This window comes from Vipera berus (assembly GCF_964194415.1).
Source record: "Vipera berus genome assembly, chromosome: 1".
Lineage (NCBI taxonomy): Eukaryota > Metazoa > Chordata > Lepidosauria > Squamata > Viperidae > Vipera > Vipera berus.
In genome coordinates, this window is record NC_138202.1 from 174,858,209 (window position 1) to 175,146,566 (window position 288,358).

The window sequence follows — 288,358 nt, forward strand, 5'->3', positions numbered from 1 at the left end:
GGGGGATTGTTAAAGTTAAAATGTACTGTAAAACTTTTCAATAAAAAAAGGCTGAACTTATGATTTATGGATCTGGGGATTTTTAAAAAGGTTAAAGAGAAAGGAGGAAGAGTACACATAGCTATTATTTGATGGAGAGAAGGGGGAGTCATCTATGTTTTCTTACTCTTTTCACTTTTTTCTATTTTCTTCTAATTTTGATGCTGTGTGTGTGTGTGTGTGTGTGTGTGTGTGAGAGAGAGAGAGAGAGAGAGAGAGAGAGAGAGAGAGAGAGAGAGAGAGAGAGAGAGAGAGAGAGAGAGAGAGAGAGAGAGAGAGAGAGAGAGAGAGAACTGTTTCAAGAAATGCCCATCCAAAGAATTTTGCACAGTGCTAGGATAGACCTACTGTCCTATGAGATCCTGCATAATGAAGTTTATAACTGCTTGTCCCAGAGCAATCATTTCTGCTATTAGCTTCTAAAATTTCTGAAAAGGTTCAGATTAAAACCAGAGGCTAATTTCTTAGAACAGGGCTGGGGCAGGAGGAGAGTGAGCAGGTTTAATTTAATATAAATTGAAAAGAAGAGAGGAAGCCAAAGGAACAACTCTAACAATATGCTGTTTAAAGACAGCATATAAGCTACAGTAAATTGAACTGATAGTTAGAAGCCAAATATTCACATTAGTCTGGCTATCCACTCTTGGGATGAAGATATTATAGGCTAGATATTCTGTTTGTCACAATAGCTATCAAGTTGTTGCTTGATATATATATGTGTGTGTGTGTGTGTGTGTGTGTGTGTGTGTATGTATATGTGGATAGATAGATAGATAGATAGATAGATAGATAGATAGATAGATAGATAGATAGATAGATAGATTAGATAGATAGATAGATAGATAGATAGATAGATAGATAGATAGATAGATAGATAGATAGATAGATAGATAGATGATAGATAGATGATAGATAGATAGATAGATAGATAGATAGATAGATAGATAGATAGATAGATAGATAGATAGATGATAGATAGCTAGGCAGACAGACAGACAGACAGACAGATAGATAGATAGATAGATAGATAGATAGATAGATAGATAGATAGTTAGATACACATACACATACACATACACATACACATCACATACACATACACATACACATATTAATCACAGTCCATTTTGAATACATAGCAGAAAAAAGAGTCTGGAGAGATAACAAAGCTGATACTACATGGTACAAAGCTATTACAGAATCTAGTTGTTCTACTTCGTATACTGCAAAGCCTCCTCCCAGAAGGTAACAAACAAAACTGGTCATGGAAAGGATGTGTAGCATCCCTGACAATACTGTGGACCCTGGTCAAGTATTGCTTATATGCTATGTCTTGGAAGTGAACTTCCAATCATCTTTTCTGCCATCCTCACCGCTCTCTGCACAGCCTTCCTGTCCAAAACAGTAATACTTCCAAACCACGCAGTAATACAATACGGCAGGATGCTTTCAATCATCCCTTTACAGAAAGTGGTAAGGACAGGAGAAGGAAGATGTGCTCATCTCATACAATGCAGAAAATACAGGCACTGTTGTGCTCACTTCACTAGTGTCTCACTATTGAGTGACCAAGCTTACCTGCTCATCAGCTGCACACCCAGAAACCTGATACTACTATCCACCTCCATGGTTCAATCATTAAGACACAGAGGTGTATGGCTGTCTCTGAAATTGACTTTTTTTTCTGAAAAAAAGGCAGATTTTCCTTCCTGGAGGCAGAGGCCTAAAGGTACTGCGGCAGTTGCCCAGATCCAAGAGGGCTGTGCTCTAGCTGTCAGCACAAAGTTCAGAATGTAGGTGGCCCATATAGTGGTTTATCTTGTGTGATCCACCAAAAAGTTTTCCTTGACTGAATCCTGTTGAAATGAGGACAAGAGGCTTAAAAGATTTGTGTGTGTGTGTGTGTGTGTGTGTGTGTGTGTGTGTGTGTGTGTGTGTGTGTATGTGATGTAGATTTTAGTTCTCTGCAAGATGACAGCTTTTTAAAGATATTTTTAAAGAAGATTGAGGAGGAAAATAGCTTTTAACATTATAGAACTGCAGTTATTTAGATGCATTCAAAGTTTTATTTCAAGAATTTCTATTATCCAATTACAATCAGGGGAAAAATGAAGCCAATCATCCAGAAAATAAAGAGGAAGAACCATACAGTATACTGTTTACTTTAAATGTTTCAAGCATGCCATCCATGATAGGAAAAAGAAAGAAATCGGAAAGTAATTTTAGAACAATAATTTTGCATTGTTATGAGCAAGAAAATAACTCCTCTGACTAAGGAAAAGTTGTTTTGATCTCATTTTACAAGTTGCGCCCATACATATAATACTATATACATGATAAGATGGACCTTGGGTACATCTTATCATGCATTTTTCATGGTGAATGTCTCACACTTCATGTCTCATAACCTTACCCATTACCTGAAGAAGGCTGAGTACCAGCCAGAGGTCATAAGCAGAATCAGTTGTGATAGTCTCCAGTTCCAAACAATATCAAAATGCATGCAAAATTGTTTTTTTAAATTAAAATGCATACATAAAATTATATTTTTGCATGTTAAAAAAGTTGTTTTTAAAATGTACATACTGTAAGTGTAAATAGGGCAAATGGGATATAAAAAAGCAAAGCATAAGCAAAACTGCTGAGATTAGAACAGCCTGGTTAGTTTGTCTGAGGAGCCAGCATCATGGTGGTCATTGGTGTCAGTGCATAATAATGCCCCTGTCAACCTCCAGCTCAAGTATCCAAATCAAAGTCCAGGATTATTTTCATTTCTGAAAAACTTATTGTTTATTGAATACATCTCCTGGTAAAAGCGAGGTAAAACTAACTCTAAAATCCCAAGGCATCAGATCGTAGCATATAACAGTGACTTTCCCAGCCAAACCTCCTCAGATGTCCACGTAGCTCATGCAAACAAGTTCTCTTTATTATGGGACCTGTCTGCTATCTTTTTCACACCTGCTAGAATATCCTTGAAAGGTTTCCAGCCATTCAAAGAATGTCATCAGCATATTTAAAGATTTCTAATGTTTCTCCCAGCAATTTTAATTCCAATGATTATTCTAGTCCAGCATTTCTCAGATTAGAATCTGCATATAAATTGAATATGACAGTATACAACTTTGGTGCATTTGTTTATTAATTTGGACTTCCATGTAATAAGATAAGATAAGATAAGATAAGATGATAAGATAAGATAAGATAAGATAAGATAAGATAAGATAAGATAAGATAAGATATAAGATATTTTTTATTGTCATTTTTTTACTGTGGGAACAACAGCACATCAAAAATGAAATTTAGTTGCCCGCTCTCAAAGTGAAACACATACATGATACACACCTAAAACATACTACATACAACATATGTATAGACCCACACCCCTAAATATACATAACAATAATATATTAAATACTGTCCATCTTGAATATATAACGGAAGGAGGAAGCCTGAGAGTTCGCAAGGTTAATGCTATATGGAATGAAACTATGGTTGAATCTGGATGTTCTGCTGTGGATACCACGAAGCCTCCTTCCAGAAGGTAACAAGGAAAACAGGTTGTGAAGAGGATGAGTAGTGTCCCAGATAATATTCCATTCTGTTGTATCTTAGTCATATCAGTTTTTCAGTAGACAGATAATAATAATAATAATAATAATAATAATAATAATAATAATAATAATAATAATAATAATAATAATAATAATAATAATAATAATAATAATAATAATAATACCTTTATTGTCACTTTGAATGTACACTAATCGGCATACATTAAAATGAAATTTCATTGCATACAGCTCTCAAAGGGTTACCAACTCCAATATACACTACATAAATATGACAAAAATAAATAAATACAGAATTATACATATACCCACATATATTATATGACAGAGAAACAACACAGTCTAGTTCAGATTATGTATACATGTGCATGGCAAGAAAAATAAATCTTGCGAATTTACCAGGCGGATGGCATAAGGAACAAATCTATTACAGAATTCTGTAGTCCTGCTAGAAATACTTCAAAACCTCCTCCCAGAGGAGAGCAACAGAAACAGATAAGATGTCCTAAGCACTCATTTTTAAAGACTTATTCACAATTTGTTGAGATCTATATAGTCAGAAGACCTTATATAACAACAAAGCAAACACAAATATCATGTTTTGTATTTTCCTAACTTTTTCCACAATCCATCAAAAGGTAGCATTCTAATCATAGGTACCCTTGTCTCTCCTAACAAGATGTTCTTGTTTCATCCTTTGTCCAAGTTTAGATTGTAAAATCTTGAGCATTATTTTGATAGCATATGAGATACCTGCAACTGTTGAACAGTTAGAGCACTGCCCTTTTTATATTGGAATTATATAAATTGATCTTTTCCAGACTCTTGGACAAGCAGAACATGGGGGTTGGAAGAATCCAGTTCAAGAGGATGGTAATCTTCTATCTCACACATCACAGTTTGTGATTACGGTATTTGAAGTAACACATTTTCCTACATGCTTCTACAAGTATCTAAGATCAATGTCAAAGGCAGCTGGAGAAATGTACTTTCAGACTTTCAAGATGCTTCTTGGATAAGAAGTGAAACATCTTCAGGGAAAAACAAAGAAAGTCCAGTTGCCTCTTGAAAAGCACCTTTGGGACAACCATGACCTGGATGATTGAGAAGCTCCATAGACATTCTTATCTGATCATTTCCTAGGCAGCATCTCTTTGTCCCATCTCCCAAGGTCTTTCCCACCTACTGTTACAGTGATGTCCCCCATTCTGGAATGGCCTAATCAGATAGGCATACCTGGTACAAACTTTATGATCTATTTGGCACCAGATCAAAACATGTTTTGTCTTCTCAGCTATTTAATGTATTCTTATTGCCATAATGGAATTTTTCACTTTTTTGTCTCTGCTTTTATTATGGCTAAGTTTTATTATTGGTGTGTTCTGTTGATAGAGAAAATCTATCTATCGGGTTGCTAAGAGCTAACACCATCTTGACAGCACATAATCATCAATCAATCGATCCATCAATCAATCAAACTCTTGGTATCCATTTATAAGAACTGTTTTAATGTTTGTTTGTTTTTAAAAGATAACTACAGCACATTCAAACTGTTATAGGAAAACACTCTTTTGAAAGGCAGTATACTGTATATTTTTAAAAAATGAATGAATGAGTGAGTGATAGTTACTTAGGTGAAATAAAGCCTTATTGAAGTAACAAGTCCATTTAAAATGTATAAAGAATGTTCCTTCAGCAATTAGCTGAATAGATTCTAGTGTTCCTAAGATTGTCTGTTTATTAAACATCCAAGAGAAGCAGGTTAATTTCTAAATCTACTCCCTAATATTTTCCCTGCCTTATTTCTTTTTTTTATTTTGTTACTTTCCAGTCTACACAATATATTTGCAAGAGAGAATGACAAAAAAGGAACAATTGAAAATAGATAACACTAATGTGGTAGGATAATGCTTAGAAAATAAAAGTATGTTTTTATCTTATAGTAGCATATTCTGAGTGGCTTGGATCCTAGCTTAGATTTCTTCAAAAAGTCCAAGATTTTAAAAATAATATATTTCCTAATTATGAGAATAATATCCATAATGTTTACAGGATATGGAATTCTGGAACACAGTTTGGTTTTTCATCATCCATGAAATATAATCTGGCAACACAAACAAATTTCTTTTCTGCTATAATGTCCATTACACTCAATCAATGGCAAACAGCCCTCTGACTTGAGGATGAAACTGAAGTGTGCAGTGGTTCTCTTCTTCACAGCTGCATTGTCTGGCTTGCTGTAATGATTTCCACTCCATAAAGAGAATTGAGGTTGAGAAGTAGTAACTGCCCTGTGGCAGGTAGTAGGTTCTAGCTGTTTATTGCTGGTTTCAATATTATATCACACAGGATTTCTACAATTATTATTATTATTTTTTAAATAAAGAAGTTTATGGTGACATTTGTGAAAAAGAGAAGAAAAGAGAAGGCTTAGACCCAGTGAAATATGTGCCTTAATACACATAGGTCATTTTCTCAAATGTATATGGGTGATAAAATAAATGACTATGTTTAGTCAAGATAATTGACCTTCAAAAAATAATCCTCAAATCAAACCATTTTATCAATGAGAAAGTGAGGCAAAGATACCTCTTGGTTTTACTGTGTTTGAAATATTAAAAGTATGGAAAACAGACTTCAACAAAGTCTTCCACAAAATGATGAAAGCAGTGATCCAATGTCACAGTGCAAGCATCCCTTTTTGATATGAATTGTATTAACACAATGTTGCTTCCACCATTACCATCCCCACCAGCATCGGCACCCGGAACCTCCTGTGAATATTCCTGGTATTCAGTGACCAAATCTGTACCAAAACCAGAACAAATTCCCCATCTTTAGGGCTGCCCTATTTTCTCATCAAAATAGCCATCTTGCCTACCCAGAAGCTAACAGCATTCAATCTGCATTTTTCATCTGTTCCAACATATACACGCTCAGGGCTTTTTTTGTCATAGAATGCTCAGAACGGAGTTCCGACACCTTTTTTGGATGGAATCTTGTAGGATAGGCAAGGCGGGTTGTATGACATGTGTGAGTTCCGGCACCTTTTTCTTTTACAAAAAAAAGCACTGTACACACTCAAATCTGTCAAGGAAGCCTAGCATACCATTTTCCTTCTTGAAAATACGGTAGAATTCAAACTGGCTTCAAAAGCAACTGTTATCTTAGTGTTGCAATTTTGTTTCTTCCATCCACTCTTGTGAAAGTGGAAAATGCTTTGCCAGTCTTCACTAGTGCTGGTGGTGAGAATCTAGGCATCTCTCCTAAGAACTCAAACGCTGGGTGTGAGATGGCATTTCACAGAGAGGACCCTTGCCTAACTGATCTGGATTTGCAACAAGCGGTTAGTACCTGGAATCTTGTGGATCTCAAGTATATCTTGGCTTATTGTAGAAAAGGATAGCATTTGGGGGAGGGACAGTTTCAGTCGGCTCTTAGATATCACCAGGTTTTATGTGACCTATTAGGCCACTCTCCAAAAGTGGGCAGACTAGCAGAAGATTTCATTTACTGGTGTTTCTGTGTAGCGGGGTTGTGTGTCAATAGGAATGGTTAACATGGATTAAGATGGAAATGTTCTGAAGGAGCTTAAAGTTTCTTCTTTCTCTTCTTTCCTTTTGACTCCTCTTTGGTTGTGAATAGTGTATTTGTTGATGCTCACAGTTACTTGGTAATAATTAAGCCCTGATTGGCTAAATCGTTTCTGTGCTCATATTATGAGAGCTATCAGTTCTCTGCTATTGCTGCAAAAGAGCACTGAACAAACAGGCCTGCTTCCACAGCATCTTATTAAAATAATAAAATAAAATAAAATGGCAAATCAGAATACAACAGTCAAGGGTTTCCTTAGATATAACATAAAACGTGCCTAGTGAAACCATTGGTGTGTAACTATAATAGAAGACGGGTACAAGAACAATGAGGTTTTGAAAGAACAGAAGCAAGATCCATGAATATAATTTCATTTGCTTGGATTTTGTAGAAAGAACATAGCAAGAATACAGTAATGACATGTTGGAGAAGACTCCTGAGAATACCACATGTATTAGGAAAACAAGCACAATTTATCAAACACATCAACCCAGATTTCTCCTTTGAGGCACAAATGACGGGATTCAAATCAACCTACTTTCCATACATAAGCAAAGACCAAGTTCTCAAGAAAAGGCTTTATTGCTGAAAAAGGTGGAAGGAAGTAGAAGAAGAAGAGGATAACTAGCAGCAAGGTGAACAGACTCAATGACAGTGGAGATGATGAATGCACAAATGGAACATCTGAATGACAAGGTTAGAGAGAGATCATCATAGAAAAAAATCTATATGTGTGGTGGCATAATAAGATGACATGAGAGCCCATCATCAATCACTAATAATTTGCTTCCTGAGTTACTTTCCTCTCCTTTCCCAGATTCCTCCTCGTTTCCCATTGTCTTTTCCTAGCTTATCATTTATTTATTTAGCATATGGTATATCATACATGGACTAGCAAATATAAATAAACATTTCAACTAGATTAGTAGAACCCAATAACATATAAAAGTTAAAAGATCTATGTTCAAATATCTGTTATATGCCCTCAGTTTACAGCCGGTCATGATATCATCTACAGTTTGACGTAGGACCCTGCAGTCACACTGAGGGGAGGATACAATGCCCCATTTATACAGAGAGTCCCAGCAGACACCATGGGAGGTGTGATTCCAATTCAGGTTGTCCATTGCTGATATGGTAAGTTCAAAGCCTGGCATCTTTTTTTGTGGGGTCATTTATATGTCTTCCTATAACTGGGCATTCTAGGAAAGATACATGGCAATGAAAACCAGCTTATAGTGATTCGTCGGCTTCCTAAATATTCTGATACAAAGATGACAAGTTTACTTTCCTTGGGAAAGTATTTTTTCTTTTGTAATGGACAGTCCAGTTTGATCCCATATAGCCGAGTCAGTACTTTTTTCCCTTGGGGAGAACTTTTGTGTCTAAGGGTTTTTAGGTTGCCACCCCCACCATTTTATACAATACTCATATCTATATTTGGAGCAATTTTGCCATTAAAATTAATATCTATTTTAATTCTTTGGGTGATCCATGTTTAAGTACACATTACAGCAGGCATAAGAAACATTGGGGAATCAGTCTGTTCATATTTGTTTATTACTGAGATTAAAAAGCAAGGAAAGCATGATTGAAGTGCATACACTGCCTACACTGGTTAACATTGTCTTTATCCTTAGTCACGATCCATGTTGCTTCATTGATCTTGAAAGCAATTATTCCTACTTAATTTTGGTTGGACCATACCAGCGTATGTGTAAGGGAGATATCTCAGAGCAGGACAATCTAGAATATAATTCACATATGATATTAAAGTTGCTGGATATTTTGCATCAAGCTTCCATCAATCTTGTCTTCCTAGATACAGGAAGTATTAGATTATTTTTCTTCACAAGTTTAACATAGGCTTGGTTTGTTTGGAGACTGGGATTTTTAACTGATGTTGTATGCTGTGTATTATAAGTGAAAATTAGAAGATAATTTTGTGAGTTGATTTTTTTCCCTACTCCAGGATCCAGTCAATTTACAATGTTTGGCAAGTGAATATTATATTTTCTAAAGTGATCATTCCTGAATGTTTTGATTCATTCATGTTTACAAAAGTGGTACAAAACTAATAATGAATTAAAGGTTTTGTGATGGGGGAGGGGCAGGAAGACAGTATGTTCTCAACCATAATTAAGGGGAAAAACACTTTTATGTTTATTTTTTCCCACTCACATTCAATTTAAAATGGAAATACATATGTCTGTGAGATTCAAATATGTTTGACAAGAGACAACAGCAGCAGGTAAGTATGGTGAAAAAGCAGCATTAATAAAAATATTTCTGCCATAATAGCCTACCAAATGATCACTTTCAAAAACTTGTAGGAAGTGCCCCGTATGTTTTTTAGAGTGTTTACTTATGTAAGCTCCACCCTCCCAAACTTTCTGAATTGATAAAATACATGGCAAATGCTAATCGGTTGGTGGTTTGGATTGTTTTGAATGTTACAAACAGCAAATTTCAGTGGAGTATCTGTTCCTCAAAAAACCTTTACAAATTTCTGATACTAGACAATTCAGTAAGAATATAGCACCAGACAATTTTAAATGTTTATTATGAAGTACACTTGATAATTGTTCTGATATTGTGTACTGTCTATTGAAAAGCTAAAAGATCTATTTGAAGTTCCATGCAATGGGGGGGGGAGCAAAATAAAGTGCTTAAGAAATACTTTCAAATACCAACGAAAGAAATACCCATGACTGAAATTTGTTCTTCCCAAATTTGTTGTTTCCATGATTGAAATTTGTTCTTCCCAAATGAAATTCAGCTTTCAGAAGATGCCATTTGGAACCAAGAGGTTGCTTCTCAATGACAGATGGAGTTCTCAGGGAGAAATCTAATGCTACTGTTGCTCTGTCTGAGGGCCTGCTGCAAAGGTGCCTATTTTATGCTAATGCTGTTTATAGGGGGAAAACCCAAACATCTTAGGCTTAATAACAGTGCTCAACAAGATATGTTAGCTCATAAACATGTTGTTGACTTTTAGTAAAAAGTGGCTATGCTTTCTTCCATTGTCAGCAATAGGAGAGAATTAAATCTGCCAACTCCTAAATTTGGATATCTTACCTATATTGTAGAGCAGAGGTGGGGAATTATGGCCTTTTTATAACTTTTGTAGTTCAACTCCCAAAATTCTTGAGCCAGCATAGCTGCCTCTGCTCCCAGAGACCTGTGGACTCCAAGAGATTTTTGGACAGCTGTGAACTTGGACAGCCATAGTTCCCCACCCGTTTCCAGAGAGTTGTGGACTTCAACTCCCAGAATTCCTGAGCCAGCATGGCCGGCTCAAGAATTCTGGGAATTGAAGTCCACAAGTCATAAAATGGCCATAATTCCCCACCCCTGTTGCAGAGGAACAAAAGTATCTGGAATCAAATGGATCTAAGGCATTTTCCTGCCACACCATTTCCCCGCTTTTCATCATCTTAGAATCAGTAACAAAGGTGGGATGATGGTGAGGTATCTACAGAGATTAGGTTTCTGAGAGTGGGTTTCCTATATTCATGGACTTCTCCTTACTCATAAAGAGATTTATAAGATCCAGGAGCCATTTCCTCGTGATCACTGAAATTTAGTAGTAAAAAGATCAAAAAGGAGGAGCTCTGATTTGCTTGATATATAGGTCCATTTGTTTGTTGTACTGTTTTTCTCGTTTCCATTTGAGGAGATGCAACCATTAAAGATGTTAATTGTAACTTCTGTTGCATGTGTTTATTTTTATTTATTTAAGATTTAAATCTGAATTTAACATTGGCATTTCAACCAACTTTTGTTTCTGTAATATTGAAAAGGGAAGATTGTTATTAGTTGAACAAGGCAAAACACATAGGTAACTATTGGACAAATTAATTATCTAGAAGCTATTTTTTATCTTTCATTTTCCCTTTGGGGGGGATATCTTTTTGCTTCCAGGAATCAGCCATATTTCCAAATTCATCTATTTCTATACATATGCAAAACCATATTGCTCCATTCGTCAAAGCCAAGAGAACTCTAAATTCACACTTTTCTGAAGCAAGTGTATCTATCTTTGTTCATCCCAAACCAAATGAGGACAGAGATACAGCTACATTCCAAAAGTGTATCAGTGTTTGGGATGGTCAAATGTTCTTTCAGTCTTCCAGTTTGGCTGAGATTTGATAACATGCTAGCCAACAATTTTGGCAGCATCAAATGCTCGTGTGCACCAGAAAGGTCATTCCTCTCTATTAATATAAAGATAGATTTATACGATCATTAAAAAAAACTTCTTGAGCCAGTTTGGTGTAATGGTTAAGGCATCATGCTAGAAATTGTATCCCACCTTGGACACAAAGCCAGTTGGGCGCCCTCAGGCCAGTCACTTTCCCTAGCCTTATGAAGGAGGCAATGGTAAACCACTTCTGGGAAAAAAAAACCTTGCCAAGAAAACTAAAGGGACGTGTCCAGACAGTCTCTGAGAATTGGATACAATTGAACAGAATGAAAAAAACACATTTTAACCTTCAGTACCCACAATTCTTATGGAAAAAAGTAAGATGATTGTAGCTTGTATCTCATTTGTAAAATAAAATTGTGTTTTTTTTTCATTCTTTAGATTTTTGTATCAATTCAGGAAGATGGGAAGGAAAACTGATGTACCCCAAAAAAATGATTTCACAAATTAAGTCATTTACTGAATGTGTTTAATTTTAACAACCAAAAAATTCTAACAGACTAACAATGCACATAAGTTAAAATTTAATTATCACTTAGTGATAACAAAGATCAAGTTGATTTACATGGAAAAAGAACATTTACAATATGGTAATCCTCATTCACATTGTTGATACCGCAATAACACCATTTTTTTAGTTTTCTCTTACTTCACAAAAAGGCGGAAAATTGTGCTTTGTTAAGAGGCACTACAAGAAAAAATTCTTTTTCCAAATAGATATAATATGATGAATATTGAATAAATAGACATATATGCATTGTAATTCGCTAAAGTTCTGGCAAGACCACAGGCGAAAATGCCCACAGATTCACTTAAAAGAATCACTGCAAAATTGACAGTGAAATTTAAAATAAAAAGGCAAGATTCAGCATTGAAAAAAATACCTACTAAATTTTTGGTTGAAATGTTTTTTTTTTTAAAAAAACCCAATGCTGATGCCATCAAAGAGATGAATAACCTTATGAGAGATTGACCAATATTACATTTATGTACTGATTTCAACATGAGTGTTTCAGAGAAGAATATGAAAAGTTAATTTGAAGGAGAACATAAACCAGTGCCTTCTGAAATGTTGATTAAAGCTGCAGCATACTACAGAAATAAAGTATGAAGAGTCAGCAAGCCAACATTTTTTAAGGATATAGAAAATGGACATAGCTACAGATTTGTTGATGTCAAATACTGATTTTGGAGAAGCCCCTTTAAAAAACTTTAGAGGTTACTGAGCAGCTAAAATTAGCTTGTATTGCAACACATCATCTCCCTGTTAGGTTGTTAATGCTTTGAGTAATATTTATACAGAGGTTTGCTTTAATGACTGCCTTTTATACCTTTCAAATATATAAATAGTATTAACAGTTATATATTACAACGCCTGTGCAAGAACATAAAATAGATTTCCAAGTGATATTGCATGAGGTCTTTGTTAAAAGTTACAAAGCACATGTCAAGAAAGAAATTAGAAGTCGGCAAAGCAACTTAGACTCATTAGAAAGTCATACTACCCTTTCAAAAAATATCATGTGGACAAGGAACTGAACACTGCTTGTTTCAGAACCATAGCTTCAAAAATTGGTTGGAAACTATAGTAGATTGCAGCTTTAATGCTTATACTATGGAAGAGTCAGTCAGCATTAGTTCTGCTTTATGTAATGGAATTGCTATGCTAGGTCACTGGGAAAAGGATTCCGTTAGTGTTAAGGAAGTGACTAAACAGAAACTGCTTGACTTTTTCCCACTGCCTAGAAGTGCAGCAAGTTTAGAACATTTGTTCCCACAAACTTTGCCATGCATTACATGAAAAACATACCTTGGGAGAACTGCTGGCTGAAAGTTTTGTCTTACTGAGATAATGAGCCTTATGCACAAAGCTCCAAATGTAGTACAGGAATAATAAAACGCAAACAAAAGAGGTACAAAAGGAAATTCAGCACTGGAGAACTGTCAAACTCTTTCACTGACTAACATGTCAAACATGCCCGAACTAACTGTGATTAGTTTTTTTTAAAAAAAAATCATTCATAAAACCTTTGTTGAAAAGCAACATCAACATACCTAAACAACAATTTTCCTAACATCGATATCAGACAAAAACTAAAGGAGCAAGGGAGGAACTGCAGCTGCACAAGTCTCACTGAAATTAATAAAAAGTGGTGCAACAACAGTGTAGATGATTTGCGCATTCGAAAAACAATGCCACTATAAACTGTGGCTCAATATAAAAATCCACACAATAAATCTTGTAAAGCAACTGCTCATGAAGACCTCATTAAGAGACAAGTCTACTGTGCACCGAACTTTCACTGAAAAGTCCATGAAAATCCATCTGTTTGCTACAGAAATAATATAGAACAAAACATGCTCTGTGAATTTAAATGTGCATTGTGTACTAAAGTTTGTTTAGAAGATACTTGGCTTAAAATTATTTTTAAGGTGCCCTGATTTTGTCCCTCATCTTCTCACTCCCTGTTTCATTATTTCTGGCAGTGTTGATTTAGGATTTTTAAAATGCATACCTCAAAAAATTACCCCTCAAGCTGCCAAAGTGGAAGCCATACTAATAATTTAAAAAATCAGGGATAAACATAGAAAATAAATAGATATTCAAAACAGTAACCACACCCTGAGAGCAGGCAGCAATTTATCTAAAAGCCAAAGCGACTGATTGTGAAGTGGTTTATATAAACAAGACTCATCTTTTAACGAGCTGATTTCACAGTCTATACTTTGATTGTAAAGTTTACTTACATCCCATGCAAATTTCATATATATATATATATATATATATATATATATATATATATATATATATATATATATATATATATATATATTCTTATAGATGGTGCATATTATATACACACCACACATCTGCACACTGTTATTGTTTCCTTCATTGATCTCATAAGTTGTTTCTTCCTGTAACTTGCTTGCTAGAGGGTCCTTTCGTAAGTGCAAGATTAATAATGATGTAATCCTATGTGAATTACAATTAACTGTCTCAATAAAACATAAAAAAGTGTAACACTCAAGTGCCTGTTACAAGGGAATGTCTGATTGAGCTATGCAAAATAATTGTTCAATTTGCACGTATTCTATGCACGCTGGAAATTTAAAAAAAAATTGGAACCATGTATTGCTTTGCCTGTGATATTTTCACATTATCTCTGCTCAGTCTCTGAAGTAGTTGCTTTGTTTTTTTCTGAATTCTCTTCTTCGGTTTCCACTTTGTACATTTCCTCAGAACCCTCCTCACTGTCATTCTCCTCTGACTCAGTCAGCAGCTCTTCATCTTTATACTCTGCCACATCCACCACTGTACCCAAATGCTCTTTTAGTTTCCCATGATGCTTTACATGGTAACGCTGGTTCTGGAAGAATTTGATGATGGTGTGCTTAGGCAGATCCAACTGGGCAGATAAAGTGTGGATGGCCTCCTGGTCTGGATAAAGGCCAACATCATGGATGAAACTCTGAAGGATACCCAAAGCCTCTAATGAAATCTTAGTACGGGATCTTGGCTTTTTTGTAGATGCATCCTCTGCAGGAGGGGGCGGAGCCTCTTCTCTTGGTGGGGAGTTTTCCTTTGCTGGCTGAGATTGCTGTCTATGAAGTACCTGCAAAACAGACAGATTTGTATATTTAATCAAAGTTATGTTCACACGAATCTAGCTCATTGTTAATCAAATTGGTATCTTTGCATTTATACATGGTACTCAAATATTTATATGTTAAAAAGAGCTCATTTTATTGGTTCCACACATAGGCGCATATGAGCAGAGAGTATTGAAAGAAATTTGCTAGGCTGATGCAATGAAGACTTACTAACTTCTGATTTACAGCTTAAGTATATTCACTAAAAACATGGGATAAGCAAAAAGAAGCCTTGAGTCAGAGGAAAAAGCATATTCAAAGAATAAGGAATTATCTCTGCTCTGCCTCATCAGAGGACGAGTTCCATAATTTTTTTAAAAATTAAATCTAAAGATAAATTTTGTTTCTAGATATGGATCTTTGGCATTGAGCTTAAAATCATAGGCTTGTTTTGCTGGTGAATCATTTATATGTACCATTAATGGTATAAGACCTATAGCACATTATTTGCTTTCATTTCTTTCCTTTTAATACTCAGACATGGTTTAGGACGGGTTTATGTATATATATGAATAAATGTAAAAAAGAGCTGTGCTGAATCAGAGAAAATGCCCATCTGTTCCAGAATTCTATTCGTGCAACAGTTCCAATTTACAGAAAGCCTTCAAGCAAGATATAAGCAACCAGTATCCAGAAACAAACTGTCTCTGATCCTGGAGGTAATCAGGCTGACATGTTAGGAACATTCTAACTGCAGCATTCTATGATTTCTTTTTAATTCAGTTGTTTACCAGGTATATGGTGAAATTGTTGAATTGTACGGAATTTATTTTCATTACTTTTCACTTTTTTTGTGCAACACTTTAATTCACAAAGCAAATTATGACAATATTTGCAGTGATCACTAATGCAGAAAACAGGAAAAATATGTTTTATACAGCTTACAATCTATTATGTCAAGCAATATGACAGTAATAAGACTAGAATAAAATGTCACAACTAGAAATAAATGTTCCAGAAGTTTTGCACCATCACTTTTCACCAATGTGTGGTCCAGTGATGCCTTAGACAGAAAGGGAGAGGGAGTCAGGGAAGAAGGCAGACAAGCATGCAGGAAGGCAGAGTTCAATTCTAAAACTAAGTTGTTGCTACAAGGCAGGTCATACACTCTTCAACTTTAAGGGTAACATAATAAGTATATTACAATTCTTTTATTTAAAAATGGACATTGACGTCATCTGCTAAAATTAATTGGCTCAGAAAAATTATGTTGTTATATATTATAGTAATGAGTTAAATAAGTAATAAAAAGACTAAATAGGAGCCTGTTTTCAAAACAACAACACTTGTTATGAGATCTATTAGTTTAATAGTAGATAATCAGCTTACTCTTTTAAAGGCAGTCTCCTAAAATCAGTCTAATTTTTTAAAATCATAGGGTAACAAAGCAGCACTGATCTTAATCATTAACTGGAAAGAAGGCATCTATTTCAAGATGGATCATCACCTCATTGTACAAAGAAGTGTATACAGGTGTTAATTATCTTACTGTTATGCTATGTATAGGATGCATAAGCCACTTTTAAAGATTGGTGTTTTTTTTTTCCAGAGTTGCTTACCCTCTGGTAAGAAACAGCCCTGACAGCATGGCAAATAAAAGTAACCTATCTTTGTAAAATCCAATAGTAGACATGCACTTTGACATCAACAATGGCAAAAACTACTTGTAGGTCATGTAATGAAATTTGGGATTCTTAAAGACTTCTTTTAGAATATGTGTTCTGCTCTCAGGCAGAACTTGCTGGGATACCCTGGCATCTATAGGAGGACCCAGATTGTTGGGGGCAATAAGCTGACTTTGTAATAATGCCGCTTGGGGGTGTGTGTGAAAGCCCTAATAAGCAGGCATATACATAGAATGAAGGCTACTGCTAAGCTTGTAAGCCGCCCTGAGTCTTCGGAGAAGGGCGGGATATAAATGGAATAAAAATAAAAATAAAATAAAATAAAAATCTATAATCTTCTTTCCGAAGGCCTCAATGGGGCATACTTATTTTTCAAATGACTGCATTTACTTAAGATGTTTCCTCCCTCTCCCCCCCACCACCATTTTTATTCAACTATATTTAAAGACCAAGTTAAATGAAAATACTTCAAGGAAAGCATGACTATCAATTATCTGTACTTTTCACTATATTTGACTGGTAGAAACCCAAATCTCAATAAAGTTATACACATCTACAGATGACAGTTCAGCCTATCACCGTTAATGATGTTAAGAAAGAACATCAGAACTGATTATCAATTGTTGCCTTAGGGCTATTTTGGGAGTGAAAATCAATAATGTATTTGATGACTTATACTGAAACTTTATATTCTAATCTAAGGCAAAGCAGTAGGACTAATAATTTGACATAAAATTATTTAGTTAAGCATGTTGGGTTTCTCCCATCCCCATTTTGTAGATTGTTAATTTCAAGCCCCTGCTCCCCCTGTTAAAAGAGAAGAAATATAAATTAACATAATGCTATCGGGGGGGGGGGGAATGAGGGTTCAACTAGCCATTCTGCCTCACAGACTGAAAAATGTCTGCCTTCCTCTTTTGGTATCAGTTACTTGGTTTTGGTGGCTTGTATTAAATCAGTTACCAATTATTCTGAACTTCAGCATTGTTATCAAGGAAAGTAAGTCAAATTTCTTACAGCATGTATAAACAAGAAGCAAAAGTGACAGTTGTATCTGAGCTGAATCTTGCATCCACTACAAGTTGTCATTGATTGAGTATAAACAGCAAAGCCCAAAAGGATTGTATAAAAGCAGACTGTAACTTAAATACAATGTATTGTTTATAAATAGGTCAGCTCTCTTCATTTATTTTTAAGTAATTTAGGATTATAATTCAAACATGGCTTTGATTTTAAGCTTTCTACTTTCACTCCTCCCTCTACCCCTTCATTAAGCACATGAGTTTTCTCTGCAATTGTGACCATCTGGAATTGACTTCCTATTTTTTCCTCAAATCATTTCCCATCTCCTTGCAAATCTGAACTGAAACATGTTTTCTACCCTAGCCACAGGTCTCAAATGTTTCTGTTTCCTTAATGCATTTCCACTTTAATGTTAAGGCAGTGCTGCATCCCTACTTGCACACAAACGACAAAGGACAAAACTGTTTTGTTTATTAAAAATTGACTTTTCTTAGGTACTAATTTTCACCTTTTGAGGTATTAACTTATTCAGTAGAAAATGTACAGATACCTAATATGATGAAAGCTGACTTTAAAAAGATAAGTGACTTCTATTAAATCATACAACACTGCAATATGTTTTGAAGGCCACAATGAAATCCAGCTGGGAACCATGTGTAAAAAATAACAGTACACGCCTGCAGGGAAGGAAGTATGATATGGAATGATTACATTTAGGAAAATATATAATGTTGTATATCATTATGGGAATGATCTGTATTAGTTGTAATAAACTAAGGCAGTGGTTTCAAACTATATTCCTGGAAAATCTGTAGTTCCTGGTAAAGATATTTCAACTTCCTCAGTCAGAAGATTGGCAAATGGTTGGAGTCACTGCCATTTATTTATCCACAATAACTGATTTTTCTCTGCTATGATAACTAATAAAAAATATTTACTACAGAGTTGATATTAGCACAGCATAGTCTCTGCTCCCACTCTTTTAATTAATAAAATCTTTCCTGCAATATAATCTGTTAGTAATGTCACAGTGTATGTAACCAAAATTTTACCAACTCACACTGTGCAAGTTTGTGTGTGTGTATGTATGTATGTGTGTGTGTGTGTGTGTGTGTGTGTGTGAGAGAGAGAGAGAGAGAGAGAGATGATGTTTACATCATCAAATCTCAACATTCTTTGCTTTACAGTATGGTTGCTTATTTCCTTTTTAAAGAGAATTTGTACTGTAATGTTCAAATGTTAAGTTCTCATATATCTTTATAAATACAAAACTTATTAGGTGTTAATGTTAACACGTTATCATGTTAATGCCTGTAACTTCTGTAGCTATTATCTCTAAGTATTACATGAAAGCTACTTGACTTGATAACAACTTTCATATTTCCATTTGGTGATGTATGTTAGGTTTCCTAAATGATTGTATAGACACTAGGAATCATTTATGAAGCAAGTCCCACTCTCATGGGATGTACTGAAGTCAGTCAGTATTTAGCCAAACTTGTTAATAAGGGCTACTACAAATATGCAGTGAGAAATTTCCAGAACTAAAGGTAGTTACTTAATAGATTAGATGGGAGAAAAGGAAAGATACAGAAAGGAAGGCAGGAATGTCATTTAAAAAAATATTTGAAAATCCATCCTCCACTGCCTTTATCTCCATCCTTTCATAAAAAAATACTGCTGAATACCCATATTTGTCATCCTATAGAGCTATAATATTACACCCAAGAGCCAGTTTGGGGTAGTGGTGAAAGCATCAATCTAGAAACCAGGAGACCATGAGTTCTAGTCACTTCCTGAGGCACAAGGCAAGCTGGGTGACCTTGGGCCAGTCACGTTTTCTCAGCCTTAAGAAGGAGGCAATGGCAAATTGCTTCTTTGCCAGGAAGCATTTGTCCAGGCAGTCTCCGAGAATCAGACACATTTGAACAGAAATAAAAAAGTACACCCAGCTAAGACACATTAATATTCCAAGTAAAATTCTCTCTCTCTCTCTCTCTCTCTCTCTCTCTCTCTCTCTCTCTCTCTCACACACACACACACACACACACACACACACACACACACACACAAACACACACACAGACTTTTTAAAAGTGGTTTGTTTTGCATTAGGAATGGATAGTTCTTTATTGGAAATACTGTGTTCAGTGCCCCCCCCAAGGCATAAAGATTAATCACTTGGTTTTTTAAATTTCATTATCTTTTAACAAACTGCCATTTTTTTAAAATAAAAAAACCTGATTAACTTTTTAAAAAGTGTTCCCTGTATAAGACTGAAAATTTTAGCTTTCCTTCTAATACGTAATGTCAGCATATTGCCACCAAATTTTGAACGTAGAGGAAATTATTAATTTTTTCAATAAGCATAGTCCTCAAGTACAAAAAAAGGATGAAAGTTGCTTGATCTTTTTTTGAATGTCTCGTACTTGAGGTTTCTTTTCTCAAGACTTTTGGGGTGAATGCAGTGGTAACTGGAATGAAAGTGAAATGAAGGTTTACTTTGTGTGGCTGTCCCAGCTACATAAAGATCTTCATAGGAGGAATAGAATCCTTTCAGAAACATACGGCTTACTGGTTAATGTTATTTTTTGCTATATTTATTAATGAAGCTGTTGATATTATTATTTTTGTTAAAAGCTTTTGGACACCCTTGAAAATTCTGAGTGACAACAGCAGAATAGTTGAAAATAAATCATGATAGCATACAATAAAATTGTAGTGAGTCAGGAAAATCTTTTGTGTGAAGTGAATTTTATCAAACAAATGGAATCAGTATGTACATATGGGTACAACCATATATCCAGTTTTTCCTATAATTCATAGTGGGCATGCTCTGGATTGTTTGTTTAATCTTACTGTGATTTTAGAACTGCTTTAACATTTGACTGCTAAATCAGATTGAGATATATTATGAAAAAAGTATATGAATTTTTTAAATAGAAAAAATAAATAACAGATCTTTTAAATGCTGCCATTCCTAACTTTTCCTTAATGCTAAGGAAGGCTTTGCAGCTTATATATATTCTCAAAGCAAAAGGTTGCAAGCTCTGTAAACATACCTTTGGAGAACTGTAGCATGACTTACTTGTAGCCAGCAATTTATAGAGTGAGGATAGTAATAACAACAATGTTTTGGTAGATATTCTACAAGTTTTAATGCTATTGTAACTTGGCTGCATGGGCAATAGGATCAACATTTGATTTATTAGTCAGAGAATCCTGCCAAGACTCTAGAATCTGCTAGGAAGCTCTATTTCTTAATATTCCTAGAACATTGCACAGAATGATCACTTGCTCCTGTGCTCATTTTTCCTTGCAAGAAGTGGTTAAACCTGATTTTACCCTTTGTCCTTTGGCTTAATAATCGAAAACTTCATAAGGATACCAAGATTATTTTCTTGGAGTTGGAAGCAATGGTTTTGTACCATGATGTAATAGAACAACATTAAATACAATGATTTAGTTCCATCATTTTTTTTTAACAACACAGCAACCTACGGTTACAGTCTCAGGAAAATTCAAATCATTATTAAACAACAACAACAACTAAAATCTATCTATGAAGTGATGACAAATTACAGACTACAGATGTTAGATTACATTTTGACTTCAGGCAGGTTTAATATAACTTGGCTTCCTTTTTACAATTGCTAGCAGCATGTACTGTTATGGGCAGGGGAGTTAAAGTACTCAATAAATGAAGACCATGTCAAAAGAAATCAATATGAGCGTGTAAAATGGTAGGAAGTCTGATAGATATAACTTTCCTTTAATATTGTAACTAAAATGCTACTGGCATTTCTCATGTATTGCCTTTTTAAAGATGGTTTAATAATTGCTTCAGAAAACAAATACTGATATCATAGAAAATTGAACAACTAAGGTGTGACATACAATAAATTTAATTTCATGGAGGATTTCTGTATTGTGATTATTTATTTAAAATGTCCCTCCTCTTAAAATATTGCTTTCTTTGAAGAATATTTTTTTAAAAATCAGCCCTTCTAGTTAATTTTATGTACTAGAATGTTCAAGGCATTAAATTAAGTTTCTGTAAATGTTATCTGCTTGAATCATTACAAATAAAATCATTGCTCAATGTCAAAAGGAGAACCATAGCTTAGTGTAGGAGTACATACTTTGTTTTCAGTTGATTTCACATTTAATTTTGGCATCTGTTCTTAAATAATTAAGATTGAAGACTGAGGAAAATGCTTTATAGGAATCATTGGACTGGCCACAGTAGCATCCTTGGATCTTGATGGTTTCATTAAAATCATGAAACCTGTGTCACATTGCAAGATTTACTCCTTTTGTACAAGTGTCTAATGTTGCAATACACAAACAAAAGAGGCAGGGCTTCTGATACCATATTTTTGCTTTCCCCCTTCTACTCCCCCAATCCTTCCTGCAGATGCTGATGACTTATGATAATTTTCTGGATAAGTCATATCACTTGTAAGATAACATGCCACAGGTAGAAATTACATGTACATTCAGTGGCCTGATTAAAGTCTAATTTTGGCACAGTGAACAACCCTAAAAATAAAAAATAAATCAAAGACAGGCATACCAATACTGAAATTGTTGTAGTTTGTAGCTAGACTCTTCCAATGACTGATGGAATGAAAAAAATAAAATAACTGAATCCTCCATTTCTAAAAATATAAAGCAAGTGTTACATAGGTTCTGCACATATCTCAAAATGAGATATGGATTTAATTTAATGTCCATAATCGATCCACGCTTACCATTTTAAAACCAAATATTGAGAATCACCCATTTTTACTTTCCTCTTCTCCTTTTTGGTTTATTTAACATCTGGCTCTATTGAAGAGTTGTCAAGAAGCAGGCAAAGTGAAAATTATTAATTTTCATTGGCCTAAAATGCATTTTGGATCTTTTCTAAAATCAAAATAGCTACCTTTTTTTCCTGGCACTCTTTATTTGTATAAATAAAACCTTTTAATCTCTAAAGAAAAAAAACATAACTACCTTTGCTTTTGAAAATAAAGTCTAATTAAAATGTATTCTTTATTTGAAAATGTTATATATCATATATTATTGGCCCTGAACTCCAGATGTAGGTCTGATTCAATTATCCAGGCTGCAATCCATACTTTAATGGACCGAGAAACAAACTACCCTGTATATTGGGCCATGGAAGTTATTAACTTTTCTTGTTCTTTTTCACTGAGCAAAACTTGAAAGGCATAAGCAATTATGCCTATAGGGTCCAATTATCTTCCAACATTTGACTCTTGATTTGCTCCTATTTCAACTACCCTCTGCAGTTCTTGACACTTACTACTTCCTTCCCCATGTCTGTTTTTCAATGTCCTGGAGACACTGAAGAATCCATATCATAATTAAAAAGGTAACATCATCTCAATGGAGAGGAGTTATTCATGCAATACTTATCCATATTATGAGAAAATGTTGTTGGATAAACATGTGTTGATTCTTTTATGCAGACCAACTTTAAGTGAAAAAATTATTACTAGCTTTTACAACTGATGAATGGAAATGTAGAAAAAAACGGATTAACTTTTTGTCCCTGATCCCACTGCATATGATAACCCAATTATATTAAGAGAAATCCATAATTAGTTTTATTTAACTATATTGCTGTTTACACATTTTTAATAATGTCTTTATACTGTATAGCACTTTGCAGAAAATACTGTTTGAAAATTTTAAACAATTTTAAGACACATTTTAATGTTTTATTCTTCCTTCCAAAGTAAAATTCATGTAATTCCACTTGAATCATACTCCTTCTGTTGGTTGAGCTTATCTATCAGGAAAAATGTTTTAGACTTGTACAAAAGCTGTGCTGCATCTAGTATTAAAAGGAACATAATGATACAAAATAGTGGAGACCATCAATCCTAAATCAAATGGCTGTACAGGATCATCCTGAGTCAAAAGCTCACTGAAATATAACCATTTTAAAGATCTGCCAGAATACATGGATAATGAAGGATACAAATACCTCCAGCATATTCTACCCTGGGAGCTGTTATTCAGAAGAAATGCTTTTTAACTCAAATCCCTCTTGAAATGTTCACACTGGACAGGCAGACTTATGCTTGGTAAGCTGATGCTTCATATGTGTCAAGGCTGAGCCTGATAGATAATAAACATCATTCTGAACTGGGCCCAGAACCTATATATGTTAACCTATATATAGGTTAACATATGTCTAATTTTGCAAGAATGGATTGCCCCAGCCCATAATCTGGCTGTTGTATTTTGCACCTGCTGTAACTTCTCAGATTTTGTTTTACTTACAGCAACTAGACATTGAAATCAAATAATGAATAAATTATTGAAGTAATTATATACACTGCAGTTGTATTTCTTATCAATGTTATAAGTTATATTCAGATTACTGATACTATGTTTTAAAAAATATGAATGGTATGATATTGTAAGGTTGATGTGATTTAAAGGTCTTACCTTTGTGGGATTAACTAATCTTCTCAATTTGCATTCTTTCCCTTATAAAATGGACTTCCCTGTTTTAAAACTTGACTTTTACTGTTTCAAGAATTTCTAGTCAATAATGTTTTATATATTTTGTCACTGTTCTAAGCATCCAATATATTTTGCCTTTAACTCTGACAAAGGTTTCATCCCATGTCTTTTTACAGTTTTGTGTTGCTATTTTGCAACCTTAATTTAAAATACAAGTCATACTGGGTCCCTTGAGAATATTTTGGAATTAGTAGCATAAGAAATCCTTCAACTTTTTCCACAAGGACTCTGTTAGGGACTATATGCAGCTAGACATTTTTTACATGGATCCTCTGATTTTTAAATCTACCCATTTAAATTTTCTTTATAAATTAGTTTACTATCTTCTATTGAAATGAATTTGTCTGATTAGCTCTAGCCACACTTGTTTAAGTTTAATGTGTATTTTAGAAAGCATCTTCTGAAATACAGAGGGAAGGAACATAGAATTTTGCCCTCTTGCTAAAAGTCTATTTGTCACACAAATATCATATTCCTTTAGCAAAAATATAAGATTTGATGAATTACTTAATTATATGATTCATTCCCAATTTATCAAATTTTCCCTGCAAAAGCTAGAATTGTTTCTATTAAAAAAGGGCATAATTTCACACTCATGTCTAAAATGATAATTTCTTTGTTATTCTTCTAGAAAATTTAATGACTTCCATAGTATATGTACAATGCCAAAAGAAATTTGCATCAACTGTATGAAAGCTTTTGGACCCGAGAAGTAGGTCATCGAAAGGTTTTGAACTAAAAACTGTTACAAGTACATTCTACTGATATTGTATTTACTATCATAGCTTTTTAGGTTTTTGTTGTAGACTCTTCTATATCCATATATTTATGGTTTATGCAGCTCACATAAAAGTTTTACCAACTGGTTATAAAAATAAGCCAAGTTCCTTATTATAATATGTGCCCTACAGATTCTGTTTCTCCTATACACTTTCTTATTCAAGTCTAACTGCAGATCGCATTACATTGCTGAAACAGCATATTAATTCCAGTGTTTTGCCATATACTGTATTAGCCCAACATATAGTCTTCAGACTTTTGGGGTCATGAGCTCATTTGGAAACTGGAGAAACAGTTACGTCTTCTTTTCAGGAAGATAGAACAAATAAAGAATTTGCTGCAGAAATTGAGAAAGAGGTTGAACTCGAGACCCAAATATAGAATCAAATACAACTATTAGCCAAATAAAAAGGCAAGTATTTTCAAAGAAAGAATGTAAATCTTAATTCTAAACATCTCTATAGTGACCAAAATAAGTTTCAGAAAGGCACAAGTTTGGACCCATTCCCAAATATCTTTACATATACCATCATGAACATGGATTTTTTCAGAAACCTTATATTTTTATTCATGTTTTTTAATTCCACCTCAACCTTCTCTATTAAGGAACAGGACTATGATGATATGGAAAAGGAAATCCGCGATGATTTTGTAATTTACAGTTTTCTCATACTAGGAAAGACCTATGCATACATTGGCCTCAAGAATGTATGCTAATTATTGTATTCTTGTGTTTCAGCTATAACTCCTGTTTAGCTGTCAGTGCTACAAGACATAGTCCCTTTATTATACGCTGAATTCTTGCTCATTTTTTTCTGTAGTTTGTCAAAAAAACACCTCCAAGAACTAGGGAAAAAAATAAATATAATCTTAAGAGTTTATTTATTTAAATGTATATGTGGCATAGTGCTTGTTCAACTGAAAATAAAGCTTCACCAAATAGGGAGATTAATTCTTTGAATTTGTACTTTATTCTTGGTGAACTGCTAGAGGAAACAAGATGTCCGCTCATATATGTTTTCTTATGTGTTTCTGCAGGCTTCAGTTCTCTCATTCCTACTCTTCAATATCTATCTGAAATTGCTAAAGGAAATACTACTGATATCCAGCAGTCTTGTTCAGAAACCATTTGGCTCCCTGCTTGTTCCACTTTAGATAAGGTAATAGGTTTATAGAGGGACACGGTGGCTCAGTGGGTTAGGGTTAGGGTTCCTAGCCCTACTCAAAGACAAGGAAGACCTGAAGTTACTCAAACCCATCACAAATCAAGTTATTGCTTCTGAAAGGCATCACAATGTCAGTTATTAATAACTGGAGAGAATTATATTTTGATTTTCTGCCCCAAGCAAAAAAGAAGTAAGATTTCGGGCCACTATATAATTTATATATAATCTGAAGGTAACATACAGTCCTTGACTTATGATCAAAATTGGAACCAGAATTTCTGTCATTAGCTGGTGTGGTTGTAAAGGAAGTCATCATGGGACTGGACCCATTTTCATGTCCACTTTTACCATGATTGTTAAGCAAATCACTATTGTTAAGAGAATCACATGGCCATTAAGTAAATCTAGCTTCCCCAATTGACTTTGCTTGTCAGAAGAAGGCTGGGAAGGTTGCAAATCATGATCATGTGATTGCAAGATGTTGCAACCATAATAATTGCAAGCTGGTTCCCAAGCACTCAAATTGTGATTGCGTTATTGTGGGGCTGGTGTGACAATCATAACTTGAGAATGGATCATAAGTTACATTTTTCAAAGCTGTCATAACACCAAGCCATCATTAAATGGGTTAAGTCAATGGCAACCTGAAATTGTCTCAGTGCCTAGATCTGGGAATTCTACCCCTGCTTAACCTTTTGAGTTATAAACATTCTGAAATCACCATTCATTTTGCCCGAAAATACTTCCTATGCCCTATATGTAAAGGTTTGTACTGTACTCTCACATCCAGTTTTCACAGTTCAGCAATAATATCTTGAGTATTAAATGCCTTATTAATACTCATATGAAGTTGTTCTTCATCTCAGGTAAGGGAAAATAGTTTCCTAAAGGAAATCTCTAACGTTAACTAGCAATTAACTGCAGGGTTCTGATTGAATATACTATTGATTGCTCTTATAATAGGCAGTTTCCTGTTTATTAAGCTTTATGGGTAACCCAGGTGCCAAGACATTAAAATGTCAACAATTTATTAATGTTAAATTATCCCTGCTCCCCCTCTTTCTCTCAACAAATGCTCATATACAGTATTAAGCCACAATGAAATTATACAAATCCACATACTTACCTAAAATGCACAGACCAATAAATATATCTGGGACTATCCTTTTAAATCTGTCTTTGCCATCTACAATCTATGTACTAATTTTATATATTGATAATGCTCCACCTCACTCAAAGGAAAATTAGATGAACCCTTACTTTCTCATTCAACAATCTAAATATGGGATCTTCAGGACAAGGACACACCTGCACTCTAGGTAGAGTTTATGTAAATTCAGGAACTATCTAATACAAAAAGAATTGTTTATATAGAATTTTCTATGACTTTAGAAGTGAATCTTTAAATATGATTCTAAAGCTCTGGCTGAAAAGCAGCTGAATTGACAGGATCTTGCAGCTTTCATCAGAATGATGAAAGGATTGTGGGATCACACTGCAAGCTGTGTGCTGTTTGGAAGTGCATGGAATGCTACAATTCATATACAGTAGAAAAATGAGCATGCATCATGATATCACACAGTTCTGGGTTTTTTCCAGTCTTTTCCCCCTTGTTCCCACAGATGTGAAAAGGTAAGCTATGGGAAGAAGGCTACAATTTAATTGTACCTGGGATCCTGAAAGAAAACACACTGATTTTAGTGTGAGTGTTATTTTAGTGATATTTCCATCTTCTAAGAAGCTTTAAGCAGTTCCGGATATTTTTTTAAAGACTGACACAACGCAATTGCATTCTTCTCCTTTAAAGTGAGCTATAGTACATGCAACAGCTGCCACCTTTTTGTCTGTCTAAATTCAGAGGTGCTTAGATGAAAACATACACAAACTAGCTCTCACTGTCTGGGAATTAGCCCTTTTAATTTGATAAAGAGTTATCAATATCAAACATAAACATTTACTAAGAAAAAGTTGATTTTACTCCAGGGTATTAATTTTTCATTTCTCCCACCAGCATTAAACAGACACTAAGTTAGATTTAATTAACAATTTACAAGAGAGAATTATTTAAGGGAATGTTCACATATTTGGCTTTCAGTGTCTCAAAAAATATAAAAAGAAAAGTATTTATGAATTTACTAGAAAAAGCATTTTAATTAAATGCTGTCAAAGACAATTGCATTAATGACTGCGCACGAAGGAATTCAAAGCTAGCCAAGTATATTTAGCAAATAGGAACTAGGCTTTGGAGGGCCATTATTATTTATGCTTCCGCAGCAGCAGTGAGTCTAGGTCACAGTGCCAAGTGAAATCAGTTATGTTATCAGAACTGATTATATTTATTGACAAGTATTACACATTTTAAATCCCAGAAGGCAAATATTTTCTACTTTCAAAATGACAGAAAATTATTTCCTGCTAGTATTAAGAAAAATATGAGTGAAAATAAAAAATAAATACTAATAAATATTTAGCACTGTTGGAGAGCTATTCATGAACATATTTTAAAGAACAAATGGAAATATTACGATATCTCTTAATTGTTTTAATCAATTAAAGGCATTTGTTGTTCAATAAACAATTGACATAAATAAGCAAATGAATAATTATTCTGGTAAACGTTCTTTAATTATTAATGAGCATTCAAGGGTAATCAAGTAGCATCCTAAGATCTCAAACTGCTGTAAACTCGCGATTGTCAAATGCTCATGATTGTAAAATCAAAGACTGGCTAGAGTTAAGTAATTAACTGCAACAAAATAGTTCAACAGTTATCAAATAGATGACAAAATCAGCCAAGAGGTCCTGCATTTCCTGAACAATTATGGAAGGGCACATGTTCTAAATTTCAGTACTACCATTATGCCTGATAGAAGTAGAACGGGAGGGAATCCACAGTGTCCACACACAAAAAATATATAAAAGAAATTTAACTGGATATTCTTATATAATCACATGCGCACGCGCGCACCCCCCCTAAATATTAACAGTTTGAAGTGAAACAAGCGGACACATTGAGTATGACTATTTCTGATATTTCCAAGAAAAAGGTGCAGCTTCTAAACTGGAATGGAACTCATCTGAAGCAGGTAAATGTTATCCAATATATTTACAAAAGCACTCACTACCTAAAATAACTAGATAATTTTCTGCTGACAGAATAGCTATAATTCTACAGTAAACAAAAGTAGTAGTTTCTCCAGCTCAGATTATATACCCTATTTTTATGGCTTTCCACATTTATAATGAATGACTTGTACTGCCTTATATGAAATTCCACAAAGTCATAGGCAACCAAAATATATGGGGAAAGCAATTTTGTTCTGTGCAGTCTGCAACTTAGCTCTTGCTCATTTTATCACTAATAGTTGAAAAAAGCACATAAGTCTATGGTTTGTTCAGCTCCTTGCAGCCATTAAAAATGTAACAATGAAAGCAATTATAATTATTTTATAGAATACAAGATTTTATATACAAAATAGTGTATATGTTATCATCAATGTGTGAAATTAGGCATTTTATAGAATGCCTACAATGGGACGCCAAGTATGAAATGTTTAGTATTTCACACATTTCCTGGGCATTCTATGCAATGCCAAAAGACAAACCGGGAAAGTATAAATACTCCTGCTAAAATGCCATTCTATCCTTCCTGAACAAATAAATTAATACTGGTCTTTTTCTCTTGTTTTTTTCAATAAGAAAGTCCTGTATTTCATCAATCAGTTTATCATTGAACAATGTATTCTCTGCTCTGTACACATTTATTTATTTTTTCTTCCATTCCATTGTGTCCAAGACTCCCTGGAAAAATCCTTGCAATTTTCTTTGCAATTTTTTCCCCAGAAGTGGTTTGCCCTTGCCTGCTTCCTAGGGCTGCGAAAGAGTGACTGGCCCAAGGTCCCCCAGATCACTGAAATGGGACTAGAATTCCTGGTTTCCAGAATAATGTCTTAACCACTATCGCAACCTGGCTTTCATGTTTAATATACTACCTGCATAAAAAGCCTAAGCAGGTAGAAGCAACTCTCTCATAACATATAGCCCAGTTCAGACATGACTGTAGTATGCAATCTCTATCTGTGATGAAATAGAAAATGAATAAGTGCACAAGTTTTGTTTCTTCACATCAGGAAACTTCAGTAGGGAGGCCCCTCTACAGATTCAGAGGGGTTGAAGATTGCAACGTCAAACCAATGTTTAGTCCTTTTCTCTTGCATTAAGAAGCTAATTACTGAAATAATGGGTGGGGAGGGCTTTTCTTTTCGTACATTCTCAGATACATAAAATAACCAATGAGATTACATGCTGAAATATTGAGTATTGTCAAAAGGCCCAATTCTGCTCCAATTTATGAAGACCTTCCCTGTAAAAAATATGCACAATTTTAGATACATGCTTTTGAAAAACACAGTGAATGACAATTGAAAGGTTAGACTGCAATCTTGGGGGGGGGATCATGATTAATTCTAAATTCAAAGCAGAATGCTATCCTATTGAAAAGGAATATTTTTCCAAAAGATAACATATGTCAAAGAGAAAATAAAGTAAAATGCCCTCTTCCTCCAAAAACTTTTATTGTGCACGTCAATTAAGAAACAACTCCAATTAGTTTGGAGTTTTTTCCACTGACATATTGGAGAGAAAAATAGTGTTATTCAATAAAAAATATAGCAGTTGAAAAGATCTAGCATTTTAAGATCATGTTTTATTAAAAAGAAATTTGGAAAAATTGCACTTTTCCTGTTTTATACTTTTAAAAGAAAGCAATAAAGTTCCACTAGCAATTATAAATAACTATTCCAATATGTTATTGAATTATTAAAGCACTCAAACCATGCTGCTAATTAAGAAAAATTAAGAAGTCTGATTTAATATAAAATGTACACTTACAGAAAACACCATTAATTAGTAAGATAATAAAATAATTATCATCTTATCACAAAAAAAATTACCACTTTGTGCCTTACGCGTGTCTGATTTTCCCCGTCTACCCTGGGACATCCAGAAAATGTATGATTAAGCTGTACTAGAGCTATGTAATTCAGCCTCTATTTTTTTTCATTCGGTTATGACTCATTCAAAAAATAAAGTAGGATTCAAGTATTTGCAAATACTTGCTTTTCTTGCTTAAACCTGCTACTTCGTTTATGTTTGGACATGTTGATTCTGTGCAACTTTTGCCTCCAATAGTTTTCTAGAAATGAATGACAATAAATGTTGAGAAACTGAAATCAAATTAAGTTACAGGTAAATTATGTTAAATCTAGAAAGAGATTTCCAGAATGTGTTCATTCATATTTTTTCCATTTTGTATCCATCCAGAATATTTATTTAAAATTTGCATGAATACATTATTTCAAACTTATTTTATTGCAAAATAAAAAGGTAAAGGTAAAGGTTCCCCCGCACATGCGTGCTAGTCGTTTCCAACTCTAGGGGTCGGTGCTCATCTCCGTTTCAAAGCCGAAGAGCCAGCGCTTGTCCGAGGACGTCTCCGTGGTCATGTGGCCTGCATGACTAGACACCAAAGGCGCACGTAATGCTGTTACCTTCCCACCGTAGTGGTCCCTATTTTTCTACTTGCATTTTTACGTGCTTTTGAACTGCTAGGTTGGCAGAAGCTGGGACGAATAACAGGCGCTCACTCTGTTATGTGGTACTCCGGATTCGACCCGCCAAACTGCCGACCTTCTGATCGACAAGCTCAGCGTCCTAACCCACTGAGCCACCACGTCCCTTACTGTAAAATATTCCTGCCTAAATATATTTTTCTTAAAGTATACATTATTATACTTTATAGTAAAATTAAATTGTGGTCTTATCCATACCTCAATTCATAATGCTCAGGGCTGTATTTCTAAAAAGTACAAAAGAATAAATTCTATATTTATTTTCCTTGAATGCTCTTTGGTGTGAAAGGTAACATTTGTAAACCCTCTTGACATATATTCAATCCACTAGGAAGAGTTCGATGAAAACTAGTAGGCCATGTGAGGTAATGGAGAATCTTAAAAGAGAAAATGTAATTTTTTTCTGCTATTTTCTCTGTCTTTAATTCACATACCACTTTACTAAGTGAATAAAAGAACAGCATGAAAGACAATCTTATAACAATGCTGTTTCATTTGAACTGGTTAATAATATCTGGTGTAAAATTTAATATGATAGGTTCTGCACTCAAAATCTCAACTAATTGGAGAAAAATCATAGTACTGAAAATTTCATAAAACTTTCACAGAGTTTTATTTAAATATATCATAAAGCTCTTTGTGTTCCAAGTGAATTCTATGAGAAATCACAGAAAAAGTGGAACAATATCAAAAATGACAAACTATTTCTTACCTGGAAATATTTTATTCTGGATTCAGAATATTATTTATTCTGAAATAATAAAAATATGAAAGATAAATAAGGATGTCTCTCAATATTCTTAATAAAAATTTGCAACAATTGGTGTCTGTATTAAGCAGAAACAGTTGTTTCTTTTCAACAATAAATTTCTGGCTTTCTACTGCAATTGTAATAACTATCATAATAAATTCTACTGAGTGTGTCAAAGTCAAATATATAGAAACCCTGGGTACTTGTGATTTGCAGCTTATAGGATTTGTCAATATGTGTGCAAAGCTTGTAGGAACAAATTTTCTAATCTTCTATTTACTGTCTAAAATGCACACCTAATACTTACTGAACATACAGTGGTCAAACATTCATGAAATGTGAACCACATACATAGGCACACATTTCTCTATAGTGAAGCTACAGATTGCAAAAGCTGGCAATTCTATTGTAGCAAAAAGACAATCATTTTGTTTGAGAGTTATATTTGATTTTATGTATCCCCTACATTAAAATTACTATAAACCTCTGAGGCCTAATAAACCGTCTCTCAAAATATTTAAACTGGGCCAGCCCATTAAAGGCAAAAAATACACTACTATAATCAATATTTGACATGATGGGGTGAGGTACATTAATAGTATTTGAAAAGGCATCTGATTTTTTTTTAAAGGTAGGGGTCAGATTAGGCAGTATTGAACTTATAACAGGATATTCCTAAAGAAAGAGGATATTTGTATATCCCTAACTCTCAAGAATGAGTCATACACACTGGAAAATATTAGACAATATTAAGCTAAATGTGTAACTGTCAGCTCTGCCTTTAATTAGCAATTTATTCTGTTGCGTAGTTCCCTTCCCCCCTCCCCCCAGGTTCTAACTATGTAATAGTTTCCTGCACTGTGTATTCTAAAACTGTTTTATAAATTGTAACACAAACAGAGCATGCTGGGATTTCTGTAATGCTTTGGTTCTCAAGAGCAAATTTGTGTAGCTTGGAAAATAGTAACATCATGAATTTAAATATTTTATTTAAAGACACTGGGTTCGTTGCACGATATACCTGGAAGCTTAGGCATTTACACAATGTATTAATTCATTTGAAAAGAAAGAAATGAATGTATTTGCGGCTAAATTGTAGATGATTTACTTTGGATCATACAGACTCATCTGAGTATGTCAGAAATCTTTCTTCTCTCTAAAAATCTATTTGCAAATTAATACATATTATACATGCTGACATGGCAAGACCTTTCCACTGTTTCCCACACATCCCTTCTCATAGGCTAATTAAAATATTTTGCACCCATGTCTAAACCTATCTCACATAAACCATACATTTCTAGAAGATTAAAATAATGTAAGCCAAATTCTTTAAGCTTTGAGATATTACCTAAACCATTCAAAGAGGTAAAAGACATTGGAATGACTATACTTTATCCTCACAAAGCTCCTGGGAGGAAAGTTAAGTTGAACATTTATTACTTATCTTTTTTGTTAAATTCATATCCCACCTTTTATTCAAAGCCCCTCATTCATATTTTCCTCCTATTTTTCCTCACAATAACAATCCTGTGGCATAGATGGGGTTTGACAGAGAATGATTGTCCAGAGTTACCCAGTGAACTTCTGTACTTGAGATTAGATAGAACTTTTCTTTGACCTCTCTTTCGCATGGAAGCAAGAGGCAACAAAACTAATCACATCATTCTTCATCAAACACCTATTAAGCAAAATGCAGATAAGGAGGAATGAACACCATATAAACAAGACCGATGAAGAAACAATCCTCCACTCAGAAAGCAATCAAGAAAGAAAATATACCCCAATCAAGGCTAGTAGGCAAGCTACCACATATAAACACCCAGTAAACGCTGCTTCTCCATGGGCTGCTGATATTGCTGATGTTACTTAGCTTCATAATGAATTTGTCTGAAAACCAATTGTTTCAATTACAATTATCCTTTTTGTCATAGAAATATTCTTTGTAATTTTGTAATTGCCTTCCTCCTTAGGGATAATCTCTTTTTTATTTCTCTTCAGCAACTGATCATTTTCATTGTGGAATCCAAAAAAACAAAAAAAGAATTCTTTTTTATGTTTTTTTTAATTCAGGAAAACAAATATTGACCATTTGCAATATTTTGTGATGAGCTGTTACATTCAATAAGCATACTGACGTTAAGCAACATAAACATTAAATACTGTATAACAGATTGTTTTTTAACTTTCCAGTTGTATGATCATAATGTTAAATCTTTACTTTTGACTTGATTTCATCTGGATATCTCCAATTATTGGTATTCTCATTCCAGTTTATCTCTTACAGTCTTAAATATATATTTGCTATATAAGTTCAACAGACAAGGAGAATATATGCATCTCTTTCTTTTTCCCTATTCTATAAACCGTAGTGTTTTTCATTTTTCAGTTCTTTTAGAAATAGTGACATCGTTCTTTGCCTTTCTTGCCTGGCACAGGAAGTCTCTCTGTTTATTCATCTTGCATCTTCTTTGTTGCCCAACGGCTTTAATCTTCTCACTTTCTTTGGCCAACATAGCTTGCCTGAAAACTACTCAGGCCTTTTCTTCCTTGAAAATTTGGGAATATTTTTTCCATGTCAATTTTCACAATGCCTCAGGTTATGTTTCATGTAAGTACACTGAATCTGTTCCTTCTGACTATATGTCCTTGAAAGAGAAGTTCAGACTTCCTTGCGGATTTTGTCTGGCCACATCATCACTTCCAGATGTATTCATGAAAGCTGAAAAATCTTTCCCAGTAACTAGTTGGGGCACTTTCTAACCTATGAATCTCCTTATTTGGCACTTGTGTAAAAGCTTCAGCCATGTCCAGACAGTTTTAGCAATAACAATACAGGGAGTGCAGAATTATTAGGCAAATGAGTATTTTGACCACATCATCCTCTTTATGCATGTTGTCTTACTCCAAGCTGTATAGGCTCGAAAGCCTACTACCAATTAAGCATATTAGGTGATGTGCATCTCTGTAATGAGAAGGGGTGTGGTCTAATGACATCAACACCCTGTATCAGGTGTGCATAATTAGTAGGCAACTTCCTTTCCTTTGGCAAAATGGGTCAAAAGAAGGACTTGACAGGCTCAGAAAAGTCAAAAATAGTGAGATATCTTGCAGAGGGATGCAGCACTCTTAAAATTGCAAAGCTTCTGAAGCGTGATCATCGAACAATCAAGCGTTTCATTCAAAATAGTCAACAGGGTCGCAAGAAGCGTGTGGAGACACCAAGGCGCAAAATAACTGCCCATGAACTGAGAAAAGTCAAGCGTGCAGCTGCCAAGATGCCACTTGCCACCAGTTTGGCCATATTTCAGAGCTGCAACATCACTGGAGTGCCCAAAAGCACAAGGTGTGCAATACTCAGAGACATGGCCAAGGTAAGAAAGGCTGAAAGACGACCACCACTGAACAAGACACACAAGCTGAAACGTCAAGACTGGGCCAAGAAATATCTCAAGACTGATTTTTCTAAGGTTTTATGGACTGATGAAATGAGAGTGAGTCTTGATGGGCCAGATGGATGGGCCCGTGGCTGGATTGGTAAAGGGCAGAGAGCTCCAGTCCGACTCAGACGCCAGCAAGGTGGAGGTGGAGTACTGGTTTGGGCTGGTATCATCAAAGATGAGCTTGTGGGGCCTTTTCGGGTTGAGGATGGAGTCAAGCTCAACTCCCAGTCCTACTGCCAGTTTCTGGAAGACACCTTCTTCAAGCAGTGGTACAGGAAGAAGTCTGCATCCTTCAAGAAAAACATGATTTTCATGCAGGACAATGCTCCATCACACGCGTCCAAGTACTCCACAGCATGGCTGGCAAGAAAGGGTATAAAAGAAGGAAATCTAATGACATGGCCTCCTTGTTCACCTGATCTGAACCCCATTGAGAACCTGTGGTCCATCATCAAATGTGAGATTTACAAGGAGGGAAAACAGTACACCTCTCTGAACAGTGTCTGGGAGGCTGTGGTTGCTGCTGCACGCAATGTTGATGGTGAACAGATCAAAACACTGACAGAATCCATGGATGGCAGGCTTTTGAGTGTCCTTGCAAAGAAAGGTGGCTATATTGGTCACTGATTTGTTTTTGTTATGTTTTTGAATGTCAGAAATGTATATTTGTGAATGTTGAGATGTTATATTGGTTTCACTGGTAAAAATAAATACTTGAAATGGGTATATATTTGTTTTTTGTTAAGTTGCCTAATAATTATGCACAGTAATAGTCACCTGCACACACAGATATCCCTCTAAAATAGCTATAACTAAAAACAAACTAAAAACTACTTCCAAAAATATTCAGCTTTGATATTAATGAGTTTTTTGGGTTCATTGAGAACATGGTTGTTGTTCAATAATAAAATTAATCCTCAAAAATACAACTTGCCTAATAATTCTGCACTCCCTGTAGCTTTTAGGATTATGTACCACCTCATAGTGCTTTACAGCACTCTCTGGGCAGTTTACAATGTAAGCATTTGCATATTGCCCCCTAGAATCTGGGTCCTCATTTTAATGACCTCAGAAGGATGGAAGGCTGAGTGAACCTTGAACTCAGTCAGGATCAAACCCCAGGCTGCTGGCAGTGTTTGCCTGCAATACTGCAGTTTAACCACTGCACCACCAGGATTATTTCCTGGCAACAATACGTAAATGGTGCAACATTTGGATTTGATTTTGAGTTCCTTTTCATACAAGAATTGGCTTCTTTCATACCTGCAGAGTTCTCCTGTCTTTCATTATACTGAAGATAAATACCTAGCTTCAGTCTTCCCTTCTGACTTACCAGAATAGGTGAGTTTACTTCCACTCTTGCTGGTGGAACATCTTAAAGTTACTAATGTTACTGGGTATCCCCCAGCCCAATCATTGTGTGGGGATAATTCCATGGTTGGGTTGAATTGTATCTTGAAGCAAGTTGGTAACCAATGTACGTCTTGCAGGGCACATACAATGTGCTGTTGCCAGTTTGGACTAATTTGGATGTTTCAGTTTCTGAAAACTTTGCAAAAGTGATGTCAAACATAATACACTGCAGTACTCCAAACTAATCATAGCTGATACATGTGCCACTATGGCCAGGTTGACCTCCTAAGGAACAACAGCAGAGGACAACAATGAAGGTAGCACTATTAGCTACCGCTAAGGAAAAAGGAGTAAAATGAGTGCCAAATTATTCAGTTTCTCAGAGGGGAAGAGTTAGTTCATCCCAAACAGTTAGAATTGTAATTCCGGAATCTGACTCCTGGGAAATCAGGATTTTGCCTGATTTCTCAATTTATTAGCCCTCATCTAGCCCGGTATTGCCTTCAGGCAGATTCAGAAGATTATTATCTATCTTTGTAATAAGTGAGATCAAGTTACCTCTCAAATGTATATTGGTAAGAAAAGTCCCAAACCCTAGATTATCTTTTCTCAGTAGTTTCATATAAATATTAAATAATATGTAAGAAATCAATAAATTGCTGATAAAAAAAGTTGTCTCACTCACAAACTCAGTCCTGAAACCAGATTTAAGTCTAGATTTAAGTCTAGAACTCCTCTGTTCTTTTGGAGGAGTTCTGGAAGTTAATTGTGCATGACCGAGATAATTTTGGTTGGCATAGGGTAGGAGTCAGCAACCTGAAACAGTGAAAGAGCCACTCAGAACCGGTTCCCTCACAAGGAAAAACTGGGAGCCGCAAAAAATGTGTGCGCATGTGTGTGCGCATGGACTGCACATGGCAGAGGACTGGGAGCCGCAGGAGACGGCTGAAAGAGCCGCATGCGGCTCCGGAGCCGCGGGTTGCATAGGGCATATGAATGCATATCCTATTAAGAGAATGCAGTGCTAACAGACATGGACACTGATACGCATTCTCATGCAAACATAATCATTGCTTCATTATTTGAAATGTGCATATGTCACTCTAATTATTTTTCTCTCTCTGCAATTATTTTACTGATTTTATTTATTTTTATTACCATCATGTTGCTGAGGTTTTTGTATTATTGTTATTCATCATGGAATAATTTTAAAAGAACAAAGTAAAGTATAGATATGGATCAGAAATGCAATCCACTGATGTAGCAGGACATTTCTATTTTTTAAAAAGTTTCTAAAATAAACTTTCTGGCATAACAATTGGAGAATTTAGAACAATTATTGCAAAATCAAATATATAAAATTTCTGAGAATGACATTATCACAGAGATTATCTTACTACTTTGTTAAGAATATTGTACATGCAATTTTAGCAGTATTTGTTGCTCTTCTAATTGATTAACAGAATTTAAAAAAGAGACATAGGGTTGCACTGACCAATGGATTAAAATACTAATCAATGAAAATTTTGTTTCAGAAGAGACTATGAACAAAATGTTGTGATGAAAGATAGAGAATAAGTATAATGAGCCTGTGAGACATATAGAGGATGTTTGGTTCAGGACATATTTAATGACTCAGCATATCCACTCAAATTCATATTACGTATTGTGCAAATAGATTCTACCACATTACAGAGAGAAGCACGTACAGTATTAGCTAACATCACTCAAGATTGTCAATACAGTTTTCCTGAGTCAAACAATATTGTATTGTACTTTGCAGGCAACCAATATAATTATTACATTATTTAAAATATTTGCATTCTTTAGCAAAAGTCTACCATGCATTGTTCAATTCACTTTCATCTTTAAACGGATTTTGTTATATTACATTATCTGATTGCATTTGACATTCCCCGCATCTTAAGGTTTTATACTAATACATTTTGAAACAGAAATAGCTATGACTCATGGTCAATGGTATCTTCTGGGGTTTTTTCATTCTATTGTCTATGTATATGCCCTAATATTTTCCATTAATTTCCAATATAAAGTATTGCTGAGAAATTTTTCTGCAAAATTGGAGTTTCTATCAATGTCTCTATTTCCTCATTTAAAATAGTATTATACAAGGAAATAGAGACATCACTAGAAACTCCAATTTTGCAGAAAAATTTCTCACTTCCACTGCTTTATTTGGCCAATTTATGCATAGAATTAACTTTCTTTTCTTAAAATAAAAAGTTTAAAAAGCAGGTAGATAATGATAATGCATTTAGAACAAGTTATTTCCTTGTTTGTGTTATTAAACTTGAAATAAATTAATATACAACAAAATTGTGGTAAATATTCTTATGATGGGAGGAGGTTGTATCCTTTCAATTTTTTTTTAATGCTAATGATCATAGCAGTAATTCAATGTGATTACTGGAGGGGGAAGGCAAAAATATTCAGCCACTTTTCTATATTTTTGCAAGGTTTGGGAAAGATTAAAAGCTTAACAAAGCTATTTCATTTTCTTTTACATAGAAAAACGAAACTATCATAATTTGCTTTTTGGCCACTGAATGTTAGGACTATAATTTGTAAATAAGAATCCACAAAATAGGGCTGCATGCCGCATAGCTTTTTCTCCCCTTCCTAGGACATTCAGGTTGATGGTTTAACAAAAAATGGAACTGAAGATTTCATGAACTTTTCAAAATAGCCATTTCACTATAAAATGTATCTGGTTTAATCATACCAACACTCGATAATCAAAGGCTGATTCACCAAGTCCCAACATACTTATCTAACTCATATAGCCGCTCGTGTCACAAGCAAGTGACTCTGGGCAGAGCATTCCCTTCTCTCTTTCTTAATGGCTTTTCGGGCAGTACAGTACTGTATGTATTAGTGTGAGAGTGAATGTGCACACGCTCATGTGTGTACAGGCAATCCTTGCTGACTGACCATTTGTTCAGCAAATATTTGAAGTTGTGGCTGTTGTAGTGTCCCCATGTCACATAATCGTAACTGGCATGCTAAGTCAAGAACATAACAGAATAACAGAAATGGAAGGGATCTTAGAGATCTTCTAGTCCAACCCCCTGCTCAAGCAGGAAACCCTATACCTGGGGTGTCAAACTGCCGGCCCGTGGGCTGGTTGCATCATGCAGAGGCCACGTCCACTCCTGCTCCGGCAATGTGAAAAAAGTCACGATACATCGTGACACGTGACGTGATGAGTTTGACACCTGTGCCCCATATCATCTCAGACTAATGATTATCCAATCTTTTCTTAAAAACCTCCAGTGATGGAGCACCCACACCTTTGGGAGGCAAATTGTTCCATTGTAATTGTTCTGTCAGGAAATTTCACCTTAGTTTTAGGTTGCTTCTTTCCTTGATTGGTTTTTCATCCATTGCTCCTTGTTCTGTCCTCGGGTGCTTTGGAGAATAGATTGATCCCCTCTTCTTTGTGGCAGCCCCTTAGATATTGGAACACTGCTATTATATCACCCCTAGTTCTTCTTTTCATTAAAGTAAACATACCCAATTCCTGCAACCATTCTTCATATGTTTTAGCTTATGTCCACTCATATGTCCTGTCCCCTAATCATCTTCATTGCTCTTCTTGCTAAAGTCTTAACATCGTTTTTATATCATAGCGACCCAAACTGAATGCAATATTCCAAGTGTGGTCTTACCAAGGCACTGTAAAGTGGTACTAACACTTCCCGTGATCTTGATTCTATTCCGCTGTCATTACACTGCATTGCAATCTCCTGAAGTCACATCATCACTATCTGAGAGCTTCCCAGCCAGATTTCCATCGGCAAAGTCAGTTATGTCACAGTTATGTGACATTGTGCTTAATAAACCACAGTAACTCACTTAACAATCACAGTCAGAACCACCATCATAAATCAGACATGGTCATATGAGTTTTCATTTTATAATCACATCACTTAACAATGGAATTGACAATCCCAATTGTTGTTGGTTAATGAGGACAGATTTTTATCCAACTCTTTCAATATATAGCTCAAGACTTGGAACATATCTAGTGCTCTTGTCTCCATTCTTTCCCACAACAACCACCCTGTGAAGTGGATTGGGCTCAGGAGGAGTGACTGGCCCAAGGTCACTCAACTTTTATTCCTAAGGGAGGCCTAGACTCAGGAGTCTCCTTGTTTCTAGGTCAGCACCTTCACCACCACACCAAGTTATTCATATCAGGATTTTAAAAAATGTGTTCTGAGGAACCCTAGGATTCTTGAGATTGTGATGGGGTTTCGTGTAAGCAGAGAGTTAAAAAAAACAAATTCACTTGAATATAATCACTAGAGTCACTAGAGTTTTGCCTTTTAATCAGAGGGTCCAGGATGTTTTTAACTAAAGAGGTTGGACAGTTTGAAAAAGTTTGAAAACCACATATTTCTATGATAAAAAACTATATATTTATTTCAACATTTCTATCTTTTTCATGCAAGTTGGAATAATTTATCGTATTTACTTTAGAATATACAAATTAATAATGGGACTAATAAATATTTGGCTAATCCAAATATCTTCACCTTAAATATTTTATTATTAATTTTGGTTAAGCTAATAAAATTTAATTATATTTAATATATATCTCTTTCCATTTAATGTACTAAATGTAATTTATCATTCACTGAAAATGCAATTGAAGAATGGAATTAGGATTCAGTTGTAAATGAGGCAAGGATAAGATTATTAACTCACTTTGAAATCAGGCATTTTATTTTTATTATTTTAAGATATCATTATGCAAACAGTTATTAACAACCTTGCGTACCATCTCCAAATAAGATAATGGAAGGTGTAAGATCATGCTTGACAGCTGTTATTTATGCTGCAGTGCAATTACAGTCTAGATATCATGGTTACATCTATATTTTAATTTATTGTTGCAGATAGATGATAGATAGATAGATAGATAGATAGATAGATAGATAGATAGATAGATAGATAGATAGACAGACAGACAGCAGAAACATGCATCTATATAGTCTTATGTATGTGTTGCTTAATGAATTCCTTTAAGAATACTAGTTACAAAATATTACATTAGAAAAAGGATGAGAGACATATTTTATTGAACAATATATAGATATCTATTCAACCCTTTCAATATATATGGACCAGTTACAATATTTAAAGTCAGTACATATTGATTAATGCAAGTATACCATTATATAAAAAAGGTTGCTGGAGAATGTCCAAGTTTCTACAAATTCATTCTAGATCCTTTTCTTCATGTTTCATCAAACAATCAATCAATAAAAAGTTATTCATTCAAAACTCTGTAACTGGCTAACAAATACAATAATATCATTTTGCAAAAGCAACACAAGAAACCATGACAAAATGCAGAAATGTCATGCATTTAAAGAGATTTCCAAGTGGACTAAATTATCTAGGTCAGCTGCTAAACCAACTCTAGCTCTAACCATGGCTTCAGCTACAATTGGAACCTACATACATTGAAGGCTGATTTTTCTCTAAACTAAAATTGGTATACAATTTGTAATAAGTGAAATTAAATATGGGATAAGGGAAAAGTTTCTCTGGTTTTAAAAATATTTCTGATTTTATTATATTTTTTTTCATTTTTAGGGTTCTTTCTCACATTATTTATTATAATAACTTAATTATTTCAAAATGTAGTGTGGAATATGATGCATCAGATAGAAAGTTAGACTAAAAAAAGATAAATTCAAGCTTAGATCCAGTCTCAGCTATGAAAACCTACTGAATAATTTCAGGCCAATCACCTCCTTCAGTTCTATCTACATCATTAGATTAAATTACATTTGTTGTTGATGGGGAAAATTGAAGAAAAGAATATTACGTTGATTATCTTGAGCTCCCAGGTGACAGATGGAATAGAAATCAATTGAAATACATAAAATAGAGCAAAAAAAAAATAATTTAAATTGGATAACCAAAGCACTGACCTGTACAGGCTCAGGAGTAAGTTGGACAACATGCTGCATACGTTCGCTGTGATGATGCCGAGATTCTTCTTCATAGATGAGATCCCTCTCATGTTGGGGAAGATTCAGAAATCGCCGAATGGTGCACAAATTTTCCCAAAGTGTTCGATTTTCAGGGCTTGGGTTTTCTTTCCAACGCAACAGCTCACACAGCCAACCCTTCAAAGTAAATAAATAAATAAATACATCAATACACACAGACTGTTAAGCAGTAATATAGTAGTTCAATAGCAACCTTGAGTGCTACTGAAAAACAGCTTTTTTCAGATAGTTTACTACAATGTAGGTAAGTAATTTTAGTGTTCTGAGATGGGAGAAGGGGAAATTAGTCTCAAATTTTTTACAGAAATTATGAAAGAAAAGATATGTGCTAACGTAACAGAATTTGGAACCAAGGTAGGAAGACTTTGAACAATGGGAGTGGGGGCAAAAACAAAAAGTATATCATTTTGCTAATTGCCAGGTGTCCAGTGCCACAGATATACCTTATTGTTAGGGCTCTTTACATATTTTTTTTGTTCACATTCACAATAATATATCTTCTTTTAACATTACAGTATGTTTATGGGCTGTCATCTGTCTCTGACAGATGAAGGTTTTCCATAGAGAAGAAAACTTCCCTTCAGCTTCAAACTTCCTCCAGCTCCATCCTTCCAGCCTCACTTACCAAATCTCTTGCTTTTAAGTTCCCTCCTCATTCTGAAATATACAGTAAATATACCCAATCATGATATCCAGACATGCTAAAACCTGGGATAAAAATAGCTTAAATGAATTAAGGAAATGTGACAAGTTAGCAGGGCACAAGGGTGAGACACAGAATTCACCTAGCATTTTAGCAATAGCGTAAAACAACATGGAACCCAGAAAAGCTCCAGCTTCAAATATTTTAAAATGTGATGTTGACTCATGGTGTCAGTCACAGGATCACTACAGCCTGCAATTGATCTAGAACAGGGGTGTCAAACTGCCAGCCCATGGGCCGGTTGCATCATGCAGAGGCCATGCCACCCCAGCTCCGGCAATGTGAAAAAAGTCACGATACATCATGACATGTCACGTGATGCCGCGGGTTTGACACACATGATCTAGAAAATAGGCTAATGTAATAAAAGGAAGGACTATAAAGGTTGTTTATTTGATCAAAGTTAAAATATATATGTTGATATCTCTGATAACAATTAATGGATATTTTGCTGACCAGGACTGAGCAAGGAGACATCAAGGATTTGTTTATAGATAAGATCTGAGATATGGAAAGAAAGAGATCATTTGTTGTATTTTAAGACAATGTGATAAGTTACTAAAATTGTTTATACTCATTGTGATAAAGAGGGAGGCCACTTCTTTATACATTTCTTTTTCTTTAATATATCTTTATGTTTTCTTTCTTTTCTATTTTACTTCTATTTTCCCTGTACTTTCTATCTCTTCTTTTAGTTTTTTTATATTTTTCATTGTAATGCTAACAACTGCATAATATCATGTGATTATTTGCCTAACTCTCCACTGCATCTTCTGCCTTTATCTCCCCCCCCAAAAAAAAGAAAGAAAAGCAAGATTTGATTATCTCCGCTGCATCAGCCAAGACAGCCATACCAGCTGTTCTCATTGTGCAGCCTCTTCCTCACGGCCTACATGTTAATAACCTGATCATTCCATTTTCTCCTTCAACTGCCGGCTGCAGCACAGTGAGGAGACAAAAAGCCAGGCCCATCTGCAGCAGCTGTAGGCACTGAACTGTGAAGCCACGGGGGATTTATAAACTAATCTGTAACACAACACTGCCTTGTTTTTACAAGTGAGAGGCCACAGTTGTGCAGACCTGATCTTTTCTTGCAATAGCTAGGAGTGGTGGGAAATGAAAAGAAGATATCTAATCATTTACTTGGAATAAATATCTGCATTTACTATTCTACATGGTACGTGGCTAACCACAGAATCAGGTGATGGTCGACTCCCACATTCTCTTCTCCTCACACAAAATCCCATGTCTCTTTAATAATAAAGCAACAAGCAAACAGACCTTTAAAACTCTCAGCTCTAAAGTATTTTCTCAGGGGTCCTTCCATACAAAAGAATTTTTTTTGAAATGTAAAATAGAACATGGAAGGGAAAAGTACCTCTTCCTGCATTCTTTTTACCGATTCCCACCGAATACATACAAATTCTTTGAACAAGTATGGCTCCAACACATTTCAAAGGCTAAGAAACACCCTACAATTGGTCCAACTCTACATTTTGAGTGATCTTGATATTTTCTGGAGTGAGGTTGCTGTTGCCTTTTCAGAATGTTTAGCTTGAAAAGAGATGTGACAGATGACATCTCTCCTCTTCCTTATGATCTTGGAATGTTTCATGCAACACTCAGCTGCATTTGATTGATATCTCCTCCTATAATCTGCACTCATTACCAGCACTTAGCTTGACACTACAGGTCTCATTATGGACGGTGTGCTCTCTGCCATTATACTTTAAGTAGCATCATTTTAATTTGCCTGGCACCTTGCAAGGTCCTGACCATGAAGCTATTAAGAAATGAACTAGACTGCCATGTGACCATGTGTGCAAGACATGAGCAAACCAAATTAATTTCTGGCACAGGAAGTTAGCAGGCAAAGGTCCCATCCTTAGGACACCAGAAAATGACTTGATTCCCCTGTGGAATTACGCTAATGGCATATTTAGCAAAGCTTAGTTCTGAAGGTAAAGCACATTCTTGTTATTTAGGGAAAGAGAAATCCAGTTTCCCCAGAAACTGTTTGCTTGGCTGATCAGATTAAGGGATCTAGTCTTCTACAGCCTGGGCATGCATGTACACAAATCACAGCAGGACCCAAGAAATCTACGATACTTCATAGCCTCCGACATATTGCACCATGTATACCCAGCTGCTACAATAATTAGCTTATGGATGTATCAGCTGGTTCTGCAATTTTTATAAATGATAACTAACCTACAGAGCAGAAAGATTTTTATAAGCCTAATATTAGCAAGAAATTGCTTAAACCCTCTTAACTCTAAAATGCTATTGTGCTAAATGCCCTCTTCATGCTTGCAATTTTATACCACGGTAGTACTCCCTCCCTAATTATTTATTTGGCATCAACAATGGCAATTCATTTATATCAATTTCTTTCACAAAAAAAGCTATTATCTACCATTTTTTCACAAGCTATTTGGATATTTTTCTTCAACAAATCTACCTTTCATTTAAGCTCTCAATCTATTTATTCAAACAGTTTATCACTCCTACTTTCAGGATCATATATATTAACAACCAAAAAGGTTTCAAGTGCCATGAGAAGCTACTACTGAAAACATTATATAATGGAACCACTAACCAAGACACACAATTCCGTACCAAGAAATTACTATCAAGAGGGAAGTTTAATGTGCACTGCAGTGTTTTTTTTATTATTATTGAAATAATCTTACTGTGCTATTTGAGAAAGTTTTTCAGTATGTTGCAAAAAAAGTGTAAATGTCAAATAAAACAGTGACAGATGATGACAGTATTCTCTATTGAATAGCACCGTTGCTTCGTGCATGTTCGATGAGAACTCATGAATTATTAATAAATAAACTCCTTTTTATGTTTAAAAAACCTCAAGTAGTTGTGTGATTTATTCAGGGAGGTTATAGCAAAGGGAAACTGAAAATTCCAAAACTGACTTCTGTGTTAAAAATGCTGATACTAAATTTCACATAGATAAAAGTATTGACATAAGACTGATACTAAGGACTACTTGGCTTATATCCATCCTTTTCCCCCCAGACCATATTATCTGTATTGGGAATAAAAGTAGATTTAAAACAAGCTAGAAAATGAAAAAGGTGGCTGAAAGAATAAAAAATAAATAAAACCTGGTGCTTGTTCACTGTACCAGAATTTTTCAATAGTAAATAAAAGGAAGGGGTTAGCCCATTCCTTTGCTAATGTAAGTTAAACTACTCCTGTCCAGGTTCAGTCCCAGGTTTTTAATTTTAAAACTGCAGGAAATTGACGATCAGAAATCTCTCTTTTATAATGAAAATAAGAGAAAATTCAGTGCAGACATTCTCTTCTACATATCCCTGGACACTGTCTCTTCAAAAATCCAGCAGTATGTGTAAGATAAAATCGGAATGCTTTCTAAAAATATTATGCCAAAGTGAAGATGTTATGGGGCACTTATTTTATTGTTGGTCCTCACTTTATCCATTATAAATAAATGAATCCACTGTTGGGAAAGCCTACCATCTGAAACAGCCAAAAGCCCAACTGTATGTAGAACTGAGTCTCACTGAGCTCAGTAGAATTTACTGAGTGTGTCTACTGTGGCATGTTGATTCAAATCAGTAGCAATACACAGATACTGCCATGGATAGAAAAAGGAGATTGTATCTTCTAAACTGAAATTCTGAAACTGAAATTTAAAAATCATTTTTAAAAATTTCAAGTCTGCTTTCTGATTAATTTTTGGTCCCTTTTTAATATATATTAATAAGTTAAATATTGAAGCTCTATTTTTAAATCAGTATTGCTTCAAACATCATGCTTGTATTATGACCAGTAGTTGCAATAATACACTGAATAAGATAGGATGGAAAACTCATGGGAAGAAAAGGTTGTCCATGTAATCAGAAAATACATTAGGTTGGGTATAGTAGTCCTAACATCTACCAAATTTGATCAGTTTTAATCTAATGTACACTGGCTTAAAGTATTGAGTTAACAATGCTAATACCAGATTATCTATTAAAATAAAATTAAGCAAATGGTAAAATCTGTTTCTGTAACTTATGGAAACATGTTGCCTATACAGTTACGAGATTGCAAAAAACTCAGTTTGTAATTTTTTTGTACACAGTTTTGTCAATAACCACACAGTTTCTTATATTTAAAAACTTAGGCAATTAAGCATTCCTGTCATATTTTACAAGAACTGTGACTCCTAATCAAATGTATCTGACAGTAAAATATAGCATTCATTTGTTAATCTTCCAATTTTCCTACTTAATAAGCACAAGTACTCAAAATGTGGTAGATTGGGAACCCCCTAGAGGTAAAGGAAAGCAGATGAGAAAAGAAATGAACATTATATGTCATATTTTTAAACTATAAACTTTGTAATATTTAGGTCAGCAATAGTCATGAAAAACAGAAATCAAAATATTTAAGTTTTTACTGAAAGAGCTCATATGTTTAGGAGCTTCGTAAGACACTCCATGTGAAGAGAATTTTATCACAAAAAATAATAGATATTTTTGTTAAACCCAAGCACTGAAATATAACCTTATTCATTCTGGTACAAATAAGGTGCCTCTGGATGCTCATTTTCTGAGTATTAGAAATGATATGGTACTCCATGTATAATTTGTGTGTTCACACAGATTTACAGAATCCAAAGAGATGTTAGAGGATGTATTTACATAGTCCTTATTTAGTTTGCAATTCCATTATTAATTTATGGAAGATTTCCTATTGTAATTGTGACAAATACATGATGCAAAATAGACCTAGTTTTTTCTGCTTCTTTTGTGGGTTCTTCTTCTGTGACTCATTAGGTGTTTTTCCTTAATCTTTTTTGGCTGTGCACTATACCATGCCTTACTCAAGGGGAAAAACCAATATATTTGTATGTACAACTGGGGAAACACAATAGGGAACATGTTTTAGGACCAGTGCTTATCTTATAATTTCTGAGAACAGACTGTGACCTCATACATAAAAGTGCTGTTACTGACATTAAGGTGTGGCCAGTCACAAATACTCATTTGTCCAATAGGATATTTATTTATTTATTTATTTATTTATTTATTTATTTATTTATTTATTTATTTATTTATTTATTTATTTATTTATTTATTTATTTATTTATTTATTTTTGGGACTTATATGCCGCCCTATCTCCCGAAGGACTCAGGGAGGCTAACAACGGCTAATAATATTAATGAGATTGTTCTCTGTCATTCTTTTTTAATTCCTTAGCAGACTTTCAACACTGTAGTTTAACTTGATCTCCTTTTTTTTCAAGGGAGGGGATGCATACAGCTTCAAATACTGAATTAGCCAGCCATCATTTTTATTTTCTAAGAATGTGCTACCCCATCCATGAGAACAGGTGGCATACAAAAAGTTGGAAGTAAATAAAAATAGTGTTGAGATGCTAAATTCTGCATGATGTTACAAGCTGGTAACTTCTTTTAAAAATCTTCATTTCTGTGAACACTAAGCAGGGCAGAATGTCGGGTGTATGCCAAGAAAAGCAACAGAAGCATATTATTCTTCAGTGGCACTATGTAAGACATAACAAAAATAGAGAGAGAAGCACAAGATGAGGCAAGTACTGCTGAGGAACTGATATGTTGAGTACCATTGCTATGTTGGAAAAGTATTTCAATAAGTAGGGAGCATAAAATGCTGTATTTGATATGGGCTTTTCACCTACGGATGCCTACTGTATATATATATTTTTTTAAGTAAGTTTTTCCAGAAATACCAGGTTGGTGTGTGCATCACTAAAAATTCAAAAACTGTTTGTCACATATAAAGAGACTGTTCTATAAAGCTTTTGATAGACTCAAAGCTTTTGTCACAAAGGGCTTAAAACAGTTTTTGATTAAGAGGAGTAATAGCAGAACAGACATCTGCAATACCCGTTATATACCAATACCAATAGAATCACAAACTACAACTTCCTTGAGAATACCAATTTATTTACACATTCATAATGTAAATTACAATTTTTGAGAATAATGAATTAATGCAAAAAAGAAGAAATTTAAACTTGGTATTGGAAAACACACAGAGAGTGGAATTCTCTTGGTTTTACTGTTGCAATTTCCAAGATACTAAGAAGCTAAAAGTGCTTCATTTTAAGCAGAAATTAATAGTAATCCATAATGATGAACTTGTCACCACTGTATGGAAATATATATCTTGGGTGTTTAATTGAGTGTCCTTCAGGAACAACTTGTTTAATTTGATGTTTATAATTTTTGAAGGATTTGAATGTTTCTGCATTGACAGGAACATTCCAGCAAATACGTGAGTAGGCAAATTAAGAGATTTTAGTGAGAATGATTCAAAATAACTCGACTCAAAATATATGTTAAAGGATATTTCCTCACCCACATCTTCAGTGCAGAAAAATGTCAGCATCTGTGAGAAAAATTATAATGTGTGATAGATGTCTTAAGAGACTGGGAATCTGCTATTAGTCAAATTAGCCACAGAAAATTATTTTCTAATTGTACTCAAAGCAAAGGCTTCTAAAAGAAATGTTCACCCTGGAAATCTACAACAGCATGAAATTAGCCAAGCAGTAGTATGAACTTGTAACTCACTCAAAGAGCTCTCCTTTTTACAAACCCAGTGTATCTCCATTAAAATAAAGCTCCTGTGAAGAAAGTGGAATGGATAAAAGAGTGGCTGTATTGTAATACTGAATTCTGACACGCATGTTAATGGAATCTTGACAAGTATATCTGATCTCTATAAGTAGAGTTTACAGTGATTACTTTTGAATTGCAGTATGCTGAACTTCAATATTTGTGGAGATTTACTTGTTAGTTCTACTAAACTACTCCGAGTCTTTACTTGAACCATTTATTCTAATTAAATATTTCTTTGACAAGAATTATCACATAATAGTAAAACTCAATAAATTAAATTTTGTTCACACAAAACTTAGCAAAAAGAGCAAAGAAAGAAAAGTATAGTGTGTGTTCCTTAAGAATATTCTGTACCCTTTTTCTTAACATGGGGAAGTAGGGAGAGAAGAGAGACCAAAAACAAAGCTAAAAACAAACATTTTAAATAATTATGCTTACAATATTGAGAGTGATATATATTACTATTTAAATTAACACATTTATCAATACCCAAAGCGTGTACTTCTAGTATATTTAAGCCATAGTTTCTACTTTCCATAATATACATTTATTTAAAAGGGCAGGGAACTAACTCTATAATTCTTCATGGCATGCTACAAAATAAACACGCCCTTGTAGCCTTACACATATTTGTAGCAATGCCTTTGGACCCTTAAGGACTTCAAAGATGTAAAGAAAATCCTTGGGAACTAGTTCACCTTCTTATAGATGCTTTACAAAGTCCACGCCCACAATTTAACTATTCTGAGAACAGTCAAGTAACCTATGGTAGCTATTCAATAAACACGCCCATGTATTATTCAATTCCAAATGGGATCCCTGGTAAATATGGTAGCCTATCTATGGAGTTGTATAGACCAGGATACATGTGGCTCAGCATCAGTCAGTCCTATGTTTGGTGCTGAGAAGCTCAAATGCACTGTCTCTCTTCACATCTTTTTTGATGGTCTTATTTTTCTAAGATATTATTCAAAATCCCTGGCTCAAAGTCGTTATTAGAAATGTTGACCATATGGAAGAATTGAATGGAGTGTGCCTCTGTTTGTATATCCCTCTTTATGAGTAAATCATTGCAAAAAAAAAAGCTTTCAATTTGCCAGACCAGAATTTTCTCCCAAAGAATTACCTTTTTCCTTATAAGTGAATCAGTAAAAGTGAATTCAATTGTTCTCCAGAAGCAAGCAGTTACTTGGATTCTTTTAATTAAAGTCTTTATTGATTAGCCCTTGGGCCATATCAAAGTGCAAAGTTCCAGCAACAAATTGTTACTAAAATTTGATAAAAGCAATTTAAAATGGAATTTGATAAAATACAATTTAAAATGGAATTAGAATAAAATACAATTTAAAATGAAATGGTAATAAATACAATCTAAAATGAAATTGTAATAGTGTACAATAATTTAAGATATAAATAAAATATGATAAAATTATATTTCAGAGTCGTCCTTGCAATCTACCCCAATCTGTCCCACATATGCAGATCTCAACCGAACCATTTTGTTTAAGTACTGTGCTACCTTAAACGTTATTTTCAAGTTCTGGCCGGAAATAAGGTAAGTTGTTTTGATATGGGGATCCCAATGGGTCATTCGTTTGGTATATAGTCCAAGATACCTGTCTCTCACCCTCTTATATAGGCAACAGTCAAATAGGAAGTGAGCCAGGTCTTCTACCTCTGCCGCTCTGCAAATGCAGAGACGCTCATTGTAGGGTACAGCATGAAATCTCCCATATCTGACCATTGTGTCAAGCTGTTTGAATCTCGCTCCCGTAAATATCTCCCTAAGATGTTTTGGGAGTTGTAACTTCAACAGTCTACTTGAAAAGTACGTTTGTATTTACTCAGCCATTTCAAGTTACCCACCTTACCAAGGATAGCTATATCAGTTTGTGCTTCTATATCCTTAATTCTTTGGGCAACTCTTTTTTTTATTGTTCTCCTGTTACGCAAGAGACAGGAAGGCCACAGCTTCTTACAAAATTTATGATTGTAGTTTTATTTGCTCTAGTAGGCATAACTTGGGGAGTCTATCAGTCTCCATTTCATTAACTTTGCACCAGTAGTTATAAACTCTTAATTTTAGATAATGCATGAATTGTATGAATTCCCAATTCAGCTCTAACTGCTGCAGCAGATGTTCTTGGATCTACACCCAAAATACATCTCAAATGCTGGGACTGTGTTTGTTCAAGGACTGCGGTTGAGTAAAGACCCCAAATTTCTGCTCCATACAAGAGCATTGTGGATTCTTGTTAATTCACACAACTTGAAACTCCCTTAATTTTTTAAACTGTTCAGTATAATGTTTCCTTTCTTCTTATCCATCCACATTCCAGGTCTAGAACTATCAAACCCTTTGTGATTATTGTAACTAACTCCCGCTGAATGTGCCTGTTAGAGTACAACATCTGCCTATTGTGCCTATTCTACGAGTTGACAATTTTGAGATCAGCCTTCTGAAATAACTACTTAATATCTCAAACTTAAGTATGATCATTTATAGTTTTTAATATAATTTGAAACAAACATTCAGGGCCCCTTTTAATGTTTTGCTTCCTATTTTTAACGTCATTGCCAGAGAATATTATTTAGAATGAGTCTTTTCTTGGCTAGTCTTGGATGATGGTAATCTGATTACATATGAATCTGGATCTAAAAACCCGGATTCTATAGAAAGGTTTTATGCAATATACAAGTTTAAATTGGCACTAACCATTTTCTAAAGTAGAAATAGAAGTAACAATTTTCCAAATCACTAAACCTGTCATTTTTATACCACATTGTGTGAAATGATTGCTTGTATGAACAGCAGCCTATAAAAATGAAGACTTCAAGTAGTCAGAAGTACTTTTTATGTAATGAATACCTGTGCTTTACTATTCTGAATAAATTACTCAAGATACATGTCTGAAGAGTATAGTTAGTCATTTGATAAGGGGTAATATCACTCTCTATTTGTGAGTTTCTCCAGAGGCATAGAGCTGCATACAGCTGAAAGCAAAGTATTATACTATGTAAGTATATATGATCTAGCAGTAGTATTATTTGAAGAGTTGGATCTCATTAATAACTTAATTAGAATGCATGTGGTAGCAAGATATTTTTAAACAGGTCTAAGTGGTGGTTTTTAATTTTCTAGAGATTCATGCGAAGTAGGTCTATTGGAGATGTTTTTTAAGCTTTAAACTCTAGATAAGTAAATGGATCCTGACACCTAGGCTATAAACATTAAAAGCATCAACACTTCTCAAATTTTGCCCTAGCTTCCCCACAACTCAATATTATAAAATAAAGATACCATGGCAACCAAGAATAATTTAAAAACATATTCATAAATGAGCTTGATATGCAAACAGAAACTCCAAGCTCATAATATTAGGTTTTGATGTGGTTATCGGAGCTGAATACATTTCCTATTCCTAACATAAACCAAACGTTGCAGTTACTGCAATATATCAAGAGTTAAAAGTATAAGAAAATCAGGGTTACTTGAGAGAACTGTGAAATGAAAAGCACATACTCAGATACACTTATGCAAGAAGTGTTTGCAGGGCACAACCACAGCAAATTTCATTTTCACACATTTGATAAACCTTGCTGCTCATTTTTTAAATCCTCTATTGATTCTACATGCTGCAAAACTGCTTTCTTTTTCAGATCAAGAACAATTAAAATATTCTAGCTAAAGTGAATAACTCATGGTTGATTTCTCTGGAATTTCAGTATTCAAATTGGCACTAATTGAAGTTGTTCAGATACCCAAATTATTTTCAGTGACTTAGAACATTTCTATTTCAGGACTTTTCTGCATAAAATGACAGCAAGATTCCAGGCATTTTCTAGCCAAATTTCAAAAAGAGCCAGGTAATTCAGTTTGTGTTAAATAGTCCTTATTAAAAACTATCTTGTCTTAAAGGTATGTTTGCATTTGTATATAAAAAAATTGCAAAAAGAAAAGACCGAAAGGCACGTTTGCAAAATCAATTGTGCAGTTTTTATTTTACTGCACTTTTATCACATATGTCATTTATTACACAGTGGAAAACCGTTAAATGCACAGTAGTTGTGCCAAGTGGCATTATGCTTTTAACAGCTTTATTCGTTTAACAGTTCCAGCTCTCATTATATTTTGCCATGTGGTACGTGAGATTTTTATTCTTTTAACAGTGTATAAAAGGGGTCCATGGCATTTTTATTTTATGTATTTCATATTGCACTCATATTTTTCTTCTTTTCTGTGAATATTAAGCCTTAGGCAAAACTAAAAACAAGGGGTGTATCTGGAAACAAGAAGTGTTAGAAGAAAAAGGAGATAAGAAAGGCTCGGATCCCTTTTATAATCAAACCAATACTATTAATGTGTAGGGTCACAATATTTCTGTTAAGATTGGTATGTGACTATTTTCACTTTGTATGTTTTATTATTGCTCCATTTCATCTTTTTACTGAATGGGAAAAAAACACTCAAAACAAAGAAATAGTGATTATAACTCTTTAACATAAAAAACACTATCATTCAGAAGTCCTTATTTTATAGTTTTGGATTTTTTAATATTTTTTTAGTCTATTTAAATCCACAGAAAGGAATTATTCTGGAGCAAAAGCACAAATAAGAAAAGATTGTATAGGTGTATTTTTATTTGTAGAAGGGATGTGTCCAATTTCATCCTCAAAGGTATTCCTGCTCTTAAAAGATAATCCCCTACTCACCTGACTTTTGTTGGCAGCTACTTTGGCAAACAAAGCCTGAGACACTTTGGCCCTTTTCATCTCCTGTTGGATCTCGTCATAAATGGCAGCTGTGATGTTGATGTTGGCTCCGTCCACCTTAATGGGGAGGTCTGTTGTCGGTGTTGAGGTTTTGGCCTACCAAGAGACCATGAAAATAATAATTAAAATAGTGCTGCTTTCAGCCCAGCCATCTGTGCAGAAATTATCAAAGGATTTCAGTCAGCTGATGCCAAACTGCATTAGCTACAGAGGGACACTTCCTGTCCATTATTCTAATCAGGTTAATTGTGATTGGAAATAATTGCAGGGCATTCCTATAGGACATACAAAGCATGTGTATGCACTCTCACTCTCTTTTTCTACAAACATACACAAGGTATTCTTCAATTGCTCTGACTTTCAACACACACAAAAATATATACTAGGAAATTAAACGGTTATGTAGTGGATGAAGTAATGTTTAAACCATTATTTTATTCAGCTTGTCCTCAAATACAACATATTATGTATATGAATATTTGAATGTTTGCTCCCTCCCCCTCCTCCCCAAAAAATCATACCTTGGAGGAAGAGCCAATTCTTCCAGGAAAAATGAGTAAATGCATAGAGGACTGTAAATAATAAATTATTACTCAATTTAATATACTCCCACAAGTCTCTCATCCTTTATTAAAATTATACGTATGTCATTTGAGTATATATGGTCTCCCATCATTATGCTGGCTAGACAGTCACCTAATTTCACCTAGGAAATCAGTGGGTATGAAAAAAAAAGATTAATAACTCTATGCTTGCCAGTGTGCTTGATAAGCTGCCATTGAGTTCAAAAACCCACATTGCAGCTGGGTACATTCCATTACACTCCTTTTAAATAAATGGTTTCCTATCAATTTCTTTGACAATTGAAGGACACTAATGAGATAATATTTCCTTCACAGATAAATCTACTAAAAGAACTGAGATGGAATTTTGCTGCACAAAAATCTAGAAATCTACTGCACATTACAAAGGCTACTAATTTCACTAAAGTCAAATCAGTTATTGCAAGAACTAATAAATCATGCTGAGCAACCATTTCAATCAAGCAATAGTTTAAAGAAACATGCAGAATACACACTAATGACCAAGGACTCTACTTAAGCTAGGCTAGAAGACCTCCAAGGTCCCTTCCAGCTCTGTTAAGCAAGGTTTTAGGAAACTGAAATACGTGTTAAAGCAAAAAACAAAAAGGATGAAAAAGATTGGAAGAAATAATAGCACTTCCTCCATGCTGTTTCATTAGAACAGTGTACAAAGTAAGCATTTTATATTGATTGAAAGTTTAACAGGGCTATATACTTTATCATCTTTAACAAAAAAAAGAGGTGTCTTAATAAAGTATTATTAAAAGGAAGTGTGGGGGTTTGTCTTGCATTTGAGAACCAGGTTTATGGCTCATTTGTTTCATATTTGATAAACACAGATTTAAAACTTGCTGTAATATAAATGTCTCAGGTATTTATTTATTTTTTAAAAAGGATTAGAACCATTTTGGAATATGTTTGCCTGTATTCTGTGGTCAATTTGGAGAAGCCTGCTCTGAATTATTCCATCATGATTTGTGGCCTGAAGAAGCAGAATATTCTTTATTAAGGCACTGAAATTATAAAATTAAAGGGAAGTTTGCCTGGTTCCAGTTTCATTAGCTTGTTATCATACAATATAAAAAATGTTTTTGCCAAATTTATGATTATAAATTACATTATTAACAGGGCTTGAAAATTCACTTTTTTCTAGTGTGTTAACAAGGTTGTTTACAGTTGCTCTTTTGTATTTTTATAATTATTACTTTTATTTTTTCAAATAGACAAAATGGAGCAAACACAAAAGAATGGAGTACATAAATATACTTGGCTAAAATCTGTTTTTTTAAAAAAATATCCCTTAACTTTTACCAAAGAACAAATTAAATAGCAGAATCCCATATTTAAATATTGCCATATTCATCTCAAAACATTTGGACTCTTTTTTTTTCTGATCAGTTTGGCATTGATTACCTACTACCAAATACACATTCCAAAAGAGAATTTGATGAGCTTGAAAGCTACAAATGGAGAATTACAATTTTTAAAAAGCCATGTAATAGGGAGGAAAATGGACATTTACTATATTTCTTGATACTCTGAGATTATCTACTATACTGCAAAATTGTATCACAGATTGGTATCTATGGAAACAGTATTTTTTATATAGGATTAACTTTGGCACCAGGAAAAAAATGTCTTTCATTTCAAATATGTTTTCTCCTGTCTGCCTATCTTGGCTATTTCTTAAAGCATTCTTCTAGCATTAAATTATTCTTCTCAGTACTATAATTTAGGCAAAAAAAACCCATATATGCATTGTAAAAAAAAAGTTAATATATGGAAATTTTCCCCTGCTTCAGCAGGAGGAGGTAGCTTATACCATTGCTTGATTTTGTTTTTTCTAAAAGAAATCTATTTGTTCTCTAGGTAATTTCCTCACTTCTCTAACTTGGATATAATTCACTGCCAGTGTCCAAATGAACTGGCATAAATCTTATAGTTATCTTTTTGGATTCTTACCAGGGTGACCAAATGAGTTTTCATTTACAGGCATCTTGTGTTTTCCATAGGGAGGCCAACCAAATATCAAATATTACAAGGCTCCCAGAGTTATCGTTAGCTGCCCAGAGGCACTTATAAATTATTTCAATCAATCAACATTTGTTATCTTTCCAACACAAAGAAAAGCCCCTTTTAAGTTATATTTTACCTTTGCTGTTCATTTTGTCCCTCTTCTATTTTTTAGTAACATTATACTTTTCTCTGTTAAATATTGTAACTTTTAGCTATATCCTGCTCTAGAAATTATTAGCCTAAGGATCAGGCACAAAAAAGAGATCAATCATCATCACCATCATAATCTATAGTAACGGTTTGTGATTATAATCAAATGTTCTTAAAGACAGAAAAGAAACAAAGAACACTAATATCTAGAGAATAAGTGTATGGAGTGAAGCAAAACAGACATAAATGCCAATTTTTCACATATTGCATATATTCAGTTCCACCAAAGGAGTTAGATATGTACACCCAGCCTTCCCTGTTTTGGTAACTTCCCAAATTCTAAGTAAACATATAATCATCTCTAGCAACATCACCAAAAATTAGCATAAGAATGTCCTCAATAAAATGAGAGAGTTTTTCCTGAGCTCATTTTTTTCCTACTGAATTTATAATTCCATTTTTTGTCCGACTCCTATCTCTTCTCCACTTTAAAAATGAATAGAAAACTATGTATTAGATAAAATGGATCCCAATACATAATGTGCATGAGAAGTTTGTGCATTGTTTAGGTAAAAAGTACTTGAAAAAACATGTAAAATGCATATAATATGTGTATATTTAGAGAAATATGTGGAAACATTTGTACATATCTAATCTTTTAAATTTAAATCTTTTTACAATAGTATACATAAATTAAATGGTAGTACAACCATATAATGATATAAAATACAATGTACTGTACTTTGAAAAAGTCTATTTTGTTTAAAAAAACTATATAGTGTGGGGAAAATAGCAAAGATAAAAAAATATTTATACAAAATTATCCTATGCCAAATTACTAAGGGGAGATAAAGAAAAAGAAGAAGAAATCCTTAGAAAACAAAACCCTTTTAAAAACAAATGAAATAAACAAAACTAGAAACTCAAAAAAGTGCATATGTAAATTATATGTGATCATACACATATACACTGTTTAAAAAAGATAATAGAAAAAGAATGGCATGGCATGGCATAGCATGGCATGTAATAGATTAAAATAGAATAGATCCATCCATTAACATCACATAGCTTTTTCCAACTTCAGCATTATGATCCAATTTTTAAAAAATTATGATTTTTTTCAAATTTGCTGAAGAGTAAAATGTTATAGGTTTGCTAATCCAAAGACTGATCCCCCTGTCCTTCAAGCATTTATTTATGTTCTGTCAGCCATTTCACACCAGCTGAATGCTTCCTGTCTTCTCTATTTTAGAACAGAATAGAGCTGGGAGGGACCTTAGAGGTCTTCTAGTCCAGCCCCCTGCTCAAGCAGGCAAACCTATACTATTTCAGACAAGTGACTGCCTAGTCTCTTCTTAAAAACCTCCAGTGATGGAGTGCCCACAATTTCTGAAGGCAAGCTGTTCCACTGGTTAATTGCCCTCACTGTTAGGAAGTTTCTCCTTAATTCCAGGTTGTTTCTCTCTTTGGTCAGTTTCCAACCATTGTTTCTTGTCTTTCCCTCTGGTGCTTTGGAGAATAGTTTGACACCCTCTTCTTTGTGGCAGCCCCTCAAATACTGGAATACTGCTATCATGTCACCCGTTTCTTCTTTTCTTTAGACTAGCCAAACACAAGTCCTTCATATGTTTTAGTCTCCAGGCCTTGGATCATTTTAGTTGCTCTTCTCTGAACTTTTTCCAAGGTCTCAACATCTTTTTTGTAGTATGGTGACCAAAATTGGTTGCAATATTCCAGGTGTGGTCTTACTAGGATTTTATAAAGCGGTACTAATACTTCATGTGATCTTGATTCTATGCCTCTGTTTATACAACCCAGGATTGTATTAGCTTTTTTGGCTGTGCTGCACACTGCACACTAGGACTCCAAAGTCCTCTCACAGTTACTGTTTTTGAGCCAGGTCTCACCCAGTCTGTACTTGTACCTTTGATTTTGCCTGCCTAAATGTAAAACTTTGATTTTCTCCACATTAAAATTTATTTTGTTAGATAGGGTCCATTGTTCAAGCTTGTCAAGATCTTTTTGGATCCTGAGCTTGTCTTCTGAGCTGTTGACCTTTCCTGCCAGTTTAGTGTCATCTGCAGATTTGAATATAATAGATTTTGAGTCTAAAGTTTGATTCCTACATTAATTTTCAGTGGCTCCTTTCTCCAGCAACAATTGTGGTAGGAAACACAACAATAACCATCCTATCATGCCCTCTGCTAGTGGAGATTCTGGTTCATACTTTTGGCAATAAAGTTAGCAGCTTAATCTAACCACACTCAACAGGCACATGTGCGTTGCTGGACAGGTTCACTTAAACATTCATGACTCAAGACCATTTGGAAGGCTGAAGATCAGCACTTACACTTTGAATTGTATCCCAAAACCAACTACAGACCTCTAAAATATGTTTAATGAAATCCCTTAAACACATGTCCAAGTACTTATTTTGAAAGGTTTTATTCTATTAGTTAGTTGCAATCAACCTAACAACTTCTTCTTAATTGTATTTCAGCACTTCTGAATGCAACCTGGAGGTAAACTTGCCAACCAGAAGTTGAGGTGTTGAACCTACTGAAAAAAACATTACGGTAAAATTAAAGGTACAACCCTGAACTAAAATTATGAAAACCTTCAAGCACACATTGAGAATGAAATGCACAGTTGGTCCTGAAAGGAAATAACATGCCTAGCTCTGACCAGGGGTACATCATTGATTTGAGGAGATTCAGATCACAACCAAAGTATATAACCTTCCCTGTAGGTATTTGAATTCTTTCATGTATTTAATTGAATGTTCATTCTTTATATTTGCAGCATTAATTTTAAAAAATAGCATATCGGTTTCACCCCAGAAGTGTTGCTAAAAGGCCATGTAATTTAAAACTCTAAAAATTTAAGATTTTCTTTTCTAATTAATATCAGCCCGGGAAAAACCTAACCAGCCATCTTATAAGATGCTTGACATTAGGTTTTCTGCATGAGGGGACAACACTGAAAGCAATTACAATAGGGTTGAACCTTACCTGGGGGGTTCTGGAGGAACTTGGACTGCTGGCAGCTGAAGACACCATGCTCACATTGGGGTTCATACTCCTCTCTCTCTCATCCTGATATATACGATCTCGCTCTGTCTCAGGTAGGTTGAGGAAATTCTGCATTGCCCTCAGATTTACCAGGAGGGACTGGGAAGCTGTTCTAGGGTCTTCTTCTTTACGCAGTATCTCTGATAGCAATCCCTGGTTCAAAAAATTAAAAAAAAGTCCAAGTCTTTTTAAAAAATATGTTAGTTATAATTGGCCAGGCTGCAGAGCTGAGACTCTTCATCAGATGTCAAAGCATATGGAATGTTTTCTAGAAACAAACCTTGTTTTCTAGAGACCATGGCTGATTTTAGAGCAATTGTATTTAAATTCTACTTTTCACTTAAGGACAATCCAAATACAAATGTGCCAAAGAGGCAAGTGGGTAGTAAGACACCATTATAACACTACAATTATAGCCAGGTGCCTAAAAACTATTAGCACTCTCACTTTTTCTGCTTGAGGTTGCAAACATTTGGCAGTTCTATTCAACTTCAGGAATCTGCCAAGTTTGGTAAATTTAGTTCAGACATTGAAACAGCTCAGAAGGCTTATGAAGAAAAATGTTTGGCAAGGTTTGGATGTTACAGTTTATTCATGGCAAACTGTCAATTCTTTCTAATGGGGAAAATGCTGCAAATATGAGAAATTCTTAAGATATTTCATCTTTAAAATTAATTTGGAAATTGCTTGCTGTCTCATTTAAAAACTCATGAGGTGGCAATGGTCAGATTCATCAAACACATCTAGATCAGGGGTGTCAAACTGCCGGCCCGCAGGCCGGATGTGTCATCCGGAAGCCACACCCACCCCATTGCCGGCAATGGCAAAACTGTCCCGATACGTTGCGCAATGTCACGTGACGTCACGAGTTTGACATGTCTGATCTAGATTGTTTTGGTCTTTTACATGAAAGAAGTCAGCAGTTCAATTGTACTATAGCCTGCCTAAAGCCTTGGAAACCAAGCAAAGTCATGGAATATAAAAAAATATGGCGGACATAGGACATAAATGTTACTGATTACTCTGACACAAATTTTTAGCAAAGCAAAGACTTTAGTCTTTGCATAACAGAATCTCTAATCATTTGCAGTACTTTTGTGTTCCTTTATCCTAGAGAACTCCAAGTAAAAATTTCTTCTTATAGCAGAAATCATAATTAGAAAAAAAAACTCCTTATTGTGCTGCAAATAAATGGTACAAAAGCCACCTAAATGTTACACTGTCCATCCTCATCCTCCTCCCTTCTATCTGCACTCTGCATAGAACTTCAACATCCTGCCTACTTCTCTGAAATACCAGTCTCAGAAGGGAAAATCATTTGCTGCTTTGTTTCTAGGCAGAAAAGCTCAATACAGTTTATAGCAAATTAATGTGCCCCAAGTTTATTTCAATATATAAAATTTCCCTGGGTCAAGATGTATGGGGGAAACGTTCACAATTATTTAATATGAGAAATTTATACATACACAAAAAAGTGAAACTGATAGTCTTTGAAGAAGCAGACTAGTATCACAAATAAAAGACTACTCAAAAAAAATTTTTGGACCAATCACTCTCCCTTAGTCTAATCAACTTTCCAGGGTTGTGGGTGAGAGGAAAAATAGGAAGGAACAATATGCAAGCCGCCTTTACCTTCTGTATAAAATAAAGGATATAATTCTTAACAAATATGCTAAGATATATAGCAAATCAATGAAAATATGAAATAATTATTTCAGGCACAGATGCTTATTACTATATATGTTAAAAATATTTGTTCACATCAATGATAAAATGAATAACTGCTAACTACTGCTAACTACTAAATCTGCTTCATGGCCCTTTTTAGATGCATAAAAAGACAATATTTAAAGTACAACCAAGCATAAGCACAGTAGGCATATTGTCTTGGATAACAGAAAGGAGAAACCTGAAAAGGGAACAAATCTGAGAGGTTCATAAGGATAAGCCTTCAGCAAGCCTGGGGATTCTCTAGTAATAAGGAGCCTATACATTGGTTGTCTTAGATGTAATAGCTACCCCTTTGTGGTTTTGTTTTATTATTCTTCTTGTTTTAAATGGGTTTGTAAACTGTTTTAATTCCTCATTTCCATGTATTGAGAGCACCCTAGAGTCACTTCATGTGGCTATATGAATTTGACAGAAATAAATAAAATAACTCTGCTTTACAAAGGAAAATTTAAGTCCAAGACCAATAAAATGAATAATTAAATTTAATAACAGCTTTCTGAAACAAAGGACTGTACTTTAGAGCAGAGGTCTACAGTTTTTCTGTGGACCGGAGGAGGAGTGGTTTTGTTTGCTGCCTGCATCCTGCGGATGGGGCTTTCCTTGTTTGTGCGGAACGGTTACTGGCATGCCGCGGCCCAGTACTGGTCCATGGACTGGGGGTTGGGGACCTCTGCTTTAGAGTAAAGGACATAAGGCCACTGTAAGTATAAGGTACAAAAATGTAGTGACTTGACAATATCCCTCTTTTGTAGTTCGATTTTTCAAAAGTAAAAAATAATAGTCAATTAATTGACTACTAAGTCAGACTTTTTACTTTGGTTGGAATTAGCACACTTCCTACTATGGGGACCATAGGCAAACATTCTAATCTACTGCAAAACTATTGTTATGTGTTTCCGATCAGAGGTAAAGTCAGTAATCTATGTATTGTAACATTGCCCAAGGTACTACCTATGGCATCTGGCATTCATAAATCCAAAAGTTTACTTTACTTTACAAGACCTAACTTGGACAACCACTACAAAGATTGCCAAGTTTCATATAATAGTTGTGGCCTGGAAAAGTTGAATGATATTCTTTTCTTATTGTTTCAGAAGACTGTTTTCCCTTTTTATGTTTTATGTATGTTAAATTCTATATTTGTGTTTTTGAAAGGGGGTTCATCCTAATGTTTTTGCATAAATGGAGGGTTCATTTTTTTTCCAAATCAACCAAATGTTGATCCATTAGTTATGAGAGAGATTGACTAACCAGTTTGTCACTGGAATCGGATGACATGGGCTGAGAGAGTGACTAACTCAAAGTCGCCCACTTTCATGCCTAAGGGGAGAGTAGAACTCACAGTCTCCTGGTTTCTAGCCTGATACCTTAACTACTAGATACCTCATGGGAGTCAAACTCACTGCGTCATAAGATGTGTTGTGACATATCATGACTTTTTTTGCATTGCCGGAGCTAGGATGGGTGCAGCCTCCGCATGATGCAACTGGCCAGCAGTTTGACACCCCTGAGATACCTTAACCACTGCTCTCAGTGGTGCTTTATTGGTCTGAGATCGTAAATAAATCTACAACTATTAATCTAATTTCTCCTTTATTTTTGTCTATTTAATACAATTGTATATATTTTAGCTTTATTTGATAATATTTATTGAGCTTGGGATGAACTTTTAAACTCAAAGGATAGCTTTTTAAACAATTGTGCTTTTTCAGACACTCATCGCTTGAAAAAAGCAACAAACAAAATTAATAAATAATAAATAAAATAATATCATGAAGTTATAAAACTATTTCTTCTCAGATTTTGTTTGTAAACAAAAGCTAGTAAACTAGTAGCCTTCAGAATCAATAGACTTGATTCAATAGGGCTATATACTACTATTTTCATGCCTAAAAAGCAAATAGCTTAATGAAGCAGTTGCATATAGATAATTCCTGCATGTTAAAAACAGATGATTCAGATATACCTTGACAGTATTATCACGTCAGTTTTCCATGCTAAAGGACTCTCAAAAAGTGTTTTCACTCCCAGTTTCTTACATATGAATAATTTTGAAAAATATTAATAACAATAACACAAAAGCTTTACTGGTTGGGCTATAAGTAGACCTACTCCAGTGTCTTATTTCTTACCAGTCAGAAACTGTGGCAATGAGCAAACAACATAACACATAAAGGTAGTAGCCCCTTATTACTGTTGTAACCCAGCAACTATCACTTCTCAGATTTCTTACAATACAGATTACAACTATTTCATTTCATTTTGGTCTAATATCCAGCAGTATGGAAGCCTACTGACTGGGGTAATTGTAAATGTTTCCTTTCAGTAAATAATCTGTATAATAAAAAAATGAAATCATGTAGAGATCACTATGTTGTCTGTATTTACCACTATCTTCTAGTCCTTGACTTATGATCACAATTGGGACTGGAATTTCCATTGCTAATTGATACAGTGCTAAAACATGTGACTGCATCATTTAGTGATGGCAATACCAGCACTCCCCACTGCTCTGTTATCCAAATCGAGAATAACAAGTCATTAAGCAAGTATTCTTTCCAAGCCAAGCTATCCAGTCTTAGTCTCTCCCAGTCCCCAAGCCTCAGTAAGGTAAGAGACTGCTTCCAACTTCCCCTACTCACAGCACAAAGAGGATTTTGGCACTGTGGCTTAGGAGTTGCTTTTCACTTTTTTTCAGCACAAGGGGGCTTTTGGTGCTGTGACTCTGGGATGGCTTTTGCAGAGGGCGAGTGCAGTGTGAAGCTCAGCTCCAGCTTAGCCCATGGAGGATCCAGGAATATAGATCCACTTTCCTTATGAAGCCATTAGTAGAAAACTAACGAAGATGGTCATAATCTTCTTGGAGCCAAATACTACCCTAAACCTATGGAAAACAATTCAATCTTACCAGTAGGGTTATGCAAAACCTCACTTTTGAAGCAATCTGGACAGAATAGTTATATGCACATACACTCCTGACTGTGTTAATCTATCAAGAGAACAGCACTTCAAATATCAGATTCAGAGGTGTCCTATGCAACCCTTTCTATTTAAAGAATACAAAAAGTGAGAATAAAACTTGCAGAACACTATTGAAAATGGCAAAAAAAATAGGTGGCAATGAACTGTGAAGAGTCTGTTCATGAGAAAATGTCTCAGGATGGAAATCTATTACAATGCATTCTGAATAGACTGCTCTGACAGACTGTGCTGATAATAGATGACAGAGTGATAACAAAGTCAATAAAACAAAGTATCATGAGAGCCCTTGTTTATATTCATATAGCTCCGAGTTGGTATACATAAAAATGAATCAACAATCAGCATTATGAAATAAAAATAAAAATAAAGTGATACTAAATAATCTGTTCATCTTTTTCTCACCTGCAACAAATTAGGCTTTCAATATGCAAAGCATCTTCTTCAAGAAAAACAAATGATCATGATTTCATTTAATTGTAATTTAATGAGGCATGATTTATTCTTAAAGTGATATATACCAGGTGCATGGCAAAGAAACCAGTCCAGCCAGACTAACTGTAGCATTGCTGTTTTTAGGAAATGCCTGAAGTTAGCTAGAGATAGTGTTCATTTCTGTAGTATTCTGCTAAAGGGCAGAAACAGAGAATGGAAACCCACAGCATAAATTTATTTGCTTTAGAATCCCATTGGATATACACATATTTATTACATTTTTTAAAAAACTGGATATCTATGACGGTAATCTATGAATTTTAGAGCTCCAATTATGAATGCTGTAATCTATATCTAAGACTACAGTATCATAATTCAAGAAAGTTAAGCATTCACAACTTGGGCATAAGTACACAGCCTGAAATTCTGGGGTGAAGAAGACCTATGCCTACAAATGAATTTTTACTTATCAAATATTTGTCTTTGCTCACCAAGGGAAAAAAATAATTTACATTTGTAGATTGGTTGTTTAAATAGGAATCATTTTCCAACTTCAACAACTGTATTTCAGACTTTTACAAGATGATTGTAAAAACAAACAGAAAATGTGTGCTACTTAACACAGAATTTGACTGTAAATAAAGCAGTTAACATTTGGTATCTCATGAATCCATTTACCCTTGAGAGTTCTATTAACTACTGGGAATTTTTCTGAAATTACTGTATACCTCAGTTAAAAATAGGAGACAACTTGTGCAAATCCAGTACTGACAAAGTACTGAAAGTTTACAGATAATACAGTCATTGGTCTCATTTAAGATGGGATGCAAACAGATGAGAGGTTGAACAACTGGCCTTATGGTGCAGCCGGAACAATCTGGAGCTGAACGTGCTTAAAACTGTAGAAATGAAAGTGGATTTTAGAGAAGCCCTCCTATTCTAGCACTCTTTCTAAATTAGACAACACCAGCATCAACAGTAGAGACCTTCAAGGTTTTGGGTTCTATAATTTCCTAGGATTTGAAATAGACACCTAACATTAGAACCATCACTAAAAAGGCACAACAAAGAATGTTCTTTCTGCGTCAACTCAGGAAATTCCGACTGCCCCAGGAGCTGTTGTTACAGTTCTACAGAGAAATTACTGAGTCTGTAATTAGCACTTCTATAACTGTCTGGTTTGGTACAGCAACCAAACAGGACAGGTACAGACTTCAACACACAGTTAGGACTGCAGAAATAAACTATTGCAACCAACTTGCTTTCCATTGAGGACCTGTACACTCCATGGTCAGAAAGAGGGCTGAGAAAATACCAGTAGACCCCTCACATCTTGGACATAAAGTCTTTCAACTCCTCCCCTTGGGACGCACTTACAGGACATTGCATGCCAAAATAACTAGACATGTACACAGGTTTTTTTCCTCGTGCCATCAGTCTGCTGAACACCTAATTCCCATAGTACTGTCTTATGTCTAAGTATAGTTACCCATGTAGTATGGCTGTATTATTATCTTTCTCATCTGTTCTACTACCTTCTCTTATTGGTATCATTATCATTATATTTACTTTGTTATTATGATTATTACTACTTTGTCATTTTGCATTTACAATGAGAGCTTATGCACCGGAGACAAATTGTGTGTCTAATCACAGTTGGTCAAATAAAGTATTCTATTCTATTCTATTCTATTCTATTCTATTCTATTCTATTCTATTCTATTCTATTCTATTCTATTCTATTCTATTCTATTCTATTCTATTCTATTCTATTATTCTATTCTATTCTATTCCTGCAGCCTGGAATTCCTAACAAGTGCATTTTATAGATGAGTTATTATTTGTTATTAATAACAAATGGTCCATATTCTTATTTATGATTTAGTATGAAAAACACCCAGAAATGTTACAGTAATAAATTTTGCAGGCAGTAGAACAAACTGTGAAAACTGTTTTGGTTTTATATCACCATGTAAATACATTATCTAAAGGGTCACAATAATATGTATAAGGCCAACAACACAGATCACCTTTTGCAACTGAGTGCCCTCCAGAGATTTCAGGACAAAAACATGTTAGACAGGAATTTTTAAGATATATATTTCCAATAAATCTGAAGGGCAATAACTTTGGAATTTTACAAATTGTATAATTGTTTTTAGAATGCAGGGACACTCTTTAAACATATGGAATAAATTGTGTTTTCCATTATATAAAACAACATGTATAATGTACCTTGAGAGGCCTTCCTTCCTAATTAATGCAAAACTTACAAGCAGGAAATACTTTTTAAATATAATTTAGAATAATTTTTAATTATAATTTAGAATAAAACACAAAAAATATCTTTTAAATTCCAGCATATTAGGAGTTAATACTGAAAAACCAAAAGGACTACCTTGGTTATTTTAGTTTTCTATGCTTCTTAACTCCCAGCAAACATCGTGCTATTTTATAGGGATTTAAACTATTACAACATGTTGAATACAATAAAGATGTTATATTATGCAGTGTTATTTTTCACAACAGAAATAGTAAGGCTGCAATCCTGTATACATTTCCCTGGAAGAATAGTCCAATAAAGTAAACGGAGATTACTTCATGGGCATGCATAAAACTGCAGTATTAATAATGGCTTCTGATCTTGTATAAACAGACCTGTAACTTTTATGAAATTATTCTGGATGCACATGTATACTTACTAGTTTAGGTAATTATGTTTCATAACATGCCATTTCAATGTGGCATTATTTTAAATTTTAATTATCATATATTGGTATGAGATAAAACCTAAAAACTAATTTAACTAATGCTTAACGTATGCATCTCTCATGAGATACCTGCTTAGGCTTGGAATGACAGTATTCAAGCTGATTTAAATAAAATGTATATAATGTGTAATGATGGAAATTCAATTTTTAATATTAAAATGAAATGTTTTAGTCCTCAAAGAAAATGCTGCTATTACATTAGCTTAATAAACTCTCTTTATTAGGCTGTTAATTTTTATGAAAGACAATAAGTGCTTGTATGACAGAGGGGAATTGTGAAGGAAATGCAAGATTAAACTACAACTCCAATCAATACAGTATATTTAATTCATCTCTGGTGGGCTTTCTGAAGAACACCAAAAAAGAACATACGGACTCTGTCTAGAAATTATGCTAAGCTTTGGTTAATCTTAATCAATCTAGCCATGTTTCAGTATTTTGGAATGTACTACAGTTAATTGTGATAGAAACAAATCTATATTTCCCTAGACTTGTTTATTTTGTGATTTAAAGAATTTATAAGCTGCCCTACTTGCAAATTGTGCTTTGGGTGGTATACATAAATATATGATCTAAAAAGTGTAATCAATACTGTTTCAGTCCTACATCCCAGTCTGAAACTCCTGCAATAGGTTTAGGGAACCTATTTCCCCCATAACCTTTTGAAGGTGAAATCTTCCCTCCTCCAACATAACCATGAAATCAAATCACTGCCTCCCATTTTTTATAAAGGGTTGTAAGTTAGTACTGCATGAATCTTGCCTTGTGTATCAATCAGATCTGAAAAACTGATAACTAGGAGTAATAAGAATCATTGGGAGTCGGGAGTTATACTGGATGGTGGTGAACAAAGTTGGCTTCTAGTTAATGGCTGTTTTTCTGCCAGGTCCTATTTAATATGGCAGTCGTGCTATGAAAGCATCTACAACTTTCTCTCAGCATTCCAAATATGTTCACCATTCCAAAAATGTCCCTACACTTGCTTAGAATTTTAACTTCAATTATTTTCACCTGATGCTATTAATTTTCATCCCTTATAATCTTCTGCCTTATTTGAAAGATTACCACTGTGTATTTTTAAATGATGGTATCTGCTTTGTAAGAAGTGAAAATCCAGGAGAAATGCCCCATTCTTCCCCAACTGATGTTTTGTGATGGATGAAAGGCAGAGTGTACAAACCCAACATTTTAATCAGGTTCATTTCACCTCAGCTATAAAATCTGAGTGTAAATCCTCTAGAAACTTTAGAATGCATTTCTGCCAAAGATTTCTACAGAAGCAAAATACGGAAATGGGCAGGAGTGTAATTTGTGACATTTATATACACACACATACAAACACATAATAATGGAAGCAAGCATAACTTTAAAAAATATGATAAATAAATCTCAAAGGGCTCTTGCAAGCCGATAAACAGAAGGAAGCCCTATGTATGCCTCCTTAAGCTCCAGTACAAAAGGTGGGATATAAATCTAATAAATAAATGAAGCTTGGCTGAAACAATATAAACAAATGATATCAAATCTCACTATCCATTTCAGATAATAAACCATTATTTATTTGAATTATTCGTATTTTACCTTTCTATCAAGTTATTGTTGAAGTTCTCTTCCACAGTAAATTTTTTGACTATTTCGAATTGCAATTTTCAAAACACCAAACATAGAATTAATTCGCTAAAACCAATAATGCAGATTATTTAATGCTATAGCAAGGAAGCATTATAATATAAATATATATGGATAATCCTTGACATATGACCACAATTGAGCCTAAAATTTCTGTTGTTAAGTTAGACATCTGTTGAGTTTTGCCCCATTTTAAGACCTTTCTTGTCAGAGTTGTTAAGTGAATCATTGCAGCTGATAAGTTAGTAACCCAGTTATTAACTGAATCTTTTCTCTATATATGCTAATATTCATGAGTCTGGCAACTAAACGCCCTTATCTTTTTTTTTTTACAACTTCTCTGTAATAGTGTAACTTCAAATTTCTGTATCTTTCCTGATCTGTATCTCTTCTTTACTGCTAACGTCCATCTTGGTGTGCAATCTTGATCCAGTACAATATCCTAGTGCTGTATTTCTGCATTTTAGGCAAGGATACTTCCAGATAGAAAGCCCTAGTATCACCAGGGAAAAGGCACCTTATAGCCCTTCCATCTTTTCCTCTTTAGCAGATTTTCCCAATTTAAAAATACGGTAGATAGGAAAAAAATGGTTCTTATGAATTGCTTAACTGGATCGTAAGGAAGGTTAAAAGGTAATGTAACAATGGGGTTGTATGAGGTTACACTATGCTCCCCTTAATCAACTATGCTATATCAATGAAGATAAAAGAGTTAACCACTGTAAGCACAGAAATGAAGTCGACTGACTAGGATTAGTCAGTCTAGAAATTTTCTCTTTCTGCTCTTTTTACTTTTTCCCCTTCCCTTGAATATGTGAGGGGGAGGTTACAAAATAGAGGAAGAAAGCTTTCTTTAAAGTCAGTACTTCCCAAACTTTTTCCTCCGTTACCCAAAACACTTATTAGAAAGTCTTTTTTATTGCTTATTGGATCTTATTTAAATGTCCTTTTTATGACTGGATAATGAGTACGTGTATCATTGCAGAAAGGAAAAAAGAACACTTTTATCCATTTTGGGGTAATTTTGGGAAACACTTTTTGAAGTGGTGCCAGCAGATCATTGCCATTTTCAAAACAAAACAGCAGGAAGAGATAGTGTGTCAAACACAGTCACTTCCTGTTTAACTGGTACATCCCAAATAGTGGGATATTGGTACAGAGTATGTCCTTATACTTGGATATTGATAGAATGTATCAGCCATATTGTTCAAGCACAACCAATGGGTTCTCTGAATCCCAGTTGTATTCTAAGTTGGCTTTATTTTATAAAATCACAAAGCTTATTATTTGAAATATATTTTGAAAGAGGGAATTCTGTTAGATTCTTTAAATATTTTGGATCCTTTTCACTATTTATTATGGAAATTTTTATTTAGGCATCTGCTTCTTTTTTCTCTCTCCCTCTCTTCTATAACTTGCTGTGATAATATACTCCAACAGTTTTTGTAAACTGTATCTCTGAAATGTAATTTCAGAAAGAGGTATGACTTAATCATTAGCCACAATAATTTTGAAAAGAACATTTTCTTTTAAATGGATTCATTACACCCATAACAACATGTTGGTTCTATGATTCCACACTAAAAATATTGTATATGAGGCCTAAGCCTCTGTGGCAAAGAGAAAAAATGTTCCAAATAGCTGACTAGTTCAGTCACTTATCAAGGAAAGAGTTCTTCAAATCAAATATTAAAGAACAACATGCTATATGTTGAAAAGTATGTCTATGCAGATTTAGAAGCTACAGTGTAAAACATACGATATATTTAATGACAATATTATAAGATCTACAAATGTTAACTGCTTACCTTTTGGGTCAACTTCAAAATATGTCATTATATATATTTTGTCTACATTTATTATATTTGGCTTTATAGAGGGTGAAATAGAACAATATCTATATATACATACATAAACGCATAACAGGTTATGATTCAAGAAAATGAAATACTTTTTCAAACTTAAAGCAACTTTAAAAAATAAAATCATATACTTGTGTATTCTGCTGTACTTTTTACAGATATCCTCATGGCCAGCTTGAAAAATATAATCATGTTGATTAAAAGGACATCTGTTTTTACTAGATACAGCCATCTTATAAGTCTAATAGCAGAAACGAAGTATTGAAAATATGCTGCCAGTTTATTTAATTGCCATACAATGTGGAATTTCCAATGTAGCAGCACCCCAAAAATTCATTAAGTGAATTTTAGAACAAGACAAAATCTCCATCTTTGCTTCACTACTCTACTCTTATAATGGTCTAAGCTTCAAGAAAGAAATATGGTGCACTATTTTGTAAAGCTGAATTTCACGTGCATATTTATATTGTGTACCATTAATGTCCAAAGTGTTCAATATCCATATATCAAAACAGAACTATACATTTCATGAGCAAACCTATACAAACTTCTCATGTCCTTTCTTTGGAAAAATGTTGAAAGGAGAAATGAAAGAAAATCAAACTGTTTTCACGTAAACACTTAAATCCTTTCCTATCTGACAACTCTGCTCCACATTGGTCTCGTTTCCCTCTTATGTTCAGACAATTCTTTCCAACTTCTACCATTACCAAGTGAAAGGTACTGTAGAACTCTTCATCATTCCCGTTTACAATTTTTTTTTTGAGGAAAGAACAAAATGAATTAAACGATGGGGAAAAAATGCAGGGAGACTACAAAAAGAAGACAATAATATCTGGCTTGCCCTCCCCCCTGTAAATTCCTTGGTTACAGTCAGGGCAGTGGCGGAATAAAAGCTTTATCTGAAAAAATACATAATTCCATGCACATTTTAATTATTGCATTCATATATTTAAAACTCTAGCAGATTAAAAAGAAAACAATCTCCCCAGAATTACTTTTCTTAGGAAAGCAGCTATTACATATTATATTATGTATAATGTAACCACAGGACTCAAAATATTTCATGTTACTATTACATTATTATATACACTGCTGTCTTCCCAATGGAAGGTAATAATAAAACAATTGTATAATTATTATGGGAAATATTTAAAACATTCAATCATGACAAAAAGTTCCCAAGGCCAAATTAAATTCCAAAATCAGCAAACTCAGAAACTCATGATACTAAAAATGGGAGGATTTCATCCATTAATTTGTTTTTTGAATTTTCAGGTTCTGTGGATGTAATTCATGAATGAGTATATAAGTATTATGGTGCTTAAATTCACCATATTGGTAATACCGTCTGGAGACTAACAAATATGGTTCTCATTATTGTCTATGTGGCAAACAATGTTACTGGCTCCCCAAAATGCTCCATAATTAAAAGGTACTGCTAAAAAAGTAGTCACAAAAATTTATAGTTCACGCATTCTTGCAATATTTTAAAAATCCAAAGTTAAATATGCTTCTGTGCACAGTCAGAACTAGAAGTTGAAGTAAATTATAGGGATGTAATTTTCCTGCTTGTTTGTTTGCTTCTATCTCAAATATACCCATGCAGCCTGCTTTTCATCAAGCAGAAAAAAGCAGACATTTTATCTTTAAGGGAAAAGGTGATTTTGAACTTTAATGAACCAGGGGGAGACATAGTAGGTACTTTTAAATCTAAACAACATTCTTGGCTTCCCTAGACAAAAATAACTATACATAATTTAACTTATATGCAGAGCACATCATGAGAAAGGCAGGGCTAGATGAATCAAAAGTTGGAATTAAGATTGCCGGAAGAAACATCAACAACCTAAGATATGCAGATGATACCACTCTAATGGCAGAAAGTGAAGAGGAACTAAAGAGCCTCTTGTTGCGAGTGAAGAAGGAGAGTGCAAAACTTGGGTTGAAACTAAACATTAAGAAAACCAAGATCATGGCATCTGGCCCTCTCAATTCCTGGCAAATAGATGGGGAAGAAATGGAGGTAGTGACAGATTTTATTTTCCTGGGCTCCAAGATCACTGCAGATGGGGACTGTAGCCAAGAAATTAAAAGACGCTTGCTCCTGGGGAGGAAAGCCATGGCAAATCTAGACAGCACACTAAAAAGCAGAGACATCACCCTGTCAACAAAAGTGCGTATAGTCAAGGCTATGGTCTTCCCAGTTGCAATGTATGGCAGTGAAAGCTGGACCATAAGAAAGGCTGAGCGCCAAAGAATTGAAGCCTTTGAACTATGGTGCTGGAGAAGACTCCTGCGAGTCCCTTGGACTGCAAGGCGATCAAACCGGTCAGTCCTAGAGGAGATCAACCCTGAATGCCCTTTAGAAGGCCAGATCCTGAAGCTAAAACTCAAATACTTTGGCCACCTGATGAGAAGGAAGGACTGACTGGAGAAGAGCCTAATGCTGGGAAAGATTGAGGGCAACAGAAGAAGGGGACAACAGAGAATGAGGTGGCTGGATGGAGTCACTGAAGCAGTAGGCGTGAGCTTAAATGGACTCCAGAAGATGGTAGAGGACAGGAAGGCCTGGAGGAACATTGTCCATAGGGTCACGATGGGTCGGACACGACTTCGCAACTAACAACAACAACAACAATGTGGTGAATAATAATCTACTTTGAATTTTGGGAAGTAAATGGTCATAATGTTTTTGTTAAATTCATTTGGCAGGAAATTACAACATTAATAGATTAATAGATTACATATGACAAAAATTCAAATATATACGCTAAATAGATAATGGTAAGGTCATCAGGGTCTGATTCTCTGGCTTTATTAAGAATTTAACAGAGTAAGTTCAAAAAGATTTCTGGGATCATTCTATAAGTTTCTAAAGGGAGATGAAAGAAAGAAATCTAAACAATCTCTTCCATCTTTTCTCAATCATTTGCACCCAGTTTCTACAGCATAAAAATACAAGTTTTATATATAAAAAATAAAAGGACAGAAGGCACTATAATCATAGTCTTGTCAAATGTTATACAATGGTTGGGGTTTTTTGAATGCATTGTTCCAATTTTGCAAGATACAGTAAGGAAATGGAATAAAATTGCTGAGAAGTGTCTTCTTCCTTTATTTTCCATTTGTTCCATGTCATTTAAAGTGAAAACCAGATCTTTTTGAGGTGGTTTTTAAAAAGCCTTTTTTAACAGAAAAATGGAATAAAATGCTTGTTAAATAAATAAAACATCATACCTGGGTGCGATTGAAAGCCACTCTTGCAAAGACCGCCTGGGAGACACTGGCCCTCTTCAGCTCATCCCTGACTTGCTGGTAGATATCTGGAGAGACTTCCACTGATGAGTTTGTTGGTTCTGGTTTGACTGTTCTAGGGATAGGTGGATGATTTAGAAACTGTTGATTAATTGCCTGTGGGTGCTGATGAGCCAAGAGTCGACTTACTGCAATCTGTTGGTTTATCAAATGGGCCATTGCTATTTGCTGCCTTACTAGTTGTGGGCTGAGCTGAGGTGTAAGAAGACCAGGGCTCATGATTGGTTGTAACGTTGGCACTTGGTTTCTGATTGGAGTACTATGGTGAATTTGACCATGAGGAGATTGTTCATTTGTTTTGCCCAAAGTTGCCAGCTGGTTGATATTCGGTAAGTGCATGGGACGTTGACCAAGAACACAATATTCTGACAGGTTGTCTCTTTCAACTCGTTCCACTGTTAAAATAAATTAAATAATAAAAATATACCATCACTTTAATTTGAAATGACATCAGGGATTACAAATAGAGTTGTATTAAGCTGTTTTCATTTTAATGCAAGCCCTATATGGACACAGTATTCTATAATAAATTAAGCTAATAATGTTTATCCTTTATAAATCTGACCTGTAGTAAGGATTACATGAATTTTAAGAACCCAAGTTCATTACATTGGGTCAGCCTTCCAATGAAGCATCAATTAATTGTGCTAATATTTTATTGTTGCACTGGTAATCTCAACAATTAAGTCCCCAAATATTTACCTTCAACTAGGATTTATTTTATTTATTCATTCATTCAGAAATATGTACATTTATATCCTGCAGTTTCTCCACAAGTTCCAAGTGAGATACATAGCAATTCTATTTCCAACCTTTGGAGTCAGGTTTCATTGAGAAAAATGACTGGTTCAAAGTCTTCTATTTGAAGCTAGGTTTGCCCAGTTCTAATATTTTAACTACTGATACGTTGCTTATAGGGACGCGGTGGCTCAGTGGGTTAGGACGCTGAGCTTGTCGATCAGAAGGCTGGCAGTTTGGCAGGTTGAATCCCGAGTGCCGCATAGCAGAGTGAGCGCCTGTTACTCTTCCCAACTTCTGCCAACCTAGCAGTTCAAAAGCACGTAAAAATGCAAGTAGAAAAATAGGGGCCACTACGGTGGGAAGGTAACAGCGTTCCGTGCGCCTTTGGCGTCTAGTCATGCCGGCCACATGACCACGGAGATGTCCTCGGACAAGCGCTGGCTCTTCGGCTTTGAAATGGAGATGAGCACCGGCCCCTAGAGTCGGAAACGACTAGCACGTATGTGCGGGGGAACCTTTACCCTTTACCTTACATTGCTTATAAATCTCCAATACTTTCTGATTGGAAGTATCTTATTTCATTGTGCAGAAACAATCAAAATATGATATTGTATAATTTACATACTTGTTTGCATACACAGGGACCTTTAGTTTTTCCATTCCATAAACTCAGAATGTCTGTCTGTGTGTGTGTGTGTGTGTGTGTGTGTGTGTGTGTGTGTGTGTGTGTGTGACTATATGCAGAAAAAAATACATGGCTGATACTGTCTTGCCTTTTTATTTGTTGTTGTTTATAATATCATCTATTCCCATACCATGTCTTTGTAAACACTTGAAACACTTGAAATCACTTGTATTCTTTCTCCCATGACATATGTGCAGCCAAATCACTGCTGTATAAACACTATGTCCCTTCAGCAGACCACAGGGTCAAATTCATACCCCCAAATGAGTTATGGGATATGCACCCTATTTTTCTTCAGAACTTTAATGCACATTCACTACTTCAGTATAAGTTCAACTACTGTTTTTAACTGTAAGCCACTCAGAGTATTAAGGAGTCAGGCACACTCAAAATCAAATAAAAAAATAAACGTTACAAGAGATTCTCTTAAATAACCCCTTGTTCACATATACCATTCCTAAGTGGTTCCGTAAATCTTTAAAGAATTGTGGATATCCAGTTTTGAAATATTTATCAAAAATCAATAAAATACTATAGAATATTTAAAATATTTTATCTTCTTTCAACAGCAAATTCATGAAGCAAACATTTGCATCTATTTATAAATTTTAACCCATTTAAACTTTACATTTATTTTTTTTATTTTCGCTTTTCATAGCCTGGTCAACTCAAACGGGTTATAACAGGACAAAATCATAAACTATGGCTCTTCTTCCCTTCTCTCTCACCACCAATATATTCTTAATTTTAAAAAATAGTAAGTATCTATTCAAGTGATAATGAAAACAATTATACCTAAAGTTTTGAAAAATCCTAAATAAATGTGGTGTTATTGCCAAGCTTCTATACAGACTCAACTTCTGATACTGTCTATATAATCCTATAAGAATTACATTAATATTGTTATTGCTAAACAATGCTAAATAGCAGTAACAGGAAAAGCAAATATACATTAAATGTTGTATACCTGTAACTAGTTTTCATGACACGAGAAAAACAAAAATATAATACCATTACTAGCCTCTAGGAGGCAGTAGAAAAAGATACACAGTATAATTTATTTTATTTATTATTAAATTTATAGGCCGCCCTTCTCACTGTCTAGTGACTCTCTAATTACCAGTCTTGACTTCCTAGAACTATTCTAGAGCATGGGAGGTGCTTTTCATGTGGGTAATTCATTTAAAAACTATGATTATCTTAATTACTTATTTCTTTTCATCAAAACCCACTTAACCCAATTATGAGCAAAGAGGTAATTTCAGAAATCTCATTTCCAGTCAACACTTAACTTCATGTTTACCCCAACCATCTATCAGTGTTATTTACTGTCTGGTCTCTGACCAGGAAAACTATTTGCACATCTGCGATTTGTGTGCCTAAAAGGGCAGTTCCACTATAGTATTTGGCAGTCATGAAATGCTTCCTAAAATGATTTCCTGCAAATACACTGAAAATCTATTTTCAAAATAGTACACATCAGTTAACTAATTTTCCAGTAAATCTTATTACCTAGCACAAATATGAAGATCGCTATAGCTCCTATACAACTTCTGTTAACTTTTCACATTAGTACATTAATATGAAATCACTTCAGAAAGTAGTTGTAATTTTTTAAGAACACAAGATCAAGTCCTGAATCACATCCAAGACTCACCTAATCCAGCATTCTATATCAAAAATGACCAAGTTTACAGAATATGAACATAACAGCCACCCCTTAATGGGAACTCAAGAACCAGTTGCCATGACAAATAGAGTTGCCTAGTAAAACATTGATCACCAATAATTCAGGATTACAATTATTTTCTAAAGCCTATTAATATTGCCATGGAGAAACAGTTTGGTGTAGTGGTTAAGGCACCAGGCTAGGATCCAGGAGACCATGAATTCTAGTTCTCCCTTAGTCTTAAAATCACTCAGTCACTCTCTCACACCGCTAGGAATGAAGCGATGGCAAACCAGTTCTGAAATCTGGCCAAGAAAACTGCAAGGAATTGTCCTAGCAGTTGCCAGGAATCATAACTTATTTAAAAATAAATAAATACCACCATCAGAGAAGGAAAAATTACTTGTAGACAGTGGGGGAAAACAAGTTCTTCAGCAATGAAATATTTTTATTAAAGGATTCTAGAAATGTATAATTACATTCTTAGTCATCTTATTAAGCTATCCACTAAATTTGCATCTTGTGCAAATGTCCCTGGAAGCAAGTCTTATTGCATTGTCTTTTGAAAGAAATACTGGCAGAATTGATTTTCCTTTCTTTTTCACATACCCCAAAGGGATGTATAGCAGAGGCTCCATTTCACAGTGTTGAATACAGCTTACTGTATAGAATTTTATAAACAAATCACAATTAGAACTATTAGGACTATCAGATCTTTGCTTCAAAAATCCAGATAACCACTAAATAGGACCAGTGACAGGAAAACTTCTTTGCTGCTATCTAGTAGTCATCTGGCTTTTTACAGCCCATACCAGTTAAGTCTTTATTATTATTATATGCAATAGACCTCATTTACATAAGCTTTCAAAATTTATAAAATACAGAAAGAGAAAAGTGATGCTGTTTGAAATTTCAGAAGGAGTTGCTTACAGACTTGAATTATGTATGGATGATCACAATGAAATATGCTAATGTTAGTTGTGACCATAATAAAGATTTGATATGGTATCGTCCTTCACTGAAAATATTTTCTATAAAATTAATATATATATTACATGTTGAAAAAGCTCTTATATTGTTACATTGTTTTTCTTCTTTTCTCTTTCATTGGTTTTTTTACTTTGTTCTGTTTTACTAAACAAAGGCAAAACAAAGGATACAAAAAGTGACACAAATATTTTAGATACTATATATAATAAAAGAATTGTTGTTGTACAGCACCCAAAGTTACTTTCCATGAGATAGGAAGCCATATAAACTGTTTAATAAATAAATTATAGAAGACATGAACATGATATGAACTGATAACATATAAACTTTTCACCATCCGCCCCTAGCCATTTGAGTGCCTCTCAAGTTAATTAAAATATTATTGTGAATATACCTCAGTGATATACTAAATTTGATCAGCTACATTTTAAAATAAAGCAATATTTTGCTGAATTTCATGTATCCATGGTAGCCAGAAATTATGGCACACCTCATACAAGCAATTTACAGAACACATATTGATGGATCTGTATTGATTTCATGATTCAAAGTGCAATTTCAATTGGTTTGTGGTTGTCAGGTGCAAACAACCAGACCTAGACATGGAGAGTTCAAAGTAACTATTTTATTATGCTCTGCCTATAATACAGGAATCACCCCACTACTCTTGGGAACAATTAGATAAAGCTCCAAGGAAATCAGGAGGTGGGGAGATCAGTCCTAGCCCTTTTGCGGTTGCACAGTGACTCCAGGCTAATTCTGCGCTTGAACCCTCCTCCCTGCCAGGCTGGGTGCTTTCCAACAATGGTAAAATTGATCAGTGTTACAAAAGCCTACATGAATAAGACTGCATATTTAATTTTTTCTCTATACACTCCTCTGCCTTGCATACGGTGCAAATAGTATAAAAATTTCACTGCTATTATTCTTACTATGTTTATTATTTGTAATTGTTGTAATCATAATTATTACAAATTTCTATGAACTGCTAAGATAAATCTTTATTATAAATGTACAATATAAATTTCGAATATAAATTATGAAAGGGCAAAGGAAAGTAAAATGATAGGACAGTTACAGCTGAAAACAGTTCCTAGTTCTCAAGAAGGGAGCAAATAATCCCAAAAATGATACAGCATGTATGATTTTTTTTGTAGTATCAGTTTTAATGGACTGCAATCAATTTTCAGAAGTTTGTATGTTAATAGATGTGGATCTCACCAATACAAAATGGAAGCCTGGTTGATATAAAGACAAAAGTTGATATGAGCTAAGCATAATAGCAATGTTGAATATGTAATGGATTCCACAACTATAACCTGAGCATGTTTATTTCAAGTGCTCTTTGCATATAACTTTTACATCTGTTGCTAATGATATCAAATTATTGATTGTTCAGTTTCTCATATTTGTTTAAACATTAAACAACTTAATGTTCTGCAACCTAATGCTTTTTTTCTTTCAGAAAGTTTTTAAAAATTTTGCTATGCATTAGTCATATTTACTTTGATCTTTCTGTATGTATAATTATTTTACTGTTTGTTTAGTTCAACAGAATAGGAGGGGAAAGGATTGACCAAAGAGATCTGTATGTGGCAACTTGTAACAGAATCTCATAGCTTATGTTTAGGAAATCATGGTTTTGATTAAGAAGGAACCAGTTAGTTCCCACTGCTTTATTAAAAGAGACATTAGTGGATAAATCAGAAACACATTTCACAGAGCAGATTATGTTCAACTGAAATGCCAATAAAATGATTTTGAAGCTCTTCGTCATTTTCCATTTGCAATATTAAATTAGAATAGCTTTTTTACAATTAGTTTAATGTAACAAAAAATTAAGATGTATGTATACAACAGTGGTTTTCAACTGGATTGACCTTGAATGATGGCTGATCTTGCTGACCAGATTCATAGTAACTCGACCCTTATTTTTAAATTCACACGAATATTCTAGTTTCTGAAATTGAACCTTTCATCTTACATATAAATTCTCATTTATAAAAACTATATGACAGAAATTGAGATAATATGAAAGCGAAATATAACAAAAGCTCTTTCTGATGATGATGATGATAAAGTTTGGTTCTCTTTATTTTTCAATAAATACACCTATAGTAATTTTTTCATTGCTGTTTTCCTCCCATTTGTTGTAGCTGAAGAATCAACACTATTTGAACCATGTTAAAGCAGCTTGTGTTTATTTCACACAGACTGTAACCTTTCATTCTGCCTCATGGTACATATACATGTACACACATTTCCAATGAGTTTTAAATTCAAATTCTTGTTAGCAGCATGCACACAGTTATCCAGAAAACTCTTTGGACTTAGATCCTTGACCTCTTAATTGAAATCCAGGACTTATTCTGCTTTTCTATATTTAACAATTAACTCTACACTTACTTTAAAAAATGGGGGGGGGCAGGAGAACAAGAAAAGCTTTAAAAATTGAATGAAGAAAGGAAGTAGAAGCCCATAATATGATAGAATTACTTGGTGATTGCAATGGCAATTCTGTGTCTACAGTAAGAGCTTTTTAATGTTTGAACGTGCTTTTAAACCACAGCCCAATGTAGTAAGAATGCTCTCCCTTTTTGTCTTACAACAAGTAATGATCATCTATAAACGGCCTTGAAGCTATTTAACTCTTTTGATTATATTTTCACTGTGCATATATAAAAACACTTTTGAAATATTCCTTTCTTTACCTTGAGAAATACTACTTATAAAAATTGTTGAAGATCATACGGAAACTGCTTCAACCAAAGTAGATCTTTGTATCTGGAAAAATATTGATGATACTGTATATAAACTAGCCTTTGTAAACACCTCTTGATCATTTTAGAATAATAATTTCCAAGTATTCATGATCTGTTACAAGGTTTGGCATTGAATGATAATTAAAATCAATTTACCTTTAATCTTCTTGTACTTTTTATACCATCTTCCAAATTCCTGGCACTTAGTAGCTGACACATTTGCATAATATGTGCTATTTACAATGGATGATATCATACTCTGAAACCAGAAAAAGGAGAAATAAATAAGTTCTAAACAGAAAATAATCAAAATTCTTCCAAAAGAAAGTAATGTAGTTGAAAATGTATCGTTCATTCATTCATTCATTCTTAAGTGACAAAACAAACGTTCAAAATGTATTCATGTACAAAAACAATTGTATAGATCCTAAGACTAGTTTATCCCAGTTGTCACTTTAATTTATACTAAGTATTATCAAAAGAATCCTTATGCTTCAAGTATGTTAGAAGCTGTGTCACGTTGGGGAATATAAAGGGTGAGAAGAGCTGTGATTTAGGAGCCGGATCCTAAAGGTAAGATTAGATACTCCAGCATCTATAATCCAAATAATGGTTTTCAGATGTTTCTACTCTGCTTCCAACTGCAACAGGGACCACACAGCCAGGAATCTGGGAATATTTGTGCTACTTGCTACAGAACAACAGCTAAGCAAATATATTAAATAAATAATATTTATAGAAACATGTCTTTAATCCTTTTGTGAAAATTCATATAGGAAATAAATTGCTATACTATTCAAAGCAGAAGAAACTAAAAATAACACATGTCAAATTAAGCATGTCTATCTAAAAACTTGTATTTAAAGGTTGTACTTTTATTTTTAACCTCTGAAAATAGACATTAGTGGCCAAATCTTTTTTATCACCTAGCACATACTTTGAATTAAATTACACAAGATACGCTATGATAAATCTAGCTCTTCTTTTTTGCTGCTGCGCTCTGATTCAGTGTAATTTTTTAATTACTTATTTATTTATTTTTATTTTATTTTAATTCCATTTATATCCCGCCCTTCTCCGAAGACTCAGGGCAGCTTACAATCTAAGCACAAATCAAATGTGCTTAGCCTTACTCCTTATGGAGCTTAGTTTCAGAAGGTAATGTATGCATTTTGGAGTAGGAAAGAACATGCTCAAAAAGGTTAACAAAACAAGTGGTTTTTAAAGAGTATCATATAAATATATTATGAAAGTTCTGCAAATGCAGAACTGCAAAAAGCATCTGGGGGAAGGGAAATCCCCAACAGTTCTTGCTTCTTTGCTTGCAGCAATTTTTATTCATTTTAATTAAATTTCAAGAAAAATAACAGTTTGGGGGTTATTTTGATTTGATTATTTATATGATATATTCTATAGTATTTCAAGTAAGCTTAACTAATACAAGAACATAAAAAGAAATGCCTAACTTCTGTTTTCATGTACCGTGGTCCTGATTCAAGTATTCATTTGTAAAAAATAAAAAGATGTTGAGATTTTCAACAACTTCTTTTATTTATCCGTAGAGCATGTCGCAATGGCACTTTTAAAAAGTTTTTTAAGGGTTTTCTCCAGACTTAACATAGGAGATGATCAGTGTTCAAGCACATCATCAGACTCTTCTGTCCCATCGGTCCTTTCGCACCCACAAGAGATCTAAGTCCAGTCCACCTTGAATTCTATTGACTCTTATCTCCCGCCAATTTACTTTAACCATTAGTAGTTCAGATTCTTGTAGAGAGTTTAAGCTTACAATCTATATTCATTTAAACTGCCTGGATTTCTTGATTTTCTTAAGGCTAAACACTTAGATTCAGTACAACTGTGAACACTCTCCCTTCAAAAAAAATGTACAGGATGGGGGGGGGGGAATCTTTACTTCATCCTGTATATTACCATCTTCCAAGGAGCATTTCTACAGCCATGGAATGGTATAAGATCACAACAATTTAGTTTATTGTTTCTTTGGCTCTCTACCCTGAAATTTTGATTCAAGATTCCAAAAATCAAAATACTGTAACATAATTGTTGCACATTTAGCCTGGGAATCAAACCTATCTAGAGTTAAAAATAAGACGTTACGCATAGCAGAGAATATACATGGAAAAATATTCAGTTTATAACTAATGTTTATAACTGGTGGTAAAATGTCCTATATCATTTCTAAACTATGTCAAATTTAAGATTTCCCAGCAATAACATGAGGTAGGTTTTTCTAAATCTGTGACATGTTCACAAACTCATGCAAGCTTGTATAATAAATATAGACATGGGGGGGGAGGTGGAATTGTGCCTGCTGACCCTGTTACTTACTGTATGGTACACACATTAACAGGATTTGGAGAAAAAGGGAGTGGAAGAGAAGAAAGTGTGCAAAGCTGAAGAAACAAAGTATAATTACATTCCTTGAAAGGACAGTATGTATTTGATAGAGCAATCAAAAGGTACCCCTTCTAAACTGTTATTAGAACTTGTCTGAAAAATATACTGTATTTTATATACCTTTTTTCAGGCATTCGTTTTGCACTTTAGCCCTCCTCCCATAAATAAAAGACTATGGACCAAATGAGGATGTTCAAGATTTTAAGGATTGCCATGTCTGTCTTAAGCTTCTGCAAGGCTAAATGGACCCATTTCACCCCTTCAGTTCCTCCAAACCACAAATTAACATGAAAAAATCCCTTACATTCAAAAAGTGCAGCCAGCATGGGAGAGTGCTGACTCTTGCCACACAGTTTACAAATTGCCACACCCTAACTAGATCAAGAGCACGGAACTTAAGTCTTATCCAGGCATGGCTGAACTACAATTCCCAGCAGTCCTAGAGACATGGACAGTGATGAGAAATAATGATAGTTGTACTTCAAGAGTATCTAGACAAACACATGTTCTCCACTCCTGACTTAAATTATGGTTTAGAAGATCGGAGAAGCTCTAGCAAGTTGGAGTTCATTTCCCATTTTCCTCTTATTTATTCATATACAGGTATGAGGAGAGAGAAAGTACTGATTTTCATTTTAGAACAAACTGTAGTTCTGCCTTTATTAAATGACAACAAAATGTAATAAATCTGTACCAAACTTTGGATTCATTATTCCAATTTGTTAATTTAACAAATCCAAGCCTTTGATACATACGGCAAGAGGAATTAAAGTTTTAAATGAAAATGAAAACTATCCGTCCCTTCCTTTGCTCCTCTGGAAAATAAATCAGAGCATAAGTAAAATAGGATTATGCAATCCTATGTCTCATTGTTCATGGTCATCTGAACAATGTTTATAAAATCAACAAAAGCTTGCTAATACAAATTTCAAACATGTAGTGTTAATATATGAATTATAATGGTACAGGTGAAACTCGAAAAATTAGAATATCGTGCAAAAGTTCATTTATTTCAGATAGACTCATTACATGCAAAGCAAGATAGTTCAAGCCCTGATTTGTCATAATTGTGATGATTATGGCGTACAGCTCATGAAAACCCCAAATCCACAATCTCAGAAAATCCATCATTGACACCCTCCATAAGGAGGGAAAGCCTCAAAAGGTAATTGCAAAAGAAGTTGGATGTTCCCAAAGTGCTGTATCAAAGCACATTAATAGAAAGTTACGTGGAAGGGGAAAGTGTGGAAGAAAAAGGTGCACAAGCAGCAGGGTTGACCGCAGCCTGGAGAGGACTGTCAGGAAAAGGCCATTCAAAAGTGTTGGGGACTCTCACAAGGAGTAGACTGAGGCTGGAGTCAGTGCATCAAGAGCCACCACACACAGACGGATCCTAGACATGGGCTTCAAATGTATTCCTCTTGTCAAGCCGCTCCTGAACAACAAACGTCAGAAGCGTCTTACCTGGGCTAAAAAAAACCAGACCTGGTCTGTTGCTCAGTGGTCCAAAGTCCTCTTTTCTGATGAGAGCAACTTTTGCATCTCATTTGGAAACCAAGGACCCAGAGTCTGGAGGAAGAATGGAGAGGCACACACTGCAAGATGCTTTAAGTCCAGTGTGAAGTTTCCACAGTCTGTGTTGATTTGGGGAGCCATGTCATCTGCTTATGTTGGTCCACTGTGCTTCATTAAGTCCAGGGTCAATGCAGCCGTCTACCAGGAGATTTTGGAGCACTTCATGCTTCCTTCTGCAGACGAGCTAATGGGGATGCTGACTTCATTTTCCAGCAGGACTTGGCAGCTGCCAACACTGCCAAAAGCACCAAAATCTGGTTCAATGACCGTGGGATTACTGTGCTTGATTGACCAGCAAACTCGCCTGACCTGAACCCCATAGATAATCTATGGGGCATTACCAAGAGAAAGATGAGAGACATGAGACCAAACAATGCAAAAGAGCTGAAGGCCGCTATTGAAGCATCCTGGTCTTCCATAATACCTCAGCAGTGTCACAGGCTGATAGCTTCCATGCCACGCCGCATTGAGGCAGTAATTGCTGCAAAAGGGGCCCAAACCAAGTACTGAGTACATATGCATGCTTATACTTTTCAGAGGTCCGATATTGTTCTATGTACACTCCTTGTTTTATTGATTGCATATAATATTCTAATTTTCTGAGATTGTGGATTTGGGGTTTTCATGAGCTGTACGCCATAATCATCACGATTATGACAAATCACGGCTTGAATGTAATGAGTCTATCTCATATATTAGTTTCTCCTTTTAAGTTGCATTACTGAAATAAATGAACTTTTGCACGATATTCTAATTTTTCGAGTTTCACCTGTAAGTTTCTTCAGTGACGACTGAAATCATTACTAATATTAAACCAAAGTAGACAATACATGGTTTGATGCATGAAAACCTGACTGTTCAGACTTGCAATAAATATTTTTTTAAAAAAGCTTTTAACTGACAAGCACTTTTATCAGTTTTAGTTTCATAAATATCACTGCTGAAACTTTAAATAAGAATCCTGCTAATTTGCCCATACCTTCAACTGGAAGTCTGCCTAACTGGAGTAAAGTGGAAAAGTAGGCCCTGCTATGATAAAAACAATTATTTTCATTATTTATTGGTAAGCTAAAATGACTATAATGTTTGACTACAGGGATAGCATTGTTCACTATAACCTCATCATATAACTATGATTATCTCACTGATTTCTACACTCAGTTGTTTCCAATTTATTCTCCACTGTCAAGACTTAATCATTTCAGAGTGAACTTGAAATACCACATAACAACTGTGACATAAATATTTGTTAGCCTATCTTCCTCTTTTCCCAGATATAGCAGGTGATAAATAGCTTTAATAGTAAAATGAGTATAATAGAGTAACCAATCTTTTCATTCCAATTTCCTTGATCTATGACCCAGTAACTACAATCTGATTGCCTTCCAAAGTAGACAAAAAAAGTTTGGTTAATGAAGCTTATAAAATTTATAAGGCTTATAATGTTTACTGATATTATTTTATATTATTTAATTAAACAGTAAAATTTGACTCATCTGCCTTCTATTTTATGAGTCATTACATACAATTTAGCCATAGCAAACTAGAAAAAAGTTCTCTAACCTTCATGTCTTAATGTTGTTGTAATAATACTATTTAATCCTTGTAATGAACATTGAAACCTTGATCTTCATGCCCTGTTACTTTACCAATGAATACCTACTTTAAAACTTTTTTAAAATGTTCAGTGCATATAAACAGGTGAGAGTATATGTTTACAAATCTCTCAAATGTATATACATTTCTAGAAAAGTATATACAGTGTATCAGAAACTGATCCAGATATATTCTGATTATGAACCTATAGTAGCTGAAATTAAAACTTGTATGAACGCTGGAAGTGCAATAAATGTTATGAATTATAAAACATACCTAAATAGTTTTCAAGCCAAGCAAATAAAGTTACAAATTTCTCCAAAATGTAGAAAAACTATTACAAAGTCACTTGACATAGGAAAGAAAAATATCTAGATCATTTATCAGTAATTTTTAGGGTGCTTAACTTAAAGATATATTTCATAATATCAATTCTTGTAAGAAACCATTTTCAGCTATTTTTCCTTTATCAACAGCATGTAAAAGGCGAATAAACCAAGATAGATCAGTGGAATTTTAAGTTAAACCACATGATTACACTTCCTTTTTAATGGCACCCTGAATCAGTATCTGTAAAGAAAAAACTCCCTGTGATACTGCCTTTTATTCCTCTACAGAGGAATATTTGATGCACTGCAAGCACACTAATAAACAGCAGCATTTACTCTGCAGTCTTTCCTAGGAGACAACTTTGTAATTTGCTGCTGTCAATAATACATTAATCACAAGAGGGCTGTAATGATATTTCACATTTGGCACAATATTTTCTTAAAACTGATTTGGGAAAAGGGATTTTGTTAAAAAATAGTCAAGTAATGATAACAGGCAGCTTATCTAAAATATTCAAATTTTTGCATGATGTGAGCTACAACAAAGAAATTGGAGGTAAGCAGATATATAATTACTAAACTAAACCAAACAAAAACAGAATAAACAATACTACTGTTAAACAGCTATTATTCGACCTATGATCGATCTATCTATCTATCTATCTATCTATCTATCTATCTATCTATCTATCTATCTATCTATCTATCTATCTATCTATCTTATCTATCTATCTATCTATCTATCTATCTATCTATCTATCTATCTATCTATCCAATGCTTTTTTTGTAAAAGAAAAAGGTGCCGGAACTCACACGTTATACAACCTGCCTTGCCTACCCTATAAGGTTCCATCGAAAAAAGGTGCCGGAACTCCGTTCTGAGCGTTCTATGAGAAAAAAAGCCCTGTATCTATCTATCTATCTATCTATCTATCTATCTATCTATAATAATAATAATAATAATAATAATAATAATAATAATAATAATAATAATAATAATAATAATAATAATAATAATAATAATAAGTTGGAAGGGACCTTGGAGGTCATCTAGTCCAACTCGCTGCTCAGGCAGGAAACCCTATACCATTTCAGGCAAATGGCTGTCCAGTCTCTTCTTAAAAACCTCCAGTGTTGGAGCATTCACCACCTCTGGAGGCAGGTTGTTCCACTGGTCTATCTATCTATCTATCCACTGATCGATCTATCTATCTATCTATCTATCTATCTATCTATCTATCTATCTATCTGTTTTCCTTTCTCAATACTTGTCATTGAGCTCTTTGGAAAATCTTTAAGAACTAATATAACAGTGCTAAAGCCCTGAATGTTTAGGATATTACTGATTACATCATTTCCTGAAAAGATTATGTCCTTCTCTTCTTCCTCTTCTTCCCTGCCAATAAAGGTATATCATAGTCTCACCTTTATTGACACATTGTGCCTTGTGTATGACAAATTGAAACAAATTGAGAGAAGACGTGCCATTTTTATTGGGAACATGTTGATCCTATTGCTTTGGTACACAGTTTTATAAAGTTTTATTTAAAACAAAGATGGACATTGTCAGAGAGTATCAGACACAGCTAGTCTTTGCTTAAGAATGGTAACTGGGACCGCAAATCTGTTGTTAAGCAATATGGTTGCAAAGTATGTTGTCATGGGGCCATGCTGACTTCTGATGGCAGTTGCAACAATTCAAAATGTGCCTTCATTAAGTAAATCCCACATAGTAGTTAGGCATGACACCACACAATCACCACTGACCTACTGCCAGCTTCCCTATTGATTTTGCTTGTCAGAAATTGGCAATGAAGGTAGCAAATGGCAAACACATGATCATGGGACATTGCAACTATCATAATTATGAATTGGTTGGCAGGCACCAGAATTGTGAACACATCTCTGTGGGTACACTGTAACAGCCAAAATGATAAGAATTAGTCATTGGTTTCCTTATTCAGCACCATCGTAACTCTGAATTATCACTGAATAAGTGGTTGTTACAATTACAGAGCTACCTGTAAGTATAATCTCCTCATTCTACCCTTGAGGAAGTAGAGGTTCTTCAACATAATTGTGCATGATCACAGTTGAAAAAGAATGTACTAAGTTTGAAAAAAGAAAATATGTGACTATCATATATTCAGTAAAAATCAGGTTTGTATCAAAATACCATATTTATGTAAGAATACAGATATGCCTAATATCTGAAATTCTTTAGGATATCATGGTAAATCAAAATATTGTAAAACTAATCTCAGAGTTCTGGATACTCAAATTATCGAATTATTTTGCATGATATCTCTTCACATATCTCAAAATTTATATTAGAGCAAACAAAACAAAACAAATTATTTGAAAAGTTTTTTTCAAAAATAATTTAATAAATTATAGCCATTTAAGAATACTAAAATAGTTCCCACACATGGCAGAATGGCATCTTTTAATATTAGGTAATAAAATCCCAACCATGAGATTTAGAGTATGTTTATCAGAGGCATCCTTCAGAAGTACAGCACATTGGTGTGCTTTGCACACAGATGCAAAAACCCAATGGGTACGACGAAATGGCTGTCAGTTTTACCTCCTAGACTGCTATCTTCATCCTGCTGGGTAGTTCTCTGCTAGATTTTCATCTACTACTTCAGCTAGCCAGCACTATCTCTGGGGAAGTACTAAATACAGAAGCTAAGTAGTAACTGATCCTTTCCCATATTCTTATTTTGCTCCAATGGTGGAATGGCAGCTAGATGTCACAGCATTTTCTTTCAGCAGGGCAGGGAAATCCCTAGAACCAAGATGAAGAGAGCCTTTCCACTAATGAGGAACTGCACACCCAGCAGATACAGAGCAGACACAGAAAATGTCTTAGCTTCTGAACTGAGCTAATGAATCCTTATGTTTTTTACTAAAATGTGACAGTCAGCAAACCTGCTACTATGTTTTTTCTGATTTTTTTTCTCATTTACTTTACTACCGCTAACATAGATGTGCAATGACTTTTCAATTTAGACAGGACTCTTCCTCTCCCTTCATATAGATTCTAGGATTAAATAGTGAATCTTTTGTATTTAAAGTATGAATTTGATAACTAACTGAATTATAAATTTTCCTTGAAGGTCTGCCTCATTTTTGTTAAGCGAAAACAAGTTAAATCATATATTAAAAACCATTTTAAAGCAATGGTTTGCCTAAAAGAACATTAAGTTCTGTAAAGAACTGATAATAAAAAATTATTATTATCTATCTGACAGAGATCTTATAAAAAAAAGAGAACTGCATGTTTTATAACAAGTGAATGATTACACATATATGATGATTATATAACTATAGTTATTAACTGATGAGTAATGCTCACTCTTTCCAATGCATTTTAAAGGTATCTTTAACTGGTTAAAAAAATTGACATAAAAAATCAAATTATTCAGAAAGTCTTCATTTAAAAAAATGTAGCAAAAAAAATGTTCAAGTAACCGAATATGAAGTTTTATTAACTGATAAAGCAAATAACTGGCTTGGTTCAAAGGTTTCAATAGATCGATTCATTTTTCAAATATTTTGTTTCTGGAGCAGTGTTGTTGATAACCTTAATGAAGACAGTAAGAATGTACAAATTTAATATGAGCATTAAAAAGCAGTCTCCAGACCAGAGGTCTTCAAACCTGGCCCTTTTATGACTGGTGGACTTCAACTCCCAGAATTCCTCAGCCAGGCACACTGGGTGAGGAATTCTGGGAGTTGAAGTCCACCAGTCATAAAAGGGCCAAGTTTGAAGACCACTGCTCCAGACAGATATGAAGATTCACAACATTTAAAATTCCAGTTTTAACTTTTAATCTTTCAAGTTACTTCACTATGCCAAATATAAACTTTTTCTTTGGCAAGTGAAACTATTTTAATTCAAATTTTAGCACAGAATAAAAACAATAAAATCAAGCCCTCTATAAATTTATATTGTTCAAACTTCCCATTACAACTTTAAGAAACTATATTTTGCTTTTTGTATAATTTAAAAATTAAGAACAAAAAGTTAATTTTGAAAAAGGATGTCCAAAGTGCAACTGCCAAAAAAAAAGACGCAATTTGAAATAATTTAGAGAACTGGATATAAAACTGTAAATAATGTTTTTATGTAATTTCTTTGTGATTTCATCTAGAACAACGTGTCATGTTTTGATCAGTCACAGCCACTGTAATCACTATAACAAGGATATCACACATTTAGTCAAACTAATGAAAAGAATAACTGAACTCTTTAGTAGGTTACGGTAGCACTACTAAGAGAGAGATAATGTTTATCAGTATTTTTTGACCTAAGCAACTTGCAGGAATTAATTCCCAGAATTCTCAGTAACTGCCAGACTAATGCAAAAATTCTTGGAGTTGAGGTCCACAGATTTGGAAATCAACCAAATTGAAACTATGGTTTAGAACAAAGGCAGGTAAGAGGAGAAACTACAGGTACATAAAATTGTGCTAAGTATGGAAAATGCAAACAAGAGAAGTTTCTTTTGTGTTAGAATGTTGGGTCATTGAATGAAATAAAAACAAAGGGATGAGGAATAAAATATACTTTTTATTCAACACATACTTAAATTACAGAATTGTGCTATTTTCTGGGACGGTGATTTATAGAGACAGACTAGATAAATTAATGGAAGACCTGTTATCAATGGCTGCCAGTCTTGATGACTGTATATTAATTCCTGATTATCAATTGTTAGAATGTTTACAGTGCAAAATGGTTATTGCTCTGCTGTCTATACTTATAGGCCACAGGTCTGCAACCCGGAGCCGCATGCGGCTCTTTCAGCCGCAGTTCAAAAAAAAAAGTGGGACTAAAAAAGTTCAACCAATCAATTCAAATATGCAGGGTAGGTGCATATCTCACCTTGGCTCCACTCTTCAGTCAAACCCTGTTCTGCGCATGCACGCATGCACGCGCATGTGCACACATTTTTTGCGGCTCCCAGTTTTTCCTTTTGTGAGGGAACCGGTTCCGAGTGGCTCTTTCACTGTTTCAGGTTGCTGACCCCTGTTATAGGCTGTCCAAATGTCCCCAGTTGAATACTATGTTATATAGAATGCTGGACTAGGAGAACTTTTGGAGGGATTCTACATTGTTCTTATATTATTATCTATTGCTACTGCCAACAATATAGGGATGGATAGCCTAAATCTGTCCTCATATGTCCTCAGAAACACAATGTGTATTTTTTGTTTGTAATGTTTTAATGGACCATAGACAAATTGATTATATAAATATGCACTTGAACTGAATATGTTAAATAGAAAGGGAACGTGTCTCTAGGATATGATGTGCTTTAGATCCAATGAAAGGAAAAAGCCCTTGGAAACAGAAAAAATAAGTAAACATTTTATTCTGAAATACTCCAAGGCCCATTGTTTGAAAAGAATCTGCCTAAGCAATCCTAAATTCTTTAACAATATAATTGTGCAAAACATTTGAAAGAACTATTTGAAAACATACATTAGTGTTTATGAAGCATTTCTCTCAGACTTCTTACAGAAGTTGTGTCTTTTGCACAAAACGCACAACTCCTAGAAAAGAGTTCCTTCTCATCTCATACACATGTGTACACATGGTCATTTCACTTTATAGTAGGTTCTTTGGAAATATTGTTTGTGCACACATAGATAACTGAGAACAGCTTTTGAAGCATAAACCTTGCACATTTGAAGAGTGGTGTTTCATTCATACTAATATGCATTGTGAAGCATCTCCTTCAAATGCTTTGCATAGTCCTACTCAAGAACATTTCCGCTGTAATTTTCCTCTTTGGATTTCACCATTCTAAAGAAAACATCAAAAAATGTAAGAACATTCCTCAAAAATTTTGCACAATATTCAGTAAGACATATAAAAAAGGTATCTCAAAATACCTTTTTTGCTAATCGTTAAAATGCTGACAAATGGACTTTTTATCACTGAAATAATAGTGTTTTGTATATGTTTGCTAAATCAAGACATATAAGCAAAAATATACCAGGAATTGCATTTTAATTTATAAACATGTAACAGAACTAACCTGTACTTTTTATTCATTTTTGGGTGCTTGGAAGATAAGGGTTTTTGTATCTTGGAATATATTCAATATTGATAGCTTGACCTAATAGAGGCATGTGCATCCAGACTGAGTATATAATGTAATAATATAGAGAAAGAAAAGTAAAATGCAGAACAGGCATCACAAACATGATGTTTTCCCTCTCAAATTTTCAGCTTATCTTGTCATTCTTCTATAATAGTTGTATAATATAATACTAAAATCTTGCACTCACAGGAAAATTATAATTGCAGGGATTTTTTCTACTTTTATTCTTTCATACTATATTGCATTTTATGGGATGTAGTTCCTCCACTACCAATAGAGGCACTGACCTGGGAGAGAGGGCATTCTTTGGCTAACGTGCTCTGATTCATCTCTTTGAGCAATTCCTTTAAGGCATTGCGGACTGTGGCATGGTTCCACTGTTCTGCTGGCAAATCTTCTAGCTTTGAACAACTGCAAAGACAGAGAACACAAGAATAGACAGATGGAAAGTGTTGCATGCAAACATAGCTGTTCTTTACATGCAAAAGCTATGTCACTCTGTAAAGCCAAACACAACTAAGAACAGGACATACATATTTTATATGTCATTCTTGTATACAGTTTAGAAATTTCTTCTAGCTACAATCTAGAATCTAGGAAGATTTGAACATAAATAACTAAATACAGAACTGAGCAAATATTTACGTTTCCTATCACTGGCTGAATAAGTTCTCGACAACTGTGCCTTAGCAGATTGCAACATAAGGACAGGGGCCCTTGAGCCCAAAATTTATTCCTGGATTTCTGCTTAAAATCTCAAAACCTTTATAAATTATATATTTCTCAGGAAAGTAATTGAGAATTGTGTAAACATTTAATCGGGCCGTATGGAATTATTGTACCTGTGGAAAATTCTTTTTTAAAGACTGACTACATTAGTCTGTATTCCAATGTCTAGTTAAAAAATCACCAAGCAAAAGCTGCCAGTTGCAATTCCCTTCTTGTATTGTGCTTCCCACTTCAAAATGAGCTCAGAAATTAATGAAGATAGCATGTGTTAATCTCAGTAGTAATGGTGTGATTGACAGAACAACTCAGGATTAGAAAAGGGCAGATGTTCAGAAGTGCCCACCTTTGTAATTGAATTTTCAGTGTCACAACATGATAGACGTCTTGTAACATGTCAGCTACTGTTGCATCAGGTGCATCTGTCATATAAGTTAATGGAAGAGGATTCCATTTCCCAAGTTTGATTATTCCTGCAAACAAACAAAAAAATGAAATAATCATAAACACATATTTCTATCTATATATTTGTATCCAAACTATATCTAGGAAGTTTACCAATTATTTTATATTTATTACAATAGCAGAATATTCTCAAGAAAATTTATTGTTAAGTATGGAGAGTCTAAAGTTGGGCAGCTTGCAAATCTAATTTTATAACCTGAAAAGGGCTGAAAAGTCCTTTAAATATATAATTTTGGTTTTGAATTAAAAAGAACCTAAAAGGTACTGGCTCTTCATGTTTAGTAAAATATACTACATTGACTGACAGTGGCTCTCTGAGCTATTTGGGAATAACAGTGGAATCTTGTTTAATGCATGCTATATATACTAGGCCAATACTAGACCTATGAAATGCTTCAAATTCGAACTCCAAAAAAGCATGCCACTGTTCTGGGGCACAAAAATAGTACCTGGTTGCAAGACAGGTGTAATATTTGTGCTTCCATTCATTCTAAACCATCTTTATAGAAACAAATCAAAAGGGCTGCAAAGCCCTACATAACATACTCCTTTAGAACAGGTTACTAAACATTTGCTGGACCAGAACTGTTATGGAAAGGCTGCTAAAGAGAAGTATTTATTGCTTGACACAGAATGCCTAAAACATATCACAAAGAGAACAGAAATGTTAAAAACATGCCATTGTTTCGGTATTAAGAATTCACAATCTGGTGCTAAACATGCTGCAGTATAAATAGAGCCTATACTCTTATCATGCATTATAACGTACAAAGCTCATTCGCTGTACCATATGTCTTCAGAGCTGGCTCTTTATGTTGTATTCCCCTTGCCAACAAAAAAGTTGCTTCTCTTAAAGGGGATAATTTCTAGAGGTTATATAATTACAGATCAGGAACCCTTAAGTCCTGCTTTTGATACTTACTTGGGAGTAAAATTAACTGGAGTTGTAATATGTACTGTATTTACTATATATTTACTATAATTGATGGAAAATGAAAAGTGAGAAATGGATAACAAGCACACCGAAACGTCTCTCCAGTCAAACCTAGTTTATACTCAAGTAATATTCCAGGGTAAAATATAGTTGTATAGTTTGGTGTGGTATGTGAACTCAGTATGTTTAGTTTATGGTTCAGCAGGACTTTTTTTCTCATAGAATGCTCAGAACGGAGTTCCGGCATCTTTTTTGGGATGGAACCTTGTAGGGTAGGCAAGGCGGGTTGTATGACATGTGTGAGTTCTGGCACCTTTTTCTTTTACAAAAAAAGCACTGTGGTTCAGTATGTCTGGTTAACTGGGCACAGGGTTAATTGAGTAAATCATACTTCAGTTAACTATGGCTTAGTCGGTTGGTTTAACAGTCATTGTAAATTAAGTCACCTTAAGCAAATCTGACATAACATCAAGTCAGAAAAAGAGGTTCTACTTCAAAAACCAACAGCGGCCATATTGGTCATTAGATCTACCCATAAAAGCAATTGGGACCTTAAATAGTTCAGATCAAATTTTGGAAAATTGCCTTAAGCTTTCAAAATGCTAGAATGTTTCATCAGGCAAGGAAGCTAGAGGAACAAAAGTTCAGGTGTGAAAAATATGGCTGATAACGGAGACATGTCAATCAAATTACACTGCGAATGAATAAAAAATCTTGAGTCAAATAAATAGGATCTTATAAAGCATAGTTTTTCAAACTTTTCCAAGCTGAGGAATGTGTTAAAAAATTCTTGGGATCTCCGTTCAACAGGCAAAACTCTAGTGTTGGAAAAATTGGCTGCACACGGGTTAACTTTTTTTTTCCTTTTTTTGTTCTTGTTCTCCCCCTCAAATTTTCAAACATAGTTTGAAAAATCCTATTATCAGGAACAAATAGTGTTAGACTGCAATTGTGTTACTACCATGGTCGTCTCTACTTTCTTAAAAATGAAGAAATTGTCCTGGCAATCAGTCCAGAAACACAGGTGTTACCATAACGCTCAGTGCTTTTTTGCACATAAACACCTGCTGCAAGTCCTTTTTGTTACAGTGCTGCAGACAGGCACTTTTTTTAGCGTTGTTAGTTATGGATGAACACTTCTTAGCTCTCTTTGATATTCAGTTTTGTCTAGTTCCAATATCCTGCTATTTTTGAAAATAATTATACCTGGAGAAAGGCACTATATCCCATGTATCTTAAGAAAATACATGCAGAGCATGTTCAAGGTAAAAATTGATGTGTGAAATATCAAGTCATTACTCTTCTTGTTTGCCTACTGTCCCCAGACTTAACATCTGACCTTCCAAGATATTGCTTGCAAAATTGTACTGTAGGTATGCTTCATATAATACTTTGAAAATATGGCCGGGAATTCTTGCTTAAAGTAGAAAGAGGAAAATAAAAGTATTGATTCTTCTTAGGGCACAGTCAGATACTCACACTGAAGTGCAACCCACCAATTCTTGACCTGCCAGAAAAATAAGATGGCACAGAATTTGATTCTCCAACAACTTCTCAATAAAGAGGTTGTCAGGTGGTGTTGTCCTTATAGTTATAATGCAGGAGAAGTTAAGGAATGTAATTTGTGCATTTCTCCTTCTATAATGGAAAGAAGGAAGAGCTGATACCAAGACAATGTCAGATAAAGGAAACCTGAGTCTGGGACAAAACTGTAACCTGACAAAAGCTTCTCAGACAAGGCCCTCTTTAGATCTCACAAAAATAAAAGGAGGGAGATGGAAAAATGCATTCACACTTAGAGGATTCTGCTATTATAATCTTATAATAAAAGTAGTATTAGACCGCATAGGTTTGGCTTCCTAATCTGGTCTACTTCAAAGGGCTGACACCTTCTCATGAAGCATCAACTGTCGGCAGGAAAATCAAATCCAAATCACTCTTACTGACTTATGGTGAGATTCAAACAAGTTTAGTCATCTGTCATCTTGTTGAAATAGGTTATTTCTGAACACAGGTTCAGTGTTCAAAAGCGTGTTAAACTCACGTCCAAAAAGGTTGAAAGCAGCACAAAGGGAAATAGAATCAATTGGAAAACTCCCCTTACAACTTCACCTTCTGCCTTTCCTCTGCGTCTGACCAGCCAAAAATGTAGACATGGGGTATTGTCGAGTTTTCTTGACAAGCTAATTGGAAATAGGCACCACAGGCATTCATGCAGACAAAAGCTTCTGACAGGTAGAATTACTGTAGAAAATCTAATGAAGCCACTATGTATGAAAGAATTATACAGCCATATCACCATCTCCAATCATTTTTGCCCACCCAGTACATTCAGGCAAAGTGTACTCCAGGTCCCCTAAATTAAATGTTGCCATCTTGTGGGACTGAAGAAGCATGTTTTCTCTGTGTCCACTGAAACAGTATCCCCACATAGATTCGGGTGGCAGTCCCTGTCATGTTTTTGGACACTTTGTATTACAGATAGTCCTTGACTTGCAACTAGACATTTAATAACCATTCAAAATTACAACAGACTTTTAAAAAGCTACTTATGAGCAGCCCTTGAAGCTGTGACTACCGCCTCCTCCCATGGTCATGTGATTGACTTTCAAGTGCTTAGCAACTGGCTGGCATTTAGGACTATTTGCAGCATCATACAATCACTTGACTATGATTTGCAGTGTTTTTTGCCACTTTTAGCAAAAAATGCCTATGGATTTGCTTAACAAAATGTGATTTGCTTAACAATCATGTGATTCACTTTACAACCACAGTGACTCACTTTAAAACAGTTGTAACATCAAGCTGGTCACATAACACCTCAACTTATAACTACAACAACTTACGACTGAAATTACTATCTTCACTGTGATCATAAGTCAAAGACTATATGTACTGTTGTCTTTTTTCCCAATTTATAGGCTGAAGCAATAAAAAAAATCCATACTGTACAGCACCTTCAATTAAACAGAGAACATGTGTGAGTTTTGTATACAGCAAAGCTATCTGACATTATTTATCCCCAAATAAGCCATTTTGATTTAATTTTCATTTACCCGAAAAGTTGAGTATCAAATAGAAAGACCGTCAAAACATCAAGTCCTACTGCAAGCAGTCCTGAATAAAAACGGTTTTTGTATTTATAATGTGGGTAAACTATACTTACATTTAAGGAAACATGTATTAGAAATACAAATGTTATTACAAACCTTTTTAAAAAGAAATCTCTGAACTTGAGTTAGGAATGGAATGAATCAGACTTCATTAATGGAAAACTTAGAAACCAAGGAAAGCCAGCTTTGCCATACCTAATGTACAGATGTATCTAATAGGTATTCCTGAAAAGCAAACACCTGGTTTACCAATTTAAAAATCAAAGGAAATTATGGCTTGCTATTGGAAATGGAAGAGAGGATACATGAACTTATAAGCACAGTAGATTACACTGACATTGCATTAGAATGTCACAGCGAATTTATAAGTCAAAAGTATACATGTCATTGTTCTCAAGACAAATCTACAAGTCAAAGCCAAGCTACAGTACAGACAGAATATAGCGAAACAGACTGGCTCTAGATAGACAATGCTGCACGCTCTCCCTTTATCTATTCAACCTATATGTTAAAAATACATTAAGAGAAGCTGGATTGGAACATGAGTGTGGTGAGGAAAAAAACATCAATAACCTGCACTATGCTTATGACCCTAATGCTGAAAATGCAAAAGAACTACAAGGTCTACTAATCAAAGTCAAGGAGCATAGTGAAAAGGCAGGACTAAGGCATTTAGAAAAAGATTTAAGAAAATCAAACAAACGACAGTAAGTACAACCACCACCCTTAAAATTGATATTTCCTTAATTAAGATATTGAAGTGGTAGACAGCTTCTGCATTTTAGGATCAATCATTAACAGTAAAGGGACAGTCAACAGCAGAACAGTCTGCTGCAGACTAGCACTTGGTAGAGCAGCCATGAAGAAAAATGGAAAAAGTTGTTCAGACACCTTGATGTATCTATACCTACAAATATCAAAATAGTAGTGGTATTCCCCAGTCTATGGAAATGAAAAATGGACTTTAAAGAAGCAGGCTAAGGTTAAAGAGTTTAAAGACGCTTTTGAACTTTTGGTTTTAGAGAAGATTCCTGAGAATACTGTGGCCAGCCAAGAAAACAAACAAATGGTTTATCAAACAAATCAACTCAAGAATTTTCACTTGAGTCACATATGACCAAGCTTTGATGGCGGAAAAAGGTGGAAGGAAAGAAAGAGGACAACCAGTAACATGATGCATGGACTCAGTTACAGTGATGATGAGAGCACCATTGGAATACCTGAATGATGACGTTAGAGACTAATCATCATAGGGAAAAAAATCTATCTACATGGTCACTAAGAGTTAACACTAATGTGATGGCAAATACCGTTAATCAACACAAACCCTCATTCAAAAAAGTATCAAATCTATTTGCCAAAGGCTACAACTAAAAGCATGAAAATTTGTTCAGGCACAGAATTCATTTTGCACATGCATAATTCTCTTGTCTGTTTTTCTTTCCTACATTGAAAAAATGCTGCATGGATAGAAATTTGTTTCCTCCTGAAGAATGCTTCTAGTCCAAGACGTAAAAATTCTGACTGAAACAGTCTTAACTTGAAGTCTTTGGTTTTCCCCTCAATCTTAGGCCTGGAGGAATATTCAACAAGATATATGTAGAATGATATTCAGCTGTGAAATATTTGGTAATTCTGCAATTTATTAATCAATAAAAATGATTTCAGATGAAAACATTCACCTCAGCATTTGAAAGCCCATAATGGGGCAGCTGAACAGGTTCTTGCCATTGTCCTATTATGTGTTTTATTACTATTTCATTGTTTATTTTATAACTTTTTTATACTATGTAAATGTATTTTTATTTCTATAAGCAATCTGTAGATTCAATACACAACAGGTAGTTATATAACAAGTAGACTCCACTATGAATTATCAGTCAGTTCTAACAGATTGCTAAATGGCTATTCAGCTTTGGAAAAACTAGGTCTTAACCAGAAACAAACACCTACTTATAGTTCCCACATTATTGGGTTCTCTTAATAAGGTCAGTATTGTAATAAAAACATGCAAAACTATTACTTTCACTGACAAAAATAGAAGCCAGTAAACATTATCTTGAGAATCTATTTTCCTTACTGCTTTATATCAACTATATACAAAAGAACTTATTTAAATATATCAAACAGATTGTCTTGTAATTTTATATACTGTACGAGTTTTGTGTTTTGTACCAAGAACATTAGTCTTATGTAATAGATGCTGTTTTACATTTGGGAAATATTATGCCAAAGCCTAAACTTAGATTAGATTAGTTTAGTATAAGCATTAAAGAACTAGCAAAATTAATAAAAAACCCTAAGAAGAAAACGCAATTAAATAACATTTTCTGGTTGATTATTTTAGAAGCAGTTATTTAATTTCAAAGTCTTTTTTCTTTAAAAAAAAGACACAATATTGGCCAAGATATAAAGGCAATGCAACTGATATTTCATATATTGAGACTTTTCTAGACTTTAAACAAAATACCAAAAGAAACTTCTTCCCTTTTCCTCTTTTTAATAATAAACAGAATAGCTTCATATATTAGCTTTCTAAAGAGTAGTGTTTTTGGTAAAAACATACTTTGAAATTATTTTTTTATTTTATATAGCATGTCTCAAAAAAAGCATTGATCTGGATCTTTCTGGATCTGAAACAGAAAGAGGCACGTCTAATAATGAGTTTCAAGAAGAGTTCAAAGTTATAATAAGACGTTAACTTTCCTGATTCGATTAATCACTATTTAATGAATGAAGGGCAAAGAAGTCTAATTTATTTTATGTTTTCATGTCTCCATGACATGGGCAGACTTGCAAATAATCTTTTTAAGTTATGCCCATATGTGGAGCCAATCTAAGGAGTAGAGTTCAGCTCTAACTATGGAAAAAACGCAACACACTAGACAAACTTTACCCTGCAGTATAAACTATTGTGCTTAGCCTTAACAGAAGTCACATGTTTAAATGCTTAAAGCTAGACTACAGAAAAGCTCTAGTTTGCTATTGTTTTTTAATAATAGAACTCAAATTGTGTTGATATCAATTCTGGACACATTTGATTGTCTTTGCAAGGGAACGTCCAGGCATTTTACAAATTATCCATGAGTGTACAGAATGTATTAAGTCTGCAAAACACCAACTCCAAAAGCTTTAGAACTCAAAACTGCATTTTCAAGCATCTTGTTCTCAAACAGAACACCTGTGTTTTGAGTTTGCTCTGGAAGAAATTCCAATTGTTTCCAGCAACTGCATTTTAGGTCTGGCATGCCATTCCGGATATCTGTTGCTATTGGCTGAGGCTGAGTAGAGGTTGGAGAATAGGAACAGGAGTAGAGCCCATCAGCACCAGTAGAGCTGTTCTGGACATAACTATTTTTTGTGAAAGACAATAAAGGACTGCTGGAAGGAATCTGAAATTGGGTTGGACTCACATTCTTCTATTGGATACACTGCTTTGCAGGTGATAAGGATGGGTAGGGAATTTGTCTTAGCTTTGAAGGAATGAAATAGGATGGGTGTATTAGAGCAGAAAGAAAAGGGTGATCCCCCTACCAATGCACTTTCCCTAGTCTTGCTTTGCATATCAGCCCTGTAAAGTTTAAAAAAGACATGTTCTTGTTCCACACTGCAAGAACTCATGCTCCACAAAGAAGCCCCAGCTCAGAAGTGTAGATTGGTTTGCTCTTTCTGTCAACGGCAAAACAGGATTACACAAACCTTACGACATCCAGAAATTATCTAGTGGGCACACTGGGAGTAGCAATTAAACCAGCAGTAAGGTTGAAGCAGGTTGCTTATGCTGTACCAAATCTCTTTTAAACTGCAACCAGTGAGGATGAGGCCTATGTTTACTCATCATATTCACCCAAGGCTCAGGTATCTTTCATGTCTCATTTGCCCTCCCATCTTCTTTTGTGCTTCATAATAGGTGCAAAAATGGCTCACTGGCAAATATAACTTGCAACTAAGTGTTCATTTTTTTAAAAAAACAGGATATTTGTATTACTTTTCCTGAAACATGTTATCAAAGATATGCATAATTCTACTTTACTGGCATAAGAAGCAAAAGTGACAGGGGAAGAGTCCTAACACAATGAGAAAATACATGCTTTGCTGTGCAGAGCATCCAAGATTATCCCCAGTTTGGTTAATAGGACTGAACAGCTCCTTTCAACTCATGCCTTGGAAAGCTTCTATCAGACTGCCAGTTATTATTAATCAGACAGAGCAGTGAATCAGCTTAGGACCAATGCTCAATAGTTTAGTCCAGTGATGGCGAACATTTTAGACACCGAGTGCCCAAACTGCAACCCAAAACCCAGTTATGTATCGTCGGGTGCCGGGTGGGTGTGGCCCATTGGTGGGCATGGCTGCAGTGGTAACAGCAGACTGGGTGGGACTAAAAAGTTCAATCAATCAATTCCAACTGTGCAAGATGTTTTTTTCCCACCAGAAGTTGAAATTAATTGATTGATTGAACCTTTTTTTTTTGAACAAGGCAGTGGAGGCCTAAAGCGAAAAGGTTTTATAAAACCCAGCTGAAGGCCTAGGACTGGGGTGATGGCGCGTGTCCCCACAGAGAGGGCTCTGCGTGCCACCTGTGGCACCTGTGCCATAGGATCGCCACAACAGGTTTAGTCTTACAAGTAAAGGCCACAGGTTCATACACTTCTTTTTCCCCAGTCCTGTAAGAAGATTGGAAGACTGATTTTCAGACAAGCAGTCTATCATGTCCATAGCAAATTATAGTTTAGAAACATGGTTCAAGATAATCAAAACAGTCATTTGAATTGCTCTACTTTCTTCTTTTCCATGGTATCAATAGTGCATCCATTTCTATACAATAATGATTGCTGATGACTGAAACTATTTCTTTCTTCCTTCTCCTCCCATCCCATTTTCCTTATATCTGTTGAATAAACACCAGAAGAATTCTGTTGGCATCTTTTCCACCTAACACATTATTTTAAAAGGTAAAAACTTTCAAGAGATGCACCTCACTTCATCAGTTTCAGCAGTTCATCAACTGAGTGAATCTGATGAAATGAACGCATCATTTCAGCTCATATCTTTTAATAAAAAGTATTAATCACAAAACGTCCTACTAGACTCCTGATATTTTTTTTGCCATAGACTAACAGCTCTCCTCCTATAATATCATTTGACTGTAACTTTGCAAGCAGCACTCTCATAGTACTTATATTTATAAACTTCTTCCAGGAATCTTTTTGACAAAACATTACAATATCATGGTATTTAATCAATGAATAACTATGTTCTGTCAACCTGAAGCTAGTGGCTATATCTTTATGCATAAAACATTTGAAGTAATGTTAGGAAGGAAATATACACTATGTATGTTACATTAGCCACACTTTATTCTATCTCCACACCCTGACTCACTTGGTAATGTCTATTAATATAAAACATATGACATAATGTCACCACTCTTTCTGTTTCTATTAACCACAGCCAGTGAAATAAAGCAGGGAAACATACTGATGTTATATCATGCATTTTACATTAGATGCTACAGAAGTAGGAAAAAGACACAAGTGTGCCACTCTTGTAACATCCGATTCCAGAAAGGCCTATTGTGCTCTCAAAAAGCAAACAAATAAAGGAGAGATAAAACCTCAGATAGGAGATCCAAAATAAAAATGTGTTGGGTACCATAATTTGACAAATTTTGACAGATATCAAAACTATCATGCACAGTTTAATTTTTAAGTGAGATGGGTGGCATAGAAATTTAATGAATGAACGAATGAACAAATGAGTAAGTAAGTAAGTAAGTAAGTAAGTAAGTAAATAAATAAATAAATAAATAAATAAATAAATAAATCTGTTGATAATCTCAGATTATGCAACCTATTTGCTTGAAAAATGTTTTGCTTATAGAATAAGCAAAATGTCTACCCTATCTTTCTTAGCAGAATGTGAAACAAAACACAGAAAAATTATCACTATAACTATATATACAAAAAAAATATTAGGGCAAGAACAACAAGATATGTGGCATATTAATTTAATAAACACATTAACATTTAAAACCTATCATATATTTGCATCCTTCTAAAAGCCTCTCACAGCAATTACACATGCAAATCAAGGATAATGCAGCTGATCTTACCAAAGAGGAAACTATTCTCCTTTTGGACATATTTGTTACCTTCTCTTTACTACTAATCTCTTCAGTCCTTCTAAAAATGCAATTTAATTTAATAGAAACTAGCTTCTGATCTATAATAGAGTCTTAGGTGAACATTAGGTCATTTTTTTACTCTTAGCCAGGGCTTTTTTTCTTATAAAACGCTCAGAACGGCGTTCCAGCACCTTTTTTTTTGCAAAAAAAAACCAAAAAAAACCCCACCCAGCTTCCTTATTGGCTTTCCTAAGCTTATTGCAGGGCTAGCAATCTTGGTTCTTTTTTTATGACTCATGGACTTCAACTCCCAGAAATCCTGAGCCAGCCATGCTAAGGGGAAAGGGAGAGGTTTCCAAGCTGAGCCATGCTGGCTCAGGAATTCTGGGAGTTGAAGTCCTCGAGTCATAAAAGAGCCAAAGTTGCCTACCCCTGCATTAGAGGACGACATTAAATTATTTACAGGGTTACTTCTTTAGGAACTAAACTTTTACAATCTAAAACAGGTAATTCAAAAAAGCCAACAGGAAAGAACCTCACATTTTTCATCTGCTTCTGTCTTTTGGAAGGTAAAATTAGATAACAAAATAATCTATTTCTTATGTTAACATCTCTGCAATGAAATCAAAGGTAACAGGAAAGAAATGAGAAACATTTTTCTCAATGTAATATGTCTAATTTAGCTGATTCTAGAAAAAAATAGTATCTTTTGTACACTCTTGAAAACTATTTTGAATCTAAACAATTCTTAAGAATGAAATATTCTTAATTTGGACTTTATTTTTACTGTTTGGACTGTTGTGTGTTTTGAAAAATAGATTATTTAGAATCTAGTTATGTTGCACTTCAGTCTTTAAATAATTAACCTAGTATATACATAACAATATATGATGTTTTCCCTGGTGACCTAAACATCAATAGCAACATTTATTAAAAAGGCTAAAATAATTTCTGGTGGTATTATCTGTATATTAAAATTTTGGACAAGCAGTGATCATGTATCCTAGCAAAAGATGTTACATATGTGCATAAGTGTAGTCAGTAGCATGGGTGGGCCTTTCAGTGTGGGCCTTTCCCTTCTACAAGTTGCACAGACCTCTTCTAGATTTTCCTCTTGTCTTTCCGAGTTAACTCCTTGGTCTGTCACTGAGCAAGAATTGACTTTGTAGGGAAGCATATTATCATTTGATGTATATTTAACATATGTTCTACCTTTATTTACCGATTATATAATATTTGTATGCAATCCACATGGCGAGGTTTGGGGCAACTTACAATAGAAAATATATATATTTAAAATCATAAGATTAAAACATAAAAGCAGGGCTTTTTTTCTCATTGAACGCTCTGAATGGCGTTCCGGCACCTTTTTTTTGCACACACACAAAAAAGCTTTTGCACAAGCTATGCTACTCCCTCCCTCCCACAAGCTATGCTACTCGAAAGCCAATAGGAATTGCTGCTGAGAGCGCCAAAAGACCCAGCTGGCAAACGTTGCAGGGCAAGTTGTCTGCAGCGAAGGTGAGTTGGCAGGAAGTTTGCATCCCTCCCTGCTGCCCAACTACACCATCTCAACTAGGTAAGTAAAAGAGGACAAGGAGTGGGAGGTGGGTTCTGCGGAGTCCATGTGCACTCCTTCCTTCCCATGTCAGCCAGGCTGGTGGCCTACCCAGTGCTGGACCTGCGCCACCGTTGCCTCGCCCTGCGCACCTAAGTGGCCGCCCTGCATTGCCTGGCCCGCCACGCCTCCACCCCGCACAGACCCACCATATAGAGCGGGCCCCGCTGATCCCACTGCACCAGCCGTGACGCCAGGGGATAGCCTGCTGCCAACACCCCTCACACCCATGGCCGCAGCAGCGCCGCCCACCCGCCTCCTGCACCCGCCAAGATGAGAGTTCCGGCACCTTTTTTTAAGAAAAAAAGCCCTGCTCTTAGCTATCACAACAAATCATCTCCTACATTGTTACATCTCCTACTGAAAGTACAGACATTTGTACTCTAAAAATGTAACCACTCCTTTCTAATTTTGCATTTTTTTTCAATGCTTATCTCTAAAATATTATGTTCTCCATTTTAGGATTTGTAAAGTACTAGACAACCCATGACCTATTGATCATCCTTCCAGAGATATTTTCTTACCAAATTCCTGAATGCCTTCAACAATAACAGAGCTTTTAATGTACTGGCTTCACTAGAAAAGCTGGGTGCATTCATAGATATATCTGTCTTGAAAATAGCTCATGTTGAACTGTATGGCACAGTCAAACTTCAGCACAGGAAATGTTTTCTAGCATATTGTAGTAGGCCATAAAAAGACATGGCTACATGTGAGTTCTTGTGCAAAGAATTGGACTATACCATAAAGCGTGGAATGCTATGGATATATCAACCACCTAGCTTCCTGGCAGCAATCTGCTACAAGCTCTAGGATTTGCTCAGGGTTAGAGTTAGAGTTTATGAGCTTCAGTCTTGAATAACCTCATCTCAGTTTTACTGCATAAATCTATAGCACACCAATTATTTTGCAATAACATGCAGCACACAAAAACAGATATTGATATTGCATTATCTAAAAGCTTTAGACTCTGTTTTTTTAAAAAAAAACAGAATGTGTACGATAGATCAAAATGCTATGGAGAATTTACAACCCTTCCTTTCACTTAATAAAGTATTTTAAAAAGGAAGGAAATATTTCCTAAGGAAAAAAAAGATCTTGTCTGAAAAGAAAACTTTTAGATACTAAACTTCTATACAAAAGGGTACTTATTGATACGACAAAGAATTCATTCTAGGGCTGAGATTTTAAAGTTTGTTAAACCTATCCAAGCCTTTCAAATCATAGCAGATAGAAAAAATATTTGTTCCCATTTCTGCTTTCAATTTAAAAGCATTCAAGGTTCCCTGACCTTGCTGATCATGACAACAATGTAACTTCATTTTAAAATATGTTTTCTCTTTTTATGAGAAACTCTTACACTCTAGACTTTCAAGAAGACGAAGCCAAATTCAAATATTTACACAGACACTAATATTCTCCATAAGAATGCTACATAGGATGGTATATTTTTGCAAAGTACTCATGTATTAAAAGCTCTCTGAATATTACATATGTGTGTGTGTGTGTGTGTTTGTGTGCGCGTGTGTGCGTGTGTGTGTGTTTGTGTGTAAAAAGGTATATCTTTTCAAGTATGCCTAGGGAACAGCAACATGTCCTCTTCTCCAAATATGATTCAATGAATTCATCATTCTAATTCCAATTAACTGCAGCAATTAATTCCCTGATAATATTTTTATCTCAAAAATGTATGGTTTTATTGAACAGTTTCAAATATAAAATCTGCAATGTTGACTAAAAACAATTTTCTCTTTGAGGTAAACGATGGGCATTGGAAACCTTATCTGTGAACCTAATTCAGACCACAGGTAAACAGGTAGGTAGATAGGGAGAGGGAGAGAGATCATTTTTAAGCAGCTTTGAGAATCCCAATTTCCTTTGTCAAATGTTCCATTACTGCTCTCCCTGAATTCCTAATTCTGATCCATTCTCCCTAGATCACAGGTCTGCAACCCGCGGCTCTGGAGCCGCATGCGGCTCTTTCAGCCATCTCCTGCGGCTCCCAGTCCTCTGCCATGTGCAGTCCAAAAAAAAAGTGGGACTAAAAAATTTAATTTAATTTAATAATTTTATTTAATAATTTTATTTCTATACCGCCCTTCTCCCGAAGGACTCAGGGCGGTGAACAGGGCAATACACAATAAAAATTGAATACAAAAATTAAAAAGCCATTAAACATCATGCCCATAAAATCAATACATATTAAAGTTAAAACTAGTTTTAAAAACCCAACCCCATCCCGTCAGACCAGGCCAGCTTGTTCGAAAAAAAATGTTTTTGAGATCGCGCCGGAAGGAGCGAAGGTCGGGGGCCATCCGGAGCTCAACCGGTAAGCGGTTCCAAAGGTCTGGCGCGCCCACAGAGAACGCTCTCCCCCTGGGGGTCACCAATCGGCATTCTTTGATCGGCGGCACCCTGAGGAGGCCCTCTCTGTGGGAGCGCACTGGACGGAGGGAAGTTGACGCCGGCCACAGGTGTTGCCGCAGGTAATCCGGACCCATGCCATGAAGGGCTTTGTAAGTCATAACTAACACCTTGAACCTCACCCGGAGAGCAACCGGTAGCCAATGCAGCTCACGGAGCAAAGGTGTAACATGGGAGTATCGGGAAACTCCCAAGACAACTCGCACGGCTGCATTCTGCACCAGTTGGAGTTTCCGGGTGGACCTCAAGGGCAGCCCCATGTAGAGAGCATTACAGTAGTCTAGACGAGAGGTCACGAGCACATGAGTGACTGTGCGCAAGGCATCCTGGTCTAGATAGGGCCGCAACTGGCGCACCAGGGCAAAGGCCCCCCTAGTCACAGCTCCAATATGCTCTTCCAAAGAGAGCTGTGAGTCTAGAAGGACCCCCAAGTTGCGAGCCCTATCTACGGGGGGTAATAGCTCACCCCCCATGGCCAATGATGGAATAATCGGAATTTCCCGGGATGCCGGCACGAACAGCCACTCAGTCTTGTCAGGGTTGAGTCGAAGCCTGTTCCTCCCCATCCAGACCCGGACCGCCTCCAGGCAACGGGACATCACGTCGAGGGCATCGCTGGGGTGGTTTGGGGTCGAAATAAAAAGCTGGGTATCATCAGCATATTGGTGATACCCAACTCCAAAACCACGAATGATCTCACCCAGCGGCTTCATATAGATGTTGAACAGGAGAGGCGAGAGAACCGATCCCTGAGGGACTCCACAAATGAGAGGTCTCAAGGTCGATCTCTGCCCCCCTGCCAACACCGACTGCGAACGTCCCAGAAGGTAAGAGCAGAACCACTGGAGAACTGTGCCTCCCACTCCTAACCCCCTGAGACGTCGCAGCAGGATACCATGCTCGATGGTATCAAAAGCCGCTGAGAGGTCTAAAAGGACTAGGACAGAGGAGCAACCTCTGTCCCGAGCCCGCCAGAGATCATTCACCAGCGCGACCAATGCCGTCTCCATGCTGTACCCGGGCCTGAAACCTGATTGGTACGGGTCTAGATAATCAGCTTCATCCAAGAACAAAGGGAGCTGCTGCGCCACCACGCTCTCAACAACCTTCGCTAAAAAGCGAAGGTTGGAGACCGGATGATAGTTGTTTAAAATTGTTGGGTCCAAGGCAGGCTTCTTGAGGAGGGGTCTCACCACCGCCTCCTTCAAGGCGGCGGGAAAGCTACCCTGACTCAAAGAGGCAGTAATCACTGCCTGGAGCCAGCCTCGTGTCCCATCCCGGGCTGCATAAGTCAGCCAGGAGGGGCACGGGTCCAACAAACACGTGGTGGAGCTCAGCTTCCCCATGATCTTGTCCACTTCTTCAGGAGTCACAGGATCGAACTCTTCCCAGATTAAATCGACAAGGCCACCCGTATCCTCTTCGTCAGACTCTGCCCAGTCGGAGTCCAAACCGGTCCGGATCCGAGCGATTTTGTCCGACAGAAATCGACTAAACTCCTGGCTCGACCCTGCAAGGGTTCCTCCCTCACCTCCTGATTAAGAAGGGAGCGAGTTACCCTAAACAGGGCAGCCGGACGATTATCTGCGGACGCGATGAGGGTGGCAAAGTGGTTAGACCTAGCCACCCTCAACGCTGCGAGATAAGTTCTCGTAAACAACCTTAGTCGTAACCGGTCGGATTCGGATTGGCTGGACCTCCAACAGCTCTCTAGGCCCCGTCTCCGATGCTTCATCTCGCGGAGCTCCATGGAGAACCATGGGGCCCGTTGAGATCTGCGTCGGGTCAAGGGCCGCATGGGTACAACTTGGTCGAGTGCCTCTGTGACTGCCCTTTCCTAGGCTTCCACTAGGGCATCGACCGAGCTGTGAGCAAAGGAGGCAGGTGGGGGCCCAAGCGCCATTTGGAACCGCTCAGGGTCCATAAGGCATCTAGGGCGAAACCATCTTGTTGGCTCAGCAACCCCACGACAGGGAGTGGCAAAACGGAAGAGTGGCAAAAAGTTCAACCAATCAATTCAAATATGCAGGGTAGGTGCATATCTCACCTTGTCTCCACTCTTCAGTCAAACCCTGTTCTGCACATGCGCGCATGTACGCGCATGCGCACACATTTTTTGCGGCTCCCAGTTTTTCCTTTTGTGAGGGAACCGGTTCCGAGTGGCTCTTTCACTGTTTCAGGTTGCTGACCCCTGCCCTAGATGTATCTGACCCTTTAATTAGAAGCTGTCCCAAGCAAAGTTTTGTAATATCTTACACTGATGTCAATTTGGATACTTTAAGATTTCTGCAATGTAGGGAGAAACAATTCTGAGGGGGAATACTGCTAGAAAATGAAATGCTAATACTTCCTTAAAACCCTCCCCTTGCCCTATGGTACGGCTTTAAAATGGTATTTATTGAATTGGATGACATTCAAAAGCTATTTTAAAAGCTTCGGTGCCAGACAGAAGATATTTTTTAAGAAAGCGTGCTGCTGGAGACAAAGTTTCATACAGGATCCATTTCAAAACTGCCATCCATTATTATCAGTAGCACATGGCAGAGTATGTGAGAAAGCACACTGGGAACTTTATGTCATGTGGAATGCTACTATGAAATCCCAAACAGGGATTTCAAAGTCAGTTCAGTTCTCCAGCCAAAAGAAATTTACTAACGCATTGTTCTCATAAAATCCCACATTGTTAGACTACTAGTGGTTTATGCAATGTTGTGTGTGTCTCTGTAAAAATAATAATAGTGTTAATACTCTAACAATGATAAGGAATATAAATTCAAGTTTAATAACATTATGCAACAAAGTATTTAATTACATGATTAAGTGTGTAATACACCTGAAACATTAAATACTTAAATATATATTTAATCTAATCAGAAATATGTACAACAGAGAGATGTGTAAGGAGAAAAAACAGCTAGAGTTAGTAAGCATTAGTAAATTCACAGATCTCCCTTAGCCATTTAAGTAGCATATGAACAGCAGACTCCAGTTTAGAACATAGCAAATTTGATCTTATTTTTCAACGTTTTTCAGAAAACAATTTATAAGCACATAAAAGCTTGAAATACCGATTCTAGATCATCAGGAAAAAATAAAAATCTGTAAACTAGACACCCTTACTTAATGTACTAGCAAAGTACTAGTTCCTAAAGATGAAAAAGCCAGTGCCTCTCTGATTGAATCCCTCTTTTCCTTGTTTGAAGGCCCATATGTTTTCCCAAATGAAATACTCAGCTAGTGTGGGTCAATGAAGGAAGTTACGTGCATTCATAAAAGCATTCTTTCTTAGGATCACTTTGTTTCTAAACATGCCAAGAATGATGCCTTGGTTGCTTAATTCAGGATGTTCCACATGTTAATTCACAAGATGAATTAACCAAGATGAATAGCGCTGTCAGATTGAAAACTGGTTCACCATGACAGAAATAGTGAGATACAATAACCTTTATATTTAAAAGAACAATATTCCTATAATACCCTGAAGTATTATTTTCTCCAGTTTTATGCAACAATGATATATTGTTTCATGCTTTTATTTCTTATTACACTCTTTCTGATTAGAATTCTTTCACAGATGTATTAAGTAAAACATATTTTCATGGTCTAGCATAGTTCATTTTTCTTTCACTTTCCTACTTATACTAATGTTTACATAAAATACAATACACATTATCTTTTTTGCACATAACAAACAAAATGACAGATGATGTACATACACAGTTTTCCTAAGGCTACATTGTTATGAGTTTCAGTTTCATTCTATTCTATCAAAAAAGCACAATTTTTTAAAGCTTCTTTATATTTTATGGATGGGTATGTTGAAAAAATTGCTAAATTATTTTTCTGAATGTCATGACACAAACCCTACTCTTTCTATATTTGTATCCCAATATCTGACCTAAGTACATAAGTCACAGGGTTTGTACCATTGTGCACATATCGTGTCTCCCCGAAAATAAGACCTGATCTTATTTTTGCTTTGCCTCCAGAAGAGGCACCAGGTCTTATTTTCAGGGGGTGTCTTTTCCACTCACCTCACATGGCAGCACCAACAGCCTTGCCCAGCCAGCCCACTTCTTCTACTGTATGGCTGAAAGAGCAGCTTCATTCTGCAGCTGAGAATGGAGCTCCGGCCTGTATTTCACAGTCAGAGGCCTTTCCGGAAGGCTTCTGAATGTGAAATCCAGGCAAGGAGACACTACAGAAGAAGTGGGATGGTGAGGAGAGGCAGTTATCGATTTACAGGAGGCCTGGTAAGTGGGTATGGGGCATGCGGGGAAATTCTACCCCCACCCCCGCCCTAGCTTGCTTTTTAGGCGTATGCCTCACCTCAAAAATAGGGCTTATTTTTGGAGTAGGGCTTATATTAGGCCCACACCCAAAAATAAAGCTAGGGTTTATTTTCTGGGTAGGTCTTACTTTCGGGGGAAACACAGTATAATCTCTTTCCTCATTCTCCTCCTTCTGCAGACACCAATGGTTTTTTGTACATGGGATGTCTAAACTTTGCTTGTACATTTGCTTACATATGTACGTATGTGAGTTTATATAAACTAAGTAAAAAAAAGATTTTAGGCTCAACTAAAAAGATGCCCTGAATAATAATGTTTGACAGACTTTTTAAAAATGTATTGTTTTTAATAGTAAGAAAACTTAGGGTAAGGAAATTTTTCCTCTTCTCTCATTGATCTTAAGTGATTCTTTGGTACGACATGTATATATTATCTAACAACTACAAACGTCTGCTTTTATCTATTATTTTTACTGAAGTTAGTTTATACAAATTTACAGAGCAATTCTAACATATATACTCAGAAAGGAGTACCTTTCTCTCAAATCAGTATTTAAAAGTGCCTTTTAATCAATAATCAAATCAGCTAATTAAAATATAAGGTAATTAATCAATTATTGTTTCTTTAATTAGCTGTTAATCTTTGCTGTATCTTGACAATTCATCTAATAATGCAAGAAAAATCTTCAAATTCTGTGAGAACACTGAATGGTCCTTAAAAAGATATTTTAAAGAAAAAGTCAGTTAGATAACTCAGAAGGTTGTAAACATTCATGCCACAATTTACATAATCAGCTTTGGACAGCATATTACAAAGTCAGACTTAAAACATATTTTCTTTGAACAGTTGGTCAGAACTGATATGAAATCCTCTAAATCAAATGACAACATTTAACGTGATTCGGACTCCATTTGTAACAGTACAGATATGAAAGATTGTATGTTTACATTGAAAAATAAATAAACACTGCTTCATTAGCTGTTTCATATTTATCATGCCCCTGTTAAGATACTTACTAGCAAAATAAATTTTGATATAATGTCTGATATGCTTTGATTAAATACTAATACCATACAAAATTAGTTATTCATGATGTGCACTTTGATTTTATGTATATGTACAGTACTCAAAAGAAACTCCTAGTATGTTAATAGGGGCAAGCTTAGAAATAATTTCCCATGGGAGTGCAGTTTTAAAGTTTGTACACGGTGAGCATCTTTACTACTAACTACCCTATCTGCTTTATTAGGTTTAGCTACTATGAAAGAGCTATTTTATGCAACCAATTATGCTTTTATTTATTAAATTTGTTTGCCGCCCATCTCACTACAATTATTAAACATTTTGATGTAATACCTTGTGCCTGAGCTGCAGAGCTGTGAGAATAACCGAGTGCCAGGAGCGCAGTCTCCACTAGCTGACTAAAAAGCACATCTTTGCGAACCAGAACAAACTCTGCATGTTCTTCTCGATTATCATATTCAAGAGAAGTGTCCAGTTGTTCCACGACACAAAAGACGGGGATCATCAAACCTGGAGAAAGAAAGATTGTTGAATCCAAATTAGAAACTGTAAGAAAAGTTTTTGAATTAGTACAATGATGTATCTTGTTGCAAGTTCCATTAACAAGTTACAGATAGTCCTTGACTTATGACCACAATTGAGCCCAAAATTTCTGCTGCTAAGTGAGAATGAGTTTTGCCCCATTTTACAATGTTTCTTGCCACAGTTGTTAAGTGAATCACTGCAGTTGTCAAGTCAGTAACACAGTTAAGTGAATCTTTGCTTGTCAGAAGGTCACAAAAGGAAACTGCAACCATCATAAATATGAGTCAGTTGCCAAGTGTCTGAATTTTGTTCACATGATCATGGGAATGCCACAATGGTCATAAGTATGAAAAACAGTCACAAGTCATCTTTTTCTGTACTGTTGTAACTTCAAATGAATTGAAGAACTACTGTACATTTAAGAAAACCAGAAATAGGACATATATTTGTTAAGATTATATCCCATCTCTTCTTTCTGTGCTAAAAGTGGCATATTTAGTTTCTCTCCTCTGGTATACTCCTACAAGAGTAAAACCTGTGAGGTAGGTTAACCTGAGATTTTCTCAGTGAGTTAAACTTGAGTTCTTGGTTCTACTCTAATACCCTATCACTACCTCCCACTTATACTAAAATAAATAGTATTTAGGAGTATATTGACTCAGAAGATATTCCATTTAGGTGTTACAAATGAACTCTTCCCAAATTTTCTTGATTGGGAATCGCCCAGAGTTTGGTATAAGATGGGAAGCTATATAAATGTTTTAAATAAATAAACTTTCTTAAATACATTTGAAGTATTTGAAGCCATTTAAAGCCATCTCACTGTTTATTGTTCTTTAATAAATTGAATAATATCACTTTAAAGGTAGGCAGAAATGTTTTATACAAAAATATGAAACAAATAGAAATAACAAAAAACAGTAATGTAACCCCTAACTATAGTGAAATCAAGGCTCAAACTTTTGTGCTTTTTTCTCCCACTTGTGCACTGCCAAACCTTTCTCTTTTGGGTAGGACAGATGCCTTCCACTTTTTAATGGTAACAGGTTGGGCTGCTCACTTCTGATCATCCTAAAACTAATTCTCATAAGTATATTGCAAAAGAGTTCTGAAGAATCAAGTAGGTTCAAATGAAAGCATGTGATTAGGGATTAATAAACAGATTATAAAATAGTCTCTAAAGAAAATAATATCACTGTGAATAATTTAAGATAAATCAAACACATAATAATAAATCATATTATGAACAATCAACTTGGTAGGTCCATTTCATCATGTTCAAGTATGTTATTTATTACGCATATTTAATTGTGTAAAGTGCTTTCCAAGCTGGAGAAATTCATCTTCAAAACAATCAGTTTAAATGCTTCTTGTTTTTCTGTTACTATACAGCAATCTGACACTTTAAAATGAAACATGGCTGGCACTCTTCACCCTACTGTCAGAAATTGTAACTTTCTTTCTTTCTGATCAAGAGTATTCCTTTTGAACAAGTTGCTAAATTTGTAGTAATATCTATGGCTTGCAGAAGTCATTTGGCACCCTCTTTTCATTATTCATTGTTCCAGATTTGATTTTTCTACATTGTATATCTGTGTTTATTGTTCTGGAACCATAAAAAAGTGAAGAAAGAAGATGACTAGAAGTTCTTAATGGAAAAACTGAAAAATATAGGCTAACAGAAAACATGAAAGTATGTTTTGAGGAAATATTGTAGGTGCTTTCACAAAATGGCTATTAGTGGGTACCTGCCTATTCATAAAAAGGCTAATAAAAAGCACAATGTTAATCAAGAATATTTTTCACAGGGTATTCCCCCTGAGTTAATAAAAATGTAAAAGTTATCCTCAGAATTTGAGTCAATTTGAGCATTGCCATCTATGCCCATGACATGAAATTTTAATGCCATACTCCAATTTGCATTCAAAGAAATGCCTGCAATTAAAGCCACTAGTAATTTTTCCCAAAGGAGAGATTTAAATAATGAGTAAGTTACATTTTACAATTTCACCAACAGTTGCTCAAACCAGGAAGAGAATATTACTGAGATATAATGCTTTAAGAAAATAATTGCTTAGAGCAGACATGTCAAACACAAGGCCGGGGGCCGCATTCGGCCCGCCAAGTGGTTTCATGTGGCCCGCAAAGCAATCCTGGAAACAGAGAGGGAACGGCCCCCGCTGCCTTGGCCCTGGCCGGCCGGGAGCCAATGTACAATTTCGTGGTGGCCATCTATGCTGAAATGCATTCAGTCTTAGCTCCACAAGGCTGTCTGGAAACAGCAAGGGACCAGCCCCTGCCGTGTTGGCCCCACCCTCTGGGCACGCGCTGGGGAGGTATCACCCTTTGTGAGGAATGAAGAAATGGACCATTGCCTGGAAGTGGCCAGCACATGGCCCTGCCTACTTTGGGCAGGCTAGGGGCTGGGCAGCATTGCGCTTCTCTTCAGATTTGTGCCACCCAGCTCAGCCTCTCGGCACTGTGAGGAGAGCACCCTGCTATCTGCCAAAACCGGGCAGGCTGGGGACTGGGCAGCATTGCGCAGGTAACATTGACTCTCACTCTGCTCATGGCATCCCTCCCCCCAAAGCCCACCAAGCCAGATATGTGAAGTAGGCGAGGGCCATGTGCTGGCCACTTCCAGGCAATGGTGCATTTCTTCATTCCTCATGAAGGATGACACTTCCCCAGCTGTGTTTCTTGCCTGTTTTTCTTCCTCCCTCATCTCAAATATTTTCCCACCACTCTGTTCTAGGAAGGAAGGAAGGAAGGAAGGAAGGAAGGAAGGAAGGAAGGAAGGAAGGAAGGAAGGAAGGAAGGAAGGAAGGAAGGAGAGGGAGGAGAGGGAGGGTCTGAGGGAAGTCCTGCCTTAGTCCTGCCCTGCTGCCTTTTCACCATCCCCTTGCCCCCTCCTCCTGGCCTATCCTGGGGGGTCTCCCATCCTATTGCCAAGGAAGCTTTGGATACAAAGCCAGGTCTCCTCACATGGAGAGGGAGTGGGCCTCCCTCTGACTTTGCCCTCATACCCATCATTAGCAACCTGGCTAAGGAAAGCAAGCACAGCAACAGCAGCCTTGAGGAGTAGGTAGGTGCAGCTGGGCGCCCCCTTGGAGAAGTGGGGCTGTGCTGTGCCACAGGTGCTTGAGGGCTGGGCTAGGCATTTGACCTCCATGCCACTATCCAGCCTCCCTCCACATGGCCTGAGAAGAACAGTGAGGTTCCTCCAGGGGACCATGCCTTGGCACTTGTGCTATGGTCCCATCCCCTTCTGCCAGAGACCCTCTGTCCCACTCCTGCCCAGGCCCCACAAACACCCTTGATGCAAACAATGTAGAGCTGGCCATGCCCACCTAGTAGGCCACACCCACTCCAGCCACGCCCACCCAGACTATGTCCACCCTGGCCACACCCACCCGGCCCCCTGAGGGCACCCGCAATGCTGATGCGGCCCTCAATGAAATTGAGTTTGACACCCCTGGCTTAGAATATGCTTGATAGTTCTGATCTATTATTTTTAACAAAAAGGTAGTTATATAAATGAGGTGTATGTGAACGCTTGCTGAATTAATCAAGGAATGTCAACCCAACATTCAAAACTGCTCTCCCAACTGATATACTAAAATATTTGCAAGTACAATTATAGTGTCTTTTTTATTGAGCCTCTCCTCATTCTACAATCACCAGCAGTACACTCATAACTAATATTTTAGTATTTATTCCTTTGGAAGAAGTTCATCTGCTCATAAAACAGGGAGGGAGAAAATCACCAAAAAGGCAGCAAGGAAGACACTTCTCTGGGATATAGAGTATCTGGGATATAGAGGATATGTCTTATATAATAAATGCTTCAAATTTTAATAAGTGTGATGAGATCCAGCAAAGTAGTCAATGGATTAAAAAAGAGTAGCGGGATATAAATGGAATTAAAATAAATAAATAAATAAAAGAAAGCAACGTTAAAGTTCTGTGTTTTTCTGGGAGATAGTGAATCTCAAAGATTATTGACCTTTTTTTCTCTTTTTGAATCTATGCATATATTTATTTGAAATATTTAAAAGCAGAACCACTCCAAGTAATTGAATCAAGTCACCTAACACTACATAGTAATTTATCTCCAATAAGTGAAAATTTCAAATATCCACAAGCTGTGGTCTACAACCAAAGCAAAATCTTCTGAATTTCTTTAAATCACCAGATTTGAGGATGGTAGACTCATATTCGTAACACTACATTATTGCCAATCATTTTGAAGTATAAAGTAAAATAATACATATTCAATTCTTACACTAAAATAAAACTTTTTTATTTCGTTAACAGTTTTATATTTCTTCCAATTATATTAAATCTCAGACTGGTTTAGAATCAATTAAACCTGCAAATATTGACAGTACAAATCACAATAATTAAACCAACCCCACACGTATTTTATTTATTTATATATATTTTTAAAATCAATCAGACAATATTTAATTAATGATCATCAAAATTAATTAGCAGAATAACTCACAGAATATAACATTCATTCTTCTCCCGGTGATAAATCTAAAACATTAATGGGTATCAGGTAACCCTCAACTTACAACAGTTCATTTAGAGGCTGTGCAAACATAAAATACCACTGACAAAAGTGTCTTATGACTGTTTTTCACACTTATAACCATTGCAGCATCCCAATGATTACGTGATCAAAATTCAGACATTTGGCAACTGACTCATATTTATGACAATTGCAGTGTCCTGGGATCATGTGATCCCCTTTTGCAACCTTCTAACAAGCAAAGTCAATGGAGAAGCCAGGTTCACTTAAAAACCATGTTATTAACTTATCAACTATGGCGATTCACTTAACAACTGTCTCACTTAGCCACAGAGATTTTTAGCTCAATTGTGGTCATAAATTGAGAATTATCTGTATTTTTTCAGGTTTCTTGATATTTTCTGATTCAAATTCAATCTTTGAACTAAATCAAGTTATCTGAAATTGAGTCAGAAAATATCAAGAAATTTGCACAAATAATCATCACCAATGCTGAAGAGAGAACCAGAGTTGGCTTTGTTTTATTTTTATAGACCTATGGGGACTTTGACTCAAACTGATTTCCCAGCATGCAGAGTATTTATTTTTGCCAATGGAAGGTCCCCCACTCCAAACCCTGGAATTCTAACATAGCCCCCATCTCCCTTCTGATTTTTTGAAAAGTATCTGTTAAATGCTGTTTTATTTAAATTAGGAGAATAGCAAAATGTAATCTTTTAGTGCCTATTTGTATTTACAAATTTATCTTTAGATAAAGAAACCAGTGGCTATACCCTAATATACTATAAACATGATGTCATCCAGGAAGAAATGTGAGCATGGAGTGATCAAGAACTATTAGAAACAAGGATGGAATAACTGGGGAGGGGTCTTTTACTATGGTTGGGATATGTTGCTTCAGTGTAAGGATTAAGAAATAGTTGATTTAAAGTCATGACCCTATAGCGTATGTCCAAACCTTCTTTTGTACTTTGTCACGGCAAACATGTGACTTCACATTTTGGCCGAGACTTCATTTTTACCTTTATACTAAGTCGCTTATGTCTCATTGATTTCTTGTCACTGAAATAAATCCGGAGCAGATGTTCTTTATTCTGAGTCTCAGAGCACAAAAATGTCTTGTTCTTAGCATCCAAAAGAAATGATTTACCTGTTTGCCTTCAAGGACATATTTTGTGACTGTTCATTCCTCTACATCAGCCATTTAACAGATCTCTAAGATAAGTTCACAAGAAATTGGACGCTCCTATTCTACGTTTTATTAGTGCTATGAAGAAATGGTTTGGAACAGAAGACTGCAGCTTTCCCCATGACCACCCTATGTACATCATTTCTTAGAAAGTTTTCTGTTTCATTTGATTAAATATTGGAGCAAGGAGAACTTCCATTGTGCCAAGACTAGGTTTCTTTTTAAGTTTAATGGCCATAGCGGAAGGCAGATTACCACAGGAATTTAGGGTTGGGAAGAAAGGATTAAACCTGCCTTTCTCACATGGGCATTATTTTTAGAAAATATCACATGCAGAATGATTATTACGGATCAAAAAGATACGGGATCAGACTAAATATGATTAATTGGAGAGGGGGAAAAAGCAAATGAATATATATATCCAGGATTATGTTAACATGACATTGGAAAGTGACACTAAGTACTGGGAAAATACAGGGGCAAATACAAGCGACACTGCTACTTATGACACAACTGCACTCACATAAAAAGAGTATCCAGCTAATGATGTGCACAGAGGGGGAAAAATCACTGCTGTGAAGATATGCTGGCTATTGAATATATGGAATATCAAAACTAAGATTGAGGGTATCTTTGATATTATCAGGACAGAAATGTCAGGAGTGAATATTGGCATTTTGGAAATCAGTAAACTGACATAAGCTACTACTACTACAGTCATGCCAGGAGTGCCGACATGGACTAAAATGGGCCACTTCATACCAAAAAGAGCATTAGACCTTATACCACGCAAGATATTCTTTAATCTTCTAAGAAATCATAAAACCATAGAAGTAACCATCATTACTAGCAAAACGTTATAGAACTTACGTTTGAACACAATCTAAAAATAACACAATGATCTCAACTCAAACACAAACCAGGCCAACAAATATTACTATGATATGCTTTAAGCCCAGATGCATGGGAAGCAGAAGCTGGATTGTTCTAGGGTTACTTGCAAGACCTTGCTGACATAGCCTTCTCCCCCATGACATATTAATTATACAAAAATTGGTTTGCCGAAGTTAGAAGCAAATAGCATCCAAAATACTAGGAAAATTTGGCCTTGATGTACAAAATGAAACAGTATTCTGCTGCCAAGAAAATTAAATGTTTATAGCAAATACTTTCTTCCAACAACCTAAAAGACTATTCTATACACAGACATTATCAGAGGACATTAAACTATGCACTCTGCAAGCATGGATGGAACACTTTTTCAGTCCCCCCAACTCCCCCCATCGCTAAAGATCTGGTGCTGATTACAGCTTTGATCACAAACTCCTTGAAAATGCATGACTTAAGCTAAAAGAAAAGAAACAAATAAATAGTTTTTAAAATACAGTGCCTAACTCTTTTAAAGAACTTCATGACATCGTTAAAAATAAAGCAAACAAGATATCATGAAATACAAAAAGCAAAAGAAGGTGAAATGGCTTCCCGTTAACATTTCGAAGGCAGGCAGCTTCTTGGGTTGCAACAGAGACAGAGCATATTTTTTTTCCCAATGAAGAGCTGGGTTCCGGAAAAGAGCAAGAAGAGTCAATGTTTTATATCAAAATAAACAATGCAAACAAGATCAACAGTTGAAAGGGAAGAATAAGAATAAGAATTACTTAAGGAAATTACAGAAATCAAGGAAAACTTTTATGTAAAGGTGTTTTTTTCAAGAAGCAACTGGACTTCCTTGGTTTTTCTTTGAAGACATTTCACTTCTCATCCAAGAAGCTTCTTCGGCTCTGGCTGACTCTAGTGTGGGGGTATGAATGGATTTCCAGAAAAATTGCATATCACAGAAACCACCTGCGCCTCAGTTTGAGATGCAGACAACACAGGCCCATCCCCAACAGCCCACACTCGTGTCCAACAGAGAAGGGACACAGGGCAGAAAACATTCCGCAGAAAGCACAGCTCCACAACACAGTCCCCCACCCAGAAGTTCCAAGAAGGGTTCACACTCCACACACAAATACCAAAGGAGGAAAGTGCTAAGGAATGCTCAAACTACTAAAGTGCATTTGTCTCAGTAAGATAATGTTCATGTTTTGTCATTCAGATGTCAAAAATACATAGAATGAGAACTGCCAGATGTAAAATCTGGATTCAGAAGAAAGGAGATCCACTGTTAATATCCAAAAACTATTAGAAAAGGCAAGGGAATTCCAAACAGATACTTATCTCTGCACTATTGCTTATATAAACTTTATTTAAAGACCATCACAAACTCTGGATAGCCCTTAAAAACAAAGAGAATATCACACTACTTTATCTGCCAATTGAATGATTTGAATATTAATCAGAAAGCAACAGTTCAAACAGAATATTGTATAGGGTAACTTATTGGTTCAAATTGGAGAAGTATGCCAAAGTTATATACTGTCACCTCATTTATTTATTTATCTACAAAACATTTATTAAGAAATGCTACTCTAGAATAAATAGGATGGAATTAAAATTGCTGGGACAAACAATAGTAACTTCAGACACCCTGATGTCTGGGAATGGAAGATTTAAGGAATCTTGTTAAAGATGAAAAAATTAGCAAAACCTGTCCTGCTTATTATTAAGAAAAACCCCACAATGAAGTCAACAAAACATGCCAACTAATGTAAACAGATGGAAAAGCAGCTGAAGTAGTAACACATTTTATCTCCCCTAGACTCAAAAACTTACAGGAAAGGTGGCTATAACCATGAAATGTCCTATTTGGGAGAAGAATTGTAACAGATCTGGACAAAATATTAAAAAGCAGAGATGTCAACCCAAATTTATTTATTTATAAATTTACATTTCTAAGATCAAGCGCTTGTCAATGACTCTGAAGAAATAAAGGATGGTCATTTTAAAGGACTGTATTGTTATCAGGCTAAGATATTTCCAACTGTAAAATATATTTTTGAAAACTGGACCATTAGTAAGGCCCAATGAAGAAATATCAATGCCTTGGAATTCCAGTGTTGGTAAAGGATTGAAAATACCTTGGATTACAAGAATAAATCATTGAATATTAGATGAAGTTAAACCAGAGTGCTCAATAAAAGCAGTCATAATAAAGCTTCAATATTCTAGACACATAAATCAATGGAAAAAACTCTAAGACTCATAAAAATTATAAGCAATCAAAGCAGACCAACAGAAAATAAAGTAATTAGATGCTATTGCTGATGACCCTAGCATGGGCTTATAAGAACTCAAAGAATCAACTGCTAAAAGTGGTCTTTGTAAAATGTCCATACAATTACAAAGCATTGAAAGTGAATGAAACAAAACATGCATATACAGCAAGAAATTGCATTTTTAGGGCTTGTTTGAGGGAAGCCCCTGTCCCTAATTATTTCTGCCCATCCCACCAGATTTGGCAGGGCAGACATGCTCCAGATCTTGTCTCTGAAACAGTGCCATCTAGTGGGATCCAGGAAGCATGTCTTTTCTGTGGTAGCACCTGTTAGAAAGTAAGAGCAGCCCTGTCGGCCTTCAGGAAAACCCTGAAGAACTACTTTAGCCTTTTCCCCAGACACTGAGACCAGACTTTTCCATTTTTAGAGAAGTCAGCTTTATTTAATGCTATTTTATTAGTTCTCGTTTTCATGTTTTTGGATTGTGAGCCGCCCAGAGTTACAAGATGGCTATCTAAGCTCAATAAATAAATATTTTATAAAAATGTTTTAAATTATGTCCTGGGAGGCTGGAGTCAGAGTCTTCATAACACCCAACAATATCTCAGCTGCAATTTGGAAAATTGTTTGTTTCTAAATCTTAAAATTATGCTTAATATAAGTGTGATGGCATAGATCAAGGGTCCCCAATCCCCGGTCCGTGGACAAGCACCGGTCCACAGCATGCCAGCAAGCAAGCTGCACAAACAAGCAAAGCTCTATCCTCGGAATCCAGGCAGTATTCAAAATCACACTTTCTCCATGGCACCGGTCCCTGGTGCCCAAAAGACTGGGGACCTCTGGCATAGATAACAGAAGGCCTCACTAGAAACAACAAATCTTTCTGATTTATTAGGTGTATTCTTATATCCTGGGAGTAAGCAGAAGACAATTTAAAATCTATTGGTAGCTCTTTGGCTGTTCTGTCATACATTCACAAAGATTTAGATTCTCCACAGGCTATAAAGAGCAAATAAAATTGAAAGTTAAAAAAATCCTGCTAACTACGTATGTTATTCTAATTGTTTATCTCTTGGCCTCAGTATTTCCCATCTGTAAACTAGGAATAAATTGGTTCCTTCAACCAATTTCTGTGCACCAATACTGGATTTTTAGAGTATTTGTTGCAATCTTTGTCTCACACAGACACAGACACACACAGAGAGACACACACACACACACACATACAGTCAAACAGTATATGTACATACATATGAAGATAAAAGTAACAGTTTCCCCTGTCCAGTCAAGTCTTACCCTAGGGGATGATGCTCATCTCCATTTTTTAGCTGAGGAGCCAGTGTTGTTAAAAGATCCTTTCCATAGTCATGTCACCAGCATGACTATATGCTGAGGCACATGAAACGCTGTTACCTTCCCACCAAAATGGTACCTATTTATCTATTCGCATTTGCATGCTTTCGAACTGCTAGGTGGGCAGGAGCAGGGGCAAGTAACAGGCACTCGGGTATCAAGCTTTTGAGCTGGCAAGCTCAACAAGTCTGCTGAGCCCTTGCACCTCCATATATACATATATATGTATATATACATATTGTGTACTGTGTTCACTAGATAATTTACTTCATGCTTTCTTTCCACTTATTTATAACTGACTCATTAATGGACTTTGATGTCTACTATAAATAAATGTACAGTATTTACATGCTCCAAATAGAGTGATCCCTGTAGAACCATTCATTTTCAAAATAAAATTCTGATTCCCATTAATCATAACTATTCCTTGAACCAGATATCTAACAATTACAACGTCTTGTAATGCTGCCTATTTTTGACAAGTGCTTTAAATAGGCACTTTTTATAAAATTATTTTGGTCATTAATCCTTAGTACGAATACATACTATCTAAACAGATTATTATTTCTTATCGTTCAAAAACAAAAACCTTTTATTTTCTATCACAAATGACACTAAACAAATTAAAATGTAAGTCTGCATGAAACAACTTTGAACAAAATAAACACAACACGGTAATACATTGGAGGCGAATTTCAGAAACATGATACAGAAGGAATACCATCAATAATTATTTAGTTTCTTGAAAGTAGCTGTCCTTCCCATATCCAAAATATTTTAATAATAACAGTGACATTTATACCTAATAGAATATATTATTCCTCTTTATAAATATAAAATCTATATTAATATCTTTTTTAATTTAATCAGCTGTTTCCCATACCAGCATATTTATGGAAGTATTAAATACAGGTATTTTGAGTCTGTAATCTGTCCAGATTCTATTTGCCATTTTAGGGTGCTGCAATCATGTATATATCAAGAAGGAAGAAGGCAGGCTCTGGAATAATTCAGGTGGGTAATACTTTTCCAAATACTAATCTGTGAAACAACCATTTTGAATCATAAATGCTGTATTGCTATTTGTTGGAATCCATATAAGCGAGAGCTATGGAATTCTTGATAAATGGATCTCCATCCATAGTCGGCTTTTCATGCCTAACTGTGTATAACAGAAAGTTGTGGCTTCAGGATGAAATAAAATTTGATAACATGAACAGTGCTACTTATTATATATTCAAAAGTAAATCCCACTAATTGCTGTCAACTATACTGTAGGGAATTTGCATATAAGAATGTGTTTGTTATATACCAATGTATGTCTGTCTGTGTGTCTGTCTGTCTCTCTCTCTCTCTTATAGTTGTTTTTAGCTGTTAGATTAATTTTCCTCCTAGGCAATGATAAATCTGGCAAAAAGCAAGTCTACATGTGCAGTAGGTCACCAAGTGATATTTCTCTTGAAATTCTTAAAAATTTCATAAGAGACACATTCATGGTTTTCCCCTTGCAAGAAATATTTGATTCCCAATAGCGTTATCATTTGTGATCTTTCTCATCCATTTTACATGTTCGAGTTGATAATTAAATAATTTATTAGACTTGTATGAGACCGGACTTTAGTTTTCACATACTTTGGTTTTCCTTTCTTTTTTTTCTTTTTTCCTTTCTTTCCTCTTTCCTCTTTCTTTCCTTCCTTCCTTCCCTTCCTTTTCTTCCTTTCTTGTTTCCTTAAGTAAAGGTAAAGGTTTCTCCTGTCCAGTTGTATCCCACTCTGGGGGGCAGTGCTTATCTCCACTTCTTAACCAAGGAGGATAGCATTGTCTGAAGACATTCCTGTGGTCATGTGGCCAGCAGGACTATATGCTGAGGAGCATGGAACAGTTTCCTTCCTACCAAAGTGGTATCTATTTATCTACTCACATTTGCATGCTTTCAGACTGCTTGTTGGGCAGGAGTTGGGGCAAGTAATGGGACCTTGCCCTGTTATGTGACGCTCAGGTCTCACACCCAGGCTGTCAGCTTTCCAGCTAACAAGCTCAACATCTTTAACCACTGAGCCATCGCATCTCTTCTTGTTATTTTAAACATGATCAAAATACTTTCCTTCATGCTGAAAGTACATTTTGAAGGATCCACTTAGTCACCGTGGATCTGACTGAGTTGGGCTGATAGTGAGATAGTGAGATTCTATGTGGCTTCCTTTCAGCTTCTGGTTTCTCTTCTTTGGAGCAACTTACTGGCATAATGATGAGAGAGTCACCCAACCTGTACCAAATTATTTGTGATGGTTTTTCCACTCTGCATAGCTATTCTACCAGGGAAGGAGCCTCTTAAGTATATTGTCAATTTTTTGCAGTTTCATTACTTATTTATTTGATTTGTTTGCCACCCATCTCACCGCGAGCCAGATGGCTAAAGCCATTATCACTAGAACCCAGACACTGCAAATAACAAGGGCCACCTGCACCTTCACAAATATTCTTTTTGTTCTTCTGAAACTGGCACACTATGGGCTGATCCTCCCATCCCTTAAGCATGAACCTTTTTTAAAATCACATATTCTGATGACTCTGCTTGCTGCCGAGGGAGCACGGTCATAGTTTTTACCCATTTAAAATAACATTTTCTCTTCTCTCCTGACACATTTTTTACCACACTTCATCAAGGAAGCAGTTTATGATCTGCCCAGCTTCTATTGGGTCACCTAGGCCAGTGTTTTTCAACCTTTTTTGGGCAAAGGCACACTTGTTTCATGAAAAAAATCACGAGGCACTCCACCATTAGAAAATGTTAAAAAATTTAACTCTGTGCCTATATTGACTATATATAAAGTAATTCTCTTGAATAGGAATCAAATAAACACAAAGAAAGTATTTTATAATTACTTTTCAATTTTTCCCACGGCACACCAGGCAACATCTCGCGGCACACTAGTGTGCCGCGGAACAATGGTTGAAAAACACTGACCTAGGCTACCACCTCAATTTCAGGAGTTCTGAGTCATACATAGAAGAAAACACCTCCATTTCATTCTGTGCAGGGACCTAAATCCAGCTGTTCTGGGCAGAAGCAGTTCAGGCACCAGCAGTAGCTGATGGGAATGTGTTTGTGTGGCATTGTTGTATGTGGCTGTGCAGCAAAGCAGCAGAAGTTAAGAAGGCAGACAGAAGGTTCGGGATTAATGAAGCAGGGAGGGGGCCTGCTTCAGGTACCAAATGGCATTGCTATCATGTGGGAGCAGACTGGCTGCCACATTTGAGAACATAAGGAAAATCCTGGGAAAAACTTGTCATGTGTTTGTTTAAAATTAGTTTATAAAACCTGAAGAATCTGCTAAATGCAAAGAACACTCCATAGTACATTTACCATAAATATTACTATTCATACATTTTGTACAATATTGATATGAAATGATTTGTTGTTAAATCTGAATGCTCAGGGCTAAAATTTTAAAATTAATTATGTAAACTGTATTTCAGGCAAATACAATATTGACAATATTCATTGTAAGCAGAAAGAATGACATATCAATGTGCCCACGTACTTTTTAATTGCCCTATTACATTGTTATTAAAATAAAAGCTCCTTGCGTCTTACTATAAATACCCAAATTCAAATTATTAAAAACAGTTCACTTTTGACATACATCTTAAACGAAGGGCAAACCTATTGCAACCCTGGGGCTGCATTTAGTTTTTGAAATTATTTTTGTAATCCCCAGAGCCCCATCCAACTGTGATTACAGAAAACTGCTATTTTACATCAGGAAATCCATGAAAATTGTAGTGTAAGCCCTAACAGGGTTTTGAATAGCAAAGGAAAAAGGAAAATTTCCACTGTACAACACTGCTGACTTTACGGCATTGGGTTTCTCAATGCAGTTCTCACATTCCCACAGAAGGCAGCTTACTCCTGCTTTAAATCAGGTATTCATGGCAGCCTAGATTGTTCATTACCATTTTTATTTCATTGTTAGTGATGGATGTAGAGATGGGAGCAACCATCCACTACACTACAGAATAGCTTGGAGCTCTTTATTTACTTGGCTGTCATCAGCCTTCTGGTTGCCCTCTACTATTTGTATCAGTTAATTGATCTCCATTAGCCAAAAAAGCTGCTTTAAATAACAGCATATATAAAAGTGAATGTGTTATATAGCTATAGTGGTTTTCTTTCATTTGAATAGAAACAAAATTTTAATTATTTCAACCAAGGTAAACAACTACAGCTTTCCAGCCATAGGTGCTCTTCCAACAGACTTCCAGAAAACTTTTGCAAACAATCAATGCATAATTATTGCAAGAATAATCTATTCCTCCCTAACAGTCTTGGTGTTTGTGTGTGTGTGTGTGTGTGTGTGTGTGTGTGTGTGTGTGTGTGTGTGTGAAAGTAGTAGCAACAAAAAAAGGATCTTAAGAGAAGATCTTGGTTTATAATTAATTTGAACCCATACAGTTCATTACAATTCTTATAAATACTTTGAATACTTTACTATATTTAACCAAATAGCCAACTTTACTACTTTTTTATAGAATCCAAAAGTAGAATCTGATGAAAACGCAAGACATGGTCAAGAAACTGGAGCCAGAGGGAGAGGGGGAGAAAGTCAAACAAAAGCTTAGTAATTCATAACTGTATCCAAACACCTATGATTAGTTCCAGTTCCTTTCCTCATTCTGATTTAGTGCCACTACTTCCAAACTAGGAAAAGCAACCCATTAACCTATGGCATTAAAGATAGTCCTCAACTTACAACCAGCTACTTAACAACTGTTCAAAGTTATGAGAGACTAAACAAAGAGTTACTCATTTTCAAAATTACAACTGCTGTTTTCTCCACCTCACAGTCATACAATTGTATTTGGGGCATTTGGCAACTGGCTCACATTTACAACTGATTGCAGCATCTTGAAGTCACATTTTACAACTTTTGTTTTGCTGTTTTCCAGCAAGAAAAACATCCATTATATAAGCTGGATCTGGACTTGTGGCCACATGATTCATTTAACAACTTCAGGGAGTCACTTAACAATGTCATAAAAATGGTTGCAAAATCAAACCCAGTCACAACAACTTACAATCAAAATTTCAGGTTCTATTAGGGTTGTAAGTCAAGGACTACCTGTATGACTAACCCTATTAGTATAGGCGTCCCCAACCTTTTTGGTTTCGCAGACCAGTGGTGGTGGCAGTTTTGGTGGGAGGGGAATGGTTTTACATGTCAACCTAAATCCAGCACATGTGCAAATAAAGCTTCACGTGCTCACCCACTGCTTCAGCAGCCCAGCTCCCAACAGGCCACAGCCCAATAGCAGGCCACAGCCCAGAGGTTGGGACTCCCTGTATTAGTATGTCCCATATATTAATCACTTTTCCTTGCTATCTCAGTTGTTCTAGCCTGAGCTATAACTTTACCATCTCTTCTTTTCTCACATTATTGTTCTAAAATAGGTGTCTGTCTCCAGAAAATTCAGCTAGATTATATTTGAGGAAGGAAGGGGAAAAAATAGACAATCCTGGTACTTAGAAATGAAACCCTGGTTTGAAGATAAACTTCTTTCAATTCTTCAGCAACCATCAGGCACAATCATCTTTAGAGTTTGGTATACATTGTATATTGATTATGTTTAAGAATGCATAGGAAAAAAATACAATAATTGTATATGAAAAAGTATTTATCTTTTCAAAATGTACCAGCTTGAATAATTAGATTTCTATGTACTTGCCTAGGAAGCATAAAATTCTCTGCCTTTAAAAAAATGTCAAAATGTTTCAGCATAAGAAAGATACCCAAGGTACTCAATCTCCCTTATTATTTGTAAATACGTTGCTTGTTAATTTTCATTTTTAAAAACCCTTAAGTGGTTCTAAAAATTTCAAATTAACTGCAACTTTGATTACTGTGCACTTTTTTTAATCTTAGGACCTGAACCATCAATCTAGTAGATGAATAGTTTCATAATATAACTAGGCTAGTTGCATAGACCACCTTTGTTCAGTAATTTATATTTATTGTTCTCCTTATATGACCTGACTTCAAAAGATTATAGATTATAACAGAAGTTATATTCTGAAAATTATTTTTATCTAAGTAAACCATAAGCTTTTGCATGTCTTCTTAACAAGAAGACTATTATACTATTAACTTGCATTCAACAATCCCTTGGCTGATGTACTCTCTACTTTTTTTCATGTAGCCTCTCAGTCTTCTTCTCCATGATTGGTGAATACTCTTCAGCAGACTAGAGGGCACATTGAGTGTAGAATGAAGAAAGAAAAAGTTAACTATCATTACCAAAGCAGCAAATGTTTATATATGATTAAATTTAACCCATTCTGCAGATATTCCATGTAACATCAGATTTAACTAACATGCCACTGACTCTGTACACCTACATATTTCTTCCATATAAATTTGCTTCCTGCAATAAATTGTCTCAAGTATTTGAGATAACAAACATATCAATATTAAATAATCTGCTATTCACTCAGGGTATTTCTGGGCACTATGTGGTTCACCACTGTCGAAAACTAAGATGACAGGTCTTTGTTCACATACAGGTATGCCATTTCGTGTATGTGTGGTTATTCATTTAACTCTCATGTTCATTACAATTTTGATAGGTACTCTTTCTATTCACTGACCACAATTTGGTAGATTTTAAAGTCATTCATTGTGGAAATGCCTCTATATCCTTGTACTGCAATGGACTTTTATCCATCACTTAATAAAGAATAGAAAAGGCTTTTAGAAAATGCATATATTACATAAATTCATTCTCAAAAAAGTGTTCAGTACTGTATGCCCAAAATTTGGAAGAGACATTATTATTGTAATGTTATTATATGTAACATTATTGCATCAATATTTATTGTTTACTTTATTACTGTATTACTTTTATTAATGCACACACTATTGATTTTTACTACTGTATTCTTTTCTTACTATATTACTGCATTCTTTTCTTTCAACTGAAATCTTTTCTATACAGATTGAGCTCTGATTCAATAACAGCAAGGGCATAGTACAATGTATTGGGAACATTTTGAAGGTCTAACTCAAATAATTGTTTTCAGACACAAACTTTTCAGTAGAAGGAGATAAATCATACGATGTGGCTGCATAAATTAATCCAAATTAATCTATTTAGTGTATTAATGTAGAGTCTTGTTACGCCTCTGTTCATGTAGCTGAGGGCATATTTCTTAACTTCCCTCTACATACGCACATAAAATTTCTGATTACTCCTAAGACTTCCTCACATAGCACAGCCAATTTTTCAGGGGCTTTAGGAATCTACAGAGAAAAGTTGAAGTACGGAAGTCCATTTCATTAATGTGAATATTCCAGTCATGAAAAAAGTTGAGAATCAACTTAGTTTTGTATTCATTTTTATAAAATGACAAGACTGTGCATGCTCCAATTGCAAAGAACAAAGAAAAAACAAAACTATACAGACAATAGGAAGCGTCCCAGTTCAGCACAAACTTGAATATTTCACTCTACTTTTAACATCTGAAAAACAGCAATTCCTAAAACCTTGTCCACATCTGTGAATGCAAGTAACATATTTTCTACTATAAATAAAATTTTAGTTAACAAGATGAGGTAAAGTAAACCTACTTCAGTTTCTCTGCATTTTCTCAAGGTCTGAAAATTGGTAATGTGACAGATCCATCTCATTTTTCTTAGTGATGTTTTTATTATTCTTTCACTCAATTAAAGCAGAAATGGATATTGCATCTTCTGAATGTATAATTGTTATTGTAATCTGTTTTCTATCATTGCTTGGGAAATTGGTCCAAAACAACATAAACTATCTACAGCCTCAAAATACAAGTCATTTTTTTTACTACAATACTTAAGGAGACATCTATCATGGTACTCAGCTCATATGCAAGGATTACAATAAAAAGTTATTTGTAAATTGGGGAAATACATTATGAAAGGCACCTTTTACTGCATAGTAATGCATAACCCATAAATGAAAATTTTATTCCTTTAGCAAGTACCATATAAAGTATCAAATCTTAGAAAAAAGCATATTAAGTTGTGACATAAATGAACATTTTACATAGGTTATTCACAGAGTATGCTACGTTATTTGTCAAACTCCAAACAGCAATTATTAAGAAAAAAGATCTAAATACAAAACCTAATCCAAAATATTTATACTGACTAAATTTCTACCTAAGAGTTATTGTTAAATACAGTATTTAGGCAGTGTATGAATTTTAGGACATAAGTCTATATTTATTCCAGTATATACTAGGCCTACAGCTAGGATATTATTTTGTTGTGTCATAGTAATCAACTAATAATAAAACTCTCAAATACCTACTGTATTCCAAAAGGAAGTATTAAATTCCAGAAGATTTATTTAGAGCTAAATACGCGTAAGATTTCTACCTAAACTAGATATCCTTTATATATAAATCTCAAGGCCAGCTTTGCTTGATATAATAAATAGCTAATAATGAAATGACTAAAAATAAGCTTTATTTATTAATGACTCTAATTAAAATGAAGGGTGAATACCATAGTATTAATTTGCATGAGAATCTTTTTTAGAATTAACATATTTCATTTTGGCAAAACAATGTATTTCCATTGATTCACTAATAGACTTCAAATATACAGGCTTTGGCTATAATTCTCAGCAATTTTATTTGGAATCAAATTTCTTTTCATAGTAGCACAGAATTGCATAAATCGTATTCCATTATTAGTTTGCACAGATTGGTTAATTTGCACTATTTGTAGTCCATGCAAGCAATTTAAACTGTACATGGATATACTTTCATATGGATGAATACATGAATAGGACAGCGAAAAATATAAAACAGTAATTCCAAAAGGAATAAGTATAAGCAGCAAATAAAAAGTTGAGGAAGGTGCCAGAAAATGTTATACTGCTTTAAGTATCACAAAGTTGCTGACATTTTACTTTCCATGTACAATGAATGCAAAAGAATCATAAATTAAGACATAGATTCCCCCAAGCAGCCAATCAATTTTTGAAAGTATATTGTGGGTGCTCCCACAAAATGGCTATAGGATTTGTCTATTCATAAAATGGTAACACTGAGAATATATTCTATTTCAAAATAGTTATTTAGAAAAAAGCTATCTGCCATTCCCTCCAAGATAAAGCCTATTGTCTCTTTTTAGTTTGGGTCTTTACAGGGCAGATGGGTACACTTTCAAAACCCTTGTAGCTGGTCATTATTTCATTTTTAAAAACTGAAGTGATCTAGCAAGTTTGGGGAGCACCATTTGTAGGAATATTGGCAATACTAAGATAAAAGGCATTTTGCTGTTGTTTTAAAGTTTTTCTATATGTTTATCCTTAAAATTAATTTGTCCTCTGCTCAGATACAAAAATTACCAGATGGAGATTATAGTCTTATTACCACAAGAAACCAGTATGGATATATTAGAACATTTTCTAATGAAAGCTCAAACTGTTACCTACAAAGCATATAAAAAAGCATGACATCAAACAGTTTGTTCATCAAATGATTGCAAATTACTTATAGATCAATTTATATCTTCCTTTTGCCCACTCTACTCCATAAAGATGGTTGGGGAACCATCTGTAGTAAATTTGAAGTCGTGGCATAGGAAGAACAAGAACTAGGCAAATTCCTATGGCATGAACAAGTCTTACATTAAACATGGTCCCTGTTGTTAGCAAATAAACTTCCATTCGACTGTTAATTTCTAACAATACAGCATGCTTTAATCCTTTAGAGTTAAAAAAACATGGCTTAATTCCCATTTTTACTGAGGCATACAAAAACAATCTTTCCTGATCACAAGCAGTACTATATTTCTATGTTTATTGCTTTTTTTAGGGACCACTACAGCATTCAACATGGCTACATTCATGTGTTTCATGGTATATTCAATGTGTCCTATAAGGTGACTGGATTAATCAAAACTATCTGCATACTATTTTTATCAGAAATATGTTTTTAAAAATACATATACTAAGAAAACATAAAGCAGTCTCATGATTTACAGGATAATTATCAAAAGCATGTAGTCATTTCATAATACATTGCTGATGAAATAACTTATATGTTGAATCTTTGTTTTTACAGTGTACAAATTTTCACTGAAGTCTTTATATTATTGTACTATTTGTTCTTGGTGAGCAGTTAAAGAACTTAAATTTTAAAAAAGGACTCCAGAATACAATATATTTAGAAAATAATTGTAAAGTACAAAGAAATAGAATACCATTTATTTATAGCGAAACGCGGGATTGTGACATTTTTCACAATAATCACATAGAACAGATATAAATTTTATTGAAGACAAAGGTATTAAGTACAATATGAAATATTTAAATCCCATAAATTTAAGCCTAATTTTCTTTTATACTAAATACATTCTCACTTTTTGTTTTTCAGTTTTTCAGAATTCATCCTGAAGCTCATGTTTATCAGTCATATATATAAAACTGATAAAATAGCTTAAGATAGGCTTTTCATATGATAAGCATTTCAAAATGCTCGAATTTAAATATCCTAATGCTACATTTCAGTTGTTGCAGGAAATACATACACATCATTAAGTAATAATTACACATTACTTATCTAAATTAGAGTTGCAGAAATCAAGTTTCCAAGATATTTGCATGTGTATATTAATTATTGATTTTGTTTTAAGTATTAGAAAATATAACATACCAACAATAGGCACATATTTCTATATTTATGCATTTAATACAGAAAAAGGAGCAGAACTGATCGTAAAATTGTCTTTCCAATTTAATTAACTTTACTTTCAAATGATACATTATTTCTCCCTAATTTCAAATAATTGTATTGTTGGAAAAAACATGTATTATTAATACAGTAAAAGCAAAGAAATGTCTCCCTTCTCAAAAAACATCATTAATTGTAATCTTTTTTGAGGGATAGTATAATTCATGCACCTCAGTGATTTTTTTTAATGTTTTTAAGTAGTTCCAAAATAAATATTTAAATATTTAACACTCTATGATGAATGCTTAACTTAAATATCGTGGGAAAATTCAGCATGGCAAAGATAATTAAATATATTTCTCTGAAATCATCAGCTTCTCAAATGTTTGTCAGTTGTGGCTTTGGGTCTTAAAACAGAGTTTCACTTATAGAATGTCTTCCTATGAAACTGCATCTGTTTCTGTGGAGTTTATACAGTAGGAACCAATTAAAATAAGATTGATTCATCATTATCTCAGAAGGAAAAAAAGAGTTACATTTTGAAACAGACACTATGGTTCAAAGTCAATATTCTCCAGAAAGATAATGCTTTCAATTCTTCTTTCACTCAAACATACATACAAGAGTCTTACCAGAAACCTAATAAGGATTTTCATACAATGCATTTAGTTTTAATAGCAGAAGATGTTGAGGTTTAATACATAGAAGTACTACAAAACAATTACCAGAACTCTTATCAATTTTAAGTCAGTTAATATTATTTTAGTTGTAATTAAGTGATGAATAACTCACATTTAAAAGTAAACTTTTCCAAATCTTAATTTACAGGTATTCCCAACTGTAGCACTTCCTCTAGAAAATGCATTTCTAATTATAACAATGCATTATTATTAAATAAACATTTACTGATTCATTGGTTACTATATCAATTGGTTATTTATTAGATTTATTATATTGCATAATTTATTAACCAGACTTATTTATTTTACTAGAATCAGGAAAAGTTTTTTTTATTTCTTTTCAAATAATTTTATGTTTTTATTTTTAGCTTTTGGAAATAATAAATTAATTCATTATCAACTCAGAATATTTATTTATTTATTTATTTATTTATTTATTATTTATTTATTTATTTATTTTTATCTCACCTTTATTATTTGTATAAACAACTCAAGGCAGCAAACATACCTATTACTCCTTCCTCCTTCTATTTTCCCCACAACAATCCTGTGAGGTGAGTTGGGCTGACAGAGAGCAACTGGCCTAAAGTCACCCAGCCAGCCTTGATTTTGCTATTAAAATAACACTTCCCTGTCTCTAAATGTCTTCACATAAATGAGTAAGGTTGACAAAATAATACAACTTCCTAGACACTTTTCCCTCCCCTTAACTTTCAGCTGAAGTTATTTCAATTTCAGCTCAAGGAATTTGCACTACTGAAACATATGTCTTACACTAATATTAATAAATCCATATTTACCCAAGTTAAATATTACATTAGCCATACTTTAGATGATATAGAGAAATGCATATACTGCATACATCTACGTAACAGCTTTTCAGCCAATAAATTCTCCTACCCATCATTTTAAAAAGCAATTGTCTTAAATGTATGCCTTTCTGCAAGAGTGAAGGACAAAGTTTTCATCTGTAACAAGTCTAACTGCATGTAGTTCACTAGGAAACAAATCAGCGCAACATTCTACCAGGTACTTAAAAGCAAGAACAGGGAATGAACTGAAACAAATTTGTACGACAAATCTTATTACTTTAATGGAACTTACTTCCAAGTACATATTTTTCCTTTTTCACAGTTTAAAAGAACGCTATCAAATATGCTTATTTCCCAATGAAATAACAGAAAGAAAGAAAGAAAGAAAGAAAGAAAGAAAGAAAGAAAGAAAGAAAGAAAGAAAGAAAGAAAGAAAGAAAGAGGAAGGGAGGGAGGGAGGGAGGGAGGGAGGGAGGGAGGGAGGAAGGAAGGAAGGAAGGAAGGAAGGAAGGAAGGAAGGAAGGAAGGAAGGAAGGAAGGAAGGAGTAGTATCACAAGTTTAAATACTATATAACTATAATGTCCTATGGATACTTTTTCCAATGAAGTCATCATTTCTAAGCAAGTACATTCTATTTAAAACTGCATTCTATTTAGAATGCATTCTCACATCCACTTTTAGAGTTAAGGCTGGATTCCTTGTTTTTTTCTTTCATTACACAGACTTTGTTATTAAGTTTATGTAATGGCATTTAACATTCTCTTCTTTAACAAGCTACGGTAATCTTTTTGTCTTTGAAGCAAATAAACAAATTGCATTACAACTCATGTTGAAACCCGTCAAAATTATGACTTTATGTAAAATATTTCAGAAGATGTGTTCCAAAATTATGTAAAACACCAATCCCAGGTTCTTTATTGGATTATATCGTATGCTCATTCTGAATATAGAATCGCATAAACTTGAAACCAAAAGACCAAATTCTGAAACCCACAAAAGAGCTATATTCTTATGAGAAGACAAAAAATATTGAGAAAGTTGACTCCAAAAGCACATCTCAATGTTCAATTAAGTTATAAATTCTGATTTCTTAAAATATTCAATTTCTAACTTACTTAACAGCTTATTACTCCCCAATTATTTTGAAGATTTTAATACTGACTATTAACACTGTAAAACAAACAGATTGTACAATATTTTAAACTGATATTGCATTTAAAAAGCACTACCAGTTCAGGATTATGCAAACCACATATATTCCAAAAGCAAGCAATAATAAAAATGTCACAATCACTAAAACTAGATTACTTTTCTATCACATTATACAGTATTTCATACACAGATAAAGCAATACCAACAGGAGAAAAACTGAAAGTTCAGCACTGTAGTGTTATCACCACTCAGTTGCAAAAATAACTTATTTGTGAGAAATGTTAACAAATGTCATCAGTACTATCCCATTAACACATTCAAACACACACACTACTATAGATTCCATCTTAATGTTTCAGCAAAAAGTTAACTGTTGATTTTCCCCTCATGACCCTTGCAAGAGTAATAAAAGATGTGCCCAGTTCTATTTACATACAGCATTAATCTTGGTAACATGAAGATTTTAGCAATGACATGCTAGGTCTTAAAACAAAAACTGGAGTCCTATTTGGGACTAGGCAACATTGAATTCATTAGGCAAACTGTATAAACTTGAGATCCTGATCTGAGGTTTAAGGCCGCAACCTAATGTTCATTTACTACAGAGTAAATGTAACGGGATATATTTTTCAATCATATATCATATTGGATCACTAGCTATTTTATTAAAACTTGAAAAAAGAACTTTGCATTTTCCTTTAAGCCAGTTTGAGAACTATATAACTACACTGAATAAAATAGGCTGGGTTCCAGCCTAGATATCCTTAGAATACAACTACTAAAAAGAATGGCATTTAAGTTAGTTATGACACCACTCACTGATTTCACTGGACTGATTTCAGTAAATATCAGTATGACTGGATCAGGCCTTCAATATTTTTATCATCTATGTTAAAAAAATACCATATCTGACTGAACATGTGAACTATATGATATACTAAACTTTGAGATATATTGAGAAACTACAAGAGTGTTACTACTTTTCATTCAAGCATTCACCCACTATATAACGGTTTAAGCAAAACCTACACTTTCTGAATCAGTCTAAAAAAATACATCAGATTGATAATGTGTGCATTTCAGCCTCATAATACAACTCAAGAAACTGGATGGGTCAAGTATGAAAATAGTATAACGTGTCAACTTCAGATCTAGGTACTCTTTTTCTTAGATCGGATGGCATGTCATGCTATTTTTCTGTATTTTAACTTAGGAACAAAATAAGAGACTTAATTTTAAGGCAGCTTAGCGATTTTTACAGACCTCATTTCTAAAATAATGAGATGAAGATCACCGTCTTATTAAGGTTTTAAAACACTAATAAAGGATAAATGTACATAAAAACTGACAAGTCACGAACAGATAATTTTATTCAGCATTTTTAGAAATCTGAGTTTCCTGGCCATTAATCGTCCCTTTCTTTTCTTCAAAATCCTTATGGAGCAAATTAGTAACTGAGAGAGGACGCCAATTCTAGTAAGTGAATGTTACCCAGCAGGGATATAAAGCTGTCAACACCCCAGAGCTCTTGCTTGCTTTAACCTCTCTCCCAGGCGTCATATGTATTTTAAAGAGATATTTGCTTTTTTCTCCCACAGACTTACTATAAATCCTGCCAATCATGAACATATCACAGCATTTCTGTTTTATTACATAGATGGTTAAAACAGAGCATCTAGGAATTGCAGGAAGTGCTAGAATATCAGAAGAAGGGGGAGGGAGAGGGGGAAAAGCAGCAGCTAATCTTGACTAGTTCTACTGAAATTAATACTGTAAAGGACAAGAAGTGTTAACTGAAAAACATATGATTTGCCACTAGCAACAAAAGTTTTCTGCAATCTACATCTCCAAATAAAAATTCAAAAAAGAATAAGTCCGTCTTCATAGATATGCATCTTGACATAACTAATGTTTTAATCTTAGGTCTGCACAAATAATAATTGGAGGGATAAAGAGGAGAGTGTGCTTTAAAATCGTATGGGAAGTATCAATGGGCTTTTTTGTTTTCCCCAACAAAAATAAGATAATTACAGTCTGGTGATCCTTAAAAAAAAACTACAGTACTATTTTAAGAATTTGTAACTTTCCTAAATTATGTATTATTTTTAAAACTGTCATTATACTTGGACAATCTCAAGACATCTTTTTATTGTTTTACATACCAAATATTCCTTCAGTGTAGCTAGATTCCTTAGTTTACTCCTTTCTCTAAACCGCTTTCCTTTTCTGTTATAATTTACTATCTTCAAATCTATAGAATTCAGATTAAACATGTTGTAATGCACATGGCAGAATTTATACTGTGCAGCAATTTATTTTACAAAATGGGTATCTTTAGAAATATTGGGTTGTATTGTAATTAAAAGGATATATTTATTCTATAAAAATGTACTATTTGAAGCAAGGCAATCTTCTATATGCTTAATTCTACAGGCAGATTTGTGGATCGTTTTTACAAAGTAAACTTTTTAAGTACAATAATAATGAAGATTTTGTAAGACAGAAAGTTTTACAACAGCTAAAATAAAATTTACATCAATTTTATCTATCATCCACTTCCTAAGATGGTCTAATTTTACTATTTTAATATTTAACTGCCTTCAGTATAATAGAATTAAGAATGATTTTTGAAATTATTCTTAGTGCCTTCATTCAATTGGTAACAGGTGCTACAATTACAAGAACCTGCATGAAACAGAACGTTAATACCATAATAGTTTGTTAATTTAAAACAATTAGCGTTGCATGAAAATATAAGTTCTTAGAAGAAGACACTTCTTCTAAAGACTTCACAAAGAAATGAATAAAATCCTGTCTCTTGCCATGCTAATATTATTACCATTTGTTGAGAATTTTTTGTGGCAAAACCCTATAGTAGTAAGGCAACATTTGCAACTCGTCCAAAGTATTTTTAAAAAATTAAAAACCTATCAGTCCGCAATGTATTTAACAGATCACCAGAAAGCAACAATGCAAACTTACAAACATTTCCTCAAAATGAATGTTCTTAACTTGTCCTGATCTCCCCCACAGCTCATTTTGAAACAGTTGCAAAAAGTGTAGCAAGCAACAAATCAATAACTGTTATTACTTTGAGTTTTCTATAACTTATTTTTTTCTTATCTCGAAGGTCACAATGATAAGAATGCTATAAACAACATTCATCAAAGCTCTGAAGCCACTGAATATTTTTTATCCAGTACAAAAAAAATATTTAAATTACATAAGAATATATAAATAACTAAAATGGAGGACAAGGGAGAAAGAATGAGAGACAGATAAAGGAAATCTCAAGATGCAACTTTTCAATAATCTTTTAGCAATTACTAATGTCTACTAAACAGGGAAAGCTAAGAACAGACGCAAAATGGTTGAACTGTGAAAAAGGGTGCAATGGTGCTATACCGTACTTTTCTTATCAAAGAACCCAGTATTTGTAAAGACATCCATTTTTTAATAAACTGCCGCACGGTAAAAATGCTGCCATGTGCTTTACAACATGCTTTATATTTAAGAGAACTATGTGTTCGCCATTATTATCTCTTTTACTTTAGAAATTTCACACAAAGATGACCTTTTTATAATATCCACCTCCAAACCTAAAGTGATTGAAGTGAAAGATGAAGGAGCTATGACATTCAAAAATGAAATCTTTAAACTAACTGAACTGCATGTTAAAGGTTTTTAATTGTTAATTATTGAAATGGCATCATTAAAAATGTAAAATTATATAAAGCACATGAGGTATCTTTAAATATAATATCCAAATGACATAAGATTTTTAAAATAGATATATAATTCTCCACAAAGCAAAATAAACTTAGTTTTTCCTAAGAAAGTAAAGAAATGATTTGGCTTATATATTTATTTGCATTACATTTTACTTAGTGACACCAAACTATTATTTCTAAGTGGATTAGGATTATAGGTTTAGAAGGCCACCTGAACTTCTAAACTACATCTCACAAAACTCAGCTGAATTAAACTAAGAACAGATAAAGAAACAATACACCAATTCCCTCTGAGTTTTTGTGACAAGTGAGACCCAAGGTAAAGGCTTATATTTATCTTCATATTCTTAATTAGTAAAATTTGTACACTATTTGGGGACATTAAATTGACCTAAGATATTATCCTAAAATGGATTTTGAAATGACTTTTTTCACATTTTAAACATTTGGAAATCCTTCTAAGAGAGAATAAAATATAATGTAAATTGTGACATGCATAGAAAGCGTCTAACAAAAATAGAGAATTCTTGGGACTAAATTAAGTGCCCCCTTTAATATAGTTTATTTAATATAAGCTATTTCAGCATAAATAAATAAAAACTACATCCGGGCTAGATACTTTGACATTGGTCCAGATATAGATATATAACTATTTAGAAGATAATGACAAGTATTCTTAAATAAAAGAAAATCTAAATTCTTTTTATGTATTCTGTTAATAGTAAGTCAAATTGTTTAACAACTTTAAGCATTCCAGGAAAAAGAAGCCACTCTCTACAGCAACATAAAGGAGTTAACTCCACATATAAAATGGCAAAGTGCCCAAAATATGCCACTTTCTACATAAGCCACTTTATTTAACCATAATGAGCCTATTGGTTACTGATGAGAGACATCAGTTAAAGTGAGGCATTAACTGTCTGCCATTGACTTTCTTTCCGTAATCTTACACCAAGACGCACAAGCTATGCCAACCTGAACCCTGAGACCTTGTGCTATTATAACTCAGCCGCCAGACTGTTATGCATACATTAGTTCTGCTAGGTTTGTTACCTCCCACTGATTTGGTGACAGAACCATTGAGCCTCCCTCTGGCTCCCATAGGGCTGCCATTCTGTTCAAGCCTGGCCACCTTCACCGGGGGAGGACCTTTGACATCAGGGCTGCCGCTCCCTCTCTCTGGGCTATCCCTTAAGCAGGGACTCTCACTTCTCCGATCCATATTACTCTGAGTTGGAGACAACGTTCCCACAGGCAGGTCACAATAAAATGAGCAAGGACCTAAAACAGAAAGAGGGAGGGGAAAAAAACAAGAAATAACCATTTCAGAAGCATCCAAATCCACTGTGTCAGTTACTTACATCTACATTTAACAAGTAGGGTGCTTCAAGCAGAAATAACGGCAGCTGCACAGCACAGGAGAGCTAACCAGAACGTTCTGGTTTTGCACCTGATTTCTTAACATCTTCCTATGCTGCCTGGGGTACCGTCGGCTAACAAGCACCTACACAGTATCTTTCAGAGAACTTGATTGTTCATTTAACTTTGGCTTTATAAACTTTACTATTATCAGAACTATTTACCTGTGCCAGTTTCTCTTTTGGAGAAAGAATGCAATTTATCAAAGCTATGGACTCGGCAAACAAATATGTTAATAAGAAAGTCTAAGCTTTAAAAGAGCTAATGCATTTCAGATACAATAACCCATGAACCAATATAGTCATCCAGTTAGATAGCCAAATGTGCATTTCAAGATTGGTCCTACTCTGGATAAAGTATGAAGAAATAAGCAGCAAACATATAACGCCAGCTAAAAGTACTTAAAAATGTAGCCCCACTTTCAAACTATTAAACAAGATTTTTAAAGCAGCATATATATGCTATCTTTTCCGTTTGTAAACCCTTGCTAAATAATGGTGTTAGGCTAACCTTTCATTCTTCTGTTGATTTGCTTTTTGTTTTGCAAAGAAAAAATAGTTTTGCTCAGAAGGAAAAAAACATTTTTCCTCAAGTGTTACCCCTTATATGCCTACAATCCTAGAGCCGATTAAGAATTTTGTGCTGAAATGCTATCTCAAGCAGATTGCGTTTTCAAGCTTCAGTACACAACGTAGGGGTGGGGGAGACAGCATAAGAGCGATTTACACAGAAACAAATAAAATGGAGTGTAACATATCACACTGAAACTTCAACCTTAAGCAACTCAAGTCAGTTACTAAATTTCTATTAAGCCAAATTATTTGGTTTCGAGCAGGCGTCTTCCATCATCTTTCGGAACTACCGCGACAAGTTCAGCTAAGCTTTCCAGGAGTACTTACTGCTTATATTCTGTCCGTAACTTGGCTGACTTGGGCTCTGTCCATGGATCAAAAGTAGAGAATCCAGGATGGAAAGTTTTCTTGGCTCCTTTTGCTACGTTATTTTCTTCTTTGCCTTTTTTCCGCTTCTCCCCAGTACCCCACCCCACTGACGCCTTAAGATGGGGAGGGGGGTGGTATTATTTTTTTTTCTTTTTTTCCGTTCCCGAGTTAGGATACCTGGTCGTCCCTTGCGCCTGAAACGGCTCGATGCTTTGAGGAAAGAGCTCTTCCTAAAAGGGCACCCGAGGTGGCAACTGGAAGAGAGGTGAGACTTCTGGGATCGGGAGGGAAGGAGGCGGGGGGGGGGAACGGGGGGCGGTTTCTCAGCCCTTCGGCAAAAAAGGGGGGAAAATAAGAGGGGGAGGGGGAGGGGGAAGCAAAGGGGGTGGAGAGGCTGTTTCCGAAGAGGGACACTCTATCGAACTAGCGGCGGCAGCGGCAGCAGAAGCCGGTGCTCTGATCACTGGTAAACCGCGAGCTGCGCCCGATGTGTCACTTTCAATCTCTCCCCTTTCCAGCCAGCATAAGCAGCCGCCGCGGCGGCAGCAGCAGCAACAGCAACACGAGGGATTCGCCAGAGAGGAGACAAATGATTATTAGTTGCGTTGAGTCATCAGGCAAAGTGAGTCCTTTCTGGGATTGTCCTTCTTTGCTTTGGGAATTTTGGGGGTGGTGGTGGTGATGGTGGTGATGCCTTCTTTTTTCCCCTCCCTCTCTCCCTCCCTCTCTCTCTCTCTCTACCTCCTCCCGATTCTTGGAATCCAAAATAACAACAGCCCCGCTTCCTCCCTTCTCTATCCCTCCTACTTTCCCCCCCTCCCTCCCTCCCGCTTCCTCCCTTCCTCTCTTCCTAGTTCCCCAAAATAGTATCTGCGTTTCTCTTACGGGATCACTCGGACAGGATACAGCCCTTCCCAAAGGCAGCCGGCTAGGATTTTACAAAATTGCTGCTGCTGCTGGGGCCAAGCACCGCCGTTTCCACGCAGGCGAGAAAGACCGAAGGTGGGGGAGCGGGTTGGGGTTGGGGTTGGGGGGGTAGGGTGTGTGTGTGAGAGAGAGGAAGTCGCCTGTCAGTGAATTAAAGCCCAAGAAATATATAATAAATTGAAACACGCGGTTCCCGCAAGCACCTCAGGCAAACCAAAGGGGGACGAGCGGGAGAGCTGGGAGGAGAAGCGAGGAGGCGGCATCGCGAAGGGAAGGGGCAGGATTAGCCGGGGGGGGAGAGGAGGGAGCTCGTGAAATTGGGGGCGGAGGGGGGGGAAGGCAGCGAGCGAACCAGGCTACAGCTGTAAAAGTGAAGCCGAGCAGCCACGCGGGAGGGCACTCGGGACGCCAGGGCGGGAGGGCTGGAGCAGCGCCAGCAGCGCCGTATCCATTCCAGGCGCTTTCCCTTCCCGTCAGTCTCTTCCTCCGAGCGGCCTGGCGGCGACGGAGCCTCAAAACAAACGCACATGGCCCTCCCCCGCGGCGCAGGGAGGGGGACGGCGCGCGAGTCCCGCGGGAAGGGCGGGTGAGGGGAGTCAACCCTCCTCGACCGCATTTTTATTTTTATTTATTTTTTATTATTATTATTTTCCCCTCCCTTCCTTCCTTCCCGAGGCGAAGGGGCGCTGGGTGGCCAACCGCTCCTTCTCTGGGCGGGGAGCAGAGCCGCTTCGTCCTGCGCGCGCACACGCCCTTCGGGGGGGGGGAGCCGCAGGGTCCGGGAGTGGGGGTGGGGGGGGCAGAAGAGCGAGTGGCCCCCAGCTTGCCTGGGTCGCCGCCGTTCCCTTGACGGCGTTCAGCAGCTGCCGAGCGGTGGGTAGAGCGGAGGACGAGCGGTAGGCTCCGCGCCCGAGAAGGGAGCTGAGGTGAAGACGCTGGAGCAGCGGCAGGGAAGCGAAGGCACTACCCGTTGGGGAGAATTAACGGACGCTGAGCGCGGGGGCCCACCCCGAGAGCGCGGTTTCTTTCCACCACACACCCCACCCCCCACCCCGGAATCCTGGGTAAGAGGAGGGGGGAGAGGGAAATAACCGACCCCGTCCGCCTCTCCCCCTTCGCCGCCCCCCCCAGCCACGGAGACCCTGAAGCCTCTCCTCGGCGTCGGCGGCAGCTCCGCGCTTAAGGTGGTGCAGCAGGAATCCCTTTTTCCTTCCGTCAGGCGGAGACGACTCGGCGAACTCCCCCCTCCTCCTCCTCCTCTTCCTTTCGCCTCTCGCCTTTCTCGGCGCTGCCGTTGGGGGAAAGCCCCGCGTGCGCCCGGCCGTTAGTCCGCCCAACTGCCAGAGCCGGAGAAAGACCAGCATTCCTGCCGCTCAGCGAAACTCTTGGCCCCCTTAAGCGTGCTTTATTTTACGGTGGCGCTAGAGGGTCAAAACAAAAAACACACATATCCCCTCAGCTTGAATGAGTTTCGGGGTTTGTGCGGCTTTTTAATCGCGGCGACTGTAGAATAATATATTAAAGGTTCGGGAGGAAATGGGGGTTTTTGTTCCGCCACTTTAAGAAGAGTAAGCAGGACGAGGGAAATTGGTTTGAATTAGAACCGTTGAGGAGAATAGAGCCAATTCAGTTATATACCCTCGCTAAAGAAGAGCGAAGAAAAAAAGGATTGTGCTCTGTAACGCCTGCCTGGAGTCAAACTTGACTTTCTGAGGAATTCGTGGGCACGTCCACGAAGCTATCCTGGCCACAGTAAAAAAAAATGGTTTGCGTTAAAGACTTCCAGGATGGATTTTTTTTTAAGACTTCCCAAACAGCTTCAGTACGAACGTGAAATTCAGGAAAACAGATGAAGAAGAAGAAGAAAAAATATCGGGGGGACGGATGAGAAGGAGAGACTTTAAAAACATCCCCCAGTCTCCTCTGTTTTCAGCAAGAGTTGTTCGCCAAACAGTAGGTCGAGGCGAGCATTTAGCCCCACGCAAACTTAGGTTGTCTTGCCCCACGCAAACTACGTCCTTTGGGGTGCCCGAGACGGCATGTTTAACCTTCCTCTGGCGGATATTTCGCCATCCAGGGGGGGGGCGGCCTTGGTGTTTTCCACCCCACCCACCCTCAACTTCCCCCGCGTCAGGTAACATATTTCTGACGTCCTGAAGCGAAAGCCTTTCCGCAACTGCCATGCACGGGTGAGCAGAAGCGGCGGAACACGCACACACACACACACACGCCGCCACCCCCAGTAGCTGCTGCAAAATTATAGCGCAGCGTCTCCTGTGCCGCCGAGGCTGCCGACGCCGGGTTAGCCTCTGCAACCCGGGCCGAAGAGAAACCAGGGAAAAAAACAAAAACACCAAGTAGCTTCATATAAGCTCGCTGGAGACTTTATTCCGGATGAAAGGGAAAAAGGAAGAGGCTCGGCTCTCTTCTTCCCCGTCTTATCCACACACGCGCGCGCGCCCGCCTTGCTCCTTGAATAAGTTTTGCGAGCCGCTGCGGTGGATCTTTCCAGCTTTCGGAAGAGGCAGAAAGCCAAGGTGGTGACTTTGGACTTTGGGCTCCGCCGAGAACGGGAGTGTGGAAGGGAAAGGCGCGGCATGTGCGCCCTTTCTTTCACGCCTCGAGGATGGCTAGACCGCTGTAGCTCGCCTCTCTGCCGACCTTTCTGTGGCCATCTGGGCATAGACACCCCCCCCCTCTAGGAAGCGCTGCTGCTTGGCAGCCCCGGAACTACGGAGAAGCCCTGACTAGGGTAAGAGATGAATTCCAAGTCATTTCCATTTTAAATCGGAGTAGGGCGACGGTTTCAACCATCCCTGGAAAAGCCACGGTTGCAAAGAATTTACACTCCCACACCCCCCCCAAAAAAAAGAATGGTACTTGTAGGACACGTCAATCTTTTCCTGAAAATCTGTAGAGAACGCGTTCTTTGACATTTCAAAAGCGTTCTGCCAGGGGAAAATAAAACGCGACGCAGTACTTACACTCTGTTCCTCGAGCTCTTTGCCCATGAGGAATGTTTACGAGACTCGTTTGAAAGAATTATAGTCGTAGTATTGAAAGAATCACGAAAGAACCATTCTCAAATTAGCAGAAATGCATTGCGCTTGTTTTAGAAAAGGAGGTTGGGAGAGACGTGGAAGCGAAATTGCAGAGACGGGGGTGGGGGGAGAACCCTAAACTAAAAAGGACGGGGTGATTTGCCGGAAGCATATTCTAGAAAAAAAATTGTTCCTTTGATCCTAGCAGTAGAACAGTAATTTTCCTCTTACTTTTATTAATCAGATTGGTCGTCAAAATAGGAATTATTGCTAGTTTCAGAAGCTGAGATTTCTGGTGGGAAAATAAGATTTGTTTTAGGCAGATTTCCTGCTCCTGGCTGGTTTATTCCTATTGTTACTGCTGATTATGTGGGTGGCTAGAGAGAGTGACTCCCACCTCATTAATGAGTTATTTTATGGTATCTGAGAAGTGAAGATCTTTATATGCATTCGGTCATTGATCACATTTAACATCACAGTTCTGGGTGAATAATCTGATTACTAGATTTCCAGGTTCAGTCTTGAATGCAACTGGATTGTTCACTTTTTCATATTTTATAATGTATTAATAATTGATAAAAGATTTTAGAAAAACTATTCTAAATTATTTAGCCACTCCCAGCGTTACTTTGAATAATGTATTCAGTTAAATACTGATATACAATTGGTTGCAATGCTGTTGTTTTAAGAGTAATTTACATACTTTCACCATTTATTTCCTGATGAATTAATTAATTTTCTTGTAGTGAATTTAAAGTTGTGTGAAACTTCCTGCATGGCTTCGGAAAATCAACTTGGATTATGAAAAAGTTTAAACCATTACAATTTACAAACTCAGCAAGTTATAATTTAAGATCCAGAAACTTAACTATACCTTTTAACATCACTCTTCAATTTTGTGGAGTTGTCTGTTTTTTTTAAAAGAAACTAATAATTTCTAACTTGGGAAATTATGGTTCTAAACATCTTTAGATTAAGTGGAATGTATCCAATATATTTATAAATTTCTACAATAAAATGTTTGCTTCAAATTAAGTATGCTTGGCTTATTTTTCCCTCTGCTAAATATAAAGTCTGCACACTTCAGTAATGTAAGTTTTCAGCATTTAAAAGGGGCATTCTTTCATCAGGGTAGTTTAAAAAAAATATTAGTTCAGAACTAAAAAACTGCATTTAGCTGAGGTTTGTTTGATGGTGAGGTTTTGTATCAAAATGTTTTGTGCATTGATCTAAGTCATGAGGTTTCTTCATTTTACTATTAGAGTTACTGGTATTAAATAGATAAACCCCCAATATAATTTATTTTAACGCTACAGTTATATAGCTTCCATAATAAGTTAGTTTTCCCTTTGAAATATTATTTTAATTCTAAGGATATTCTCACATATGTTTGTTTTATATCGGAACTTTGTCAGAAAGTCCTTTCCCCACTCTACCTCAGTCCCAAGTATGCCCAGGTAATTTTATTGGCAGAAGAGACTGATCTCAGCAACAATTCATAATCCAAGGGTCAGGTTTGGGTTTGGATGAGTCTTTTTTCTTTACAAATCACTTTCCAACCAGTCTCTACATGGAAAGAAATGTTGTTTCTCCTAAGGGTCCCCAGAGCCAAAACAGAAGATCTCCTCTATGTGGGTCTAGCAAGACTAATATTTCCTTCTTCAAGCAAACCACAACATCCAAGCCATTCAGGAGCCAGAAAATCTCATTGACCACAGCAAAATTTAACATTGTCACAATGCTGGAGGCTAGCAGCCTGCCCATCGACTCTGCAAAATTAGTCCAAGAATAATAAGACAGATAGCCACAACAGCTTCTAAGGTTTTACTCCTTATTGCTAAATCGTTGGAGCAAAGCTTTGCTCATTCCACTCCACTCCTGCCAGTGCCCAGTCCTGCCCAGAAGAAAATGAGGATTTCATATCTGCCTGGGTGGGCCCAAGATTCAATAATACAGTTTAGCAAAAAAAAAAAAAACAGTTGGCAAGGCATGTGTCATCTTCAGACTAGGAGGCTCACAAGGAAATCCCACTGGTTTTGGAAGGACAAGAGTCTCAGTGAACATGCTGAGCATGATCTCCTTCTTGAGTCCTGGTCTTCTAGAACAATTTATCAAATATTAATTGACTGTCAATTGTATAGTATAGGAATATCTGAAGGGTAGTAGGGGAAGGTGCAGACTTGTAAAACAGTATTGGAGTAGGAGACAATTCAAATACTTGCAATCCCATGAATTTCAGGGGATTTGTGGTGGCTTTGGTTCCAACCATTAATAGGAAAAGGACACAAGAGAAAACAAGGGTGAGGCTATAATTTCATTAATGAAAATGAGGAATCTGCCAGGGTGTGGTGGGGCAGTTCAGATAGAATAGAATTTCTAAAAGTGCTTGAAAAAAAATAAACATCTACCTAGCTGCATACTATGGGATAAACCATGATTTACTGAATAAACTATGTTTATAAATACCCAACTGGCTAAAATGTAAATCATGGTTTACAAATCACAATGTCTAGCTTGACAAAACACATATAGGCAGCACAAAACAAAACACATGATTTTGCACACTGTAGGCCATAAACAGGCTAAATAAGAGGGACACCTATAACACTTGGAGAGAAAGGTTAGACCATAGTGAGTTGAGTACAGTTCCCTGTGCACAGATCTGGATACTGTACCGATAACAAATGTCTCTAATATTAAACAGTCATCTATAGAGATGTAGCCAGAGCTAGATCCAATGCTTAGCCAAGATCAGGGAACAAATGACTCTACTGAGAATGATTTAAAAAAGCCCTTCCACACTTGGTGTGATATAATCATGTCTGACTAACTGGAGCTGACTCTTTCAAACACATCCCTGTGGAATGTTTGTGTGTGTGTATGTGCATGTGTGTGCATTTACATATGTACATATATCTTCTGAAACAAAGTGATGTCTAATTGCCCCCTCCCAGCTAAGAACAGAGCCAGAAATACCAAAGACTTGTCCACCTATTGAGAAAGATTTAAAATGTAAAATGCAAGCCAGGTTTAAGAGCTTGACCTGTGCTTGCTGAGGGGGGGAGGGGGGGACAACAGACAAGTTCTGAGTTGCAAGAGTTTAAATAAGAAGCCAAGATGGAAATCGAGCACCCTAACAACTCCTGACTTGAATTGTGAGGAAGAAAAGTTTGTCTCAGCCTGGAAAAGGCCAGCTAGCTTTGTGGCTGCCGATTTTCCAGCTTTAGAGTATATTGGGAACAGGAGTGGGCTATGGGCTTCCAACTCTTCTCTATGGAGCAAGAACAAGATTCCTTCTCAATAGGGATTGAGCATGTTAACCCAGGCAGCAGAGATCAGCCCCTTACTGCCTCTACCCTCAACTCGAGGCTGTTTTACACCAGCAGCGGGGCAGGGATTGAACTCTTAAGGCTGGTCACTTGCATCTTAGACCTTTTCACAGTGGCAAAAGAGGAGAAACTTGGCTGATTGCCTTCTCCCCCCCCCCCCCAGCAGACAAGCATTTGGCATTATGAGCCAGGAGGCCTGTTCTTTCTCAGGCTCTGGACCGACTTCTTCAGAGTAAAACAGTTTCTATCAATGCAGGCATGTTGGCTCTGATCTTGCTCTTAATAGATCCCATCGGAAATAATCAGGAGGGAAAGAGGAACTTAGGAGCTTCAGCCAGAGAAAGCAAAGGGCTGCTTAGTATATCCCAGCATTGAGGAAGGCTTGTCCTTCAGGCAGCGCCACCCTGTGTTCAGTCTGTTCAGCTGAATTTAAGGAACAGCAAAAGTAAAATTTGCCTGGTTATACTCTAACAAGAGCCATTTTGGTAAGCCCATTTGGGTGGGCTGAGATAAGAGTTCCCTCCTTCCCTAATCTGTTTGCCTCTAGCAGTATGCAATGTTACTGCCATCTAAGTCAGATAAATTTAGCTCTGTAAAACCAGCAAGGCACATGTGCTCAAATCCAAAGGGGAAACTAAGTCATGGGACTCAGGGCAGAAAAATTCAAAAGCTTTTGCGGGGAGGGGGGAGAAGAGAGGCAGAAAGACTTGAGAAGCCCCTCAGTTGATCTACAGACTGGGGAGCAGTATCTTGCTAGGTGTCCAATGAGTCCTACTGCTCAAATGAACCAGTTATCCCTTCATTCTCCTTATGCTGGGATCAGAGTAATGCTCTGGCATCAGTTGGTGACAGTAGGGTTTAGCCAGCCAGAAGCTGATGGACTGTGTTGATTTTGCACACTCAGTCTTGAAATTTGCATAACAACTACCACTTTTGTATAGTGTAAAAATCCTTGATATTGGGATGGGGTGAAAAGTTGCAGAATATCTCTGCTAAAAGTCTCCACAAGGCAGATGCAAAAAGGTGTCCCCTGCTGTCTTGCAGCCTTAGCTACCTACTCCAATGTGAGATCAGTATATTCAGAAAGGTCACCCAAGAAAAAGTGTATGCTGCATCCTGAATTGACTCTGGCCACCTTTACTTCAGCCCTAGGCCTGTGACTTTGGAAGAAGCTGGATGGGCTATTTCTCCTCTGGCTAGTAGCTTTAACAGTCACCACAGTGTGACAGGTTTTAGATTACAGAAGCAAATCACTGGTCACGGAAGCATTGTAACCAGGAGATTTAAATGTCGGTCCTTAGCAAAATGCACCCAGTTCATTTCAGGGATTGATGGGATGTGTTACTGATGGGGCAAATTAGGTCTCTCCCCCACCTCCACTCCATCTCTGTAAGGTAGCTAATCCAGTTTCCTGAAACATTTGGATTTCATTCCCAACTCAGCAGGACTTACTATTGAGGAGGCTCAAAAATCTCAGCTTCTTTCTTAAAAGGCTGGAGCTCTCAAGTCAATTTTCGTTCAAGGCAAATTTAAGCTCGCAGCCTTAAATTTAGAAAGCAAATCCTGAGGATTTTTTGTAGCATCTCTTTCGGAATGCAGCCCAGAGGAACAGACCAGACTTCTTTCTTGCATAAAAAGGGAACAAATCTCCTTCATTTCCCAATCCACTCACTTGCAGGTCTATTTAGCACTGATGACTCCAGCCTAACTTCGCATTGGTTCCACTACTTGATAGATGTACTTTAAGAGAAGACGAAAGTCAGCATCCCTCAGGTTGTAGTCAAACAACTGTAGCCCCAAAGCCAGCACAAAACAGCAATGTGAATAATTTCTGTGCAAACAGCAATAGCAAAATGGTAGCAATGCATGGTGTAATGGAAGGTATTTTAAGCCTGGTTTGAACCCCTCAGCGGGAAAGACTCTACCTGCAATGTGGAACTGTTCAGTTTTCATTGTGAACATCATGTGTTATATGAGTACTTCTATCTCTGGAAAAGTGCATAAACTTCCTAGCGAGCCAAAACAGCTGTGGTCCGCAGACAATTGCTTGAAACACTTTTAACAGTGTTTCGTTAGCAACATGTGTTGATGTTGTTTTAGAGAAAGACAGGCAATACTGCTTGCTATTTGAACCCCATGGTGCCTCACCTTTGTTTTAAGCATGCCAACAAGTTTTAAAGCACTGAGTTGCTATCAGAATCTTAAACTGAACCCAAGATTTGCCAGAAAAGGGTTTTTTTTATCCACTAAAGAGTCCTTTAAAAGCAACGGGAATACAACAGGAAAAAAAGAGTGGCATGGATGCAGCCTGAATGCATATTCTCCCAGATCATGACATTCAATAATATTTACTCAAAAGTGTAGTGTGTAAAGAATTGCAATACTCCTTAATAGGAATCCTCTTTTTCAGTAACAAATTTTATTTATTTCTAAACAAGATTGAATGGCTTTAATGAAAAGAAAAAAAAAGTTTTCTGCGAGAAAAACAAATGTGTTACAGAACTTAGTCTTGCAGTTTAGTACACAATTCTGGAGACGGGAGATACAATTTTTACTTGAAGGGACATCCACATTTTGGAAATTTCCTCCAAGCTCAAACTGGGGATGAGTCTGGTCATCTTTCAGCCTTAACTCTGACATTCAGGCGTTCTGACGCGATCTAGGACCCCGGCCTTACTGAACTTCGGAGAAGGCTCCGCTCTTGGCGGCCTTAAGCAGAGGGGATCCGGCTGCCTTTTAACCAATACAAAAGGAGGGTTTCGACTGAAATCCATAGGCTGAATTGCAAAGGTCGCTCCGCAAACATGTCGCCGCTCGTGCTATTTTATTGTCACCCCAATTCGTTTTCAGTTTTTAACCGTTCTCCGTCGAGCGAGGTTGCTTTCAGCGGCAGGGGGGGATTTTTGCCGCAGCTCCGAGGCAAGTCAACCGCGGAGCTTTGGAAGAACAGGCGAGAAAGTCCCAAGCCCCCCCCCTTAAAGCCCCCATGGCCCCCTGATGCCGCCTTCTTAACGCAGAAGCACCTTTGGGGGCCTTGACAGCCGTGGCGACTTCGCGGGGGTTTCTCGGGATGCCGAAGGAGGGCAGCGCCTTAGGGCGCACAGAGGGGGGGCGCTTCCCGTTTCAGACAAGCGGGGCTCCTGCGCGGAAGCCAACTACCCAGATCCACGCGCGGGCTCCGTCTCGCCCAAAGCGGCTCCTTAAGCCCACAGCGAGAAGCGAACAAAGCCACCACGCCTCGGCCGATGGCAAACCACAGGAGCCGCAGCGCCGGGACGGCCTCGGAATTTGTTTCGGCGGTTTCAAGGCACCGCCGCCTGGACGCGGTTAGCACCTTGCACGTAAAGTGGGGGATCGTTGGGGGCGGCTGGCTTGGGAAAACTTCGCGGCATCCCCCGCTCCTCCTTCACCCGAAAGGCAGATTTGCCTTCTATTATCCTCCGGGGCTTCGGGGTGCCCCGTCTCGGTTTCCTCGGAAAACCGCATCGTAGCCAACCACATTTGGACCCGCCGCTTTTACTCCTAGCCCAGGACACGACGCGCGCAGCCACGTGCAAATGTGCTCCAGCCCAGCAAAGAGCAGAACTCGCGAAAGACGATTCCTTTCACTACTCCCAGGAAAATGTCGGGCGTTAAATGGGATCGGTTAATATATTCGCTTGCGGGTGGGTCTGCTACTGGTTCTTAAGAAATCTCACCCAGTTCCCACCAGAAAACCTCAAAGAAGCCTTCCGCCGCCTTTCAAGAGCAGTTTGCTCCCAGCCTCCCAGTGGCATAACGAGAACTCGTGTGAATGTAGTCCAGAGCCAGACGCAGCCCGGCTTCGAAAGAGACGGTAGCTGCCCCTTCTCTTACCAGCTTGACTCGTCCCCCGGGGAACTCCGCTGGAGATTTCCCCATCAATACTTTCCTAGCCAGCCAAACGAAAGCCCGCTGCCAGAGAGAGAGAGAGAGAGAGAGAGAGAGAGAGAGAGAGAGAGAGAGAGGAGGGAGGGAGGGAGGGAGGGAGGGAGGGAGAGAATAAGAGGGTGTGTGTGTGTGTGTGTGTGTGTGTGCAAAGAGGGCGTGTGGGAGAGAAAGATTACCATAAAGAAGTCGGAAAACTTACACCGGGACAGCGAGGGGGGGGGGGGAGAGAGAGAGAGAGAGAGAGAGAAAAGAACCATCTCTACAGACCAGGAAGGTGGAGAACGAGAACGAGGTTGAAACATGTAGACTACAGTACACGTGTCCTTTGCGAGCGTCTCCCTGCAGGCCTCAGTTTCACCGCGCGCCCCCCCTCCCCCTCTCCAGTAAGGCCCGCAGTTCCTGAATCCACTTCTTCCCCCCCCCCCGCAGGAAGATCAGAGGCCCAATCTGGCCCCAGCTCTGCCCCGCCCCAGCCCGCCCCGCCGGCCGTGTTTCCAAGCCCCTTCCCCGTTCTCCGGACTACCCTGGGGCGGGAGCTTCTCGCCGACCGCTGGAGGGCAGGTGGGGCGACTCTGCCCCGAAGAGCTTCCAGTCGCGCGAATCCAAAGGCGGGATGGGGGGGGGGGAAACAGTCTCTGCCTGAACTCACCGCTGTGGCAGGCTTCCCGGGGGGAGGGGGCAGCGCGACGCCCTCCTGCCGACCCGGGGCCCCGTCGGCGCTCGCCTCCTCCGCTTCCTTCCCCCGGGGCAGCGACGCCCGCTACTCCGCCTCGCCGCTTCCCATCGCGCTCGGCCGAGAGGACGGCGGGGCTGTGCGGAGCGAGCGAGGGAGCTCCCTTCCCTCCCAGCCTGGCGAGCGAGCTTCGCCCTTTTGGCTCCCCCGGCAACGATGCTGCCTTTTAATGCCACTCGGGGAGAGGGACCAACCCCCACCCCCACCTTTATTGCCGCTGATTGAAGAAAGCGCCCTGAGCGGCAGGTGAGAGCCGCCGCTCGCCCGGGGAAGCCGGCGCGCTTAAGAGGCGGGTGGGCCGCTCGCCCTTTTCTTTTCTTCTTCTTTTTCTTTTATTCCCATTTATATCCCGCCCTTCTCCGAAGACTCAGGGCGGCTTACAATCTAAAGCAGCGTTTCCCAACCTTAGGAACTTGAAGATGCGTGGACTTCAACTCCCAGAATTCCCCAGCCAGCTATGCTGGCTGGGGAATTCTGGGAGTTGAAGTCCACGCATCTTCAAGTTCCTAAGGTTGGGAAACACTGATCTAAAGCACAAATCAATGTGCTTAGCAATAGCCTTCATTCTATGTATATGCCCTTGCTCTACTTCGCAGCTAGAGAGGCTCGGGGCTTTCGTGGACTCCCGTCCCAGGGTCTCCTCCAACCTTTGCAGGCTGGTTGGGCCGCCGAAGCCACCCAGAGCCCTGTCGTCCATTCAGTTATCTCTTCGAGAATTTTTCAATTTGTCCCGGCAAAATCAAATATTTTCAAGGCAATGTCGTTTTTACTAGGGCGATTCGCTAGAATGAAGGCTGTAGTTCCCCTTGGAATCGACGTCCAGGTACCTCCAAGTCCTAGTAACAAGGATGGCCCCTTGCTGGAAAGTTCAGAGCTAGAACAAGGTCAAGGTGACCCGGTGGGATCATTGTACTGCCGGTCTTTGAAAAGCACTTAAAAGACTGACCTGTTTCAGAAAGTCGTCCCCTCGCTGTATTTGACTTGATGTTGCCGTCTCTTTTGTTTTCTTTGCGGTTGCTATAGCGCCATTGCAGTTTTATTTCTTTTAGTTAAGTATATTTGATATTGTATTTTTTTTCTATGTATGTCACCAGGTGTCATTTCCATTGCCATGGCATGGGAATATGTTAAATAAATAACAGCTATCAATTTATGACTGTTTTCTCCAACCTGCTGTCTTCCAGATGCAACTCCAGCTTCCGTAAAGTTCTATCTCGGGCTTACTGGCTGTGCATTATGGGAGTTGAGGTGCATTCTTTTGGAATGCTCTGATTTCAGAGAGGCAATCAATAATAGTGTCATCTGGGGAACCATTCCCTACCCAGAAGAAAAACCCCTGGAAATCAGTGATATTCCCTGCTGAGTAGAAAAGATCCCGGGATTGCTGTCTTGCATGTGTGCATTATGCTGCACATTCTCAGAGATATTTTTTGGGGGGAATACACCTCTCCACAGTGGTGGCTTCTCTATGCTATGTGCCCAAATGTGTTTCTTTGCCAGCCACGTTGACACGTGTTTTTGGGTGTTTTTTTAAACAAAGCTACCGATTCCACCTTTGGGAAGGGAAAAAGCAGCACTGCCTAAGCATCTAGCTGGGATCCCAAGAACTATATTGCCCACTTTTGATTACGGGTAGAAAGAAGCATTAGAAAGAAGCCAGTAGGTAGGCAGTGTTTAATAATGGCTAAGTAAAGTGAGAGACAACCTGGATTTTCTCAGAAGGCTTAGGTAGCAGCCTTGTACAAATTCAGGGAAGGAGGAGGGATGGAGCTCATTACTAGCTCAACTCCATCCAGTTATGCTGTTCAAAACTCTGTCTGGCTGAAACTAGCAGTGCACATCAGCCAAGTATTGAGTGCAAACTTGCTTTAACCTTTGAAAGAGATCATCATTCTAAAGCGAGGCTCTTTGGAATTTTTTAAAAAAGGTCAGGATTTCAATTCTCACCTATATACCCTCATTGATTTGCTTTTCTAAAATAAGCTGGATTTTCTAAGGCTCTTAATTCCTTTCTACAACTAGATCTGGAGTGGGAGAAGGGATAAAATATTTGTAGGAATAATGTCACCACCACAAACCCATGGCGAAGCGCTTCGAGACTCTTGCAGGTTGTCTCATGATTGATGACTGGTCTCTCAGTTTCAGGCTGCAAAAAGCTGGACCGTACCTTGGATCTCTTGGTTGCAATGGAAATAGTTTATGCCTGTTTTCTTGTATATTAAAGTCAGTTTATGTTTAATAAATTTGAACCCACAAGTACGGCTCACTTCTGATCAAGACACCTCCCCATGGATACTCCCTGGAAAAACTCCCAGCAAACCAAGTTACTGGAAGTAACAACCTGCAGTTATGCCTGCACTTTTCCTAAAGTTCAGGCCTATTTCTAACAATCTTTAAGAGCTGTGGTGGTGCAGAGGTTAGAATGCAGTATTAGAGGCTAATTCTGCTGCCTGCCGATTGCCAGCAGTTGTGCAGTTGAATTCTCACCTGCTCAAGGTTGACTCCACCTTTCATCCTTCAGTAAAATGAGGACCCCACTTGTTGGGGGCAAGATGCTGATTCTGTAAACCGTTTAGAGAGGGCTGTAAAGCACTGTGAAGCGGTATATAAGTCTAAGTGCTATTGCTATTGCTTTAAGATAAGGTTTCATTTTACCGCGGCACAGACCAGGAAGAAAGAAACAAGGAGGCAAGTCTCTGGCTATCTTTATACAACAACACTCAACACTCACAACTGTATAGCAGCACATCACATTTTATTCTAGTTGTACAAACTCAGCCCTGCATTTCTGGGAGCTGATGAGAACCTAAAACCTTAGGTTAATTCAGTAAACCATTGTCTGGCATGACAGTAAGAATGGTGTGAGTGTACCCTTATGATGCATTTTCGTTTGGCTCTTCTTTAGCTAGCTACAGTATATGAAAGTCAGTGATTTATTTAAAAAATGGATTAGGCCTTAGAGGGATATCTGAAATCCCCTACCTACCTCAATTCAGCGAAACCTTGATTTAGCTAGTATTGAGGAATTTGCTTAGCAGGTGAACTTGTAGGAATCATCCAGCTGGCACTTAACAGTCACCTCTCCCACTGCTCTGTCCCAACAACCTGGGGGGGGGGGTCGGGGGAAGCGAGGAGAGTGAGTGTGCACCTAGCTAAGAGGTTTGGAGTGGGGGTGGGGATGCCACCATCTGGATCCCTGGAGCCAGCGCTTTCAGAAAGCCCTGCGTGGGGGCAGGGGAATAGGAAACGCGTTAGGGGAATTGCTGCCTGGACATCAGCCAAGGGAAGCTCCAAGTGCCGACAGTCGAGAGAGAGGACTTGGAGCAAGTGATGATTTTTTTCGTGATAGCTTGTCACTAAGAGGACCAGACATTGGAGGAGAAAGTGGAAAGATACTCCTTGTCGGATGAGGAGGCAGTTTGCTGAGACGTGTACACACCTCTTGGCACGTGTCCACATTTCTGGGCAAGACAACAGGCTGGCCAGCCTGCCACTGAGAATATATTTGTACTGAGGACAAATATGAGGACAAGACTCTCAAACTCCCCCACACTAGTATTATCATTATTACAGATAACCTTCATTTCCTGATTTTACTCTCCACCAAATTAAGCTGCAATTTTATCCTTGAAGTACCTTGCGAGAAAATCCCACCAACTCCAGATGGGCACACATCGGGGTGCATCCAATCTGGCCTTTCCTGGTTTTGACACCCAATAAATGACCCTCCTGCAAATAAAAACACCGTGGTAGAAACTCTCTCTGGGACCCAGTTCCTTCTTTAGTGGGCACAATAAAAAACAAATGTTGCAACCTCACAAAAGCCAGCTATACATAATTTAACCGCAGAATTAACCTGCAGTCATCGTTTTTTAACTTGAAAACTTTTGTTCGGAAATAAGATCGGTCGGCGTCATTTAAAAAATAAATAAATCACAAAATGATCTTCTGAATCCCACTCTCAATCACACACAGCAAGATTAGACCGAGAGGCAATAATTCCCTCAAGCGGACAGGCTGAGGGTCCCTTTTCTGAGGAAGTTGCAGTGCCTCAATCGAGCGACTTAAGGAAGACTTGGGTCTACCGGATGAAAGCCCCATCGAACCGACCAAATTTCACAGCCAGAGAAACCGTCCTAGGACCCCGGCCTTACTGAACTGCGGAGAAGGCTCCGCTTTTGGCGGCGTTAAGCAGAGGGGATCCGGCTGCCTTTTAACCAATACAAAAGGAGGGTTTCGACTGAAATCCATAGGCTGAATTGCAAAGGTCGCTCCGGAAACATGTCGCCGCTCGTGCTATTTTATTGTCACCCCAATTCGTTTTCAGTTTTTAACCGTTCTCCGTCGAGCGAGGTTGCTTTCAGCGGCGGGGGGGGATTTTTGCCGCAGCTCCGAGGCAAGTCAGCCGCGGAGCTTTGGAAGAACAGGCGAGAAAGTCCCAAGGCCCCCCCTTAAAGCCCCCATGGCCCCCTGATGCCGCCTTCTTAACGCAGAAGCACCTTTGGGGGCCTTGACAGCCGTGGCTACTTCGCGGGGGTTTCTCGGGATGCCGAAGGAGGGCAACTCCCGGGGGCCCCGCTCTGACCACGGAGCGCAGCGCCTTAGGGCGCACAGAGGGGGGGCGCTTCCCGTTTCAGACAAGCGGGGCTCCTGCGCGGAAGCCAACTACCCAGATCCACGCGCGGGCTCCGTCTCGCCCAAAGCGGCTCCTTAAGCCCACAGCGAGAAGCGAACAAAGCCACCACGCCTCGGCCGATGGCAAACCACAGGAGCCGCAGCGCCGGGACGGCCTCGGAATTTGTTTCGGCGGTTTCAAGGCACCGCCGCCTGGACGCGGTTAGCACCTTGCACGTAAAGTGGGGGATCGTTGGGGGCGGCTGGCTTGGGAAAACTTCGCGGCATCCCCCGCTCCTCCTTCACCCGAAAGGCAGATTTGCCTTCTATTATCCTCCGGGGCTTCGGGCTGCCCCGTCTCGGTTTCCTCGGAAAACCGCATCGTAGCCAACCACATTTGGACCCGCCGCTTTTACTCCTAGCCCAGGACACGACGCGCGCAGCCACGTGCAAATGTGCTCCAGCCCAGCAAGGCGATTCCCTCCACTCCTCGCCAAGGGAAAACGGGATTTCCTGTAAATGCAGCCCAGAGCCAAACGCAGCCCGGCTTCGAAACAGATGGAAGCTAAGACCCTCTTTTACCCGGACCCTGATTCGCCGCCCAGGGGATTCCGCTGGAGATTTGCCCAGCAGCACTTTTCGTGGCCAAGCAAACGAAAGCCCGCTGCCCCCACCCCACCGCCAGAGAGACAGACAGGAGAGAGAGAGAGAGAGAGAGAGAGAGAGAGAGAGAGAGAGAGAGAGAGAGAGAGAGAGAGAGAGAGAGAGAGAGAGAGAGAGAGAGAGAGAGAGAGAGAGAGAGAGAGAGAGAGAGAGAGAGAGAGAGAGAGAGAGAGAGAGAGAGAGAGAGAGAGAGAGAGAGAGAAAACCGGGTGAAGGACTGGAGAGAACATTCTCTACAGGCAGGGAAAGTAGAAAAGAAAGAGGGAGTTTGAAACACATAAAGTACAGCCGAGTCTTAGCGAGCGTCTCCCTGCAGGCCTCAGTTTCACCGCACGTCCCCCCTCCCCCTCTCCAGTAAGGCCCGCAGTTCCTGAATCCACTTCTTTCCCCCCCCCGCAGGAAGATCAGAGGCCCAATCTGGCCCCAGCTCTGCCCCGCCCCAGCCCGCCCCGCCGGCCGTGCCTCCAAGCCCCTTCCCCGGTCTCCGGACTACCCTGGGGCGGGAGCTTCTCGCCGAGCGCTGGAGGGCAGGTGGGGCGACTCTGCCCCGAAGAGCTTCCAGTCGCGCGAATCCAAAGGCGGGATGGGGGGGGGAAACAGTCTCTGCCTGAACTCACCGCTGTGGCAGGCTTCCCGGGGGGAGGGGGCAGCGCGACGCCCTCCTGCCGACCCGGGGCCCCGTCGGCGCTCGCCTCCTCCGCTTCCTTCCCCCGGGGCAGCGACGCCCGCTACTCCGCCTCGCCGCTTCCCATCGCGCTCGGCCGAGAGGACGGCGGGGCTGTGCGGAGCGAGCGAGGGAGCTCCCTTCCCTCCGAGCCTGGCGAGCGAGCCTCGCCCTTTTGGCTCCCCCGGCAACGATGCTGCCTTTTAATGCCACTCGGGGAGAGGGACCAACCCCCACCCCCACCTTTATTGCCGCTGATGGAAGAAAGCGCCCTGAGCGGCAGGTGAGAGCCGCCGCTCGCCCGGGGAAGCCGGCGCGCTTAAGAGGCGGGTGGGCCGCTCGCTCCAGTCAGCCAGCCAGCCGGCCCGCTCGCCCTTTTCTTTTCTTTTTCTTTTATTCCCATTTATATCCCGCCCTTCTCCGAAGACTCAGGGCGGCTTACAATCTAAAGCACAAATCAATGTGCTTAGCAATAGCCTTCGTTCTATGCTTTACGTGGCAGCTAGAGAGGCTCGGGGCTTTCGTGGACTTTCGTCCCAGGGTCTCCTCCAACCTTTGCAGGCTGGTTGGGCCGCCGAAGTCTCCCAGACTGCTCGTACCCAGCCAATGACCTCCACAACAGAGGGTCGGAACTGGTCAAAAGAAATGCTGCAACCCCTCTCAACTGAGCCAGCGCTTTGGGGAATCCGGAAGAAGCCTAGGAGTAGCTCCCGGGGTAATGCAGTGGCCAAGCTATCAGCTCGATCCCTTCCCACCCACCCCCACCCCCACACACCCCCACCCCCACACACCCGTCCTCTTAAGAAAAGCCTTGGGGGGGGAAGGGAGGTGCCAGGGACCAATTGTCTGGAGTCTAGCCAAAGGGGACACCGAACCCACTCGGCTTCCCTGCATTCAGCGGAGGGGACTTGGAGTAGAGAACCCTTTCCATCCCATAGTCCAGGGGTAGGCAACCTCGGCTCTTTTATGACTCGTGGACTTCAACTCCCAGAATTCCTGAGCCAGCTGGCTCAGGAATTCTGGGAGTTGAAGTCCACGAGTCATAAAAGAGCCGAGGTTGCCTATCCCTGCCATAGTCCAAAGAAGACGGGACTGTTGAGCAAAAGGAAACACTTTGCCAGGGTGCAAAGAGCCTTCCTCTGGGGAACCTTCCATGGCCAATAAGAGCCAATCGTCCTGACCCTGAGGAGAAGGTGTTGGACATTTCGTTAGGTTTGGTGTTACGTTGCTTTGCCAAGAGCTGATGCTGAATCTTGTATGTATATATATCATCAGAGAAGGAAAGTAATACATTTTCTTTTACATTAAAAAGCCTCCCAAATGCCTTTCCGAAGAATCTCGTGCTAATTTGGGTTGCCTCGTATCTAGTGGATTTCACATCAAGGGGTAGGTAGATATCATAGGTTAGAAATCTCCCAGGCCTCAGTCACCATTGCTTGCTCAAAGGCAAGCCCTTTCATGAAGGAAATGAGAAAGTCTTCGGAGCAGAATCGTTGCTTTTGTCCCCAGAGAACGCTTTTTAATGGATCTTATCAAGGCTATAGCAAATACTAGTATTCTTATTTTTAGTTGTAGCTGAAAAGCTAGTCTAGTTAAGTTTTTAACGGGTGGGGTTCGCTCCTTATGTCTTTCAAGTTTGCACCAAACTTACTCGTTGTGAAAAAGGCACGGTCCTGGATCTGCCAGGAATTACCTGCCCAATCAGAGACCCTTCTCTAAGGTTAGAGGCATTTAGGCAGCTGAATTTGGGAAAGGGTGTCTGACTCAGGGAATCTTCAGATTCTTGGGTTGTGAAATGTGTGTTTTCTCCTCTACCCTGCTTTGCGTGCAGGACTTTTGGCGCCCATGAAAGGAGCCCTTGGTCAATGAGGCTACTACACCTTCCACTGCTAGTAACCAATTTGTCCAAGCTAAAATCCACAGAGGCTGACAATCTCTCCTTTCCTTTATCGTCCTTTCCCCCCCCCCAAGACTTTTCTCCCCCTCCTTCCTTCCCAGTGTTGCGTCTGTGCTTTGTCAGTGCAGTGGAAGATTTGATGTTTTCAACAATCTGCAAATGCTCCATTTTGTGGCATGTGTGAGGATGTGTGGGTTTAATTGCAGGGGACGCTTGTTTTTACTTAAACTTGGAAACCTGGTAAACTTCAGTGGTGAAGAAAGAAATTGTAAACCTCTCTTCTCTGCAACGCATTCATGAAAGTAGGACTTGCAACTTCTTAGAACAGATGGGGGCAGGCTCCAGCATCATCTTTGATCCATCACTTTTTTTTTAAGAGAAATGAATTTTCTGCTGACTTCCTACCTGGGGACAGAAGAAAAAAAATGTTTCTAGGCTTTGTGCTGTGCTGAAAGGGCAGAAGCTTGAGAGAGTCTTTTTTTTAAAGTTTAAGAGCCCACTTGAGCCACATTTCAGGCAAGGAAGCCCTTGGTGGTCTTCGCTTATCATTCCTAACAATGCAAGACCCTTCTAGGATCAGAAGAGGGTTATTCAAGGTCCCATTATACCATCCAGATGCTCTGAAGAAGCCCAAAGGCATAAGGAGGAAGGGGTTGTAGCCATCAGCTCTTGTTCCCTAGGAGCTGGTATTAGGGGATTCCAGATTGAAGATGGCTAAAGGTAAAGGTTCCCCCGCACATGTGTGCTAGTCGTTTTCGACTCTAGGGGCCGGTGCTCAGCTCCGTTTCAAAGCCGAAGAGCCAGCACTTGTCTTGCCTGAGGACGACTCCGTGGTCATGTGGCCAGCATGACCAGAGCCAAAGGCGCACGGAATGCTGTTACCTACCCACCATAGTGGTCCCTATTTTTCTACTTGCATTTTTACGTGCTTTCGATCTGCTAGGTTGGCAGAAGCTGGGACGAGTAACAGGCGCTCACTCTGTTACCCGGCACTCGGGATTCGACCCGCCTTCCTAACCCACTGAGCCACCATGTCCCTTGAAGATGGCTAATAGGCATTTATAGCCCAATTTTCTAGAAATGCATTCATCTAAACTTGGAACTGTCACCCTGCCTTGATGGTAGCGAGTCACAGTTTAAGTTGTGATCGTAATACAAAAGTGCTGCATTTAATTGGTCGTTTATTTTCTCAGCACTTGGTTTGATAGGCAATCTCAAATGTTTACATTGTTAAGATGAAAAAAATTATACCCACATTTTGGGTACCATTATATAAATTGTATTTATTTTTATAATACAGACTCCCCCATAATCTAAAAACACCGATGCTGCAGCCCTCTACTCATTTTAGTTGAGTCTTCCCCACGGCTACAATAATTTTTAGGTGTGATGACCATATCTTTTATAAGGAAATTGACTGTTATATTTCAAACTTCCTTCTTAATGGCAATAATAAACTCTGTTGTTGTTTTTTTACAGCAGTCACATACATTGATATTTTTATTGAGCTACCCACTATTTCTACTGTCACTGGAGAATGTCTCATGGAACTCAATGAGTAAACATATGTAGAATTGTATTGATAGTCCTTCTGATTCACTCAGAAGCTCAAGGTATGTGATTAATCCATCCTGCATTGATAAAATATATGGTTGGCTCTTCCAGCAGGTCCTCTGCAAGTTTTCTCAAAAGTAAATTATCTTTCAATTCAGCAGGTTTTCTGACTTAATGTGCATCAGTTTAATGTACACCCAGCAATCCTATCTAGATTCCAAAGTGTATCTCAGTGATTTTCACCTTTGCTTATCTCCTTCCCCCAAATAAGTGGGCATAGTCATGCTCTTACTTAGTCTGGGATATTATTTTAACTCTGTTTGGCAAATCAGTAATATTGCAGGATAAGCAAATATGTTTAAAGGACTATGGTTTTGATCACACATGTGAATTTCTTGTTTGCATAAGCAGGGATTAGATTACACAGAATGCTAATCCTGCACTAAACTCTTTTAGTTGGATTTGCACAAACACATAACCAGGTTAATGATTCAGGCATTGCATTTGTACAGGTAGTTAAACTTTGATTAATTTTTTCTCATCAGATTTTATTGTTTAAGCGTGTTGAGAAAATTCATTTGACTTAGGTAGTAAATGGTTACTTTACAGCAGAGCTGAAATCCAGAAAATGGGTTAATCCAGGGATCGAATTAAGCAAAGTTGTGAGCATTCAGTTACAAAACTAGCCAGCCATATTTTAGCAAAGTTTGAGGAAAACCCCGGTTCTTGCGTGGAGAGCTCTTCCTGTTCGGACGCGTTCATATTCTGTGAGTTCGGAGGTCGGTTCACAAATTCCGCTAAGCCGTGGTTTGCACAACTATGGTTTTTGAAAGACGGCACAATGGTGACACGCGCCCACTGATTTTGTGTTCACTCCTTGAAGTTACGCCCAAACCAGGCGTATCAAATGACAGATTAGGTCAACCCGGGTATCAAGCTTTACCGACCGATCAGCCCAACTGACTCGGGGCGTCAAGATTTCCTGCCCCATCCTTGGCCGACGCACAGATTGTCAGTGTGTGTGTGTGTGGGGGGGGGGGTACTTGCCGCTATTTCCCCTGCTCTTTCCGTGCTGTTCCCTCTCTTATCTCAGCTTTTCCCGCTCCCCACCACCGCCGCCGCCGCTACCGCCCAGAAACAGCAGCGTTTTGGCTGGTGCTCCGAAACGGGCTATTTTGTTCCGAGCTCGGACTGATGAAGCGTCAGTCGTTTGAGATGAGCTGTCCTGGGCGCGGAAGGTTCGGGCAGAGCACGCTTCGCCCATCCCCCTTAAGTTAGCGGAGGATTCCCTTTCTAGCCTCCGATGGTAAGTAACATCGGCAAGAACTTGACATGGGAAGTCCTTTCCTGCCGGCCCAACGCGCCTTCTCAAAGCAGTGTGATTTCTGCCGCAGAAGCATTGACTTGAGAGTAATCTCTGCTGCTTTATGGACTTAAGCAGCTCTCTCAAACCCCAAAGCAGGTCACCTGGGTGGAAAGAAGATTGGCAGAACGTAAGTCCAGTTTACTGCACCACAACGGAGCGGAGGCACCTACCACGATAGAAGTCCAAGATGTAACTTGAGCACAGTAAAGAGGGTATGGGTGGCATCTTCAAGGAGTAGTGGGTGGACAAGTTACAAGCTCCACGCCGTGGAGAAATGGAAACAGAAAAGGCTGGAGAGTTCCTGTGTCCCCTTCCTTTTGTTTTATCTTTTTCCATGTGGACTTGCAGAATCCTGATAGTTGCTATCTAAGTAGGAAAAGCTCTGACAGCCAGAGCATGCTGGGCTTTGAGGAGTCCTTAGCTAAGTTTAAAATCCAAAATATGAAATGGGTACGGTGCTTTGAGGAATAATATGCAAGTCCCCTAGCTGTCTGTGTTGATTAAGTTTGACCGTTCCTTGTGATTACTGTGCAAAAATTTGAGTCCCTGAATTGTAGTAACCAATGCAATAGGGATATCTACCCTGACAAAGATCCAAGAGGAAAATTTCAGCAAGATCTACATTAGTTGAAACTTATATTCTTTGGCTATAAAGATGGAACCGTACAGCTTTAGTGTGTTTTATTTCAACATACTTTAAGATTTATTATTTAAGCAGTCTCAACTAGGGTCCAGTGGCTTCTTCAAAATTTAACCCAAATAATTTGCCAAAAAAAACCAGCAGATGTCTTTGAGGCCATTTCATCTAAACTTATCTTGATATTATATTGGCAGGAAATCAGGATTGCTCATCACCAGTTATTAAATGTACAGAATATGGACCTAGAAATGATAAACTTCCTTCAGTTCTTTTGTAATTCTTTGCAAGAAACTTGATTGAATGAAGGTGATAATGCCTTATTTACATAATTTGAGAAGCTAATTTGTTAAACAGGCTGTCCAAATGCCATTATTACTTATTTAAGCAGGGTGACTATGATGTATGAATGGGAGAAAGCTCAGTCTGAAGCTTGAATTTTCTTCAGTTCAGAAATACAATTCTGTTAAATGAAGAAATAATGATACCAGGATAGAAGCTCTTTATGCTTTCTGTAAATCCCAACTGAAATTACAATTTTAGTCATCAAACACATCAAAAAGGAATTATTTTATCACACCATCTTGCTTGATTAAAACATATAGAGAATCCATAGAAAAATGACATGTGAAAAAGTGGATTAGTAGAATTAATTCAAGAAAAAGTATATTACACAAACAAGTCTTTTTTTTAAAGATATAGACATTTTATTAAGAAAAATATATGCACAGTCATGTGGTTCAGCATTTGCTGAAAAAAATATTCAGATAATAATAATGACACAGATTCATTTCTAAAACAGAGATGCAAGACTACCAACAGATGAACCTCTTTTCTGGCATTTTAAATACTCTATTGCTTTATAAAAACCAATCATGTGTTAGATAGGTTTATTTTCCCCAAAAGTCTCTGGGTAGTGTAATACATCAACTCTCCTACAAGAAAAAAAAGAAAAAGAAAACCAGAACAATGTTAAAATAAAAAATAATCGCAAAAAACCAAACATAAACCTCAAATAAAACCTGAGGTAGTTGCCCACAATGAATCACTTGGGATCAAAAAACCACACTGATTTTACTCATCTTTCTTTATAGCTACCCGTATCTCCTTCCACAATGCAAGATCTAATCTATTTACTACTAAAACTCTTGTATCTGTTTGTCATGTTCAATTGAACAAAATGGCGCATCATATGGGAACAATTTTTCAACCAAGGTATCTCAAATGGACTAACTTAACAGAATGCCAGGACCCATCAATCCAGTGAGAATGAAATTTGGGGAAGTTGTGGTCACTTCAGCATTATTATGTTGCCACAGTTAGTCATGGTTATATGATTATCATTCCAATCCTCCCTGACATTTTTCCAGGAGTCAGTGGGGAAGCCAGCAGGAAGTATAAATTTGATCATGATTGCTATACTTCCTTCCAGTTTCCCAGAAGTAAAGTCTTTGCTTATGCGAAGCTTGCAGGAAGCATTGGCAACGGAGAAGCAAGTTTCTCAGGTAAGCTTCCCCTACCTCCCCAGCTGGTCTATATTTATGTCATGTTAGCTATTCATGCATCTCTGCACACTCTTTCTGACCCGCAATGTACCCTCATGTGCCCTCCCCGACCCATGCCATCTCTCTCTCACACACCAGACACTCTTCATGATCCATACAACACCTCATTCACCCTCCCCAACATTGCATCTCTTTACCCTCTCCCCAAATCATGTGGCACCTCTTTCCCTTGTCCATGTGCTCTCTTCAACCTGCATGGCACCTCTTGTACACCCCCATGCACCATTTGTCAATGACACCATTCCTGGCTCATGCCCAGCCCCTTGAGCCTTCCCCAGTCATGTGACACCCCTTGTAAATCCCTGCACCCATTTCCTAGCCCATGCCACACCCTACATTCATTCTTTGACTGAAATAGCACGTCTCATCCATCCTGCATATCCCTATGCACCCTTCCTGACCCACACTGCACCATGCACACTCTCCTGGACCTGCAGAGCACCTCTCATGCAAGTCTGTGAACCCCTGCACACTCCTCTCAACTCTTACCACCCTCCCACACCCCCTACCTGACCTAAACAATTCCTTTTTAATTATTATTACATTAATGGGGAAACTGGCAGGAAATCTAAACTTGATGTGCCAGGAAGGAAAACAGAAGGAAGGGGGGGAAGGTGAAGAAGGAAGGAAGGAAGGAAGGAAGGAAGGAAGGAAGGAAGGAAGGAAGGAAGGAAGGAAGGAACTTCCTGTCAGCTTTCTACCAGATTCCCATAAGGAAAGTCAATGGGGAAGCCAGCAGGAAGTCAGAAGTTACTCCCACTCCCACTGATTTTGTGCCCCTGTGCTCTTTATGTTTCTCTTTTTAGGAAAGGAAATATGTCTGAAACAATGACCAACTGTGTCTCGGGTTGTCTAGTTGGGATACAAAAACTTCTTAAGGGCAAAGGCAAATATGATACCCACATAAGTGTCCCAAGAATTCAATTATTCCAGTTTATAAAAGGAAAATCAAAGGGACCCAGCAACTGATTGGCTATTCACAGTTAGTTTACTGACTCTGTAAAGTGGAATCATGGAGAAAATAAACAGTATTTGTACAAGTATCAGGTAAGCTTTCAGAAAACAAGAACCTGGTGCTTTATTCTGCAGCATTCACTTACTCAATACAGGTAGTCCTCTACTTACAGCAGTTCGTTTAGAGACTGTTTGAAGTTACAATGACACTGGAAAAAGTGACTTATGACCATTTTTCACATTTATGACCGTTACATCATCCCAAGGTCACATTATTTACATTCAGATGCTTGACAACTGACTCACATTTATGATGGTTTCAGTGTGCCAGGGTCATGTGAACACCTTTTGCGACCTTCTGGCAAGCAAAGTCAGTGGGTAAACCAGATTCACTTAACAACCATGTTACTAATTTAATAACTGCAGCCATTCACTTAACAAATGTGGCAAGAAAAATTGTAAAAATGGGGCAAAACTCACTTACCAACATAAATTTTGGGCTCAGTTGTGGTCGTAAGTTGCAGACTACCTGTATATACAGTACAGTTAGTCCTCATTTAGCAAACAGAATTGGGATCAGCAACTCCATTACTAAGCATCATGGTCATTAAGCAAAACATCAGAAGATTGCAATGGGCTTACAACCTCACTGCTTTTCACAAGCAGTTGTGAAGCACACAAATGGCAGTCACATGGCTGCAGGATGCTGCAATGCTGATAAATGTGAGGACTAGTCTCAAAGCTACTTTTTACACCATTGTAGCTTTGTCGTTAAATGAGTCAGTAAGTGTGATCTACCTGTAAATGATCTTTGTAAAAATATATAAGCTGGCTTTGTGGATCTTTCATTCGCCTTAAGTCAGTGGATAGGAAAAGTTGTAAAGCAAGATGTGTTTGTTTATATGGACAGAAGATTGCTAATGCTGATCAGAAATATTACAGATTGTAACATTAGGCAGATAAGAGTAGGGCCCTCCTAAACATTAACAGACAGTGTACATATTAAACCAGGTGTGAAACAGACTTATATTCCAGGTTCTTTCCTCTTTAATTTTTATTTCAGCAATGTGTATCACTTTAAACTTGAATTTTAATTTCATGTTTTTTTTCTCCATCTATTGAGATGAGAACATGCCTCTTCTGATATATACAGAAACAAGCCAGTGGTTGGATTCAGCCGGTTTGCACCACTTTGGCAGAACCGGTAGCTAATTTTTTGTTGCCCAGGCCCAGAACAGACTTCCAGAAGTGGCATCCACACAGAGAACCGGTTGTTCACATATTTGAATCCCACCACTGAAACAAGCTCTATGGTATGTCCTTTTCCTCACCTTATGAGGGGCCTGGCCAAGATGAATGATTTCTATTGTGTAGCGGGTTGAGGACTACATGGCAATGAAGAGGCAGATGAGTACCGCATGTCAGCTCTTTATTGGTGGTAGGCACATACTGGACCCCTTATATACCTAGCCAGGTGACACTGGCCAATCCATCCGTCCATATCTCCCGCCGAAACCCTTTCAGCCAATCCGGCCACAGCACAGCGCCACCTGGTGGTACCTGCAAAGCTGCTGCTCACACCCCATACATAACACCCCTTCCCCCTTAAAAGACGACACACACATATATATATAAACTAATTGGCATGCATAATACATTACAAACACAACATCAACCCGAGCGGTGACCGGCTCTGGCCTGTTCAGGATCGTTCATAATCTGCAAGATATGCTGGTGGTCTGTGGGTCCTGATAGACTGTCTCAGCCCTTGCTGGTCTTTCGATTCATCATCGGTCAAGGTTGAGCCCTGGTCCCAATATTCTGCTTGACCCAGTCCCTGGGCTTCCCCATTTTGTTCAATTGTTCTTTGTTGTGAGTGGTCACCCTGAGAACCTTCAGGAACCCACTTCCTGATTTGATCTACATGATGCCTGATCTGATGATTCCCCTCCACCCCAATAATGTAGGACAATGGCCCAGTTCTGTCAACCACCACCCCCGGAATCCAAAAATGACCTGGCCTGTAGTTCCTTGCCCAAACCAAGTTGTTATTGAGGAATTCTCTAGGGACTCTGGGATGCTCAGCCTCAGCAGCCACTCTGTCAGGGTGCAGTCTGTCCAATTTGGTGATGAGCCTCCGGCCCCACTGCAGTTCCGCTGGACTCTTGCCTGTGGCAGTGCAGGGTGTGGTGTGTTGCGCTAACAGGAACTGTGCCAACTGTTGATGCCAGTCGCCATTGATGATGCGCCGCAATGCATCTTTGGTTGTTCTTACCATGCGTTCTGCTAATCCATTAGACGACGGGTGGAAGGGCGCCAATGTGACATGCCTAATCAAGTTGGCCCTGGTGAATGCCTGGAATTCAGCAGAGGTGAATTGAGGCCCATTGTCTGAGACTAATACATCTGGAAGGCCGTGTGTGGCAAAGAGCCCCCTGAGCACTTGGATGGTTTTGGCTGAGGTCATGCTAGTGACTGGTATCACTTCTAACCACCTAGAGTGGCTGTCTACCACCACCAGGAACAACTGTCCCTGGAAGGGGCCTGTGTAATCAATGTGTACTCTGGACCATGGAATGTGTGTCTCTTCCCACTTGAGTACTGGTGCATGGGGCATCTCAGGTCTGGACCTTTGGCAGTCATAACAACCATTAACCTGTTCCTCAATAGCCTTATCGAGGCCAGGCCACCACAGATAACTCCTTGCTAATGCTTTCATTCTGACTATTCCTGGATGTCCTTCATGTAATGACTTAATGACCGTGTTTCTCAGTGTTTGGGAAATGATGACCCTACATCCCCATAAGAGGCAGCCCTTGTGTGCCGACAACTCATGCCTCCTGTTGAAATAAGGTTGGAATTTGGTTCCTGGAGACCTTTCTTGCCACCCTGTGACTACACAAGACTGAACTCTGCTTAGGACTCTGTCTGCTGCTGTTTCAGTGGCTATGTCTTTTGCCTGCAGGGGGCACTCTGGTAGATCTTGAATGGACAGTATCTGGGCTGCTGGTGCTGGATCAGGTTCAGCCTTGTCTAAGGGCAACCTGCTTAACCCATCCGCATGACCCATCTCTTTACCCGGCTTGTGAACTAACTTGCAAGAGTATACAGATAGGAAGATGGACCACCTAAGCACTCTGGGTGATAAAATTTGAGGTGTCTGTTTGTCCGTTGTGAACAAACCCAGTAGAGGCTTATGATCTGTGAATGTGGTGAATTCCCTGCCATAGAGGTAGTCATGGAATTTCTTGACCCCGGCCACAATGGCCAGAGCTTCCTTATCGATTTGAGCGTAGTTCCTTTCTGCCCTAGACAATGTGCATGAGTAATAGGCAATGGGCACTTGGTCTCCATTGTCTTCAAGATGGCTCAGTACAGCACCCACTCCGTATGGGGATGCATCATATGCAATGCATATAGGTTTTGACTCTATGAAGTGGGTGACAGTGGAGTTACTAGACAGTAGCTCTTTCAGTTGTCTAAAACTTTTTTCATGCTGCTTATTCCAATTCCACACAGCTTGCTTGTCTAGGAGCCTGTGCAGAGGCTCAGCTATTGCAGCTTTGTGTGGAAGAAATGAGGGGTAAAAATTTAGGAGCCCCAGGAATGCTTGTAATTCCCCCTTGTTCTTTGGAGTGGGGGCCATTTTTATTGCCCTCACCTTGGATTCAGCAGGATGCACCCCCTTGGCATCTATTCTGAACCCTAGGAACTCAGTAGATGTTACCCCTATGCTGCACTTGTCTTTCTTGAGTTTGAGCCCTGCAGAGCGAAATCTGTTTAAAACAGCCTGCAGTCTCTCAGCTAATACTTCCTCAGAGCTTCCAGTGATGAGGACATCATCAAAGTAAGGGCATACTCCTGGAATGCCCATCAGTGTTTTCTCCATCACTTCTTGAAAGATCCCTGGTGCTGAAGAGATACCGAACTGCAAACGGTTAACTCTGAAAGCTCCTCTGTGCGTTACTATGGTCTGCGTGTCAGCAGTCTCCGGGGCCAGGAGCTGCTGATACGCTTGCGCCAAATCTAGCTTTGCAAAAATGGTGCCGCCCTGAAGAGAGGCGAGGATGTGGCTGACCGTCGGGACCGGGTAAGCATGCGAATTGAGGGCCCAATTCACAGTACATTTGTACTCAGCACAGATCCTCACCTCCCCATTAGCTTTTATTTATTATTTATTATTATTTTAATCCCATTTATATCCCGCCCTTCTCCGAAGACTCAGGGCGGCTTACAATTTAAGCACAAACCAATGTGCTTAGCACATTTTAGTGGGGTAACTATAAGGGTTTCCCACTCACCCCCTTCCACGGGCTCTAACACCCCCTGGTCCACTAGCCTGTCCAACTCCCTCTCTATTTTACTTTTAAGGGCAAAGGGAACCCTGCAGGGTTTGATTCTAATGGGCATAACATTGGGGTTTAGCTTTAACTTGATGGGTGGCCCCATGTATGTGCCTAGCTTGTCCTCGAATATGTCTGCAAATGCTTTGCAGATGGATTCGAGGCTCGTGGCCTGGACCCTATGGATCCCTGAGATGCCTATGCCCAGCGGGCCGAACCAGTCCAGCCCCACTAGGCTAGTCCTGAGACCATCAACTACCAACACATCCAAGTCCCCACGGAACCCTCTGAACCCCACCGACAGCGTGGTCTCCCCCTTGATTTTTACGGGAGCATGCTGGAAGTCAGTTAGTTTTAGGTTAGTTGGTCTTAACGTAGCTCACTGGTTGCTCCGGCCACACACTTGTTTAAAAGTCTTCTCCAAAATTATCAAGACCGCGGCACCGGAGTCTAACTCCATCTTACAGGGTATGCCTGGCAATTGGACTTCTAGCATAATTTTGGGGGTGAGTAACCGATAGACCCGCAAATGGGAAATGGCCTTAAGGTTCACTACGGCATTGGAGGTCGCATTTTGGGGTGTCCCAGTACCTTTTGATGACGCGTCCTCGTTCCTCTGAGGCTCCGGCAGACCACAGCGATGTGGCCTGTTTTCCCGCAGATTTGGCACTTAGACAAGTGAAATCTGCAGGTCACTCTTGTGTGGTTTCCCCCACAGCCGGCACACTTGGGACTGATCGCTCTGGCTCCCAGAATGGCATCAGTACCGGCCCCACCGGCAGCTCTCTGCACCTCCTCAGGTCTCCGCTGAGCCCCCTGGTCTACCCATGGTAGCATTGGTTGTTGTTGCGCCGCCCTCTGGTCTACCATGTCGATCTCTGCCACCTTGTCATTGTCCGTTCTGCCGTACACAGTGCTCTCCTGGTGCACTGATCCCCTGGAGCTGCTGCCGGGTCGGTGGGTTGTTTGACCATTGCCGCTGGCTGCCTCATGCACTTGGACCTTGTCCAAGACCTCTTGCAGGCTCATTTTTGGCTTCACGAGCAGTTTCTGCTGCAGCCGGTTGTCACTCAGCCTGAAAGTGATACGATCTCGCAGGTGGTCCTCTAGATCAGGGAACTTGCAGAGACAAGCAGCTTGTTGCACATCCACAATGAAGTCCGTTGTTGACTCGCCCGGCCTCTGGATCCGCTGGACAAACTGGAATCTCCAAGACATCTCCGACCTCTTAGGCATAAAATGCCCGTTCAGCTTGCTTACGAGGTCATGGTATGGAACAGATGCGATAGGCATGGGTGTGAACAAACCCACGGCCACATTGTAGATGGCAGACCCGCTGATGTACAGTAGCTCCGCCGCCTTCATGCGATCCTCCGTGATCCGGTTGACCAGGAGGTAGCCTTCGACCTGGCCCAAGTGTGATTCCCATCACTTGGGCCAGTGAATGTCGAACTCACGGATCTGTGTTATTTTTGCCATGGTCACTCAGCTAGTGATTCAGCTCTGTGAGAAACAGCTATCCCACCTTCGTCGCCACTATTGTGTAGCGGGTTGAGGACCGCATGGCAATGAAGAGGCAGATGAGTACCGCATGTCAGCTCTTTATTGGTGGTAGGCGGGTACTGGACAAAGGGGGTTACCTGGACCCCTTATATACCTAGCCAGGTGACACTCTGGCTAATCCATCCGTATCTCCTGCCGAAACCCTTTCAGCCAATACAGCCACAGCACAGCGCCACCTGGTGGTACCTGCAGAGCTGCTGCTCATACCCCATACATAACAATTTCTGCAAAAACTTTTTAAAAGGAATCTACAACACTTAAGATCAATATGGGCATAAGATCAGGAAAGCATGCCAGGCATATTGAAGATATCAAAGACAGCAGTTATACTCTTAAATATGTGGGATAATAGTTTGGTGAATATCTTACATAATGTGTCTATAAGCAGGCAGTCAAAAAGTTGAGACCACTCTAGTACAATACAATACAGGTACTCCTCAAATTATAATGTAATGAAGGCTACCCATTATGGTTGTAACTGTCATAAAAGGAATCAGTTATTCCTTTTTTGTGGCTGTCATTAAGGGAATACTGCTGTCATTAAGTACAAATGCCAGGATTTTTAAGCAAATTCGTTATTCCTATAGCACAGTTTTGCTGAAAACTGGGAAGTGTCAGTTTTCAACCAAACCATTGTAAAACATGCACATGCTTACATGTGGAAATGGCCACAAATTCCATTTTGCTGAGTGCTCAAAGTGCGTCATGTGACCATAGGACGGGCAACTGTCAGACATTTAGATCTGGGTCAAAAATCTTTTTCAGGTAGGTCATAATTTCAAACATCACTAAGCAGCCAGTCCATAAATTGGGAACTACTTGTACTCTGATTTCTCTTCCACAGGGATAAACACTTAGAAAATTAGTAGGACTTGCACAACGTTTATGTACAGAAAACTGGATTTCAAGCGTTAATGGTACAAATGTTTGGAGGACAAAAATTAGCTGGGGTTTTCACAAAACAAGTTTACCACAAGAATTATAGCCCTTTTTTGTTTGAGATTCCAATAGTATTTCTATTACTGTGTTTCCCCAAAAATAAGACCAGTCTTTTTTTTGCCTCCAAAAGAGGCACAAGGTCTTATTTTCAGGGGTGTCTTTTTCACTCACTTCTGGCACCCACAGCCCCAGCCAGCTGGCCCATTTCTTCTGCAGCTGAAGGAGCAGCTTCATTCTGCAGCTGAGAATGGAGCTCAGGCCTGCATTTCGTAGTCAGAGGTCTTTCCAGAAGGCCTCTGCAGCCAATAACCGAGCTATGGATTCAATCCATAGCTCAGTTCTCAGCTGCAGTGGCCTTCTGGAAAGACCTGACTGCAAACTGCAGACCTGGAGATGGCTCAGAAGAAGTGGTCCAGCAAGGAGAGGCCTGGCTGTAAGGTAAGTGGGTGTGGGTTGCATGGGGCAGCTCCACACCCCTGCCCTAGCTTGATTTTTAAGTGTGTGCCTTGCCCCAAAACTAGGGCTTATTTTAGGGGTAGGGCTTATATTAGGTTCAACCCCCAAAATCAAGCTAGGGCTTATTTTAGGGGTGGTCTTACTTTCAGGGAAACACGGTAATAGAAACTAACCATCTGAAACAATGAATGTTTCAGCATTGAGAAAGGTTTCTTCAAATACCACAGGATTGCTGTTACGGTAGGTGTTATCAAGAATCATTGAAACAGGAGACTCTACTCAAGTTTGTCAGCCATCTGTATTACATAAGCTTTGCCCCCAATAGAGAGCACAGAGTTCATTTCAGAAGCCAGATTTTATAGTAGGACTCTGGGTTCAACTTGTAAATCATCAGAACAACTACTAAGCACAAATAAAAACACTGTGGAATAACATGCTAGTGACACTCTCCCTGTCTTCCACTTGTTTCTCTCACTGCTGACCACAACTTAGATTTTTATCTTTTACATTGAACACTGAAGATCATTGCTAGTATCTATTAAAGCCCTTTCATCTATTATTTTTAATTGGTCTGATAACTTTTTTCCTAGAAACCATATTTCATATGTCTAAATTTGCCCTGTTGTGTAATAAGTAGTAAATAAAAGGAGTTGTCCTTGCTTAAATTTGCTCGAACTTCTATTATATATTGTCAATTTTGTCATTGCTGCATATTCTCCTTTTTTATTTTCCCGATCCTGTGTTGTCAACAAAATTCTTCTTTTTCAAAATTGTGCCAGATCTTGTGGCAATATATATCTTATTGTGTTTACTTAATAAAAGTATGTGTAGTTCTATTCAGATTTTACTATTAGGATTTTCTGAGCATGTTTTGTGTACTTCTTTCTGGTACTTTGGAAACTTTTTTACACCACCAAATGATAAAAATATTTCTTCTTTGTTATAACATGTTTGATATTTATTGTTATATGATTTGTATATCATAACTATTGGTGAAGTTATATAGCATCTGTAATATTATTTTTTCTTAAATTAGATTTTGTTTAAATAAACCATGGTATGGTTTGGAAAGGAATGTATGGCAATTAAAGCCATATAATATTTTAAGAGAAGAAAAGATTGTACAAACTTGGTTTCAGTATGGGCAATTACAGGCCAGGTGGAAGGAAGATCAGAAAATTGGTTTTTCAATGATTGATGAAAATCTGGTAAAGCAAATTAGAGATCAAGGTCAAGCACATATTAAAAGGATATATCTTGCATTGATAGAAATTAATTCAGAGACAGAACTTGTTAAAGACTGTATGATATAGTGGGCTCAGAATTTTCAAGAAGTCATTACAATGGATACTTGGGAAAAGATTTGGGTGAGAAATGTAAAATTTACGCAGGTTCAAAACTTAAGAGAGAACTTTTATAAAATGTTTTATAGGTGGCACTTAGATCCTAAAAAATTAGCAAGTATGTATCCGAACTGTCAGCCCAAATGTTGGAGGTGTGGCGGTGAAGATGCAACGTATTTTCATATATGGTGGACCTGTAAAAAGGTTAAAGCTTTTTGGATTAAAATTTGGTGGAACATGCAAAAGATATTCAAGAAAAGGATAAAGTTTTGTCCGCAACTGTTTTTACTGGGCATTATTATTGATACTACTGTTGTGGACACTAAGCTGATGTTGAACTTAATTACGGCAGCGAGACTTTTAGTAGCGCAATATTGGAAGAAGGAAGAACTGCCGACTATAGAAGAATGGACTTTAAAAGTTTCCAATCTGGCGGAAATGGCAAAGATCTCAGCGTACTTGAAAGACCATTCGCAACAGAGATATATTGTGGAGTGGAGAAGATGGATTGATTATATCCAGAATAAATATGGGACTAAAAAGTTTCATCTAGCATTTGAATAAGTATTGATGTGATATTTAAATTGCTTGTAGTTATTTTATAAGAGTTAAAGTGCGATAGATTTAATATCTTATTGTTGTTTGCATAAGGTAGACTATGATTGCTTGTATTTTTATACCCTGTATTGAGCTCTGGGAAGTTGGGGAGGGGGGAGGGGGAAGGGAGGGAGGTGTTGGGGAGGGTTGGGTAGAGGGGAGGGGGTTGGGAGGGGTTTTGTCTTTTTAAAAAAAATGTATTGTAAAACTTTTCAATAAAAAAAAACATGGTATTGTATTATGGTTATTTTTTGCAGCTTTGCTTCCACTTTTTCATACCAACTCTATGCCATATTTCAATATATTCTCACATTACTGAATAGGTTGCAAAGATTCTACAACAGCCAGAAATTCCAAACAACTCTTCTCTTTGAGATTAGAGTTGACAATAAAAGGAATGAATCGTCTTAATGCTTTTATGCTTTGACATTTTGTTCGATTTGGTTTTAAATATTAATAAAAATGTACATACATTTTATTCTGCTTTCATTTATTTGCATCCTTGTATTGCAATGGCCATTGAGTAAAATTATAATTTTCTTTCTTTTTCAGGGATAAAAGAAATACTGTTTCCTGTTTCCTACTTTCATCGTTCTTCATTCCATTCTCTCTATGTAACCATAGAATATTTGAAGTAATGCCTGTAATTAAACCCCTTTCCTTCAGCTTGTTGTGAGAAACTCTTACTCCTGATATTCAATATTGTTTTAACAGTAAATAATTATGATTCTATGTATAGTTGTCTAATGCAATTATTATTTAAGTACATTGATAGTTATAGTACATTTATATAACTATGATATATAATAAGTTTCCCCCCTTTGTTTTTTTGTATTTTGTATTTTTTTCATTTTCCTTTAAAAGAACTTTCTATTGTCTTTGACATTGTACATATTTTCACCTTTGCAGGCTTTTTTCCCATTTCCTTATTGTGACTATTTTAAAAACAATAAAAGTATAAGTAAATGAATAAAAATCTCCTGAAATCCAACGCTGTCCCATTTTGGGGGGTTTATACAGGAGGAATTGATCAAAAAGAAGTCATAAATGCTATGAGAATGTTATAATACATTAAAACTGCCATAATTAGATGCTGTAATTGGAGAATTGTTAAGCAATAGACCCGGCTTGCTTATGGAGTGATTGCATAACTTTTTTTAGTTAAAAAATGTTATAGTTATGAGTGAAAATTGCATCTGTGTTGGCAGAGGGAGGATACCACCATTGTTCAAAGAAAAGGTAACAAGATTAATGCATAATCAATAGAAGAATCTTTAAGTGTGCCTAGGAAAATACTTGGCAGAACTTTGCTCATAAGGGCACAGGAGATTACTATGAGCAAAACTTAGGAAATGTAATGTAATAATTTATCAGTGGGTACACACCATCAGGCAGACCAAAATGTTGCTCTTCATTAAGCCATTAAGAAGCATTATGAATGTCAAAGCAAATTTATTGCAAGTTTGTTGAAGCAGAGGAAACTTATGATAAAGTGTGTAATTTGAGTTATAAAGCATTTTGTATGAATGCTGAAGTTAGTTGCTGAATGATACTAAGGAGTAAGATATGATGGAAATAACACATGCATAAGAATAAATAGATAACTTAGCAAATGGTTCAACATTGAGCACAACACAGGTGTGTGATGTCCCTTTGGTTATTCATTGTATTTAGAAATAAATGTAAAAGAAATGCTAATGGTCATGTCAGAGTTGTGTCAGTTTAGCATGTGATTATATGCATTTTTATATGCAGATGATGCCATGTTATTAGCTGATAAGCCAAAATATCTGTGTTGAACATTAGGGTGTAATAAGTACAGATTTGCAAATTACTTTATCAAAACCCAGGTAGTTTATGTTTGACAAGACAAGTGTATTGAATAATTGAATAAAAAGCTTGAGTAAGTAGATTTGTGTACTGTGGTGTTGGGCTTCACTCTTGGATCAAAAATAAATCACAGATCCCTGACATGTCATCTCTTATGAATGCAGACTGTAATCTGTAGATTCAATCATACAATCTCCACTCCCATAAGTAGGTATGGCTCTTGGTCACTTACACCAGCTGTCTCCAACTTTTCTGGCTTTGCAGACCGGCGGAAGGGGGGGGGGAGAGGGGATGGTTCTGTGTGAATGGCAGACAAGCGCTTGTGCACAGTTCCATTTGCGCAACCAGCAGGCACACACACCTGCCACTCGTACAAATAAAGCTGCATGCATGCGTGCACACATGTGTACTGACCCACGACTTGCACAAAGGGAGCTGCACAGCCCGGGGATTGGGGACCCCTGATTTACACAGAGTCCAGAGTACTCCATACTATTCCTTTGCTAGAAATTAAAAAAAAAAGATACCTTCCTGAAAATTATGGGATTTTTGCTTCTTGGGGGTTACAAAAAGTATCATTTCCTATCTCCCGCACAATCCAAAGAGTAATAATTCTAGCACGCTTCAATGCTCTCCTCACCGTGGTTTTGGAGGATTAATATAAAGAAGTCCCCTATGAGCTGAGACTGTACCCCTGTAGATATGGGACTGTTGAAACTAGTTTCATTTCCTCCTATTTTGTACCTTCTATACAGACTCAAAGATCCATTTTATAACTCCTTACCTGGGAAATGCTGATCTTTTCTATGTACAATTGCTGTTATCAGATCAGTCTGATTCAGTTTCCTTGAATGTAACTAAATGTTGTTATATGGCCTCTAATATCAGACTTTTATTATTCACTGACAAACCCACTGCTGATTGAAATATTTTAAACTGCTTTGCTTTTACTTTATTTTTAATGGGCTTTGTTTGTAATGCTGGTCAGTAACCATAATAAAAATCTCTCTCAACACCTAAAGCTGTAAAAGAGGAAATAAAGAAGAACTGTAATAAAAAATATTCATCTCTCCCTCAACATTTAATTCAAGATTAGCCCTCCAGGGAAAACGAAAGATCTGGTAGAAGAAAACAAAGGATCTTTATTTCAAGAAGGTTTGAATTTCATAAAAATAGGTAATAGGTTTTAACCAGGAATCTATGTTAGGATTTATGTTTTTTGATGGGCTAATACCTAAATATTCTTTATTACTCAATACAAGTTAAGGAACTGTGTGTAACTTCAGCATTTACGCATATTGGGGGCATATCCAAAAAGATATAATAGATCCCAAGAAGCAGTATTATAAAAATAATTTCAAGTTTTGTATTTATTTTTTGTCAAAAAGGCAGCACAGGGTGTGAGAGCTCTATCTGGCATACATATCAGGATTAGGGGGAAGTATGCCAGGTGAAGCATCTCCCTGGAAGATAGGTGGGAGCAGCAGGAACTACTAAGGTAGTATCCCAAATCTAGAGGCAGATCCAGGCCATAAAGATCCACAAGGTTACTCGGGTGGGAGCTCAAGAGCTCATATATCTGCTACTTTACCTTTAGCTTAACTTCTTGGCTCCATTTGGCAGACATCTCATAGAATTGGCTTGGCTAGGGAAGAATTTATTGCAGATAAGAATTATATAGAACAGTTGATAGCTTACTATAATAGCGTGAGGAGTGAAGAGGTTTATATCCTCAGAGGTTGAAACTCAAGAGCTTTTTCTTTCTTCCCTTGTAAATAGAGTTACTTAGGGCAACAGTTGTTGGCCTTGAAGTTGGGCAGTTGTGGTATATTTACATTAAGGCCATCTCTAGTGTGGCTACTGCTAGTTCTTGCTCATCAGCCTCAATTCTTATATCAGGTAGAACTTTACTGAAATGCTGGTTGAAGCTTAGTGCCATATTTTCCCAAAAAAGCAGAAATGGCTACGTATAAGACCATCCTTCTGCGAACTTTGATTTATGAAGATGGGAGCTGGGTGTGTCATGAAAAATAAAAGTTGAATGTAGTGGGAATGGTCTACCAAGTAAGTATGCATGGTAAAATAACATAATATCAGATTAGGAATGAAGGGATGCTGAATGAATTTGGACTGAATACAAACATGAGCTATATTGAGGTGGCTTGGCAGGGAGAATGAAAGAAGATCATATTGAAAACAGTTAGATGTAAGAAAAATGAATGATCTCATGTATACATTACAAACTCTATCCTGGTTTGTCTGCAAAAGGATTACTTTGTCATTCCTAAACTTAGTTGCCCCCCATTATGTTAATTTAACATAATCACAGGGGTCAACCTGAATTGTGTTCTGCTACATACTTATATTTGGGGATCTTTCTCTGTATCAACCATTTGCTCAAATCATTTGCACAGCATTCTCAGGACTTCTTGTAAACCTTTCTGAGTGTAGTTTGAATGAAACCTGCTTCTTCTCTTCTTGAGTGCCTTCAATTGTTCTCTCTGCATTGCCTAGTCAATGACCAAGTCAGGAGGCTAGAAAAAAATGAAGAAAGACAAAATGTTAAGGGTAATCATCCCTCATGGGAATATGTCCTGTTCCAATTATCCAGAAACATCTAGAGACAGCGCTGGAAGGCTGTGTGTCTGTGACTAAAAAGTATTTAAAAACTACACGTATAGGCCTCAAAATGGCAATAAGTAATATCATAGAGAAGCATTGGGTTTTATTGTGGAAGAAGATAGTGAACACATGTGAAGGGGAAACACACAGATTATTCTGATTTAAATAAATAAGGTTGCTTGATATTCTTTTTTTTCCTTGCAAAACCTGCTCCAATGGTTCAAACTCTTGATGACGTCCACTCCTGTTTTTGCATTTAGTACGGGCAATTTTCTCCTATTCTGCAATATGTTCTGTCCAATTTTTGTTGTAACATAATTCAAAGTAGGCTGGAGTGCATAAACAAGAACATTTGGTTGAAATGAGCAATATTTCAACTGGTACAGAATGCAGCCGCGAGAGTTGTGTTGGGAGTCTCCTGATACTCCCATGTTACACCTCTGCTCCGTGAGCTGCATTGGCTCCCAGTTGTCTTCCGGGTGAGGTTCAAGGTGCTGGTAATGACCTACAAAGCCCTACATGGCATGGGTCTGGAATACCTTGGGGAGCACCTGCGGCCGGCATCAACTTCCCTCTGCCCAATACGCTCCCACAGAGAGGGTCTCCTCAGGGTGCCACCGGTCAAAGAATGCTGACTGGTGGCCCCCAGGGGGAGGGCGTTCTCTGTGGGTGCGCCGGATTTATGGAACCGTCTTCCGGTTGAGCTCCGGATGGCGCCCGACCTTCGCTCCTTCTGGCGCGATCTAAAGACGTATCTCTTTGAACAAGCTGGCCTGGCCTGATGGGAGGGGGTTGGGTTTTTATTACTTTTAAATATGTTTTAATCTATCTAAGAGTTCTGGGCACTTGTTTAATCTTTTTAATTTTTGTATTCTGTCTTTTTAACATGTATTGCCCTGTTCACCGCCCTGAGTCCTTCGGGAGAAGGGCGGTATACAAATAAAATTAATAATAATAATATTAAACCACAGTTTCTAATCCAGTTGCTATTCTAGGTTTATTTTCTAACATGGCATTCCTAGAATTCCTTCCCTTTCCACAATCAGTGATACAACATTTTCATTCCTGCTTTGCCTACTTGACCCTAATGTTGGTGCAGGACTCTATTGCTCCACCTTGATCATGTGATACTGCCTTTAGCTTGTGTCCAATCCAGCTTTATGCCAATTTTTCCCATTCTTAAAAGCAACCACACACACACACACACACACACACACACACACACTGACGGGCTAAAAGAGAAACAAGTTTTAAAATGTTATATAGCTTCCACTTCCCTTTTAGGGAGGCAACCTGAGGTACATCTTGGGCATGAAAGAAGGTACATTTAGACTCCTTCTTTGGATCAGTAGCTGATGTATTCTTCCTGCCATAAAAGTGACCAATTTGTAATCAGAAAATATTCGCTCTCAGTCCACGAGGGCAACGGGCTAGCTTAGAAAAGTGCATGGGGGAAAAAACAGAGAGCAAACTCCAGACAGTCCAATTTAAGGCAGGAGTCATGTTCAACATTGCAGCATGGGGGTGAGGGGTGAATTAAAACACTAATGAGGAAAAGCTCTTTGACTTACATACTTTATACTTTTGCATTTTTTGCATTAAAATCCGCATTCTGCTTTCCTCCTCTTAAGCAAGACATTACTTTTAGGGGTATTTCTGAAGGTAACAGGAAAAGTCTTCACAATTTATTTTCCAATTTTTCTTTTTCCACTCCCTCTCACCTCACACCTGCCCCTCCCCCACAACAGCTATCTGCCAAAATGTCCTATTTCCTGCTGTCAGTACCACAGGAATGGAGGTTGGGTTCAAGAACCCAGCCTTGTCTTGCTCTAGCACATATAAATAAATTGTCATCCAGATGCAAGCATATAAAAACAGACCACAGACTTCCTCTTCTTTCTTCTCCCATCTCTTCCATCAGTTTGGCTGAACCACAGGAGTGAAAGTATCTTTAAAACTCCCTGTTATAGCAGGGTGTTATTTAGTAGCTGTTGTCTGCAGAAGCACAACTGCTTTTTTGATGGGGTGACTCAAGGTAATTGGAAGCTTATTGCAAGGGAGTTTTGGTAACTATTTTGTACGTCCATTTTGTCCCAATCCCTTCCTTTTTAGTGAGTACCACTCTTTTGATTAAGAGATTACAAGCAAGAAGAACTATTTACATACAGAGAAAAACTACATTTTTACGAGTTTGTCTAGAGATTAACATACAGTAGTTAGCCACAGTCAGGGGTGTCAAACTCAATTTCATTGAGGGCCGCATCAGCATTGCGGTTGCCCTCAAGGGGCCGGGTGGGTATGGCCAGGGTGGGCGTGGCTAAAGTGTGTATGGCCTACTGGGTGGGTGTGGCCAGCTCTACATCGTTCGCATCAAGGGTTCCTATGGGGGCCTGGGCAGGAGTGGGACAGATCTGAGGGTCTCTGGCAGGAGGAAGGTCTCTGGGCCAGGGCCAAGGCAGTGGGGGCCGTTCCCTCACTGTTTCCAGGATGGCTTCGCGGGCCGCATGAAACAACTTCGCAGGCCGGATCCGGGCCCCGGGCCTTGTGTTTGACATGTCTGGCCACAGTTAATATAAATAGCATTTTTTTTTTCAATCCGGTTGCCTGGGCCGGCACATTCCAGAGAACAATAAATAGGTTGGTTTACTTAAAATGGCAGCCAAAATGTTTTTGATTAGTTTGTGGTTCAACATATCATGGAAATAATATTTATATACTATTAAAATGCTTGTTGTCATGACCTTTTACTGAGTGAAAAGGTACATCATGGGCTAACTAAGTGAATGCATCCAAAATCTAGGACCCATGATTTCCAATGGAGTGAAATTTGGGGAAGTTATGGCTTCTTCTGTGCCACTGACTGCTGCTAGGCGATGGGACTGCTGCTGGGATCATATAATCATTATTTTCAATGTCCCATGACAGTTTTCAAGCCAGTCCTGCAATCCCTCACTCTCTCTCCCATCAGGCAGCAGCCACTTACCTGCTTGAAGGGAAGGGAAGGGAAGGAAAAGGGGGAGGGGAGATTTCCAATGCTCCCTATCATATGCACACAAGGAAACTCAATGGGAAAGCCAGCAAGAAGTTGGAATTCACTCCCACTCCCATTATTTTTACATCCTTGGTTGCTCTGTTTTTCTGTTCAAGTAAAGAAATATTTCTAACAACAACAAAAACCATATACATAAATTTTGAGGTTGATTATATAGGCCTACTTTTATGAATTGGTCTATATTGTGTCTCTGTAATACATCTCTATTGACAATGCTTCTGAAGAATCCACACAGTAAAATTTCCATGAACTTCCAAACCCCATTCACTCCCATAAAGTAAACATATCAAGTAGTTGCTTGTGTTTGAAACAATGCTATTTTCAGAGCAATCACATTCAGAGGAGACTACAAAAATAGTAACCTTGGGGCAGAGAGTGCCATTGTTGTAGACTGCATGAATGAATATTATTATAATTATAATTATAATCTAGCAAGGGGAATGTAGAAATCCTCAAATAATAAGTTACCCGCCAGCCCTTCTTCCCTTCCTTCTCCCATTATATAAAACATCAATTGGTTTTATTATAGCCTTGGATGTTTTTTCAGTTAAGGGGAAAACGGAAGGAAAGGAAAGGAAGTCTGAGGTCTATTTTTGTTCATATATTTTCAATTAAGAAAATTAAGTAACCCACACAATGTGGCAGCTACTTCTTTCTAACAATTTCCTTATTTCTTGCAAAGACAGTTTACTTACTGCAGCCAAACTAAGATTCCTGATCCATTTAAAAGAAATTAGAAACAACAGCTAATGAAGAAACTAAAGGCAAGGCAGAGGGAAATAAGACATGGAACGTCATCGGGCAAATTCCAGGCCACAGGTTGCTTTCATTTATAAGGTAAAGGTAAAAGTTCCCCCACACATGCGTGCTAGTCGTTTCCGACTCTAGGGGCCGGTGCTCATCTCCATTTCAAAGCTGAAGAGCCAGTGCTTGTCCGAGGACATCTCCGTAGTCATGTGGCCGGCATGACTAGATGCCAAAGGTGCTGTTACCTTCCCACCATAGTGGTCTCTATTTTTCTACTTGCATTTTTACATGCTTTCGAACTGCTAGGTTGGCAGAAGCTGGGACGAGTAACAGGCACTCACTCTGTTACGCGGCACTCGGGATTCAACCCGCCAAATTGCCGACCTTCTAATCGACAAGCTCAGCGTCCTAACCCACTGAGCCACCGTGTCCCTTTTTTTTCATTTATAGAAGGAAACGATTCTGAAAGAAATGTAGCTTTAGGAGAAAATGGGCTAGTTACCCATAGGAGAGCCTGTCATTGGCTAGGGAGGCCCAACAGAATTCCAGAGGTTGGTCACACACCCCTCTTGTCCATAGAAGACAAACCATGGTGCTGTTGCATACAATTTCTCCAATTCTGCTTTGGCAGTTGGTCAGAGCAGATCCCTGAAGATGGCTGCTTCTGGCTTCCTCTTGCTGTTCATCTTCTCTCTCTCCTCTTCCCCTCCCTTATGTTTATTAAAAGAGTTTGGCAGATGATAGAAGAAGAGAAGGAGCAGGACTCACATTGTGCATCTCTTTCTGAGACAACCTGTCTGCCTCAGCTTCCCCAATCTATAATCTTTCAATAGGAGTCTTGGTTGAAATGCCTAAGAGTTGTAATCCCAACACATCTGAAAGGTTCAAGGTTGGAGGAGTTTCTTATGATAGAGTTGCAGCATAGAATGCCCTACTCTGAGCAACATAGGGAGAGATCCCTTGGAACCTCTAGTAAACAGTTCAGCAATAATTTAGATTTGAAATTACCTTTGTGCATTATAATCAAATTGTAGCAAATTCGTGGTCTTTTTTGCTTTTCGTTTGGTTGGTCATGAACTAATCTTTGTAGGTAATTTATGCACTCATTATGTATGGCAAGACAAAGCCCTGCTGGATGACAGTCTAGGTAACTTTCAGTTTTTAAAAGTGAACACAGAGATGGCCACCATCCATTTATGGCACACTGGCTCTGAATATGACCTGCCTCTCAGCAGTCATTCTAGGATCTTTTCTCCTCGCTACACTTTTGTACCCCTCCTGTGACATGATTGACCGATACTTGTGTCTGAGTCTGGTGTTAGCCATGAATCAGATACTTATGAATAGGTAGTGCATTAAACAACACAGTAAACTGTAATCAGATGTAGCTTGTCAACCAACCCTTCAAGCCAACAAGACTTTCTTCCCTGCAGGCATCCGTGCTGAATTTATGGATGTCTAAGGATGTCTAATGTTATTTGAATGACATTGCTGAGAGATGGGGTCAATCAAAAATGCTTACAAAATAATAATAATAATAATAATAATAATAATAATAATAATAATAATAATAATAATAATAATAATAATAATAATAATAATATAAAGTTGGAAGGGACCTTGGAGGTCATCTAGTCCAACCCCCTGCTCAGGCAGGAAACCCTATACCATTTCAGGCAAATGGCTGTCCAGTCTCTTCTTAAAAACCTCCAGTGTTGGAGCATTCACCACCTCTGGAGGCAGGTTGTTCCACTGGTTAATTGTTCTAACTGTCAGGAAGTTTCTCCTTAGTTCTAGGTTGCTTCTCTCCTTGACTAGTTTCCATCCATTGCTTCTTGTCCTGCTTTCAGGTGCTTTGGAGAATAGCTTGACTCCCTCTTCTTTGTGGTAGCCCCTGAGATATTGGAACACTGCTATCATGTCACCCCTCACCCTTCTCTTCATTAAACTACACATACCCAATTCCAGCAACCGTTCCCTATATGTTTTAGCCTCCAGCCCCCTAATCATCTTTGTTGCTCTTCTCTGTACCCTTTCTAGAGTCTCGACATCTTTTTTACATCGTGGTGACCAAAACTGGATGCAGTATTCCAGGTGTGGCCTTACCAAAGCATTGTAAAGTGGTATTAGTACTTCACGCAATCTTGATTCTATCCCTCTGTTAATGCAGCCTAGCACTGTGTTGGCTTTTTTGGCAGCTGCAGCACACTGCTGGCTCATATTGAAGTGATTGTCTACTAAGACTCCGAGATCCCTCTCACAGTTACTACTATTGAGCAAGGTACCACCTATACTATACCTATGCATTTGATTTTTCCTGCCTAAATGTAGAACCTTACTTTTTCACCATTGAATTTCATTTTGTTAGATAGTGCCCAGTGTTCGAGTCTGTCCAGATGCTTCTGTATCTTAAGCCTATCTTCTGGAGTATTGGCTATTCCTGCCAGCTTGGTGTCATCTGCAAATTTGATGAGTTCCCCATCTATCCCCTCATCCAAATCATTAATGAAGATATTGAAGAGCACTGGGCCCAGAACAGAGCCCTGGGGCACCCCACTACACACTTCCTTCCATGTAGATGCGGTTCCATTGAGGACCGCACACTGAGTACGGCCTGTCAGCCAGCTACGAATCCATCTGGTGGTAATGCTATCTAACCCACATTTTTCTATCTTATCAAGTAGTAGGTTGTGATCTACTTTATCAAATGCCTTACTGAAGTCCAAGTAAATTATATCTACAGCGTTCCTCTGGTCCACTAATTTTGTTACTTGGTCAAAGAATGTAATAAGATTTGTCTGGCATGATCTGTTTTTGACAAACCCATGTTGACTTTTAGTGATGACTTTGTTTGCATCAAGGTGTTCGCTGATTTGTTGTTTGATTATCTTTTCCAGAATCTTCCCAGGTATTGAGGTCAGGCTGATAGGTCTGTAGTTTCCTGGATCTATTTTTTTCCCTTTTTTGAAGATGGGAACTTCATCAGCTCTCTTCCAGTCCTCTGGTAGTTCCCCAGTGCTCCAGAATCTTTGAAAAATATAGTTCAGTGGTTCTGAGATCACATCTGCCAGTTCCTTGAGAACCTTGGGGTGTAATCCATCTGGTCCTGGTGATTTGAACTCGTCTAGGCTGGACAGGTGCTCACTTACCATTTTCTTGCCTATCTTAACTTGCGTTTCTATTCTGTTTTTTATGGCACTGGTTTGGGTAGGTTGGACTGTTTTTTCCCTTTGTGTAAAGACAGAATACTTACCACTCTGTAATTTTTTAATGCCTACGTAGAGCAATACAGACCAACCCAAGTCAGCTTCTGAGCTTCCATGACTATGTGTGGAGTAAGTGTAGATTTCCTTAATTTTAATTCTGGGACCCTAACTGCTCTAGCCTTGCTACTGTGAATCTTTACTACATCTCCCTTTAGACATCAACTTTCTAGACTTGGGAAAAATAGCTTATATACTTAATGTTTTCTAATAGGAAAGGCACTGCGTGTCAATATTTCTTGATATTTTTAAAAATATATTTTCCAAATGAACAGAAGAAAATGAAAAATGCAAGGGGAAAAAATAAAAGAAAAATGGAAAGGAAAGAAAAAAGATACCAAAAAAATAGCTTCCAAACTTTGCAGATTTATTCCCCCCCCCCTTCATTTTTGTACTGGTTTCTAATATAATCTTTCTTTTTAAAAAAAAATGTTTGTGAGCGAAAGAGAGAAAATGAAAAATACAGGCTAAAATTAAATAGAAAAGTAATGCTAACCTACAGTACATGCTGGATATACTAACAATGAAGAAGAAAATTATAGTTTTGTTTCCTTGAGCTGTGACGAGTTAAAAAATAAATAGCATTCTGGAGATGTAAAGAAGGAGGAAGTGAATGACAATATAGGCAAGATCATAAATAAAGACATTGTACTGACAACAAAGATTGGAGTAATTAAATGATGTTGTCAGTTAATATATGGCTATTAAAGTGGGATACTGAGAAACAGTGAGAGAAAGAAGACAGATGCTTCCAAATTATGACTTTGGAGATAAGTTCCTGAAAGTGCCATGGTCTATAAGAAGAACCAATCCATCAGTCTTACACCAAATAAAGATTGATGGCTCCCCTGAGGTTATTATTAGCAAGCATAAACTCACATGCTTTGGGCACACTTTGGCAAGGTAAATGAAGTAGAAGACAGCAGAGAAGGCAAATGGAAAAAAGAATCAAAGAGATAACTTGAATGTTCTTGAAAGAGCAATGAGTTAATGCTACAGGTACAGACAGGTCAAGAAACCAAGCATTTGTCCTTGTAATCCCTTGGTGTTGAGCCCAACCTGACATTATATATGTGACTAACTACTTCCTGGCCTTAAACACTGGGGAACAGATGCCCAATATGGACAATGTGCACTTATTGATACAGTATGAGCTTACCAAAAAGGGGGTGATTGTCCCAAGAGGTTGTATCCGGTCTGGCCTTCTCCATGCCTTAGTAACAGCCATGACAAGCCTGCGCCTGTATGTAATTATTAAGCTTTCCACCAAGTCCTTTCCTTTATTTACTTTCCTGAATCAGAAAAAGTGGTTGGTTTAGCTGCTGGAAGATAGTCTTAAGTTTCTTGTTTCACTGTAGAGACTTTTTAAAATGTAGTTTCATTTAAAAGGGAGGGAGGAGAGACTTTTTCTTAAATTCCCTAAGCAGCACAGTGGCAAAAAACTGTGAATGGAGACGGGAAGGAGAAATCAGAGGAAAGACAAACATCTTAAGCAGAACTTTGCATTTCAAAGACTGCCTCTGTTTACAGCTGACTGACAAAATGCCTCTCAGATGCCCTCAAAGAAGTAATTACATAGTCAATGGCTAGAAACACATTTCCCATATTGTTATTATTCTGAGTTCATGTAAAGCTTTCCTTGTCTGTCTGTAATTGTAATTTCCAGCCTGTTCTTCTTCTGGCTTTGAGAGTAGGCTAATTTCTCATAATATCTGTCTTTTTTTGCAGCATTCTATACAATCCTTTCTTGTAAGTACAGCACAATGAATGGTAGGAGGTGGGTGAGTGGTGGATAAGACCATATCAGGCTTAATGACGATCCACAGCTTTCCTCTGGAAGTGAATGGCCACCTCCATTTACAGCAATGCACTCTGATAATGGGTCAGGGCCAAACAGTTCCCAAGGCCTTTTTGAACCACTGTCCGGAAGACCTGCAGTTGACAGAGAACCTGAGACAGAATTCTTGTGCATCTAGGTTGCAGGCAGGAGATGGTATTGTGTTTGCACGCTTCCTCATTTAAGCGATTAAATTTAATCACTGCAGCAGAACATGTTTTTTTTTTATATTGGACAGTTTTCAGACACTGAATCTTTCTCTCAAAAGGCAATTCTAGAAAAAAGCCCTGGATTGTGTTACTTTAAAAAAAAAGCCCAGTTTACTAACTGAAATGGCAGGAGGGAGATGATACTGGATGGACAGTGGAATTCCTGATACCATTAGTAAATATTCACTGGGTGGCTGTATATAAGGTGCCTGATACCCCTGTTGTTACCCCATTTAAAATCCAAACCTTTCACATAACTTTCTTTGGGGCAACTTAGTTGACTAGTTCCCTCCCCCCTCCAGATCAGAACTTTTCTTCTCCCTCTCTCAATTCAACTGCTTGAGCAACACGCAACCACAACCGCAAAATAGTCAGAATGCTATCAATTCATTTTTACAGCTCACAGGCCATTGTAAATGCAACAAGGCATCTGGGAAGCCTCTGGAAGCTTTCCGTGCTTTTGTTTACATTTTTTGCAGTCAGCCCTCCCTGATAATTGTATAGCTTTTCATCATAGAATAAACTCCAAACAAATATATAGAACTAAATGTACCAAAAACATCGGCAACTGAGCTTTGTTATGTGTAGTAGAAATAAGAAGATTTTGGTTTGGTCAACAGGAACTTAAGAAGGGGGGGGCACAGATTGGCTGTTGGTGTTCTCTGCATGTTGAGGTTGGAAGAACTGAAGATGTTTATGGGTTGTTTTTTTAAACTGGAGGATGGAAGTACTGGTAGTGTGGAGTTACTTTCGGTCTCATCCTTCTGACTTCAGCAAAATCTGAGATTCATTAGTTACTTTACAATGCATAAGATGATATATGTGCAGTGTGAACCAGAAAATCTAGGTGATAAAATATTATCTGTGCCATAAACATATAAAGGCACTCAACATGTTCTATCTTTATAGGTGCAATAGACTCCAGCCAGAAATTTCAATTTTTTCTTCCTATGGCACCACAATAGAAAGAAAATAGGAAGTAGGGGGAAAAAATGAAAAGACTACGAGTTTTTATTGGTTTTCTGTCTAGGCCTGATCCATTTGCCAAAGGGTATATTTTATCCCATCTGCAGCTATGTTGAAACTTCCATTTCTGACATCTATACGGGAGATCATACGTTAATATTCCTGTTCAAGCCAGAGGTTATTTGCCTAACTGCATCGCATAAGCATAATATTTGACTGATGTCCTTGGAAGGGCACATGCAATGAGGGCAGGCATTTAAACTGGATTGCTGGATCCAGTTTAAATGAATTACTCATATGGACAAATGGGCCAGGCAAAAGTTCAGCCAGAAGCTGTGTCCATATTTCTTTTGACGTGGTCCTGATTCCAAAAGGCTATAGGATACTTGTATTTTTGAAAAAATTCAGAACAGGATGCCCTTCATGCATACATGAATGTATTTGGCAACTTCTAGAAGAAACAGCCTGCCCATCTGCAGTATTTTTGGTATAATGTTGAGGTAGCCAAAACTAGCAATATTGCAAGTGCCCCTGAAAAAAAAACCAACAATACTGTTTCATGAATGTAGAAAATGCAGGTTAGCTTTTAAAGGCAAGCCTCTTTTCCATAAATAGTAAAATAAGTTATATAGAGGGTATATAACAATATCATCAACATCATCATGGTTGGTAGAGAAAGTATAGGCTTTAGGACAGGCAGGATCAGATTTGTAGCAAAATCACTTTAGTTCCATTTGCCCCTATAAGAAAGAAGGTAGGTAGGTAGGTAGGTAAGTAGGTGCTTGTGCTCCTACTCAGTTTTTGTAAATATATAACATATTTCTGATCCTTGCAATCCTGCAGATATTCAAAGCATTGTTTAGAATAAAAGTTAAGCAAGTGCCTATCTTTCATGGTCAGGCAGTGGGCATATAAGAATCTGTGCAAGGGAGAGAAAATTATGTTTTCACTTTGTCCAGCAGAAGGGGGAGAGCTATAGCTCAGTGCCAAACCTCTGGCTTTTGTATGCGGAAGGCCCCAGATTCAATATTTTATGTCTCCAGATAAAGCAGGAAACATTGCATTTTCAAAGCCAGTGTTAGTATCACAGATCTAGATAGGTCATTAGTCTGACCAGGGCTTTTTTTGTCATAGAACGCTCAGAACGGAGTTCCGGCACCTTTTTTGAATGGAACCTTGTAGGGTAGGCAAGGCGGGTTGTATGACATGTGTGCGTTCCGGCACCTTTTTCTTTTACAAAAAAAGCCCTGAGTCTGACTCAAGTTCATTGGAGTTGCGCAGGTAATAAGCTGAAATAAATAATAGAATATTCAGCTTCTTCCTAACTTCCTATTTAGTTATTTTTAAAACCCAAACAAAGAAAATGACATTTATTTATTTTAATTATTAAATGTTTTTGCCACCCATCTCATTTCACCCCTATTTATGAAGGCATTTATAAGATGCCTCCTATTCTGGCCTGGGGCCAATTTAGGAAATATCAGTTTCAAAGGAGGGAAATATATCTTGTTGAACCAATTTCTTTTCTTTTCTCCATCTGCATCATTATTTGCCAGCAAATAGGGGCAAAATATTTCTCCTAATAACACACACACACAAATTAGATAAATTTATTGCAGTCATTAACCAGTACAGCAGACACAAAACAAGATCCTAGCATTCTTGCCTGCAGAAACAGAATCCAGTGTTTAAATTCAGATTTACTTACCTGGAAAGAAAAATTAAAAAAGAGTCCACAAATCTTCCAGCTTTGTGCTGTTGGTAGTCAGCTTTGGATATGAAGTTGTTCATATTTTTGAAGTTTGCACATTTTTAAAATCCAGGGAGTACACAATGAAAATCTGCCTTTCACCCTTTTAATATAAAAGCATATTTTTTATTTATACACAGCAATCCAACCAGATGTTCTTGGGATTATAGTGGACTTCCAATGTGCCTCTCAAGCATTTTTCTCCCAATTAGGCAACCAGCGTCAAACTAGCCTTCATATTGGACTCTGCACATATTTTAATTGTGTTTTAACCTATTGTACAAGTTGTGGGCATTTTGTTTAATCTCTTTTAATTTTTGTATTTTGTCTTTTAACATGTACTGTCCTGTTCACCGCCCTGAGTCCTTCTGGAGAAGGGCGGTATACAAATAAAATTAATAAAATTAATAAATAAACAATATGAGTCATACTGGTCAGTTACCAAGCAGCAACTGCTGGCACCTAGTTCTTATAGCAGCGGGACAATTCCTTCCAGTCTCAGACTCCATGGATCAGTGTCAACAGCGCTGTAACCAAAACAGAGCCTGTAAGCAACTGCACGGAGGGATCAGTTCAGAGGAATCACCTGTTTTGCATTAGTAGCAGATAGATTTAAGAAAACATTGTTAAAGAAGTAAAAATATCCCCAAACCCTGTCCCGTGAAGACCAGGCAGGTTCAGTGATCCTAAAGACATGTCTGTTAACAGAAGGTAAAACACAGAAAGGAAGTAGGGAGGAGGGGGGGGAATGAAATGAAGCCAGCCCTGGAAAGAAACCCAGAACTATCCTCATATTTTTACTTTGGCATTTCTCAATTGATAGGTTTTTAACGGTTTGTAGTGAAGCAACAACAGCAGCAGCAGCAGCAAGAAAGAATAATATTATTATTATTATTATTATTATTATTATTATTATTATTATTATTATTATTATTATTATTATTATTATTATTTTATTTATATACCGCCCTTCTCCCGGAGGTGAACAGGGCAAGCATAAAAAATACAGAGATACAAAAGTTAAAAAGGATTAAATATATGCCCACTAAAAACAGTAAATACAAATATTAAAATAACAATAACCCCCCCCCCCATCCCCCATCAGGCCAGGCCAGGTCTGAATGAGACTAACAGATAGGAAGATGCTTCTGCCATGATTGAGGGCATCAGATCATGGCATTTGCCAAAGTGTCCTCAAGTGTAGAAATCAAATAAAATATTCAGGTATGGAAATAAAAAAAAATGGAGATTCAGGCAGCATGCCATTGCTACCTGGATCTCGGTCACAGAGCCCTCTTTCCTGGCTATAGGGAGGTTCTGTGAAACAGCAAATGGCGCTCTTTCAAGAAGCCGATGAATCAATTCTATGGTGAGATTAACTTCAGGTTTCAACCATTTCTACAATTTGATTGAAGTGCAACTAGCTACAGGCCCTCAGAATGAACTCAGTCAGTTTGTTCTGGCTTGCTCTTTCTGTCCTGCAATGTGCCGTAAAGTGTATTTGTGTGTGTGCGCGCAAAGCTTGCTGCAGCTTGTGGTCAAGAGAAAGAAGCTGCAGGAGGAAAGGATTTGGCCAGAGTCTTCTCAGTGTGGTGTTTTCCTCACCTTCAGGCACAGGAAACTTTGTTTATCTGCTAGATTTTTGTGTGTCCTGCTGTGTTAAAGACTTAAGAGGAGAAACAGTGAAAACCTAGATCTAGACCTCCCTTTTCATGGCTGTGAATGCTGTCATAAACAGAACTACTTTGGGTGAAAGATGACTGGACTTGGGGGACATTTATGAAAGCAGCTTGGAAAATCCACACATTTTGAGGCAAGAAGAAAGGCAGTGGGCATTATTCTCACGAAAAGGCAGCCTCTCACATCCTGATGCTGGACTTGGCTCTCATTATTTTTACCCACCCCTGCCCTCAGCCATGCAGGCTATGGATGATGGAAGTACAAGAGTTTGTATGGCACCAGATTGTGGAAAGCTACAGAGATGCTCATCAATTGCCTAGGGTGGAGGTGGGGGTGTTGGAAGGAGGAAAACATTTAATTCATTCAAAGTCCAGATTTTGTATTAGAAGTCCAGGAATTCTGCCATTGCAGGGTGTGGTATCAGTTTAAAGTAGGTGGCTAGCACTATTCAAAGGGTATTTTCCAGGGTTTATTTAGTTAGGTATGTGTATTTGACAGTCCAAATGAGTATTTTTTTTATTGCATAGAAATAGGCCAAGTGCGTTATTTAAAAATATGGCCTCAAACCAGTATGGGCTGGCTTTCTTTTCAAAATTAGGTTTTGATCTTTAGCTGGGATAGACTCAAAATGTGACTTCAGCTGACAGAGATTTACACCAAAAAGTGATACTTTTTGAAAGAGATATTAAAAACATATTTGGTTTCCACTGCATGTCTAGATGAGGATTCCTCTATCACACAACTTCATTTTGTCACTTTCCATAGCCTAGAAAGCTCTTAGACTAAAATTTTCCCAGTCCCCAGCCAGCATGCAAGTCCCCAGTTGGGGGAAAGCTGTATAACAGAGGTCTTCAAACTCGGCCCTTTTATGACTCATGGACTTCAACTCCCAGAATTCCTCAGCCAGGCACACTGGCTGAGGAATTCTGGGAGTTGAAGTCCATGAGTCATAAAAGGGCCGAGTTTGAAGACCCCTGCTGTATAAGGACACACGCACTGAAGTAGCCTAAGTAGCAACCTTCCTTGTATATGAGCATTTTTAAAAAACATTAGTTTCTACCCTCACAGAAGTGTGCCAGAAAAATGGGGTTGCAGTTTCAGGATTCATATCTCTGAAACAGTTGTGTATAGAAATCCTACTGGGGCTGAAATCCCAAGGCATAAGATAGCATTAGTAGGAGCTCTTGGAGGTCACAGGCAGATGCTGTTGGATTGATTCCTGTTGGAGACCATGGGGAGCTCCTTCTGGACAGGAGTTCCTGCCCAATAATCCATATGAAATTTCTCAGCCAGGCTGCCCTTTGAGCCAAAGGCCCTAAATATTTTTTTGAAGCAGAACAAACATCTTATACATTTTATACAAAATTATTTCACTTGTACATGTGCAATTGTAATTACATTGCATTAAGCTACAGTGTACATTATGTTAAGAGACCCAGATTGGTGTGGTGGCGGTGACGGCATTAGGCTAGAAACTGGGAGTCCCCCTGAGCGCTAGTCCTGGCTTGGGGATAAAGCCATCTAAGTGACCAGTTCCCCCTCTCTTGGACCTAGGAAACAGGCAAAGGCAAACTACAAATAAACTGTGCATTATAGCATATTAATATAATTTAAAGCATAATTATAAAAGCCTTCCAGCATTACTTGTATCCACTTTTACCTTCTTTTAGGTATAATTGGCGAACATTGTATTTTGCTTCATTTTGCATTTCTCGGGGTTTGGGGGCTGATTCAATAATTAACATTGATTGTAAGTGCACATTATCATTTTATAGGGTAGAAATAAGTTATGCCTATGAAATGTCCAGTGAAGTCATGAAATGGGTTCCAAACATAATAAATATACAGTGTTCAAAGGTCCTTGCCGGTTGCGCCAAGGGATACAGGCGAGGCTCTGTGATGAGCAGGAGAAACAAGGATATGGTATATTTTCATGGATGAAACACCTTCAAATTGTTCTCAACATTTTCTTGCTGCCTTTGCCAATGTTAAAGGTCCAGGGCCTGGGGCAAGGAGGGATTGTGGGAGTAAATCATTCCTGTCTGGGTGAGTGAAAAGGAAGAGATTTAGAAATGTGTTCTGGGAAGTCATAAGATGCAACATATTTGCTGAAGCTAACCGATCTGAGTAGACCCCACCATCAACCAGGACCACACGCCTTTCCCTCTTCCAAATCTGGCCAGTCGAGGACTTATTTTTCAGGACAGAAGAAAAGTAAGCACATTCACACTGAAATGGAAAAGACAAGTCAGAAAGAGATTTGCAAAGATTGTCCAATAGACTTGTTGGACCTATTTATCGATGGCTTGCCAGTTCTCCCTTCCTTTATTTTCTCAGGGTTCCTGTGCTTTTAATCACTAAACCAGAAGCAGATACTCGGAGGGTGGTTTCCAACAGACATGCACCGACACAGATGAGCACCCTGCATTTTGGTCCTATGTACAGCTTTTGTTGATTGTATTTGGCAGGTGTTTGGGTCACAGGTTCTTGTCTATTGAGGAAGAATAAGGCAAGCAAACAGATCTTAATGATTCAGAGGGAAAAACAGACTGGGAATGATGTCATTTCCATTTCTTCCACCTTACTCACCCTCCTTCTGAAGTCTACTTTTATTCTCTCTCTGGAGAGGGGAGATCAATATAAACCTAGCCTATCCTTAAATCGATTGAACACTTTATTGCCTCTTTTAAGCCTATTAAAGCATACGTTCAATTCTTTAGCTTATAGTTAGTACTTTATTTTGCCTTGTTTACATAGGCCATGTGAGCCAAAGGTAATCCTTTGGGTTTTATTCTGCTTACTTTGTAAGCTGCAATGATGACCTCTAATGAACAAACATAAGGCTCCATCATGTAATTGAAAAGGAATGGCACCCACTGGTGTAACTCTTAAGAACTGCAGGATAAAATGAAAATAAAATGACTTCCTTCTCTGGTATGAAGTTTTTTGGCTATGCTGCAGTGGCAGTATCCAGGATTTCCAAGCTGTTAGCCAAAAAGACAGTGTAACTATAGGACTATATACTCTGGTATAGGGCTACCAGATCTATGTAGCAAAAACCCTGGTGGCCACTAGAAGTCAGCAAGAATGAGAATTCTGCATCTTTTTGCTGCCATCTTGATTTTTGTACCATAACCTTGGTATTGCTGCACTGTTTTCATTTTCCCCCTCTCTGCTGCCAGATCCTAGGTTAAAAATAGAATTTGGAAAGAAGGTAGGAAAAGGGAAGACCACACCAGCTGAGGTTTCTGGGAGTTGCAGTTGAAACACATTTGGTTGGGAAGCCAAGTTCAAAGTATGAAATCGTTCTCAGTCTTCTTCCATCTCCAGCTTAGACAACTAGAGCTCAACACCCTATTTCTGTTGTTAAAATCAAATCAAAGTACAAACTGGATTGATGTTTTATTCCATGTACTGTGAATCTTGTCTTTCTTTAGAACAGAATATTTATTTATTTATTTATTTATTTATTTATTTATTTATTTATTAGTTTTTATAAACCGCCCTTCTCCCGAGGGACTCGGGGCGGTGTACAGAGGAAGGAAGGTATACAGATCGAACAATAAAAATAATAAGAAACACTAATGAACACAAACTGGGACCCCAATTAACGCTATCATGCCAGGCCAGCCTGCTGAAACAGGAAAGTTTTTAAGTCGCGACGGAAGGTACGGAGGTCAGGGGCCATCCGGATTTCTGTTGGTAAGGTGTTCCAGAGGGCTGGCGCACCCACTGAGAATGCCCTCCCCCTGGGGGCCACCAGCCGACATTCCTTGAGCGGTGGCACCCTGAGGAGGCCCTCTCTGTGGGAGCGCACAGGACGGTGGGGTGCTGACATCGGCAGAAGGTGCTCCCGAAGGTAGTCCGGACCCATGCCATGTAGGGCTTTGTAAGTCATCGTTAGCACCTTGAACTTCACACGGAAGGCAGCCGGAAGCCAGTGCAGCGCACGGAGGAGAGGTGTGATATGGGAGTATCGGGAGGCTCCCAAGAGTGTCCGTGCCGCCGCACTTTGCACCAGTTGAAGCTTCCGAGTGGATCTCAAGGGCAGCCCCATGTAGAGAGCGTTACAATAGTCTAGGCGAGATGTCACAAGGGCATGGGTGACTGTACGTAAGGAATCCAGGTCCAGATAAGGCCGTAGTTGGCGAATTAGTCGAACCCGGGAGAAGGCCCCCTTGGTCACAGCTCCAATGTGGTCTTCCAGGGAGAGCTGCGAGTCTAGGAGGACACCCAGGTTGCGGGCCCTATCAACAGGGGGAAGTAACTTGTCCCCAATGTTAAGCAGTGGGACGTTCTGAATCTCCTGGTTTCCCGGTACGTACAGCCATTCAGTCTTGTCCGGGTTCAGTTGAAGCCTGTTTCTCCCCATCCATTCCCGGACCGCTTTCAGGCAGCGGGACATCACGTCTAGGGCATCACTGATATTGTTTGGAGTTGAGATAAAAAGCTGGGTGTCATCAGCATACTGATGGTACCCTACTCCAAAACTGCGAATGATCTCACCCAGCGGTTTCATGTAGATGTTGAACAGGAGAGGCGAGAGGACCGACCCCTGAGGGACTCCGCAAGCGAGAGGCCTCGGGGTCGACCTCTGTCCCCCTGTCAGCACCGACTGCGAGCGACCCTGGAGAAAGGAGGAGAACCAACGCAGAACCGTGCCTCCCACTCCCAGTCCCCTGAGGCGTCGCAGCAAGATACCATGGTCGATGGTATCGAAAGCCGCCGAGAGGTCTAATAAGACTAGGACAGAGGAATGACCCCTGTCCCGGGCTCTCCAGAGATCATTCATCAGAGCGACCAATGCCGTCTCCGTGCTGTAGCCCGGCCTGAAACCCGATTGGTACGGGTCTAGATAAACCGCTTCATCCAGGATCTGAGGAAGTTGGTGCGCCACCACGCTCTCAACAACCTTCGCAAGGAAGCGAAGATTGGAGACTGGACGAAAGTTATTCAAAGAGGATGGGTCCAAGGTGGGCTTCTTGAGGAGAGGTCTCACCACCGCCTCCTTCAAGGCGGTGGGGAAGTGACCCTCACTCAGAGAAGCAGAGATGACCGCTAGGAACCAGCCTCGTGTCGCCTCTCGAGCTGCATAGGCCAGCCAGGAAGGGCACGGGTCCAGTAAGCATGTGGAGGAGCTTAACCTTCTCATAATCCTGTCCACTTCCTTAGGAGTTACAGGATCAAATTCTTCCCAGATGACGTCGACAAGACTGTCCATGTCTTGTTCTTCCATCTCAGCCCAGTTGGAGTCCAGACCAGTTCGAATCCGAGCGATTTTATCCAGCAGATATTGACCAAATTCCTCGGCTCGACCCTGCAAGGGTTCCTCCCTCACCTCTTGGTTTAATAGGGAGCGAGTCACCCTGAACAAGGCAGCTGGGCGATTATCTGCGGACGCGATGAGGGTGGAAAAGTAGTTGGATTTTGCCACCCTTATCGCAGCGAGATAAGACCTGGTGAGGATTCTTAGTCGCAATCGGTCGGATTCGGATCGACTGGACCTCCAACGGCTCTCTAGGCCCCGTCTCCGACGCTTCATCTCCCGGAGCTCCTCGGTGAACCATGGGGCTCGCTGGGATCTGCGCCGGGTCAGAGGCCGCAAGGGTACAACTCGGTCTAGAGCCTCCGTGGCTGCCTTTTCCCAGGCTTCCACTAAGGCTTCCGCCGAGCTGTGAGCAGGGGGTGCATGCGAGTCCCTAAGCGCTGCCTGGAACTTATCAGGGTCCATTAGGCGCCTAGGGCGGTACCATCTGACTGGCACCGTGCACCCACGGTGGGGGGTGGCAAGGGGGAAGTCTAGCCGCAGGAGGTGGTGATCGGTCCATGACAGGGGCGTAACAGTTGTGGCACCCCCACCGACATCATCACGCCACCGTCCAGACAAGAACACCAAGTCTGGGTTGTGGCCTCTCTCATGAGTCGGCCCAGAAATTATTTGCAACAGGTCCATGGCCGTCATGGAAGCCATGAACTCCCGAGCCAGTTCGGACGATCCTCCAAGGGACGGTAGATTAAAGTCGCCCAAGACCATGAGTCTTGGGAATTCAACCACCAACTCTGAGAGGACATCGAGTAGCTCGGGTAGGGCCGCCGCTGCACGATTAGGTGGTAGGTACGCCAGCAGCAGACCCAGCTGCGCCCCTGTGCCGAATCTCAGTAGGAGAGACTCACACCCGACCATCTGAGGGACGGTGGTCTCTCGCGGGCTAAGGGATTCCCTGATGATAACTGCCACTCCCCCGCCCCTCCCATGAGCCCGGGGCTGGTGCAGTACCTGGAAACCTGGCGGGCAGAGGTCAACCAGAGGAACACCCCCCTCTGGGCCCAGCCAGGTTTCCGTGATGCAGGCCAGGTCCGCATGCTCACTCTCCAATAGGTCACGAATGAGGTGAGCTTTGTTGGCTGCGGACCTTGCATTCAGGTAGACCAGCCTCAGCATGGGAGGGTGCGCACCTTTGCTCCCGGGTCCTCCGGGGGAGAACAGAGGGTCGGAGCGTCTCACCGCCTTTACAGAGCGGAGATGACACTCCCGGTGACGATACGGCCCTCTGTCTGTGCACCTTCTGCCATTCCCCACCATCCTAGGGATGGGACGTTCGTCAGTACGCCACTGGGTGTTATCGGCGACTGGCCCTCGTTGTACGCCGTCGCGAACGGCCGTGGGCCTGGCATGCGTTATGGTGGCTGGAAGGTGTGCCTTTCCCGCGCAACCATAGTCTCCTCCCTCCCCCCTCCCTAACCCCACAAAAAACTTAGCTAAGAACTTAATCAGGGGCCTCTTGATGGGAATGTGCTGGAGGCCCCTGACCCTGCCCGGCCATCTCTCAGAGGCCCAGTGGTTGGGCCCGTCATCAAGATTGGATGTGATGAAGGCGGGTCGCACCCAGGAGAGTGGGGAACCCCTGAGGGCGTGCAGTGCTATGCTAGAGTATTGAACGGGCATAGTCACAGGTGGTTCCGGGAAGGCTGTCCCCTGGATGGTGAGTTTGCAGGAGGGTCGAGCCGGGTAGGTGCGTATCTGGATCGTCGCCCTGCCACTGCCACTTGGCCGGGCGAACCCCCAGAAGCAGGCCACTCTTGCTTCCGGAGGTGGTCCAGAACGTACTCTGGGTGAGGCATACCCCATAGAGCTCTCACCACTATGGGGTAGCAGGTGTATGGCCCAGCCACTCTGCCACCGTGGCTAGCACCCAGGCCCGTTATGTCCTGTGGGGAGAGAATGGGCAAAGATGGGTGAGAATGGGCAGAAGGCAGGATGGAGGGATCCATTAATTGGCGTCAGCTCCGGTGGTTCAGCCGCCCCAAACAGTTCCCTCCCTGATCCTCTGGGCGTTGTTCCCGGCCGCAGTTCCATGGCCCCTATTGGTTGGGGACCGTCCAGAGCGTGGCATCTCAGAGGTACGGGAGTCCCTGGTGTCATGCCCCTGGTGTTGCCGTCACCGATCAAGATGTTTCGAGGAGGTGGGTCGGGCCGTCGCCTCCATTGTCCAGCGTCTCCTTTGGTGCGCATCTTTCGGAGGCACCGCCGTCCAGGGGCAGCCCACGGTGGTCGAGACGCCGCACCGCTGCTCTTACCGCCGAAGATGCCGCCGCCACCCGGGAGCCGGTCAGGGGCAGAGCAGAGCCTTCGGCCCCTCCTGTATGGCTGCGAGGGCTGCCGTGGTCCAGGGTTGTTGTGGTCCAGGGGCGGGTCTCTCACCTCCGGCGCCGCCGATGCCTTCGCCTCCGCCACCCAGCTGGTCCAGCTGGTGCCGCCGTCGCCCGGGAGCCGGTGGGGGGGGGGCGGGGCAGAGCAGAGCCTCCGGCCCCTCCTGGATGGCTGCGACGGCTGCCGTGGTCCAGGGGCGGGTCTCTCACCTCCGGCGCCGCCGATGCCTTCGCCTCCGCCACCCAGCTGGTCCAGCTGGTCCGCGGCGTCTCCGCTGATAACCTGGAGACGCCGCCGTCGCCCGGGAGCCGGTGGGGGGGGGGCCGGGGCAGAGCAGAGCCTCCGGCCCCTCCTGGATGGCTGCGACGGCTGCCGTGGTCCAGGGGCGGGTCTCTCACCTCCGGCGCCGCCGATGCCTTCGCCTCTGCCACCCAGCTGGTCCAGCTGGTCCAGCATTTTGTGATCAAAGTTTTGTAAAAAGAGTTAAAATTTGGTCTTTCGGGTTGGGGGGCATATTTGCACTGGAGGGAGGTAAAAGTGGAGAATCTTGCATCATCTAGGAAGAAGGAAGGAAAAAAATATTTAGTTTCCAAACTGCTATCAAATCTAATACTGAAATATGAACAATACAAACCACTTAAAAGAGCCATTTATCTAATTATTGCTCAGGGGAAACATCAATAACCACATCCCCGTGTATGATAAAGGTACTAGATGAATTCAGTATTATCCACCTCAACTCTTGTGAAAATACAGATATTTAAACTATTCTGGAACTTTTCTGTGGAACACCTCAACAGACCTCATTGGCTACCATTGATGGACAGACTAGTCTGGAACCTTTGCTATGTTAAGATATTTTATTGCTATACTTCTGATGAGTTCTAGGTTCAGAGATGGAAAATAATATATAATGAATAAAAAATATTTACCTGTATACACACAGACAAACATCTGATATATATTCTCTTCTCCTTATTCAGCAAGGATAATTAGGACTATAGATTGATTTGAATTTTGTTTCATTCTTATGATTTCCAAGGGAAAAGCTACTTTCAGGCTAGAACACCTCATTCCAGCTTCAGTTCACCTCAGCAACAGGCTGGCTATAACACACAGGTATCATTGTGCAGATATGTCTTTGACGTGGACATTTTTGAGCCAGGGCAAGGAAGGTATGTGAATGGGCATCCCCTTCAGTTCATTTTAACCTGGAGCCATGAAGGAACTCAAAGTACTTCCCATTATTCTTGAACTCCATTCTCCAGTATACCTGGCCTCCTCAGTCCTAACAAGACAGAAAATTAATCAATGGTCTATGATAACACTTGTTTTAACCAAAGTTCTCCATCAATTAACCAGGTTTCCTAATAAATCAGTTGATTAAATGTAAAAGTAAAAAAGTACAGTATATGAAAGATAAAGGTAAAGGTAAAGGTTCCCCTGCACATGCGTGCTAGTCGTTTCCAACTCTAGGGGCCCGTGCTCATCTCCGTTTCAAAGCTGAAGAGCCAGTGCTTGTCCGAGGACGACACATGGTCATGTGGCCGGCATGACTAGACGCCAAAGGCGCACGGAACGCTGTTACCTTCCCACCGTAGTGGTCCCTATTTTTCTACTTGCATTTTTACGTGCTTTTGAACTGCTAGGTTGGCAGAAACTGGGATGAGTAACAGGCGCTTACTCTGTTACGGAGCACTCGGGATTCGACCCGCCAAACTGCCGACCTTCTGATCGACAAGCTCAGCATCCTAACCCACTGAGCCACTGTGTCCCTTATATCAAAGATACTGCACTGGAAATTAGAATTTTACTGATAAACTGAACCCCAATAGAATTCTGATCAGTCCATTCCCAACAGTGGAAAGGGGAGAGAGGCAGGAAAAGCTGATTTCCTCCATCACAATTCTCAGCATCTTTTCTCTGTTATTCTGGAGAAATGCATTTCTTTCTAGATCAAATTTTTAGGAGACTCCAGGGGGACTTTACAAAGATCATAGCCACCTCTGATCGATCAGCATGATTTCTCTACTTCCATCTGCATTGAACTCTTGGAAATAGCCAAGTATGAGTTGGAAGACTAACTAAGATGGGGTAAGTCTTTAGAAGGTACAGCTGTGGAGAGGAGCCTATAATGCTGGTGAATTGCTTTGTTTTCCCTTTGCTCTCAGTGAAGTTGAATGTTTAACTCTCAGCCCTTCCAACAGCAAATAAAATCATAATTGCTACTCATTTATGATCATTGTCAACACAGAATAAGACTGAAATTGAAGATGGCTGGCAGTGAACAAGCCCTTTGTTTAAACACCAGTAGCCTGGGAAAATTAGTAATTGTATTTTATTTTATTTTTATTTTAATCCCATTTATATCCCGCCCTTCTCCGAAGACTCAGGGCAGCTTACAATTTAAGCACAAACCAATGTGCTTAGCAATAGCCTTCATTCTATGTATATGCCTGCTTATTAGGGCTTTTGCCCTGCCCCCCCCCCAAGCGGCATTATTACACAGTCAGCTTATTGCCCCCAACAATCTGGGTCCTCATTTTACCTACCTCGGAAGGATGGAAGGCTGAGTCAACCTTGAGCCTGGTGGGACTCGAACCTGCACTAATTGCAGGCAGCTGGTGTTACTTAAGGAGGCATTATGAAGGAATATTATGAAAAATTATATGAAAGGTAAATGATGCAGCAAAAAACTAAATCATTCACACCTTTAAAGTCTGTCAGAACTTCTTTCCACCATGCTACCCAACCGAACACTACTTTTCCCTAAAGAGAGCAATACACAGTAACAGCCTTTCTGATCTACACCGTCCATTATCCCAAAACAGCATGTCTTGCTGTTTGGGAGATGGGTGTATATTCTAAAGTATCAATAGAAGTCCACATTGGGGGAACCAGCCCAGTAGCATAGCATAATTCTCTCAAGATACATAAAGAGCTTTAGCAAAAAAAAGTTACAATGTCTTTACCTCTTAATGACACATCAGGAAGTAAAACTATATTGATCCTTAAAGAGATGACTTCTGAGCAAATGTTGATAGGATTGGGTTGAATGTGCCTTATTGCTATTAGCAGATGTAATCAGGAGTGAATTAAAATTTTAATGACATCAGTGGGAGCTCAGCATTTACACTGCTATCTGTTTCCAGTGAATCTTACACACAAATCATGTTGTAATCTGAAAATGCAGTCACTTACCTGGGAGTCCCTTTGAACTCTTGGGCAGACGTGTATAAAATGATAAGGTTGTGTCACCAGCAGGGGCATACAGTAGGCACTGCTTTTCAGCTTACTGAAGCTGCTATAATTTTTTTATAGTTTTATGCAGCTGCTTTACAAATAGCATACATTCTGAAGGAGCTCAACACAGCCCTATAAATGTACAGTATATTATTAGCTTTCTTTACTTGGGTTTACAATGCCTATGTCTTGTGTGATGTGGAAACACAAAATAGCCAACTGTGCATATGTTGCCAAAACCCAAGCTAGGAAATTAGTCTGTGTCTCTATGTATTGTGCAAATCCAGAAAGTTAGCAGAGAAAACTGCTATGATATTAATATAAGTAACTATTATAATATATAATATTACCTAAATGATTCTATATGTTTCAGTGTAATTACATTAATAGCCATGGTTACCTTAATAACATAGAATGTACTGTGCTAACCCAGCTAATCTCTATTACCTGAATTTGGAGAAAATGTGCAAAGAGCAGCATGAGGAGAGAGGAGTTAAAAGCAAAGTCCAGCATTAAATTGAAAAGTGGGTGTAACACTAACTGCAACATCACCTGTAGATGAGATGGGCACATATGAGTCTGATAAATAAATAGATAACTTTGACTTTCTCCTATTTTTCTATAGGAAGAGAAGCACATTTTATTAATTGTTTGTTTGTATCCCTGCCTTCTTATGCTAATCTATGATCATAATAAAGATTTGATTGATTCAATTTGAAGATATGTCCTAGAGATATGTGGGTGTCATTCTGAACAAAATATATATATAAATAATGAAATGACATCTCTTCTGTTTAGTTTTCTGCTTATGACTGAAGCTGTAATTTAAACCAATTCAGATTATCAACAGAATAGAACATAGCGGGTGCTTAATGAGATGAGGGCCTTCTCAGTGGTAGCACCCACATTTGGAACACATTCTCTAGAGCGGGGCGTCAAACTGTCGGCATGAAGGCCGGATGCATCCTAGCAAAACTGGACCCACCCCATTGCCAGCAATGGCAAAAAAGTCGCGATACATCACAATACGTCATGTAATGTTGCAAGTTTGACACCCCTGCTCTAGAGAGGTACATCTGGGAGACATTCTGAGATATTTCTCTTATCATACTTTTACAACTTTTAAAAATCTGGATGACCTGAAATATTTTGATGATATTTTCATACTTTGTATTAGTTTTAGTTTATTGTTTATTAGTTATAGTAACAATAATTAGTTATTTAAGGTATTTAATGGGTGAAACTGAAGGCTATTCTGACAATACGTTAGAAGGAAAGGCAGGAAGAATGTATGCCACATAGATGGAGTTTGATTAGGAGTCTAAATTTTGCACAAGGACTATCACTTCTGAACAACCACTAAATTGCAGCAAGGAATTATGAGTTTTCTATATCTCCTTGCTGCTCTCTAGCAGTTGTTCAGATCCGGTAGCCCTAAACTGCATCTTCAAGGGAACAGATTATATTTTTATACAAGTAGCCTTTGCAACAGAATCGTTCAATTTGGGAAGCTCCTGTTCAGAATTCTAGGCAACCAGCCACACTCTCTAAATACTCTCTTCTGTTCTCCCTTCTATTATTGTCTGTTTTTCACCACTAATAGTCATTCAGCATTCCTAGCTGCTCAGTATGTTCAGGTCTCATGGGCTTGGGTTATTTTGGAGGGGGTGATAATGAAGTGATTCTCTGAGGTGTTTTACCCCTTCAATTGTATTTTGCTTTTTTTAAAAAATCCTCAGGATTCCTCTTGTCTGCCAATACCAATCTCTTTGTGCCTGAACAATGTCAATTTGGCCACATCAGGGTTTATTCTCAGAAAATGGAGATTTTTGTTAGGATATAAGTGTATGAAAGTGTGTATGTGTATAAATACATACGTTTAGGCCCTTATCTTACTGAAATCCAATGGAAAATCTTGAGTTTATACTTGGAACCAAGTTCAGTGTCTAACTAGTTATTTTGTTTGGATACTGAGTTCTGATTTGAATAGTTATACTTTTTTATTTTACTTTAATTATGTAACTATTTTAGGAAAAATAATTATCACAGATCAGCTAGAACAACAGTCTAGAGGCCTGAGTACCAATCTATGTCCCTTTCAGAGAGATGTCTAAGATACAGATGAACTGAATTATTGTTTATTCAATATTGCAAATGGCAAGATACTTTCTCTATTTTCTTCCATTGATCTCTATTACAGTTCATGGAAACCACAAAAGGTTGACTCAGCCTTCCATCCTTCCGAGGGAGGTAAAATGAGGACCCAGATTGTTGGGGGCAATAAGCTGACTTTGGAATAATGCCGCTTGGGGGGGGGGGCGAAAGCCCTAATAAGCAGGCATATACATAGAATGAAGGCTACTGCTTATCTTGTAAGCCGCCCTGAGTCTTTGGAGAAGGGCGGGATATAAATGGAATTAAAATAAAAAATAAATAAAAATAAAACCAGAAAGATATTCTAAGGTCTAAAGCTCCCTACCTCCATTCCTGGTCTGCATAGGGTCAGGAGGAAATCTTATAATTAATTTGAGGATGCAGTCAATTTAGTAGACGGCACTTGTATGAATTCTGGGAGCAAAGGAAATGAACAAATTCAGCTCTAATGAGCACAAATCAGTTTTGCTGTGCTATAGGTCACCCCAGCATATATTCTTTTCCATTAGTGATGTCAGAAAAATTCTTCCGTTTCTAAAGGATATATATGGATCTTTGGTCATTCGGGTTTTTTCTCGTGTAGAGTTGAAGGTGTAGGAGCAACGTTTCGACGGAATCCCATCCATCATCCTCAGGCTGGTGGCTTCAGCTTCCTTCTTCTGGGAGAAGCATGTGGTAGTGGCTGTTTGTTCCTCTTTTTTAAACTGCCAGAGGGGGTGTGTTCTGTGGGTGGAGGTGTGCTCTGATTGGGTGGGGGATTAAGTGTGTTCTGATTGGGTGGGAGTGTGTTTTGAATGGTGGGTGTGTTCTGATTGGGTGGGGGTGTGGTTTGAGTGGATGGGCTGGTCTCAGCTGCCAGCCTTAGACCTGAGCTGGTGAGTTGTGCTGCTTTTGTTCGGCTTCGTGTTTGTGGTGGTGCCATGTTTTTATAGTGGGTGTCAGTTTGCTTATTGTGTGGTTTGGAGGGGTTTAAAGTGGCTGATGTTGCAGCTGTAGTTAGGTTTCTGTTTTGTGGTTGTGCGTTGTTATCATTGTGGGTTCGGATTTGCTTTTTGAATGGTTGTGTGGTGGTGGTGTCATGTGATGTTATCATGAGTTTGGGTCTGGTATCATTCTTGGTGGTTGGGACTTGTCTGTCAATCAAGGCGGGTTTCCAAATGGCTGGTAGGCGAGAGGTATCATCTCGTTTGTTCATGCTGTGGGGGCGTTTTTCTATCTCAATGGCTTCTCTGATTATTCTGTTGTTAAAATGTTCAATTTTGGCGAAAGTTTTGGTTTTTTTAAAATCAATTTCATGTCCTGTGGCTTCAAAGTGTTGGACCAGGGATGAAGTTTGTTCTCCCTTTCTGAGTGAGTTTTTGTGCTCTTCAATGCGTGCACTTATTCTTCTGTTGGTCTGTCCGATGTATGTGGTGGGGCAGGTGGTGCATGGGATTTCGTATACTCCTTGGTTTTCTAACCCAATTATGTCTTTGGGGTTTCTTAGGATGGTGGATATTTTTCTGTCTGTGTAGAATGCTGTTTTGATGTTGTGTTTTTGGAGGATCTTGCTGATTCTGTCTGTGGTCCCTTTTAAGTATGGGAGGAGGGCTTTGCCATTTTCTTGTTCTCTGTCTTGGATTTTTGTGGGTGTCTCTCTTCGGATTAAGTTGGTAATCGTGTTTCTTTGGAATCCATTGGCTGTTAGTACATTAGTGAGAGTGTGTAGTTCGGTTTTTAGGTGTTGTTCGTCAGCTAGGTGTTTTGTTCTGGAGATGAGTGTCTTGGCTACAGAGTTGATCTGTGCTGGGTGGTGGTGTGAGAGTGCGTTCAGGTAGCGGTTTGTGTGTGTTTTTTTATGGTAGATAGTGTGTCCTAGGGACCCGTTGGATTTCTTGTAGACTAAGACATCAAGGAAGGGAAGTTGGTTGTTAGCTTCTGTTTCCATGGTGAATTGCATGCTTGTATATAGTGTTCCTTTGCCCACTATATATATTGCAAGTGTTCAAGATAATTTGAAAAAGTAAAAATGGTTTAACAAATAATACAATGTTTACATAGTTCCAGTCAAACGTATATTATCATTCCATCAAATATATGAGTAAATTCTTCCACAATGAAGTTCTTGTTTTTCATAGTGGTGCATCATCTTTCTCCTACCATAGTGCTATGGTAATTCTGACTTGGCCTTTTCTGCTTTGTCTTGGCTTGTTTCTAGTTCATAGTTAAGATAACCAAGACTGACATCTTTTAGTCCTCAATCTACGTGCAAATCATATCATATTTACAATGTTTGCCAGTTTGGCCATTCTTTCTAGATTATGATACAATTATTCTCTAGTATGACATTAAAAAAAACACCCTAAACATTGTGCGGTTGTTGTAGTATTTTTTTAATTAGTTAAAAAAAGATTTCAAACTGGTTATAAGAAATGCAAAGGCAATGTTTTATCTAATCTGTATTGCGCTCACTCACAACAATGTGCAATAAAATAGGAGAACATAAGCAATGCTTCTCAAAATGTTGCCTAAAAAATTTATGTAGGTGTGTATAGACTAGCTAATTCAATTTCTTTTAATGTTTTATCTTTAAATACATACCATCAATTTGCAAGACTCTGGGCAATGATCCTAGCCAGTTCTCAAGGGCATACTTAAAAAGTACAAATCATGAATTAAGCACAAAGCCAGGGGATGACCTTGGGCCACTCTCAGCCCTGGGAAACAGATACAGGCCAACCACTTCTGAAATCTGGCCTAGAAAATTGCAGGAACTTCTCCAGGTAGTTGTCAAGAGCTAAACTGAATTTTGTTTTCCCTTAAACAAAAAAAGAAAGGAAAAATCCTTCTTGCAATTAAAGGGATTGTCCTAAACTATTATCTTTTTCAGCATAAACATTTCAAAGGGCTTTATTCTGACGTCTTCAGAAATAATGAACAGAATAGAATAGAATAGAATAGAATAGAATAGAATAGAATAGAATAGAATAGAATAGAATAGAATAGAATAGAATAGAATAGAATAGAATAGAATAGAATAGAATAGAATAGAATAGACTATAGTACAGGAATTTCAGAGGCTCTCAAAGAAGCATCTCTTTTGTACATTGTTAAATTCTGTCATTGCAAGGAGTAGTCTACAATGTTCTATATTTAATGTGTGTGTGTGTGTGTGTGTGTGTGAGAGAGAGAGAGAGAGAGAGAGAGAGAGAGAGAGAGAGAGAGAGAGAGAGAGAGAGAGGGAGAGAGGGAGATGGGGAAGGGTGTTAGTACAGACTTTATCTACATATTCTTGCAAACTTTAGCTTGAGCAATGGCAACCCTGAGTGAAAAAAAAGCAAGCAGATTGAAACCCAAAGAGCTTTAGATTACAAAATCAGATATACAAGTAAGTATAATCAGATATGTCTGGCAGAAAAGACTGAACTGGACAGAAACATGAATTGTTAGCAGAAATTTATCCACACATTTCGAAGAACACCAGGTTACTTGGCATTACAAGATAGGTTTGGCTAACAAGTATGGCTACTATTCAGTCAGTGGGCATTGGACACTATATACAAGCATGCCTTTCTTTTAGTAAAATATCTTTTTTTTCCTGAGATTTCCCAGTCCACACTGCTGGAGTTTCCAGCACAGGATTCTTGCTAGTTTCTGCTATTCAGATCAACAAATGATGGCTGATTCAACCAACAAGGCTGAAATCCAGATGTTAGATATTGTGGACTGGAACATCTATTCCCCCACACACCTCTCCAGAGATACTATTTCAGCCCCAAGATGGACCATCCCAACAGGATACTTCAAAGGCACAGTCAAGAATGAAGGGCTTGGTTAGCTCTTATTCAGAACATGCTTCTGATTTGCCATGATGCCTTTGAGATGGAGAACTTTATGTTTATTAGCCCCAACTGAAATCAAGATTCAGACTAATGTGAACGCCATTTTGTGGGTAACAATTTCTATAGGCTAACATCTGTATTCATCTCTTGTATTCATCTTCCAGCAAGCAGAATGGCTCTCTGTGTAGTAATAGAAAATAGACAGAAGCTGGAAATAATGGGCACAGGCAATCAAACTATCATTATAGGTACATTATGTACAAGGTGCTAAATTGGCAGGAATCCGTTATTGTTAACTTCTCTTTGGCATTATTAAATGAGCTCTGAAACCAGAGGAAATTTACAAGTGACAAAGGGTAATTATATACTTTAGAAGAAGATATTTTTCATTGTGAAGATAGAGCTGCACCAAGATAACAGCCCATTCAAAAGACAGTCAAAGGAGAATCTGCATATTTCAGGAGAATCATGCTGTCATACTTGGTGAGCATTTTTTTTATACCACCACCCACCCACCCCCATGAAAAAGAAAAAGAAACCATTGTTATCTACTTTATGCACAAATTTCTTGTGGAAATATGTTATGTAATGCTTTCCATGGGGAAAAAGCCATGAAGCAAGCAAGATGTGCATTACCTAGTGAAGCAGATCACTATTTTTTGCCCAAGTAGATGAAATTTCTTCTTCCAAGCATTCACTATGATTCCCCAAATAGTTTGCTCTGCACCTGTGTTCAGAAGTTTGTATAAAGCATGAATATATGGATAATCATGTAGAGTCTCTATCATAAACTATTCAAACATATTTTATTATATTATTTTATTGTATTAATTGATTAAACTTGCATGCTGCCTGATTCCCAATGTCTTTTAGCTAACATCCTCATCTAAGCTCTTTACACAGGGCTTTCCCTATGTTTAAGTTGGTCCTCTATACCCATCTTTGAATTGGCAGAAACTGTGCAACATGAAATTGTCTCTAACACTGACAGTCACCTTGAGGCTGTCCTTAGACACTGTCAAAATAAGGAGGGAGAGCTAATGTAACTGCAGGATATCCAAGGATGGCTTCAGCCTGTGCTGAAGATGAAAGGAACAGAATGGCAATGTGGCAGAAAAGTGATGTAGCCTGACCATGCTTTTGTCATTATTAGTGCAAATAAGGAAAGATCTTACAGAGACTTAGAAATATCTTCCATGAAAATAAGAGCCATTGACTTTTATTTGTGCAGGGAATTAGAGTCTTAGCGTCAGGTGCAAAGGATGAGGTCCTTATGTTAAGTTGCAGTTCAAAAGATTTATTGCTCAAGCCTATATGCAAGAATCTAGTCAACTAAAGTTCAGTACTAAATTGGCACCAGATAAGGGTCAACAGAATTCAAGAGGGGTTGGACATGGATCATCTATGAGAACATAATGATTCTAAGTTGATGATGCACTTAACTCTGACCCCCAGCTCTGCCTGCTCTTCTATGCTTAGAGCTCAAACATCTATAGAACAGCAACTCTTCTTTCTTCTTAGAAAAGGCAATTTCTATTTACCTCCCCTAGAAAATATCTATATGACATCACACACTGCTCTTATAATTGTAGGAATCAGTAAACACACTTTTCTATGGAACTGTCAGGTGCAAAAAATCAGGACCATTCGTAAGGTTGCAGCATAGAAGATTTATTCAAGCCTCTACACAAGAATCTGGTCAACTAAAGTTCAATTGGAGCTAGATAAAGGCCAATGGAATTCAAGGGGAGGGCTGGACTTGGATCTTTTGTGGCAACACAAGGACTCTAAACTGATGATGCATTTAACTCCCCCCCTCCCCAGGTCTGCCTGTTCTTCTCCTATAGGAATAATATTTGTGAATTCTTGTCAGTCTTCTGAGATAGTCCAGAGAGAAAGCATGCCCAGATGAACTACTGTAATTCTACTTTATTTTAAGGTTAAATTAACAGAATTTTGCAAGTCTGAAAGTACACTTCTCCCCTGTCACCTTTACATTCCCCCCAAAACTAGGGAGGGTCCCTTCTGAGATGTTTGCCACATCCACATTTCTGCTGTGGGTTTGGCTACTTCTTATCTGACCATTCTCCAGGCTACATCTCTCCCCCTGTTTTCCAAAGTCATTCCCATCTACCATTCTCTATCATTTAGAAATGTCAAGAAGCTAATAGCAAATTGTAGCAGCCTAATATTGTAGATAACTCATGTTGAGTTCATTTTTCCATGATTACCGGTAAGATGGTCTACATTTTCTCCAACACGTTCTTTGTATAGGAAAGACTTTTTCTAATTTCTTTCAGGAACTTGTTCAGGACCAGCCACTTTCTCCTACTAAAGATGGAATAGCGGATGCCATCTCTATCCTAGCAAAGTGCAGGATATCAAGGCTGATCCAGCTGTTGTAACATCTAAAAAAAAAAGGAAAATCTTCACATAGTAAGTCACCCTCCTTATAGAAGACCTCCCTTCAACAGTAACAACTTGCTGTTTTCTTCAACCATCAAGATCATTTTCCTAAGGCAGATGTCTCTTTCTGCCTAACGTTACAGCTGAAATCAGCAGGAATGCCTTACTGTATCTTGTTCATTGACCACAGTGATGTATTACTGTACAATCAACAGCATATTCTGCATTACACCAATTCCTCTCCAAAAATCTGAGAAGTTGGCATGCATGTCAGTGCATCAGAACTACTCCACATTTATTACACTTTTCATCATTTCATTTTTATTCTTTTAAAATATTGTCTATTGGTTGTGTTCATCGGATATTGTTAAACTGATGTTATAGTTTTTCATTAATACAAAAGAGGGATGGGATTTGGAAGGAAGCACTTGTCCTTATATGCTGCTTCTTGCTGTAAATAGTATTTGTTGTTGAATGACAAGAGGCTAGAGGAGGCACTGGACCCTTATTGAGTTCACAGAGCCATTCTTTCCTTTACATCAGTTAGAGAAACCCAAGAAGAGGAAATTACTCACCCCACAACAGGACACAATTTGCCCAAATTTGGCACATAAAATACTGTATGCAATTCAAAAATAATGTCTAATATTTAATTAAAAAAACACTATACATTTTGCTGTAGAGCTTCATCCAGTATCACAGGAATGGATTATTCACTAATGTAAGAAGATATCTCACTCTGCTTTCCAATATGTTTGCACACTCCTCAAGGTTGCTCCTATTCAGAGCAAATTTGAGGATGCAGAAGAGTTTGGGAAATGGAGAGGTATGTTCTGTTGATGGATGAGGTCCTTTCAGTGGCTCAGTATGATTTGTTGGAAGATTATGATAATATAATCTCAACTCAGTCTGTTGCACGATGGTAACTTCTGAACTAATTTTCCTTTGAAAAATGAAACACATATCTATCCTAATTTCTGTCCAGAGAAAAGAAAAAGGGACTATTTATAACCAACATCACAGAGAAGCAAACAACATGAAAAAGTAGGACAACTAGGCAATATTTCAGAATTTGAATTATTTCTTTTTAAAATATTTCAAATTTAATTCTCACTCTGATGTCAAACAAGAAAAGCAAGCTTAATTCTTGTTTGCTAGTTTTAAGACATAAATGTCCTCATTTGTTTGTAAACCTCTATGTTGGATGGTGGTTAGGAAGCTCTCTATTGTTGATAACATCTTCTACATGTGGAAGCTGAGAAGAGCAGAAGGCATGTAGTTCCTAGAAATGTCATGTTCAGGCCAGAAATCCATGGCCAAATTTATCTTGGGGGGGGGGGTTGTGTGTATGTGAAAAAGAAATTGGACCTTTGTGACAATGGTTAAAGTAATCCCCACTCTGAAATTTCTGAACTCCACTATTGTCATATATGTCTAAAACTGCCTTTCCAGCTTAGGTTGTTTTAAGGATTTTAACTGCTTGGGTTTATTGCAAATTAAGCTAACGCGTATAATTTTCTGAGAGCTGCAGTGAGCGATAGAATTCCACGATCCCCACTCCAGCCCTTCTTCCCCCACCTAGATGGGATGAAAAGGACAGGGCAAGCAGCTTTGTGCTTTAATGGGATAATATAACATGATCAGGGCATCTCATTGCATTCTGAGCATCATTGCTTCTCTCCCCCCTCGCCTTCCCCCCACACTCTTCCACTTCATCAGCTATTATTGCTCTATTAACTTATTACACAGGACGTCAGGCATAGACTGGTAGGTGGCAGTGACTTTGCAAGTCACCCAGGAAGAAATCATACTGGGATTTATTATTTTTTGCAGGTTTGGTGATATTGGGCAATCTCTTCTCCCAAATGTTCTTGAAGAAAAAGGAAAAACTAAAATTACAGAGTCCACTGATAGTAAAGACAGGTGCTGATTTCCACAACACAGATAGTTGAATCCCTGCAAAACTGCTCAGATTAAAAGAAAGCCCTTCCATTTCTGGCGATATCAGTAAACAGTAAAATATTACACTACACAATCTTCAGGCATTAAGCAAGTTGCTTTCCTTTATAGAGAAAAAGGAAAACTTTAGGTAAAGGTAATGTTTCCCCCGCACATCCGACTCTATTTATTTATTTATTTATTTAATTAGATTTCTATACCGCCCTATTCCTGAAGGACTCAGGGCGGTTTACAGGGCAGCATAAAATACAATATAAAAGATAATATAAAATTAAAATAACTTAAATTAATTAAGCCCAACAATTAAAACAATATTTAAAAAGCTAAAAGCCCTTCAGTCCAGGCCTGAGAGATCAAAAAGCCAGGTTTTCAGGTCCCGGCGAAATGAACGCAGATCGGGGGCGGTCTGGAGTTCCACAGGTAAATCATTCCAAAGGGCAGGCGCGCCCACAGAGAACGCTCTTCCCCTGGGAATAACCCGCCAGCATTCCTTAACCGGCGGTATCCTGAGAAGGCCCTCCCTGTGGGAGCGCACGGGACGAAGGGAGCTTGATGCCGGCAGCAGGTGTTCCCTCAGATAACCCGGACCCAAGCCATTAAGGGCTTTATAGGTCATCACCAGCACCTTGAATCTCACCCGAAGGGCAACCGGAAGCCAATGCAGCTCGCGGAGTAGAGGTGTTACATGGGAGTATCGGGAAGCCCCCATCACAACTCGCGCGGCCGCATTCTGCACCAGTTGAAGCCTCCAAGTGGTCCTCAAGGGCAGCCCCATGTAGAGAGCGTTGCAGTAGTCTAAATGGGAGGTCACGAGCGCATGAGTGACTGTGCGTAGGGCATCTTGGTCCAGATAGGGTCGCAACTGGCGCACCAGGCAAACCTGGGCAAAAGCCCCCCTGGTCACGGCTCCTATGTGGTCTTCTAAACTGATCCGTGAATCCAGGAGGACGCCCAAGTTTCGAGCCCTATCAACGGGGGGTAACACCTCACCCCCCCATAGTTAACGATGGACAAAACTGGTTCTCCCGAGATGCCGGTATGCACAGCCACTCAGTCTTGGCAGGATTGAGTCAGACCCTGTTTCTCCCCATCCAGACCCGAACCGCCTCCAGGCAACGGGACATCACGTCGAAGGCATCACTGAGTTGGTTCGGGGTGGAAAGAAAAAGTTGGGTATCATCAGTGTACTGATGATACCTCACCCCGAAACCATGAATGATCTCACCCAGCGGCTTCATATAGATGTTGAACAGGAGGGGAGAGAGGACTGACCCCGAGGAACTCCACAAACGAGAGGCCTCGAGGTGGACCTCTGCCCTCCCGTCAACACTGACTGTGAACGGCCCAGGAGGTAGGAGGAGAACCACCATAAAACAGTGCCCCCCACTCCCAACCCCCTGAGACGTCGCAGCAGGATACCATGGTCGATGGTATCAAACGCCGCTGAGAGATCTAAGAGGACTACGACAGAGGAGCAACCCCTGTCCCGAGCCCGCCAGAGATCATTCATCAGCACCAGTGCTCTAGGGGTCAGTACTCATCTCCGTTTCAAAGCCAAAGAGCCAGCGTTTGTCCAAGGACATCTCCATGGTCATGTGGCCAGCATGACTAGACGCCAAAGGCACACGGAACACTTCCCTATTATATACTGTATATAAAACTCAGTAATCATTTATGCCAGAGATTTCTATAATGTTTGATAGACAACAACAAAAGGGAAACTACCAACATACTGTAATGAGAATGGCAGAATATAATTTGTGGAGATCACCTTTCACTTAGAGGTTAGGAGTTCAATGGAGGGAAGTTATTGACAGCACAGAAAGCATTTCTGATAAGCGGCTGCTTAACTGAAGAGCAGAAATGCATGGGATTGCCTAGAATACCCAAATAGGGGTTGCTACAGTATTGTTATCTTGGTAGTAAAGTTTTCCTCAGCCGGATGCCCCCCAGATGTGTTGGGACCATAAACCTCAAAAATTCCCAATCCGTATTCATCCATGATTACTAGAAGTGTCTGATTCTACCTATGCCTACTGCTCCATCGGTTTCATGGGTTCTCTAACTAAAGTGTGACACTGAACACTTTTTCCTCCAGATTCCTTAAGATTCTGTTGTCGCAAAGGTGCTTTCTTTCAAAAGCCAACTGGACTTTCTTGTTTTGCTAGAAGATGTTTCGCTTCTCATCCAAGAAACTTCTTCAGTTCTGTTTCGCTGAACGGAACAAAACTGAAGAAGCCTCTTGGATGAGAAGGGAAATGCCTCCTCGCAAAACAAGAAAGTCCAGTTGCCTGTTGAAAGAAAGCACCTTTGGGACAACCATAATTTGGACGACCGAGAATCGCCATAGGTATTAAGGTTCTGTTATTTTTCTCAGTATAACAGAAAAGTCATCTTTCTAAAGCTGCCCCGAAATTCTAGTTGGCTAAGTGAAAAATATTTCTGTTTTAAAAATATGATGCATTCTTTGATATAGGAACTAAATGAGTGGATCAGTGAAATGCTGTGGACATGGGTATATTTGGATTTCAGCATAGCATTTGACAAAGTAGACCACAACCTAGTTTTTGGTAGGACACAACATGGAATAAATAGTACCATCGCCAGGTGGACTCACAATTGGCTGACCAGCCACACTCAGAGGGTAGTCCTCAGTAGAACTACATCTACATGGAGGGAACCAAGCTTCGGTCTTTGGCCAAGTATTCTTCAACATCTTCATAAATGATACAGATGAGGAGATAGAAGGGGAACTCATTAAATTTGAAGATCACACCAAGCTGGGGGGAGGAGGGAATTGTTACCATATGGGAAGATAGACTCAAGATTCAGAAGGATCTTGACAGATTTGAGCATTGGGCCCTATTCAACAAAGATGAAGTTCAGTGGTGAGAAAGGTAAGATCCTACACTTAGGCAGGAAAAAACAAATGTATAGAATAGGCAGTACCTGGCTCAACAACAGTAACTGTGAGAGGGATCTAGGTGTCCTAGTGGACCACCACTTAAGTACGAGCCAGCAGTGTGCTGCAGCTGCCAAAAAAGCCAATGCAGTCATAGGCTGCATCAACAGAGGGATAGTATCAATATCACGTTCAGGGACTAATTGTGATTGTAAGTTGAGGACTACCTGTAACTGAGATACGAAACACCATATATTGTAGAAGTAGATCTTAAGTATTGTGTGATCAAGAGTTATATGCACCAGAAGTGGATTCCCTGGATTGGAGTTGCTGGAATTAGCTTTTCAATCTAGGATGCTGACTGTGAAGAAATCTATTTTCACCCCTTATGCTTTCACACAGCAGGATAATTGAGGATTTGTGATGGTCTTCATTTAGGTTGACCTTCAAAGATTGAGAACACCGGCATCTCGGGCTGACCAGCCTTCTCCATCATTAACAATAGGGGATGAGGTATTACCCCCCGTTGATAGGGCTCGCAACTTGGGAGTCCTCCTGGATTCACGGCTCAGTTTGGAAGATCATATAGGAGCCGTGACCAGGGGGGCTTTTGCCCAGATTCGCCTGGTGCACCAGTTGCATCCCTATCTGGACCGAGATGCTCTACGTACAGTCACTCATGCGCTCGTGACCTCCCGGTTAGACTACTGCAATGCCCTCTACATGGGGCTGCCCTTGAGGACCACCCGAAGGCTTCAACTGGTGCAGAATTCAGCCGCGCGAGTTTTGATAGGAGCTTCCCGATACTCCCGTGTAACACCTCTTCTCCGTGAGCTGCATTGGCTTCCGGTTGCCCTCCGGGTGAGATTCAAGGTGCTGGTAATGACCTATAAAGCCCTAAATGGCTTGGGTCCGGACTATCTAAGGGAACACCTGCTGCCAGCATCATCTTCCCATCGTCCTGTGCGCCCCCACAGGGAGGGCCTTCTCAGGGTACTGCCGGTTAATGAATGCCGGCGGGTTATTCCCAGGGGAAGGGCGTTCTCTGTGGGTGCGCCTGCCCTATGGAACCAACTACCCACAGAACTTAGGACTGCCCCCGACCTTCGCTCATTTCTCCGGGACCTGAAAACTTGGCTCTTCAATCTGTTTGGTCCAGACTGTGAGGTTGTTAATTTAACTGGGTTTTAGATTTACTCTTGGGGCTTGAATTTAATTTAATTGTTTTATTTGTTTTTAATTTTTTGTATTCATGGTTTTAACTGCCCTGTAAACCGCCCTGAGTCCTACGGGAATAGGGCGGTATACAAATCCAATAAAATAAATAATAAATAAATAAACACATAAGAAGCACCATGATTCAATGAATGCTCAATTTTCAGCTGATTAGTCAGAAAGTATAAAGATCCCAATGTCTCACTCTCAACTGCAAGTTCTGCAACAACAAAACTTTCTTCAATCCCATTCCACACAAAAAGCAAACAGAACAAATGGCTGACAACCCATCCCATTCATCATCTGTGTATTTCTTTGATCCACTGTAAAATTAAAGATTAAAAAACTTCCTATAAGAGAAAGCTGGCAGCAAAGGCACAATTTCTGCTGTATTTGAAAAAACCTCTTGTGAAAAGAAAAATATGTTACACAAGAGCATTCCTGGCAAGCAGAGTTTGTCAAAACGATAGAATGTAGTTCGCAAAGCAGCTCTGCCCCTGACATATTTGTGCAGTGTCACGACATAAGTTCAAAAGGGATGGAGTTTGCAACATGCAACCCTTGCTGCTTGCAGACATCTCTATTGTTATGTTCTTTTGTAACCAGTCTTTTTTCCCCATAGTATTTTTAATCATTGCTGCATGTTATACTGTACTGGATAGAGTAGCTGAGATACATTGCAAGTAGTGTTTCCAAAGAACCTCAGGGAGGGTTCAGAGGAATGATTGCCCTGAGCCAGAAAGCAGGGCAAGGCAAACATTTCCACCAGAATGGAAAGAAAGAGTTTGCAAGATCAACAAAGCCTTGTCCCCATAGAAGGGAAAAACCAGCTTTGCTCTGGCTCCAAATTAACCACAGCAAGAGACAGAAGAGATGCAGCTCATCTCTTAAGATCAGCAAATGTCATGCAGTCACCATAGCCCAGAGCTGCTTCTTAACTGTTGCAAAACTTTTCTATGGGGAGACCCTTACAATATTTGCAGTACCGCCACCGTGCTGAATTTAACTATAGTAGTAATCCTGGGGAGTAATTGTCACCGTCTTGGTCTCAGACATTGGTCCGTTTCAAATGAGGGTTCATTCTACTGAGTTCAAGTGCTACCAACCAGTTCTAGAGAACTATTAGAAAGCTGCACCGACATGAAATGGTTTGTTTCCATTGCTGTCCCCTAGGTTGCCTCTGTCCTGCCTGTTCCAAGTAACTGAATGGAGTCATGCTGGATATGCAAGTGCAGTATAGGATAGGCCAAGTGGCTGTTGCACCTTCTGGCTTTGCTGCTCTCTCTCTCTTCAGCAGATCATCAACCAGTAAGAAGAACATTCACCAGTCATGGCACTACAGCAGGAACAGGACAGCTGTCTCTAAAGAGCTTTGTTCACTGTGCTGTCATATCCTATACTGTCATAATACATTTGCTAAGTATTTGATAAGTATAACAATTGCAGGCATGTGCATGCTCCTAAGTTGCTAAGAGGTTTCTGGTTGCAGAAGAATCTTAGTTTCATTACAATGTAATTATCATTTTAAAAAATATATATTTCTTTTTTAAAAATCTCTCCATCTCTTCCATTTCTCTATCATCTACCTATCTGTCTGTCTGTCTGTCTGTCTGTCTGTCTGTCTGTCTGTCTGTCTGTCTGTCTGTCTATCTATCTATCTATCTATCTATCTATCTATCTATCTATCTATCTATCTATCTATCTATCTATCTATCTATCATCTCAGGTTAATACATCATATAATTTCCTTTCAAAAGGTCTGATATATTTTGTAAACAATGAATTAAAGCTAAGTCATATGGAATCATATTGTCTGGTCTTGCCTCTCTTTTAAAATCTGACAGCTGGGAATTTTGTTAAGCCAACATTTACAGGCTTGGTCACCAGCATTCTCTCAGGAACACATGCTCTCATTTTTTAAAAAATAGTCGGAATTCAATACATTCAATGTTCTTCATAGATTGTAGGATTACAGGTTTTTCAACTATAACGAAATAAAACATTACAATATTTTGCCACCTTTAATAACCTGATCCACCATTGTAATAACATCATTGATTAGGTATTATATTTAAGTTCCTTCAAATTTATTATATTCCCCAGCATGAAAAAGACAAGAACCAATCTTTTCCTGAACTAAGCAAGTTTTTTTTATCATAAGAAACATATCTAACTATCCTTAAAATTTGAAACCATTGATTGGGCAACCTCAGTTAAATAAATTCCTTTCATTTGTTAGGAAATCCAGACATGCTGGGGTCCAACACTAAATTAAAAACAAAAGGCAGTAAAAGACATATTTGACAAGTTCCATGTTGCAGCTTAATTACTGGTAAAATAAGCCCTTTAATAATTACATAAGCAGAAGTTTTAAAATAATAAATTATAATCCAAGAAATAAATTCCATAAGCAACACATGAACTGAACACTTAATTTGAACCATATTGACTGCTTTCTTTCACACTCAATGATACTAATACTGAAAATTTATGTGTATCATCCAGGAGTCTAATTCTCCTGGGATTCTAAGCTTCTAAGATATGCTTTACACTATCTCCTAAAAATCAGATACAATATATGTTTTCTTTAACTAAAAGAAACCCTTTTAAAGCAAGTTATGAGAAGATGATACTTTGATCCTACAACAAAGACTTAGTTGGTAATTTTTAAAATGTTTAAAAATTAATTTTTAAAATTTAATTTTTAAAATCTGTTAAGAATTCATGGTTTGTTGCACAGTCATCCAGATGTTTAGACTGGATTTGGCATTTTTGTTCACCAATTGAGTCCTTCTCAAGGACCTGGGATAGGCAGATGTTCTTGTTTGATGGTGTTAAAGGTATTGTCATGGGATGTAAGCTGTTCCAACTTAAAGCTGCCTTTTCATTAACTGATGGTGATTTTGTCAGTGAGGATGATATTCAAGTGGTGCTCCAGTTGTTTTGGGATTGCACCCAAGGTGTCTATTACTATTAGTAGTAACTTGGCTTTATTTTGCCACAGTCATTCTATTTCTTTTTGCAAGTCTTTGTATTTTGTGATTTACTCCAGTTTTTCCTCTTCTCTTCTGCTGTCTCCAGATACTGCCACATCTGCTATCCAGAGTTTTTTGTCTTTCTTACTGACAACTGAGGTGTTATATCTATTGTCAGCTTAGATTTGCAATATGTATTCTAAGATAAAGAAGGAAGCTGGTGTGACCTTTGGTGAGGTTCCAAAGGCCATTTCCTCAGTAGACATGTACAATCTTCTGGCATCACCTAACGCTTTTTGAGGCCATATCAAAACCTGTTCTCATTTCTGTATTTTGGCACAATAGTTGGATAACTTTAGAAGTTGCTGTAAGTCACATGAAAAAATGGCATTTAGTTCCAAAAATGAAGGAGGGGGGGGGTGAGAGAAGAGAGGAGAGGGAGGGAACTGGAAGATGTACTGACTCGCTCAATGGCAGGATGGAATACTGTACAGCAGTGAATACCCTCATGTAACAACATAAAAAACAACGTAGTATGCTTGTCAGACACAGTTGAGAACTCTGCTAAAGTATCCTTTGTCCAGGATGCATTTTGGACCAGTTTATTTTCATAAATTAGACTATTTCATCATATCAGAAGTCAGTCTCACCTAATCTGCACACTTTGACAGATTACAAGTCAGTACCGTTCCTGGGCTGACAGCAATAAACAAGATTATCTGTGGCTGCTTACTACAAAAACAATTTTTTAAAAAAACCTCCTTTTTAGACTTGCTGTTGAAGCCACGAACCCATTCACTAGCTTCTTCTATTATACATTGGCCACAACAATGCAGTGGGACTAAGCGTTCCAAACTACAATATTCTTGGATTTTAGAGCTAATGCTGCCTGGAACAAAACTCACAGCGAAATCATGCCATCCACAGACTGGACAAAAGTACCCCATGGCAGGGCTGTGTCTGGATATCATTACCTAAAAGAAAAAGCATTTGGTGAACTACTGTTTTTTGCCTGCTCTTTATCATTTGAAAGGAAGGATACAGCATTTACACATTGCTGCAGTTGTAGCCTTATTTTGTGTTGAAACTAGTTTATGGGTACTTCTTACAGGGGTTTCATTTCTTTAGTACAAGTGCATCCTGTTGTTCTTCCATCACGAATCACAAGTTGTCTAGGGCTTGAAAGTAGGTTCCCACAAAGGGAGCATCCAAACTCTGGTTTGCTTAATCTCAGCCTTTTATGCCCCAACACCATTCTACAGAATCTAATATTTTTGATCCTGAGTAACCCAATTGCTTTCTATCTAATAATTGGCTACCTATTTGAAACAACAGTTGTAGGCACTACTGAGCAACTGGATGAAAAGATGAAATGGTACGATTCTCCAGAACAGCACTGCACTGCCATTTGGAGGATGTTCTTCCATGCTTTTGGGTGGTGCTAGTAAGCTGAAGCAAAAACAAGAGCAAATGCAATTCATTCTAAAAAGCCATAATTTGATTAGTGCCAAAACTGATATGTGTGGTATACACATTCCATTCTTCTTTTTACAGAAAATATTGCAATTAACGTAATTCAAATGGAATTAGAATCTAAAATTTGCAACAAAAAAACCCCAGACATGACAGCCATGAACCCCAGCGGATGGAAAATCTTATGCATTTGTACAATTTCAAATATACATCTAGAAGTATCCGTTTGTTATGCATATTTACAAACTATGTTCACAGATTTGCCTGCTGATTAACATGAATACGATGTGTGTGGGTGGCATCTGTCAATGATAATTGGAAAAGGGAAGTGATAGTGAAACCTTCCCAAATGCCTCCTAGATTGAGTTCTCTCATACATTTCTCAGTCTCTATTTAGGAGAAATGACCATTTTCATGGCGGTTGTTATGCAAATCACATAGTTATTTAGAATAGAATAGAATAGAATAGAATAGAATAGAATAGAATAGAATAGAATAGAATAGAATAGAATAGAATAGAATAGAATAGAATAGAATAGAATAGAATAGAATAGAATAGAGTAGAGTAGAGTAGAGTAGAGTAGAGTAGAGTAGAGTAGAGTAGAGTAGAGTAGAATAGATTAGATTAGAGTAGAGTAGAGTAGAGTAGAGTAGAGTAGAATAGAATACAGTAGAGTAGAACAGAATAGAATAGAATAGAATAGAATAGAATAGAATAGAATAGAATAGAATAGAATAGAATAGAATAGAATAGAATAGAATAGAATAGAATAGAATAGAATAGAATAGAGCTGGAATGGATCTTGGAGGTCTTCTAGTCCAGCCTCCTGCTCGAACAGAAGAACCTATACCATTTCAGACAAGTGACTGTCCAGTCTCTTCTTAAAAACCTCCAGTGATGGAGCACCCACAATTTCTGGAGGCAAGCTGTTCCAGTCGGTTAATTGTCCTCACTGTCAGGAAGTTTCTCCTTAATTCCAGGTTGCTTCTCTCTTTGATCAGTTTCCAACCCTTGTTTCTCAGCCTTCCCTCTGGTACTCTGGTGAACAACCTGACTCCCCCTTCCTTGTGGCAGCCCCCCAAATACTGGAATAATGCTATCATGTCACCCCTGATTCTTCTTTTCTTTAGACTAGCCAAACCCAAGTCCTGCAGCCATTCTTTGTATATTTTATTTATTATTTATTTATTTATTTGATTTATATACCACCCTTCTCCAGAATTTTAGTCTCCAGGTCTTGGATCATTTAGTTGTCATCATCATATGAAGCAAATCCAGGCTCCCCAATGGGAGTCTTTTGTTGGAAATCAGCAAAAAAAAAAGGTCACAAATGGCAATCGCATGACCACAGAATGTTGTAACCACTTGTAAATGAGAGCCAGTTGCTAAGTATGATCAAATATCAGTTGTGATCACATGACTGCAAGGGTGCTAGAACAGTCAAAAGTGTGGCTATAGATCATAAGTCATTTTTTTTTGAGGCCACTATAACTTTAAACCATTGTTAAACAGTCTTAAGTCAAGAACTACCTGTAAAAAATTATTGCACCAGCCCTCCTTGGTTAGATATCTCCATGGCATCTGTATGTTTTTTCTATAACTCACAGAGAGGGAGGGAACATGTTAGGTCTCCAAACCTGTTGAACATTAATGATATTTTTTTACTGAAAATTCACTTGGTTTCCCATCATGGTACAAGAATAAACAGAGAAAATCTGCAGTGCAAGTCCTTTTTTTTTTAAAGAGTGAGACTAACTGGTCTCCTCCCTCAACCTTTTTTTTTTTTAAAAAAATCTGAGTCTTACTCTTGAGCATGATATAGCTGAGTCCATTTGACATTATAGGTCCACCAACTCCAGACTTCAGCAAGTGAAATCTGATGTGATCATCAGCCATCAGATGTTGCCCACATTTGCTATACAAGGAGAGGGATAGATTTTTCATTTAGAATCCCACACTTTGCAGTTTTGTAAAGCTTCATAAGAATGGAACAGCTTACAAAGCTGTATTTATTAAAGGAGCTTATTTGGGGGAAGGCACAAAAAACACCTCAGTGCATTATTGAAAAGTGGGAAAGGCCTTTGATTGTGCTGATCACATCAAGCTGTGGAAAGTGCTCTGAAAAAATGGGAATGACTGATGGTACGTAATCAATCAATTAATCAAAGGAAGACAGGGATTTGGGAGGGATTAAATTACAGGCACGCATGATAACACGATAAAACAGACCTCTATCTGGGCACCATAGCAAAACCAATATGGTTAAATCTGGTCATCTCTTCCAGAGAATTTTGCAACAAGACATTCCAGATCTGAATTTGGGACTTTTTATTTATAAAATACATTCCACTGTTTTTTATTTCCAGTTTAGGGGCTAGAAGTAGAGACTAAGCAAAGGCACCCGAGTAGCTCTGTCTGTCTTGAGATCAGTTCCAACCTGATTCTTCATTAGATTGTCCCTGTCTGCCTCCTACCCTTATCTATTCCTTCTCGACTTCTAAGTGATCAATTAAAGCAATTTGCACAAGGAAACTATAAAACCTCAGGGCTGTTCTTCATGTGGAGGGTGGGGGGGAAATAGCCATAGAAAGCCTTTCCAGTACACCCCATTGCTTTGAGAAGAGAAGGAACTCTGTATCGTTTATTAACACCACAGGGTAGATAGCAGTCCAGGGTCTTCTCAAATTGCCTCAAGTGCCTCAGTAGATCAACATTAAGTGGGCCAGTGCACAGCAGGGGGAAAATTGAATTTACTTTTAAGCATTAACTAAAGGATGCAGCCTCTCTTTAAACTGCCCCTTCTTCCTTGCTAATGCTCGTGCAAAAGTCATGCTGATAATGAAATAGCTGATTTAAACAAAGCCAATGTATTTTTAGCACAATAACAAAACCATCCATGATCTCTAATTAGGCAGACGGTGAGAAAGAAGATGCTAGTCTCACATTAGCTGGGGCTTGACTCCAATTCTAATGTGCTCTTATTCTGCAGCAGAAAGCATTTCTTTTTGTACTTTTATCGCTTTGGTCTGGCTTGGAGCCTTAGGTAAATAACAGTCCAGGTCACAGAGGAGTAGTTCTGCTGGGGTGGTACACTGCAGTTAGGTAGTGCAATGGGATAATGCATTGTAATGTCAATTACTGTGATTTGCTGCTCTGTGATTCACAGATATGATTGCATCTAATTTCAGGAATAAGTGGAGCCGTCTGCTCTTTTCTATTCATTCAGAATCCCTTCACTGGCATTCAAATGACTCCTGCTTTTGCCACCTTAAAGGGGGGAAAAAAAGAAAATCAAAGGACCCATCCGGTGGCATAGCAAGACTTTCTCCAGTGTACTTTCCTGCTATAAATTATCTTTCGAGGAGACGGGGCGGGGGAGGGGAATTTGGTGTAAACAACAGTCCCTAATCCGTCAATATGAAATAAATTAGCTGGATAGTCCCTCCAAATTATTTTCAGCAAATTAGTCTATTCTGGGGTGGGCCAGTGACTCTAGATGGTCACACTCTCTAACAGCAAACTTCCTAATCTATACACACACACACACACACACACACACACACACACACACACACACACACACACAACGGAAGCAGATCACAAGATTAGTTTAGCTTAGCTATCTCCAAGAAGGGGTTACTTTCAGAGTATACTGAAAGTATCTATGGTCTTTTTTTTAACCACTTTCCAACTTTGACTAAAAAATGAAATAAAGCCATTTTAACTGAATTGGAATTTCATAATATAAAGGCTGCCTATATTTCCTCTCTGCTTTTCACTTTCCCCAAAGGATGGAAGCAAGTCGTAAAAATCGTTGGGTTTTATATTTCCAAAAAAATTATTTTTCATTGGGGAGCGATGCTCAGAGTGCTGCACAAGACGGGATTCTCTTTATTTTATCATCACAATTCTGTGGGACAGGTGATAATGAAACCAGTAGCTGGCTTGATATGATTTCCTTTGTGGAATAGGGAGTTAAATTGATTTCTCTGTGTCCATCCTGTATCTTAAGAACAACGCTAGAAATCTTTGAGGGAATGCCTGCTGCAATCTATTTTCAGAGATGGATCTGACAAAATCCTGTGTTCATAATTTCCAGCTTCCATCGAGAATGCAAGAGATAATAGTTAAAGTTTGAAAAGCAGAACTTATTTCCTCCTCTTTTATGTGGGTATTTTTTAAAAAATTGTCCATTAATATGATGAACAGGTTACCCTTCTGCTTTAAACCAGTGAAGATGGGCATCTGATATTGTTATCAAGGCAACCAGGAAAAGTGGAGGAAGCATTTCCATCAAACAGATAACAGCCTGGTCTTACTACTTACTTGCTTGCTTGCTTGCTTGCTTGCTTGCTTGCTTGCTTCAAAAGATGGGAAAAGATAATTCTATTATTGCAAATTATTCACCATTTGCCCACTTTTGTCCTGTACTTACTTTTGATCACATTTTGTATTTGTGAAAACTGGACCATGATTTCATAGAATTAAGTCCCACTGAAGTTAGAGCTGTGTTTTCAGAACAATCTTTACCTTTTTCATGCAGAAAGGTATGCTTTCCCTCTGAAGAGTCACAGCCACTATAGCAAAAGTTCAAAATAGCCAGATTTGCTTCACAGGCTGTTGTTGGGGAAAATAGGAAGAGGGACCATCATAGACCACTTTGTGCTCTAAGAAGGAAGGAAAAACAGAGTATGAATCCAAATAAACAAACAAGCACATAAATCTCATCATTTGTGGCCATTAAAAAAATGAAAGAAAACCGCTTTTTATCAAACTAAGTCCAACATCTTGAATCTTAATTTGTCAAGCAAGTTTACTTTTGATATCACTTTCCTACATTTCTGCTGACCCGATTTCCTGCAGGCCTTTCTCCCAAGGATTAATATCTTTAAAACGTTGCAGCTGAACAGAAGGGATCTACTGTGGAGAGCCAGATGGGCAGGGGTCAGGGATAAAGCATGAATTGCACCTAGCTCGAAAAAGTTTAAGGAAATAAGAGAAAGGAAATCATGTTAAGCTGAGGCCTCCAATTGCTTCCCCTTCTGAATGCCTCTTTGTATTGAACAGCAATGAATCCAACCGTTTGTCTGGGTGTCTGTCCTGGCCTCCGTAGACTTTGCAACATGGCAACAAAATCATGTGCACGAACTTGCAGTAAGCTGTCACGAACATTTAAGCTGAAACTGAACATGCTTCCCAAGAAGGAAAGGAAAAGAAGTGGTCTAGGTATGGCAATATGTACATGTGTGTGCATGGCAGCCTGATACCAAGGGGGAAAGCAGACAGAGACAGAGAGACTTCAGTTCTAAATTGATTTTTCAAAACAGAAAGATTTAGAAGACAGATCACAATGACTGTTCAATACTATGCCTGCGTTGCTCGGGAGGAGCAGCTAACAGGGCAGCGAACTGAAATGAAAAATTGTCCAGCTCTTCACCCCAACTCTTTTTATTTCTTTTAGCTTCCCAGACTCCCTCTGGTGTCCATTCGGAAGCGTGTCTGTCTTTCTGCCCCTGTAAGGGAAAGCCCGACGTCACCACTTGCCATGTGTACTGGCGGCAACTTCTCTACAGGAGTCAGACATTTGAATACATCATCCCTGAAGCAGATGTGTTGAAGTAGAAAGAGAGAGACAGAGAAGGAGAGAATAACTCAGAGACAGCTATCACCAGATGAGAGAACTTTCTGGGAGGAAACTGGCAAATAACTCATTACTACCCATAGGAGAACCAAACCCCATAGGAGATGCTGGGACCTACTTGAGCCTTGAGCTTTTTGAGGCAGTCTGATGTCTGCTCCTTTCTGGCTCCACCCCAAGAATTTATAATTGCTCCGAAGAGTCCTCATTCTTTGTTTGAAAGATCAGAGGCATCAAGGAAGTTGAATTCTCTGAGAAAAGAGAGTATGAGAAAAGTCTGTATTGGGGAAGCAAGTAGCCCATCAGTGCCTTTGTGAAAGTTACTGTGGGTATTCAGGAAAAAGTGATGGGGAACATTTTCAGTGCTATAACACAGCATTCCTTGCCTTCTGCCTTCTTAGTGAGATAATAATGGTGGAATTAATTGCCCCAAAGTAGAATGCACCAAACATTTATATAAATGCATGCAAGGGTTGAACCTTCTGGAAAAGGAAGGGAAAAAAAGAGGGAAACTCTAAGAAAAAACTACAGCATTGCCTGGATCTACACAGTTTTACTATAAATTCTATGAGGCATGAAACACACAAATGCCCACATCTTTATATCTCAGTTCAATTTAATATGTCTTGTTTTATTTCTCTGTATATCTATTTTTATTATAAAGCTCTCCTTTTGCAAAGACCCAAATATTTATTGTCTGGAAATGACAGTCTCTATTATGGACGAGGCCCACGAAAAGAAGCATCCAATGAAAAGAAGATCCCTATGAAATTTCAAGGGGGACTATTTCTGCTCCCTCCCCAACACAAAAACATACTGTACAGTATACCAGCAGTTGTCCCCATCCACTTAATGTCCCTTGTGCCATAAAGGTTGTAGAAATCCTTCAACAGTGCACCTACAAGGTGTCAGCTGAGAGCGCTGGTGATCTCAACCATGCTTGCATTCCAACAGAAAGCGAAGAGTTGGAAGGAAATAATTCATACACTGCATGCTTAGTGCAGCAATCCAGCTTAAAAATATCCCCCAAAGGTTGTTCAAAATTGGTTTCAATATACTCAGTTACGGGCCAGGTGGAAAGAAGACCAGAAAAATGTTTTACAATGACTGATGAAAATTTGATAAAGCAAATCAGAAATCAGGGACCAGCACATATTAAACGGATATATCTTGCGTTGATAGAGATTGATTCAGAAACAGAACTTGTTAAGGATTGTATGATAAAATGGGCCCAAAATATCCAGGAAGTTATCACAATGGACACCTGGGAAAAGATTTGGGTGAGGAATGTAAAATTTACACAAGCTCAAAATCTAAGAGAGAATTTTTACAAAATGTTTTATAGATGGCATTTAGATCCTAAAAAGCTTGCAAGTATGTATCCGAATTATCAGCCTAAATGTTGGAGGTGCGGTGATGAAGACGCAACATATTTTCATATATGGTGGACTTGTAAAAAGGTTAAGGCCTTTTGGATAAAAGTCTGGTGGAACATGCAGAAGATTTTTAAACAGAGGATAAAGTTTTGTCCGCAATTTTTTTTGTTGGGAATAATTATAGATGCTACAGTTGTGGACACTAAGTTGATGTTGAATTTAATTACGGCAGCTAGACTCTTGATAGGTCAGTACTGGAAGAAAGAGGAACTGCCGACTATAGAAGAGTGGACTTTAAAGGTTTCCGACCTGGCTGAGATGGCGAAGATTTCGGCCTATTTGAAAGATCACTCGCAAGAACGCTATATTATGGAATGGAGAAAATGGATTGAGTTTATCCAGAACAAGTATAGGGTTAAGAAGTTTCATGTAGCATTTGAATAAGTCTTCTTTCTTTTCTTCTTTTTCTATTTTTGTTTTCTATATATATTTAATATTACTAAGGTTTGTTTTATCCTATATAAGCTAGAGAGTGATGGATTTTAGAGTTTATGGTTGTTAGTATATGGTTGTTTATGATTGTTTTTTTTATATATATACCTTGTATTTAGCTCTGGGAAGTCGGGGGGGAGGGGGGGAGGGGGGAGAGGTAGGGGGGAGGGAGAAGGGAGGGGGAGGGGGGATTTTTTAAAGAAAAAATTGTATGTTAAAACTTTTCAATAAAAAAAAAATATATTCCCCAAAGGTAGCTTTGCTTGAACCTACCCAGCCCAGAGGAGCTTGCCCCTCTGGTCACTCTTGATTTGCTTCTACCATTAGGATCTTTTCTCCTATTATTTTATCTGACACTGCCCTCCCTTTAATTTAAAATCAGCCTGAACTCTGAGCGTTCAAGGAAATGTTTTGAATGAGCAAACTAAGAGACCTTTAATTCAATTCTTACTGCTGTGTATTAAACAGGAAATCAGTAATAGTGATTTGTTTCTCAGATATTAGATGCTTAGGAAATTTTAGCTAATGACATTTTCTGAAACACATAATCATCTATTTTCCCTCAGTCATATTTTGTCTCATTTTATCAGTGCTACCATGAACTACAAAAACACATAAACACTTAGAAAACTTACAGAAAATAACAGAAAATATCATACTGAACATGCTGAGAATTATTTTTAATTTACATTGCACTACGTTATCTCTTGAGCTAAAGCAAATAACAGTAAATAAGAGGGCAAAAAGAAGAACCCTTAAAGCAGCTTCAACTCAAACCAGAGTTATTTTTAATCAGAGTTATTTTTAATTTAAGGGACGTGGTGGCTCAGTGGGTTAGGACGCTGAGCTTGTTGATCGGAAGGTCGGCAGTTTGGCGGGTCGAATCCCGAGTGCTGTGTAACAGAGTGAGCGCCTGTTACTCGTCCCAGCTTCTGCCAACCTAGCAGTTCGAAAGCACGTAAAAATGCAAGTAGAAAAATAGGGACCACTGCAGTGGGAAGGTAACAGTGTTCCGTGCGCCTTTGGCGTCTAGTCATGCCGGCCACATGACCACGGAGACGTCCTCGGACAAGCGCTGGCTCTTCGGCTTTGAAACGGAGATGAGCACCGGCCCCTAGAGTTGGAAACAACTAGCATGCATGTGCGGGGGAACCTTTACCTTTACCTTTTTATTTTTAATTTACATTTCACTACATTATCTCTTGATAATAGTAAATAAGAGGGCAAAAAGAAGAACCGTTAAAACAGTTTCAAATCAAACCAGCTACACATGATAAAGCCTAGCATCTGGAGCTTCTAGTAATGGGTTAAGCATAATAATTTCAAAATGATTATATGCTAATCCTGATCCATTTATGCAAGTATGTATTCTTTGCTCAGCTCTCCACCACTATTGTTGATATGTCTTTAGGGAGGAGAAGGGAGTATGTTGTTGGGTGATGGGGTGGAGGTGCAAATAACTTCTAAACCAACTCAGGATTCTTTCTAACCAACAAATGAAGGTTAGGCTGAATATATTATTAATCAATGAATCCCTATAAAGTTATTAAAATGCTACTTTTTTGGAGCAGGAATAAAATTGCAAAAACAGGAAAAGTCACCATTACCAGACAATGTAAGCAAAAATGTTTGTATTAATATCTCAACCGCCTTTCAGACTTGTGCATGCCTGTCTGCAAAGCCCATTAACTCACTCTCACTCTCAGATGGCTAGAACCTTTGATGTGTGTAGATGTGTCTAATTGGCTACAGAGAAAAAAAAACAAAAACAAAAGTCTCCGCTTCTCTTTCAACAAAATTGAGAAGTGATGAATTGCTTCCTAAAATATCCAGGCAGAGTATTTCTAATAGCAACAAAGATTTGTGCTGCTGTTGCTGTTTAAATAGGCGCTATTGAGACAGTGAACTATAAAATCCAAACAAGAGCTAGAATGATCTTTTGATGATTAATCTAAATATAACGGATCCTCCATCCAAGTACCAGACTGAAATATTTCTCTGATCAAAGGTTGATAAGAAATACATTTTCAATGTCTTGTAATGAGATGCATGTTTTGTTTGTTTGTTTAAAGCCTATTTGGACTGGGATTAAGACAGTGATAGTGAACCTTTTGGGCTCAATATGTCAAAAATTCAGAAAATGCCTAACTTGACTCTGTCACCCCACCCTTGAACAAAAGAGAAACATATTCATTTATTTTAAAAAAACACAGATAAATTGAGGCAGCTCTATGATGCATGAAGCTCTGATTCTTGAAGCAGCTTTGGAGAATGTTCTTCCACGGCCTCCAAAAACCACAAAAAAGCACTCCCCGTTCTTGTGCAATTTTCAAAGGCTCCAGAGGCGGCGCAAGAGCACAGTCCTCTTGTCCAACCTCTTGAGGGTCCTGGGTGAAAGCACACCTCCTTATTATGTAGCCTCCACAACCTTCAAAAAAATCACAAGAATGAGGTGTGCCTTCAAGATTAGTTGTTGTCAGATATTGGTGAATGCTGGCATGTCACCAAAAAGTTGTGGATAAGTTCACTATCACGGAAGTAGAAAAAAGGTCATACAGAAAAATGTGCTGGATTTTGACAGGTTTGTGTATGGGTACATATGTAAAGGTACTGTATGTATGAATATGTGGGCGAGGGGAACACATTTCAGAAAGCGAGGTAAATGTGCATATGTATTTTGGGTATGGATAGGTATATGTAACTGTGGGAAACCATGCTGCAGACTGGCCACGTGGCTGAATCTAATCCATTTGCCTGGATTCATGTTCAACCTACAGGCCAAAGTAGATTCTCCACTTTGAAGCTAGTTTTTAGTTTTTTGTGTTTTTTTTGAAAGGGGAGCTACAACCCATATTTCAGTCTGAGTTTGAGCATCAGCTGAAGTGATCTTACTCACTTGTTCATCACAACAGAGGGGTAGTCTTCTGATTGGTGACCAAGGCCCAAGAGATACATGGTTGTTTCCATCTGGGACTGCTTTAAAAGGGATGTCAACATTTTCTTGTTCTTGCTGTTTAATTGAGGGAACACCTGCTGCCGGCATCAAGCTCCCTTCGTCCTGTGCGCTCCCACAGGGAGGGTCTTCTCAGGGTACCGCCGGTAAAAGATTGCCGGCGGACAATACCCAGGGGGAGGGCCTTCTCTGTGGGTGCGCCTGCCCTTTGGAATCAGCTGCCTGTAGAGCTTAGGACTGCCCCTGACCTTCGTTCATTCCGCCGGGACCTGAAGACCTGGCTCTTTGAGCTCTCTGGCCTGGTCTGAGCATATTAATTGGGATTTTAACTGTTTTTAACTGGGGTTTTATTGCAAGGTTTATATAATTCTTTTAATTGATTTTAAGATTTTTGTAATTGTTGTATCTGTTTTTTAAAATACCTTGTGAACCACCCTGAGTCCTACGGGAGAAGGGCGGTATATAAATTGAATAAATAAATAAATAAATAAATAAATAAATAAATAAATAAATAAATAAATAAAACATATTTTGTGATATCTAATGTGCTTCTGAATATTATTCCATTTTATTTTACTTCAGAGGACAGGAAGGCCTGGAGGAACATTGTCCATGGGGTCGTGATGGGTTGGACACGACTTCGCAGCTAACAACAACAACAACATTTTACTTCAAATAGATTTAAAGCGCTTTTATAAACAATCAGCTCTGAAGAAAGTAATGGCAAACCGTATCCATTTATTGCCCCCCAAAAATGGATGCACTCAAGCTTAACATTGAAAAGCTGATCTTGACGATCAGTAGGTAGCAGTATCCGCCTGATCTCCTTGGATTCTGAAGCTAAGCAAATTAGCTTGCTTAGTCAGACTTAGTAGAACTCGGACCTAGTCCTTGACCTAAAATTTGGCTCCCCATGAAAGGCAGTTGAGACTGAGAAGTTGAAGAAAATGTCAGAGGAAAACAATGGGAAAACACCCCCATGCAGCTGCCAAGAAAACCACATAGATGTTTCTGTAAAGCATCCTAATTTGAATTGCATTTCATTGTGGTGTAAAGTAAACCATCTTAAGAAGACTATTATCTTAAGGCAGCTAAGAAATACCATTGGTCTTATACAAATCTAACCTTCTTTTTTCAATAATTCTCCATACTATTTGAGATTCTAAAACAATGACACTTTGGGATGCATTCTTTCCCTGCAGTGAAGAGAACGCAGCTTAGGGTCATCAGTGGGGATATTTTTCCAGGTCAAAGACTGATTTCCCATCTAGAGTTGGTCTCAGGAGCTGTCTCTCAATGTGAGTGGAGCTAAAGTCAGGGGGACATAGTCAAAACAAAGAAAGGAAGCCCACATAATCATCTCCAATATGGTGGTGAGAGTAATCTTTTCCAGTGGCTGTGAGAAACTGAAGATAAAGTAACTTTTGGCTATCAAGCTGAGTTATCCTCTGTCAGCCTGTCAATGGCTCTTAGCAAGTTTGTGAAGAACAGCAGCAGATAATTCCAAACAGAATTATCTACAATATCTCTGAAATTCTTCCTCATTTGCAAACTGTGGAGCTCCAGAATTATCACCGTTTTGCATTTTGCCTTCAGTTCAATATTATTTTGAATCAAGTTAAAAAATTTTAGGGGAAGCCTCCATTTTACACTAAAAAGGATTGAAAAAGAATTAAATCTATTTCTTGCACAGAATGCCTTGCCAAAGTGCTGGACCAGAGCTGAACAGCCCATTGACTTAGGATCTTGCTATTGCTGAAGGTATGGGAAACAGGAAGCATTCCCATTTGCCAATTGTGTTGCCAATAATCATAACTTAGTTTCAAACATTCTTCCATTTGAAAGCATCAAGGAAAATCTCCAAGGCTAGCCTTGCAGCAGAGATTTTGCTATAAAGGATAGGTCGTGCTTTCTACTAGGAATGGAAGATAACACAACTGGTTTGTGCACTCAGGTGTTACCCTATTTCATTCACTATCTCCATGAATATTTGTGATTCTTTCCCTAATGTACAGAACCGCTTCATGTATTTCCTCATTCTGCTAGGAAACATTTCACTGTAATAATGAAAATTTCCATATCCTGCTTCCAGCTCTTTAAAGGACTCTTAGAACTAGCATCTACTCCTAGGTGCTACTCCTACATGTTACTTTTGATATAATTAGTACATGAAATTTAAGTGAATATCACCATTCTTATTCCCAGAAAATATGCACACAGTTTTTCCTGTTGTTTATTTTCTTTTTTCACAGTCAGTTATTTGAATCAAGATGAAGACTAAGCTGTTTCTTCCTTCCACAAAAACTAAAAGAAAATGTAATGTATTGGGTTTTATATATGTTGTAAGCGTTTGCTGGAGTTGCACTGTTTGCTAATTGTTTGAATTCAATTTCTAATGCTAGTTCACCTGTATACTTGTAACAGTTGCTAGCCGGCCCACACTGGTTGTCTCCAGCCGGCTAAGTAGGTCTTTGGGTGGGAAACCTTAGCTTCAAACTTATTGGTTGCCGCCTATCAGCCAACCGTATAAATAACTGCACAGCAGCTACCTTGTTGCTTCTGTTTGTTCTGACCTTCAATAAAGCATGTTGCTTCTTTGAACCTTCTGTCTCGCTCATGCCTGCAAAGAACCGGCTACACAACAGAAACAGTGAAGCTTAAGAGAGCCACACATCCTTCTGTGCAGCAACTTTTGGTAGATGCACCCCAACACTAGGTTATACTGCTAAAGTTTTTCGAATGGGAAGTGTGTTTCATGTAACATAATCAAACACTTTTTCAGAAGTAGATTTTGTTTTCTACATCGATGGCAAAGGGAGCAAGTTCTTTCCAATTTGTAATTACAGTTAAAGGCAATGCAGGAAATTTGCCTCCTATATGGCATTACAATCTGATTAATTTATTTATTATGTAGTTATTGAATGTATTTGCCACCCACCTTGTAACAAAACAACTCTGGGCAACAATAACCCGTGCACATCTTCTTTAATACAGAGGATGACCTGGCTGCAGAGTTATTACCTATTTTGCAGCTAATAGATGATTCCCTGATCCAACCAACCCCTAGCTGTTGGGCAAACAACTGGGAGGCAGCAGCTCCCTCTGTTCCTGGAGGAAGCTGATTATCTAGACCCGTACCAATCGGGCTTCAGGCCCGGGTACAGCACGGAGACGGCATTGGTCGCGCTGGTGAATGATCTCTGGCGGGCTCGGGACAGGGGTTGTTCCTCTGTCCTAGTCCTATTAGACCTCTCAGCGGCTTTTGATACCATCGACCATGGTATCTTACTGCGGCGTCTTCGGGGGTTGGGAGTGGGAGGCACCGTTTTACGGTGGTTTTCCTCCTACCTCCTGGGACGTTCGCAGTCGGTGTTGGCAGGAGGGCAGAGGTCGGCCTCGAGGCCTCTTGTTTGTGGAGTGCCTCAGGGGTCGGTCCTCTCACCTCTCCTGTTCAACATCTACTGTATATGAAGCCGCTGGGTGAGATCATTCGTGGTTTTGGGGTTGGGTATCATCAATATGCTGATGATACCCAGCTTTTTATCTCCACCCCAAACCACCCCAGTGATGCCCTCTCCGTGATGTCCCGTTGCCTGGAGGCGGTCCGGGTCTGGATGGGGAGGAACAGGCTTCGGCTCAACCCTGACAAGACTGAGTGGCTGTGTGTGCTGGCATCTCGTGAAATTCAGAATATTCCACCGTTAATTATGGGGGGTGAGATATTACCCCCCGTAGATAGGGCTCGTAACTTGGGTGTCCTCCTAGATTCACAGCTCTCCTTGGACGATCATATAGGAGCTGTGACTAGGGGGGCCTTCGCTCAGGTTCGCCTGGTGCGTCAGTTGCGGCCCTATCTAGACCGGGATGCCTTGCGCACAGTCACTCATGCACTCGTGACCTCCCGTTTGGACTACTGCAATGCTCTCTACATGGGGCTGCCCTTCAGGACTACTCGGAGGCTCCAGCTGGTGCAGAATGCAGCCGCGCGAGTGGTGGTGGGGGCTTCCCGATACTCCCATGTAACACCTCTACTCCGTGAGCTGCATTGGCTTCCGGTTGTCCTCCGGGTAAGATTCAAGGTGCTGGTTACGACCTATAAAGCCCTAAATGGCATGGGTCCGGGTTACTTACGGGAGCATCTGCTGCTGGCATCAACTTCCCTCGTCCAGTGCGCTCCCACAGAGAGGGCCTCCTTAGGGTGCCGTTGGTCAAAGAGTGTCGACTGGCGGCCCCCAGGGGGAAAGCGTTCTCTATGGGCGCGCCAGACCTTTGGAACCGTTTACCGGTGGAGCTCCGGATGGCTCCCGACCTTCGCTCCTTCCGACGTGACCTAAAAACATATTTATTTGAACAAGCCGGCCTGGTCTGATGGGTTTAGGGGTATTTTAACGTTTTGTATTAATCTATTGAATTGGGCTATTGTATTTAATATTTCTTTTAATTTTTATATATTGTATTTTATTGTATTGCCCTGTACACCGCCCTGAGTCCTTCGGGAGAAGGGCGGTATAAAAATTAAATTATTATTATTATTATTATTATTATTATTATTATTATTATTATTATTATTATTATTATTATTATTATTATTATTATTATTATTATTATTATTATTATTATTCTCTTCTGTCTGGCAAATTTCATTTGGAAATATGGCATGTGTGTCAGGCATGTGTACAGGAATACGGGTGTACTGGGAAGATTCTGCTGTCCTGCGTTCCAAAATCACCTGGTCCTGACTGTGTGCCCTCCATATCAGGACTGTACCCTGATTTCCTTGTGCATGTTTCCCTCCTGGTTCTTCTGCTCCATTACTCAGTGCCCCTCAGTTGTTGTGTTATAAGTGCAGTTCCCTTTTCCCTTCATTAAAGTGTTGGCTTCCTTGCGAGGAGTGTGAGGACATTTTCTTCACATAGGTTTCTTGGGAAGGTTGATCTGGTGGTTGGGGAGGAGGGGCTTCTAAGTGTTCCTGGAAGCTTATCTTCTGCCCTTGGCTGCCCAGGAAGAGATGCTGGGCAACAATAGACAATGTGGATGGTGTGTAGAAGAAGCAGGGCAGAGGGCAACTGAGAAAAAGGAGGCTGTGGGAAGGAGTGTGCAGCAAACTAAATGACAAATGTAAATTTGCATAGCAGTAGTTCTCTCTAATGACCTACGCTCATTCCGCCGGGACCTGAAGACTTGGCTCTTTGAGCTCTCTGACCCAGGCTGAGAATTTTAACTGGGGTTTTATTTTCAGGGATAATTTAATCTTTTAATTCTCTTTTAACTTTGTATTTTATATTGATGTGATTTTAAAATGCCCTGTAAACCGCCCTGAGTCCTTCGGGAAAGGGCGGTATATAAATCTAATAAAATCTAAAATCTAAATCTGAATCTCTCTGCACTGCCACTTCACTTCTTTTTTCTGATGAATGTGGTTTTGTGCATTTCTCCCCTTTCCCCATGTTATTCATAAATGATATAGATAGATGATAGATAAAATATAGATAGACAGACAGACAGACAGACAGACAGACAGACAGACAGATAGATAGATAGATAATGATTATTCATTATTCTGACAAATGCTTCACACTCTCCAGTATTGCATTCCACACACTAATCTTGGGAAACCTATAATTTTCACTAGGACTTTTTTTATAATAGGAACATCCACCTTTACAGTAATCTCTTCAAGCGAGAGAAATCAAGCTGGCAGGTATTGTGAACAACCTAGAAAAGGGTGAACTGCCTACTGTCTTGTTCATTGTTTGAATATGCATCTTCTAAAATACTCTATTTCCACGTACAGTTTCTGTCCATCTCACTAGTACAAAAACTCCTGGGGAAAAGGAAGGGAGGAAAAGGGAGATGCTACAGTACCAGCATTTATTTATTTATGGGATCTTGATTATTTTCACATAAACCAGGTGTTCTGCAAATTGTAGCTCCAATCTCTTCTTTTGTCTGCTGGCTGTCTACCACATAGGACAGTAGCAAATAACAAGCAATCAGGTAGTCTCTCTTGAATGCTAGGGTCAGCAAACACACCCAGCCCATAATCAGTTCAGCTCCTCAAAGAAAATACACATTAATTAGAAGGGTTCCAGAAAGTAAACCATGAGTGTTCCCAACATTATGTAAACATAAACTTAGTGGTTCCAGATGGTGTGGATGTGGGTTCAAAGCTTAAATTAGATGGAATTGTTAAGTTACTCCATCAGTGCATAAGAGGCATCACTTCAGCACATCTAACAGAGTTATTGCTTGTCTTCTTGCTTATACAATAGCTTTCCAAATAAGGCAATGCTCAGGATTACCAAAACTATGAAGATTCCATAACTGTATTCCTACCCTTGATTGTACGGGAGTATTTAGAACAGTGTTACCTCTCTTTATGTTCTAGGGGCAATGTCTGCAGGAGATGAAGTTTGATGGGATGGGATGGACAGTAAAATAGCGACTCAGAAGACCTTGGCCCTAAGAGATAGTGGCTTATTTGCACAACACATTTTTCCAAGTTTATCTTAATCTGCTTTACAAGTTAACCCAATTTTCTGGGATCATGCAACACCCTGGGGTGTAAATTACCCACACAGGCTAGACTAAAATAGGTTTGTGGTCCAGTGTAGGCAGTCAGTTACCACTTGTCTTAGGGTAATGGTTGTAAATTCAATCTTTAGTAAAACTTAAGTTTTTTGAAAATTTGGGACAATTCTGCCAATTCCAGATCCAGCCTATATTAAATACTTTAAAGTTCTATTGTGCCTCAGACAATCCACTGAATGAGAATACAGCTATTTTCAGTGGACACGGCCACCTGTTATTATCTTAATAGAGGGAAGGGTGCCTGGCACCTCATTTGTGGCCCCTCAGCATCTTAAGATGATAATGCTCAAACTGGCCAAATGTTTGTCCTTTATGTTGAGTGATCTTTCAGATTCGAGGTGGGTTTCAGGGGTGAAGATAGTAGTGGTTTACCTTCCAGAGGACACCTCCCACATTTCCTTTATGCTCATGCTCAAAAGCATAAAGCAGTGTGGCATTTCAGCCACCTTCCGTGGCATCCTGACACTCACTACATCAAGTAGCTGAGTAGCAGCTCCTCCTCCCTCCAACCAACCTGTACAATAACTGAGAAAAGTTTACGTTGAAAGGCAAATGATACTAAGGTTGGATGCTTTCAGTATCAATTCAGTGCCTATTAGCCCAGCTCTTTCTCAGCTAGCATTCTACAGCTTAAACGTCCCTGTTTCTTTCCAAGTGATCTTGGAACACAGGCATTTACATCTGATTTTAATGAAACTTGAAACGTTGTTGTTTTCAGTCTCTTAATGAAGAAGCTGAACCTTTCCAGGGCTTGGTTACAATTAGTGTGTTTGTGTGTGTGTGTGTATGAATGTGTATATATTGAAACAGTGCTCATTATCACGAGCAATGTTAATCTACTTACCAGCTGTAAAATTAATCCTCCACCGTTTGCACATCATTTTATGCCTGAACGTATAAACCGAGAAAAGAAAAGAGGAACCTGCTGGAATCTCGTCCTTTTTTCACAAAAGCCTTTGCAGAGAAAAACTTAGCCAAGGGAGCTGCTTATGTGGATCATTATGTTAACAGAAAAGCCACTTGAAAGCCTTGTTGGCTTCTCAACGTCTCAAGCGCACGAAGTGTAATCACATTTGGAGTATCAGTTTTAAAGCTTTTTTTTTTAAAAAAAAAAAGCAGCAAGGTAAAGATCTGATCGACGGGCACTAGGAAGAGGGCCTTCATTTACTCTTTTGACATTTCAACATTTCTATTTGTATAAGTGTCCCTCAGGCATTCTGGCAAGCCCAGCTTTTCAGGGTGGACAGGTCATTTCTATTGGCTGTGGCATTGGTTGGCCTGAAGCGATTTCATATACTGTTTGTTTATATCCTTACTGATTTTTGTACATATACAGCATATACAAGTTTAAACATCAGGAATTGGCTACAGCTCCTTGTGAAATGTGTATGCATGAGAGAATGGATATCTATCTTTCTCTCTCTGTCCCTCTCTTTTTCTTTTACATCTCTCTTTCTCTCTGTGTCCCTATCTCCATGTAACTCTCTCTCTCTCTCTCTCTCTCTCTCTCTCTCTCTCTCTCTCTCTCTCTCTCTCTCTCTCTCTCTCTCTCTCTCTCTCTCTCTCTCTGTGTGTGTGTGTGTGTGTGTGTGTGTGTATACCTAACTATATCTCTCAGTGTCCCATCTAGGCTGGGAATTCTGGTTGAACTGCACACCTACATATGAGAAATATTCACAATTAATTGAACAAATAATTAACCCCAATTCAACATTTCCATCCCCAACATCAGGCTCTTTCTGTAGCGTAGACAACAAGAAATAAATAGATTGGAAGGACTCAACTATCATTTCACTTCAAGTAGTTCTTGAAGGCTACAGTTGTGACATCTGCAAGGAGCAGACTGTCACAAAGAATTTTAAAGGAAAAAGTATTTTGGCTTCAGCGTGACCCGTCTGAAGAGAACTTTTGAAACTACTCTCATGATTCTTGAAATCTTTTCAGGTATTCTTTCAACAAGAACATCATTAGGGAGGTCAAGATACCTGAAAGACAGCTTGGTCACCATAGCCAATAATTCTCAGCCATGAGAGCAACTACGAAAGACTACTAAATGTGTTTTCAGCATACGTGGGGCAGTTGTTCATTCCAACAAGATTATCATGTGGTACAGTTTATGATCTGAGGGTGTATCAAGAAACATGTTTTTGATGTTTCCTGTAGGTCCTACAGGTAGCAAGGATTCTGTGAAGGTGTGAAGAAAATTTGAAGAACAGTGATCTAGTTAAGCTAAACCAGATACTGTGTGTCGGGGGGGGGGGCTGTGCTGTAAGAAAGCAACAGTGTTGTTTCAGTGACCATTTGGAAACCTAAATAAAATTTTCTTCTAGACAGTGTGAGGCATTAATTCTCATTTTATTTCAGAGCTCAAATGACATTTGGTGGACTACAGTCCCAAAATTTGGTTGCAATTTAAGGAAATTACTCTTTGAAAAAAGATAGTAATAGCAACTGCTGAGTGGCTCCATAACAGAAAGGATGGAATATAATTGCAAAACAAAGACAAGGCTTTTTTCAGGGGAAGAGGACTTTTTTTAGAATATAGTTTAGGCCCCTTTCCTCTTTAGAAATGAAAATAATTAGGAAAACAAAACAAAAAAATGGTGGGAGGGAGAGGTTATTCCACTGCCCTTGTACCAGATTAGAAGCCCTTCTTCCCAATGTTTTCCAAAGTCTGTACAGACCCAATCTCAGGGTTTCTAACTCAAAGCACAGATAGCTTTCAAACTGTCTAAACAAGCCAAACGACATCTAGGCTTGAGAGAAGGATCCTGTCATACTGACATAATACAGCCTAAGTCTGATTTTGGCCAAAAGTCTCATAGGAAGCCTGTGTCCCGCCAAACTGTTTATTTCTGTTCTGATTCCCAAACATGTTCAACTCAGCTAAGCATGCCAGAAAGGATCACCGGCACTCTTCACATTACCCTTGTCAGCTGCCAAAAGTATTTAAAAAGTGGTGAGATTAACAATTAAAAAAAAGCCAGAAATTGTTGCCCATCTTGCAGCCTGTTACAAAGTTAATTCAGATAGGAGAAGCAAGGAACCGGCATCAGGAGAAGAGTGGTTCAGTTAGATCAGAGGAATTCTGCAGGTCCACTGTGAAAGACAAGAACTATCTGGAATGAATAAGCTACTTTCACTTCCTTCTTGCTGGAGGCCACAGAGAAGAGGAGCTGTGCCTAATAAGGGAATGCTATTGTGATCCATGCACAGGTTGCCAAGTGGAAATTTCTCAGCCACCAACATTACTTCCTTTTTCTCAGTGTTTGGTTCTGATAGACGAGGACTCAGAGTGGTTTTTGCAAAGAATGAGTTTATTGAATACACATAAGTCAACTGTCAACTGTCAAATGTTGCAACCTTTTATAGTGGAACTGTTTGAACTGTAACCAATCATAGGAGACTATTTTCCCGCTTCTTGTTTATTGCAACCAATGATTGCACCTGAATTTCCCGCTCTAAACCCAGCTATATTGCAATCTGCTAATTCCCTTGTTTGCAACTATTTACATACACAACACCCCTTACCCCCCAGTTGTTGTTATTTATGAACACAATCCTTTAAATATTTTGGTGGCCTATGGATTCTAGAAGGGTATCTACTGCCCTGGCTGCTAGGAACACCCTTCCCTGATTGTCTGCTTGGCTGAATGTCTCTGTTGGACCTGGGCTCTTGGTTACCTGACTCTGATGCTTCCCTGTTGCTGTTTTGTGGATTTGTTTGTGTTTGAAGATCAGCGGTCACTGGCCTACTCCGCAGGGGTATTTCCCAGTCAAACTGACTAAATTGTTGTTGTTGGTTACCAGGGGATGAGTTATTTTGCATTTCTGCTACCCCACTATCTGGCATGTTGTTATCACTGAACCAGGATGTACTGTTCCCCCCAAATATACTTTGATCCCCTTCTACTGGTACACATCCACTAGTTCTCTTCCTCAGCTGATCTATGTGTCTTTTGCTGATCCTATTCCCTTCCCCCTCAATAGTGTACGACAGGGGACCTAATATTTCAGTAACCACCCCTGGGATCCATTTGTCCCCTTGTGCATAGTTCCTGGCCCAGATTAAATCCCCCACTTTAAATGTTCTATTAGGAATGTCCAGTTCAGCACTTGGTAGAAGTCTGTCAGGGTGTAATCTGTCCAATTTGGTGGTTAGTCTCCTTCCCCACCTCATTTCGGCTGGACTTTTGCCGGTAGCAGTACATGGGGTCGTGTGTTGGGTCAGCAAGAATTCGGCCAGTCTTTGATGCCAGTCACCTCGGATGATTCTTTTTAAAGCGTCTTTCGTGGTCCTCACATTTCGTTCAGCCAAGCCGTTGGTGGATGGGTGGAAGGGTGCTGATGTCTTGTGTTTAATCGAGTTGGCCTTGAGGAAATCCTGGAATTCAACAGAGGTGAATTGTGGCCCATTATCTGACACAATTACATCTGGTAACCCATGAGTGGCAAAGAGGCCCCTTAATACCTGTATTGTTCTACCTGAAGTCAATGAACTGACTGGTACTACCTCTAGCCATCTAGAGAAGCTGTCTACAACCACCAGAAATGTTAACCCCTGGAAGGGTCCAGCAAAGTCAATATGAATCCTGGACCAAGGATTTCTAGCTAGCTCCCACTTATGCGTACGAATGTGTTGGTGTTCTGGCCTAGAACGTTGGCAGAGGTGGCAATTGGCAACACATTCCTCAATGTCGTTGTCCAGTCCTGGCCACCACAAGTGGCTCCTAGCCAACGCCTTCATACGTACTATTCCTGGGTGTCCTTCATGTAATTCTAATAAAATGGCTGGTCTGTGGATTTCAGGAATAACCACACGGTTACCCCACAGCAAACATCCCAAATGAACTGACAGTTCATCTTTCCTTCTGAAATAGGGAATGTACTTGGCATCCGGATTGGTATTTGGCCACCCACTCAGGACCCAGGCCATTATTCTCTTTAAAGTTGGGTCATCGTTTGTTGCCACAGCTATATCTTTAGCGGTTAAAGGCCAGTCAGGAATGTCCTGTAGGGACATTATTTGTCCCACAGGGGCAGGGTCATCCTCAGTGATGTTTAATGGCAGTCTGCTAAGGGCGTCAGCATGTCCCATGTCCTTGCCCGGTCTGTATTGGAGAGAAAATGAGTATGCTGAGAGGAAAATGGACCACCTCAGCATTCTGGGTGACATGATTTGGGGAGTCTGTTTATCCGTGGTAAACAGTCCCAACAGGGGTTTGTGGTCAGTCAGTATGGTAAAGTTCCTACCATAAAGGTAGTCATGGAACTTTTTTACTCCTGCCACAATTGCTAATGCTTCCCTGTCTATCTGAGCATAATTCCGCTCGGCTTTAGTTAGTGTCCGGGAATAATATGCGATTGGTCTCTGTGTCCCTTGGTTGTCTAAGTGGCTGATCACAGCCCCTACACCATAAGGTGAAGCATCGCACGCTAGGTAAATAGGTTTATTTTCTATAAAGTGGGTTACAGTTGATTGGCTGGAAAGAATGTCCTTTAAAGTTTGGAAACTAACTCTATGTTTGTTCAGCCACTGCCAAGGAGCCTTTTTATCTAAGAGTCTGTGGAGGGGTTCTGCAATGGCAGCCTTGTGTGGCACAAACGTATGGTAGAAGTTTACTAGGCCAAGGAAGGCTTGTAGTTCAGCCTTGTTCCTTGGTTCAGGAGCCCATTTAATTGCTTTAATTTTGTCAGGGGTAGGATGGATTCCATTCTTATCTATCCTGAACCCCAAAAAATCAGTGGACTTAACCCCAATGGAACATTTTTCCTTTTTTAGTTTCAATCCAGCCCTCCTAAATCTGCCCAATACCTGTTCCAGCCGCTCTATTAACATTTCCTCATCTTTTCCAGCTATCAAGACATCATCAAAGTAAGGGCATACACCAGGTATGCCCTTTAAGGTCCTCTCCATCACTTCTTGAAAGATGCCTGGAGCTGCTGCAATACCAAATTGCAGTCTGTGGACCCGGAACGCCCCCTTGTGGGTAACAATCGTTTGTGCTTCTGCAGCCTCTTCAGAAACAGTCAATTGTAAGTACGCATGCGCCAAGTCTAGCTTGGCAAACATGGCGCCGTCCTGGATCGTGGCGAGGACCTGCTTCACCGTCGGGACCGGGTAAGCATGTTTTTTCATTCCAATGTTCAGGGTGGCTTTGTAGTCAGCGCAGATTCTCACATCCCCATTGGGTTTGAGGGGTGTGACAATCGGCGTTTCCCACAAGCCACCCTCAACAGGTTCTAATACTCCTTGGCCTACAAGCCTGTCGAGCTCGGCCTCGATTTTTTCCTTCAGGGCGAAAGGTACCCTTCGGGCCTTAAGCCTGATCGGTTTTACTGAGGGGTCTAGATTAAATTTAATCGGGGGCCCTTTGTATTTACCGAGAGACCCATCGAATATGTCTGCAAATTCATTGCAGACTGATTCGAGGGTCTTATTTTTAATTACTGAATTTATTCCCCCGACCCAAATGCCCAGGGCAGGAAACCAGTTAAGGCCAATTAGACTAGTCCTATGCCCCTCAGTAACTATTAAATCTAAAAACCCCTTAAATCCCTTAAATTTAACACTAAGGCTGATCTTTCCTTTTATTTTTATTGGGCTTTTTTGAAAATCAGTTAATTGAATTTTTGTTGAACTAAGTGGAATTTTCCTTCCACTAATTTGTTCAATTCTCTCAAGGGTTTCACTGGAAATTATTGACACTGAAGCCCCTGAGTCTATTTCCATTCTGCAAGGAACCCCTTGCAGATGGACTATGATTTTTAATTTTCCATCTGGAAAATTGCTGTTTTTCCCTTTCCTCCTGCGATTAACACGCGCCACCTCCCCTAGATTTGGAATTTTAACCCGGGGTCTAGGGGTCTCTTTGCCACTAAAGTAAGGGGTTACCTTACCTTCGGGCCACACATCGACTTCGTGAAGGCGGTTGTCGCGAGCACGGCTCCTACAGATGGCCTGGATGTGGCCGGTCTTCCCACACGCCCTGCACTTTGCAGTACGGAATCGGCAAGATGCGCGGGGATGGTTGCCTCCGCAGCTGCCACACCGGTTTTGGTTGTCGATGTCGCGCGGTCTGGTTGCGGTGTCCCTCCATGGTCGTTGTGCCCCTGTCGCTTGTCTTTGCGGAGTTGCGGGTTGTTGACGGCGGTTAGGTTCAGGCCCCTCACTTCTGGGTGGTCTTGGCGCCAATTTTCCGAATCGCCTGGAGACTTCAGCAATATCTTCTTCCCACTGCTGGTCCACCTCCCCGCAGTCCACATAGCCCTCTTGGTTGATCTCGGACGCCACTGCCATGCTACTGCGGGGGGGGTCGCGATACCCGGTAGATTCGTACGTTAAAAGTTCATCGATCACCTCCTGCAGATCGCCGGTGGGTTTGGCGATTATTCTGTTTTGTAGCTGCTCGTCACGCAAGCCCAGTACTACTCGGTCCCGAATTCTTATTTCTAAGTTATCGTATTTACATCGTACTGCGGCTTCCCTGACGGCAGCGACAAATTTTTGTATGGATTCTCCCGGTCTCTGGTTCCTTTTCTCAAAGATGCGCTGCCAGAAGAGTTCGGATCTCCTAGGTGTAAAGTGGACCTTAAGTTTTGCTAAGAGGTCGGCATAAGGCACGCTTGAGACCGGTTGCGGTTGACACAGTCCGACAGCGATTCTATAGACTGGTGTGCCGCAAATCGTCAATAATGCTGCCGCCTTTTTCCGGTCGTCTGTGATCCCATTCACTAGCAGGAACCCTTCGACTTGTCCGATGTATTCTTCCCAATCCTCGGGGAAATTTGGGTCGAATTCCTTCAATGACCCAATTTGCGCCATTCGGAGAATTTTTCGTATTCCGCCGCGGCCGCTCGGTTGACTGTGACACGTTTTCGAATTTGCCGCCTTTGCGCAACAATTCCACCAATTCTCTGGTCTTCTGTCTATCCCATCCTCGTCGCCAATTGTTTGGTTCTGATAGACGAGGACTCAGAGTGGTTTTTGCAAAGAATGAGTTTATTGAATACACATAAGTCAACTGTCAACTGTCAAATGTTGCAACCTTTTATAGTGGAACTGTTTGAACTGTAACCAATCATAGGAGACTATTTTCCCGCTTCTTGTTTATTGCAACCAATGATTGCACCTGAATTTCCCGCTCTAAACCCAGCTATATTGCAATCTGCTAATTCCCTTGTTTGCAACTATTTACATACACAACACTCAGTCCTCACTCTCATGTTGCATCTGAATTGCAATCCAAGTTGGACAATTATATCCTAATTTACAGGGCTACAAGAAAATGGATTTTCCCCAAGTTGCTTTTTCAAAAGGCAACTGGACTTTGTTTTTGCTTGAAGACATTTCGCTTCTCGTCCAAGAAGCTTCTTCAGTTCTGAATGAATAGTAGAGAATGGAAGGATTCATATCCCTTGCAGTCATCTGATCTTTAGCACTCTAATGATGTCTGCAAGGAATATAAATCCTTCCATTCTCCACCATTCAGTCAGAATTGAAGAAGCTTCTTGGATGAGAAGTGAAATGCCTTCAAGCAAAAACAAAGGAAGTCCAGTTGCCTTTTGAAACAGTACCTAAAAGCACTATTGAGGATCTCCATAGATTTTTACTGATTAGACAGATTTGTTACAGAAATGGCTTGTTCAGGGGTGTCAAACTCAATTTCATTGAGGGCCGCATCAGCATTACGGTTGCCCTCAGGGTGGGTGTGGCCTGGGTGGGCGTGGCCTACTGGGTGGGCGTGGCTAGAGTGCATATGGCCTACTGGGTGGGCGTGGCCAGCTCTACATCGTTCGCATCAAGGGTGCCTATGGGGGCCTGGGCAGGGAGGGTCTCTGGCAGAAGGAGGGTCCCTGGGCCAGGGCCAAGGCAGTGGGGGCCGTTCCCTCACTGTTTCCAGGCTGGCTTCGCGGGCCGCATGAAACCACTTCGTGGGCCGGATCTGGCCCCCGGGCCTTGTGTTTGACATGTCTGGGCTAGTTTATACTATTATGTTAAAGTAAAAAGTTGAGGTTTGATGTTACTGTTTTATTCTATTGCATCGGAGGGAGTCAGAAGTCAACACTTTTTTTTTCTTTTGTCCCCTCTCTTCTACACTTCTCCTTTCCCCTTCCCCTCCCTTATTTTCCCTATTATTTTGCTTTTGATCTTTTGTATTTTATATTATAAAGAAATAAAAACTGTAAAATTTTAAACAAAAAGAGAATTTCCATAGAGAAGAAAATGGATTAGTGAGGTAATGTGTCTTTAAGTATTTTAAGCACTTGAAAATATTGTGCAAATACTAAACTTTGCATACAATACATTAACATGTGAGGATTTACAATTAACAGCTTTATTTCTGCTCTAATCTGAGCTGCTGGGTTTTATGAACACAACTGGCCTTTGTAGCATAAATATATGGGGAATTGGATTTTACCTGTTGTGCACAGATGCATCTGTGAGAGCTTCCCTTCAGTGTCTTTGAATAGCAACTTTTCCTTAAGCCATGTCCTCACTTGCCCCTCATTATAGACCACAACTTGACCTCATGTGATTGTTTTCCTTTTGTTTCCATGAGTAGGACAGACTTGCTTTCCTTGGCTTTATCTGCATTAATGGAGCAGTTCTGTCCTTATTCTAACATGATCCAAGGGCAGACTCAAGCATATAAAACCCATTTGACTTTTATTTAGTGAATGCAACAGCTGAAAATAGAAGCACTGGAGGCAGGATTGGGACTAACAAATGGGATGTCAAACTTGATGCCATTTTGGTTTTCTAAAGATTCAGTGATGGATGGAGAACACTTTAATTCAGTAGTAAAGAAAGCCTCAACAAAGAAATCCCTCTTTTCATTAAGCATTGAAGAAAACTCGTTCCCATTGTCCATTCCAGACTTCAGCGGGGGGTGGGGGTGTACTTCAAAAGAATGTACAGCTGATTCAAAATTTTACTATCAGGTATAAGACATTCCCATCCACCCCACACCCTACAAAAACGTTTACAAGTATATTAAGCAAATTTGACTTCTCCAAGGACCTATGTCATCACTCGGCAAAATTTATAAATTCATCATTACCCTTCAACTGAAGTTTTTGGAATGAGCATCCCTGTATCTACAGATATTTCTTTTGATACCTTCAGATCCCCACCCTATCCAACTTTTTTCAAAATAAAGTTTAGATAAACAGTTGGAGTGTATGGCTTGGACGTTCTCCCCAATCTATGACTACTGCTGTACACATAAGAAGAGTTTTACTCCAGACTTCGCCACTCAACATTACAAGTTAGGTACTGAAGGGATAAAGCTACTGTGGCATATGTGAACTCGCTTGGCTTAGCTTTGTAAGGACAGAGTCACCATCCAAGAAAAACTCAGAGGTGAAAAAGAACATAGAGTCATAGGGTCTGAAGGGACCTTGGAGGTCTTCTAGTCCAACCCTCAGCTCAAGCAGGAGACTCTAGCCTAGACCATTTGTTCTATGGTTCTACCATTTGTGCTGTGCAAAGAATATGTCCTAGAAAGCTGAAGGTTACTAAGCTATAGAATATTTAGAAGATAAGTCAAAGAAACATATGGGTGTTGCAGTTTAGCAATTGCTGTTATTGTCCCATTACTTGGAACTGAGTTGGCCACAGAGGAGTCATGGAACTATCTAGCATCTTGAGGAATTAGAAGAAAACATGGACAGACAGATTGTAAAGCTGAAAGCAAGAGCTGCATATCCTTCTTTGAACAAAAGATTTTGGGTTTGAACTGTGGAGATTAGTTTAGATCATTGGTGTATCTGGCATTCTGTTTTGCCAGATTGTTTACATATTGTGGTTCTAACTAAAGGAGGTTGGACAATCTCTATTTTTGAAGGTTTCATTTCAGTCAGGCTCCCCAGGATGCCCAGAGGAAAAGGCAATATGTACCTCGGACATAGGAGGAAATAACTTATTCAGATTGAATAGTTTCCCTGGGTGCTTTGGTTTTAACTAACGTGTAGAGATAGGAGGCCAGAGCCAGTAAGGTGTGGATGATGGAGGCAAGCCCTAGAGAGCATTACTGAGCCACATGGTTGTATTCTACAATCCCCTTTTACTCTCTGTTCAACATTCTTGGCTGTCTTCCACTGGCAGGGTCAAGCCATAATGCATGGGATGATGTCACCACACCAACATGGTTTGAAACTTAGTGTAGAACAGGAGGAGGGAATTCAACAAAGGAAAGCTGCAGCTTCTTCCAACTCCCCCTTCCCATTTTTTTATAAACTATTCTTTACCCTAATTGTTAACAAAACTATATCTAGAATACTATGTTCTCCTTTCAAATAAAAAATATCTTACCCTACCCATCCCAAATCATTTAACTGAGATTTTTCTTTACCGTTCTTCAATTTATAGCTAGGAATTAATTGTTGTAAAGGAAGCATGTTGCAAAATAATCGTATGCTGTCAGTAGCATTGTTTCAGTCACACACTCAAATATGTAGCAGACCAGGACTTTCTTCCAACATTAATGCAGCAACCTCCATGTCAGCGGTGTTTCTGAAAAGTATGCAGAATGATCAGATTATAGAAAATTACATGCACAGAAAACTGCATTAGGCAACTCAGGCAAAGCTGCTCAGACTGAGAATATGTTAACCAGGCTGTGATTTTCTCTCTCTCTCTCACTCGTACAGTTAATCAAAATCATTCATGCTCATCATGTAAGCTAGAAACACAAAAAGCTTCCAACACAAAAGCCTGAAGTCTTTTCATATCCAATGTTTCTTTACATCTCAAATTTCTCCATCTGTGTACCCAATGATTTCTTAATGAGATTATAGTTCTGATCATGTATGGTAGGTAGAAAATCCACATGCTTTCTGCCAAGGATCAGTGTGTGTGTGTGTGTGTGTGTGTGTGTGTGTGAGAGAGAGAGAGAGAGAGAGAGAGAGAGAGAGAGAGAGCGCATATGCGCTCACATGTACACACACACACATGTATGTGTTTGCCAAGACCTCTTAGTCTTGATCTGTTTTGGAATTTACTCACAAGTTTGTTGGGAAAATAAGACTGTGCCTTACTTATTTGCCCTGCCATAGAACTGTGATGAAAGGAGCAAGATCAACTAACTCCATCCTTCTGATTCTAACATTGTTGGTCAGGACACGGATTCATCCATTCAACCATCTTTTTCTGCATGTAGTCTTCACCAGAGAACTTCTCATGGTCTGCTTGTACACCCATATAATAGCAAAACAATCTTCCTGTGTTGCCTTAGGAAAAGTGTATTTATCCATCAAGAGCATATCAGGGTTCTACCAGAGAATGACAAGCTGAGACAGGGCTTTCCCCCCCCACTTCCATTTGTCACACTTGGTTGCAGAATCCACTCGTTTGCTCTGCATTTGTTTAATTTATATGGCAAAATGATCAAAGAATTACTCAACAAGGGATTTGTGCTTCAGTCTACTTGTCATAATGCTTCATGGCAGTTTTGTTTGAAAGGCAGTGACTGGCTCAAGACTTCTGGTCTCAAGGGAGGACTAGAACTTATGGTCTCCCCACTTTTGTCCAGCACTGTAACCACTAGACCACACTGGCTCTCTAGGAAGGGTGGCCCTATACTTCTTCAGATACATTTGGAATATAGCGCCCCTCCATTCTGGACTATGGGCTAAAGCTGATGTGGAAGTTAAAGTCCAATAATGTACCAAAGGCACAGGTTTTCTATAGAGTACAAGGAACAACTCTACAAATACCAATATACTATGTATTTTATTTATTTATTAAACCACTTTATATATCCTCCTGGATCACACCTAGGGACTCCAGGTAGCTTACAACACTTAAAAAATCCAAATCATAAAGCCTATACAATCCCACTTCTTTCCCCACACACACACACACCCATGGCAACAACACATACAATCATATCAGCCAACCACTTGATTGGTTCCATATCAGCTTGGAGTTCCCAGGCCTGCAGACACAACCATGTCTCCAGAGCCTTCTGGAAAAGTAACAAAGGGAATGATATTACATAGGGAATTACTACAGAGAAGGGCCTTTTTCTTGGCCCCACCAGATATATTTCTCTAACAGATGGCACCCTCAACAAACACTGCCTCCCTGTTCTGCTGGGCTGGGTAGATATAACTGGGGAAAGGGGGGGGGCTCAAATAACCTGGACCCAAGCACTTATTCATTCATTCATTCATTCATTCATTCATTCATTCATTCATTCATTCATTCATTCATTCAATTTCTATGCCACTCCACTCCAAAACAGCACTCAGTGACATAAAATCAACAGGGGAAATACAGTGAAAACTGAAGGAATCAAGATGCTGTATGGAAAAAACATCAAGAGTCTGGATAAAGACGATTACTACAAAAAACCAGGCATCCTTTAAGCTAACAACATCAAGCAAACTTAGAAGTTTGAAGTGAATGCATCATGAGAGTGAAGAACATCTTAAAAGTCCAAGCTCAGTGAAGAAAATCCCATCAAAGCAATGGACACCTGGGCAAGTCCATTCATTAGCTACACAGCTGGAATAATAGACTGGACTCAAGCAGAACTAAAAGCCCTGGATAGGAAGACCAGAACAACAATTACAATGAATCATGCCCTTCATTTATGCAGCAAAACTGAGAGACTCTACTTACCAAGGAAAATAGGTGGATGTGGAATGTTGTAAGTACAACAGACATTGGAAGAAGAAAAAAGGGCATTGGAAGAATATCTGAAGGACAGTGAAGAAGATATGCTGAATCTAATGTACCAAAAGACTTAATAAGTACTGGACATACTAAACTGGCATAAAAGTAAGAACAAATGAAGAATATAAAAGAGATGTGTCAAGACAAAGTATTACATGACCACCAGGGCTTTTTTTTCTCATAGAACGCTCAGAATGGAGTTCCGGCACCTTTTTTGGATGGAACCTTGTAGGGTAGGCAAGGCGGGTTGTATGACTTGTGTGAGTTCCGGCACCTTTTTCTTTTACAAAAAAAAGCACTGCATGGCCACTAATATTTTTTTTTAAAAAATAGCAGGTAAAACAGATAACAACAACTGGCAATGGTTAAAAGCAGAAAGTCGAAGAAAGAGACAGAGAGCTAATTCTGCATAAGACCAAGCCTGAGGAGCAAATGCATTCAAAGTCAGAACTGAGAAGACAGCAACAGACAGCAAATGCTGCCTTTGCAAAAAAGATGAAGAAACTGCGGACCACCTAGTTAGCTGTTGCAAGATGATCACACAGATGGGCTGTAAACAATATCATAACAAAGTAGCAACAATGGTGGATTGGAAGAATCTGCAAGAAATACCATTTGCCTTGCGAGCAAGAGCTGGTCAGACCACAAAACAGACCAAATAACAGAAAACGAAGAAGTTAATGTGCTCTGGAACTTTAGAATTCAAACAGACAAGCACCTGCCACATAACACCCCAGACTTAACAAAAAAGAAAGACAAAAAAAGTCTGGATGGAAGATGTGGCAGTCCCTAGAGACAACAGAGCAAAACAGAAGGTACTGAAGAAGATAACAAAATACATAGACCTGCATAGGAGGAGCATGACTGTGGCAAAAGAAAGCAAAGGTTGTACCAATAGTAATGGATGCCTTGGGTCCAATCCCAAAACGATTGGAGAACCACTTGAACACCTTTGGCACTGACAAATTTCTCCTCACTCAATTGCAGAATGCAGCTTTGCTCGAACCAGCTTACATCCTGCAATAATACCTTTAACACCACTAAACAACAACAATCTCAGGACAAGGATTCAATAGGTGGACAAGAGCCTTGGTGGAGCAGTGGGCTAATGCCTCCTTAAGTAACACCAGCTGCCTGCAATTAGTGCAGGTTCGAGTCCCACCAGGCTCAAGGTTGACTCAGCCTTCCATCCTTCCGAGGTAGGTAAAATGAGGACCCAGATTGTTGGGGGCAATAAGCTGACTTTGTAATAATGCTGCTTTGGGGGGGGGTGTGAAAGCCCTAATAAGCAGGCATATACACAGAATGAAGGCTACTGCTAAGCTTGTAAGCCGCCCTGAGTCTTCGGGGAAGGGCGGGATATAAATGGAATTAAAATAAATAAATAAAATAAAAATACCAAATCCAGTCTAAAGATATGGCTGACTGGGCAACCAACGATAATAATAAATGTTTAAAAACCTAACATTCTCCAAACAATCTCTTTCAAAGCTGAAAGAGTTTCTGTTTTAGGAAACTCAATAAGGAGGAGGTGGCGCTCTTATGTAGAACACAGAAGGGGCACCACCAAGGAAAAAGTGTTTGGGGAAAATTGTCCGCGTAGAAGTTATCACAACCAATCAGGTAGGTTATTCTAAGAGTTTCTTGGCTGCGCTGGGATTTGAACTCAGGTCTTACAATGATATCAGCAGAATGCTGCTGTTCGCTTCAGTACAGAAAACAAACCCACTTTGTTGCTGACCTTGCCTGGGTTTTCTTTATGTTCTTTAGGGTTCTTCAGTACTGGAGCGAGGCTGTCCTAAACAAGCAATTTCCCTAGCCACTTCAGATCTCTTGAACCTGGAAGGCAAGAGGGTAGTTCCACCCTGGGGGTAATCAACTACTCTTTCTGCTTTGTGAAAACTTGGATATGTTTGGAATGTTAATATTCCTGATAAAACATTATAAATACTTTCTAAAGACTGGCTATTATTTGCAAGGGGAAACTTTGCCAAACACACACACACAAACACACACACACAGGGAGGGAGGGAGGGAGGGAGGGAGGGAAAGAGAGAGTTTGCTCATCAGATCAACCAGCAGGATAGCCAAGCAAACCCCAAATCTCTTGAGTTTTGCAGACTTCCTCAAAGGCCAGGGAAGTGCAAGGAGCAGCCGCTGGGTGTTCTGTTGAAGGACAACTAGAGCTGGCCCCTCCTGGCCAGGCTGATCCCTCAGCTTCTGAAAGTCCTGACTAATGTGTGGCTCAGTCAAAATACCTCAAATCACTGCTTTAATTGGAGAGGGAACCAAACACAATTTCTAGATTAAATGTTAACGTAAAGACTACAGTACTTCTGCTTTTATTCTGCCATGAGGGAAAATTGCCATTGTTGAAAATTTCACATTTGGGATCTGACAAACAAATTAAGGGTCGCGACATGTTGTCTGCACTGAGGAATCCATGTTGGGCTTTATCAGAGCCACGTTGACTCTATTGTGAAGGGTTCAATGGCTCTTTGTTTAGACCATTTTGATTCAATGCTATCAGATTGCGCTGATGGGAATAAACATGAAGGATTGCCATTCTGCTCATTGCGGTTGTGATTGTGAACAAAAGCACATTCTTCTAGGCTTCCCTAAATTTTCATTGATAGCCTTGGCCACACAAGCAGGCAGAACCACTCAGTATCATTACAATTCAGTGGCAATTCATCCAAATAATGCTAGTTCGTATGTTAAATGAAGAGAAGGCATGATGCATGGTCACATTTGTTCTCATAAGTGTGTTTGTTTGTAAAGTCTCTGCCAATCCAGTTGGGCTTGGGAAGCCAGACTTCAATTACTGCACAACTCCTGCATTACCTGTCACCAGAAACACCTTTCTATGGCTCAGCCATTCATTCCATGTGGGGTCCATTCATTCCTCTGGGGATATGCAGAATTTTTTTGCTATTGATATTTTAACAGAAGAGTGCACCAACAATGGAGATAGGTTTCCAGTTTGTTAAAGGGATGAAAATGCACATGTATACCATACAATATACATGACCAGGGGGCCAGAATATTCAGAAGATGGAATAAACATTTCAGATTGCAACTGGGAAACTGAGCATTTGAAAGCAAACAAGCCAATCCCTTATTTCACGTCCTAGCCCACAGGTTTTTCTACCCATCCATCCTAAACCTACCACCTTCCCTACATTTTTTGGAAATTTTCATATATTTTTTTGAGGATGGGACAATATTTAAACATGTAACTCCCTTACCTGCAGTCAAAAGAGAAATAATGGTGTTACCATAATTAGTTCTAGAAATGTCAGCAATCCCTATATTTTGTAAAATGTTTAGAAATGTTGTCTTGAATAGCTGTCTTATAGCAGCTCTCAAAGTGTAGTCTGGGAGTCTCTGAAACCCTTTCAAAGGATCCAAGAAGTCAAATAAATATAAAAATATAAACTAAATATTTCCTCAGATTTAATTTCTAAAAGAGTGCATATTAATAGATATAACCCATCTAAACCAAAGCTCTTTGAGATTCTTAATCATTTTTAAGGATGTAAAATGGTCCTAGAACTAAAATGTTTGATACTCACTGTTTTAGCACATATAAAAAGGTGTTTTTACGAGACTATGTTGAAATAAGTGACCCCTTCCATATGTGATAAGTACCACTGTACAATCTTTTGAAATCTGTATCATGTTTTTGATAAAACTTTTGAATAACCTTTGACATGATGAATTCCTAGCTTATGCTCTTGTTCTGATAAGTTAGCAAAATGTGGAGCCCTAATTCATTGGCGTTCTGTCCCAATCCCAAGGAATTCAAACATTCATAATTAACTCTTTTGAGAAGAAATGTTGAATTAGTAGGACTTCTTGATCATTGTTCTAAGAATTGATACAGCTGAACTGAGAGAGACATTTATGAAAAGATTCAGTCTAGAATATCCGTCACGAAGCAGCTCTGCAGAAAATCATCCCAGCCTCAAAGATGTCTCAGCCCACTGGTAAATCATACAGAAAGGTGCATTAACTTGATACATTTTCTTTTCTGTGGTAAACAGCAGTTTTGGGGCAATTTTAATTGGGGAAAATGGCATGGAAACAAAGAGGAGAGGTTCCCCCCTCCCAACTCAATGATACCTGTAGTTTTGTTAACTTACTGTTAACCCTTTCCCCACTTCCAAATGGTGGGGACTCCTATATTCTATAATTTTTGAATCTCTTCTCAGAACAGCCCTTTTGGGGGGGAAAAAAGGCTGAAGTAGATGGTCAGCTTCAAGATCGTCACACATATCACAATGCAGACAAGATTTCCTTTGATTAAACCTTCTACTTCCGATTGACAGATCAGGCAAAGGATTATTTAACAGATGACACTGATAGGCAGGGCCATCCCTGCCACTTCCATAAAGCACAGCGGGTGTTCAACCTTCCCATGCTATGGGCAGAGTAAAATAGTGTTGTGGCAGGATCATTTGGGGTTAACAACTGCTATTTGCAACATCTGAAAACTGTTATTTTTTTTTCTAGCTGAGGTTTATCCTGTAGCTTCGTAAACTTTCCATTTCAAATTAAAGAGCTTCCTTTTAAAACTATAATAAACTTTTATCTTGAAAAATGGTGTGTGCCTTTTAATCATTTCAACATATTTACTTCAATTAGGTTTTTTAAAAGTTTACAGCACTGTTCTTAATTTGAGCTATGAGGTTTCTTCAATACTCGGCTAACATCAGCTCACCCGGATACCCCTGTGAGGGTGCTGACGAGACTACCACCATTTTAGACTTCACAATCTCCACTTTAGAATCCACTGTCCACCTTAATCTTGTTGATGAAGTGCCTTTGTTTCCCCATGTGCAGATCTCTTTGTTGTTAAACTCCAATAATTTTTTAGCCGAAGAGAATGGCAGCATCACAACATCTGACTGTTGCTGTTGTTTAAAATAAGTAACATGAATCTAGAATCTGTTACCAACAACTCTCTATAGGAAGTCCTTTTGAAGACAGGCAGAACAAAAATACAATAAATGAATGAATAAATAAATAAATAAATAAATAAATAAATAAATAAATAAATAAATAAATAAATACTGATAGGCAAAATTCAATTCAAAATGCTGGTTATTATTTAAAATCCCTATACGATGCAGCACCAGAATCTATCAGATAATGTTGCATCAGAATGGAATTTGACATCCTGCAGAAACATCTAAGGAGTCCTCTGAGAAGTGCCTTGGCAGGGACTGAGTGATAACATTTCTCAGTGGCAGCCCCCACCCCCTGGATTACTCTCCCTGCCAATGCCCACCCAATCCCTGTACCACTTCTGTTTAGAAAACCAGTGAAACCGATACTGTTCCAACACAGCTTTGGTTCCCATATCAGGGGTAGGCAACCTAGGCTCTTTTATGACTCGTGGACTTCAACTCCCAGAATTCCTGAGCCAGCTGTCCACGAGTCATAAAAGAGCCAAGGTTGCCTACCCCTGCCATAGATTATGGATTGCTGTCAGAATGGTTTGGGCTTATATATATTTTTTCTTTGTTGCTTTTTCTTAGGATTATTATATTATTATTTATATATTATAATATATAAAATATATAAAATTATATATTCCACTACATTAACTTGGTTTGTTAGCTAACCAGAGGCTGGAGTGGACTGTTAATACTGTCAATTAAATAAATAAGTATGACAAACGTAATTTTTTTCCAAGAAATCTCTACTCAATTTCTTGATTTTATTCTATTTATTAAATTATTTGTTAAATTTGTTTGCTGCCCATCTTACGGCAATGTGCCTCTGGTCAACTTACAACAACAAAACAAAACCACAAATATATATACAAATGTAAATTAAAAATCATAATAAAAACACAAATTATAACTAAAACTAATAGATGGGGAAGAAAGGATCAGAATGTACAGAGGGGGGAGGGGAAGCTGCTATGAGTTACTCAACCACCTCCAATGTGTCCTCCCCCACTGGGGTCCCAACCTAACTGGCAAGGCTCTTGCAGAAAGTTAGGAGGGTGGGAACAATCTCACCACAGGGGGCAAGATGTTCCAAAGAGTCAGGGACATGGCAGAGAAGGCTCTTCTCGTGGACCCTGATGGGACCTGCAGCATGCCTCATCTGCCAGCAGGGGTGGGCGGGCCTGTCCCAAAGGAGTGAGACAGTTCCTCAGGTTACCTGGATCCAAGGCATGCAGGATTGTATAGGTAATAACCAACACCTTGAATTGCATCCAGAAGTAAACTGGCAGCCGCTGCAACTTGCAGAACAGCGGTGTATCATGGGCCATTCTAGGGGCCCCAAAGACTGCTCGGGCCATGGCACTCAGCACCAGTTGAAGCTTCAAAATGCTCTTCAAAGGTAACCCCATGTAGAGCGCATTGAGGTAGTCCAACCGTGAGATGCCTAGGGCTTGAATGACTGAGTTCAGGGACTCCTGATCCAGAAAAGGCTGAAACTGGCACACAACCCAAAGTTGTGCAAAGGCTCTCCTAGCCACAACTGCCATCTGCTCTGAGCAGGAGTTGTGAGTCCAGGAGAGCCCCCAAGTTGTGAACCAGGTTTGTCTGAGGTAGTGCTACACCACCCAAAGCTAACTGATTGAAATTTCTTGCAAAAAGATCAAAGCACCTGAATACGGGTGTAAGAAGCAATGTGTAGTATTCATAAAATGAATTAAAATATTCATCATAATTAACAAGTGAATCCAAGAAGAATCATAACATTAATAAAAGCCAGCAACTGGGGGTTTTTTGATAGAAAAACATGTTCCCTGCCTCCAAAGAAGTGAATGTTTTTCTGCTAATGGAAGGAATTTAGAAATATCTCTTGGTGAATATCCCAGGGAAACCATCTCTCTGGGATGTTTTGAATATCCACCATGCAATAAAGATTTCATATGATACAGTATTATTCCCTGACAATACACTCTTTATTTAAGTAGTTCTTCTGACTTCTGGGGCACCAATGGTTTCTCTGTTTTAATAGAGCTGTGGATGGAGTTTCTCCCATAAACAGAGCATTGAAATGCCATCTCCTCACCCCACCCACATGCAGATCCTCTAAGGGGAAATATGTTTTGAGTTCTAACCACACTGCGCTAAAAAAATTATTTTATTCCATGTGATTTCCCCGATGACTCAAAATAAAATAGATTTTTCTTTCACAAAAAGAACATTATCTAAGTTCTGGATGTCTAATAAAGCATAGTGAGGGTTCAAGTGAATATCACCCCCTCCGCCCCAGGATGGAATTTTAGTTTGTGCAGCCGACATCACACTTGATCCTTGATGCATGAGGAAGGGAACTAAGTGTAATGTATTGGGCCTTGTTTTACTGAGTGTACCACATGGGTTTTGAATACTGGAAGGTTGCTTAAGCAAGAAGCTGGCTAACGGCCCCCAGCTCCTCAGACAGCCCGTCTCCAGGGCTGCTATTGGTTGCTTCTAGGGCGGCAATAGGTTGCTTTAAACCTATTGGCTGCCACCTAGAGGCCAGGGTATAAATAGCTGCATTCACAGCCCTGTTTCCCAGTTCAGTTCCTGCATTTCAATAAAAGCATGTTCCTGCCTGAACTCACTTGCCTCATCTCTTCCTTCAAGAAAAGACCCCAGTACACAATACTGGCAATGAGGATGGGATCCTGCTCCTTCCGAAGAGCTGAGAGTCACTGGGGGCTGAGGCCAGCAAACACCTGGCAGGGAAAGTGAATCCCCCTCCAACGGTCTGCCTAGCACAGCCACGCTAGCAACCACGAGCCCTGCGGACCAGTCCCTGGGCCTTTGAAGGAGCAGGACAAGGAAGATGATGAGCCCCAGCCACGAAGACTTACCGAGATGGTGAAGGTCAGAAAGCTGGAAGAATTTGATGTAACTCACCCGGAGAGATGGTCTTCGTACATTTCGAGGGTCGAGAACTACCTCCGCGCCAACCAAGTCACTGAAGATGGCCTGAAGGCTGCAATGCTCCTGTGCGTTTGCAGCCCAGCAACATTCGACATCGCGGAGAATTTGGTCGCATTAACACAGCTGGAGTCCGTAACATTTACGGACTTGAAGAAACAGCTCGGTGACCATTTCCAGCCCAAGTTTTTGGTAATAGGTTGGAGGCATGCATTCAAAAAGAGGGTTCAGCAGCCAGGTGAAACAGCTTCCAAATTCATCGCGGCTTTGAGGCAAGCTTCACACCTGTGCCAGTTCACCAATTTAGAAGAGAGGCTTCGAGACCAACTTGTCTGTGGCCTTCGAAACAGAGAGCTGCAACAGAAGCTCTTCACCAAAGAGACTTTATCACTCCAAGATGCATTGAAGGAGATTATGGGGGATGAAGCCGCCAGCAGGGCCGTGAAAGCCATGCAGCCCACCAAAAGCACACAGCACGAGGAGGCCATCCACCATGAGGACGCCGAACACGCAGAAGACTCCGACAGAGCCATGAAGTGGACAAACTTCAACGGCACAACAACCAACAACGGCGCAATGACCAACAACAACAAGGGACTACTTAGAAGGCAAGTCCCTTCTCTCGATGTCAGGGTTGTGGCAGCTGCCACCAACGCTTGGACTGCAGGTTCCGGACAGTCACGTGTCAGGCCTGCGGGAAGACTGGCCACATTGCTTCAGTCTGCAGAGGTCACCAGAAGGATCGCCAATCAGACCGCCAATCGGACATTCTGATCAGGAGAGGTACCGGGGTCCCAGGACAACTTAGTGTAGGGTTTTGCTCCAGCTGCCAGAGCATTTGCTGCATGGGAGCTCGCCGCCCCATTAAGCCAAAATTTCAACTTCAGCTCAAGTTGCAAGGCATCCCTTGCAGGATGGAACTGGACACGGGATCAGCCATGTCCATCATTTCACTAGACACATTCCGTTTTGTCTGCAACCACAGCAAGAGGTGGGCCAAGCTTAGGCCATCCGACATTATTCTGACTGACTTTCAAAATGCTCGAGTCGCCATCACAGGCAAGGCCACACTGGCCGTCAAATTCAAGTGGTTTTCAGGGCCTCTGGACATTATTGTTGTGGAGGATCAGCAAACGAGCCTGATAGGACTTGATTGGTTTGATGCATTAGGCATCCAGGTCACCGGAATCAACCGGACACAAACAGCAAACTTAGCGTCAGTATGCAAGGAGTTTGCAGATGATTTTGACACTAGCCTTGGAACGTACAAGGGCCCTCCGATAGCCTTTAAACTTGATCCTGCTGTAATGCCTATCAGTATCAAACCCCGTAGAGTGCCATTTGCACTTAAACACAAGATAGATGCTGAACTGGACAAGCTAGTTGAACAGGGGGTACTACAGCCTGTAGATGGGGGTGAATGGGAAACCCCAATTGTCACGCCACTAAAAGCCAACAGGGAGGTCAGGATTTGCACTGATTACAAGTGCACAATTAATCCTGGCATCACTGCAAGGGGGTATGGTTTTTGCAAAGTTAGATTTGGCACAGGCCTATCAACAGCTACCTGTGGACGAAGCCACAGCCATTGCACAGACTATTGTAACACACAGGGGGGCTTTTAAAGTAAAGCGCCTCCAATTCGGGGTTAGTGTAGCCCCTGGCATTTTTCAAAGTGTTATGGAGCGTATGCTCAAGGGCATTCTGGGGGTCTGCCCCTACTTCGACAATGTGCTTATCACCGGTGAGTCCACTGAGGTGCTTGGAAGGAGGCTCAAGGCCGTTCTTCAACAGTTCCGTGAAGCGGGCCTCAAACTTAAAAGGAATAAGTGTAGCATAGGGGTCCCCTCAACTGAGTTCCTGGGTTTCCGTATCAATGCCAATGGCCATTCAGCTGGCACCTAGCCCCAGGACAAAGGGAGAGCTTCAGGCATTCCTGGGTCTCCTAAATTTTTACAATGCATTCCTTCCTAACAAGGCCGCAGTGGCAGAGCCGTTACACTGGATCTTGGATAAAAACACTCCATGGAAATGGACCAAGGTCGATGAAAGCAGTTTTAAGGCAGTAAAGTCACTACTGTCCTCCAATTCAGTGTTCACTCACTTTAAAGAGTCATTGCCAGTATGCCTTGCATGTGACGCATCCCCTTATGGGGTAGGGGCTGTTTTAAGCCACTTGGAAAGAGATGGGACTCAAGTCCCAATCGCCTATTACTCTAGGACATTGTCCTCTGCTGAGTGCAATTACGTGCAAATTGACAAAGAGGCCTTGGCCATTGTGGCTGGGGTGAAGAAATTCCATGATTACTTGTATGGTAAGGAATTCATGGTCTTTACAGACCATAAGACACTATTGGGGTTATTCACTACAGACAGACAGACACCCCACATTTTGTCCCCTAGAATGTTAAGATGGTCCATTTTCTTGTCAGCCTACAGCTTCAGGCTGGTTCACAAACCTGGCAAAGACATGAGCCATGCAGATGACCTCAGCCGGTTGCCATTGCCACAGATCGAGCCAGATCTGGCTCCAGCAGCTCGCATTTTGTCCATTCAGGATTTGCCTGAGTTTCCCCTCCATGCAGGGGATGTGGCTGCAGAAACTGCTGCAGACAAGGTTTTAAGCAGGGTGCTATCCTGGATTCACACAGGATGGCTGGAAAACAATCCTGGACCCGAGTTCCAGAGCTACTTCACACATAGATACAAGCTTTCAGCTCACAAGGGTTGTATTTTATGGGGGAGCAGGGTCATTGTCCCCACTTCATTAAGAGACAGAGTACTGTAATCACTACATGAGGGACATCTGGCCATTGTCCGGATGAAGGCATTGGCACAAAGCTACCTATGGTGGCCTGGGTTAGATAAGGCTATTGAGGCTCAAGTACACGGGTGTTACACATGTCAACAGTCCAGGCCAGAAATGCCACATGCTCCTGTCCACAGATGGGAGGAAACACACTCCTTGGTCAAGGATTCACATCAACTTCACTGGGCCCTTTCAGGGACAGCTATTTTTTATAGTGGTCAACAGCCACTTTAAATGGCTGGAAGTTATTCCAATCCCAAGTATGACTACTGCTAGGACCATCCAGGTGCTTAGGAAACTTTTTGCAACACATGGGCTGCCGGACGTCATAGTGTCCGATAATGGGGCCCAGTTCACAGCGGCAGAGTTTCAAGCCTTCTTGAGGATTAACCTCATTAGGCATGCTATATCAGCTCCATTTCACCCTTCAAGTAATGGGCAGGCTGAACAGATGGTGTGCACTACAAAGGAGTCACTGAAGCGCATAGTGACTGGGGATTGGCACCACAGGCTGGCTGATTTTTTGCTTTGACAGCATACTATGCCTTGCACAGCAACAGGCAAGAGCCCAGCAGAGCTTTGCTGGGGAAGGAAGCTCATCACTAAACTGGACAGACTGCACCCAGACTGTGTGGCAGCAGACGCCTCTCACCCAAGGCCTCCAAGGGGGTTGCAAGTGGGTGATGGGGTGTGGGCCCGGAACTATGGGCATGGGAACTTGTGGGTGCCAGGCAAAATCGCTAAAATCTCAGGCCAACTCTCATACGAAGTATTCTGGATGGCAGGCGAGTCATTCGCCGCCATATTGATCAGCTGCGGAAGTGGTTCCCAGAACGGCCACAAAACGAGGACCTCACCACAGGTCTGTTCCCAGAGCCAGAAACCAGCAGCCAAGCTGGGCAATTCACATGCTCTGAGGATCCTAACAGTCAGAGCAACAGGGAGGTGGTCGTAGATGGGCAAAGCCCGGGAGTGCAACATGAACCCCAATGGGGAAAGTCAACCTGACCAATACAGCCTCTGTGCTAACTCTGCTCCAGCAAGGGACTTTGGCTTGGGCCAACCTGGAATGGCCAGCCAGAGGGACTCGAGTCAGCCTGACTCTCATGGACTCAAGAGTCCTGGTCTATCCAGCCCGGCGGGCAAGCTGGTAGACTGGGAGTTGCCTGGCACCCCCTGGCAATCTGCAAGGGTTCGTAAGCCTCCAGCTTATTTACAGGATTTTGTTCTTAAGTAATTGTACTTGTAATGTTTTGTGATTACTGTAATTGCTGCCTGCAATTACACGATCAACTTTTTTTTAAAAAAATGAAAATTTAGTACCGAAGTCACAAACAAAGCAAAAACCAGAGACCTTTTTGCAATTTTAACTTCATTCTGTGCCAAACACCAGCTGCTGCACTTCCCTGCTAAAGATTTGTCCTTCTCAAGATTAGCCAGGTGGCGATTCAGCATTTTACCCCTGATTTCCTCCTGGGCTGCTGCCAAGGTCTGTGGTTTTCATGCCCTGCCCTGGACCATCTATGCTAGAGACCTCTGAGCAGCCATTTTCAGCCCACGGGCTTGTAGGGAACGTGAAATGATGGCTCATAACTCCCTATCAATGTTACTGATTTTGGAAGACAGCTACAGAGGGTAGATTCCAGGACCCACCTCCTGAACCTGAAAAAAACTCTGTGCCTTTTCATATTAGTATTAACCCTTTTCCCCCCCAGTAATTTTAAATCCTAGATTTTCTACTTCCAGGATATGATTTAGAAAATGCATTACAGCTCTGGGAAGATGTAGGAAGGGTATTTTGATCGAGTCGCTTCAACTTTCTACTACTGTGTGATGCTATCTTTGGATCATAAAAGCATAACTGCCACAGGGAAGCTGGCTTGAAACTGCTTTAATGTGCCCTCCCCTATTACCCAGGTCATGGGTCGAAAGAGTCCTCCAGTGGTTCAGATACAACAGTCTATATTTAAATCTCCATTCTCCAGCATCGTAAGGATAATTATGCTTTTATGAGATCACCTGAGAAACTGAGTCACGTTGAAAGTGAACTTTGCTTCCATAATAGCAATGGAGTCGTAGCATTTAATTTCCTCTTTTTCCCAAGAAGATGCTTAAATACCTAACTGAAAAGAAGATGTGAACGCTCTGATTTCCGAGAATGGAAATGTACGAACTGGGTTACTTGAAGTAAACCTGTCCTGGAACCATGCTTTGGGGGACAGCCAAGCAAAGATGTATAAGATCAAGGAATTGGGAGGAGGGTATTTTTTCCCTTTTGTTTGTTTTTTTTAATCAAAGTTAATAGGTTTATTTCTCCCGGCCTAAAAATGATAGGTAACCTTGCCACATAATGCCACTTGACAGGGTATATCGGGAGGTACAAGCTGCTCACCCCTAGCCCCAAAGTAAAAATCCAGAGTAGCATCTGGCAGGTCTTTGTGCCCCTAATAAGCTCCGGAATCACTCTGAAGTTGCTGGATTTGACCTTAATAACCCTCCCTTCATTAGGATTCCCTCTGGAAGTGTTCCATTAAAACGCTGGTCTTTTACAAGTCATTTCCATCACTTCTCCTTGTCTTCTAAATAGAACTATTTAATGCATCTTTCTTGTGTATGCAGATTAAAATGTTTCTTTTCAGTTCATACACACTGAAGCAATAGTATTTGTTGGAATCTTTCTTTCCTTCTTTTTTTTCATGAATTTGCATTTAAAAACTAAAGAGCAGAACAAAATGGGAACACCAAAAGTTAGAAATCTGATCCCACGAATTCTTCCTTGGGCTCAAGAAATTATTTCTAATATTTATAACAACAGTAAAAGCAGTGACTTGCATTTCCCTTATTCTGAAAATGCTTGGAGTCTGTCTTTTGTTATCTAAAAAGCTGAAATAAGGTAGGCCACACAGAGAATTATCAGTAGCAGTTGACCTTCAAGCATGTTCACGTCCTGTAATTTCTGAATTATGAGGATAATTTTGTTCATCAATTCTTTGGAGAGCATACAAACCATTCAAGCATCTCCAAAATCCTATCAACTGATATACATTGAATCTATGGTTGGCACACAAAAAAATCCATAGTTTTTTTTCTTTTTCTTTTTTGAAAGCAGCCATTTGCCACAAATAACAAACACTTGTAGCAGTAGTCACAGTGAGTTATCTCTGAGCAACTCAAAGCATGAAATTCAGTCCTATAAACAATTTGTCAAAGGATTTTTGAGTTACAAGCTAATTAGTAACAACTGATGTCTGAGTATGAACGGATAACCCAGGAAGAGAAATCAGCTAAAAGTATATTGAATTAAATGCATGCTATGATACATCAAATTTATTTGGAGAGAACTGTTTGCAGACTTTTGGGGATGGCTCTCGCGATAGGGTAACAACACTGAACCATTTATAGATATTCAAGATATCTACCAAATGTGGCAATGGAATGGATATCAGAGTAAAGATAAGGCTCTAGATGTCCACTCCATATCTTTGAATGCCATAAAAAAAGACTGAGTTATCGCTGCATAGAGAAATCCCTTTGGATATGCAGTAACTCTGTTCTGATGGTCAAACTATGTACTAAACATGGCAATGAACTCCATCCCATTCTTCTCCCTGTCATTGCACTGCCTTAAACCAGGAACTGGGTTGCAAAAGCTAGATTTGCATTAATAAAGTGAGTAATTAAATAATGCAGTGTTGTAATAATTATTTTATCTTATGCATACTTCTGAAATTATTTAGACAACTTTTTTTGGACCACAGGAACTAGTAGAGCAGCTCCCAGCAATTCCCTGTTGTTTTTTTCTTCAGATTTTTGCACCAGCCTGGTAAAATAAAGCCATGGTTTTAACAGTTACAGTCATTTTAATGAGTGGATACTTTAAAGCATTTAAGAAACCAAAATGCTGCTTTAACAGCTGTGAAGTAATATCTTCCTGTTTAATTATTTTTACAGCTATAGTAACCATACACTATGAACATTTAGGCTAAGAGTTTCACTTTGCAGTCAAAGGTTAAGACTGATACTTGCTTTTAAACTCTTGAACCAATGTTGGTGCAGAAGAAAAGTTGATAAGTAAGTAGATGAATAACAGAAAAGATAAAAGCATAAGCTCTAGAATTGGCCATGGAATATTATGGAAATCTATATAATCTTTTCCCCAGTCTTATATAGTCAGCTGGTCCATTATTACAGCTAGTTTAGGAATTAAGAACTGTGTTAGAGTATTTAGCATTTTCAGGGTTAATGCTGTATCATTAAGAGAACTGTATGTAAGAACATTTAGCATTCAAAGGGTTAAACGCTGTTTCCTTAAGAGATGGCTTCTGGGAAATGTAGTCTAGTTGTTAGTTAGGACTTTATCTTATCTAGTCAGTGGGAGGAGCTTCAAAGTTTGTTGCAGGACATCCTGGCTACGTGCCAGGTTGCAAAAGCCTTTGTTTTAATCAGCCATCCCACACGCTTCGAATAGCATCCGTAACAATGCTCAGCAATGCTTAGCTGAGATGGAGGAAACCATTCCTTTAAAACACTACGGGAAAGAAACAAATATGAACATTAATATGTTTCCATGACCAGATGTCTTTACTGCAAAATGTAAGTCTTTCCTTAAAGTTCCTGGACAATAAATATTTGTTTTAAAATTATTTTCATTGAGTTAAACTGTCTGGAATCTGGAACTACAAAGCATTTTAGTTCTGGGAGCCAGAACAACTTATGCTTTCTAAATGTACTGATCTACAGTTCCTATATTCCTTTGGTCAGGCTAGCCATTGACATACAGTTAAGGGAAAAGTCATCTATATCAACGGGCAAAGAAGGTAAGAGAAATTACAGCTGCTCTCCCAGCCTCTGAATTAAAGTGGTTGGGGCTCTCTATGAGTTTTGTTGATATGTATATGGGGGGGGGGGGAAGGATGTTGGCTGGATTTTGTTCTTTATCTTGTCATTTTCCTATTTCTTCCTTTTGGTGTTGCCTTTTTGAATTGTCATTTTATTCTCTTTCTCATATTGTTAGCCACTAATTTTGGAGCTGGATGGTAAATTCAATTCAATTCAATTACTGAATACTACAAAAATGATTTTGGGGAAATGCTTCAGACCTCATACTTTTCTGCTACTTTTTAAAGCAGCCATATCTTTATTCAGGGTTCCTTGTGAGACTGAAAAAGCATGTGGCTGCTTTAAGGAATAGCAGAAATACTTCCACAAGATGCTAGCCATTTCTTCCAAATCATTTTGAAAGCATGCCCAGATCTTTTAACTGTGGTATTTATGCCACACTTTGCAGCTCAGAGCAGATGTAGAATTAAATGGCAGTATCCCCTATTGTTAAAAGGATTCAGTTATGCTAAGTTTCTGCATGGCTACTTTATTATATGGTTTTGAAACACGTTATGGGGCCACAGCTTGCCCAACACATTCTCCTGTCTGACACAAATCAGGCTTTAATCTCATTTGAATACTAAGAGCAGATTTGCATTAACCATCTTGGGGGGGGGGTAAGGGATGCAAGATATCATTAATTTGGCCCTTTCCAAAGTATTCTCAACCCCTTTTTCTTGCCATGGGTCACTTTTGAAGTAGCCTCCTCACTCTGTCCAATATTAGAACTGGTTCTGATGCTCTAGCACTCTAAGATCTCATGGCTGATACTTTGAGAGACTATGTTGTTAGGAATTCTCGCTAATCTGAAATTTGGAGGAGACAGGTAAGAGATTTGAAAATTCACCTGTAAGAAGGAACTGGGCTGAGAATAGAGTAATTCCTACGCCTTCTAGAAAATTCCAAGCATTTCTACAAACCTGAATGTTGAAAAGGACAGTGATGGATTGTTGAATATTACTCGGATCCAGTCAGAGCATTTAGAATCACAAGCAGAGCAGATCCTGGATCACAGCAGAGTTGCCACTCACAATGTTTTAATTTAATTTAATTTAATTTAATAATTTGATTTCTATACCGCCCTTCTCCCGAAGGACTCAGGGCGGTGAACAGGGCAATACACAATAAAAATCAGATACAAAAATTAAAAAACCATTAAAAACCAATTAAACATCATGCCCATAAAATCAATACATATTAAGTTAAAAACTAATTTTAAAAAACCCAACCCCACCCCGTCAGACCAGGCCAGCTTGTTCGAAAAAGAATGTTTTAAGATCGCGCCGGAAGGAGCGAAGGTCGGGGGCCGTCCGAAGCTCAACCGGTAAGCTGTTCCAAAGGTCTGGCGCGCCCACAGAGAACGCTCTCCCCCTGGGGGTTGCCAATCGGCATTCTTTGATCGGCGGCACCCTGAGGAGGCCCTCTCTGTGGGAGCGCACTGGACGGAGGGACGTTGACGCTGGTCGCAGGTGTTGCCGTAGGTAATCCGGACCCATGCCATGAAGGGCTTTGTACGTCATAACTAACACCTTGAACCTCACCCGGAGAGCAACCGGTAGCCAATGCAGCTCGCGGAGCAGAGGTGTAACATGGGAGTATCGGGAAACTCCCAAGACAACTTGCGCGGCTGCATTCTGCACCAGCTGGAGTCTCCGGGTGGACCTCAAGGGCAGCCCCATGTAGAGAGCATTACAGTAGTCTAGACGAGAGGTCACGAGCGCATGAGTGACTGTGCGCAAGGCATCCCGGTCTAGATAGGGCCGCAACTGGCGCACCAGGCAAACCTGGGCAAAGGCCCCCCTAGTCACAGCTCCAATATGCTCTTCCAAAGAGAGCTGTGAATCTAGAAGGACCCCCAAGTTGCGAGCCCTATCTACGGGGGGTAATAGCTCAACCCCATGGCCAATGATGGGATAATCGGAATTTCCCGGGATGCCGGCACGAACAGCCACTCAGTCTTGTCAGGGTTGAGTCGAAGCCTGTTCCTCCCCATCCAGACCCGGACCGCCTCCAGGCAACGGGACATCACGTCGAGGGCATCGCTGGGGTGGTTTGGGGTGGAAATAAAAAGTTGGGTATCATCAGCATATTGGTGATACCCAACTCCAAAACCACGAATGATCTCACCCAGCGGCTTCATATAGATGTTGAACAGGAGAGGCGAGAGAACCGATCCCTGAGGAACTCCACAAATGAGAGGTCTCAGGGTCGATCTCTGCCCCCCTGCCAACACCGACTGCGAACGTCCCAGGAGGTAAGAGGAGAACCACTGGAGAACCGTGCCTCCCACTCCTAACCCCCTGAGACGTCGCAGCAGGATACCATGGTCGATGGTATCAAAAGCCGCTGAGAGGTCTAAAAGGACTAGGACAGAGGAACAACCCCTGTCCCGAGGCCGCCAGAGATCATTCACCAGTGCGACCAATGCCGTCTCCGTGCTGTACCCGGGCCTGAAACCCGATTGGTACGGGTCTAGGTAGTCAGCTTCCTCCAAGAACAAAGGGAGCTGATGCGCCACCACGCTCTCAACAACCTTCGCCAAAAACCGAAGGTTGGAGACCGGACGATAGTTGTTTAAAATTGCTGGGTCCAAGGCCGGCTTCTTGAGGAGGGGTCTCACCACCTCCCCTTCACATGCTCTAGGTCAGTGACCTCCAACCTTTTGGACACCAGGGACCGGTTCATTGAAGAGAGGTTTTTCCACAGACCAGAGGGAGCATGGTTTCATGTGCTGCCTGCATCCTGTGGATAGGATTTCGTTTGTTTGCATGGCCCAGTTTCTGGCATGCAGTGGACCAGTGCTGATCCACGGACCAGGGGTTGGGGACCCCAGCTCTCGGCTGTCATTGCAAGAGAAAGCAGAAACATGTGGATCAGATTGGTCAAATAGTACTCGGCAGGTCCTTGTACCCGCTACATGTTCTGGAACCACTCTGAAATGTTTACAGTTGCATGCATTGATGTATGTGTATCAAGAGTGTCTTCATTATTTACAGAGCAAATATTGTGTAATTATTCCAAGTTGAGAATCAGAGCCTATTATCTGTGATACTGTAACACTTCAGCTATTTTGCACTTGATCATGAAGTTGTTAGACACTCTATACCCCACCAGGAAATCTGAAATGAAGCAATCTGAAACAAGCATTGGTCTGACTAATGTTTAATATTTTGTCTGCTAGAGTTCCAAGCAGAAAGTCATTTACAACAGCGTAACCAAAACCCATATTTATATGCAGTTTGCTTCACTTTTCATCTAATGCCCTCAGTGATATACAGAAATCCACTATTTGATCAGGGGACCAGACTCCAGAGGCTTCATGGCTTGCAAACCACAGCCAACTAATAAGTACCCTGCAGCTTGTTTGTTAAAATAGATCTGTGCTGGCAGACACTCAAAAACTCTCGCCTTTGAAAACTTAGAATTCTTCCACTTGCCCAGCCCATTGTGTGGCAAGCAAGACAATAAAAACTCCGACTCTTCTGAAGACTTCAACAATTAGACATAAGTTAGTTATACAGCTGTGGTAAAAGCAATGCCTTGTTTCAACCTGGTAGATAATAGAATTTCTTTCTTTGGGTCATGTTTTCTAGAAACGTAAAAGAAATCAGAGAAACCCGTGTATGCAGCATAATGGTGTCATTTCCTTCTTAAATGAAAAGGCAACTGTATATGAGGGTAGGAAGGCTTTTGGCTTCCAGGACACAAAAAAATGAAAAAAGACAGCATTTATTCAGGACTTTCTTGCATAGTTTGAGATGTATTATTTTTACCTACTGTCATCTCTTAAGAGAGACATTTCTTAATGGTTTACAGTTAAATATACACCACTATAAAACAACTCAGCTTCCATGCAGTTTGCTTCTTTTTATTTTTTTCTTTTTAAAGCAATAACTGTGGACATAGCTCTGTCCTATATACAACAAAACAAAAATCCTTGCAAATCATCGTAAATAATATTTATTTTTATTTATTTTAATTTTATTAAATTTATATACCGCCCTATTCCCGTAGGACTCAGGGCGGTTTACAGGGAAAATTAAAAGCATAACATACAAAAATTAAAATCAGTTAAAACAATTAATTAATTCAAGTCCCCAAAATTTAAAACTAAAACCCAATTAAAATTAAAACCCCTCAGTCTGGGCCAGACAGCTCAAAGAGCCAAGTATGTCTTACACGGTTGATTTCTAGCGCAGAACTAAGTTTACTAATTATAAATAATACATGATTTATTATATAATCATATAAAATGATTGAATTAAATTTTACAATTTCCAAAGTGTAATAAATTCTGACCTAATTTCCTACCAAAGGAAAGTAAAATCTCCCTTGAGTCATGTTTAGCTCCTAATAATTCCATGGAGATGTTTTCTTGTCAAGGGGGACAAGAAAAAATGGTAGGGAAATACCATTACCTTACTCTAGTTAGTAAATGTTTTCAAATTCACATACTAGACTATATCTGTGGGATTTCCTCAAGAACTCCATTCAAGGAGCAACCAAATTCCATCCTGCTTAGCAAAAGTTGGCCAGATGCCATCATCCAGTTTGGTGTAATAATTTAAGGCAGAGGTCCCCAACCTTTTGGGCACCAGGGACCGGAGGCTGCATGATTTTGTGTGCTGCTTGCATCCCATGAATGGGTCCTTGGTTGTTTGTGCAGACCGGTTGCTGGCATGCTGTGGCCCGGTACCGGTCCACGGACCGTGGGTTGGGAAACCCTGGTTTAAGACATAAGGCTAGAAACTAAGAGACTGGGAATTCTAGTCCCACCCAGCTGGGTGACAGCACACACACTCTCAGGGAAGAAGACAAGAGCAAACCACTTCCAAAAATGTTGCCAGAATACTGTAAGGACTAGTTCAGGAAGCCAGCAGGAGTCAAACTGACTTGAAGGCACAAACAAGCAAGCACACAAAATGTTTTGAAAGAGGTGTATTGCATCTCTCTTCAAACAGCCTCCATCTTTCTCCACAAAGCTGCTTTGTAAAATATTCCTGCTGTTTCCGTGCAGTGCATGCTTGACATGCAGTGTTGGTGCATACACACATGCAGAGGCAATCATGTAAGCCTGGAGAAACAGCTTGTTTTAATAAATGGAAGAGAGATGCTTTGTACACTGAAGCATTTGTGCCGCTCTTTTAAAGTTGGTTTGCTGTCATAATAACTTCCCAGTTTCACAGAACAAACAAGCAGCAGCTACAGAGACAGAAAAGTAGGCCAGAAGGAAAGAAGGAAACATAAATACCACTTACTGTATCATCTAATTTGCCCTTCTGTCTAGATCAGCCCTCTTCCTTTTGTGCCCAAGATTTGTTGCTGAAATATATCATACCTAATAATGCATGGACATCCCTGAGTGTTGGAATCAGTAATCCAAGGCATCTGGAAAGAATCAGCCTTCAGGGGTACTTAATAAAAGCTCTAAGGATGCCAGTATACACATTCACAGTCAAATGTTCTTTCTAGGGAAAGGTTTGTGTGAAAGCATGTTCCCACAATATATATTCACATTCATGTGCCTTGCATTTAGTTTCAGTGATCCAAAAATTTTCGTAAGAAACAGTGGCGTAGCGTGGGGGTGCAGGGGGGGCCGGCCGCACCGGGCGCAACATCTGGGGGGGGCGCGCTCGCACTGAGCTGCTCAGGGAGCCCCAAGGGCTGCACAGAGTTGGCTTGGCTCCGCTCTCGAGCTGCTCTTTCTTGCAAAGTGAAATGAGTCCGGCAGGTGAGATGGGCGGCCACATAAACTGAATAAAATAAATAGAAGCGGCCAACTCTCCGCCCAGGCTCAGGCCAACCGCAAGCGCCCCGCAGGCGCCCTGGCAGGTTTGGCCGAGCGAAGACGGACCCGCTGGCCGGCCGGCCTAGCTTCGTGCGCATGCGTGGCTTTATTTAGCGGGGCTCACGTGCGAGCTTGAATGCAGCGGCTCTTGCAGGTCGGAGCCCCGCCCAGCCGCCCTCGAGAGGGACCCGGAAGCATCCCGCATACACGCGACTCTTCTTGGAAAGTCTACGCCGCTGCAGGGCGCGTCTTTTCAGCAGTGCCGTGACGTCACCGTCCGCCCGCCCCTCTATTTCCGCTTCCGGTTGCCTTGCCCCGCCCCGGGTGCTGACAACCCACGCTACGCCACTAGTAAGAAATTTGGAAAGGAACAAATATTGCTGGAACTCAACTTGCTGCAAGTTGATGAGGAAGCATGGATGTTAATCTACTTCTTCGCCAGTGGGACAAATGGCCAGTTGATGCAGAAATGGGGCAGTATCTTACACAGAAGAACAAAACATAAGACCAGCCTGTCTGCCTTTTTTGAAAGCAGTAGCCATATGAAATATTAAAAGAACAGAGGATATGCAAAAAACAAGCAGGTTGTGCTCAGTTTCACATCAAAACATTTCACTGACATCCCCAATTTTGTTCAGTCTTTAACCAGTCAGTCGGGGAAGTGCAATCCATTGCATTACTGAAAATCCAGAAGCACATAATGTTTATTACTTAAAAGCATGGTTTACATACATGTTACTATTATTGACCATAAACTAGGCTATATTACAAGTCAGGGTGAAATTACTCACTAATTGGCCTGTGAAGATCGTATTTAATGGAATGTGTAAATCTAGCTTCTCTCTGCAGGCATAAAGGGCCTCATTCATTAAATGTGCACATAGGCAGCTTTTATGCTGAAACGGGGGATTTTGATATATAATTCAAGGTGAAATTATCCATCTTGAGATCTGCAAAATCAAAACATTTGACTGTTCTAGCTCCTTTTACTCAATGTCAGTTAGTTTTGAAAAGTTGGGTCTTTTCGTCAAATATTATTGAATGGGGGTGAGGAGGAATAGACAATTTTATTAGACATTTTTGAAACACTGAAGAATACCTATTTACTATGCTATGGGGGAAGAACTGTCAAGCAAGAATCTCACCCAAGTGAGGTTTAGCAACATTTTTAAAAACTGTACAGCACTGCCTAATTTCAGTGAAAACCTGCCTTAAAAACCTGCCTTTAGGCCTTAAAAACATTTAGGCCTCATCCTAATTCTTCTAGGATAATTGTCATGGTTCCAATTAATGAGACAGTTCAAACAACATTCAGGCACTGTTTTTCTAAAAGTCTATAATAATGAGAACGAAGCATCGACACTATGGATGGATGCGAGAATCTGAAATCTCCTCCCCTAAGCACATTGTATCATGTACAATTCTCTCCCTTAATTACACATCATAAATCACATTATCCAATTAGTTTAACATATGAAGTTTCACTTCCTTTCTGTAGCCGTGCTATTTCTTATCTTATAAAAACATCCGGTTGACATTCCCCCCCCTTCAGTGATTCAAAGCGAAGCAGTTTAAAGCAAAAGGCTGCCTCTTATATTGTCAGAGCAAAAACATCCAATGTTTCCAGCATTGACAATAATATTGTAACTGAAAGAAGGCATCAGGTTGAGCAAGTAGGGCTCTATGCAATGGATGGATTAGATCCCTAATATGCTCATCCTCACTATATGCTGCCTTATGATCCAAAAATGACCCCAAAGCGGAGGCTCAGATTTACATCACTTAGGGGTAGATTAACCCCAGATTGTATGAAAAGAGCAATATCATCAGGGGAGTTAGTAGCATTATGTTGATTGGGAAACTAGTAAAGGGATTATAGGACATTCCTTTCACACATTGCAATAAGCATACAACACTGTGGGAAGTCAGCCTCCCAGAGAAGGAAATATTAAAAGGGCAGAAAAATATATTTCCTCAAAGGATCTTAAAGAGGCAAAAAAGCATGCCCAGTTTTTCTTAATAGCCCCAAGTCTTCCTCCCCCAAGCAGAAACCTGCTCAGTACAAATGCAGATGTAAATAATCCAGAAAGGTTGGAGCTGGAAGATTAAGAAGACAACGACTCCTAAAATCTACATACCCCACCCAAACTCTAAGGACATAATAGGATTAACCCACAGATGCCAAAGGGACTCAGGTCAAAATACATGACACAGGAAATAAAAAGCCTCAAACAGGAACAGGAAATAACCTCAAAAGGCTCCAGAGGGTATAAAAACCCACTCCCTACATGTGCCCTCCCCCCCCTTTTTTTTTCTTCCAGAACTTTTTCCCAGCAAGCTAATGTCTCAGAAAAAAACATCCTATGGATGAGACTATACATCATGGAGAGAAGGAGACCTTGCTCCTTAAGCAAAGAGCAGCCTCATTTTCTGTTTGTCTGTCTGTCTGTCTCTGTCTGTCTGTCTGTCGGTCTGTCTCTCTCTCTCTCTCTCTCTCTCTGTTTGTCTCTGTGTTTGTGTGGTTTCATGACTTAGGTGTGATTTAAAGCAGGGACAACTTTCTCCTTCCGCCAAGGCCAGTCTTTTAACCACCACATTAGATTAACCCCTTGAGCCGACCTCTTCCTCAGCTGCTTTCTCTCTCAATCGGTATAATAAGAACCATCTGTCAAATTAGGCCACATTCACAATGAATGCAGAATTGGGGGTGGGGGTGGCATATAGGAATTTCTTTCTCTCCTTAATTGTTCACAACTCATAATACCAAAGTAATGAAGCGCTGACTTAACGGGTGAAATCAACAAAAATCGTTAGAGGATTTGAAGGCTTGAAAAGTGACTTTAGAACTATCAGATAGAAACTGAAGATAGAATGGCACCTAACTAGAATAAGCTGTGTTTTATTCTGTGGGTTACTTTTATGATAAAAGCCAAAGGCCATGACTCACCACATGTAGCATTCCATCATATAATCAAATAAATGCAAGGAAATATACAATATGTAACCCTAAAATTGCCAATCGCTTTCCAAGCATAAATTAAGGTGCTGATATTAACCTTTAAAGCCCTAAACAGCTGGAGCAGCTGCCTCTGCAGCTTTAATCCAGTCCCACTGCTAACATTTGCAAGAGCTACCCTTCCAAAATGCAATAACACTCATACACTTCTCTGATGCACCCAAAGGGGCTTTTCCTGCATTACTCCTAAGCACTGGTGACACTCCCTGGGCCCCACTTGTTCAGCATTTACAAAAACTGCAAGGATCCCTTTTACCACCCTTTCAAGAGCAAGAATTTCCACTATTTCTTCTATTTCCTTTCCTCTCCTCCACCATCCCTTCAATAATATTGACTCCTGGTAACTGCCTGCACTGCCTGCAGTTTTCTTGCAAAAAGTTTACAGGAATGGCTTGCCATTGCCTGTTTCCTAGGGCTGAGTGAGAGGGACTAGCCCAAAGTCACCCAGCTGGCTTCGTGCCTAAGGCAGGACTAGAACTCAGAGTTTCCCAGTTTGCTAGCCTGGTTGCCATAAACCATTAAACCAAACTGCCTCTCATCTATTTCTGTCCCATGTGTATAGTTATTTTGTTTCAGCTGTAAAGTGCTTCGAGCTGGTTTACTTCCAAGAAAAAAATCCAATCAGCAAATAAATAAAACAATAAATGGAATAAGAACTCCCAAGCTCTTATACCGGTAATTAATGAACTGGATTGTAATCAGCAACTCCTGGGCTGGGAGGATTCAAGATCTTGTTAGCCTGTTGAAAGATATTCTCATTTCAATATTGTTTTTTGAAGGCGCCCCATTTCTCTCATCAACTGTTTTGCACAGCACAGTTATGTTCACTGGCCACACCCACCTGCCCCTTTTTGCTCTAATCAATGCTCCAGCCAGTGGGTGAGCACCTAATGCAAGAGGCCCTTGGCAGGAGCCAAGCTGATTGACTTAGGGCAGGGGTAGGCAACCTCGGGTCTTTTATGACTCATGGACTGCAACTCCCAGAATTCCTGAGCCAGCATGGCTGGCTCAGGAATTCTGGGAGTTGAAGTCCATGAGTCATAAAAGACCCGAGGTTGCCTACCCCTGACTTAGGGGGTTAATCAGCTCTGTTTTCCAAGATGGATGGAACTGCCAGGTGGATGCATCCCTGGCATGTTGCAGGGGATCCAAGATTGCCAATTTGAAATAGTTTCTCACTAACATTTTAGAAGTCTGTCACTGCCTTTTCTATCTATAATTGCTGACTGAATCAGTATTGAAATCTTTTCTTTACGCAGGAATGGTAGGTAGTGAAATCTGGCACTGCTAATGCAAGTATAGGCATGCAGGTTGGGCTCATCCAACAAAAGCAACATTTTTGGTCATGTGAAAGCATTCATGATGCCAATGAAGGTCACAAGGTCATTATACAGTATTGAGAGTGGCCCAGATATGTGTCTGGAACTGATCTAACATCGCTATGTGAGCTCTTGTTTTTAGGTAAGTATGTAAAGTATGTACAGTTAGGGATTAACTTCCATTGCAGAATTTGATGTATTTTCTCCTTTCTTCACTTGAAATGTTATAAGTATTTTTCCTGTTAATTGTTGATATCAGATTTTATTCTAGAAAATAAATACCAATCTGCTATTATTTTAAATATATAACCAAACCAGTTCCTTTACAGTACAAGATTAGCTATTCTTAAATGTAGTAATATATTTTATCCAGTGAATGGACATTTGGGGGAGGGGGAGATTTGAATGTTGCATAATCTGATGGGGGGGAAAGCATGACAACAAATACAGCAGAAATATCTTTAAAAGATATTGTTTCATATTATTTAAGAATATAGTACAAAATAGTACTTTAGTATTTTAAGATGTTATACAGCAATATGCAAAACTAGGCATATTGGCTGTCTTTTGCTGTACATGGAAACTAATGTTCATGGTTGAAAAGACTGGTAAAGCTCAAGCAAAAACCTACAACCTATATGAGTTTTGCCCTCATATAAATCATAAGGTACTTCATAAATGTAATATTTTGCCAGCTGTAGGGAAAAAACACCCATCCTTTTGGCACAGAGGCTTTTCTTTTTTAAAGAACATTTATTATTATTATGTATTTACTTAAAACTGAGCTTATTGTGGGTCTCTGAAATGGAGCGGTCTTTCTCTCTGTCTAGAAATAGAGGCTCCAGTAGCCCAGGGCTTCTGCCAGCAGTGCAGGGGACTGAAGAGGGATGATGGTGCTAGATCCACGTTGGGGGGGGGAGAAGGAATCTTCTTCCTCCTTGCTTTCTGTCAGACCTCTGGATCTCTCCTGCTCCCCGTTTCATCTTCCCCACAACTTCCCTTTTGGTCAGGTTCTAAAAATTCATTTCAAACCATTTCCACATTGGTTTGTGGCACCTTCTCTCTTATCACCTTTCTGCACACCTTTCTAAGTTGCGTGTTTTCATTCATAATTTTCCTGGTATACAGTACCCATTTCTAAAACGATGCCCCTCTGAATATCATATGGATTAATGTATATTTCCCTTAATTTACGTAGTTTTGAGCAAATAAAACTATCCCTTTTCTTTAGGGATACCCTTTGAATATGGTTGGGGCTCCAGTTCTATAAGAGCAAATTGTTTGAAGTTAGTGTAAATCTGTGAGAGGAACAAAAGACTCTGCTGCTTTTACTTGTGGGCTGGTAAGATTGGGAATAGATTGTTGTAGGCAGAGATTTAAATGGATTTGCTTCTGAATGAAGCTGAGGAGCATCAGGCTAAGCTCTGAAACCTCAGCTTCAGACACCACACACTGACATTCCACAAACCACACTGGCATTTGCATTTTATCACCTTTCTTGTAAAACCGGTTGGTTCCTTGCTATTCCTGTTGTGTTCTCTCATATTTTTGCACTAAAATGCACTGATCAATAAGAGTCCACCTTCTGGCACACTCTATGTTTCGCCACGAGATGCCTAAATGAAGAAGAAACTTTTCCTGGAGTGTAAGTGCAAGAATCGGGGGGGGGGGAATGTGTGCAGGAGAATTTCTGCTTGCTTTAGAAGCATTCACTTCTTTTGTGGCAGAGAAACAATGAAGAGAAAAGATTCCATCTCTTCAAGTGCTGTTGGGAACAAGATTTCCAGTCAAGAAATAGTTTGAGGGGCACTTGGTATTTTTAAAGAGCAAGTTGGAAGAGCACAACTTGAAGTCCACCTCAGAAGACAGCAGGACCATCACTGCAGTTGAAGGATGCCATGGTTTTCCTAGAGGTGGTGTGTAATAGAAGCTGCACTCAGAGGGGATGCAAATTGCCTGTTGCCTCCTTGTGTGCCCAAATACATCCTGGGAAAGCTGGCAAATGCAGGCATATCACGCGGATGCTAAGACTCTGGAACACTTTTTGCTCACAGAAGAGCAGTGTACAATTCAGACTCCTATGAGTCTGTGTACTTGAAGTATTTGAAGTATTGAATATGACAGACCGGAGAAGTCATTACATACACAAAGGAGCAATCCTTCAATTTTGCATTGCTTTAGATTCAAAGGCAAAAAAGCGTTTTGGAGATTGAATACTGAACAGCATGAACATGTCATGTCTCATCTCAGGTTTTTAAGCAGCTGCATTTGTTCTTGGGATCCTGACGCAACTGCAAGGGGCAGCCACACAAGCCCCCTTGCTCTGAAAAAGCCTACTGTGCTTGAATCTCAAATGCTGCACCCCTTTACCAAACAGATTACACATAATTTGAAATACAATTACCCACCACCTTTGGGAAAACAGATTCTGGTAGCCAATCAAAAAAACATACATTTCTCAGCCACAAAATGTTAAGCATCCCAGTCATAAGGACTAGAAACTCTTCTTCAAATGGCTAAATTCTGCCTAACATTCCGGTCTGTGACGCATGATGGAGCTCAGTATGGATCAAAGTAAAAACAAACATTTTGGCAGTCATGAGATATATAACATAGAGATTTGGGGGGGGGGAGTTACATAGCCTCTTGACTAAACCCAGTCATTTGGCTGGCTCTGCTTTTACTAATTAGACAAATATGAGCTATGTCTGGGCCAATTCTAGGATATGTGTAGGTCGTTGATAAACAGTAAGAGAAGCAAGCATTAATTAAAGGTGGGTGGTCACAAATTTCTCTTCCCCACTCCCCTCGAAGAAAACAATTGAAACAATGGCCTCAACTAATTTCGGCAGTTCTCCTGCTACCTGGGGCAACAAGCGGCTCTGTTTAAGCCCTGCCCTCACTGCTCCAACAGAGTTAGTGTGCCTCACGGTGCAAGAAAAGTCTTTGTAATTCTGATCCAGTGATTCAATCACTGAGCTCGCCTTGTGGCTGACTATCAACAGAGATTTCCTCTGATGGCAGCAGTGCAGTCAGGTTTTTAGAGGCAGAAACTGAAACACTAGCTAAGAGAAGTCAGGTTCGGACCAAACTAATTTTTACCAGCTTTAGTTCAATATGATTTCTATTTCAATTTTAAACCAGGCACTCTGTTT

At 39.0% G+C, this 288,358-nt stretch overlaps 1 protein-coding gene across 1 annotated transcript; it reads right to left on the reverse strand.

The window, feature by feature from the left end:
* Window positions 1-14,573: 14,573 nt before the first annotated feature.
* Window positions 14,574-146,000, reverse strand: SATB2 (SATB homeobox 2; the record flags this gene model as incomplete). Its single annotated transcript, XM_081346759.1, has 11 exons — window positions 145,864-146,000; window positions 144,599-144,826; window positions 116,024-116,200; window positions 96,041-96,167; window positions 95,256-95,379; window positions 83,088-83,190; window positions 76,007-76,479; window positions 61,300-61,512; window positions 55,479-55,634; window positions 43,347-43,544; window positions 14,574-15,029 (listed from the first exon to the last, which is right to left on the reverse strand). Exons 2-11 carry the CDS (start codon window positions 144,765-144,767, stop codon window positions 14,574-14,576), a joined length of 2,196 nt encoding a protein of 731 aa, XP_081202885.1. The 5' UTR covers window positions 144,768-144,826; window positions 145,864-146,000.
* Between the last annotated feature and the right edge of the window lie 142,358 nt (window positions 146,001-288,358).